This window comes from Mobula hypostoma, chromosome 12, assembly GCF_963921235.1.
Source record: "Mobula hypostoma chromosome 12, sMobHyp1.1, whole genome shotgun sequence".
Classification (NCBI taxonomy): Eukaryota; Metazoa; Chordata; class Chondrichthyes; order Myliobatiformes; family Myliobatidae; genus Mobula; species Mobula hypostoma.
Window position 1 is genome coordinate 60,478,504 of NC_086108.1, and position 243,070 is coordinate 60,721,573.

At 41.5% G+C, this 243,070-nt stretch overlaps 5 protein-coding genes across 10 annotated transcripts; 3 read left to right on the forward strand and 2 right to left on the reverse strand.

Annotated features, from left to right (window-relative positions):
* The first annotated feature begins 29,134 nt into the window (after positions 1–29,134).
* On the forward strand, positions 29,135–48,774 carry magoh (mago homolog, exon junction complex subunit). Of its 2 annotated transcripts, XM_063064232.1 has the most exons (6): positions 29,135–29,277; positions 35,785–35,843; positions 36,083–36,193; positions 40,937–41,062; positions 44,583–44,665; positions 47,919–48,774. In XM_063064232.1, the coding sequence occupies exons 1-6, from the start codon at positions 29,160–29,162 to the stop codon at positions 48,016–48,018; spliced, it is 597 nt and encodes a 198-aa protein (XP_062920302.1). In that variant the 5' UTR covers positions 29,135–29,159; the 3' UTR covers positions 48,019–48,774. The 2 variants fall into 2 exon arrangements, with proteins under 2 accessions (XP_062920302.1, XP_062920303.1); XM_063064233.1 differs by lacking the exon at positions 40,937–41,062.
* Positions 48,775–50,421: 1,647 nt separating this feature from the next.
* On the forward strand, positions 50,422–69,239 carry czib (CXXC motif containing zinc binding protein). 3 transcript variants are annotated; one of them, XM_063064234.1, is made up of 8 exons: positions 50,422–50,488; positions 50,571–50,654; positions 51,928–51,984; positions 52,959–53,040; positions 61,917–61,948; positions 62,136–62,213; positions 66,206–66,271; positions 68,996–69,239. In XM_063064234.1, exons 1-8 carry the CDS (start codon positions 50,483–50,485, stop codon positions 69,071–69,073), a joined length of 483 nt encoding a protein of 160 aa, XP_062920304.1. In that variant the 5' UTR covers positions 50,422–50,482; the 3' UTR covers positions 69,074–69,239. The 3 variants fall into 3 exon arrangements, with proteins under 3 accessions (XP_062920304.1, XP_062920306.1, XP_062920305.1); XM_063064235.1 differs by having other exon boundaries at positions 50,454–50,488; positions 50,571–50,610; XM_063064236.1 differs by lacking the exon at positions 51,928–51,984 and having other exon boundaries at positions 50,451–50,488.
* A 116-nt stretch (positions 69,240–69,355) lies between these two features.
* Positions 69,356–90,289, reverse strand: cpt2 (carnitine palmitoyltransferase 2). 2 transcript variants are annotated; one of them, XM_063064231.1, is made up of 6 exons: positions 88,739–88,876; positions 84,431–84,559; positions 83,648–83,728; positions 77,397–77,503; positions 73,066–74,370; positions 69,356–71,471 (listed from the first exon to the last, which is right to left on the reverse strand). In XM_063064231.1, the coding sequence occupies exons 2-6, from the start codon at positions 84,499–84,501 to the stop codon at positions 71,140–71,142; spliced, it is 1,896 nt and encodes a 631-aa protein (XP_062920301.1). In that variant the 5' UTR covers positions 84,502–84,559; positions 88,739–88,876; the 3' UTR covers positions 69,356–71,139. The 2 variants fall into 2 exon arrangements, with proteins under 2 accessions (XP_062920301.1, XP_062920300.1); XM_063064230.1 differs by lacking the exon at positions 84,431–84,559 and having other exon boundaries at positions 88,739–90,289.
* Positions 90,290–90,485: 196 nt separating this feature from the next.
* On the forward strand, positions 90,486–181,247 carry slc1a7a (solute carrier family 1 member 7a). Of its 2 annotated transcripts, XM_063064238.1 has the most exons (12): positions 90,486–94,556; positions 101,551–101,663; positions 102,021–102,100; positions 127,483–127,698; positions 142,446–142,488; positions 143,781–144,006; positions 150,657–150,756; positions 159,178–159,411; positions 162,726–162,920; positions 167,611–167,745; positions 167,869–167,968; positions 180,922–181,247. In XM_063064238.1, the coding sequence occupies exons 1-12, from the start codon at positions 94,427–94,429 to the stop codon at positions 181,132–181,134; spliced, it is 1,785 nt and encodes a 594-aa protein (XP_062920308.1). In that variant the 5' UTR covers positions 90,486–94,426; the 3' UTR covers positions 181,135–181,247. The 2 variants fall into 2 exon arrangements, with proteins under 2 accessions (XP_062920308.1, XP_062920307.1); XM_063064237.1 differs by lacking the exon at positions 90,486–94,556 and having other exon boundaries at positions 100,268–101,663.
* A 10,711-nt stretch (positions 181,248–191,958) lies between these two features.
* podn (podocan) lies at positions 191,959–240,651 on the reverse strand. Its single transcript, XM_063064967.1, has 9 exons — positions 240,194–240,651; positions 236,891–236,984; positions 220,833–220,897; positions 213,443–213,552; positions 208,515–208,671; positions 208,307–208,422; positions 206,739–207,396; positions 202,768–202,916; positions 191,959–194,940 (listed from the first exon to the last, which is right to left on the reverse strand). Exons 1-9 carry the CDS (start codon positions 240,443–240,445, stop codon positions 194,769–194,771), a joined length of 1,773 nt encoding a protein of 590 aa, XP_062921037.1. The 5' UTR covers positions 240,446–240,651; the 3' UTR covers positions 191,959–194,768.
* Positions 240,652–243,070: the final 2,419 nt, after the last annotated feature.

Below are 243,070 nucleotides of genomic sequence, written 5' to 3' on the forward strand. Positions count from 1 at the left end.
TTACTTATTTTTATACACACATTCTTTCTCTCACTCTCCTTTTTCTCCCTCTGTCCCTCTGAATATACCTCTTGCCTATCCTCTGGGTCCCCCCCCTTGTCTTTCTTCCCGGACCTCCTGTCCCATGATCCTCTCGTATCCCCTTTTGCCTATCACCTGTCCAGCTCTTGGCTCTATCCCTCCCCCTCCTGTCTTCTCCTATCATTTTGGATCTCCCCCTCCCCCTCCTACTTTCAAATCCCTTACTCACTCTTCCTTCAGTTAGTCCTGACGAAGGGTCTCGGCCTGAAATGTCGACTGCACCACTTCCTACAGATGCTGCCTGGCCTGCTGCGTTCACCAGCAACTTTGATGTGTGTTGCGTCTTAACCCAGCCATGTGCTGGAACATTCCGGCAATCCCCCGCATGCTCAGTGCTCTGTCCAATCATGTACTGGCACATCATTGCACGTGATATCAGCACATCTTCTTTTCCATAAAAAGAAAAACAATTAACAACATTAATCAAAACATATCTATATCAGATAACTGAAACTCTGAAGTTGGCTCTTTCTTAAAGCCTTTGCGATTCTTTCTTAACACCACTCCCTTCTCTGTTTGGACCATGTATGATCTGGTCTGTGTCCATGTGTTCCTTTTATCTTGTATCCTCACTTTGTCTCCTTGTCCTTCAACCAAACATCTCCTTAGATCAGTCAATTCATTTTCCACTTCCATTTGTAATGAAATATGAATCTTCTTTTCATAAATCTAATTCATTCATTATCTGTATAATCTCTTTCTTATGCTGAGACTTCGTAATTTCAATAATACTTCTCAATTCCTTCACTTGTGCTTTCACTTCTTCCTTATACTGTTGTTACGTACCCCGTAACTGGGTTGCCAAACCAGCAGAAATGGACCACTTAGTTGGAGTCTGGATTACTGGAACTAAGAAAGTTTTATTAAAGAAATAAGTAACACAGTACTCTAATAGTAAGGATATAAATGCAACAGGTTAGCAATGATAAAATACACATGTACACAGAACTAGGATAATAGGATCAATCAAGCTCTATCACAGTCTAGGAGTAAAATGATCAGTCCCAAGTGACGCAGAGTTCAGTTCAGCTTAGTACAGTTCGCAGTAATGGCTGTGGTGCCGTTGGAGAGAGAGAGAGAGAGAGCGAATGATGATATGCAAATCGAATTCAGACAGACCTTGATGTTCCTCCGCAGTTAGTTTTTGGGCGAGCCCTTTTCTGAGGTCACCGACTGTGACCCCTCCATTCTGGATACGATCGTCCTTCCACGGTGAACCCGGCACCCAGGCAAGGGCGGACACACACACCAGGTTCCCGCCGATCGTACCTTTTCACCCTGTGCGTCTATAGTCGGTCCCGCGACCAGACCTCCAAAACTTCTACCAACTTGTGGGGGCATACTGCACTTCCAGGGTCTCGTTATCTCGTGATCTCGTGGTGTCTGTCTTGCCTTAGCGAACTTGTTCCTTTTATCCCCCTGCTGGGGTATTGCCTGTCCATCAAACTTCAAACAGTTCAGGTTCAAAGCAACCGGTCTGTCAATACTCAGAACTGTGTCTCTTTTCGTTAATCTCTCTCCTCTCTCATTAACATTTGGAATGTTTCTCTCTTTGTCTCTCTTATCAACATCAATCTTCTGATAACTTGGTCTTTTGTCACACCCCTATCCTTCAAAGGATTTTTACCGGGTTAAAAATTATAGGCATGAATACATTATTAGATACACACAAATATACATGGTCATCAGCTATTTGGCTAATACCGAGAACTTTAAATTATCAACACCTTGACAGGCAGTCAACAATCACTTTTCCATTCCTTTTATAGGTGTTATTTTAATAATCCTCTAAGACCAGGCTCCAATTTAGCAAACTTCATAGTGGCCAAAAACACTAATGAGTTGTGATCAGTGTAACTTCTCAGTGGTTTCCGCCCCGGACAGAGGTAACAAGGGTCGGCCCACACCAACTTCGCATTCTTTTGCAGGAGCTTAGTAAGAGGGAGGGTAATATCCGCAAAGTTTTTGCAAAACTTCCGATAGTACCCCACCATCTCCAAGAACCTTCTCAGGGCTCTCTTGTCTGTCGGGGTGGGGACTTCAGAGATAGCCCGCACCTTAGCCTGCATCGGTGCCAGCTGCCCCTATCTTCCCACAAATCCCAGATAAGTGATCTTTCCATGGCTGAATTCACTTTTTGCGAGGTTCACTGTCAGGTTGGCTTCGGACAGCCGTTTAAACAGCTCCTCTACCGCCACAATGTGCTCCTCCCACGTGTCACTCCAGACCACTAAATCGTCAACATACGCTTCTGCGTTCTTTAGCCCTTTTGTCACTGAATTAATCATCCTATAGGGGTGTTGCTCACTAGGCTGACCTGGTGTGACAACAACACCATGTCCCGGCTCTTTGCATCGCCTCGGGACATCCGGACATAGGAGTGCGTGCAGTTTAATTAGCTGTCTTAGTGGGTTGCTCTGTTTGGGGGTTAAGGGAGAGACCTTTTCAGCAAAGCTGGCCAAAACAACAGACTTCTCTCATCTGGTCGGCGCCATACTTATCTTTTCGCAATGGGTTTTCCCCTTATCAGGTGGCACCCTAGCCTCATTAATTTTCGTGATAACACCGACTAGGTCTGTTCGCCTATCGTGGCAAGCTGTTAGCATATCAAAAGCCTGTAACTGTGTCAGCTCACGTCTACAATAGTCAATACCATCCTTCCTCCTGTGCGGCCAGTAAAACTCTTTCATGATTCTACCGACTGTTTTCCTCACCCCAAAATGTCCACCAAGGGGTGTCTTCTGGGCCAGGTTAAGAATCTCATCCCCATAAATTTTTGGCACCACCCCCCATTCCTCATCTGCGGGCACGGTACTTGGTCTCCATTTCCTCCTTAGTACTCTCTCCTTCACATAATAGCCCACTGGCTCCCTTTTTAATTCTGCTTCAGAGAGAGCTGTCTCTGCCAAAACCATCAGCTCCTCGTCTTGTTCCTGTGCCTGTACAAATTCCTTCCTGCCTAATGATAAATATACCTTAATTTCTATTTCACTACGCCCCTTCTTTTCATCTTCTAACCCCTCCTGGTACAAGGCTGGTAAAAACGTCTCAGCTAAATCTATATTAGCCTCGGCAGCCTTTCTGGATATGCGCCGAGTCACTGCGCAAACGGGATAAACCTGTGAGTCCATGGGCGGGGCCTCAGTCCTGGCAGGTTGACTTGTCAATCTTACTGCTGGGTACACCTCTCCGCCCGCGAGGTCATTACCAAGAAAGACCTCCACGTCTCCCATCGGTAGTTCGGGCTTCACCCCAATCATGACCGGTCCGGAGACCAAGTCGTTTTTTAGGTGTATCTGGAGCAAAGGTACTGCTTCAGTCCCTTTTCCAATGCCTTTTATCACCCTGACCTCCCCAGTCTGGGTCTCTGAACTAAAGTCTAACACACTCTTTAATATCAATGACTGACAAGCTCCAGTGTCTCTCCAGATCCGCATTGGAACTGGGTTTAACCCCTCCTTCACCGACACCAATCCGGGGGAGATAAACCTCTCGCTCCCTCCCTGAACTTTATCAGACCTCTTCTTCCCTAGCGGTTTGTTTGCCGGCTCAATACAGCCAGTTGGAACCGTCGTTTTCCCTTTCCCTGTCTCCTTCTTTGGGGCAAAGCACCTGGACGCAAAGTGTCCAACTTTCCCACAATTATAGCATACGACCCCAGGAGACTTCCTACCAAACTGCTTCCGGTCTACCTTATCCTTCTCACTAGTCCCCGGCTTACATTCTAACTTTTCTGGCGGACTCTCTCCGCCGTCCTGACTACCCTTCTGGTAGCCTTTACTCGGGGTAAACTTCGTTTTATGCGTCAACGCGTACTCATCCGCTAACTTAGCAGTTGCGGCTAAGGTGTCTACCTCTTTCTCATCAAGGTAGGGTCCCATACCTTCAGGGACACAACCTTTAAACTGCTCAATCAGCATTAGCTGTAGCAGTCTGTCATAATCCCCATTGACCCCTTTCGAGGCGCACCAATGCTCACAATACATCTGCATCTCACGGACAAACTCCAAATACGTGCGGCCCCATTGCTTCCTCGCATTCCGGAACCTCTGCCGGTATGCCTCCGGAACCAACTCATAAATCCTGTGTATGGCCTCTTTCACCACATCATACCTCTGGGCATCTTCTGCGGACAAGGCTGAGTAAGCTTGTTGGGTTTTTCCTTTAAGTACACTCTGAAGCAAAACAGCCCACTTATCCCTCGTCTGTGAGCAATCCAAATTCGCATGTTCAACTACACTTTCTTAACTCAGTAACATACTGTTCAATTGTTTCAGCGGCTCTCTGAAGACATGTGAATAATTTATATCACTCATACAATAAATTACGCTTAGGTATACAAAATACTTCAACTCTGTCCATGATTGACTTTAAATTGAAATTATGTCCATCTCCAAAGACAAAATTTTTATATACCTCTACTGCATCATTCCCGATTACATGGAGCAAAAGCGCAGCTTTGGTTTTTTCCGATTTTTCTTCATAATCGATCGCTGATAAATGCAGTTCAGACCGTTGCTTGAATATCCTCCAATTCTCAGCTACATTGCCAGTCAGCTGAAGTTTTGGTGGAGGTTGTAAACCTTCCATCTTACCGTTTACAGTTCGAACTTTGCTCTCCTCTTTTTTTTCGATTATCTTCGATTCTCGATTCTCCCGTATTATTCTTTCAGAACCACTTCTGACACCATGTTATGTTACTTCTGTTTAAACATACCATAGGTTAACAGTAAAGAATCATCTTCTGGAAGAATTAGAGAACTTTTATTTACAGTAATAAACAAACACATCTTAACCCAGCCACGTGCTGGAACATTCTGGCAATCCCACACATACTCAGTGCTCTGTCCAATCATGCACTGGCACATCATTGCAAGTGATATCACCACATCTTCCTTTCCTTGAAAAGAAAAATAATTAACAACGATAATCAAAACACATCTATATCAGGTAACTGAAACTCTGAAGTTGGCTCTTCCTTAAAGCCTTTGCGATTCTCTCTTAACACCGCTCCCTCCTCTGTTTGGATCTCCTCTGTTATGATCTGGTCTGTGTCCATGTGTTCTTTTTATCTTGTATCCTCACTTTGTCTCCTTGTCCTTCAGACAAGTGTCTCCTTAGTCAGTCAATTCCCACCCTTGTTGTTCTTGCAGACTTTAATTTCATAGAGCTTTGTGAATCAAAGGGTTAGTTGTTGCAAATGACACACCTAGCTCTAATCTGGCTCTTCTTTATCATTTTCAAGGGGTTGGTTGGGCTGGGTGGATGTATCTTTATTCAGTGACTAAAGCTTCTTCCTCCGTTGATCATTTGCTGAATGTTCCTTCTGGGAAAGGAATGGTCTGAAAATTTGCATCTTGAAATGGTGGAAGAGCTATTTAAAGAATCGCGTTATCAGCTTTACTATAGTGGAAAAATCAATTCCATTAAGAGACTTGATGAATTCCAAGAGGAATAACCAACAAGAGAAAAAAGATGCAAAAAGCATCATTAACTAAATGCTGGGCCTATGACTGATAGGAATGAATTTCAATCATTGACCTTAACTTTAAGTGCATATAAATGTATGAGGCACTTACAGGTAATGAAAGTTAAATTAGGTGTGCCGATGCATTTCTAAATTTGCTGTACAACCTGATGGCTTATCAGGTCTAGTGTGGTCAAAGCAGCCCCTAAAACATCAAAAAATCAACATGTAGAAATCAGGGATTGTTCCTAAAGAAAGAATATTATGTTTTTTTTTCCAGCTTTTAAGTCGACATCATAAATATTATTAGTGAAGACTGGGGAATATTACCTCATTGTCATCTGGCCAGGAAGGTAGAGTCATGCATAAAAACTGTAACAGGAGTAATCAGTTGATATACACTTATTTGTCAGATTGACTGAGGTTATTTAATTATATTTCCACAGGCTGTCTGGTTGCATTAAGCATCTACTGCCTCCACAGGAATCCAATGTCCTGGGAAAATCCTGAGGTAATTTCCTTTTTCATGTGTAATAATAAAATAATTAAATCTGTATCAGTACTCTTACTGCCAAAATTTTCAGCAATGTGTCTAAACAAGTCCCTAAATGCTACTTTCTCTGAGTTCATTTGATTTAATTATCACTTATCAATTGTAAATGCAGTGTAATTCAACCTTTGAGATTTTGATATCTTCATTCAAACGTCAAACATTTGTTTGAAGTTTTACATTTACAGTATATGATAGTATTAATGCCTCATGTTAGCTTGGGTGTTTAAGAAAATGTACATTAGTCCCTAGATTTTTAAAATTCCCTAAATTCTGGAAAAATTAGATTAGAAAACATTGCTATTCAAGAAAGGAGTGACAAAGAAGATAGGAACTACAGTCTACTTAGGCTAACACTTGCTCTCCATAGAAACCATAGAAACTACAGCACAGAAACAGGCCTTTTGGCCCTTCTTGGCTGTGCCGAACCATTTTCTGCCTAGTCCCACTGACCTGCACACAGACCATATCCCTCCATACACCTCCCATCCATGTATCTGTCCAATTTATTCTTAAATGTTAAAAAAGAACCCACATTTACCACCTCGTCTGGCAGCTCATTCCATACTCCCACCGCTCTCTGTGTGAAGAAGCCCCCCCTAATTTTCCCTTTAAACTTTTCCCCCCTTACCCTTAACCCATCTCCTCTGGTTTTTTTCTCCCCTTGCCTCAGCGGAAAAAGCCTGCTTGCAGTCACTCTATCTATACCCATCATAATTTTATATACCTCTATCAAATCTCCCCTCATTCTTCTACGCTCCAGGGAATAAAGTCCTAACCTTTTCAACCTTTCTCTGTAACTGAGTTTCTCAAGTCCTGGCAACATCCTTGTAAACCTTCTCTGCACTCTTTCAACCTTATTTATATCCTTCCTGTAATTTGGTGACCAAAACTGAACACAATACTCCAAATTCGGCCTCGCCAATGCCTTATACAACCTCACCATAACATTCCAGCTCTTATACTCAATACTTTGATTAATAAAGGCCAATGTACCAAAAGCTCTCTTTACGACCCTATCTACCTGTGACGCTACTTTTAGGGAATTTTGTATCTGTATTCCCAGATCCCTCTGTTCCACTGCACTCCTCAGTGCCTTACCATTAACCCTGTATGTTCTACCTTGGTTTGTCCTTCCAACATGCAATACCTCACACTTGTCTGTATTAAACTCCATCTGCCATTTTTCAGCCCATTTTTCCAGCTGGTCCAAGTCCCTCTGCAGGCTCTGAAAACCTTCCTTACTGTCTACTACACCTCCAATCTTTGTATCATCAGCAAATTTGCTGATCCAATTTACCACATTATCATCCAGATCATTGATATAGATGACAAATAACAATGGACCCAGCACTGATCCCTGTGGCACACCACTAGTCACAGGCCTCCACTCAGAGAAGCAATTCTCTACTACCACTCTTTGGCTTCTTCCATTGAGCCAATGTCTAATCCAATTTACCACCTCTCCATGTATACCTAGCGACTGAATTTTCCTAACTAACCTCCCATGTGGGACCTTGTCAAAGGCCTTACTGAAGTCCATGTAGACAATATCCACTGCCTTCCCTTCATCCACTTTCCTGGTAACCTCCTCGAAAAACTCCAATAGATTGGTCAAATGCATTCTTAAGGGAATGATAAAAAGAAGATTTAGCAAAATCAGACATGATTAAGCAGTCAAAATATTTTATGAAAGCAAAATCATGCCTACCAAAATTGTAAGAGTTCTTTGTGAATGTAACCAGGAAGGTTACATCTGGCTTTTTCTTCCACTCAATCATTTAGAAAAAAGTGTATTTAAGGCAGAAATTGATAGGTTCTTGATTGGACATGGCATCAAAGATTATGGGGAGAAGGCCAGGAACTGGGGTTGAGGAGGATATAGAAAAAAAGGACCAGCCATGATTGAGTGGCAGACTCAATGGGCCAGATGGCCTAATTCTGCTCCTGTGTCTTATGGTCTAAGGCAGATTAAAAGAAGACAATGGATGCAGCATGATTGCATTTTCAAAAGGTGTTTGATAAAGCGCTAGATAAAACATGGCTATACAAGAGTTCAAATGTTTGTGGGTTTAAAAAAAGGATTGGTAACATGAAAAAAGTAAGGATAAATGGATCATTTTCAGAAAATTATCTATAACCAGTAGAGTGGCAGAGAGTTCAGACAATAGAGACATAAGCAGTTTTATAGTGAGGGCAGGAAAATGGAGTTTGGAACAAAGATCAGATCACCATTGATCTCATTCGATAGTAAATAAGAGGTGAGGTGTTGAAATGACTTTATCTGCTCCAGTTAATTATATTCTTATATTCTTAGATTAAGGTCATAACTTACTGTAGAATTTTATCCAATTCTATACCTGAAAGTGAAAAGAAAACATTATATAATAGTGAATAAAATTTGCTGAGTAATCTCCTATGCCTGCATCTGACAGAAATTCCATGCAATATTTGGATACAAAATGGCAGACAAGGACTGATAAAATATAACTGAATCAATTTATTTTTATTGATATTTTGCAATTCCAAGGGAGAAGGATTTTTTTGTTGACTGATCACTCCTGGGGAGAGTAACAACGATGTTGAATTTCCTTCATTTGTACATTTTCCTTTAGTAGTAGTAGTAGTAGTAGTAGTCATACTTTATTAATCCCGGGGGAAATTGGTTTTCGTTACAGTTGCTCCATAAATAATAAATAGTAATAGAACCATAAATAGTTAAATAGTAATATGTAAATTATGCCAGGAAATAAGTCCAGGACCAGCCTATTGGCTCAGGGTGTCTGACCCTCCAAGGGAGGAGTTGTAAAGTTTGATGGCCACAGGCAGGAATGACTTCCTATGACCCTCAGTGCTGCATCTCAGTGGAATGAGTCTCTGGCTGAATGTACTCCTGTGCCCAACCAGTACATTATGTAGTGGATGGGAGACATTGACCAAGATGGCATGCAACTTAGACAGCATCCTCTTTTCAGACACCACCGTCAGAGAGTCCAGTTCCATCCCCGCAACATCACTGGCCTTACAAATGAGTTTGTTGATTCCGTTGGTGTCTGCTACCCTCAGCCTGCTGCCCCAGTACACAACAGCAAACATGATAGCACTGGCCACCACAGACTCGTAGAACATCCTCAGCATCGTCCGGCAGATGTTAAAGGACCTCAGTCTCCTCAGGAAATAGAGACGGCTCTGACCCTTCTTGTAGACAGCCTCAGTGGTCTATGACCAGTCCAGCTTATTGTCAATTTGTATCCCTAGGTAATTGTAATCCTCCACCATGTCCACACTGACCCGCTGGATGGAAACAGGGGTCACCGGTACCTTAGTTCTCCTCAGGTCTACCACCAGCTCCTTAGTCTTTTTCACATTAAGCTGCAGATAATTCTGCTCACACCATGTGACAAAGTTTCCTACCGTAGGCCTGTACTCAGCCTCATCTCCCCTGCTGATGCATCCAACTATGGCAGAGACATCCGAAAACTTATGAAGATGATAAGACTCTGTGCAGTAGTTGAAGTCCGAGGTATAAATGGTGAAGAGAAAGGGAGACAAGACAGTCCCCTGTGGAGCCCCAGTGCTGCTGATCACTCTGTCGGACACACAGTGTTGCAAGTACACGTACTGTGGTCTGCCAGTCAGGTAATCAAGAATCGATGATACCAGGGAAGCATCCACCTGCATCGCTGTCAGCTTCTCCCCCAGCAGAGCAGGGCGGATGGTGTTCATATGAGTTTCCTTCATTGGTAAGACTCTTGGAAGTCTGGAGGATCAGAAGGATCTTGGGGTCTGAGTCCATAGGCACTCAAAGCTGCTGTGCAGGTTGACTCTGTGGTTAAGAACGCATACAGTGCATTGGCCTTCATTAATCGTGGGATTGAGTTTAGGGGCCAAGAGGTAATGTTGCAATGACATAGGACCCTGGTCAGACCCCACTTGGAGTACTGTGCTCAGTTCTGGTCGCCTCACTATAGGAAGGATGTGGAAACCATAGAAAGGGTGCAGAGCAGACTTACAAGGATGTTGCCTGGATTGGGGAGCATGCCTTATGAGAATAGGTTGAGAGCCTTTTTTCCTTGAAGTAACGGAGGATGAGAGATGACCTGATAGAGGTGTATAAGATGATGAGAGGCATTGATCATGTGGATAGTCAGAGGCTTTTTCCCAGGGCTGAAATGGCTAGCACGAGAGGGCACAGGTTTAAGGTGCTTGGGAGTAGGTACAGAGGAGATGTCAGGGGTAAGTTTTTTATGCAGAGAGTGGTGAATGCGTGGAATGGGCTGCCGGCAACGGTGGTGGAGGTGGATACGATAGGGTCTTTTAAGAGACTTTTGGATAGGTACATGGAGCTTAGAAAAATAGAGGGCTATGGGTAACCCTAGTAATTTCTAAGGTAGGGACATGTTCGGCTCAACTTTGTGGGCCGAAGGGCCTGTATTGTGTTGTAGGTTTTCTAAATTTCTATGTTTCTAAATAAATGAACAAGTATAATGTTTTTGTGTTGTTTATTTAATTGGGTTCCCTTTATCTAGCTTTAGGACTTGTGTGAAGATCTGTTACATTTTAGGTTATATTTGTGCACAAATAGAGAAAATTCTAAAGGGTTCACAAACTTTCTAGCACCACTGTATTAACAAGGCACTTGAGTTCATTTTGTAAAAACCTTGACAGCATCCCTTCAATAACAGACACAACTCTATTAGATTTTGTGATTTGCCAGTAAGATAGAAATACACTGTATTGCATTTTCCCCTAGTGTAGCACACATTTGCCCAGGCTATTTAGGTTGGCCTGACAACCTTTAGTGATGTGAGTACTATGCATCACATTGAAGTACATTCCTTACCCTAAGAAAGAAGGTAGTTCAAAAGTTCCCTTTAATATCAGAGAGTGTATACAATATACAACCTGAAATTCTTGTTCTTTGCAGACATCCATGAAAACAGAAGGCAGGAGGATGAGTGACAGCAAAAATGTTAGAACCACAAAGCTCCCCCCAACTCACCCCTCCTATGCACAAGCAGCAGCAAAGCATCAACCCTCCCCCTCCCCACTTACTTCAGCAAAAAGCATCAACACTCTCCACCCACCAAGCAAGCAACAGCAAAGCCCCAAAGAAAGACCATGATCTGCAGTACAACAGAAACTAATCATTCACCCGTCAATTTGACATGTCACATGTGCTCTCTCTCCCTAATAAAGTGGCAGTGAGGTGTCACACAGTGAGAGATGAGACTAAGAAGACTAAAATTCACTGATTTACGATGTTAAATTCTGCAATGTCACTGCTTTCTCTGAGTTCTCTGAGAATTGGCAACAAACTCTCTCCCACCAATGTGAGAAAGAGAGAGACAGCAATTCACCAAGTATCAGACCTCCGACAGCTGACCTTTTGTTCATAGTGCTCCGTTTTCTTCCACAGTGCTTCAGTTAGTGACACTGGCATAGAGTTGGCTTTTCCCCAGGCCGCAGAGCCTCAGCACCTTGAGGACGCGCCCGTCTTCTAGACCACATCCCTGAGATATCAATAAACAGCTGGTCGGTGAACCCCAGGAGCAGGAACCATTGCCGTAAAGAACCAAAGTTTAACTGCAGCTGTAGGTCAGAGACTTTGACAGAACCCCATCCACCTAGCAAGGCAAAATAGAGACATTAAAGGTAGAAATTAAGCTGTTTCCACAGATGAGCTTGAAGAAACCGTTCTCTAGCACCATCGTAGCTAGGTAGTGGACAGTATCAAACTAAAGCAGAGAAATCAAGTTGAAACAGTGAGTATTTCAGTACTGTAACTGGTTATTTTAATCAGGACTAATACAATGCTGTGACCTGATTCAGATATTGTGGCGAGTATTTGGTCCATAATGACAGACGAGAAAGCTCGTTGAACTCAACAACTCACCTACACCCTATAATCATCAGTTCAGAGAGATTGTTGTTTACTGGTCTCTCTGTCAAAAATGCTTTTGAACATCTAACAGCAATACTGATCTGATTGTAGGTGGTATGACAGAAATAAAGGGGTCCCCATCACCAACATTGTGCCCACTAAAAAAAGGATGATGTTTAAAATGGGCAGAGATTCCAAATCACTCCTTTTGCAACTTACAACGGAATTGCTACAGGGGGTTGGTTAATTATATGATGGTGCATCATTTAAAACCACTTTGTAGCAGACCTTAACAGAAATTCTGAGACTGCTGGGACAGTGTAAATTCAGCAAGGTACCCTACGGCTGAATGCTATTACATATATTGGTTCTGTAGAATGCTATTACATATATTGGTTCTGTAGAATGCACTTTCTCCTTCATTGGATTTTCAAAGAAAATTTGAAAATGCTCCCATGAAAATTTAAAGCATTTTGTTTCCTTTGCAGGAACTGCATTGGTCAGCACTTTGCCATGAATGAAATGAAGGTGGCCATTGCTCTGATCCTGAACCGATTTGAGCTAGAAGTTGATGAATCGAAACTACCAGTCAAAGTACCACAACTGGTCCTCTGGTCCAAAAATGGAATATACCTAAAGATAAAAAGACTTGAGAGAGAAGGAAAATCATGATAATAAAGCAAACTCTCTCAAGAGTTTCCTTCTGGCAATCAATGATAATGAAGTTATTTATAATTTAGCAAACCAGAGAAAATAATATGGAAATGGGTAATAATTTATGTGTTTTTCACTTTGCAGTGGTTTGAGACTCTTATGTGGTAATGTAAAATGGGTAACATGACTGAGAAGAATGTATCTTGGTTTCTGACACCCCATTTCGCAGCTTAGACTACCATATCAAGTTAAAGACTACTTGTGTGATTTTAAGGAGTATTAATACGAGGGGTGATTGATAAGATTGTGGCCTAAGGTAGGAGGAGTCAGTTTTAGAAAATCTAGCACGTTTATTTTTCAACATAGTCCCCTCCTACATTTACACACTTAGTCCAGTGGTCGTGGAGCATACGGATCCATTTTTTGTAGAAGTCGGTGTCTTGGACCTCCAGAAAGTAGTCCACAGCAGGGGTGATTGATAAGTTCGTGGCCTAAGGTAGAAGGAGATGAGTTATACAGCTCTCATTACATGCACGTGCAGTTCAACTCTCTGAGTGATAATGCAGTAGAGCTACTGGACTTGATGCTTCAATCCCTCTGGTAAGTTGGCACTCTCGATGTTGGCAGTGGGTTTGGAGTGGTGACAAGGAGGGAGGGTAGGTACGTCATCGGGGTCATCACATGGGCAGCCTCCTTCTTTGATGTTTCATTGATAAGCTCATGACATCTCCAGAGGGCTCAACGGTGCTACCTGGCGTCCCAGATACACCCCCCTCAGTTCCATACCCTCTGTCTTCATCTTGCAGCCCAGTTGTTGTCTTTCCTTTTAATCAAAATCCAATTGCTGCTTTCTTCTGCTGCATTTGACAAGGACTTGATTGCTTGTTGGAGGGAGTGACCCCTCACCCCCAACTTCTTCAATAGACTGGTCGGAGATGTAGCAACGAGTCCCCTACATCCCACTTCTACAGGGAAAATCTTGGTCTTCCAGCCATTCTGGGCAGCTTCAGTTGCCAGTTCAGAGTACTTGGTCTTTTTCCTCTCATAAGCTTCTTCGACACCATCTTCCCATGGTACTGTCAATTCCACAACATATGCCAGCTTGGCTGTTGTGGACCACAGGACCATGTCTGGCCAGAGTGTTGTAGCCACAATGTCTGGGGGAAACACAAGCCTTTTTTCCAAGTCCACGTCTATTTTCCAATCCCGAGCAACTGCAGAATGCTTACATCTTTTGATGTTAGAAAGTTAATAACACATCGTTCTACCTTAGGCCACGAACTTATCAATCACCCGTGCTGTGGACACTTTCTGGAGGTGCAAGACGCTGACTTCTACAAAGAAGGGCTCCGTATGCTCCACGACTGCTGGACTAAGTGTGTAAATGTAGGAGGGGACTATGTTGAAAAATAAATGTGCTAGGTTTTCTAAAATTGACTCCTTCTACCTTAGGCCACAATCTTATCAATCACCCCTCGTATATTTCATAAACTTTTGATGAGCTAGTTTTTCACCATTACTGCAGTCTCTTCTCATATGTTATGCCACATGAAATACTGGGTTTCTGCCAATTATGTCATAAAACAGAATAATGCTCTAATAGTTATTTTTATGTCACACATACTGAAGAAATGGATGAGAATATATTTTCTCTTTTCTCTTTCACTAACAGAAAATTAAAACTAACAATTCTATGTTATACTATAAGATGGAAAGCAGTTACTTATGACATCTGGCGAACAGACAGACCTGTCAACTCTAATCCTGTTTCTATGCCTCCAGTTTATATTTGCATTTAATGATTACAACTTCCGATCTCACTAATGCAAATTAAACAAGTGTAGATAATCACTTGTTACAAAACACAGTCAATCAACTCACAAAGTTATAAAAATAATTATGAACATAATTACCAACATCAGAAGTGTTGTGTGTGGCTAGAGCATACAACCTGTTTTTCGGTCCCTGCACATCTCCTCAATTACAACCAAATGTATTGTAATTACCCTAATATCTGTTTGCTTACATAAACAAATGGATGCTATTTACTGTTGATCATTCACTTCCAAAAAAGACTCTGAGCTTCCCATCTTTCAAGCGTCATCCTAACAATTCTATCTGCCAGGTTAACCTTATTCCATATAATGCCAATTTACAAATATATCACTGTCACTACACAGTGGCTGGATCTACATCATGGAAAGTCTTTGTCATAAACATGGTAGGGATGCCTTCACCAGCAGAACTGCGGTGAGTGAAAAAACAATTCCCCATCATCTTCTCAAAAGCAATTAGGGATGGGTCATTAATGCTGGCATTTTCTGTGAGACCTGATTTCCAAGAATTAATATTAATATTTTTTCCAGTGTTACACTGTTGCTTGTGGAATCATAATCCTGTCCTTTCACTGCCAACATTTTGTGTTATAATTTTCCTGATCCGAACCCAGCCTAAGAACCAGCCCCTGCCTCTGCCACAACTCAGCCACTTAGTTTCTGATCCTAAAAGTGCTTTCTTGTAAACATGACGTAACCTTAATTTTACACTTCTGATATTCATTCAACTGAAACTAATGAATCAAAAGTTTGGAGATAGTTATAACTATCCAATATGATCTATTCATGTACCCCAAATAAATCCTACAAATGCCATGCTGGTAGCAACAAAGAAAATCCAATGAAGAACATGAGCATCCTTGCTGGAATCCATCTTTGGTAACAGTTTAGGATAGCACATTAGCAGTCATTAGCTTCCTTTTCAGTTTCTTTCTTCATTGATGCCCTTGAATCCCACTGCGAGGACCTGAGTTTGTTGATCTGGATGGGATTTGGCAAGTATGTGTGCAGCATTGATCTCAATATCCCTGGGCTTGCAAAAGTTGCAGATTTCTACTGTTCCCATTTCAAATTTCAAAGTCCAAAGAAAATTTATTGTTGGAGGACATACATGTCATCATATGCTACCCTGACATTCATTATCTTGGGGCATACATAGTAAATAGAAAGGGACTGAAAGGTAGGCATTGGTAATCATAGTATAACAATGGTCGATTGTGTTGGGTCCCTGATGCTGTAGGTAATATGTTGATGAGAATTGGGCAGGGATTTCTTCAAAGGAGCCTGACTGAAGTCCCTGACAATGATTTGAAAGGTGGGTACACTGTTTCTTGTTTGTTAATCACAGTACTCAATACCTTGAGTGCTTGCTTAACATCGGCCTTTGGTAGTCAGGATCACAGAGGTGAACTCTCTTGGTAAGTAGAACAGATGCTATTTAATCATTAGATGTTCCGGGTCGAGGGAACAAGAATGCAACAAGACCAATATGTCCAAGCACTACCAAGAGTGCATTATGAAACACAAATCCCACACCCCTTGTCTTCCCCAAACATTCTGTAGACCGATCCATCCAGTAGATCAAGAAACCCTTGGACTGGACCTCAATATCCATCATGTCTTGAGTGAGCCATGTCTCCATGAAATACAGAGACACAATTCTGATTGTTCTCCTCCACTGGATACTATATGAGTTATTGTTCAATAAATAAAATGAGGATAACTAACTCAGGCAACTATACCAGGAGTTTGTTAATCAAGCCCTTGTCATCTAAGGGGAGACAATAATTACCTGTTACAGATATGGGCATGAAAACCTATGCAACAGTAACACCACTCATGTCTTGGGCATTTTGAGAGGCACTGTTCATAATTAGTTAAAAGAGCTTTCAGATGAGCATACGATTGTAAGCTGTGTACTTTGTTCGGAGATATAAGGCATTCAGTGAATCAGCAGCTTGGGGAAGATTTGATGAGCAATGTAAATATAGCAGGGGTCATTGGGTCTTGGGTCATTTGCGGTTGGGAAGTAATGCTTGAATTCTGTCGACAGCGAAGTTAGGTGATCGCACACCAGCTGTGAGAAGGACGGTGCAGCCCCAGTCTCTCCCAAAATCCCAGCTAATGTTGGGAACATGTCAAATATGCCCCTGTCCACTCGCCGTCCCCACAGTTCCAGTTTGGCTTTGAAAACAGACACTTTATCTGCCAACTTGTCATTCTCCCCTGAAGTGACAAATTGAGTTCATTGAGCAGGTTGATGTCACACAGATAAGCGAGTTTTGCAATCCTCTCCTCGTCACTGAAGTGTGCTGCCAGTGGTGACTTTTTTCCTGAAAAGAAATCTCTGCAGCTGCTCTCTTAACTCAAAAACCCTGGCCAGGGCTGTCCCCCTTGATAGCCACCTGACCAGTGTGTAAGAGAAGGTGTTTGTGCTCTGCATCCATTTCCTCGCAAAGCTGCTCAAACAGACGTGAGTTAGGGCTTTTGCTTTGATGTGATTGATGACTTCAACAACATCACTCAATACGCTGTTAAGATCAGGTGACATTTTTTGGCTAGCCAGCATTTCCCTGTGTGTGACACAGTGTGTAGACTGGCATTCAGGAGCAACCCCTTTGACTTGGGTAGTGAAACCAGACAGCCGTCCAGTCATAGCTGCAGCCCAGTCTGTGCATATTCCAACACAGAATGACCAGTCCAGTTTGCCTGACATGTAGTCATTCAAAGACTTGAATAGTTCTGCCCCAGTTGTGTTAGTTGGCAGTGGCAGTACACACAACATATCCTCGTGTACATCGTCTTGAAATATATATCGCACATAAACCAGCAGTATTGCCTTGTTGTCAACATCGGTAGACTCGTTGACCTGGATAGCATACCATGGTGACTCGTTAAGCCGTTCCAACAGCTGTGTTTTGATGTCCTCCGCTATGTCATTGATTCTCCTTGAAACTGTGGTAGCTGAGAGAGAAACTTGTGCCATCTTGTTAGCTGCAGCTTCTCCCAACAGTTCAAGGCACACGTCCTTGGCAGCAGGCAGAATCAATTCTTCACCAACAGTGAAAGGCTTCTTAGCCTTAGCAATACGGCTAGCCACTAAGTACGATGCTCTCAGAGCAGCAGCATTTGTGGAGGTAACACACGTAAAAGTTGCTGGTGAACGCAGCAGGCAGTCAGGACGAAGGGTCTCGACCCAAAACGTCGACTGTACCTCTTCCTAGAGATGCTGCCTGGCCTGCTGCGTTCACCAGCAATTTTTATGTGTGTTGCTTGAAGTTCCAGCATCTGCAGATTTCCTCGTGTTTGCATTTGCGGAGGTGGTGACTCTCAGCACTTGCTTCTGTCCCGCTTGCTCACGTTTTTTTCCGCTCAAAAGACTCATCGGGTTTGTCTTTAAGTGCAGGTGCTTGGACTCAAGGAGCCGAAGCAGTTTTGAGGGCTTCATTGCCTCATTAGACAGCTTGTCTCCACATATCACACACGGGGTGCTTGCGAGTCACCGGTCACATTAAAGCCATATTTTATGTACAACTCGTCATATTTTCTGTTGAAGGAAGCTTTCTTTTATTTTTGCAGTCTTGGCCTCAGCTGTCTCTGCATTATCATCATCGATAGGCCTTTTATGTCCCCTACCACCTCTTCCAAAGAAACTCTCAATAATGTTTGTTTTTTACTCATCGAGTAGTTGTAGGTTAATGACCAACTGATGACCTCGCATGTGTTCAAGTTCAACAGCGGGCGTGACAGGGAATGAGGAAAGGTGCAGCTGACTCATATCGTCAAATCATATCGTTTCCTCGCAGCCCGGTAGCACATGCTTTGCGGCCCGGTGGTTGGGCCTATTTAATATAGGACTAATTAGTCATAGAGTCATTGAGATTACAGCATAAAAACAGGACCTTTGGCTTATCGTCCATGCCGAATATTTAAATGGCCTATTCTTATCGACCTGTACTAGGATCATTACCCTCCATACCACCATCATCCATATACCTATGGAAACTTCTCTGAAATGTTGAAATCAAGCCCACCTGCACCACCTGCACTGGCAGCTTGTTCCACACTCTCATGACCCTCTGAATAAAGAAGTTTCTCCTCATATCACCCTTAAACTTTTCACCTTTCACCCTTAACTCATGACCTGTGGTTTTCACCTTTCACCCAACTTCCGTAGAAAAAGTCTGCTTGCATTTACCCTATCTATAACCCCCATAATTTTGTATACCTCCATCAAATCTCCCCTCATTTTTGTATGTTCTAATGAATTAAGTCCTAATCTGTTCAATCTTTCCATATAACTCGCATCCTCCAGACCCTGCAACATTCTTGTAATATTTCTCTGTACTCTTTCAACCTTATCTACATCTTTCCTGTAGATTGGTGACTAAAACTGCAGACGGTACACCGAATTAGGCCCTATCAACTTCATACAACTTCAATATAACCTCCTATATCCTGTACTCAATACTTTGATTTATGAAGGCCAATGTGCCAAAAGCTTTCTAGTAAATTGCATCAGTTTGGATGCACTACAGGACATAAAACTAAAGCAGATACTGTGACACCACTTTCAGTGAATTATGTGCCTGTATTCCCAGACCTCTTTGTTCTACCGCACTCCACAGTGCCTTACTGTTCACTGCGTTAGACCTACCCTAGTTGGTCTTACCGAAATGTAAGACTTCACACTTCTCCACATTAAGTTCCATTTGCCATTTTTTCCAGCTGATACAGGTCCCACTACAAGCAATGACAGTTCTTCCTCTTCCTCGCTGTTCACTGCACTCCCAGTCTTGGTGTCATCCGCAAACTTGCTGGTTCAGTTAACCACATTATCATCCAGATTGCTGAAATAGATGACAAACAACAATGGACCCAGCACTGATCCTTGTGGTACTCTACCAGTCACAGGCCTCCAGTCCGAGAGGCAGCCATCTACTATCACTCTCTGGCTTCTCACACAAAGCCATTGTTTAATAAAATGCATTACCTCATCTTGAACGCCGAGAGACTGAATCTTCTTGACCAACCTGATTTTGCTGGGATCATTATTGTTATACCTTAATAAATCACTGATAATTTGCACTGAATCCAATATAATCTATATTCAATTTATCCACATTGTATTATATTTTATTTGAGGCAAACTTGGAATGTGAAAATTGGGTGGGGCAACAATATGTTAAATTAAGTGAAATTCTGTATAATGAGTATGGTGACCCTATAATGTCCTGATCCTGTATTATGTCTGTATTGCGATGTGTGCTGTGTGTCAATAAGAAAACAGGTGAAAATGATTCTCATAATATATTCCAAATTAGATAAATTAATCTTTATGATAGTTTAAACAGCATGTCACTTAATTAAATATGATAAGCTTAGAATTGCAATGTTTTGCTCTGTTGAGAGTGGACTTTCAGAATCATATCTTAGAACTTTGCCATTTGAAACCACACTGACCTATTTTGACCGCGTGCATCCAAAATGTCAGTGTGGATCAGACCTTTAATCTGATATGCTTCATCACAAACCTCTCATATAATACATTCTCATTGGATGTACATGTAATAAGTAAGCAAGAAATGAACAGTGAGAAAAGTTTATTAAAGATGGCAAATGTTTTAGATTCACTTTGAACATTAGCTATTTATACCTGGTGACAGAAAAAAGCTGCACAAAGAGATTCTTCAAGAATCGCATTGCAAATGCACAAAGTTCTTGCTGAAGCACAAAGTATGCTTTAGAATTTTGGGATGATACTTTTTTCTGATTATGCATTTTTTTTGAATTGCATGTGTGGTGACTCGAAAATATTTCATCCTCTATTGTGTGCGTGTGCATTTGTAAGCATGTGTGTGAGCTGTTGTATAAACAATGTGAATCAACAAGAAAGCAATGGAGCATAAGAAATGCACGCTTTTTGATCTAACAGTAGAAATTCAGACATCCCACCCTGCAAAAACTCATTTCAGGGAGGTAGCACCATCAATTTGCGGGAGACTTCCGGAACTTCCAGAAGAGGTGGAATTTCTGCAATAGAGTAGCTCCTTAGCAGCTAGCCAGCTAATTTAAATGACGTTAGCTATGCTAATGAACGAATGACACCTGTTAATCTCACCTCAACATGCCTTTTACAGTCTTAACCCACCATGGGCAATAGAAAAGTCACTGTTGCAAACAGCGCAGCGAGCAACACTGTCATTTTTGACCCCTGTTAGGCAGGGGTACACTTTAGTGTAGTCTGGGATGACGTATGTTTTATATTTTCCTTTTTTTTGGAACACTCTGCCATGGCGTGCTCGCACTCTCTCTCTCGTGGTTGCTCGCGCGCTGTCTCGCTTGCTTGCTCTCGCGCTCTTGCTTGCTTTCTCTCTCGCGTGCTCTCTCTTGCTTTATCTCGCTTGCTCACTCATTCTCAAAAAAAGTGATTTCCGTGATATTGTATATAATTTGCGGGCATCAGGGAGCCACTATTAGTATGCAGGAGACTCCTGGAACCTCTAGGAGAGGTGGGGTGTCTGGAAATTTAATAAATAATTTAATAATAAATAAGGACTCTCTCGAGATTCTTTTTATACACTCTTGGAAGATTAACAACCAAGTAGACAGTTCTACGAAATGATAAAGTTCGGGGTACTTTAGATTCCGCCTGCTCGTGAAGTGTGGAGGATCCAGAGCAGAAAAGGAAGGAAGCTGCTTTACTTACACTGGGTTGCAGATATGCGTTTGGAAAAAAGTTCAAAACTATGACAGCAAGTTTCTAATTTTGAACTTTCCCTGCTGCAACAAAATGTTTGCAGGTCAATAAAATAAAAATGATACAACTTGCATATACAAAGTGCATAAGCACCACTCAAAGCACTGGATAATTGCCCATAGGCCTCTTGGAAATCTAGCTTCCTCTGCTACAACATCACAATAAAACTGCTGCATAGAAAATAACCAATTCTTTAGCTACATTAGTCCATCCAAACTGATGCAACTTACTAGATGTTCTCCTCTCATCAATCAAACTACACCCACTGTACATGCCAATATTAGAATAAAAAGAAGTGAACAACAGGAATTCTGCAGATGCTGGAAATTCAAGCAACACACATCAAAGTTGCTGGTGAACGCAGCAGGCCAGGCAGCATCTATAGGAAGAGGCGCAGTCGACGTTTCAGGCCGAGACCCTTCGTCAGGACTAACTGAAGGAAGAGTGAGTAAGGGATTTGAAAGCTGGAGGGGGAGGGGGAGATGCAAAATGATAGGAGAAGACAGGAGGGGGAGGGATGGAGCCAAGAGCTGGACAGGTGATAGGCAGAAGGGGATACGAGAGGATCATGGGACAGGAGGTCCGGGAAGAAAGACGGGGGGGGGGTGACCCAGAGGATGGGCAAGAGGTATATTCAGAGGGACAGAGGGAGAAAAAGGAGAGTGAGAGAAAGAATGTGTGCATAAAAAAGAGTAACAGATGGGGTACGAGGGGGAGGTGGGGCCTAGCGGAAGTTAGAGAAGTCAATGTTCATGCCATCAGGTTGGAGGCTACCCATACGGAATATAAGGTGTTGTTCCTCCAACCTGAGTGTGGCTTCATCTTTACAGTAGAGGAGGCCGTGGATAGACATGTCAGAATGGGAATGGGATGTGGAATTAAAATGTGTGGCCACTGGGAGATCCTGCTTTCTCTGGCGGACAGAGCGTAGATGTTCAGCAAAGCGGTCTCCCAGTCTGCGTCGGGTCTCACCAATATATAAAAGGCCACATCGGGAGCACCGGACGCAGTATATCACCCCAGTCGACTCACAGGTGAAGTGATGCCTCACCTGGAAGGACTGTTTGGGGCCCTGAATGGTGGTAAGGGAGGAAGTGTAAGGGCATGTGTAGCACTTGTTCCGCTTACACGAATAAGTGCCAGGAGGGAGATCAGTGGGGAGGGATGGGGGGGACGAATGGACAAGGGAGTTGTGTAGGGAGCGATCCCTGCGGAATGCAGAGAGAGGGGGGGAGGGGAAGATGTGCTTAGTGGTGGGATCCCGTTGGAGGTGGCGGAAGTTACGGAGAATAATATGTTGGACCCGGAGGCTGGTGGGGTGGTAGGTGAGGACCAGGGGAACCCTATTCCTAGTGGGGTGGTGGGAGGATGGAGTGAGAGCAGATGTACGTGAGATGGGGGAGATGCGTTTAAGAGCAGAGTTGATAGTGGAGGAAGGGAAGCCCCTTTCTTTAAAAAATGAAGACATCTCCCTCGTCCTAGAATGAAAAGCCTCATCCTGAGAGCAGATGTGGCGGAGGCGGAGTAATTGCGAGAAGGTGATGGCGTTTTTGCAAGAGACAGGGTGAGAAGAGGAATAGTCCAGATAGCTGTGAGAGTCAGTAGGTTTATAGTAGACATCAGTGGATAAGCTGTCTCCAGAGACAGAGACAGAAAGATCTAGAAAGGGGAGGGAGGTGTCGGAAATGGACCAGGTAAACTTGAGGGCAGGGTGAAAGTTGGAGGCAAAGTTAATAAAGTCAACGAGTTCTGCATGCGTGCAGGAAGCAGCACCAATGCAGTCGTCGATGTAGCGAAGGAAAAGTGGGGGACAGATACCAGAATAGTCCCTATATACTTCCATCCCCCATCAGGAAGATCTCAAAGCTCTACGCTTCTTTTTGGATTCCAGACCTAATCAGTTCCCCTCTACCACCACTCTGCTCCGTCTAGCGGAATTAGTCCTTACTCTTAATAATTTCTCCTTTTGCTCCTCCCATTTCCTCCAAACTAAAGGTGTAGCTATGGGCACCCGTATGGGTCCTAGCTATGCCTGCCTTTTTGTTGGGTTTGTGGAACAATTTATGTTCCGTGCCTATTCTGGTATCTGTCCCCCACTTTTCCTTCGCTACATCGACGACTGCATTGGCGCTGCTTCCTGCACGCATGCAAAACTCGTTGACTTTATTAACTTTGCCTCCAACTTTCACCCTGCCCTCAAGTTTACCTGGTCCATTTCCGACACCTCCCTCCCCTTTCTAGATCTTTCTGTCTCTGTCTCTGGAGACAGCTTATCCACTGATGTCTACTATAAGCCTACTGACTCTCACAGCTATCTGGACTATTCCTCTTCTCACCCTGTCTCTTGCAAAAACGCCATCCCCTTCTCGCAATTCCTCCGCCTCCGCCGCATCTGCTCTCAGGATGAGGCTTTTCATTCTAGGACGAGGGAGATGTCTTCATTTTTTAAAGAAAGGGGCTTCCCTTCCTCCACTATCAACTCTGCTCTTAAACGCATCTCCCCCATCTCACGTACATCTGCACTCACTCCATCCTCCCACCACCCCACTAGGAATAGGGTTCCCCTGGTCCTCACCTACCACCCCACCAGCCTCCGGGTCCAACATATTATTCTCCGTAACTTCCGCCACCTCCAACGGGATCCCACCACTAAGCACATCTTCCCCTCCCCCCATCTCTCTGCTTTCCGCAGGGATCGCTCCCTACACAACTCTCTTGTCCATTCGTCCCCCCCATCCCTCCCCACTGATCTCCCTCCTGGCACTTATCCGTGTAAGCGGAACAAGTGCTACACATGCCCTTACACTTCCTCCCTTACCACCATTCAGGGCCCCAAACAGTCCTTCCAGGTGAGGCATCACTTCACCTGTGAGTCGACTGGGGTGATATACTGCGTCCAGTGCTCCCGATGTGGCCTTTTATATATTGGTGAGACCTTACGCAGACTGGGAGACCGCTTTGCTGAACATCTACGCTCTGTCCGCCAGAGAAAGCAGGATCTCCCAGTGGCCACACATTTTAATTCCACATCCCATTCCCATTCTGACATGTCTATCCACGGCCTCCTCTACTGTAAAGATGAAGCCACACTCAGGTTGGAGGAACAACACCTTATATTCCGTATGGGTAGCCTCCAACCTGATGGCATGAACATTGACTTCTCTAACTTCTGCTAGGCCCCACCTCCCCCTCGTACCCCATCTGTTACTCTTTTTTATGCACACATTCTTTCTCTCACTCTCCTTTTTCTCCCTCTGTCCCTCTGAATATACCTCTTGCCCATCCTCTGGGTCACCCCCCCCCCGTCTTTCTTCCCGGACCTCCTGTCCCATGATCCTCTCGTATCCCCTTCTGCCTATCACCTGTCCAGCTCTCGGCTCTATCCCTCCCCCTCCTGTCTTCTCCTATCATTTTGCATCTCCCCCTCCCCCTCCAGCTTTCAAATCCCTTACTCACTCTTCCTTCAGTTAGTCCTGACGAAGGGTCTCGGCCTGAAACGTCGACTGCGCCTCTTCCTATAGATGCTGCCTGGCCTGCTGCGTTCACCAGCAACTTTGATGTGTGTTGCATAAGAAGAAGTGAATTGACAATCCCTATAATACTGTGTGAATACGAGTTGAGTAACACTTGGAGGGGCATTGAGAACTGGAAGGGGATGGAATGTAGACTGAGTTTGAGACCTCACCATTTACCATCAGAGGTGTCTCATTGAATTATCAATGACTAAGTAGGCTTGTTCCTATAAAGCATAGCTTGTAGACTCGACTGAGAACAGGTAGAAGAAAACCATTATGAGAGATCTGGTCATTCTCAGAAATTTAACTGTTGCAGATTCATCTTCAATATTGTAAGGGGAAACTACATCATAATCCTTGTGGAGGCAAAGCTCATACTGAGAAAGCACTACATCATATCATATACGTGTACCACTACTACAGTAAACATAACTTCACAATAGACCTAACTTTTGTAATTTGAAACTGTAGATTATCAACAGTTACATGGTATATTTCACCACACCCTGTAATTCATGGCCTAGTCTATTCACATGTTATATTATCATCAGGTAAAGGTACCAACCTTTTCTTAAGGTGATGCATAGAGCCTGGTAGGTGTAGCATCAGACCTATATAAAAATAATGTGCCAACGAGGTGAAGCAGCAGCACAAACATGCCAAATATAGCAGCCTCCCATCCGCCCAACAATCTCTTTGATCCTTTACCATCAGGCAGAAGGTACCACAGTACTAGGACAAGGACTGTTAGGATGGGAAGCAGCTTCCTCCCCCAGGCTGTGAGACTATGGAACTCCCTGCCACCAGCCAGGTCTCATCACATTATGAAGCACCAGCAGCGTTATACTGTTTTACCTTTTAACTCCTGTCATAAGTTCACCTTATTATTTGTTAATTTATTTGTATTAATATTACTTAATGTGTTGTGTGTGAGGGGAACGTTGGTCCAGGGTATTGTTGTTTCGTTTAGCGGCATACATGTATATGGTTGAATGACAATAAACTTGAACTTGAGAACAACACAGTAACTGGCCCATCCAGTCCATGCCAATCTGATATTCTACCTAATTCCAGCTACCAGCAGCCACACCATATCTCTCCAAACCCCTCTCATCCACGTACCTACCCAAACTTCTCTTAAATTTTACAATTAATCTTCCATCTACCATTTCTGCCCGCAATTCATTCCACACTCAAAGAGAAGTTTCCCTTCAGATTGCCCTTCAATATTTCATCTTTCACTCTAAACTTATATGACCTTTAGTTCTAGTCTCATGCATTCACCCTATAATCAAAAGTAGCAACTAATAGAGTTTGACCATCCCACAATCATCAGACCTGATTAACACTCTGCAATCCTGTCGTATTTGATTATGTAGTGGTGGACAATTAAACAGGTAACTGACTAACATAAGGTAGTGGTGACACAATACATACTGTACTAAACTCCAGATAATGCAATGGCTAGAAGAGAAAAGAGGCTCATATCAGGGGAATGGATGTCAACTCAGGAAGATGAGAAGACAGATATGGAAAGTGTACCACCAGCCCAGTTGATTGCGAACAGCAAAGCTCGGGAACAAGCTTACAACCCAAGATCCCTCTGTACATCAGTGCCCTAAGTGGCCTGCCAATTTTCTTTATTTTCCTCTCGTACCGAACCTCCCAAAATATATATCTCACACTTGTCTGGATGAAGCTCCAGCTGCTATTTCTCCATCAAAATTTCCAACCAATCCATATCCTACTCTATCTTTTTACAATCTTCGTCACTATCCACAACACACCAATTTACTTACTTACTTATTTAGAGATACAGCGTGGTACCAGACCTTCGAGAAGTGCCACCAGCAACCCACTGATTTAACTCCAGCCTGATCACAGGCAAATTTACAATGACCAATTAACCTACTAATCAGTGTCTGTCATCGGCAAACTTACTAATTAGTCCACTTTCACTCAAATTATCAACATATATTACAAACAGTAGCTCAATTGTTCAACATCACTAACAATTTTGTATCCACATTACCAGCTCACTTTAACTTAATCTTCTGGACCAGCTTGCCACAACATCTACTGCCCTATCTTCATTAATCATCTTCATTAATCATCTTCATCATCTCCACAAAACACAGCTTGACTTGCAAGTTGAGTCGGTAGTAAGGTAGGCAAATGCAATGTTATCATTTATTTTGAGAGGACTAGAATATAAAAGCAAGAATGCCACGGTGAGGCTTTCTAAGGCATTGGTTAGAACACATTTGGAATATTGTGAGCACTTTTGGGCTCCATTTCCATGAAAGGGTGTGCTGACATTAGAGAGGGTCCAGAGGAAGTTTACTAGAGTGATCCCGGGAATGAAAGTGTTAAATGTATGAGGAGCATTTGATGGCTGTGGGCCTGTACTCACTGGAGTTTAGAAGAATGAAGAGGTAATCTCACTGAAACCTACCAAATATGAAAAGCCTGGACAGAGTAAATATGGAGAGGATGTTTTCAATAGTGGGAGACTTTAGGACCAGACAGCATAGACTTTGAATAGAAGGATGTTCATCTAAAGCAGAAATGAGGAGGGATTTCTTTAGCTAGAGGGTGGTGAATCTTCATTTGTCACAGAGGGCAAAGTCATTAGATGTATTTAAAGTTAAAGTTGATGGGTTCTTGATTAGTAAGGAAGTCAAAGGCTGTGGAAGAAGACAGGAGAATGGGGCTGAGAAGGAAAATAAATCAGCCATGATTGAATGGCGGAGCAGACTGGAAGGGCCAAAAGGCTTAATTCTGCTCCTATGTCTTATGATTTTATGGTCTTCTATGTATTAGAACTTCAATGAAGGTATGAAGTTCAAAGTAAATATATTATCAAATACATCTGTGTCACTGTACTCAACCCTGACAAGTCCTCTTAAACAATAACAGCGAGGAATTTAAAGTTGCTGACCCTCTCTACCTCTGATCCTCTGGTAAGGACTGGATCATGGACATTTGATTTCCTTCTCCTGAACTCTATAATCAGCTCCTTGGTCTTGCTAACGTTAAGTAAGAAGTTGTTGTTATGACACCACTCAGCCAGATTTTCAATTTGCCTCCTAAATACTGATTCACAGCTACCTGTGATTTGGTCTCGGACAGTGGTGTCACCAGCAAACTTGAACATGGTATTGGAGCTGTGCTCCAAAAGAAAAGACTCAAGTATTTGTAACTATCATCAGCAAATAAGGGCTAGGAGGTTGACAGCAGCCTCCTCAGGCTCCCATCACAGGAACCAGTCTTAGCTGGAGATTGAAAAATCAGCAAAACAACAGGAATTGCCATCATGGCTATTTGTCTCAGCACAGCTGGCAAACTAGCATCTGCCTGACAACACAGAATATTACCCTAGTTAACTTCTGTCTGTGTTATCAGAACTATTTCAATCTGACAAACTACAAATACAATGTACTGCAACCTTTTTAATCAAGACACAACATTGTAGGTGGAGGCTGAACACGTGACATTGTTTGCTGTTTAGCAGCTGATTCAGGTACTCTCCCGATGCTGCTGTGCTGCTTTTGTTACCCTGCACACATTATATTAACAGTATGTAATAATTATTACTGTTAAATACATATGTGTGATGAACAGGTGGTAAGACAAAGACCATTGACGTCATTGTAGTACAGGTGCTCCAGTTACCACCCACTTTCCAGGTGAAAGCTAATAGGCCACTGTAAATTGCCCCTTGTGTGCAGGTGAGTGATAGAATCCGGAAGGAGCAGGGTGGAATTGTTGGGAATGTGGGGAAAATAAAATGTGATAATGTAATTAATTTATTCATTGCATACCCATTTTAATTAGCAAAAATGGATGCACAATGGCCAGACTTGGTGAGCTGAAGGGGCTCTTTCCATGTTTATGACTGAATTCCTCCAACATTTCAGAGCTGGAGTTCTGGATTCAAATTCGTCTCCACTAACTCCAGAGACATTAGCAGAAGGAAAAAGATAATGTATATATGCTATGCTACAACAGATGCTTTTTTTTCAAGATGCTTTTTAAAAAAAATTCTGATGCTACAGTAGCGTTACAAACTTTTTGGCCCCCAAGTTCTCTGAAGAGAACAGCAGTGAATACAGGGCTCTGGCCTTCATCGTTCCTCCAATACATTAGTGGGTCATTTGCACATTGCTGTTATGAGGAAATGTTGTGTGCAAGTTGATTGCTGTAGGTATATATCAGCGATACTTTACTGAAAAAAAACACATTTCATTAGAAAGAAAAGTTCTTAAACCCAGTTCTATCTTCAGGAAACTAAACATTCCTTTACAGACAACGTACTCCCAGAGAACTCCTCACGCCCCATATATGATTGACGTATGACGTTTTCGTGCGTGTGACGCAACACAGCGTAGCTGTGACAATTGGCGGCGTCCGATGCGGCGGGGCGGCCTCAGCGAGGGCGGCATGTCGAGTGATTTCTATCTTCGTTATTATGTGGGGCACAAGGGAAAATTCGGCCACGAGTTTTTGGAGTTTGAGTTCAGGCCGGATGGTAAGTCGTGCCTAGAGGTGGCGTACGGTGGGGTGAAGTGGGAGCCGGTGTGAGTGACAGGCCTGGCCTGGCCTGGCCTGCCCCGCCGTGCAGCCGCCTGGTCAGGCAGACCGCTTCTGAGCTTCTCACACAAAATACTGGAGGAATTCAGCAGACCTGGAAAGGAGTAAACAGTCGGCGTCCCAGCGTGGGTCAGGTCACCCTCCAGAGCGGCGTTGGTCCATCTCCCTCCGCTCTCCTGAGGGTTTCCACCGAGGCAGGCGTACAGCACGAGAACAGATCCTTAGGCCCAGTTGATCCATACTAGTGTTTTACCTTCCTACTTGGATAAGCAAGTGCAGGGGTGGTAAAGTTTGCAGAGGACATGGAGATTGGTGGTGTAGTTTACAACGGGATATTGATAGGACGCAGAGCTGTGCTGAGAGGTGGCAGATGGATTTCAATGCAGGAAAGTGTCAAGTGATACACTTTAGAAGGTCGAACTTGAAGGAGTACAGGGTTAATGGCAGGATTCTTAATAGTGTGGATGAATGGAGGGTTCTTGGCTTCCACGTCCATAGACCTCTCAAAAGCTGGCATGCAAGTTGATGGTGTGATTAGTTGGAAGACTGAGTTCAAGGTAATGTTGCATCTCTTTAAAACTCTGGTTAGACAGGTGGTGGTAGAGTCAGATACATTAGGGATATTGGGATATTTAAGTAACTTGGTTCAAAGTAAATTTATTATCAAAGTACGTATATGTCACCATATACTACCCCGGGATTCATTTTCTTGCAGACGTTCACAGTAGAACAAAGCTAGCCATCCATTTCTCCTTTATCCATGTGCCTATGTGGGAGGGAAGTGTTAGAATGATCCTGGAGTAGGTTAAAAGGTCGGCACAACATTTTGGGCCAAAGGGACTGCACTGGGTAATTTTGTTCAATGTTCCCATACTTGCTTCAATTTCAATTCCACTCCTTTTTTCCACTTTATTGCTTCCACCCCCCCCCCCCCAGAACCCCAAACTCCACAGCCTGGGGAAATGAACTCCCTACATATAGAATGTTATGCCCTTTCAGACTTTTGTATGAACTTCCAGTGTAGGGGTGTCCAACCTGGAATCCACAGACTCCTTGCTTAATGGTTCTGGTCCATGGTATAAAAAAGGTTGAGGACCCCTGTTGTAGAGTGTGCAGTTCTAGACTCCTCATCTGGTAAACCAGTCTAGTGAATCTCTGTTGTATGTTTTCAATGACAAGTGCATCCTTGGATAAGGAGTTGTACACAGTAGTCCTGTCAAGGTCCTCTACAGTTACAATAGGACTTCCTTGGTTCTATTTTCAAGTCCTCTCATAATAAAGGATAACATATTTGTCCTCATTACTTCCTGGCCGTGCATTTTGGTTTTCATTGATAAGTGTACAGTCAGATCTGGGTCCCATTGAACATAAACAATGGCCAATCTCTCTTTAGTGGTCATCTTAAAGTCCAGGATGTGGGCTATTAGGTCTTGGAAGTTTCTTGCCCTTCAGACCGTTTATTTTCTTCCCTATAGACAAACTCAATATTTGTCTTTTTTAAGCCTCTAGGATATTACAATTACCTCGCCAACCTTTGAAGCTTTAACTCTGCTTTTATATTTCATCCTCAACTTGGATCTTACTTTCTCTTATCAATGTGTTGGCAATGCCTTAGTTTTCCTGCACTGCTGCAAAAGGAAGGTAGAAAATCTTGAAGTTGTTTAGAATGTGCAACTTTTCAAGATGCAACAATATTACTAGGCTGAAAACTTGAATTATTTTGCAAAGTCTTCAGGGAAGGTCAGCTAGAAAAGCTCCTGTTTCTTTTCCATCTAAACTTTTTTTTGGAGGGGGTGTTTGTTATGTAAATGGTACGGAAGCTGCAAGGCCTACAGAGGACAGTAAAAACTGGCGAGAGGATAATAAAGGTCTTCTCCTCAAACCCCCCCCCCCCATTTGTGACATTTATTGGGAGGATTGCCCAAAGTATTGTTGAGGACCCATACCACAATCTCTTTGACCTACTACTGTCAGGAAGGCGGTACAGCTGACCTCTACCACATCTGCCAGACTGGGTAACAGCTTCTTCCCTCAGGCTGTGAGACTAATGAATACCCTGCATAACCTGCCACCACTAGGACAGTGAGCTGTTTACCATACTGTTTACTAGTGCTACGCTGTACTACATGCATTTTGAATTATATTTTATTAATTTACTTTTAGTATAATATTTTGTTTCATAATGAGAGACATAGTGTGGATAGCCGGAGGCTTTTTCTCAGGGATGAAATGGCTAACACGAGGGGGCATTGTTTTAATGCAGCAGTCCCCAACCACCGGGCCGCGGACTGGTACCAGGCCGTAAAGCATGTGCTACTGGGCCGTGAGGAAACGATATGATTTGGTGATATGACTCAGCTGCACCTTTCCTCATTCCCTGTCATGCACTATTGAATTTGAACGCATGTGAGGTCATTACGCACACGTCATCCATGTCAGCGCGGGAAGGAGATCAACTCCTCGAGCTTGCAAATGACGCCCGGCTGAGAAGTATGTTTGACATAACATCTCTGCCGGCATTCTGGATCAAAGTCAAGGCTAAATATCCTGAGATAGCCACGAAAGCACTGAAAATGTAGCTTTCATTTCCAACATTTTTCTGCAAAACGGAGTTTTCTGCATTGAATGCAACGAAAACTAAATTGCGGAATAGACTGGACATAAGGACCCCCCTTCGAGAATCGCTGTCTCCCATCACCCCTCGATAGGACCGTCTTGTTGCAGGGAAACAAGCCCAGGGCTCCCACTGATTCAGCGATATTGGTGTGTTGTAATGACTTTATATGTTCATACGGAGAAAATATGTGCTGTGTGTTTAATATCCAAACGTTACTTAAAATGTTATGATGCTATTGACTTACTTATATAACCATATAATAATTACAGCACGGAAACAGGCCATCTCTGTCCTTCTAGTCCGTGCCGAACGCTACTCTCACCTAGTTCCACCGACCTACACTCAGCCCATAACCCCCCATTCCTTTCCTGTCCATATACCTATCCAATTTTTCTTTAAATGATAATATCGAACTTGCTTCTGCCACTTCTACTGGAAGTTCGTTCAACACTTACTTGAAGCTCCCCTGATAATTGACTTATCACTATATTCATGCGTGGAAAATATGTGCTGTGTTTAATATTAAATTCGTTAGAAAAACCCTTTTAGAAACGAAATTGAGTGTATTAGCCACTTATCACCTATATTCCGGTCGTGATTAACACCCCCCACCCCGCCCAAACAAAATCACCGAAAACGATTTGTAGAAGAAGGGAGAGAGGGAGAAAAAAAATTGGTAGGGGTGCGTACTGGTGCCCGCACAAGGCTTCATGGTCATTGTAGTCTTTCTTGGGGTAAACTCAACGTATTTGACTGCTACTCTTGTCCGTTGGCAACCCTACCCACCCCCCCCCCTGCCCCAGTCGGCCGGTCCGCAAGAATATTGTCAATATTAAACTGGTCCGCAGTACGAAAACGGTTGAGGGCCCCTGTTTTAAGGTGCTGAGAAATAGGTACGGGGGATGTCAGGGATAAGTTTTTCCAGACAGAGAGGTGGGTGTGTGGAATGCATCGCCGGTGATGGTCGTAGAGGCGGATACAATACGGTCTTTTAAGGGATTCTTAGATGGGTACATGGATCTTAGAAAAACAGAGGGCTCTGCAGTAGGGTAATTCTAGGCAGTTTCTCGAGTAGGCTACATTGTGGGCCGAAGGGCCTATAATGTGCTATAGATTTCTATATGTGCTGTGTGTGATGCATGTTTTGTGGGTGCACCATGGTCCAGAGGAGCATTGTTTTGTTTGGATACAGTATATGTACAGTCAGATGGCAAACTTGAACTTGAATGTGGATCAGTGGTCAGAATGTTGCTTTTTGTTCCAAGCTGAGGAAGATTTCTAAAGTATATCAGTGGTGTAAGACATTGGATACTTGTGGCTCCTCAGATCCACTGCCTTGTAGCTGTGCTTATACTTGTGTCAAAATCTGCGATCGAATTCATCTTTCCTTGCTCTCACAATTTTTCAAGATTCAAAGATTCAAAAAAACTTTATTGTCATTCTAACCGTACATTAGCTCTGCAGGGCAGAATGAGACAGCGTTTCCCAGGAGCAGTGCAATCATAACATACAAACGAAACACTAAATAATAAACATAACAATAAATAGTAAAACACAAAATTACAAAAATTATCAGTTCTGAATTCAGCTTTTACCTTCCTTTTAAAGAAATGACCATTGAAGTGAAGAAGATGGGTGGTCATTGTCTGGGTTATTTCAGTGGTGTAAAGGGGTTTTCTCTGATAACTTTTTGAAAGACTTGTTTGGAATTGAAGCTTTGGTGAATACCGACTGAAAATGGGCATAGGTCCTAAAGCCCATCACCCTTACTGGGGCATAGGCTGCTGACAGCAACTCGCCAGAGCCCTCTGTCCTGGGACAGTCTTTCATATTATCCTAGGTCTGAGCCATCTTCTTGATAAAATACTTACTCTCCCAGGGATGAGGCTTCTGTTGGTGTTTCTGTAGCGCTGTGTTTTTTACAGGATGGGGTTGCTAGCCCCATGCCAACCTTCCTCCTTTTGCAGCTGGGCATGGGACCATTCATGGCAGAGAGTGACAATCAGTAAATTTGCTGTTAAACATTTTTGTAATTTAATGCGAACTTGTGAATTGGTGGCATCCGTTAGTCTTGCGAGACCACGGATCTGCGCCTGGAAAGTCTTGCTTCAGTCTGTGTTGTGAGGCAATGCTGGAGTGTCCTCTCCAGGGCGCAGGCCTGGGCAAGGTTGTATGGAAGACTGGCAGTTGCCCATGCAGCAAGTCTCCCCTCTCCATGACACCGATGTTGTCCAAGGGAAGGGCAAGGGCTGATGCAGCTTGGCACCAGTGTCGTCGCAGGAGTTGCCAGAGCGAGGTTGAAAGCTACGTCGGACTGCCTTAGGGACTCCAGCTCCGGATTTGTCCTCAGGTTTACTCCTGAAGCCTTTCCCATGAGTGGGTATGGCTGCAAGGCAGCGGTGGTTTGAAATCAGAGTTTCCCCTCTCTTAGATGGATTACCTTCCGAGGCTGACGAGCTCCATCTACCCAAAGCATTGGTTTTAAGGCGCCAGGACCCGCCTTTGCCCCTTCTCCAGTCAGTAGAAACAGCTCTGCCGGGTTTAGAGGCTAAGCCACACGAGAAGGCCAGGAGTAGGACTTGGTTGTCAGAGGCTATTTGAGGCGCATGCCGTGAGGAGCACTTTTAGGTAGTGTGAGCTTGTCCCCACTACCACTCCTTGGCTTGACAACCTTGGAACCAAACTTGTGAATAGATATTCTGTTTTTAAAATATGCAGCAAGGAGGAGTGTTGCCCTTCAGGCATAGAGCTGAAACTGATGGGAGGGAGATTGATGCTGGGGAGAAGGATCGACATTTCAGGGCTTTATTGCAACTGCAGTTAACTGCATCAACTATTTTCATTTTTTTCAAGTGATAGCTACAGTGTTTAGGTTAATACATTTTAAATTCAATATATTACAGACACAATATTCTTTTTTCTTTATCAGGATGGGGATGAAGCCCAAATATGAAGGTCGGGCGGGGGAGGAAGTAGTACAAGTTGGTAGGTGATAGGTGAAGCCAGGTGAGGGGAAGGAGGGTGGGAGGAAGAGCGGTATAAGAAAGAAGCTGGGATGTGGCAGGTGGAACAGGTGAAGGGCCGAACAAGATGGAATCTGATAGGATATGGGAGAAATTTAAATATAAGAGAACAGACAACAAAGAAGATTCTGCAGCAGCTATAAGTACAGAGTAACACACCCAAAATGCTGGACCAGTGGACAGTGGGAGAAAGAGAAGGGGGAGGGATATGTGAGGGAGGTGATAGGCGAGGAGCAGAGAAGGGCTGAGAGGGGAGCCAGAATGTGGAGTGGCAAAACAGAGATGGGGGAAGAAATTACCGGAAGTTGGAGGCCACTGTCTGGTTGGCGGAGCAACACCTCAATGTTTGTATGGGTAGCCTTCAACTTGATGGGATGAACATTGCTTTCTATAACTTCTGGTAATTGGTATCAACTGCCAGCTTCTCATTTCATCCGTCCTCCCCACCCACCTACTTTCCCCTCAGCTGGCTTCAACTATCATCTGCCAGCTTGTACTCCTTCCGCTCCCCCACTACCTTTTCAGGAGTCTGAAACATTGACACTGTATTCATTTCCATAGGTGTTGCCTGACATGCTGAGCTCCCCCAGCGTTTTGTGTGTGTTACCCTGGATTTCCAGTATCTGCAGCATCTTGTGTGTTGTCTGTTCTTTATGTTTAAACTTACAATGTTGGTAACTTAGGAATGCACTTCAATATAGAGGATGTGCGTTAATAGTAATCAGAGAAATGTAAATGATTTAAGATGTGAATTATAGTTTTATTGACCTCTGGGGAATAATAAAATATGTATGTTTTCTGACAGGTAAACTCAGATATGCAAACAACAGCAATTACAAAAATGATGTTATGATTAGAAAAGAAGTAAGTATATTTAAAACTTGTCTTTTGAGTTGGAGAAAATCCATAATTTGTGGCAGTTAAATTCTGAACTAGTTACTTAGATAGTAAAATTGTAATTTTTTTCTGAGATTTAACTTAAATTTGATGAAAAGTAATTTTGAATGTTTTAGAATTTATTTTCTTGTGATAGGCATTTTAATACATATATTACTGTGTTCTGATAATTCTGATAGCTGTTCATATAATTCTTATTTTGATAGGCATATGTCCATAAAAGTGTAATGGAAGAGCTGAAGCGAATCATAGAAGATAGTGAAATCACAAAAGAAGATGATGCTTTGTGGCCTCCACCTGATCGAGTAGGGCGACAGGTCAGTCCCTTTTTTATGCTATCAAAAAAATCTGCTTGACAACTGTTATGAAAATATGATGCTTTTCTGTTTGCATAAGCTCAATAAACTGATCAAATCTAGTATGTAAATTGGACCTGGGATTTTTTATGTAGATTCAATATTCCTGGATTTCAGTACTTTAAAAGGGATAGAGAGTGGGGGAAGGGGAGGAGGGGTGGCATTACTGGTCAGGGATACTGTTACAGCTACAGAAAGGGTGGGTAATGTAGCAGGATCCTCTTTTGAGTCAGTATGGGTGGAAGTCAGGAAAAGGAAGGGAGCAGTTACTCTATTGGGAGTATTCTATAGGCCCCCTGGTAGCAGCAGAGATACCAGGGAGCAGATTGGGAGGCAGATTTTGGAAAGGTGCAAAAATAACAGGGTTGTTATCATGGATGACTTTAACTTCCCTAATATTGGCCAGTGCTCTCATGTTTGCTGTTGTGTGCTGGGGCAGCAGGCTGAGGGTGGCAGACACCAACAGAATCAACAAATTCATTTTTAAGGCCCGTGATGTTGTGGGGATGAAAATGGACTCTCTCACGGTGGTGTCTGAAAAGAGGATGCTGTCTAAGTTGCATGCCATCTTGGTCAATGTTTCTCATCCACTACATAATGTACTTGGTGGGCACAGGAGTACATTCAGCCAGAGACTCATTCCACCGAGATGCAGCACTGAGCGTCATAGGAAGTCATTCCTGCCTGTGGCCATCAAACTTTACAACTCCTCCCTTGGAGGGTCAGACACCCTGAGCCAATAGGCTGGTCCTGGACTTATTTCCTGGCATAATTTACATATTACTATTTAACTATTTATGGTTCTATTACTATTTATTATTTATGGAGCAACTGTAACGAAAACCAATTTCCCCCGGGATTAATAAAGTATGACTATGACTATTGATTGGCACCTGATTAGTTCCAATGGTTTAGACGGGGTAGAGTTTGTTAAGTGTGTCCGGACGGATTCCTATCACAGTATGTTGACAGGCTGACTAGGGGGAATGCCATAAAAGATCTAGTATTAGGTAATGAACCGGGTCAGGTCACAGATGTCTCAGTAGGTGAGCATCTGGGGGACAGTGACCACCGCTCCTTGGCCTTTAGCATTATTATGGAAAAGGAGAGAGGACTGGAAAATTTTTAATTGGGGTAGGGCAAATTATGAGGCTATAAGGCTCGAACTTGCCGGTGTGAATTGGGATGATGTTTTTGCAGGGAAATGTACTATGGACATGTGGTCAATGTTTAGAGATCTCTTGCAGGATGTTAGGGATAAATTTGTCCCGGTGAGGAAGATAAAGAATGGTAGGGTAAAGGAACCATGGGTGACAACTGACAAGTGAGGTGGAAAATCTAGTCAGGTGGAAGAAGGCAGCATACATGAGGTTTAGGAAGCAAGGATCAGATGGGTCTATTGAGGAATATAGGGTAGCAAGAAAGGAACTTAAGGGGCTGAGGAGAGCAAGAAGGGGGCATGAGAAGGCCTTAGCGAGTAGGGTAAAGGAAAACACCAAGGCATTCTTCAATTATGTGAAGAACAAAAGGATGACAGGAGTGAAGGTGGGATCGATTAGAGATAAAGGTGGGAAGATGTGCCTGGAGGCTGTGGAAGTGAGCGAGGTCCTCAACGAATACTTCTCTTCGGTATTCAGCAATGAGAAGGAACTTGACGGCGGTGAGGACAATATGAGTATGGTTGATGTTCTGGAGCATGTTGATATTAAGAAAGAGGAGGTGTTGGAGTTGTTAAAATACATTAGGACAGATAAGTCCCCGGGGCCTGACGGAATATTCCCCAGGCTGCTCCACAAGGTGAGGGAAGAGATTGCTGAGCCTCTGGCTAGGATCTTTATGTCCTCGTTGTCCACGGGAATGGCACCGGAGGATTGGAGGGAGGCGAATGTTGTCCCGTTGTTCAAAAAAGGTAGTAGGGATAGTTGAGGTAATTATAGACCAGTGAGCCTTACGTCTGTGGTGGGAAAGCTGTTGGAAAAGATTCTTAGAGATAGGATCTGTGGGCATTTAGAGAATCATGGTCTGATCAGGGACAGTCAGCATGGCTTTGTGAAGGACAGATCCTGTCTAACAAGCCTGATAGAGTTCTTTGAGGAGGTGACCAGGCATATAGATGAGTGTAGTGCAGTGTACGTGATCTACATGGATTTTAGTCAGGCATTTGACAAGGTTCCACACGGTAGGCTTATTCAGAAAGTCAGATAGCATGGGATCCAGGGAAGTTTGGCCAGGTGGATTCAGAATTGGCTTGCCTGCAGAAGGCAGAGGGTCGTGGTGGAGGGAGTACATTCAGATTGGAGGGTTGTGAGTAGTGGTGTCCCACAAGGATCGGTTCTAGGACCTCTACTTTTTATTATTTTTATTAACTACCTGGATATGGGGGTAGAAGGGTGGGTTGGCAAGTTTGCAGATGACACAAAGGTTGGTGGTGGTGTAGATAGTGTAGAGGATTGTTGAAGATTGCAGAGAGACATTGATAGGATGCGGAAGTAGGCTGGGAAGTGGCAGATGGAGTTCAACCCGGAGAAGTGTGAGGTGGTACACTTTGGAAGGACAAACTCCATGACAGAGTATAAAGTAAATGGCAGGATACATGGTAGTGTGGAGGAGCAGAGGGATCTGGGGGTACATGTGCACAGATCCCTGAAAGTTGCCTCACAGGTGGATAGAGTAGTTAAGAAAGCTTATGGGGTGTTAGGTTTCATCATTCGAGGGATAGAATTTAAGAGTCGTGAGGAGGAATTTTAGGTGGGGGGTTATATGGGAGAAGGGTTTGAGGGTCGGCACAACATTGTGGGCTGAAGGGCCTGTACTGTGCTGTACTATTCTATGTTCTATTCCTTCCCTAAAAACTAACCAAATATGAAAAAATAATTGATGACTGCATTGCTGTAAATGCACCGCTAGTCAATTTATCAGACACGAGCTATGTTAAATAAAAACAGCATGCCAGGCAGCATCTGCTTTGTGTTACTATTCCATATCAATGTCAGTTCATCAGAAGCTGCCTGCATACTAAATATTCTCAATATTTTCTGTGTTTAGTTCCAGAATCTGGAATTTTTTTAGCTTTTGCATGATACGCTTTAATGCAGCTTTGTCGAACAGCATTCTATTATTGATTTTTTTTTAATGAGTAAAACCATTAAACTACATCAACTTCCATAGAGCACTTTGGAATGCACTGAAATCATGAAAAGTCCTTTATGCACAGAAATCTTCTCAGAGCAATGATGATTTGTGCATTTAGCACTAAACATTGGCCCACTCTTCAATGATCCATGTACTATCAGACTCGAGGACTGCTTTTATCCTGCAATTACTTGATTTGTGAACAGAATATGCCAAAGATGAATTTGTGGTTTCCCAATTTATCTCTTTGTGGCCCTTTCACTTTGTTTGTTTACCTGCACTGCATTTTATCTGTAGTTGCTACATTCTGTATTCGGCATTGTTTTCTTTTTATTAAGTATGGTTGGCATGCGGACAAAATTTTTTCGATACGTGTGACAATAATGAATCAGTGTTTTCTCCTTCCAATTTCACTTATTTATTTTTGCTTCTACTGACACCATCTCAATGGCTTTAAAGTTGGCCTTTAGACATGCATCAGTTGCATGCAACCTCATCCGTCCTTCACTTATGCTGGTTTTCTGCTTTATGTAGATGTTGTCCTTTGACTGACAGATAGTCAACAATTTCCAAATCAGTATAAGTAAAACTGAAACAATTATGTTTTGGGCTCCACCAAAAATGCACTGTTGATATTTTATAATACAACTCCATAAATTTATACAATTAATATCTATATCTAAGAGGCAACATTTTAAATATGATATCAAGCATACTTCTAATTATCTCAATTTTGATTGTTATAGTGGGTCCCACCATAAATAATACAAAGATGTAGAGGCCCTCTGTTGTTTAGGGTCAGCCATGGATGTTGTGTCCCAGTGTCTACATGATATGCAAGCCAGGGCAGTACCATATGAAGAACAAGCTGTTGCCCATGTAGGATGCTCCCCCTTTCCACGCAGCTGATGAATCCAAAGGAACACAGAGACCAAATTCAGTTACGCATCAGCGGCATTGCAGGAGTTGCCAGTCAGTGTTGAACTAACGTAGGACTATCTTAAGGAATACAGCCCCAGATTTTTCCTCAGGATTTACTCTGAAACCTTCCTCATGAGTGGGTATAGTCACAAGGCAACGGAGGTTTGAGGTAAGAAATTTCCTTCTAGATGAACTGCTAACCTCAGTTGATGAACCCCATCTGCCTAAAGCGACTGGTTTGAAGGTGCCAGTAACCTGCTTTTGGCCCTTCTCTGGTCAGTAGTAACGGTTCCACCATGCTGAGTAGCTGAGCCACACGTGAGAGTCTGAAGCTGGACTTGGTAGTCAGAGGTTATTTGAGTCACACACCATTGGAAGCATTTCACCCTCCACTTCGAATATACCCAATTGCTTGACCCCTACAGCCAGTGGCAATGAATTCCAGAGATTCACTACCCTCTGGCTGGTAGAGGTAGTGGGAGATTATCCCCATTACCTCCCCCAGCTATGACGACCTTAAGGATCCTACATACAGTACAGGCGTACAAGGTATTTAAAAGCACATGATCAATGGTTTCCTAGAGGTACAGGTATAGCATAATTTGCAATTAAGGTATGTGTTCAACAGTCTTTGTTCATTATTAACATCAGTTATTGAGTGTCAACCAACATACATCAAAGTTGCTGGTGAACGCAGCAGGCCAGGCAGCATCTATAGGAAGAGGCGCAGTCGACGTTTCAGGCCGAGACCCTTCGTCAGGACTAACTGAAGGAAGAGTGAGTAAGGGATTTGAAAGCTGGAGGGGGAGGGGGAGATGCAAAATGATAGGAGAAGACAGGAGGGGGAGGGATAGAGCCGAGAGCTGGACAGGTGATAGGCAAAAGGGGATACGAGAGGATCATGGGACAGGAGGTCCGGGAAGAAAGACGGGGGGGGGTGACCCAGAGGATGGGCAAGAGGTATATTCAGAGGGACAGAGGGAGAAAAAGAGTGAGAGAAAGAATGTGTGCATAAAAATGAGTAACAGCTGGGGTACGAGGGGGAGGTGGGGCCTAGCGGAAGTTAGAGAAGTCAATGTTCATGCCATCAGGTTGGAGGCTACCCATACAGAATATAAGGTGTTGTTCCTCCAACCTGAGTGTGGCTTCATCTTGACAGTAGAGGAGGCCGTGGATAGACATGTCAGAATGGGAATGGGATGTGGAATTAAAATGTGTGGCCACTGGGAGATCCTGCTTTCTCTGGCGGACAGAGCGTAGGTGTTCAGCAAAGCGGTCTCCCAGTCTGCGTCGGGTCTCGCCAATATATAAAAGGCCACATCGGGAGCACCGGGCGCAGTATATCACCCCAGTCGACTCACAGGTGAAGTGATGCCTCACCTGGAAGGACTGTTTGGGGCCCTGAATGGTGGTAAGGGAGGAAGTGTAAGGGCATGTGTAGCACTTGTTCCGCTTACACGGATAAGTGCCAGGAGGGAGATCAGTGGGGAGGGATGGGGGGGACGAATGGACAAGGGAGTTGTGAAGGGAGTGATCCCTGCGGAATGCAGAGAGAGGGGGGGAGGGAAAGATGTGCTTAGTGGTGGGATCCCGTTGGAGGTGGCGGAAGTTACGGAGAATAATATGTTGGACCCGGAGGCTGGTGGGGTGGTAGGTGAGGACCAGGGGAACCCTATTCCTAGTGGGGTGGTGGGAGGATGGAGTGAGAGCAGATGTACGTGAAATGGGGGAGATGCGTTTAAGAGCAGAGTTGATAGTGGAGGAAGGGAAGCCCCTTTCTTTAAAAAATGAAGACATCTCCCTCGTCCTAGAATGAAAAGCCTCATCCTGAGAGCAGATGCGGCGGAGACGGAGGAATTGCGAGAAGGGGATGGCGTTTTTGCAAGAGACAGGGTGAGAAGAGGAATAGTCCAGATAGCTGTGAGAGTCAGTAGGCTTATAGTAGACATCAGTGGATAAGCTGTCTCCAGAGACAGAGACAGAAAGATCTAGAAAGGGGAGGGAGGTGTCGGAAATGGACCAGGTAAACTTGAGGGCAGGGTGAAAGTTGGAGGCAAAGTTAATAAAGTCAACGAGTTCTGCATGCGTGCAGGAAGCAGCGCCAATGCAGTCGTCGATGTAGCGAAGGAAAAGTGGGGGACAGATACCAGAATAGGCACGGAACATAGATTGTTCCACAAACCCAACAAAAAGGCAGGCATAGCTAGGACCCATACGGGTGCCCATAGCTACACCTTTAGTTTGGAGGAAATGGGAGGAGCAAAAGGAGAAATTATTAAGAGTAAGGACTAATACCGCTAGACGGAGCAGAGTGGTGGTAGAGGGGAACTGGTTAGGTCTGGAATCCAAAAAGAAGCGTAGAGCTTTGAGACCTTCCTGATGGGGGATGGAAGTATATAAGGACTGGACATCCATGGTGAAAATAAAGCGGCGGGGCCAGGGAACTTAAAATCATCGAAAAGTTTAAGAGCGTGAGAAGTGTCACGAACATAGGTCGGAAGGGATTGAACAAGGGGTGATAAAACAGTGTCGAGGTATGCAGAAACGAGTTCGGTGGGGCAGGAGCAAGCTGAGACAATAGGTTGGCCAGGACAGGCAGGTTTGTGGATCTTGGGTAGGAGGTAGAAACGGGAAGTGCGGGGTGTGGGAACTATAAGGTTGGTAGCAGTGGATGGGAGATCCCCTGAGCGGATAAAGTCGTTGATAGTGTGGGAGACAATGGCCTGGTGCTCCTTAGTGGGGTCACGATCGAGGGGTAAATAAGAGGAGGTATCCGCGAGTTGTCGCTGTGCCTCGGCAAGGTAGAGGTCAGTACGCCAGACTACAACAGCACCCCCCTCATCAGCGGGTTTAATAATAAGGTTAGGATTAGTGCGGAGGGAGTGGAGAGCAGAGCGTTCCAAAGGAGTGAGGTTGGAATGGGGACAAGGTGCGGTGAAGTGGAGACGGTTGATGTCCCGTCGGCAGTTGGCAATAAAGAGATCCAGAGCAGGCAGAAGACCAGAGCGGGGTGTCCATGAAGAAGAGGAGGGTTGAAGACGGGAGAAGGGGTCATCGGTGGGGGTGGAAGAGTTATTGAGTGTGATTGCTACATTTAGCCTTGGTGTTCTTCTGTTGGGAGAGAAAGTAACAATTCACCTCCATGCTATGTGTCAGACTCCTTAGTGATAAACTGTAACACCTTCACTGCATTGCAGACCATCTGTGCGCGTGTTTTTCTTTTGCCACTTTAAGGTTTAACTACAACAATGTGCTCACCACAAATGTAAATCTACTCAGAGCACCCATCCTGTTGCTTCACCTCAATTTCAGATTGCTCTTTATACCTGTTTTTGATGGTCTGCATGTGCTTTCTTGTCCTCAAATCATTGAACTAAGATTCATAGTCTGTGGAATTAGTTCCCCAAACTTCTGCATTTCTCTTCATCTCTCCAGTTTCTTGCATGCTTTGTTATGTTACCCAAGTTATTTGGAACTTTTTAAAGATGCACTATCAGTTCAAGTTATTGAAGATAACAAGAAACAATATGAACTGAGGTTAGAGATCTGAGATTCTGGTTTAAATTGAAATTTCCCTAGTAGTGCGAGGCAGTAGGTAAGTGTAAGAGTGGAGATTATATTAAATTGTCACTATAGAGCCACAATGCTTAGCCAGAGGGTAGTGAATCTCTGGAATTCATTGCCACTGGCTGTAGGGGTCAAGTAATGGGGTATATTCAAAGTGGAGAGTTAAGGGCATGTATGGTTATGGGGAAAAGGTAGGACAATGGAATTGAGAGGGAGAATAAATCAGCCTTGGTTGAGTGGCAGAGCCGACTTGGTGGGTCAAATGGCCTAATTCTCTTCCTATGTCTTGTGGTCTAATATTGAGTTAATCTGCTCATGCAGCTTATTATTTTGATTCCATTGTGTACTTTTTCTGATGGTCACAGTACAAGATAAATACTGGAATGATTGAAACCTTATATTGAAATCTAATATTTAAAAACTTTTTTTTATCAGTAAAGGAGTCTGTGAAAGGGACTCCTTGAGAATATAGTGCAAACAGATATCGATTAATTCAATAGTCAGGTAGTTTAGGTAATAATGGCACTGGGATACAGGATTAATGTTGCAACAACTGTCACTTTAATTCTGCAGTTTCAAAAAGCCATTATGTCTGCATCTTTTCTATATTGATTGATTGCATGTGACTATCGTAGTGGCCAATGAAATACATCAACCAACTTTAGCAATTAAAATGATCTTGTGAAATATGCATAAATAATTGTCCATTTTCATATTTTGTTTATAACAGGAACTGGAAATTGTAATAGGAGATGAACATATTTCATTTACAACATCTAAGATTGGCTCTTTAATTGATGTTAACCAATCCAAGTAAGTGTATCTTTGATAAGGTTGGAGAAAATCTATTAAAAATGGTATAGGCAACAATGTATTACTTTATTGAGGAAACAGAAGTTCCTAAACTTTTTGGGTTACAGCCTCCTTGACTCCCAGTGCCCCCTACACCCTTTCTGACTATTGCATAAAAAAAACTGTACAATTTTGATTTATGATGCACTGAAAGAAACTAGGAACTGTAAATTCAAAGCAGTGACAAATAATTTCAAAATATTATTCAAATCTATTTAAAGCTACAAAGAAAAGTAAAAACAAATTTCATCAACAATTTGAGTGTGTATATTATTAGTCCAACTATTCACTACTTCATTACTCTTTCACGTTTCAATGAGATGGATGAGCTAGGTGCAGCGATATCAGCATCTGACCATCAGACTGAATGTCACTCAGATGGAGTCTCAGATCCCCATGTTTAGCAATTTGCAGTCTGTTTCATTGCTTTTAAAGAAGTCGGGCAACTGCACTAAAACTGCTCTTCACTAAATAAGAACATCTTGACCTTTTTCCACAGTGTAGGATAGTGTTCAGAGTCTTTTTTACGCCACCAAGAGTCTTGATATAATTTTTTTGAACCTTGACTTCAGCTCAGTTATTTTGTAGCAAGATGAATTCTTCTTCCAACCTTCCTGTTAATTGTTCATTACAAGTGTTAAGAAATGGATTATTACCTATTCTGAAGTTTGGAAGATCCTGCAATCTCTCTGACTTGTTTTTATGGAGTTCACCCAGGTGGGCACAGTACACTTAAAGATCATCATCTTTCTTTCTCTTCCAACTCAGATCGGCTCAAATATTGGCAAGGATCACAATGGCTAATGTTGCACTTAAATATGGTTAACTTGGACAGAAATGCAGAGATGACTGATTTAACTTTGATAAGATTCACATCATTCCCTTGCAGTTGAAAGTTGATTTAATTATACTCTGCAAATAATTCTGACAAATAAACAACGTCATGCCTAATATTCTTAAGTTGATTACTTAATTAAGTATTTGAGTCTTCAAATAACTTTATCACAGTTTCAAGTGTGCATGAAGTATCTCAGCAGTTTTTGAGAGCCATCTGACTTCTGTGTGCAATAGCAAACCTTCAAACTGTTTATCATTCTCAATACAAAGCTCTCAAAATGGTTAAGAATTGAAAGCATGGGACTTGATTTTATTTACCGCTGTGATAACAGTATTTAATAATTTGTGTGGCTGATTACTTAGATTTTTTTTGCAGCAAGGTGTTCTCTGTGAATTACCTCATAAGTGGTAAATACATTGGGTACAGCTTTTTTTTTCAAGAAAGTAATAACCCCAAGCTGGCTCCTGTCATCAGTGCTTCATCTGTTGTACAAGCAAGAATGTTGGTGTGTGGAATGTCCCCTTTGACATCCCCTTGAAAATAGCAACTCTTCATCTTTAATGAAGTGAGCATATCCAAGAAGCAAAGATTCATTCCTTATTAAATTGACTCTTCCAATTGCAGAGCAAATTCTGTTGTCCTAGGTACGTTGCACAATGTGTCTTCCCATTCTCAGATATTCCATCTATTTGTCTCTTAACTGAGTTGTCACTGACCAGAATCACTTTAATTATTTGGGCTGTTGACTTATGCAAAACCGTACTCAGCACCTCCCTTACTGCTGACAGAATTAGATCTTCTCCAATTGAATGAGGCATTCCAGATTTAGCAATGAGCATTGAAATGTTGTATGAAGCATGCAAGCCATCACAGCCTCTTGCACCGGGGCCTCTGATTGTACCCCACAACCCCTGTCACCCCTGTTCCTTTTCAGAGTCTTTTAGTGACAAAATCATACCTTTAGTATGTAATTACAGCCTTCCCCTCTCTTACTGTCTCTCTCCCTCCTGTCCCTGCACTGGTCCATAATCTCATCAACTTCCCTGGTTATGTTAATACCAACCAATCCTGTTTCTGCTGCCACATGCAACTTTGGCAATGGATTTGCTGCTCTCTAGTGATGCTGCTTACGTCATCACATTGTTGCTGTGGCTCGATTTAACCCAATCTCTCCAAAGGAAATGAATCTCACCTACCCCAATGTTGATTGAAAACATTGAGCTTGTGTTCAAAGTAATTCGTTTCTTAAATTAATCCCCTCCCCTTGCTACTGATTGGCAGCCTCCTGAGAAACTTGGATTGCCCACTTTAGGAACCACTATTCTAAAACAAGTCAGTAACCAAAATGCAAACACGAGGAAGTCTGCAAATGCTGGAATTTAAAGCAACACACATAAAAGTTGCTGGTGAACGCAACAGGCCAGGCAGCATCTCTAGGAAGAGGTACAGTCGACGTTTCGGGCCAAGACCCTTCGTCAGGACTAACTGAAAGAAGAGCTAGTAAGAGATTTGGAAGTGGGAGGGAGAGGGGGAGATCTGAAATGATAGGAGAAGACAGGAGGGGGAGGGATGGAGCCAAGAGCTGGACAGTTGATTGGCAAAAGGGATATGAGAGGATCATGGGACAGGAGGCCCAGGGAGAAGGAAAAGGGGGAGGGGGGAAGCCTAGAGGATGGGCAAGGGGTGTAGTGAGAGGGACAGAGGGAGAAAAAGGAGAGAGAGGAAAAAGAATGTGTGTATATAAATAAATAACGGATGGGGTACAAGGGGGAGGTGGGGCATTAGCGGAAGTTAGAGAAGTCAGTGTTCATGCCATCAGGTTGGAGGCTACCCAGACGGAATATAAGGTGTTGTTCCTCCAACCTGAGTGTGGCTTCATCTTTACAGTAGAGGAGGCCGTGGATAGACATATCAGAATGGGAATGGGACGTGGAATTAAAATGTGTGGCCACTGGGAGATCCTGCTTTCTCTGGCGGGCAGTAACCAAAATGGTAGGGTTGCTTGTTATTGATCGCTCCTCCATCATTCTATAGAAAATTCATTATTAACACCACTTTTTAAAGAAAAAGCTCCTACATCTAAGACATGTTTAGGCTTGTCATGTAAATAGTTGATTAAGTTAAAATAAGCATTTGAAGGATGGGGGCTTTAATGAGATGCAGAGAAAGAAGTCAGTGCCTTCAATCATGCATTCCAGAATAAGTCAGTATTTTTGAGAAAGAAGAGGACGTGATCTGATGGAATAAATAACTGATAATTTAGAAGATATATTTTACCTTTGCACAGAACATTAGGTAGAAATCTGCTAGTTTGTTTTAAGTTATTCTACTGGCAATGCTTTTCTTAAATGGAACAAAATATATGTTTACTTCTAGGGATCCGGAGGGTCTTCGAGTATTCTACTACCTGGTACAGGACTTGAAATGCCTAGTTTTCAGTCTCATCGGGCTACATTTCAAGATCAAGCCCATCTAAGAATTTGATGTCCACACAAGGAAGATGGATTTGGGGATGGATTGAAGTGGGTGGTTGGGGAAATAAGGGATAGTAATAATTGGCTTGGGGTGACTCTTTGTTACAGGAACTAACTTTGTCTAATGTGGATTGTGGATTTGGTAATTTTTTTTAATGTGAATATAAATAATTCCATCTTTATAAACTATTACTTTTTATATTAAAATAAATGTCATTTACATTTGTTTGCTGCTGGAAGTTCGCTTTTAAAGAATTAAAGAAGTCACTAAACGGTATTGCTATTTCATAATGTATCTCTAAAGGTTCAATGACACCTCAGCAGGCAAGCCAACATATTTTTGTCCAGACCTTTAAATAATTTTATTAATCAAGAAAGCATTTGTTAGCAAATACTAACAAAGATAGCATTTGTTTTGTTAATCCAAAACAAAAAAGCTGTTTTGGAGTATATAACAGCTTTTATGAAACATGCCACCCGAGTCTTTATACAGTTTTGTGGTTAGAGGATAGTATGAAGCCAAGATTAGAGGTTGGGTATCATTTTAACTGCAGACAATTGTATGTTTTTTTATATTTTTAAAAAATACTCCTGATTGAAAGGATTGGGTCCACTTCCTGCAATTTCCATTACTGAAGATGCTTTGCCTTACCAGCAACACCGGATCAACATCAGGAATGTCTGTCAGCAGAAAGAATATGATTGCTCTGGCTGGATGTTTGTCAATATGATAGGAATAATTAAAATCTTGAAGAATACTTATTTTGATTAGTTTCTTTTCTATTTATCTCCACAATACCTTATACTTCTAAGAATTTTTTTCCCTCCATAGTATTTTTAGTGCCCAATGTTTACTCGAGGAATTGCTGTGCTTTGTTAAATTATTTTCATGGTTCATTTTCCCATTTGTTTTAAAAATTTTACTCTGGAAGTTTGTGCACATTTTTGGATAATGTGCAAGAGAAGGTAGCTATATTAAAAGTTTATTTGGATGTATGATTACACCAGACCATTTTCTTGAGGTCTGAAAACTACCCAGTGTTATAGCTATGAGGTGTAGTGGAAAGTCGGATTTTTTTTTAGAAGCTTCAGGTATGCCAAGGTGATTTCAGTCCTGTATTAGTTGAGGCATAACAAATGTGATGTAAACTTTGACGACACCATTGAATACTTGGGCTCAGACCTTGGTTCTTGTGTGTCACTTAGTCCATTTGAAATGAATCTCATAGAGAACGTATAGGAATAAAGGACCCAAGAAATATCACCCTATTATAAACCGAGTGCTATGTAGGTAACAATAGGGGAAGGTGTGGGTCATCTAACACTTCAAGTCTATTGCCCCGGTCATTAGGATTTTAAAAACAGGAATTGTTGAAAACAATCAGCAGATCAGGCAAAATTTGTGGAAAGGGAGTAAATTTGTTGGTCCAGAGATATGTCATATAAAGATTAAGTTGCAAGCAGAGTTGGGAGGGTTTTCATGGATGCTGCCAGATTTCAGTGTTTGGAGCATTTTCTGATTTTTTAAGTTTGGATTTCCACCAACTGAAGTATTTCTGTTCTGATTTTAACCATAATATCATTTTTTGCCTCTATCTATACAATGCTATATAATTTTCATGTGATACCACTAGCAATCATGCTTTTTAACAAGCATTTATGTGGAATATTTTAAATGCAGCAAAGAAGTTTCCCCCAGAAGCTTTACAGGATAAAGCCATGGTGCTGTCATTGAAGTGGTATATTCTTTAAAAGTGTTTATTGGGAGCAGTTAAATCGTGCTCAAATTAGGGGCCTTGGCTAGAATATTGTGTACAGGTCTGAGTTCGGTGGAGCTTCACCAAATCGACCTGCAATAGTGGGTTTGTGAAATTAAATCCGCTAGGCCTTTACTCAATTTAAGAAAGAATAATAACGATCTCATTAAAATGTACAAAATTCATATGGGTCTTTATGGGGGGAAATACAGGATTCGTGTTTTTCCGGGTTTAGATTCCTGCATTCAGCAATTACTGAACCATAGTAAGGAGATGGCTGTCGGAGAAAAAAAGAAAAAACTTCTTTATCCAGAGGGAAATTAATCTTTGGAAAGTGCTACTCTAAACAGCTGCTGAGACAGTTGCGAATCATATTCGATACCGCAATAGTTTTTTTTCAAATCAACGAATCGAGGGACAGGTAGTTGTCAGAGCTGGCATAGGTCTTATTGAATACCATCACAAGAAACATCATCTGAAGGCCCAATTACGGTTGTTTTTTTTAATATTTCTTAAAATGCAGTGAATTTTTACTTGTGGTTACTTATAAACGTGGGAATAAAGTTAATGACACAGCTACCTCATGGTCGTCCAGGGTGAATAACTGGGCAGTTGACTGCAGTGGTGGCACCGATGTGTAGGGGGCGCTGCGGCAGCACTGTCGCAATTACTTTGCGCCAACAGGCCGTAAATCGATGGCAGTCCAAAGATGGGGGTGAGTGATGTCCGCGGAGGTTTCAGTGGCATAAGGTTTATTTCTAGTCACTGGGTTAATTTTAGATTGATTATTTTTGCAGAAGTTTGGTCTCCAGTTCAAAGCGACTTTGGAAAATATCAGTAAGCTGCAGCCGGACGGAGAAGATTTCCGCTGGTTCTTGAAGGTGGAGCGACTACAAGGGAGTGTCTGAGCAAATGTTTACGGAGGGTGTGGGTATAGGGCAGGGGTCCCCAGTGACTGTGGATGCGCTGTGTGTGGGGATGAGTGTATGGCAGAGGTCCCCAGTGACTGTGGACACATTGTGTGTGAGTATAGGTCTGTAGACTTACTGTGTGTGGGGATGAGTGTATGGCAGAGGTCCCCAGTGACTGTGGACACATTGTGTGTGAGTGTAGGTCTGTGGACATACTGTGTGTGGGGATGAGTGTCGGGCAGGGGTCCCCAGTGACTGTGGACGCACTGTATGTGGGAATGAGTGTAGGGCAGGGATCCCCAGTGACTGTGAACTCACTGTGGGGGTGGGTGTAGGGCAGGGGTCCCCAGTGACTGTGGACACACTGTGTGGGTGTAGGACTGTGAACATACTGGGTGTCTTGTTGGGTGTAGGGCAGGGTCCCCAGTAACTTAATACTCTGGGCATAGAACTGAGGGCCCCCAGTGACTGGGACACTGTGTGTGTGTGTGGGGGGGGGAGGATGTAGGGGTCACCAGTGACACCAGCGCACACTCTTCTGTATCTAATATGGGTGGAGGGCTGAGTTGAGGAAAGAACTGTATTGTAAGATAGTGATCAAGCTCCACAACTGTGTGACTGTGACCATTTGTACAAAAGGTTTGGACCTAAAGGCGGCCCAGTTAGTTTAAGAGAACAGCCAATTACTGTTATGTCACATCTACAATCCCTTAAGTCCCAGACTTGAAACTGTCCTATAACTGTAGTTCAGTGATTAGATAGAGCAGTTTCTGACAACATCATAGCATCGGCACTGCTACATGTCCATACCTGGGTTTTAGTGCAATGACTACCCAACACCCCTCCATCACCACCCATGTAAGATATTCTTCTATGTTTGTATTTCTCTGCTATTGCTGTGGAGGAGCTCGGTTTTTATTAAATGACCCTATGTTTCTCTTCCTACCCCTGTTTTCTCCCCTGCTCCCCAGTTGTGTCTGCCATTCTGAATTGGGGAAGCTTAGTTACTGAATGATGCTCTTCTCCAGTGTCTCTCGGTTGTGGTTTTTCCTTATAAACTACTGGAATTGTTGAAGTGATAATGCTTCCACAATGGTGTTTGAAAAGGATACATAGTTCTTCAGGCAAAACTCCAATTAATCACAAACATGATGTTAACATTTATGAATGTACTATAATTCACTGAATTATATTGCACAATTATAAATAGTCAATAATTAATATCTGTATGCTCTTACAATAGTTGAAATGTCAGAATTGTGGTGATGTTTCTGAAAAATGGCAGTATGTCACGTTAATGGTGAGTTGTATTTTGCACATCTTTTATTCATTCCCTTTGATTATTGAAATAAAATACCTTCACTGATTTTATCGTTGCAAGGTAATAATTGGTCAAATTTCTACATGAAGTGCTAACCTGATGTTCTAACTTCAGTTAGTTTACATATTCTCAGCCATGCTCCAATCAGTGTATGAATAAAATTTACTAATCATTTTCCCAGATCCAATTGTCTTCATCTCCAGTGATGATTTTATGGGTCTCTTTATTTCCAACATTCATATTGGTACCATCACCCCTATGTATTCTTCCTCTTGCTCTCTCAGTACCCACGTGTGTCTAACTTGCACAATTCTTTCTTACCACTCTTACTTGAACAATCTCATTTGTCTTTAAGGATACAGTTGCTGTCTCTTTAACATTGAGCCCCTTTCTATAACTCTCCTACATTAAATGAAGCAATTAGTTATTCATTTCCTCTGCCAAACTTCTAATTCTAGCAGTTCCAAAATGTACACTTTGAATGTTTCCATTAACGTAACTATTTGGCATATGGCACAGACTACAATGTGTTTGACAAGGATGATGTTCTTTCATAAGCCTTTGACCTTTCCACAAAAACTTGCTAGTGTCATCACCTGCTTGAAGCTCTGTGGAACATCAATACCTGAATCAATTTCTCCTTCAAGCTAAGTCAATGTATTACAAGCAATTAATAATTAATTATTACTTCGAGTTTCATAATAACTTTTTCTTGAGCTCTGACGCTGACCTTTCCCTCTTCATCATGTTTGTGCAACCCCTCAATGATATATTCTCCAGTCGAGGTTTGATATCGCTATTAGGTTATGATATCCAAATGCATTGGTTCTCTGTTTTCCTTGTAGACACCCTGGTTATCAATCTTTTCAGTACTGTTGTATTTTTAAAAACGTATTAAAGTATCTCCTATTTTAAAAGGTTCCTGCATAAATGCAAGTTGTTGTTTTGTACAGAACAGTGCCCCACTCAAAGGTGGGAGAGGAAGTGCCAATATGATACAAAAGTGCAAGTTGTGCTCAAGAGAGAACTCTATTGGTAGGTAAAAGATGGAAGAAATAAAATTCCAAAACCAGTGCTTGAATTACACTGCCCTTTTCAATTCTTCTGAATATAAATTATATATTGATTAAAATAATATTTATTCTACTAATGACAAGAGTTTTTGATATTTTGTAAATACATATCAAAGTCCAAATATTTATTTTTGTTTGAGTGCTTTTGGTCTAAATGCCATACATATTAATTTCTTTACAAAAACATAGGAAAAAGGATTAAAATTGTTTATGCCACATATTAGCACAAAATAAGTTCTGTAGTTGCTGTGAAAATTCTTAAGTTCAATATGTTTGCTTTGCAAAACAATGTCATAGAAAAGTACAGAAACAGGCCCTTCAGCCCATCTAGTCTGTGCTGAAACACTTGAAGTCCCTAGTTCCATAGCCCTCCATTCCCCTGCCATCCACATACCTATCGAAACTTCTCTTAAATGTTGAAATCAAGCTGGCATGCACCGCTTGTGCTGGTAGCTCAACCCACTCATTCCACCGAGATGCAGCACTGAGCGTCATAGGAAGTCATTCCTGCCTGTGGCCATCAAACTTTACAACTCCACCCTTGGAGGGTCAGACACCCTGAGCCAATAGGCTGGTCCTGGACTTATTTCCATCTGGCATAATTTACATATTATTATTTAATTATTTATGGTTTTATCTTGCTGCATTTATACTCTATTCTAGGTTGGTGCAACTGTAACGAAACCCTATTTCCCTCGGGATTAATAAAGTATGTCTGTCTGTCTGTCTATCTATCAATCACACTCTCACAACCTTTTGAATGAAGAAGCTTCCCCTCATGTTCCCCTTAAACTTTCTTCCTTAACCTGTGACCTCTAGTTGTAGTCCCACCTAACCTCAGTTGAAAAAGCCTGCTTGCATTTACCCTATTTATACCTCTCATAATTTTGTATAGCTCTGTCAAATCTCCCCTCAATCTTCTATGTTCTAAGGAATAAAGTCCAAACCTATTCAATCTTTCCTTTTAACTCCGGTCCTGTGGTCCAGGCAACATCCTTGAAAACTTTCTCTGTACTTTTACAATCTTATTTACATCCTTCCTGTAGGTAGGTGACCAAAACTGCACACAATACTCCAAATTAGGCATCAGCAATGTCTTGTACAACTTCAACAGAACATCCCATCTCCTGTACTCAATACTTTGATTTGTGTGGGCCAATGTGCCAAAATTTTTTTTTATGATCTACCTACCTATGATGGCACTTTCAATGAATTATGGACTTGTATTCTCAGATCTCTTTGTCGTACGGCACACCTCAGTGACTACCATTCACAGTGTAAGACCTACTCTGGTTGGTTTTACCGAAGTGCAACACCTTGCATTAAGTTCCATCTGCCATTTCTCCAGCTGGTCCAGATCCTACTCCAAGCTCTGATAGCCTTCCTCACTGTCAACTACACCACCAGCCTTGGTGTCATCTGCAGATTTGCTGATCTACTTAACCACATTATCATCCAGATGACAAACAATGATGGACCCTGCACTGATCCCTGCAGCACACCACTAGTCACAGGCCTTCAATCAGAGAGGCAACCATGTATTACCAGTCTCTGCTTCTGTCACAAAGACAATATGTAACCCAGTCTACTACCTCATCTTGAATGCCAAGCAACGGAACCTTCTTAACTAACCTTCTATGGAGGACTTTGTCAAATGCCTTGCTAAAGTCCATGCAGACAACATCCACTGCCTTACCTTCACAAACTTTCTCGTAACTTCCTCGAAAAACTCTATAAGATTGGTTAGACACAACCTACCATGCACAAAACCATGCTGACTATCCTTGTCTATCAGTCCATGTCTATCCCAATACTGTTCCCTTAACTTTTCCACTACTAATGTCAGGCTCACCAGCCTATAAATTCCTGGTTTGCTTTTAGAGCCATTCTTAAACAGTGGAACAACATTAGCTGTCCTCCAATCCTCTGGTACCTCAACTGTTGCTTGTACTGTAATTTAAATATCTCTGCTAGGGCCCTGCAATTTATGCACTTGCCTTCCACAGGATCCAAGGGAACATCTTGTCAGGACCTGAGGATTTATCCACCCTAATTTGCCTCAATACAGCAAACACCACCTCTTCTGAAATCTGTATAGGGTCTATGACCTCACTGTTGCTTTGCCTCACTTCTGTAGATTCTGTGTTCATCTCCTGAGTAAATACAGATGCAAAAAATCCATTTAAGATGTACCCTATATCTTTTGGCTCCATGCGTTGGACCAGAAGTCCCCACAGAGACTGTGAGAGCAGCTGAGTGGATCATGGGGGTACCCTGCCATCCATCGGGGACATTTTTCAGGAGCGCTGCATACCTTGCAGGGCCCTTAGTATTATATAGCATCCTCTTTGACTTTCTACCATAAGGCAGCAGACTATGATGCATAAAAATAAGAACGGTCAGGATGAGGAAGTTTCTTCCCCCAGGCCATTAGGCTTCTGAGCTCCCTGCCGCATCGTATTTGGTCTCACTGGTTAATCTGTTCTATACCTTAGAATATTTAATATTAATGCACTTTAGTTTGTTATTTATGTGTGATTCATCTGTAGATTTTATCTTTACCTTCTTAAGTTATTGTGTGATATGTGTACTACTGTGCCTTACACCCCGGTTTGGAGAAACATTGTCTCATTTCTATATACATGTATATAGTTGAATAACAATAAACTTGACTAGATGGCATAGATTACCATTCTGATCTTCCAAAGGACCAATTTTGTCCCTTTCAAACCTTTTGCTCTTAACATATCTCCATTATCTTGTCTGCTAGGGCAACCTTGTGCCTTTTTGTAGCCCTTCTTATTCCTTAAGTGTTCTCTTGCACTACTTATACTCCATGAGTACTTCATTTGTTCCTGCCTGCCTGTACCTGCTATGCACCTTTTTTTTCCTCAAGCGAGAACTCAGTATCTCTTGAAAACTAGGGTTCCCTAAACCTGTTATTTTTTCCTTTATTTTGAAGGGCACATACAAGCTTTGTACTCTCAAAATTTTGTTCCAATTTCCCAAGTACACCTTTGCCAGAAAGCAGCCTGTCCCAAACCACACTTGGGCCATATCCTTCCAGATACCATCACAATTGGCCTTTCTCCAGTTGCGAATCTCATCCCACGGACTAGACCTATCTTTTTCCATATTTACTTTGAAACTAATGGCATTATGATCACTAGATGCAAAGTGTTCCCCAACACAAACTTTAGTTACCTGCCCTGTCTGATTCCCTTTTTGGGGGATCAAGTATCACAGACTCTCTTGTTGGGACTGGTCAGCAGTCTTTTTATTTGATTATGGCTGTAATTAGGGATTTCAGTTTTACCAGGCCTCCTTAACAGCATAGTTGAACAAATGCCACCTTGATATCACAAAGAATTTGTCTCATTTCAACTTTGGAATTCTTCTTTCATCCATGTTGGATTGCACGCTGGGGACCAGAAGAGGAGACAGAAGTGAATCAGCTTTTGAAACATCTGGCTGAGGATGGATGCAATCACTACTCCCTTATTTTTGTCACTTACCTAGCTTGTTTGTTGAAGAAGTTAGTTATTTAGTGCCATAGAGCTGTACACCACAGAGAAAGGCCTTTCAGTCCATAGCTGTCTATGTGACCAAAGTGTATATTCCAGGTAATCCCATTTCCCAGATCCTTCTAAACTCTTGTCATCCATATATCTATCCATATACTTTAAAGTATATCTAACGTACCTGTCTCAACCACTCACTCTGGCAGCTGGTTCTATACTTGTTATCTATGTCCACTGTGTATTAAAAGATAACATTGCCCATTGGGTTATTAGACCTTTCACCTCTAACCTGTAAATTATGTCTTCTGGTTTTCAATTCCCTAGCACTGGAAAAAAGACTGCTTACTCTGTCTATGCCTCTCATGAAATTGTCTATCTCTGAGATCACCCCTCAGCCTCTTTCTGTTCTAAGGAATTAAGGCCCACCTCATCTAACTTCTCCCTACAACTCAGTTCCTCAAGTCTTTGCTATACTCATGGAATTCTTTTTTACACTTTTTCCAGTCAATCACATAGTTCCTATAACAGGGTGACCAAAACCGAATGTAATAATCCACATATGGCCTCACCAATATCTTGTACAATTGCATCATAACCCAGTTGTTCAGTGCCATTCACAGATGGACATGGCAGGACCATGGACCTTTGATTTGATGATCATCTGACCATAAGACATTCTTCCACACATTTACAGTATCTTCTAAGTGATGATTTGCAAAGCCTTTACAGGCAAGAATTGTTTTATTTTAGTCAGGGTTTCTTTCTTGCCACTCTTCCATAAATGTCTGTTGTCCAATGACTTAAGAGATTGTGGAGCCATGAACTTCATCTCCAGTTGCAGCCACTGACATACGCAGCTCACTCAGAATGACTGTTGGCATTACAGTACCCTCTCTTACAAGTGCCATTTTTCTCCAGTGACTAAGTTTAGAGAAGTGGCCTGACTTAGGCAGTGTGGCTGTGGGTTTCCTCTTTTTTCCACTTTTTCCACAATGATCTGCACCGAGCTCTGAGGTATGTTCAGTGCCTTTGAAATGGTCTTGTACCCTTACCCAGATTTGTACTTTCTATTATCATTTCCCTGATTTGTCTTGAATGCTCTTTTGTCTTCATTTTGGTTTGGTCTGTCGAAAATCTATTATACTGTTGGACCTTACAGAGGGAGGTCTTATGAATTCATTGAAAATAGGTGATCCTCCAATTTTTTATATCAACAAATTGGGTGAGTTGGTAATGTAATAATTGCACCCAAGGAAAGTTGGTGTAGTAATTACAAAGGGGCTGAATACTCTTACAGCCTTACAGTTTTGGTTAAATTTCAGTAATTTATTGACAGATTTTAAAATATTTTCTTTTCATTTGACATGATGCAAAATGTTTTGTAGATTAGTTCAAAAAGTCCTACTTCAATATATTTTAAATTGAGAAAGTGGGACAGGAAGATTTGAAAGTAGTGAGGGCCGAATAATTTTTTAAGGTACTGTAGTTTTATTATGTTTTGTTGACCATCTGGTACAACTGTTTGGCTTGCTATAACTTTTCGCAAGGCATTACTGATCACATAATTTCAAGGTCACCATTACTGATTTTCTTTTAATTCCAGATTTATTTTAATTAAATAAATTTAGGTTCCCCAGCTGGTGTCTTGAGATTGGAATCCATGCCTCTGGATTACTAGTCCATTACATTAATCACTTTTTTTTCCATTTCCTTAAAATGATCTGCACTTAGCTGCAGGGGTATTTTGGAATCTTAAGATTCTTGAAAAAAAATTGTAAGTGAAAATACTTCTTGAAAAAGGACTGATTTTTATAATTATTTCCACTGGTATTAAAAGGTATGATTCATCGGATGGTAGTCTGCAAAAATTGGGATTGATATCCGGTCTCTCTTTTTGTTTGTGTTTTCAAATCAAATTTGTTACCCATTCTGTCTGGAACTCCCTGTTTCCAGTTCCATGGCATACTTTTGTTGCCTTTAGTTACTCTGGAATACAGATCAGTTACAGTTGGCATACAGGGTTTAATCAGGGCAAGTGTGAGGCATTGCGCTTTGGGAGGCCAAATATAAGGGGCAAGTATAGTTAATAGCGGGACCCCAAACTGCATTGTTGAACGAAAGGATCTTAAGGTCCAGCTTCATACCTCCCTGAAGGTAGCAATCACGTAGATAGAGTGGGAAAGAATACACATAGCATAGAGTACAAGAGTGAGGAGCTCTAGTTGCAGTTGTATACAATTTCTGTTGGGCTACACTTGGAGCATTGCATGCAACTCTAGTTTCTCCCATTGCAGAAAAGATGTAGAGACTTTAGAGTAGATAGATATTTATCAGGATGCTGCCTCAAATAGATGTCATGAGCCTTAACGAGAGGTTGGTAACACTTAAAGCTGTTTTCTCTGGAGAATCGGAGGCTGATTGGGGACCTGTTAGAAGTTTATAAAATTATGAGAGGCATAGGGTATGCAGTCAGATTTTCTCCCCCCCAGGATTGAAATGTCAAATACTAGAGGGTATAGCTTTAAGGCGGGGGGGGGGTTGGAATTTGAAGGGGATATGCTGAACAAATATTTATACGCAGGGTAGGTATCCAGAACAGCACGTCAGGATTGGTAGTAGTAGTGGATGCAGATACAATGGTGACATTTAGGCTTATAGATAAATGCATGAATATTCAGGGATTGTAAATCATGTGTAGACAGAAGGGATTAGTTTAATTTGGCATTATGCTCAGCAGACCAAAGGGCCTGTTCTTGTATTGTTATGTTTTCTTGAGCATCCTTTCATTGCTTCACTCATGACAGTTATGTTCAACTGTCTTGGCTTCTGTTGTTACCATTCCACTTCTCTTCCCTTAAAACCGTAAAATGTTCCTTAAAACCTACCAGTTTATACACACATTTGGCCATCTGCTTTATCTCCTCTTTTGGCTCAGCTTGTTTTTATTTACACGTGAAAATAGGAGCAGGAATAGGACATATGACCCCTCAAGCCTGACTTGCCATTCAAAGTAATAATGGCTAATATTTCTAAAGTTTGTTTACCTCCCTCTTAAATTTCCTACCCCAGAGGAGATAATTAAGAGATTTGCAATACTTCGGGAAGAAAGTCATGTTCATGTTCAGGACTACCCTTTTCCCTCCTCCTGACCTCCAAAGAATACAGATCTAACTTTTCTGGTCATCCTCTTGTCTCAAGAATTAGGGTAGTGAATCTCCTGTGGATTGCTTTCAATATTATTATATCTGGTGGTGAATCTCTTTATTTTCTGATGCTTAGGTTTCTTTCAGGAGTCAGTGATGACGACGAATCTTAATTCTAATGATTGTTTATTTTAGAGTACAAACATACAAATACTAAGCAAACTAAATAAAGACCATAAGACATAGGCCATTTGGTCCATCGAGTCTACTCCGCCATTCAATCATGGCTGATCCTTTCTTCCCCTCCTCAGCCCCACTCTCCGGCCTTCTGCCCACAATCTTTGATACCGTGGCCAATCAGGATCCTATCAATCTCCAAATTAAATACACTTAATGCATGCATTACTAAATGACAATAAAAAAGGACTGCGTATCTTCATAATCTAAAGAACCTGGCCTCCACAGTTGCCTGTGGTAACAAATTCCACGAATTCACCACCTTCTGGCTAAAGAAATTTCTCTGCATCTTTGTTTTAAATGGACGTCCCTCTATCCCAAGTCCGTGCCATCCTATCCACATCTGTTGTACAGGCCCTTCAACATTCGAAAGGTTTCAATGAGATTGTCCTCATTCATCTAAATTCCAGCGAGTACAGGCCCAGAGCCATCACAGAACTGAGAAACAATGCTAAGAGTTAAATGAACGGCAGAGGAAAAATGATGGTGCCTCTGAAAAATCCATCACTTTTATAGATAAGGAAAATTCCTTAGATAAACTAAACCATCAATAGTTGCACAATTATATCATGTCAGTAATATGCTTGTACTTAGCCAATGAAAAATAGGAAAGGTGATAAACGGTTAATTTCACTTTCTGCCAGTAAGTTGGGACAAACCACCACACGTTGTGGAAAAATACGAGTTTGTTAAAAATTACAAATTTTATAAAAAGTATTATTTTAAAAAAAGTGATTTCTAACACCATTCTTCAGTGAGCAAAACCATAAAAGGTAAAATACTGCTCTGCAATATTCTAATATATATTTTAACTTTTCTGAAAGCTTGGCATTTAAGTGTTTAAATGATGTCAGTTAGAGACTTTTGGGTCTTTTGTAGGTTTGGTTGCTGATTAGGCAAAAACCATTCTGTACACATCCAGTGGTATTTGATTGTGCAGTGATACCTTCCAATCCAAACTGGATTCTTTATGACTTCTGAACATAAAATACCATATTCCCTCTTCAAAAACACTTCTGATGCACTGCTTCAACATATCTACTGCTGAAATTGTCTTCTGTGTTTTTTGCACCATTCTCTGTAAACTCTAGAGCTGTTGTGTGTGAAAATTTCAAGAGATCTGCAGACCACCCCATCTGGGACCAATAATCATTCCACAGTCAAAATCACTTAGATCACATTTCTTCCCCATTCTGATGTTTGGTCTGAACAGCAACTTTGCATTGAGTTGTTGCCACAAGATTGGCTGATTAGATATTTGCATTAATGACTAGCCGTGCCTAATAAAGTGGCCATTGAGTGAATTTTATGCATAGAAGGTGCCACATAAATTTAGTTTAATGTCTCACGATTCATTAATGTGACTAGAGTTATTTGAAAGCATTATACCCCAGTAGCTGAAGTTGGCAAATTCGGTCATAAAGGTGATATCTGAAATTTTTAAATTTTCTGGGAAAGAGGTTTTTTAATGTTTTGAGATGATCATTATTTGTTTCAGACAGCTTATTACTACTTTTGCTAATTTGTAAGTAGATCAGTGTTTTGTTTGGCAAGTTACTGATTTCTATAGTTATATCCAATATTCAGAAATGATAACCAAGAAGAGTCTTGTTTAGGCCTTGTAACTAATTCTTGTCTTGTGGGGCTCATGTAGATTTTGCAATTATGAATTGGGATATTATTGTCCATTAAAATCTATTCTTGAAGCTTCTAATAATAATTTTTTGTAAAGTTAAAACAATTATCCTGATCTAAAAGCAAAAAATACATTTTTTATATTTGTTGGTTCACCATTTGCAAATCTGAGCAGAATTACCAGCATTTGTCCTGTGATATTTAGAACCTATAGTATAGCTATTAAGTGTTTTAATGTGCAGATTATCTACTGCAACAATCTAAAATTTCATTTTGTTTTAAATTGTCAATTTGTTTCTTAGATATTCTGAAGGATACCATCAACCCATATAATGTAAGTGGGCCTTTGACTATACATATGGTTTTCTGAAACTATGTTGTAGCTTATTTATGTTCAAGCAAAACATGTATCTTTTGTTCTTCGTGAAACAACTATTGAATTATGCTTCTGCTTGTATGTATTTGCATAGAGAATTATTTTATAAATACAGCGTTAATCAGGTTGTAATTTTATACAAAAGGCTGAAGACAGTGAAAAGTTTAAGACAATTGTACAATTCGAATGTCGAGGATTGGAACCAGTTGATTTTCAGCCACAGGTAAAGAAAAACCTTACTATAATATGCTAGATTCCCTAAACCAACTGACAGAGATATTCTCAGGTTCATAGTCAGTTTGTTTGACCCTTTTCCTCTGATTTCACTACACTCATTTTCTCCAAACCATTCCTGTATATAAGCTCTCCTATTCATATGCCTACACATAACTTTGAATTTGTCATTTCCCCTTGCTGTCCTGACTTCTATTTACTCATTTGCTTATCATCCATTTTCTGTGCTCTCTCTTAATCCAGTATCCAGGGAAGTAATGCTTTCTGACCATCTGCTACAATTTAAAACTACGCAATTCAAACTTCAATTTGCCACCAATGTTGTTGAGCTATAGGCTTGCAGCAGATGCAAGGAATTCAACATTTGAGAAGTAGCCACTTGATCTTGCAATCTGCCAATTCATTTGTAGATACGTATAGTTGCAAGAAAGTTTGAAAACCTGTTGCATTTTACCTGGTCTTCTGCATTACTCATAAAATGTGTTGTGATATTCAACTTAGGCACAATTATAGACAAAGACAATCTGCCTGAACTAATAACACACAAACAATTGTACTGCTTCTCATCAATACTGAGTACATCATTTAAACAATCACAGTCTAAGTTCAAAAAAGTATGTGAACTTCTGGGGTAATGCCTTCTACAAGAGCTGTTTGGAGTCAAGTGTTCCAATCAATGAGTTCAAACTGGTGGTGTGGGTTGTAGAGGTGCCCTTTATTAAGACACATAAAGTCAGGTTACTGACAGAGCCTGCACTTCTCAAGCAAGGTCTCTTTATGTGCACCATGCCTTGATCAAAATAACTTTCAGAGGACCTTAGAAGAATTATAGAGAAGCATGTAGCTGTAAAAGGCTACAAAAGCATTTCTAAAGACCTGAGTGTTCCATCAGTCCAGGGTAAGAGAAATTGTCTACAAATGGAGAAAATTCAGTACTGTTGCTACTTTCCCTAGAGTGGGTATCCTGCAAAGATCACACCAAGAACACAATGTGCTCAGATGAACAGATGCTGGTGAGTTTTTACCGCTGCACCATAGAGAGCATCTTAACGTACTGCATCTCTGTGTGGTATCTCAGTTGTACAGCAGCTGATAAGGAAAGCACTTCAGCAGGTCGTCTCTAGCGCACAGAAGATCATCGAGACACATCCCAGCCCAGGAGGACACCTACAGCTCATGCTGCCTAAGGAAAGCTACAAGCATCTGTAAGGACAATACACACTCATGGAATCATCTGTTTGAACAACTTCTATCTGGCAGATGTTATAAGATTTTCTATGCCCGCACTTCCAGACTGAAAAATAGCTTTTTCCGCAGAGCTGTAATTGCTCTGAACCAATTGATCAAGCATCATCCATAAATTTGTTATATTGCTACTTTCAATGGTTGGTTGGTTGGGTTGTTCGTCCATCGTTGACATCGATGAGGACCTCGACACCATTATGGTGGTGTCGAGACTAGCGCGTGATTTGGATTTAAGTGAGGGAGAGTTACGCAGTGTCAGCCTCACTCTCTCTTCCCAATTCCCATCTGGATCCAGTGGCAAGACAAGATTCTAGATGGCTGGAGATGGGACTAGGCGCGGTGGATGACCAGGACGTCTTCTGTGTCTTGTCCTGCTCTACACGTTCCACGACGCTTGCAGACGCCTTCTTGACCGTTGGACCTTCCATAGGTCTCGTCCGCTCAATCCGCCAGAGTCTGTCTTCACATGCTGGGATAGACAACTCCCTATCTCACCGAGGGTTTGAGACCCGTCGGCTACCCTCACCTGGTTTAGTCGGCTTGTCGAAGCCGTTGCCCGGGGTGTGGCCGCTGTCGCATGCAAACAGCTATGGGGAGCCACAGGTGAGAGCTGAGTGCCAGGTGGGGACCAAAGGTGGACTAACCGCCCTGAAAAGGACGCAACATGTTCCCCCACCGCTACTTTCAATACTGCTTTTATGACTGTTATGCATGTGAGTTGCGCTTTTGTACAGCTGGACATTGCTTGTACTGGCTGGTTACTTGATTTTATTTATTGTTTATTTATTTGTTGTTTTATAGCATTGAGTACAACAGTTGCAAACTCATTTTTGCTGTATTGTACTATGAAATGACAATAAAGGTATTTCATTTCATTTCATTTCAATGCTGAAGGAGACGAAAAAGGACCCAAGGGTAACAGCAAAAGACCTGCAGAAATCTCTAGAACTTGCTAGTCTCTGTTCATACGTCCACTATAAGAAAAACACTGAACAAGAATGGTGTTCATAGAAGGACACGATTGAGGATGAGGAGGAGGAGGAAACTACTGCTCTCCAAAAAAAAAAATTGCTGCTTGTCTCAAGTTTGCAAAAGACTTGAATGTTCCACAATGCCTCTGGGACAACGTTCTGTGAACAGTTGAGACAAAAGTTGAACTTTCTGGCAGAAATGCACATCACTATGTTTGGAGGGAAAAGGGCACTGCACACCAACACAAAACCTCATCCCAACTGTGAAGCATGCTGGAAGGAACATCATGGTTTGGGGTTGCTGTGCTGCCTTAGGGCCTGGACAGCTTGCAATTGTTGAGGGAACTATGAATTCAAAATATGTATCAAGACATTTTACAGAAGAATGTCAGTGGTGGTCTGTCACCGAAGCTTAATTGAGGTTGGATGATGCAACAAGACGACGATCTGAAAGACAAGAGTAAATCAACAACAGATCGTTCAAAACAGTAAAAAAAAATTGTGTTTTAGAATGGCCTAGTCAGAGTCCAGACCTTAACTCAATTGAGATGCTGTGCCATGATCTGAAGAGGGTTGTTCAAGTAAGGCGTTCCAGAAATATTGATGAACTGAAAGTTTTGTATGGAGGAATAGTCTTAAAATTCCTCCTTGTTATTGTGCAAGTCTGATCAGCAGCTACAGGAAAAGTTTGGTGGAGGTTATTGCTGGTAAAAGAGGTTCTACCAGTTATTAAATGAACGAGTTCACATACTTCTCCGAGCTTGGACTGTGAATGATTAAACAATGTGTTCAATAAAGACATGAAAAGTACAATTGTTTGTGTGTTATTAGTTTAGGCAGATTGTGTTTCTCTGTTATTGTGACTTAGTTGAAGATCAGACCACATTTTATGAGTAATTAATGCACAAAACCAGGTAATTGCAAAAGGTTCACAGAATTTTTCTTGCAACTGTGTATACAGTGCATAATGGTACAGGTAAGCATGACTACTAACTACATTGACCTAGTGATACCAAAATATTGTCTTAACTGCAGATTAAAAAATACTGTTTTACATTGCAGTGCCATTCTGCTAATTGTGATAGATTCAGAACTAGTTTAGCAGCCCAAAGTAGGCCAGTCATAAGTGCTGTGAGGTGTCCTAAACTTGGAACTGTACTCCACCACAACCAGTACTTGATTGCTGAAGGGAGTTTAGATGGTTGTAAAATTACCATGATTGGTGGAGAGAAAACTAGGCAATTACAGAAGGAACAATTTCTTTGGAATTCTGAAAGGGGAGGGAAAGAACTATCTGGTATTAGAATCTGGTTGAAGGTGGCAATTCATCCTACTCAACCCCCTCTGTCCACCCACTCCATCTGAAATTCATATTACCTGGTTTTCTCACTTTGACATTTCTGGTGAAGTCTTTGACACGTTGATTGTTGCTCTTTTCACAGATCCTGGATTTCTTAATGAAGGACTGGCAAAATTTATGACTTGTCATTTTTAAAAAATTAATTGTTTTGCCACTCTAGATTTAGTGCTGGGTATTGATATTTCACTAGGAATTATTTTAAGACTTAGTTGTTTGTTTTGTTCACATAGATCCCTTTTAGAGAACAATAATAAAAACCTTGGTAATCACATCCCATCACAAGATCCCACTGCTGCTTTTGTGCAAATGGAACTAAGAATAGTTGGTGCTGTGGACTGCAAAATGATATCCATGAAATAACTGAATTTTTAAACAAGTTTTTGTTGTGGTATTTTCTGGATCTAGGCTGGATTTACTGCAGAAGGAACAGAGTCTGGAACACAATTTGATGAAATTAATCTGCTAGAAAAGGTGAGCTTGCATTCAGAGGGGTCATAACTAGACTGCAGTGGGACTGTGTAGTGATCTGAATTGTTGTAACACCTAATGTCAAATTAGGTTCAGAAGTGAAAATAACATTAACATGTTATTTTTTTCCTCTTTTAAATCTCCAAATATAATTAAAATCAAAGATTAAAAATAGACACTCATTTCTGTCAGTTAGTCCAATTAATCATAAGTGTATTTGTACTATCTCAACTGTGACAATCAGCTAGTAAAGAATAATTATCCAATGAGGCCTATGCCAACCTTGTGGTGATGAGGTATGAAATGCTTTGAGGTTGGTCATGACTAGACCGAACTCCTGCCCCAGCAAGGACCTGGACCCATTGCAATTTGCCTATCATATATATTTTATATATATAAAAAAATATATATAACCTATAATAGGTCAATGGCAGATGCAATCTCAATGGCTGTCCACGCAGCTTTAGACCACTTGAACAACACAAACACTTATGTCAGGACGCTGTTCATCAACTATAGCTCAGCATTTAATACCATCATTCCCACAATCCTGATTGATAAGTTGCAGAACCTGGGCCTCTGTACCTCCCTCAGCAATTGGATCCTCGACTTCCTAACCGGAAAACCACAGTCTCTGCGGATTGGTGATAATATCTCCTCCTCACTGACGATTATCACTGGTGCACCTCAGGTGTGTGCTTAGCCCACTGCTCTACTCTCTCTAAACCCATGACTGTGTGGCTAGGCATAGCTCAAATACCATCTATAAATCTGCTGACGATACAACCATTGTTGATAGAATCTCAGGTGGTGACGAGAAGGCGTACAGGAGTGAGATATGCCAACTAGTGGAATGGTGCTGGAGCAACAACCTACCACTCAATGTGAGTAAGGCAAAAGAGCTGATTGTGGACTTCAGGAAGGGTAAGATGAAGGAACACATTACCAATCCTCAGCGGGATCAGATGTGGAGAGAGTGAGCAGTTTCAAGTTCCTGGGTGTCAAGATCTCTCAGGATCTAACCTGCTCCCAACATATTGATGCAGTTATACAGAAGGCAAGACAGTGGTGATACTTTATTAGGAGTTTGAAGAGATTTGGTATGTCAACAAATACATTCAAAAACTTTTGTAGATGTACGATGGAGAGCATTCTGATAGGCTGCATCACTGCTACTGCACAGAATGGAAAGAAGCTGCAGAGGGTTGTAAATCTAGTCAGCTCCATCTTGGGTACTAAGCTACAAAGCACCCAGGACATCTTCAAGGAGCAGTGTCTCAGGAAGGCAGTGTCCTTTATTAAGGACCTCCAGCACCCAGGGCATGCCCTTTTCTCACTGTTACATCAGGTAGGAGATACAGAAGCCTGAAGGAACACACTCAGCAATTTAGGAACAGCTTCTTCCCCTCTGCCATCCGATTCCTAAATGGACATTGAACCCTTGGACACTACCTCATTTTTTAAAAAAATATGTATTTTTTTGCACAATTTTTAATCTGTTCAATATCTGTATACTGTATAAAGTATACTGAATAAGATTTACTTACTATTTTTTCTTCTATGTATTGCATTGAACAGCTGCTGCTAAGTTAACTAATTTCACGTCAGATGCCAGTGATAATAAACCTAATTCTGAAATTCTCACACTTTTGCTCAAACTTTTGAAATAACATAGAACCAAAGTCATCAGTCATTTAAACTCAGTTAAATGTAAATTGATACTTGGAAGCAATTTATTTAAATAAGGAAAGGCAAAAACTACCAGTTATTAATAATTCTTTAACCTGACCACTACAAAAGCAAAAAAATCAAATGATGGAAAGAATAACATTTCAGAACAGTGAATTTTTATTAGAACTGTTCTGGGTGAAAACATTTCACCTGAAACAATGTTTATTTATTGACAGGTGCTGCCTGTGTATTTTCTATATTTTTCATTGCTATCTTAAAGCAAACTCGCTTCATTGCTCAACCATATGAGTTGAGGAACACCAAGCAGTATATCATTCCTATTTGAATTCTGGAAAATGAAGATGGTTCTAATACAGGTCCATGAATTTTGTGTTTCTTTGTACTGAAACAGAAAATAAATTGCACATTGCTGATGTTTAAACTCAAATCAGTGAGACTTTCAACAAACTCACCTTTGAATGAATCAGATAAGAGCTCTTAGTACACCCTTCTTAACCAATTTAGTATTAATTTTCCAGAATTCCAAGAAGGAAAAACTATTGCATCCACATAAGTTTCAATGGTAATACTGAAAACCAACTGACCTTCTGTCCTAAAAGCTATTGGGAGTTATTAATATTTTGTTAAACAGTTCCTCAGAACTAATTTTGCCAAAATACCCTGGGATATTTTGGAGTGAATGCTCTGAATACACTACAGTGTTCTTTGGTTGCATTTAGTTCACTGTTTTTCAGTAATGATATCAGTGAAGACAAGCTCCCAACTAGTATGATTTTAGTGTGCCTATCCTTGTCAAGCTGTTGCCTTGTTCTAACATGGTTTTTGGTTGTTTAGCAGTAGAAAAATTAACAAAACAAACATTCAATTCTTAATTTTAATGCAGAAACAAAACTGTTACAAGGATTTCTGGAGATGGCCACCAAGCAAAGGACTCAGAACCTTCTGCTATATGAGAGGTGTTGTCACTGGTAAAGTGGAGCCGAAGTGCAATAACTTACTCTACAAATGCTAATGTAATGTTTTCCTTTTGTTTAGGACTGGAATGATTATGATGAGAAAATCCAAGAGTCAGTGGGAATCTATGATGTTACTCACAAGTTTGTTAAGATATGAATTTCACTGCAACTGATATTTGACGCCCTTCTACTTAAATGGACAAGTCCCAGGATCAGCTAAACAGCTCCTTCCCACGTGCGATTTGTTTGTCATTGCAATGGAGTTGCATCATGTATCACGGTCAAACAATTGTTTATATTAAAATTACCAAGACTAACCGTTATTTGAGATTTTTTTTATTCTTAGCATTTTAATACCACTACAGCAAACTGAATATTTAGTTTGAAAGAACATAAATGCAAAATACTCAGTAGTGGAGATAAAAATAAATTACATTTTAAATACGTTAATTTATTATTGAAGCTGCAAAGGTACATCAACGTGAGGTTGTCATTCACAAGTTTGCTCTTTGTTTCATCTTGGTTTGCAGGGCCCTAATTGTATTTTAATTGATACTAACACAACCAACTTCAAGTGCTTAGTTTATGACTGACTTTTTGATTTAAATATAAATGAACACAATATAAAGCGCCTAGAAATTGCCTTGAGTTTGCATAATTAAAAACATCACTTCAATTTTAATTCATACAAGGCAAGTCTTTCTGAATTGTTTTTCTGAAACATTACATAGAATGTGTAATGAGGATTAATCTTTGTGTAATCATCATTAAATAAATGTTACAAAATGTTTGAAAAAGGAGGCATTTTGAATGTAGACTTATCAAACTGACAAGGAAAAACAAGCAAAATTAAGTGTAGTTGCTTAGCTTGGAGTGGACTGGTGAGAGGATCAGCTCTTAAAGATTTAGGTTGGTCAGCAAGTTACAAAATAATCTTGTCCAGTAAATATCAATTGCTTAAATTGAAATAATGCTTCTAATTAAGCAAACTCAATGTGATCTGGAGGCGCTTTTAATCTGGAAATTAACGAACAATATGGAGTCCCAATCAAATCTGGGCCATTTCCTAATGATTCTTAGTAGATGTTTTAAAACGGATATGCAGAATTCTCAGTTAAACTAATTTCCTAATTTCTATTGCATGTGATTCCATCACTATCTTCATATAGCACATAAATGTCTTGATCAAAAGATAAATTTAAAATAAATTGCAAGCAGTTTAATAAAACATTTAAGAATTACTTAATAAGCTAATTAATGCACATTGGTGTTCCTCTTTAGTTCATCAAGATTTGGATCAGGATTTAAATACAGTATAATGGAAGAAAAGTATCCACCAGTAGCTTGATGATATTTTCAGTTTCATAATAGTAAAACAATGACATCTATTGACGTATCAAGGAGCAGATTGTGGTGGTAAAGGAAGGCACATAACAAACCTAATTAAAAACGGGGTGTCCCTGAGTTACGGGCAATCAATTTATGGATACCTGTACATACTAGCAAGCTCCCATAATGTTAAAGTCCAATGGGTGTGCGAATATTCCCCCCTCCTTTTCTTTCTCCCTCCCTCCCTCCTTCCACTTTGGTAATTGATCTTTCTTATCAGTCCTATATGCTTTTGATGCTATAGTATAATACCACAGAGATGTATTTTACCTTAGAGTGATTTTATATTTGCTAACTTAAAAACAAAATCAACATATGAACACTTGTAAAAGTGGAACCTGCTTGTTACCTAGCGATGGTCTGCACATGATCAAGGTTAGCTGTGATGATGTTAGAGTGTACCTAACATTTCCATTATACTGTGTGAATGTCAAGTATGTCCAAGTCAGAGGTAGCACAGTTGAACACATATTAAAGTTCTCTAGTGATATACCTCAACTCCGGCTACAGAAGAGTATACTGGAGTTGTATTTCAGTAATTTGTAGCTCTTCGATTAAGAATGTCAAGTTTGCGTTTTGAGTCCCATAAACATATCACAGTTGATATTGGAAAGCAGTTGTATCTAACTAATCTGGTTTGCTTTCACCTGGATTAGAGGACTGAACTATCAATGTCTAACCAACATTAGCATCCAAAACCTCAACAATTAAGAATGATTTTAATTCTTTCTAATGTGCTGATTAAGGGATAACATTAAAGTATAACATTTTAGGGCCTTAAGTTCAGTAGCTGTGGGATAACATCAATTCCCTCTCTACTTCAGTTTCTGTAACTCAGCCGCTGATGGGTTGCCCTTCCAATATGTGAAAAATATCATCCAGACTTTTGCATACACACTTAATGAATTCCTTAGCATCTCGAGCAGGATAGCTGGAAATATTGTAACCCATCCAGTTATCATGAACACTATATCCAACTCCAAAACCATCAGGAACAACAGGTGCAAAGCCTCCCAACTGGACAGCCGAACTGGTTAGAGTGCTGGTGGAAAGAATGTTGTGGTTAATTTTAATATATGATGGATCTTGGAATAGTTCTGGCAAAGGCATTCCTTTAGATTTTGCCAGGTAACGCAAGGCAAATAAATGGCGGTCAAATCCCTGAGCTGTGATAAAAAAAACAAAAAAAAAATTAGTGACCTATGTCAGAAAGACCCTTTTAAAAGTCTGCTTGATAGAACATAAAATAAAAACTGCAGAAGGTAGCAATCTGAAAATACTCAGCTGGTCAGCCAGCTTCTGTGGAGAGAGAAAATTTATTAATATAAAGGTTGATTATCTTTCATGCCATCTCTTTAAGTGTTACTGAGTATTTCCAGCATTCCTTTTATTTTTATAATAAATTTAAAACATACAGTTTGTCATGATGCAAGATTGTAGCTGGGCTTTATTTAGTAAATGCAGCACAGTTTTAGTCCATGATGCAGTAGTGGGTGATGATGTAGCTTTGGAAAAAGCTCAAAGGCCACAAGAATAATTCTCGTTTTAAAATACCAGTCACACATTCCTCTTGTAGACCCAAAGAATAGAGAAGCCTGCAGGAGATGTTCAGCTGCACAGTAGACCTGATTCACCCCGTACTCTTGAAGCTATGATGCATGCCTGCAAACTACCAGTTTTATTAAATAAACATATTGGAGCAAAATAGGCTGAATTACTGTATTAATAGCTCATATGCTCTCAATGGCCACTTTATTAGGTACTTCCTAATGAGTGCATGTTCATAGTTCTGCTGCTCCTGTAGCTGTAGCTCATCTGCTTCAAGATTCGACATGTGTGTTCAGAGCTGCTCTTCTGCACACCACTGTTGTAAAGTCTAGTTAATAGAGTTACTGTCAGCTTCAACCAGTCTGGCCATTCTCCTTTGACCTCTCTCATTAACCAGGTGTTTTCACTCACAGAACAGCTGTTCAGTGGATGGTTTTTGTTTTTGATATTGTTCTCTGCAACTAGAGACTGCTGTGTGAGAAAATTCAATGGAAATTGCACGCCGGGCACTAACAATCATTACACAGTCAAAGTCACTTGGATCACATTTCTTCCCCATTTTGATGTTTGGTATGAACAACTGAACCTCTTGACCATGTCTGCATGCTTTTATGCATTGAGTTTCTGGTACATGACTGGATAATCAGATGTTCGTATTAAAGAGGTATACAGGTTTGCCTAATAAAGTAGCCACTGAGTGTCCTTTTTGAAAATTGGCTAATTTCCTAGCAGAATATCTTAAGATTAGCTGGAAGGACATCAAGAGGCACCAGGGTCATACCTATTACTTAAGAAGTATCACTTATTGAGGGGAGGCTCCAAGACTGCTGGTTAGATGAAAATTTCTGACTGGAACTAAATTAATATTCCACCATTTTTTGTACTTTGAGCACATAGTTCTAACTTAATTATAAACATTACAACGTAATTGTAGATAACCGAATAGCTGAACTAAGGAAAGCAAAGCAAGCACACTGCTTTTCTGCTTTTCAGAGTACACAGCCATGTGTACTCTGGTAAAAAAAAATATGAATAACCAGAAAAATCTAATGGGCTAAGAAATCTGACTTGCTACAGCATGATTCAAATGGACATTAGTTGCAGGAGACTAGGTTCATATGTAATGTTGATAGCCGAAGGCTGCCTGTGGCGTTAAAGGTTGTAAAAACAAAACATTTCAATATCTATCTAAGTAAGCAAATTTGAACTTACCCATTGCAGCCTCTTTGGTTAGCTGCCCATGATACTTGGAGCACTCGTCTATCATTGCCTTCAACTCCGAGTTGCTATGTTTCGAAGGCTGCCTCACAAATGCCTCAGAGCACTTCTGGGTGTATACGGTGGCAGGGCGAATAGTTTCTGTACGACCATGTTTAAATGCTGCAGTGCTGCATGACTCATAAGTGGCTACTGTTTTGCCATACTGCCTCAGAAAGCCCATTTGAAGAGAAAGTTGAGCCACTGCATCCGGACTCAGCTTCTGCTCTTTCAGGAACAGTTTCCCACCTTTTTTAAACTCGGCAGCTTCGATAGTCAACGTGCTCACAGTGGTGTCAAATTTTTCTTTAGCACTCAAAATACCCACTTTAAGAACATCATCGAGTTTAAACTCAAGCTTCTGCACATTCTTAGAGGAGTCAACTATTGCAGGCTGTGTTGTTGGGGAAACTGCAGGCCGCGTGGTTGTGTCTTTGAAAACCTCATTCTGTAAACGCAGGACAGCGACGCCGTCCCCCCACGAATGTTCAAAGTTCACACTTGCACTGCCATCTTTGGTTAATATGAAACTGAACGATTTGTCATACCAGCGGTTGAGGCCATTTCCATGAAGCATGTTATGGGAGAGCTCACGGTGGTCTTTGATGGTAATATCATCAAGGCAAACACAGAAGACAGCAGAATCTATTTTATTTAATGCCTCTTTATTCCCAGCCTCCAATAGTCTCTGTCTTAGTGAGGACCAGACATCTCGATGCTCACTCGTCAAATACCCAAGTGGAAATTCAGGAGGGGGGCTGGAATCAGACAAAATATACTGGAAATGTGCCAGGATTTCTGAAGGCTTTGTGATCCTTCCATCTTGATCAATAACATCAAATATATAGAAATGTCCATTTCTCATCACCAGCAAGTGCTTGCCACTGTTGTTTGTAAGAAGCTCATCTCGAATTGGTCTGGGAATACGAGTGGAATTGAAGAGTCTGTAGTACTGAGACATATCAAGTGGATAGGCATTAACCATATAGGCACCATACCATGAAACAGAACTGGGAACAAAGCGAATGATATTCTTGAAAAGAGCTGTGTCACTTTTAGCAGGATTGAGGTGGAAAATTTCAGGTTCTAGTAAGCCTGCACGAAAAGTCTTCATGAAACGTACTGCAGACACAGTCATGTTGGCTGCCCTAATTAGCTGGTTATTGTATGCAGGATTTGGATCAGGATTAAAGGACATAAAGGGGTTAAAATTCAGGACAACTGATTCACGGGCACTTAGGTACATGTCAAACCATGGTCCTAAAAGTAATGGAAAAAAATAATTCTAAAAGCTCTGAATATATTAAACCTTAAAACATAATATGTCCCATATGAAACTTTCCATTTGCTTATCCAGTTTTAATTTTTTTTTAAGTCTACTGATTCTAGATAGGTAAATCACCCAATCAACATTCTCTACACAATTCCTCACAAGTGATGTAAAAAGATTCCATGGGCCCGTATCGATATTGTATATTAACATACAATATCATATTGACTGTATTGGCCATATCAAGTTGAATTTGATATTATCGTTGTAAACACAAGGAATTCTGCAGATGCTAGAAATTCAAGCAACACACATCAAAGTTGCTAGTGAACACAGGAGACCAGGCAGCATCTCGAGGAAGAGGTACAGTCGACGTTTCGGGCCGAGACCCTTCGTAAGGACTAACTGAAAGAAGAGCTAGTAAGAGATTTGAAAGTGGGAGGGGGAGGGGGAGATCCAAAATGATAGGAGAAGTGTCTTCCTAGAGATGGCCTGCTGCGTTCACCAGCGACTTTGATGTGTGTTGCTTGCTATTATCCTTGTTCACTTAGGCAAGTGCTTACCATTCTGGGATCACTGAACAATTAAAGGTAAATTTGCCAGTTTTTCCCTTGCCCTAAACCAGGGATCCCAAGTCCAATTCGGACATTTCTACCAATTCAGAAAAACAAATTGCCAGAGGAACTCATCAAATCAGGCAGAACCTGTGGAGCAAAGGGACAGTTGATTAGTGGGGGGGGGGGGGTGATGAACAAACCAGCAAGACATGAAGTGTGTGTGCTCCCTGCAAAGCAGAAAGGAGTGCAGAGAGGAAGGTGTGACTGATGGTGGGATCATGTTGCAGCTGGCCTAAATTACCAAGAATGATGTACAGGATGCAGAGGCTGGTGGCGTGAAAGGTAAGATCCAAGAGAGTGCTAGCTCTGTTCTGTTTTTGAGGGAAGTAAGGCAAGAATTCCTCCTGCAGTTTGATTTTGTGCCCAGATCCCAGTATTTGCAATTTCTTATATCTTCAGAAGTCAACTAATATTACCAGAACTTGGAGACATTAAAATCAATCACAATTCCTACTAAAATTATTCACTACGCCATCGGGTAGAAAAGCTGCAATAATTCATCTAAGGCACACTGTAACAAGGAACATTATGTGAATGATTTTAAAAAATCAAACTATTAATCAAGTGGAAAGACAAATAATATATATTTTCAGATTTTCACCAATTAACAGGTTTGTTTCAAACTGGCAAAAAGGACAATTATTATAGCAGATACAAGGAAGCAGCATTTATGTCATTCTTCCAGTTACAGTTGCAGGAAAAAGTTTGTGAACCCTTTGCAATTACCTGGTTTTCTGCATTAATTACTCATAAGGTGTGGTCTGATCTTCATCTAAGTCGGAATAATAGACAAACACAATCTGCCCAAACAAATAACACACTAACAATTGTACTGCTTCTCGTCATTACTGAGCACATCATTTAAACAATCACAGTCTAGGTTCAAAAAAGTATGTGAAACTGGGGTAATGACTTCCACAAAAGTTATTTGGAGTCAGGTGCTCCAATCAATGAATTCAGATTGAAGGTGTGGGTTATAGAGGTGCCCTGCCCTTTAAAAAAGGCGCACAAAGTCAGGTTATTGACAGAGCCTGCACTTCTCAAGAAAGATCTTTTTATGTGTACCATGCCTTGATCAAAACAACTTTCAGAGGACCTTAGAAGAATTGTAGACATGCATGAAGCTGACAAAGCTACAAAAGCATTTCTAAAAACCTGAGTGTTCACCAGTCTACAGTAAGAGAAACTGTCTCCGAATAGAGGAAATTCAATACTGTTGTTACTCCTCCTTGGAGCAAGTGTCCTGCAAAGATCACACCAAGAGCACAATGTGCAATGCTGAAGGAGGTAAATTAAGAACCCAAGGGTAACAGCAAAAGATCTACAGAAATCTCTAAAGCTTATTAAAGTCTTTGTTCATGTGTCCACTATAAGAAAAACACTGAAGAATGGTGTTCACGGAAGGACACTATGAAGGAAACCACTGCTCTCCAAAAAAAAACATTGCTACATGTCTCAAGTTTGCAAAGACCACTTGGTGTTCCACAGTGCTTCTAGGACAGTGTTCTGTGGACTGATGAGACAAAAGTTGAGCTTTTTAGCAGAAATCCACACTACTATGTTTAGAGGAAAAAGGGCACTGCATAACAACACCAAAACCTCATAACTGTAAATCATGGTGGAAGGAGCATTATAATCTGGGGCTGCTTTGCTGCCTCAGGGCCTGGACAACTTGCAATTGTTGAGGTAACAATGAATTCAAAATTGTATCACCATTTCACAGGAGAATATCAGGGTAGCAATCTGTCACCTGAAGCTTAATAGAAGTTGGATGATGCAAGAAGACAATGATCCGAAACACAACGGTAAGTCAACAACAGAATTGTTTAAATAGAAGAAAATTTGTGTTTTGAAATGGCCAAGTCAGTGTCTAGATCTTAACCAACTGAGATGCTGTGGCATGACCTGATGAGAGCTGGTCATGCAAGGTATCCCAGAAATACTGATGAACTGAAACAGTTTTGTATGGAGGAATGGTCAAAAATTCCTCTAAGCCGATGTGCAGGACTGATCAACAGTTACTAGAAACGACTGGTTGAATTTATTGCTGTACAGGGGGGGGTCACACCAGTTACTGAAAGCAAAGGTTCACATACTTTTTTCGACAGATATTGCAATATTGAATAATTTTTCTCAACACATAAATGAACAAGTATAATGTTTTTGTGTTATTTATTTAATTAAGTTCTCTTTAACAACTTTTAGGACTTGCGTGAAAATCTGATCACATTTTAGGTTATATTTATGAAGAATAAGAGAAAATTCTAAAGGGTTCACAAACTTTCTAGCACCACTGTATGATACAAAAGAGATAGTCCCTTCAGAACAATGATAGCAGTCAAAGGTTTTCCCTTTCATTTGGTGATAACAGTTCAGATCAAACAGCTTGAGGATCTCACCCGAAATGTAACTGGTGTGTTTGTTTCTTTTGTCCTGAGCCACAAGTTCTTCATGTAACTGTTTCCCAACCCCCTGTTCAAAATCGTGAGCCACCTTTTCTGTTCTCCTGTAACAAAAAAAACATATAATATGGGCAGATGTGCACATAATTAGGCCGAGCAAGGAGCCACTTGGCATGGATATTAAAATATTTGATCTGTTAAATGCCACTGTTGCCAGGTCTAAAATCAGAAACAGAGGTAAACTCACAGATAGAACTCTGATACACGAGGAAATCTGCAGATGCTGGAATTTCAAGCAACACACATAAAAGTTACTGGTGAACGCAGCAGGCCAGGCAGCATCTCTAGGAAGAGGTACAGTCGACGTTTCAGGCTGAGACCCTTCATCAGGACTAACTGAAGAAAGAGCTAGTAAGAGATTTGAAAGTGGGAGGGGGAGGGGGAGATCCAAAATGATAGGAGAAGACAGGAGGGGGAAGGATGGAGCCAAGAGCTGGACAGTTGATTGGCAAAAGGGATATGAGAGGATCATGGGACAGGAGGCCTAGGGAGAAGGAAAAGAGGGAGGGGGGGAAACCCAGAGGATGAGCAAGGGGTATAGTCAGAGGGACAGAGGGAGAAAAAGGAGAGAGAGAAAAAGAATGTGTGTATATAAATAAATAACGGATGGGTACGAGGGGGAGGTGGAGCATTAGCGGAAGTTTGAGAAGTCAATGTTCATGCCATCAGGTTGGAGGCTACCCAGACAGAATATAAGGTGTTGTTCCTCCAACCTGAGTGTGGCTTCATCTTTACAGTAGAGGAGGCCGTGGATAGACATATCAGAATGGGAATCGGACGTGGAATTAAAATGCGCGGCCACTGGGAGATCCTGCTTTCTCTTGTCTTCTCCTATCATTTTGGATCTCCCCCTCCCCCTCCCACTTTCAAATCTCTTACTAGCTCTTCCTTCAGTTAGTCCTGACAAAGGGTCTCAGCCCGAAACGTCGACTGTACCTCTTCCTAGAGATGCTGCCTGGCCTGCTGCGTTCACCAGCAACTTTTATGTGTGTTGACAGAATTCCAATGTTCGCTTACCCAGACATTTCCTATGCCTCAAAATGTCTAGACAGTTCAAAGACTAGACAGTTCCCTGTTCAGTTGCAAGCATTAGCTATTTAAAGAAAGATTATGTTTCAAGACTCAATTATGATTTTATTTCTTTTCTCCATCTTTTTAGAAGCACAATAAAGCTGTAGAACATGCATCTTTTTTAATCTGATGCCTACCTCTTCTGAAGATTTTGACTCCTACATGAGTATGTCCAAGGTGCTACAAACTCTCTGGTGCTTCACCAAAATGGCTACTTTCCCTGCATGCCCACACACTGTAGACCAGGATAGTCTTCCATAAGTTACCTGCTGTCTAGCCAGATTCAATTCTCACCAAACGAAGATGGTTGTGGATACTGCAGAATATTGGTAAAGAATACAGTGGGGTATAGATCAGTTACAGATATGGGTGGAGAAATGGCAGATGGAGATTAACCCAGCCAAATGTGAAGTGCTGCACCTCGGTAAGTCGTATATGAAGAGTTGATGAGCAGAGGGATCTTGGGGTCCAAATTCATAGCTCCTTGAAAGTGGCTACACGGACTGATAGAGCGGCTATAAGGTGGTATATGGCTTCATTAGTCAAGGCATTGAGTTCAAAAGCCAGAAAGTTATGTTGCAACTTTATAAAACTCTAGTTAGGCCACATTTGGAGTATTGCATACAATTCCTGGTCGCGCCCCCCCCCCCCATTATAGGAAGAATGTCGAGGCTTTAGAAGAATGCAGAAGAAGTTTACCAAAATGCTGCCTGTATTAGAGGGCATGTGCTACAATGAAAGGATGGACAAACATGGGTTGTTTTCTCTGAAGTGGCAGAGGCTGAGTGAAGATCTGATAGAGGTTTATAAGATCGTGAGAGGCATAGAGTAGACAGACAATATCTTTTTCCCAGGGTTGAAATGTCTAATAGCAGAGGGCATGCAGAGGGAAGGCTCTACAATGAGCAGTCAAAACTACCCAACACATCACTGGCAAAAACCTGCCCATTAAGGACATATAAAGAAAGGTGAAAAAAAGGGCCTGTGACATCATGAAGGATTCAATACACTCTGTTCATGGACTGTTTGTCCAATACAGGACCACCAGACTAAAAAACAGATAATTTCCCAAGCAGTAAAACCAATCAATACCTCCACCCACTAACTCCACACTACTTTATTATTTTCCACCTGTCACCTTATGCACAACCTAGCGTCACTTTATGGATATACAATCATTGTATTTAAGCTTTCTTATCTAATTATATTTATTATGTGTTTTTTATTATTGTGTTTTTTTTTATCTTTCATGGGATTTTTGGGGTTTATTGGATCTGGGGTAACAATTATTTTGTTCTCCTTACATTTGTGAACAGGAAAAGACATTAAATAATCTTAGAATGTATCTAAGTTTAGAAGGGCTAAGTCAAGGGAGATGTGAGGGGCAAGAACTTTTCACACAGAGTGGTGGGTCCCTGGGGTGGTGGTAGAGGCAGATACACTAGGGATTTTTTAAGAGACGTTTAGATAGGCTCCTGGACGTGAGGGAAATGAAAGGAAATGTACATTCTGCAGGTAGAAGGGATTAGTTTAGTTGGCCATTTGATTATTAATTGAATTGGTTTGGCACAACGCTGTGGGCCCAGAGGCCTGTGCTATGCTGTGCTGTACTGCTCTACGTTCTATGGCTGTAGATATACAATTCTTGCAGTGCATTTGGTGAATATACAGAAATGGAAATCAGTATTACCACTCTAGTCCGGGAACACAAAAGCTTTTTGTGTTATCCATTTACCATCTTATTAAGAAAAGATGACTTAACAAAAATAGGTTGTAAAATTTTTAATTTTCAAATTACGTATATCAAATTAATTTTGAATTAAGCTACAGAAGTAAACCAATACCTAGTAACATAGAGGTGCATAAACTGCAGAAATCAATGATTTGTGCAAAAATCACTCCTCAATTGCTGACTGCATTGTATAAAATGAGACCTGCACTCAGCACACCAGGATGATTCTAGTCCATTCCCAGTTAAATTATCTCAGCTGAGGCTTTTCAACTTCATGTGAAAGGAAGGGGAAACTCTGCCAGCATTCACATGTCCTGATCATTGTTCACTGATCTCTATTGGAGGGAGAGTATACGAGTTGGTTAAGGCTAGACAGGGTTCGGGATGTGAGCAACCCAACAACCCAACCATACATTACCAAGGTTCACTGGTAGTTGAAGAGAGAAATATATAACTATGCTTCTGACATCATCCCATTTCAATAACTTCAAAAGTAAACACAGCATCGGACAAACAAAAAGCCAGTTAATATTTTAAATAGTATTGCTTAGAAGAGCAATGTTGGCCATGGAGAATACCCCCTTTGTAAAATAGTGTCAATAAAAGATTTTTTTAAAATTAAACAATTAGTTTTATTTGTCACACGTCCATCAAAACATTGAAACATACAGTAAAATGTGCTATTTTGTGTAAATGACTTACACGGTCCAAGGTTTGTGCTGGGGGACAGCCTGCAAGTGTTGCTATGCTCACAAGTCACTAACCATAACCGTATAGCTTGGGATTGTGGGAGGAAACAGGAGCTCCTGGAGGAAAGCCTTATGGTCATGGGAAGAACAGACAAACTCCTTACAGACAGCAGCGGAAAATGAACCGATTGGTGATTGCTGACGCTATAAAGTAATTGCACTTACTGCTACGCTACCGTAGCACTTGGTGTCACACTTATGCATTTAAATAAATATTACCAACAAGTAAAGCATTTGATATACTGGACTTTTGACAATCTGTATTGACTTGGTACCCCATTCAAGAGCCAGTCTGTAACTACTGGTTAATCCATATCTTTCCAAATAATTAAGTCAAAATATTAATATATGAACACTACCTTCATGAAGAAGCTTGAAAGTAATAATGAAACAAGTATATGCCTGCTCTAATTCCTTCGCTTTCGTTTCCCCAATACAAGGCACATACTTGTCTCTCAATAGTCCCAAAATGCAATCCATACATGATCTTTGTGAAGATTTAAAGCACTTGTTCAGAGCACGTTCGGGTGATGTCTCTCCTCCTCTTCACTTGGGGGAAAGGCCTCAACTCTACATCTCACCCCTCTACAACACTGACTCATAGTTCCTACTCTGCAGCATATGAAGCTTTGTTCTATACTGAATTTATGAATAACATAATTTCAACAAATAAGCTATACTTATATCATAAACAGTAGGAGGGTATTACATTTGAAAGATAAAAACAAATTAAAATCTGTATCAGGTTATTTTGATACAAAGCACAAAATAAATGATAGGCAAATTTCTGGATTGTCCATGTCTTTGTTTCCATATATTATTGAGGTCTCAATAGGAATTCACTCCCAGATGAGCTAAGCACTTTTTATGCACACGTCAAAAGGGAGAATAAAATTATACACGTGCGAGTCCCTGCAGCATCCCTGAGATCTCTCTAGGTGACCGGCGTCAGAACATCTTTCATGGGGGTGAACAAGGCATCAGGCCCTGATGATGCACCTGGTAAGGTAATGAAAACCTGTGCCAACCAACTGGCGGGAGTATTCCAGGATATCTTCAATCTTTCACGAGGTTCTCACCTGCTTCAGTGCCCCAGGAGAGCAGGCTGAGCTGCCTCAACAACTATCACCCAGCTGCACTCACATCGACTGTGGTGAAGGGCTCTGAGAGGTTGGTTTTGACCAGAATCAACATCCAAGGAAGGATCTGGACCCTCTGCAATTTGCCTATCACCACAATAGGTCTACAGTTGACGCAATCTCACTGGCTCTCCACTGAGCCTTGGATCTCCTGGCCAATAGCAATACCTGTATCTGCGGGCTGTTTATTGAATATAGCTAAGTGTTTAACACAACGATACCCTCAGTACTAATTAACAAGCTCCAAAACCTGGGGCTTTGTACCTTCCACCTGCAACTGGACCCTTGCCTTCCTCATCGGTAGACAATGGTCAATGTAGATCAGAAATACCATCTTCTCCTCACTAATAATCAACACTGGCGCACTGCAGGGTGGTACTGCTCTGTTCTCTCTACACCCATGTCTGTGTGGCTAGCCACAGCTCAAACAACATCTATAAATTAGCAAACAACACAACTATTGTTGGCAGAATTTCAGATGATTAAGGGAGGGCATGCAGGAGTGAGATAGATCAGCTGGTTGAGTATTGTTGCAACAGCAACCTTGCACTCAATGTCAGGAACTGATTGTGCACTTCAGGAAGGGGAGGTCAAAGGAACACACACCAGTTTTCACCGAGGGATCTGCAGCGGAAAGGGTGAGCTTTTTCAAGTTCCTGGGTGTCAGCAACTCTGAAGACCTATCCTGAGCCCAACGTATGGATGCAATTACAAAGAAGGCACATTATCAGCTATATCGCATCAGAAGTTTGAGGGGACTAGGAATGACACTAAAGACTCCTGCGAATTTCTACCGATGTACCATGGAGAACATTCTAACTGGCTGCATTGATGTGTGGTATGGAGCGGCCACAGCACAGGATCAGAAAAGGCTGCAGAAAGTTTCCAGCTCAAACAACTCCATCATGGGCACTAGCCTCCCCTGCATCGAGGACCTTTTCAGAAGACAATGTCTCAAAAAGTGACATCCATCATTAAGGACCCCCATCAGACAGGACATGCCCTCTTCTGATTGCTACCATCAAGGAGGAAGTACAGGAGCCTGAAGACACACACTCAATGCATAGGAACAGACTCCTCCCCCCCCACCATCAGATTTCTGAATGGACAGTGAACACTATCTCACTAATTTTTTTGCTCTCTTTTTTCATGACATACTTAATTTAATTATATATTTCTTATCGTAATTGACAGTTTTTATTATCTTGTATTGCAATGTACTGCTGCCGCAAAACAACAAATTTTACAATATATGTCAGTGATATCAAAGCAGATTCTAATTCGGGTGAGACTACCTTTAAATACTTGCATATTTTATCAGATATGGTAGCTACTAATAATTGTGCAATGAGGCTGAAGGGGCAAATTCCAAGAACATCATATACATTAAAATACTGGAAAACACTCAAATCAAAACCCTGAGTGTTTACTCCTTAGCATTACAAAGTTAACATAACATTCCTAAACTACCAGCTGATTAAAATTTCATTCACTTACCTATATTGGTCATTATCTAAAAGTGGTCTCTGTGCATTCAGGAAACGGCGGACTGTATCCTGCAGCTTTGGAATGGGTAACCTTTGGGGTAAAGATAATAAATTAGGAGGTAGCTCAGGAACACAGCCTAAAGCTGCAGGGCAATTAGTTTTCAAATTGAAATATAATGTACACCATTTTCAATTTTCATTTATACTGCTGTATAAAATATCACTTATTAATACCAAGTACCGCGTGAAGGTCCTGTAGGCTTATATTTTATACAAAGTGTTGCTTGGCATCAAAGCCATAACTTGATGCACTGGGGAGAAGATTATGATGTGAGACTTTTAGGAAGCATTTGTCACCATAACGATCTTTAGTTAAAGAAATATTATGTCAACATCTGACATTTTTGATCATTACAAAGATTTCTTCAAAATTATTTGTATCACTTGAAGTTCAATTTAAAACTCACATCCAATTTACACACACAAAATGCTGGAGGAACTCAGCAGTCCAGGCAGCATCTATGGAAAAGAGTACTGTTGATGTTTTGGGCCAAGTGTGTCCTGCCGAACGGTTTCGGCCCGAAACGTGAACTGTACCTTTATCCATAGACACTGCCTGGCCTGCTGAGTTCCTCCAGCATTTTGTGTGCTACTTGGATTTCCAGCATCTGCAGATTTTCTCTTGTTTGTGATTGGGTGACACTCAATTTGTTATTTTTCCCCAATTCAAACAGGCAATAAAAGCAAAACACCATTTTGATAACCAATGATGGTCACTGGGAATAGTTCTTACCTGAAGATTTCATAACATGACATCCACTTTAATAATTCTGAGGAAGGATCACAGCATTGGGCAGTCAACATCAATATCAAGGAACTCTTGGTCAGGAAAGAAATGAGGGTGTGCTCTGAGTATTACAGGCTGTTATAGCAAGTACAAGTAAAAAACTTCAAAGACCAGCAAGGGGTTGAGTGTGTGCCTATACAATACATGCAAATAATCAACCAATACTAAAATTTGTATGGAAACCATTCCACACTCCAGTGATGGTCTGAACAATCTATTAATACTAATCTCATTTTCAGATAAACATAAAAATCCTATGAAAATTCCAAATTCTAGTGGAATTTGTGAAGCCAGCAAATACAAGAACATCAGAATTAGGAGCAGGAGTAAACCATCTAGCCTTCATATCTGCTCCACCATTCAATGCTGATCTTCCATTTCATTGCTGGAAAATGGCACTATCTCCATTGTCTTTAATCCACTTCATGTCCACAAATCTATCAAACAAAACATCCACAGCCCTCCAGGGTAAAGAATGGCAAAGATTCATCACCTTCTGAGTGAAGAAATTTTACCTCATCATGAATTACTTAATCCTTGTTTTGAGGTTGTGCTTCAGTTCTGGATGCCTCAATCCAGGAAAACAACCCTCCTACAATAAGCTTATCTAGCTCAGTGTGGATGTTGTAAATCTCAACGAGATCACTTTATGTGGGTATGCTGCCAGTGGTGTCCTACACTGGTCGGTGTTGAGGGTGGTTCTTTCATGTTATTTTAGATAACAGAATTGAAGGCTTTATGACCAAGTTTGCAGATGATACGAAGACAGGTGGAGGGACAGGAGTGTTAAAGAATCAGGGAGTCTGCAGAAGGACTTGGACAAATTGGGAGAATGGGCAAAGAAGTGGCAGATGAAATATCGTGTACAGAAATGCATGGTCATGCACTCTGGTGGAAAGAATAAAGGTGTAGATTTTTTTTTTAATAAACAGGGAGAAAATTCAGAAATCAGAGGTGCAAAGGTACTTGGGAGCCCTTGTACAAGATTCCCTAAAGGCTATAACATTCAGGTTGAGTCAGTAGTAAGGGAGGCAAAACTCAAGGTTAGCATTAATTTCAAGAGGACTAGAATATGAAAGCAAGGATCTAATGCCGAAGCTTTGTCAGACATTGGTCAGACCAGACTTGGAGTCCTGTGCGCAGGTTATGGCTCCTTATCTCAGAAAGCATGTGTTAGCATTGGAAAGCATCCTGCTGATGTTCATAAGAACGATCTGGGGAATGAAAGGGTTAACATGAGCCTGTGCTCATTGCAGTTTAGAAGAATGTGGGGAGATCTCACTGAAACCTATTGAATACCGAAAGGCCTACACAGAGTGGACGTGGAGAAGATGGTTCTACAGTGGGGGAATCTAGGACCAGAGGGCACAGCCTCAGAGTACAAGGACATCTCTTTGGAACAGAGATGAGGAGGAATTTCTTTACCCAGAGGGTGATGCGTGGCACAACTGGCAGGTGTGTCTCCCAGATGAGTTAAATCTTTTTTTAACACTCGATTCGAAGATGCCAACACTGATGAGCCGCTGATGTGACCTGCAGCTTGGTCATCTCTGAGGCTGAAGTATGCAGGTGTTTCCAATGAGTGGACAGTCACAAGGCTTCGGGACCAGATGGCATCCCAGGGCGAGTACTCAGATTGTGTGTGGGACAACTGGCAGATGTGTTTACAGACATTTTTAATCTCTCCCTTTCCCAGTGTAGAGTGCCCTCCTGCTTCAAAACATCCACCATTGTTCCTGTACCTAAAAAGACGAAGGTGACATGTCTGAGCGACTGGCATCCTGTCGCATTCAACTCAATAGTAAGCTCACACCGTCCTTGCACATCTGGAGAACAGGACTGCCTATGTGAGAATGCTGTTCTTGGACTACAGTTCAGCATTCAACACAACTCCCTCCAGGCTGAACAAAAAGCTCAGAGACCTCAGCCTTCACCCTGCCTTGTGTAGCTGGATCCTGGACTTCCTGTCAGATCGCCAGCAGGTGGAAAGAGTGGGCTTCCTCACCTCTGCCCCTCTGACCCTCAACACAGGTGCCCCTCAGAGATGTGTACTAAGCCCCCTCCTTTACTTTGTATATCCATGACTGTGTCGCCACCCACAGCTCTAATCTGCTAATTAAATTTGCTAACGACACTATACCGATTGGCCTAATCTCAAAGAATAATGAGGCAGCCTACAGAGAAGTAGTCATCACCCTGACACAGTGGTGTCAAGAAAACAACCTCTCCCTCAATGTCACAAAAACAAAGGAGCTGGTTGTGGATTACAGGAGGAATGGAGACAGGCTAACCCCTATTGACATCAATGGATCTGGGGTTGAGAGGGTGAACAGCTTTAAGTTTCTCGGCATAAACATCACCGAGGATCTCAAGTGGTCTGTACATACCGGATGTGTGGTGAAAAAGGCACAACAGTGTTTCTTTCACCTCAGACAGTTGAAGTTTGGTATGGGCCCTCAACTCCTAATAACTTTCTATAGGGGCACAATTGAGAGCATCCTGACTGGCTGCATCACTGCCTGATATGGGAACTGTACTTCCCTCAATCACAGGACCCTGCAGAGAGTAGTGCGGACAGTCCAGCGCATCTGCAGATGTGAACTTCCCACTATTCAGGACATTTACAGAGACAGGAGTGTAAAAAGGGTCCGAATGATCACTGGGGACTCAAGTCACCCCAACCACAAACTGTTCCAGCTGCTACCATCCGGCAACGGAAGCGCAGCATAAAAGCCAGGACCAACATTCTCCAGGACAGCTTCTTCCACCAGGCCATCAGACTGATTAATTCATGCTGACACAACTGTATTTCTGTTATATTGACTGTCCTGTTGAGGCAGTGTGTTGTGTCCTTGAGCAAGGCACTTAATCACACATCGCTCTGCGACGACACCGGTGCCAAGCTGTATGGGTCCTAAAGCCCTTCCCTTGGACAACATTGGTGTTGTGGAGAGGGGAGACTTGCAGCATGGGCAACTGCTGGTCTTCCATACAACCTTGCCCAGGCCTGCGCCCTGGAGAGTGAAGACTTTCCAGGCACAGATCCATGGTCTCGCAAGACTAACGGATGCCTTAAACTGACTAACCTGTTGTACATACTATTTATTACAATTACTATAAATTGCACATTTAGACAGAGATGTAATGTAAAGATTTTTACTCCTCATGTATATTAAGGATGTAAGTAATAAAGTCAATTCAATTCAGTGATAAATCTGTGGAATTCATTGCCACAGATAGCTGTGAGGGCCAAGTTATTGGGTATATTTAAAGCAAAGGTTGATAGGTTCTTGATTAGAAAGAGTGTCAAAGACTACAGAGAGAAGGCAGGAGGATTGGGTTGAGAGGGATAATATATCAGCCATAATGGAGTGATGGAACAGACATGATGAGCCAAATGGCCTAATTCTGCTCTTATGTCTTAAGCCAAACAGGAAGATGCAATGCTTGTTGTTGCCAGTGGTATGCGTCGATTTTTCAGGGATGTTCTGAGAGTTTTTGAATCTCTTTTTTTGTCTACCATGTGATCAATTTGCCCTGTCAGTTCTCCATAAATGTAAGTAATAAAGGTGAACTGTCATTTCTCTTCCCATTTGCTTGCTGCACCTGTACGTTTGTTTAACTGCGTGCGCCTTTGTTTATACCTCGATATTTCTTAATTTTCCAGCATCGTTAAAACATTTTGAAGTGCATGACTCACAATTTTCTTATATTCTATTTCCATGTTCTCATTCACTTTGTCAAATATCCAAACTGAAATCTCTTTGCAGCCTTCTCCTTTACTTACACCTACTTCTGTAGCACCGGAAAACTTGGAAATAAAATATTTGGGCCTCTCGGTCATTGATGTGTATTGCATATAGGTGGGCCACAAACACCAATCTCTGGCCACGGGAAACCAGTATGCAAAAGACCCATTTATTCCCCGCAAACTACAAACTTATTTTAAGCGGATTCATAATTGTGATCAGTTTACAGCAGCAATACGTAGTGTGATATTTGCCTAACCTTGCAGATTATAATCAGGAGCTTAGGGATACAAGTGATACAGGCAAACTGTAACAACTCAGTGAAAATAACGCTTTCACAATTTGGGTAATATGTTTTCCAGCGACCTTCACTCCACAACCCATTCAAAGTGCAACGAACGCGCAGTTCAAGAACTCGGGTATTTTGCAAGTTGCCCTTTCACCCAGCAATCCACGAAAACAAAAAAAACACTGCACAAAGGCACGGGAGGGAACCGGCACTAACCGCGGGAGACTCTTCTGGAAGTGGTTGGTGGGAACGATGCTTTCGTGCAGATAGTCGGGATCGGGGCTGGAGCTGCTCGCCCGCTGCAGAGATCGGCCGCCGACCGGAGCCCGCACCGTGATCGCAACCCGGGCTCGGCACTGCCCGGCCGGAGACGCCACCCACCCCAGTTCGCTCAGTTTGCTGGCAGCAGGGGGAAGTCGCAAGGCAGCCATCACAGCCGTAAGTCACAAGCACTTATGCAAACAATCAAAGAATCCCAATTTAACAAGTAGCGGTTCGGTAGCAGTCGCACTCCTGGATTTCCGGGAAGTTTCGGCAAAGCCCCGGACTCCAGCCCAGGAAGTGACGAGAATGGAAGGGCGGGTATAGAGGAGGCACCACTTCTAGTGCAACGTTGCACTCTAGCTGGCGTGGGACCTAACCAGTTACCCTTTACCGCCACCCTCCTCCGTCTGACGGGGCTGGCCCTCACTCGACAATGTGCCTCCCACTTTCTCCAAACTCAATGTGAAGTTATGGGCTCCAGCTATGTCTGCCTTGGAGTTGGCTAGACGAGGTTCAATGGGTCCATGTTCCAGGCCTTCCCCGATAATGCTCCCCAGCTCTTTGCGCTACGTTGACGACTGCATTGGTGCTCTTTCCCGCACCCGTGCGGAACTTGTCAATTTCAGCAAATTTGCCCCTAACTTCCACCCTGCCCTTAAATCCACTTGGTCCATTTCTGACACCTCTCTCCCGTTTCTAGGCCTCGCTGTCCGAGGCAAACTATTTACCGATGTATTTTATAAACCTACCGATTCCCATGGCTAACATAATTATACCTCTTCCCAACCTGTCGCCTGTAAAAATACTATTCCCTTTTCTCAGTTCCTTTGTTTCTGTTGCTTCAGTTCCCAGGATGAGGCTTTCCTTTCCAAGGTATCAGAGATGTCCTCCTCCTTCAGAGAATGGGGTTTCCCTTCCTCCACAGTGGATGCTGCCCTCACCCACATCGCCTCCATTTCCCGGACTTGCCCTCACCACATCGCCTCCATTTCCTGGACCTATCCTCACCCCATCATCCTGCCACCTTGACGGGTATAGAGTTCCTCTTGTTTGTCCCTACCACCCCATGAGACTCTTCATCCAGTATATTACTCTGTGTAACTTCTGCTATCTTCAACAGGACCCTACCACCAAATACATCCTTTATCTAATGCCTCCACTCTGTGATTCCCCTGTTCATTTGTTCCCCAACCCTCCCCCCACTAATTTTCCTCCTGGCATTTATCCCTGCAAGCTGAAATTTTGCACCTGTCCATTCACCTCCTTTCAGGGCCCCAAGTAGTCCATCCAGATGAGGCAACACTTCACCTGTGAATTTTTGGGGTCGTCTATCTGGTACTCCCGATGCAGCTTCCTCTTCATTGGTGAGACCCAGCACGGGCTGAGGGACTGCTTTGTCGAGCACCTTTGCTCCATTCACAGAAAGCAGGATTTCCCCTTGGCCAATCATTTTAATACCTATCCCCATTTCCATTTCGATATGTCGGTCCATGGCCTCTTGTACTGCCACGATCAGCCCACATGAGGTTGGAGGTGCAACACCTCATATTCTTTGTGGGTTGACTTCAACTTGAAGGCATGAACATCAATTTCTCCAACTTCCAGTAAATTTTCCCCCTTCCCCTTCCCTCTTCAATTCTCCACTCTTCCCCCCTTACCTGTTCTCTTCTCCTCACCTGCCTATCACCTTCTCCTGATGTCCTTATCCTTCCCTGTCTCCCATAGTCCTCTCTCCTAACATATTGCTACTTCTTCAGCCCTTTACCTTTTCCATCTATCACCTCCCAGCTTCTTCATCCACTCTCCGCCACCCACCTGGCTTCACTAATCATCTTTTAGCTTGTACTCCTCTTTCTCTCCCCACCTTATTCTGGCTTCTTCCCCCTTCCTTTCCAGTTTTGAAAAAGAGTCCTGGCTTGAAACATCAACTGTTTATTTATTTCCATAGATGCTGCCTGACCTGCTGAGTTCCAGCAGCATTTTGTGTGTTTCGCTGGGATGGGATGATGTGACTATCAATATTAGGGTACACTAGTCCTGTACGAGGGGTACCACAAATAACCTTGTCATAGTTTCTATCTCTACTCCATCCTAATGACAGGACCATCCAGCCAAAAGATTAACTCTGTTTCTTTCTGCCCAACATGCTGAGCACGCATCATTTATTTTCCTTCTTTCTGAAAATGCAGATTGAGTTACTGCAAAACACTTTTATTCAATTCATAGAGTTTACCTCAATTACCTTTTGCTTTAATTCTCCATTCCACTGTGTCTTGTACCTTGAGTGTGTGTTCATCAGAGCCCAGTGTAGTTTTGAGGGGTATCATCTACTATCTGGTCAAGGTCCAATTCTTAGAGTACAACCCTGAATTCCGCCTTCTCAGATATCAAACTTTTGAAGACTCTCAGGAGGAGCCATTTTATATCCAAGTTCCAGCATTATTTTATTTCTTGTTTTTTTTTTCATCATCTCCTTCCATTTGGATCTCTTCCAGGCAGAGCATCTACAGTATTCATCATGCTCTCAAGATGGCACCACTTCAATCTGGACCTTTCAGTCTTCCCTCATCCCAACCCAATCTTGCCACAGATATTCCTTTTGTTCTCTCCACCCCTCAGCTTTCTCTGTAACAAAGTAGATATAATTTCTATTTAATTTCTGTTCCGATAAACATGGTTAATCTGAAATGTTAAAACTATTTTTTATTCTTCCACAAATGCTGTCTAGCCTCCCGAGTACTTACATGATTTTCTATTTTCATTTTAAATCTCTTCATGGGGTATAGCCAAGTTGACTATGAACAGATCCTGACAGTGGCATCCAAGGATCTGTTTATCCTAATAATCTGTATCAGTGTTTCCAACCTTTTTCAGCCCAATGACCCCCAAAGCACATTGATTCTTGCCAAAGCCCCCCTAATGCACACTCATACTTGCCAATGCCCCTCTCAGGCACAATATACTTCCCAGCGCCCCCCTACTGTAAAAACAAATCTACTATATGCTAACTGGAGAAAAATTATACTGCCTTAAATTTTTATTTGTCGTTAAACCTAGCTTACACAGGACCTGTACGCTGAACAGCAACTTCGATATCAATGTGATCCTTGAGGTTGAATTAGCAAGAATTGAAATATCTGGTTCAAGTTGTGACAGCAAGAACCTTAAGTCCCCACGCATAACAACGTCCAAGTGGTTTTTTGTGAGTTTGTGGTTCACTGCACTGAAGCCTCTTTCAACAAGGTAGAAGGATGGAAATGCAATGAAGAGCAGTTCAGCTCTTCTTCAAAGATCAGGAAACTTTGTATGATAGTGAAGCGAAATACCACAAAAGTCAATATTTTCAAAAAGCATTTTTTCTTCTTCATCATTCTGAATTTTGATAATTTCTTCTTGCAAGCTCTCTTCCTGTTCTTCCAACTTGCAAAGAAATGGGTTCACTACCCAGCCTGGAATTTCCAGATCGTGTGAATCCTTGTATTTGAATCGATTCTGAAAATCCTTCTTCAGTGACTGCAGGTGTAAACGATGATGAAGGCTGGTTCCTTGCTTGCGAAGATCAGGAAGGAAGAAGAGTCCTCAGGAGCAACGGCATGATCGTTGGTGACTGCAGAGGCCAGTTCTGGATCTGCTGACTCTGGAGCATTAGAGACACAGGAACAGATGGGATGCAGGCACTTAGGTAGTAGGATCCTTCCTGCATCTCTTGTTCTCTTCAGCAGTTGCTCTTCTGGATTCCTCAAAATTCTCGGCTGCTTCGTAGATCAGTGTCTCCAGTAGTCTCTGTCACAAGCCAGCCGCAGCCACTCACTGACCTCGCTATTTTCCTGAGAGAGCTGCTGTTTAAGTTGGTCTTTGTACCTCTTGAGTGGGGTACCACAATCTCTTGCCTTGAGAGAGTTCTCCGTAGAGTACCGCTTTCGGTAACCTGAAGTTGTCCATTCATGACACGTGGCCTGACCAGCAGAGCTGCTTGAGCAGCAAAGTGGCTTCAATGCTTGGTAGTTGAGCCCTCTTCAGGACCTCGTTGTTGGAGACACAATCCTGCCTGCTAATAACCATAATGGTGTGGAGGCTGCGTTGATGGAAGTGAGCGAGCAACCGGATTTGCTTGCAGTAGAAGACACAGGCTTCAGTGCTGTACAGCAGTGTTGTGACAATGGCAGCCCTGTACACATGGATTTTTATGGACAGACTCAGCTGGTGGTGCTTCCACACACATTTCTGGGGGCGCCCAAAGTCACTGCTCGCTCCGTGAGTCAATTGTCTACTACTACTGTCATTCCCTACTACTGTAGCATCGTTGGAAATGAAGCTGCCCAGGTAGGTGAACTGCCCAACCATGGTGAGAGGATGGTTATTAATGGTGATCCAAGGTGGGTTTGTAAATGCCACGAGGATCATTGTTTTCTTCAGACTGACCGTTAACCCGAGAGCCCTTGCCGCCTTAGTGAACTGAGTGACCACAGCCTGTAGCGCATCCTCTGTGTGCATAAGAGCATAGTTGGCTGCAATTAGAAGCTCGAGATGGGCTCTTGCATGGTTTTTGTTTGGGCGAGAAGGCGGCGGAGGCAGAATACAGATGAATACAGATTTGTGCTCCAAGCCAAACAGACAAATGCAAAACAGTTGGTGGACTTCCCTAGTGAACGAATGCAGCACCATGCAGGCACTGGCAACACTCGAGCCTTCTACAAACTGCTGCATGTAGTATATCATCTGACTCGACAGATTCAAGCCCCTTTACACTCATTGGATGGCTCCAGCCTGCTAACAGGCAAGGAAGTCATCATGAGGTGATGGACAGAGCACTACGAGAGCTGTTTCGGGGGTAATCATCAAGTACAAGAAGCATCGATTAAAATGATTCCCCGGCATGAGGTCAGGATTATGCTGATGGCCTGCCAACTCTGGACAAAGTCAAAGTTGCTACTTCCAAGCTGAAATGCCATAAAGCCCCAGGCATTGACGGGATCCCAGCAGAAGTGTACCAAATGGGTGGAGACATTCTCCTAAGCGAGCTCACAAACCTGTTCATACTTTATTGGAAGAAGGGCTCACGCCAAATGACCTATGCAATGCTGTAATTGTCTCCCTGTACAGGAACAAAGGCAAGAAATTGGATTGTTCAAACTACAGAGGTGTTACCCTGCTGTCCACTGCCAGGAAGATCCTTGCCAGAAATCTCCTGGACAGAATCATCCCTACCAATGCCGAAGGCAACCTCAGAGAGTCAGTGTGGATTCAAAGCGAACAGAGGCACATCTGACATGATCTTCATCCTGTGCCAGATACAGGAGAAGTGTTGTGAACAGAATGTGGGGCTGTACACGGCATTCATTGACCTAACCAAGGCCTTTGATACAGTCAGCCACGATAGTCTCCGGAAGATTCTGTCGAAGCAAAAGAGACCACCTTGGAGAGCATCTACATTCGGTTGAAGTATCTTCAACCTCCGTAGGTGTAAGCAGTACTCTTGCAAATCACCATCTGTGAAAAAGAGTGCCATTCTCCATGCAGGGAAACTATGAGAACATTCTTCTCCCAATATTCTGCTTATGTATTTCCAATTTTTCAATAAAAGTGGACGCTACACTTTTTGCCTGAATTATAATTGAAATTCTCACCCTGCAGATTTTCATGTTTAGAATGTTCATTTTGTCATACAGATTGGCTAGGTGTGCCACATCTCCACGTAAAAGTTCAATCCTGTCTCCCAAGCTCTTGTCAACTTTGAGCAAAAATTCAACCACGGTGTCAAAAACTTCAGGTTGGCAAGTTCACTGATTGGCTCTATTTTACCATTTGGTTCAGGACAGCACTGTATCATTGTGCAATCTGTTTTCTGTAGATCTGTAGAGAAAGTTAAGAGGGTGTACCTGACTTAACAACTGTTAAATTGCATGAACTCGTTCCATATCACAAGTCAAGGGGAACTGCTGGGCACCCTGGTTGCTAATTTATGCATCCCCAATAATGTCTGTTTGGTTGGTAAAGTCAGATGCGATTGCTGTGGTTCAGATGCGTTGTGACGACGAGTATTCAACACCTGCAGAGCTATGGTTCTTCCTGTGTTTCAGTGCCTCATCCTTTTTTTTGGAAGTGCCTGCTCTACTAATGGTCGGCCAGGTCTTGTGCCTCAAGTTAGGGGTGCTGCTTTTCACCCTTCCCCAAGAATCTTGAACCCCCCCCCCCCATGACTTCTATTTCCCTAATGCCCACCTGGGGGACGGTACCACCCCTGTTAGAAATCACTGATCTTTATGTTTCCTAGTTTGATGTTGAGAGAGATAGATAGAGAGAGAGAGAGAGAGAAACACATATTGACTAATGGCATCCTTGAGCCCTTTTGTGACCAGTGAACTCTGGACTGAAGTATGTGGTAAGATGCTCAGAGAGGAGAATTGTTTGTATTAAGTTTTCCTTCACTCCTTCCATCTTGCTATCCTGAAACCCCTATTCCCCCCGGTTTTCCTCACCCCAGGATTGTTTCTGCGGATTGAAGAAATGCTCTGCCCTTTGGCCAAAGATGTGCCTAAGGGAGAAGAATTGTTAACAAATTTCAACATGGATTTAGGAAAAGAAGATTATCACCTTCCCAGCTGAATTTCTTTGAGACAAAGTAAAAAGACATAGAAGTAGGCTGCCTTGTCATTCAGTTTTAGTGTGGTTGATCCTCTACCTCTATATTCTTGCATTCTCCCGTCATACCTTTGGTGTCCAAAAAAATTTTCTTTTTTCTTAAGTATATTCATTCACTTGGTCTTCAGTATCTTTAGTAGTAGAAAATTCCACAGATTCACTAGTCTCTTAAGTGAAAAAAAAAATGTTCTCACTTCAATCTTGAAGGGCAGATTGGGGAGCTTTCTTTGCAAGAGAGAGCACTGAGAGCAAGTGACAGAAGTGGACAATGAGAGGTCCTTCCTGTTTTGGAGGGTTTGAGGATTAGAGGACACAGAAATGTAGGGGAAGAGAATTTTTGGTGACATGAGTTTTTACGCAATATGTGCTTGGAATCTGGAGTGCTTTGCCTGTATTTGTGATGAAGATAAGTTCCACTGTGGCCTTCAGAGGGAAATAGATCAATATAGCATGAGGAACAATTTTCAGGGCAATGGAAAAGAGGCCAAGGTGGACCTAGTGAGTTACTCCAATAGAGAGCTTGAGTGGACCTGATGGAGTGAATGCCCTTCTGAGCTCTAGTTATTCTATAATTATCTTGCCCTGTATCCTGTGACTGTAACCCCTTGTTGTAGGCTCCTCAAAATGGGGAAGCATCCTCCTGCATCCAGTGTGTCTAGCCCTCTGGCGAGGGATATTTCTAAATCCGGGGTGATGTATTACATAATATTACGCCTCATGATTTTCACTAACCCTAGGCATTGCACTAAGAACTAGTAGGCAAACTTTGAATTAGATAAGTAATTATATTCCTGTTAATGGCATCATATTTACATAGATTGTTTATTATTAAATCTTAGAGAATCAATACTGGGAGGATTGATTTCAGCGTCTCTATCAATAATCTGAAAATCACTAGTGCTTCAAGAGAGCAAATGACATATTTTAAGTCACATGGGGACGGAAAATAATTCAGCATCTCAAATTCATAAAATTTTGTGGACATGCATTATTAAACTCCATCTGAGAATTAGTTACATCCCACTTTGTCTCTAATTTAAATTATAGGGTTGTAGACATTTCATTAATGAAGGAAGCATTTTGTCCTGATTTGCTCTAATTCTAGATCATTGTTGGAGCTATTTTATTCGCTTTTCTGAATGTGAGCATTATCCTCCAACATTTGACCTTTTGAAGCAATTCCTTTTCAAATGATACATATTTTTCTTTTAATAGTGGAACGTGAGCACTCCTAATTGGGCCACCGCTTAATAACCATCCCAAATAGCCCTTAAGAAAGTGGTGGTGAGCCACCCTCTTTAACAGTGGCTGTTCATGTGCATTGTTATTCCTGAAGGCCAAGGTAACATGCCTGAACGACTGGCGTCCTGTCGCACTCACCTCAATAACCTCAATAATAAGCAAATACTTTGTGAGGCTGGTTAAGCATTACATCTGCAGCTTGCTACCACCCAAACTGGACCCCCTACAGTTCGGCTACCAACACAACCAATCGACAGATGACGCAATAGCCACTGTTCTACATACCGTACTTACACATCTGGAGAAGAAGGATGCTTATGTGAGAATGCTATTCTTGGACTACAGCTCAGCATTCAACACCATAGTTCCATCCAGGCTCAACAGGAAGCTCAGAGATCTCGGGCTTGACCCTGCCTTGTGCAGCTGGATCGTCGACTTCCTGTCAGATCGCCAGCAGGTTGTAAGAATGGGTTCCTTCACCTCCAACCCTCTGACTCTCAATACAGGAGCCCCTCAGGGCTGTGTACTGAGTCCCCTCCTTTACTCCCTGTATACCCATGACTGTATCACCAACCACAGCTCCAATCTGCTAATCAAATTTGCTGATGACACTACATCGATTGGCCTTATCTCAAACAATAACGAGGTGGCCTACAGGGAAGAAGTCATCTCTCTGACACAGTGGTGTCAAGAAAACAACCTCTCCCTCAATGTCGCAAAAACAAAGGAGCTAGTTGTGGATTACAGGAGGAATGGAAATGGGCTAACCCCTATTGACATCAATGGATCTGGGGTTGAGAGGGTAAACAGCTTCAAGTTCCTCAGCATCCACATCACTGAAGACCTCACATGGCCTGTACACACCAGCTGTGTGGTGAAAAAGGCACAATAGCGCCTGTTTCACTTCAGACGGTTGAAAAAGTTTGGTATGGACCCCTAACTCCCTAAGAACTTTCTATAGGGGTACAATTGAGAGCATTCTGACTGGCTGCATCACTGCCTGGTATGGGAACTCTAGCTCCCTTAATCGCAGGACTCTGCAGAGAGTGGTGTGGACAGCCCAGCACATCTGTAGTTGTGAACTTCCCATGATTCAGGACATTTACAAGGTGTGTAAAAAGGGCCCGTAGGATCATTGGGGATCCAAGCCATCCCAATCACAATCTACTCCAGCTGCTACCATCTGGGAAACAGTACCACAGCATAAAAGCCAGGACCAACAGGGTCTGGGACAGCTTCTTTCACCAGCCATGAGACTGATGAACTCACGCTGACTTAAGTGTACTCTATATTACATTGACTGTTCTATTTATTATAAATTATTATAAATTACTATGATTGCACATTGCACATTTAGATAGAGACATAACATAAAGATTTTTACTCCTCATGTATGTGAAGGATGTAAGAAATAAAGTCAATTCAATTCAAATGCTATTTGGGGGGGATGTTTTATCTTGTATGACTGGTGGTTATGAAGATATAGTGATAAATTTCCAAATCCAACATATGTTAGTATTGGAATAGTGGAATATGTGACTGCTGCCTTTGAGCTTTATGTTTTAAAGACCATGAGTTTAGGAGTTGCAATGAGAGAAGATGGGGCAGTGTATTTTCCATAGATACTTAATGCAACCACGATGCATGAAATGGAGGAGCTGATAGTTCAGGATAGTGGATGAGACATTCTCTAGCATATCCTAATAACCATCTACATAGAAAATGTTGTAAAGTCCAAAAGCAAAATACTTTGAATTCTGGACATCTGAAATAAAAGCAGAATTGATGTAAGTGCATTAATCTGGAATGTTAACTTCCTTTCTCCACAAAGGTTGCCTGACCTACTATTTTAAGTATTTTCTGCCTTTTTCAAAAAAATTTAGGCTTTAAGTACAGATTCTATATTTAATCTCATTGAATGACCAGACAAATCAATCCTAGTTTTAAAAGGTCTTCTGAAATTTTCTCTCAGATATTCACTAGGCCTTTTCTGTCTAAAACTGTGATCTAATTTCCCATTCAGCAATGCTCAACATTATCTCTTCATAACACCCACAAAATCTGTTTGATTTCTTACCCACCAGTGCAGTCTTTAGCTTTCTGTCTGTCTGCTTCTTTCCCTTTGTCATCCTCTACTGCCCAAAAGAGGTTATCTGTTGTGCACTTCATAATCAGACTGCCAGTTGATCAACTGAGTCATTTAAAAACTTGAGCCTATTTGTTTTCTTGTTCAAAACTAAAATTAATATAGTTTCTTTTTAGCAATATTTAGTTTTAGGCTGGAGCAGAGGGGGAGTTAGGATGTATTTTGGGCTCTTTTGGCGAGAGTTGGTGGGGAGTTAGCTGGGGTGGTGGGGTTAATGCTTATGTCTCGTCGGAGTGTAGGGAATGCGTCTTAGGGTTTTGTACTAAGGGTTTTGTAGGTGTGTTAGCTATGGTTGGTGCTGGGGGGAGGATTTGTAGGGAATGTATTTCATGTTAAATAATTTTATATATGCTTCGAGGCACGCAACACGATGTTGGTCACGAAAGCTACCCTCCTCCTTGTTGATCAGCCACTGATTGTCACAGCAGCAGACGTGAGAAGGAATCTGCAGAGGCCACTAGGTCAGGCAGCATCCCGCGCCGAGTACTTGGGGAGTGTATACACCAGCTCACTAACGTCTTCATGGACATCTTCAACAAATCAGTCATCATGGCTGCTGTCCCCATATGCTTCAAATTAGCCATGATCAGTCCTGTACCAAAGAGCCTTACACCTTCAGAACTAAACGGCTACTGCCCGGTATGTTGGATTCTGGTGTTTAAATTCAAGGTTCTTTTACAAGTCAGGAACAAGGCATAAAACTTGATTTAAGGGAAGTTCCATTCCAATCTATAGATAATAATAATCCAGTTAGAAAGTACATAGTCAATACTGCAGTAAAAAGTTAATAAGAAAAGCACAATTCAGCTAGTGCAGATCTTCCAGAGCTTTCTAGAATAATACTTTATATAACCACTAGAGGTATAATAAACTGTTAGGCATATAAAGACTACTTAAAACACAAGCAGATAATTAATTGTTAAACTGCAAAGAAAATGACAATTAAACAATCAGATCCAGCAAGTGAAACTGATGGCAATCATCATAAAGTGCTTTGAACACTGGTAGTGGCAGATATCAAAAACTGCATTCTTGCCCTATTGGCTACCCATATGCTTATTGACAGACTACGATGGATGCCATAGCATCTGTCATGCACCTAGCCCTGACACACCTGGAAAACAATGACACTTGTCAGAATGCTGTTTCTGGATTTCAGTTTGGCATTCAACACTATTGTCCCACAGACCTTGGTGAACAAACCCCTACCCCGGTCTAAATACACCTCTGAGTATCTGGATGTTGGACTTCCTAACCAACAGATCTCAGAGAGTCAGGATGCACAACTGCTCCTACCTCCCTCCTCATCCTCAACATAGGTGACCCCCCCCCCCGCACGGCTGTATGCTGAGCTCATTGTTATACACTCTACTCATGATTACATGGACAAACACTCGAGTAATCACATTGTCAAGTTCGCCAATGACACGTGAGTTGTGGGATTCATCACAAACAACAATGAAATGGCCTACAGAGTGGAAGAGGAAGAGCTTGAAGCCTGGTGCCAGGCAAATAATCTCTTCCTCATTGTTAGCAAGACAAAGGAGATGGTTACCAACTTCAGGAAAACTCACACCACTCATACCCCTCTTTACATCACCAGGATGGCAGTGGAAATTGCGAGCAACTTCAAACTCCTGGGACTGCATATCTCACACAACCTCTCATGGTCCCAGAAAACATTCTGCATAATCAGGAAAGCTCACCAGTGGCTCTACTTTCTGAGGAGGCTGAAGAGAGCTGGGCTATGTGCATCTATACTCGCATCATTCTACAGATGTGCAGTAGAGAGCATCCTAACCAGCTGCATCACTGCACTGCGGCAAACAGGAAGGCTCTACGAGGCATTGCTGACACCATCATAGCCTACCCACCATCAAGGACATACTGTATAAAGAGATAGGTGCCAAAAAAGAGCCAGTAAATTCATGAAGGATCCCACCCACCCTGCGGATGGACTGTTTCACTCCCATCAGGGAGGAGGCTACATAGCATCCATGCCAGGACCACCAGACACAAACACAGTTACTTTTCCCCAAACAGCAAGGCTGATCACCACTCTCACCCATAAACTCATACCTCCACACCCCCAACCACCACGACTTTATCATTTCCTGTCATTCACCTTATGTACAGACACTCCTGTGCCTAGTGTCACTTTATGGACATACAATCAATCTATGTATATAAACTATCTTACGTATTTATATTAATTGTGTGTTTTTATTAATACTGTATTCTTTACTGTGCTTTTTGTGCTGTATCAGATCTTGAGTAATAATTATTTTGTTATCCTTTACACTAGAAATAACATTAATATTCTTGAATTGTGAAGGGGAAGCTATTTACAGAATAAAAAGGTGTATTTTGGTACTAGTTAACATTTTTGTCAAAACCGTATCAAATGTCCAATGCCAGGAGCTAAGATACTTGCCTCAGAGCTGGCAGAGCCCAGCCTTAGGTTGGTCAATAATCGCCTTAATGAATTCTCTGGTAATAAGATCAGAGACATCACATTAGGATAATCATGGCATCTGTGCATGCTTTTTATTTGATGAAGTTTAGCTCAGAGGTCAGGGGCATTGACTTCTCTGTGTGCAAAGCCCAGATATGGGATGCTTGCTTTGAATTCCCGTCTGTGGGTAGTCAGGGCACTGCCATTGTATGGAGTAGTGGGTCTCTCCAAAGTCAGGAGACCAGAGCACAATGACAGTGGCAATCGCTTCAGTCTCAGTTCAGATCAAGGATGTCTTTAAAAGGAATGGTTTGCTAATTCTCTCTGTGTTGTCCGTTATCATCGGTTGCTCATTGGGATTTTTCCTGAGGACCAGGCATCTCTCCGAACAGGTAGGCGAGCTAAAAACACCTGATTTTAATTAACTTACAGCAAACAATATTGAATCTATTTGATCATCTACTTAATTGATCATTCCAAACAGAATGGGGGCATTTAAAAACAACAATAATTTTCCAATTAACATCAGTAACCTTGTCCCACTCATTCTTCAGGCAACAAAAATCAAGGGCTACTATCAGATTTTCAAATACCTATTTAATTACTTTTCTAAATTGAGCCAAAGTTATTTCATATTTTATTCAAATTAGTTATATGTAAGAGCTTGCTTCATTCTTATTACACACAATATTAGTACTTTCACTCAGGCCTTATCCTGGTAGATTATCTATTTGTGACTTCTCTTTTAGGAAATTAAGTATTTCCAGTTCCCTGGTGAGCTGTTGATGAGGATGCTGAAAATGTTAATTCTTCCACTGGTGGTATCAAGGTCAGTGTAAAACTTGTCCCAGCAGCCATTCATTTGCTGTGTATTCTTTTCTATTCCACAAATAAATATTAGAAAATTTCCATTTCTATGTCAGGAATGTTTTTAATCACCTTTCATGACGTGTCAATTTAGCTGAGAGGACTGGCACTGGTCCCAAGCTGCTGCTCTGCCTTTTGACAAAATCATTTTAAGAGTGAGGAGTCAGAATAATGCCATGCCACTGGAATAACGTGTGACTCAAATGTCGTGCCCTCTCAGTATGATGTTGATGATGGGCATCATAGATTTCGTGTAAGTGAGTACACTGAGTGATTAGATAATGGGATGTTTTACCTAGTCAAATTCTGCTTGGCATTGTGTTGGCACAATTCTGGTCCCTCAACACCACCTCGTTGGTCAAGAAAGCACAGCAGCATCTCCACTTCCTGGGGTGAGTGAGGCTCCCCACCCCCACCCATTTTAACCAACTTTTACAGGAGTACATCGAGAGTGTCCTGACCAGCTGCATCACCTTCTGGTATAGGAATTGCAAGGCATCTGACTGCAAGTCCCTACAAAAGATTGCAAGGGCTGCTGAGAGGATCATTAGGGTCTCTATGTTATCAGGGGCTCTATGTACACAAGGCCCTTAGCGTGGTCAGTGATCCTTCCCATCCGTCCAACAATTCCTTCGAACCCCCTCCCCACCCATCAGCCATCAGCAGTAGGTACAATAGCATTAGGACAAGAACTACTAAGATGGGAAGCAGCTTCTTCCCCCAGGCCAAAAGACTACTATTGAACTCCCTGCTACCACTTATGAAGTATGCTCATCAAGTATGAAGTGCCAGTAGCATTATACTGTTTACTTTTTAACTTGTATCCTATAAACACCTTATTAATTGTTAGTTTATTTGTGGTGATATTACGTTCTGTGTTGTGTGCGTAAGTTATATGTACTGTATTTTGCATATTGGTCTGGAGGAACTCTGTTTCATTCGGTGGTATACATGAGTACAGCCGAATAACAAAAAAAACTGAACTTGAACTTGAAGATATGAGGAAGCTTCACAATAACTAGCAGAAGGTGACTAATTCATTCTAATTCAGGTTTCCTACCTCTGGTCTGACAAGAATGTTTCTGTTGCACAGCTGCATATTTTTAAATGGAAAGTAATTCAGTGCAGGAGAATTATTCAAGAAATTTGGAGACACACAACAAAAGCTTTACAACTTTGTACTGAGGAGACAGAATCCAGGAAGTGTCTAACCAGTACAATGTTTAAAGCTTTTATTCTATGTGTCTGAATTTCTTGAATAATGTTTATCAGTCACTCATTAGCTATGGTGGAATTTTCATTGCTGATTGTCAACTAGGAGTTGACATAACATCATTTTTTGGACTTCACTAAACAGAATATAACATCTGTTAGAATTTGATTTAAACCAACAGATCTGGATTTTCGTTGGGAAGCAGGTAGATACAAACAAATAGCTACAACCTCTGTGGTGCAACTACAGTGTTCATGACGTGACACTGAATTACTTTTGCAAAATAGTCATTTCAGTGTTTTGTATGTGGAGCAATCAATATGAACACAGCAAGCTCACTCACCAAACAAATAAAGTAATTAAGCAGGTAATGAATCCTAGTGATATTGGTTATCATGCGAGTTCTTGTTATTTTCTTGGTGTTGTGCAATGGGTCTTTTATTGCAGCAAATAAATGAGATGGCTGCTCTTCTTTAATATTGCACTGAACAAAGAGAAGATGGAAATCCCACATCCTAAATGCCTGCATTTCTCACTAAAGAACCGCAGTTCACAAAGCCAGCCTTTAAAACCAGCAGGAATTCTTGAGCCAAGCTGATCCTGTGTTCTGTAAGCACTGGAAAATTTCTATCTGATTCATAAAGGGATGTTCCTGATTCTCTAACGGCAGCTGTGGCAGCAATATAGGAGGCACAGAAGCAATAGGAAGGGTTCCAGCCCGACCAGCTGCATTGTGACTATCTTCCCTTTGCTGTGTGGTCAGTCATGGCTCCTTTTCAGAACCAGGTTTGGACGTATGTCATGAAATTCGTTGTTTTGCAGCAACAGATTTAAACATTATTAGAAGTTACAAAATTAGATAAATAGTGGAAAGGAGGAATGATGATGCAGTGTCCGTGGACCATTCCGAAATCTGATGGCAGAGGGATAGAAGCTGATCTTAAAACAGTGAGTGTGGCATTTGAGGCTCCTGTATCTCCTTCCCAATTGTAGTAATGATAAGAAGGCAGGTCCCGAATGGTGATGGTCCTTATTGATGGATGCCGCCTTCTTGAGACTTTTAGAAATCTCTCATCCTAAATGCCAATAAAGATGATCTGCAGCAGAAAGATGATTGATTATACTGTATCTCCTGCCACTAATATAATTTCATGTTCCATCATAAATATCTTGCAGACTGTCATTGACTAGAAGGATATCTCCAAGAAAATTTTAACACTATTAGTAGAATAGCATGCCACAGACTTGTTAACTATCTACCGCACCTTAAGTCTTGCCTTCTGGTGTTTGACAATTCCCTCCTGCAAGAAAGACTTTAACTATCTACCCTACCTATGCCTTTTGGAAGTTTATATACTTTTTAAATTATTTTATTTGGAGATAGAGCATAGAATAGCCCCTCACGGCCCTTCAAGCCACACCACACAGAAACCCTGGACAACCCCAATTCAACCCTAACCTAATCAGAAGACAATTTACAATGACCAGATAATCTACCCGGTATGTGTTTGAACTGTGGGAGGAAACTGAAGCATCCGAAGAAAATCCATACATTTCACGGGGAGGACATACAGAGACTCCTTACAGAGAATGCCAGGATTGAACTCTGGGTTCTGATGCCTCGAGCTGTAATAGTGTCACGTTAACCGCTACATTACTATGGTGCCCTTCTATCAGGTCACCCCTCAGCCAACAATGCTCAAAAGAAAACAATCCAATCTCCCTTCATAGCTAATATTCTCTAATCTAAGCAACCTATTGTGAACCTCTTCGTTATCACCTATCTACTTGTTTTTCCACTTTTAGTGAGTGAGGTATTTGCATCCCAAGATTCCTTAATACATCGGTCCTCCTCACATTCCTGCCATTTACTGTATACTTTCCTCTTCCATTTGGCCTCCAAAAGTGCAATACCTCACACTCGTCCACACTTCTTTGCTAATTAGTATGTTGTATTTCAACAAAAATCATCCCAATTACACTTTAGTCCAAATATTACAGAGGTCTCAGTACTGATCTTTGTGGAATATCACTTGTCAGAGTCTTCCAGTCAAAATAACACCCCTTGACCACCACTCCCTGTCTTCTATGACCATGATGAAGCTGAATCCAATCTCCTAGGTCTCCACATGTTTGCCAAAGGGACTAACTTAGACTGACCCCTTGGTTGGTACTTATGAGTTGGGCTCTATGATTCTAGGTCACTATGGATCTTGTGTATCATAATCTTCTGGACTGGCCTACCATAAATGACCTTGTCGAAAGCTTTACTGAAGCTCAATGGAATTACGGTTGTTGCAGATTATCTGTATCCATCAATACACCAGTCTACCTTGTGTTAATGCTCGTGGGTGCACTGAATCTTGACCTCAACTCTTTGTCCGGTGTCTGGACGAGCAGTGCACTGATTAAAACAGCTGCTTTGTTATTGGATATGACGTAGATCGTTCACAACTTCAGCAGACAAAGCACAGAGGAATTTCTTAAAATTAGAATAGAAAGATTCAGAATTGTGACAAAGATATGAAGGAACAGGATAAATTGTACCCTCTTTTCACTTAACTGGAAAATATGCAGTGTTGAACAAAGTGTATGTGGTGGTCCAAAACTCATATCATCTTGTCCTCTTGAGTGACATGGTTGAGTTGATCATCTTCTTACTTTGCAATGCTGCATTCAGTTGCTGCAATTGAAGTTGATAAACTGCTCTTTGATCTTTTATTGTGGTTGAATCCATCTTGTGCACTGTTTACTTTAACTTCGGTAAACTGTCTGAATGTTCTCCTTCCTTGAACTCTGACATCCTGTGTAGATAAGTGAGGCCTGCATCTCTGCCTGATGCGTGATGATTTGCTGTGTGCCAATGAACATAGATGGTTTTCTGACACAAATTAGAAAAGACTCCAAGCACATGGCAAAAATATTAATTTTTTTAAAGGACAATGCATAACTTAAGAGTTCTGAGTTGCATGGTAAACATAAGATAGATAAGAATGCAGTCTTAAGCAGAATGAGAATCTTTAAGATGGATTGAGCTGACGCTCCAGATAACATTTAGAGTACTGGGCAGATGCTTTGCGAATACCTGGCAATAGCACTTCCTAGATTTAGGGAATGTTCGCTTGCACTGGAACATGTCAAATCAATTCCTTTTTATTTGAAAAAAGAAGAGTTATAAGTAGTAACAGAAAAATGATAAGGTAGTAACATTAGACTTAATGGGAAGCATGGATAATCTTTGTAACTTGTTGGATATTTCCTCTGCCTCAGTTCATCATGGCTGATAACTTCATGCATGAATCTATTATCTGCAGATTTGAATATTCTTCTGAACATCTATAACACCATAAGACCATAAGATATGGAAGTAGAGGTAGGCCATTTGGCCCATCGAGTCTGCTCCACCATTCAATCATAGGCTGATCCAATTCTTCCAGTCATCCCCACTCCCCTGCTTTCTCCCCATACTCTTTGATGTCCTGGCTAATAAAGAACCTATCTATCTCCTCCTTAAATACACCCAATCACTTGGCCTCCACAGGTGCTCATGGCAACAAATTCCACAGATTCACCACCCTCTGACTAAAGGAGTTTCTCTGCATCTCTGTTCCAGATGGATGTCCTTCAATCCTGAAGTTGTGCCCTCTTTTCCTAGAATCCCCTACCATGGGAAATAACTTTGCCATATCTAATCTGTACAGGCCTTTTACCATTCGGAATGTTTCAATAAGATCCCCCCCTCATTCTCCCGAACTCATAGAAACATAGAAAATAGGTGCAGGAGTAGGCCATCAGCCCTTCGAGCCTGCATCGCCATTCAGTACCATCATGGCTGATCATCCAACTCAGAACCCTGTACCAGCCTTCCCTCCATACCCCCCGATCCCTTTAGCCACAAGGGCCATATCTAACTCCCTCTTAAATATAGCCAATGAACTGGCCTCAACTGTTTCCTGTGGCAGAGAATTCCACAGATTCACCACTCTCTGTGTGAAGAAGTTTTTCCTAATCTCGGTCCTAAAAGGCTTCCCCTTTATCCTCCAACTGTGTCCCCTCGTTCTGGACTTCCCCAACATCGGGACCAATCTTCCTGCATCTAGCCTGTCCAATCCCTTTAGGATTTTATACATTTCAATAAGATCCCCCCTCAATCTTCTAAATTCCAATGAGTATAAGCCTAGTCGATCCAGTCTTTCATCATATGAAAGTCCTGCCATCCCAGGAATCAATCTGGTGAACCTTCTTTGTACTCCTTCTATGGCAAGAATGTCTTTCCTCAGATTAGGGGACCAAAATTGCACACAATACTCTAGGTGTGGTCTCACCAAGGCCTTGTACAACTGCAGTAGTACCTCCCTGCTCCTGTACTCGAATCCTCTTGCTATGAATGCTAGCATACCATTCGCCTTTTTCACCGCCTGCTGTACCTGCATGCCTACTTTCAATGACTGATGTATAATGACACCCAGGTCTTGTTGCACCTCCCCTTTTCCTAATCGGCCACCATTCAAATAATAATCTGTTTTCCTGTTTTTGCCACCAAAGTGGATAACCTCACATTTATCCACATTAAATTGCATCTGCCATGAATTTGCCCACTCACCTAACCTATCCAAGTCACCCTGCATCCTCTTAGCATCCGCCTCACAGCTAACACTGCCGCCCAGCTTCGTGTCATCCACAAACTTGGAGATGCTGCATTTAATTCCCTCATCTAAGTCATTAATTTATCCAGGGAATACAGCCAGATGTTCCTCATACAGTAACCCTTTCATTCCTGGAATCATTCTTGTGAATCTTTTCTGAACCCTTCTGAAAATCCAAGTACACCACATCTACTACATTTCCTTTGTCTACCCTGTTTGTAATTTCCTCAAAAAATTGCAGTAGGTTAGTCAGGCAGGATTTTCCTTTCGGGAAACCATGCTGGCCTTGGCCTATCTTATCATGTGCCTCCAGGTCTCCGTAAACTTATCTCTAACAATCGATTCCAACAACTTCCCAACCACTGATGTCAGGCTAACAGGCCTATAGTTTCCTTTCTGCTGCCTCCCACCTTTTTTAAATAGCTGCAATTTTCCAGTCATCTGGTACAATGCCAGAATCTATCTATTCTTGAAAGATCCTTGTTAATGCCTCTGCAATCTCTCCAGCTACTTCCTTCAGAACCTGAGGGTGCATTCCATCAGGTCCAGGCGATTTATCCACCTTCAGACCATTAAGTTTCCTGAGCCCTTGCACATACTTTATTCACTTCCCTGACAGTCTTGAATGTCCGGTATACTGCTGATTTCTTCCACTGTGAAGACTGATGCAAAATACCCATTCAGTTCCTCTGCTATCTCTGCGTCTCTCATTACAATATCTCCAGTGTAATTTCTATTGGTCCTATATCTACCCTCAACTCTCTTTTACCCTTTATATACTTGAAAAAGCTTTTAATACCTTTGATATTAGTCACCGGCTTCTGTTCATAACTCATCTTTTCCTTCCTAATGACCTTCTTAGTTTCCTTCTGCAAGTTTTTAAAAGCTTCCCAATCCTCTATCTTCCCACTAGCTTTGGCTTCCTTGAATGTCCTCTCTTTTGCTTTTACTTTGGCCATGACTTCACTTGTCAGCCACAGTAATGTCCTTCTTCCATTCGAAAATGTCTTCTTATTCGAAATATATGTCTTACCCTTCCCTCATTTTTCGCAGAAACTCCAACCCTTGCCGTTCTGCTGTCCTTCCTGCTTGTGTCCCTTCCATTCAACTTTGGCCAGTTCCCCTCTCATGCCATTGTAACTTCTTTTATTCCACTGAAATACTGACACATTGGGATTTAATTTCTCCTTCTCAAATTTAAAAGTGAACTTGATCATATTGTGATCACTGATCCCTAAGGGTTCCTTAATCTTAAACTCTCTTATCACCTCTGGATCATTGCACAACAGCCAATCCAGCATAGCTGATCCCCTAGTGGGCTCAACAGCAAAAGGCCATCCCTTAGACATTCTACAAATTCTCTCTCTTGAGGTCCAGTACTGGCCTGGTTTTTCCAATCCACTTTCATGTTAAAATCCCCAACGATTATCATGACATTGACTTTCTGACATGCCTTTTCTATCTCCTGCTGTAATTCGTAATTCACAGCCCGGATGCTGTTTGGAGGCCTGTATACAACTGCCATTATGGTCCTTTTACTCTTGCAATTTCTTAACTCAACCCATAGAGACTCTACACCTTTCGATCCTATGGCATCCATTTCTAAGGATTTGATATTAGTTCTTATACACAGGGCCACACCACCCCTTCTGCTGATTAACCTATCTTTCCGATACGCCGTATATCCTTGGACGTTCAGCTCCCAATAGCAGCCATCCTTTAGCCAAGTTTCAGAGATGGCCACAACGTCATTTTTGCAAATCTGTAGATGAATTTCAAGATCGTCCATTTTATTTCTTATGCTGCGTGCATTCAAATATAACACTTTCAGTCCAGTATTTCTTGCTTTCTGTTTTAAATGCACCACACCTCTATTGTCCTATAAATCATCCCACTGGCTGTGATTATGTCTCATTTCCTGCCTGTCCTTTGTATCGTCTCTGTTGCACGCTATCTTTGATTTATTTCTGTTTCCCCCTTCCTCAGTTCTATCACTTCAGCTCCCATCCCCCTGCCAAATAAGTTTAAAACCTCCCTGTCTGCTAGGATATTGGATCCCTTTGGATTCAGATGTAACCTGTCCTTTTTTGTACAGGTCGTACCTCCCCCAGAAGAGGCCCCAGTGATCCAGGAACCCGAAATCCTGCCCCCTACACCAGTCTCTCTGCCACGCATTAATATGCCTGATCTTGCTATTTTTGCACTCGTTAATACGTGGCGCTCTAAACATCTGACCGACCTCCAATTTTATAACCATCCATAAAATAACGTCAATGCTTAAACCTGCACTATCCTCTTCTTTTTCTTGCTCCAGATCTCATGAGCAACACCTCCATTTTAAAATCATGACTTTGTTTTCCAACACCTCTCCCTCACAATCTTGTCCTGTTTTTCCTGCTAACTTCTGTAGCCTTACAATCCCACCAGCAATCAATGCTTCTCATACTTGGGTCTCTTGAGCATCCCAAATTTTAAATTGCTATTGTTCCATGGTTTCCAATTCCCTCCCTAAACTTTCCTGCATCTCTCACTCTCTAACCTTCATTCTATCTTCAAGATGTATCTACAAGCACAATTTTCAAAAAAATTGGCTATGTTTTTGCCTCTCCCAAGAGATGACATGGCTCCTTGTCAATCTTGTAGTGCATAAGGCTACAAGACTTTTTATGATCATCTTTCTGTGTTCTACTGTGCTATAATGAAGCAAATTTGTCAGCATAGAGACTAAGCATCTGTCCCACTGAGCAACCCACAGAAAGGTTTCTGAGAAGTAACCTATGTGCCGTTTCCACGGTGTTCACAAAATTACAATGATGTTTGTTGAACTGGTTTATACTTAATACCAGATACCAAATGCTATAATTATCTAGAACTTTTTCAGTAACCCAATTCTGCTACTCGGATTCAGCCTCTTATAACTGGAAATCTGCTTTCCACTTAACATGAGTCAAGAGCTGTTAAGTCTGAATATTATTTGCTGAAAATCTTGCTGTACCATTGCAGGCAGTTAAGTGGCAACAGCAAACCTTGTAATTTCATAATCCTCCATGTCCATATATAAAGATACAGGGAATGGTTAACTGCTATGTAAAGTAACACCAGCCATGTGACTAAACATCTATTTCACATATGTGATATCATTTTTCTGGTTTGTAAGTATTAAATCAACAAAAGAAGACCATAAATTGGAGACAGAGACTAAATTATTTAACAATCTAACAGAAGAATCAAAATTGAAATATCTAGAAGAAATTTCAGGAAAATCCAGGATGAAGTTTTTTTGTGCACTCTGAAATTTGCATTTTATTATGCTTTGGACAGATATGAAGAATATTATGTGATGCCTCCACAACAGTTTTTGCCTTTTCTGTATTTCTCCGGTAATATATGGTAACGAAAGAAAAAACATTTCCCAAAGATCCATCACAAACAGGAGAAAATGTGCAGATGCCGGAAATCCGAGCAGTACACACAAAATGCTGGAGGAACTCGGTAGGCCAGTCCTGCCGAAGGGCTTTGGCCTGAAATGTCAACTGTACTGTTCCTCATAGATGCTGCCTGGCCTGATGTGTTCCTCCAGCATTTTGTGTGTGGTACCTAAGGATCCATGGCTCTTCATAGGTCATAGGTCCCAGACCTCAGTATTTCTTTCCAGCATTATAGGTGCTTACTTGTTGTACCAATCACACAGGCACACTTTATTAATGAGACATTAGCCCTTTGGCTGATCAACAGTGTGTGCATTGCTCACAGATTGTGGAAGTATTTAGAAGAAGCATGCTTTTGTGTTCTCATCACTGATGCCACGGCTGTAGCGATTAACCAATATGTGTTTTTAAGAATGAGAAACCTTGGTGTTTGGCTGTAAGAGGAAACCCTTCTCCAAGGTATGCTTTTACAAGGAATCTTCAACAAATTGTAGTATGTTGATATCTGGGAGGTGAGCCAATTGAAGAAAAGTGTGGGTATTATTGTTGTAAGCATAGAATGTGTTTCGGTGGTTGGCTGAGTTTGGGATCCAAACCTCAGCAACTCCTTTTGCCCACGTCTTCTACCTGCCAGAAATGAGTGTGTAGGTGCCCATTCCTCTTGGCTCTCAACATGAAGGCAAGGATGAGGAGCAGGACCACAGAGCAGAACAATCTGCCATATGATGAAAATGTGGTTGGTGTGGGACAAGAGTCTTCAGAAGAAGAGACAATTCAATACATTTGTTCAAGGAAGAGTGCTTCAATGAGTGAAAGGCAAGCTTAGACTTCAGAAAGAGGTGAGATCCGAGATTGCTGTGTGTTTCTGCTTCAGAATGTCTGAGGATTTCACTTCCATTGCCTGTCAACAATGGTTTTGGCTCTCAGTTTTTCAATGATTTGATGGTGCAACAAACTATGTCCAATTTAACATATTTTAGTAATCTATCACTAATAGCAGATCATCTTTGCTGAGACCGGAACCTTAGGACATCCAATGACTTAAGGTGTTGTGAACTTTAGGAGAGATTGCTGATGTTGTGAATCCTGAAAATAATGGAACCATAGAATCATAGAAAATGTATAGCATAAAGGTCATTTAGTCAATTGAAAATAAGCCACCTGACCTGATCCCACTTCCGCTACTATCTTTAGCCCTTCAGCTAGCTGCCCTCTAAGCTATATATCTAACTACATTTGCGATATGGTGGTGGGCTATGTCTTTATAAGCCTTCTAGGCAGTGACATCCATGCTCCTACCACCTTCAAAATGAAAAGCCTTTTCCTCGTATCTCCTATAATCTATCAGGCAATAGCATTCAATCTGTGCCCCTGATATTTGGCACCCAGGCCTTATGAAATATTTATTTATACTATCTACATTTCTCAAAGGCTTTTCATTCCTCAGTCTCCCCTATTCTGAAGAAAACAATTACCACATATTGAATCATCCTTTATAATTAGACATTTTGAGTCCTGCAACATCCTTATAAATCTCTTCCTCTCCTGTGAAATGTCATATTTCCTGTAATATCATCACCTAAACTATCAGCGTACTCAAGCTGTGCATTAGAAACTTGATAAACAGTTTCACTTTAATCTTCCTTCTCTTATACACTCAGTGGCTACTTTATTTGATACACCTGTACACCTGCTCCTTAACGCAAATATCTAATCAGCTAATTGTGGCAGCAGTTTAATGCTATAAAAGCACGTACAGTGCCTATAAAAAGTATTCATTCTGCTTGGAAGCTCTCATGTTTTATTGTTTTACAGCATTGAATCACAGTGGATTTAATTGGCTTTTTTGACACCGATCAACAGAAAAAAGACTCTTCTGTGTCAAAGTGAAAACATCTTTTCTATAAAGTAATCTAAATTAATTACAAATATGAAACACAAAATAATTGACTGCATTAGTATTCACCCCCTTCAAGTCAGTATTTAGTAGATGCACCTTTAGCAGCAATTACAGTGTTGAGTGTGTGTGGATAGGTCTCTATCAGCTTTGCACATCTGGACACAGAAAATTTCCCCCATTATTCTTTACAAAACTGCTCAAGCTCTGTCAGATTACATGGGGATCGTGAGTGAACAGCTCTTTTCAAGTCCAGCCACAAATTCTCAATTGGATTGAGGTGTGGACTCTGACTTGGTCACTCCAGACATTAACTTTGTTGTTTTAAGCCATTCCTGGATAGCTTTGGCTTTATGCTTGGGGTCATTGTCTTGTTGGAAAACAAATCTTCTCCCAAGTCACAGTTCTCTTGCAGACTACATCAGAATTTCCCTGTATTTTACTGCATTCATTTTAACCTCTACCTTCACAGGCCTTCCAGGACATGCTGCTGTGAAGCATCTCCACTGCATGATGCAGCCACCACCAGGCTACACAGTAGGGATGGTGTATTTTTGATGATGTGCAGCGTTTCCCTTATGCAGAAAATAGTGCTCAGTCTGACTTCCAAACAGCTCAATTTTGGTTTCATCAGACCATAGAACCTCCTTCCAGCTGACTTTAGAGTCTCCCACATGCATTCTCACAAACTCTAGCTGAGATTTCACGTGTTCTTTTTCAACAGTGGCTTTCTCTTTGCCACTCTCTCAGAAAGCTGCGTATAGTGAAGCACCTGGGCAACAGTTGTTGTAAACGCAGCCTCTTCTGTCTCAGCCACTGAAGTTTGTAACTCCTCCAGAGTTGTTGTAGGTCTCTTGGTGGCCTCACTCACTAGTCCTCTTCTTGCACGGTTACTCCGTTTTTAAGGACAGCTTGCTCTAGGCAGATTTACAGTTGTGCCATATTCTTTCCATTTCTTGAAAATTGACTTAACTGTACTCCAAGAGATATTCAGTGACTTGGAAATTTTCTTGTATCCATCTACTGTCTTGGGCTTTTCAATAACCTATTTGTGGAGTAGTTTGGAATATTCTTTTGTCTTCATGGTGTAATTTTTGCCAGGCTACTGACTCACCAGGAGTTGGACCTTCCAGATATAGGTGTATTTTTACTACAACCAATTGAAACACCGTGACTGCACACAGGTCTCAAAAAAAAAACAGATCTCCATATAACTCATTATTTGACTTCTAAAGCCAATTGGCTACACCAGTGATGATTTGGTGTGTCATATTAAACGGGGTGAATACTTATGCATCACCCTCTGCTTCCTGCCATTGAGCCAATTCTGAATCCACCCCGCTAGCTCCTCCTGAATCCTATCCTTCCAGATCGGCCTGTCATGGAGGACCTCATCAAGGCCTTACTAAAGTCTATGTAAGCATCCACTGTCCTAATTTCATCCATCCCCTTAGTTAACCCTTCAAAAAAATCCAAAAGATTTGTCAGACCATCTCTGCCCCTGCACAAAACCTTGCTGACTATTCCTGATCATGTCTTGACTGTCGAAGTCATGGTAAATCTCATCCCTCAGAATTCCCTCCAGTAACCTCCTGACAAATGAAATCAGGCTCATAGCCTGTTGTTCCCTGGCTTGTCTTTAGATTTTTTTTTAGATTAGATTAGATTATGAGAACACTCAGTCCTCGTTTATTGTCATTTAGAAATGCATGCATTAAAAAATGATACAATGTTCTTCCAGTATGATATCACAGAAACACAAAACAGACCAAGACTAAAACTGACAAAAACCACATAATTATAACATATAGTTACAACAGTGCAAAGCAATACCGTAATTTGATAAGAGCAGACCATGGGCACGGTAAAAAAAAAAGTCACAAAGTCCCGATAGCCCCAACATCTCACACAGACAGTAGAAGGGAGAAACTCTCCCTGCCATGAGCTTCCAGTGCCGCAAACTTGCTGATGCAGTATCCTGAAAGCACCCGACGGACAAGAGTACAGTAGCAGTCAAATACGTTGTGTTTACGCGGAAACGACTACAATGACCATGAAGCTTTGCGCGGGCACAAATGCGCATGCGTGACATGCGTATGCGTGTACGTGCCGTTTTTTGCTACAAATCGTTTTTGGCGATTCTGTTTGGGAGGGGGCTGTTGTTAATCACGACCGGAATATAGGTGATAAGTGGCTAATACACTCAATTTCGTTTCTAAAAGGGTTTATCTAACGAATTTAATATTAAACACACAGCGCATATTTTCCTCGCATGAATATAGCGATAAAGACAGGGAGGCTTGAAATACGTGTTGAACGAACTCCCGGTAGAAGTGGCAGAAGCAGGTTCGATTTTATCATTTAAAGTTAAATTAGATAGGTATATAGACAGGAAAGGAATGGGGGGGTTATGGGGTGAGTGCAGGTCGGTGGGACTAGGTGAGAGTAACGTTCGGCACGGACTAGAAGGGGAGAGGTGGCCTTTTTCCGTGCTGTAATTGTTATATGGTTATATAAGTAAGTCAATAGCATCATAACATTTTAAGTAACGTTTAGATATTAAACACACAGCGCATATTTTCCTCGTATGAACATATAAAATCATTGCAACGCACCAATATCGCTGAATCAGTGGGAGCCCTGGGCGTGTTTCCCTGCAACAAGACGGTCCCATCGAGGGGTGATGGGAGACAGCGATACTCGAAGGGGGTTCCTTGTGTCCAGTCTATTCCGCAATTTAGTTTTTGTTACATTCATCGCAGAGATAAGTTGGAAATGGAAGCAACGTTTTCAGTGCTTCCATGGCTATCTCAGGATATTTAACCTTGACTTTGATCCAGAATGCCGGCAGAGATGTTATGTCAAACATACTTCTCAGCCGGCCGTCATTTGCAAGCTTGAGGAGTTGATCTCCTTCCCGCGCTGACATGGACGACGCGTGCGTTCAAGCTCAACCATGGATATGAACTTGAGAAAAGGGGAATGCTGGCAAGTTATCAGAGTGGTTTTAGAAAGGGAAGGAATTCCATGGACTCTGATTATGTTAGAGACTGAAATAAGGAAGGCCCAGGCAAATAGAGAGTCAGTAGTGGCAGTGTTCTTTGACATTGAAAAAGCCTATGATAGGATGTGGAAGGAAGGATTATTAGTTAACTGCACAAGATGGGGGTTGGTGGGAGAGTTTTTAATTGGATTAAAGATTTTTTGTTTGGTAGAAAAATTCAAGTTCGGATTGGATCAGAATTATCAAAACAGTACATAGTGGAAAATGGCACACCTCAAGGTAGTGTGATTAGCCCGTTACTTTTCATCATTATGATCAATGATGTCTTCACAAAGGTACCAGTGGATATAGGTAGGTCACTGTTTGCAGATGATGGGGCCTTGTGGAAAAGAGGCAGGAACATGGACCATATAATCAGGAAACTACAAGAAGCAATTGATGAAGTGGTGGAGTGGGGTTATGATTGGGGATGTAGATTTTCAGTAGATAAAACTCAAACTGCATTTTTTTTACCAGGAAAAGGGTTGAAGTAGGGAAGAAGTTAAGTATGTATGGGGTTGAATTAGAAAGGGTTGCATCATTTAAATTTCTGGGAGTTATATTTGATTCACGATTAACATGGGCAGACTATATCAGGAAAGTTGAGGAGAAATGTAAAAAAGTAATAAATGTGATGAGATGTTTGACTGGTAGGGAATGGGGAGCAAGTTGTCCAGCTTTGAAGAGAATGTATGTGGCTTTAGTGAGATCTGTATTGGATTATGGAAATATAGTATATGGATCAGCAGCTAGATCTCTTATAAGGAAACAATGTGATTCAGGCTCAGGCCTTGAGAGTGTGCAGTGGGGCTTTTAAAAACGTCACCAGTGTCAGCCCTACAGGTAGAAATGGGAATAATGCCTTTGGAACTAAGAAGGATGCAACTGATGGCAAACTACTGGGCTAACTTGCAGGGGCACAATGATTCTCACCCTACTGAAGGAGTGTTGCAGGAATGCTGGGAAAATGGGAGGTTTCAGAGGGATACCTTTAGTCGGGTAGGGAATGATATCGTGAAAGAATGTGGAGTATTTGATCTGAGGATAAGTCCTTCAGTAGTTTATCCGGTTGTAGCTCCATGGAAGCTTGTATGGCCTGACATAGACTGGCATTTGTTAGAGGTAAAAAGGAAAGAAAGATATAAAACAGATTTGGTAAATGCATTTAACTGTCATGTGATGGAAAAGTATAGTGATTATACTCACATTTATACGGATGGTGCGAAGGAACCTGAAACAGGAGTGACAGGGTTTGGGGTGGTAATACCAGCAAAAGAAATTGGAATCAGCAGAAGAACATCTAATAAGTTAGGGGTGTTTACAGTGGAGATGCTGGCAGTGTTGGTTGCGTTGCAATGGGTGCAGAAAGCCAGACAAGCCAAAGCATTGATATGTTCAGATTCATCCTCAGTTCTAGCAAGTTTAAGGTCTTTTCACACAAGCAGTTGGCAAGATGTACTTTATGAAGTCCTTCAGTTAGTTACAAGAATTGCAAATCAGGGAGGTCAGGTAAAATTTCTATGGGTTCCAGCACATGTAGGGGTGAAGGAGAATGAGAGGGTGGATGAGTTGGCAAAGAGGGCGTTAAAGAAAGAAAATGTGGAAATGCACATTAGTATCAGTAAAGCAGAGGTTAAGTGTGTAATCCGGGAAAAAGTCAACCGAATGTGGCAAGAAAGATGGGACAGGGAGGGGAAAGGGAGGCATTTATATCAAATACAAAAGAGTGTTGCAGTTACTAGGGTAGGTAATGGAAACAGAAGAGAGGAAATTGTATGGACTAGGTTAAGGCTGGGGCATTGTGCATTAAACAAAACATTGAAAATGATAGGGAAACACCAGACAGGATTGTGTGAGGAATGTCAGGAAGAGGAGTCAGTAGAATATGTAGTTTTGTGTTGCAGGAAGTATGGGATACAGAGAGAGATGATGAGAAATAAATTAAGGGAGTTGGGGATGCAGGAATTCACATTAAAAGGGTTGCTGGGCATGGGTGAGAGAGCAGAAGTCCGGGTATTTTTAGCGTTTTTAAGGGGTACAGGGGTTTTTTATAGAATATGACGAATAAACAGGAATAGGATACTAGGATGGTCAAAGATGGGAGGGTGAAATGTAGGTTTGTGTGTATATATATATGTGTGTGTGATTGGATGAAGGGATTTAGAATGTATGTCTAGTGCACATTCTGGAGCAGAAGGTGGCGGTAATGCACCATTAAGCTGGATGCCAACTGCCGTAAAACAAGATACAGACAGACAGACTCAACAATGGGTGTGACAGGGAATGAGGAAAGGTGCAGCTGACTCATATCGTTTCCTCGCGGCCCGGTAGCACTTGCCTTGCGGCCCGATCGCGCTTGCCTTGCGGCCCGGTCGTTGGGGACCGCTGTTTAAGAGGACCTAGTCTTTCTGTGGTCACCTTTTTACTGTTAATCCGAGGAACCTCTTGGTACTATCTTTAATCCTGACTGCAAATCCACCTCATACCCTCATGCTCTCCTGATTACCCTCTTAAGCCTGGTTTTTAACTTTTTTTATATTCTACAAGGGATTAATTTGTATCCAGCTATCTAAACAGGATGTATGCTTTTTTTTTTAACATCAGAGCATAGCCAAGGGTTCCCTGAACTTGATATGTCTATCATTCTAACAGGAACATGCTGACCCTGGACTCTTAATATGAACTTTTCAAAAGCCTGCCACTTGCCAACTGTCCCTTTGCCTTTAAATACAGTCATCTAATTGATCCCAGATGGGTTCTGTTTAATGTCCTCAAAGTTCAGGACTTTAACCTGTGGACATTTTTAATGCCCTGAAGGAGTTGGTGATTATTGGTGGTATCTACAGGAAGTTTTACTTCAAGAAGGCACATCTGTCATCAAAGATCTCCACCATCTGGGACCTGCCATCTCTTTGCAGCTACCATTTGGTAGGAGGTACAGAAACCTGAAGCCTCAGACCACCAGATTCAAAAACAGATACTTCCCTTCAACCATTTGGTTCTTGAACTAACCGGCAAAACCCTAATCAGGATGTTGAGGCTTTAGGGAGGGTGTAGAAGAGGTTTACCATTGAGAGGCAAACCAGGTAAGTTCAACGGAAATGTGTAGGTCAAGTTTTTTGCACAGGGAGAGCTGGTCTGCTTGGAATTTGAGGCATTCAGGAGGCTCTTAGCCACATACATGTGCAGGAAATGAAAGGATATGGGAATGTGTTTGCAGAAAGAATTAGTTTAAATTAGCATTTGATTACTGATGTAATAGTTTAGCACAACTTTGTAGGCTGAAAGGCCTGTTCCTGAGCTATACCATTCTACGTTCTATGTTCAGTACAGTTTGGCAACAGGGTGAACACTCTGGCCTCTTCTCACTAAAAGAGTCTTTCAATTTTATTTCTGTTTCAATTGTGATTTTGTTTGTAAAAATTGTGTATAATATGGTTAATTTGTGTTTTTCTTGTGAATGTTGTTTACATGATGATGTGTTCCTTTGATGCTGGGGCAGTACGTTTGTCATTGCATTTGTACATATGACAATAAACTCAACTTTCACCCACCTTCATTCGTTTGTTACTCAGATTGAAATATTTTCATGATTCTAGAATAACATTTAAGTAATTCGGTAGAAGTACTTAAACAGTGTAAGGGTAATAAACATTTGGTTTAAGTGCTGAACAAAGGCGATTGAAATAAAAATATTAATTATGGATTTAGGAAAGAATTGAAAGAAGATTGTCACCTATGAAAAAGGGGTAGAATTGATGGAGTGTATCATCTTTGAAACCCTTCATCAGTTGAGTAGATTGAGTTCAAAAGCCGTGAGGTAAAGCTGCAGCTCTATAAAACCCTGGTTACACGACACCTTGTATATTGTGTTCGCTTCTGGTAGCATCATTATAGGAAGGATGTGGAAGCTTTAGAGAGTGTGCAGAGGTTCTTTATCGGGATGTTACCTGGACTTGAGAGCATGTTTTATAAGGATAGGTTGAGTGGGCTCATGCTTTTCTCTTTGTAGTGAAAGAGGATGACAGGTGACTTGATAGAGGTCTATAAGATGATAAGAAGCATAGATTATGTGGTTTTCCTACTCTCACAAGTCCACCCAGGGTCTCCATTCACCACTTCCATCCACCCCACCCTGGTTAATGACTTGTTATCTTCACCTGGTTCAATTTATCAATTACCCATATACCTACCTCCCTGGGTTTCTTCTCTCTTGGTTCACCTTTCCGATCGACTCTCCCTTGTGGTTCCATCTGCCCATCATTCCTCCTTTATCTAGTTTTACCTACCACCTACCAGCCTCTCATTTCTATATACTGGCTACCTTCCCTCAAAATTCCTTCAGTTCTCATCCCAAAACATAGGTCCTCCCTTTGCCTCCACAGGTGCAGCTTGACCTGCTGAGTTCTTCCAGCAGTTTATTTTTTGCTCCAGATTAGAGCATCTGCAGTCTCTCGTGTCCATTGTCAGTACATGTTTTATATAGTGTTATATAGTACATGCTTGATATAGTGTTATAAGTGGCACTTCTTTATGGATGACAAGTCTGTGAATAGGTTTTTGAGAGATTCCAGAAAAGATAATATAGAAAGAAAAGCCATTGTTAAGGATGTATTAGTTGTGAATTGATGACTTAGAAACAAGTCAAATGAAGGCAATAACACTGTGCTGGCACGAGACGTGTGATATTGGAGAAGGATATTGTGGTAACTGTAAGAAGTTGAAGAGGCTTTGAGGAGAGAAGATAAACATAGTGTCAGGAGACAGAGGTAAGTGAATAGGGAAACTTGTGGAAACAATTTCAACATGGAGTTGTGTGGAAAATGGAAACAAGTGGTGGTGTGGTAGCATAGTGGTTAGCACAATGCTTTGCAGTACAGGGACCCTGATCCAATTCCCGCCGCTGCTTGTAAGGAGTTTGTATGTTCTCCCTGTGACCACATGGGTTTCCTCAGGGTGCTCTGGTTTCCTTCCACAGTTCAAAGACATACTGGTTGTTAGGTTGATTAGTCATGGTAAATTGTCCGTGATTAGGCTGGGATTAAATCAGGAGATTGCTGGGCGGCGTAACTCAAGGGACCAGAAGGGGACATATCTGCTTGATATCTTAATAAATAGAAAAAATTTAAAAAAGATTTTGGTAGGCGACAATATGACCCTGAACTTTGGAATGAAAAGGGGGGATTAGATATTGGCAGTATTTTGCAAGGACAGAAAGGTTGAGGATTTTTGAGGAGGAGGAGGGATGTGAATTGCTTTGGTAGGGAGATGGCCAGTGCCTTGGCAGAAAGAACCAGATGACAATGAGGAGGGAGGAGAAGATGGCAGCGTGATGCAGCTCGCGCGGCTGTTCCAAATGACATCGTATGTTTTAACTGGGGGGCGTGCACAACCCGGATTTGATGGAGACAGCTGTGAGAAGCACGGAGGAACACCTGGAGAAACTATTGAAATGACCGTTTCACTGCCGCTGCTACTGTGCGATCGAGAATCTCTGGAGGGGAAGGCCCCAGATCCTCTGCTTTGCCTATTGACTGTTGCTGGGGCTGGGGTCGAAGCGCTTGGCAGAGGTGGTGCTCGGTGTCAGAGAGCTGGTCGGAGGCTCGGAGTTTTCGGACGGACTCGGAGTCGGACTGTGGTTGGATGCTTCCAGGATGCTGCATCGGAAAGTTTGCGGCGCTGGAGGTTCACCGCCTGCGCGAGATGGTGGTACTTCCGAGAGACTTTGAGATTTTTACTGTGCCCATGGTCTGTTCTTATCAAATTACGGTATTGTTTTGCATTGTTGTAACTATATAATTATGTGGTTTTTGTCAGTTTTTAAGTCGGTTTGTGATGTGTTTCCGTGATATCATTCTGGAAAAACATTGTATCATTTCTTAATGCATGCATTGCTAAATGACAATAAAAGAGGACTGCATGTCCTCATAATCTAATCTAAAAAATCTCAGTCAATCAGCTCTCCATAGAGAACAAGGAAAATGTAGGAAGACCCATACACCCAAATCCTGGTGTAGCAGTTCCAAAGGGGTACATGGTTTTATGGCTAAGCATTGAGGAATAAAAAGGAGGAGCTGATATTCTTTGAAAGAATTATATGGAAGGAAAACCAGAACACTTAAAAGCGAGGAATTGCTCATTAGACTCGTCTTTTGCCTGCATTGTAAATTGATATATTGGAGGAAATACTGCATTACCTTTTGCTCATAATGTGGGTTTAGCAAAAGCATTTTCCTTGTAAGGCTTTAATTCTGAATCAATTTTGAAGCATGTCACTATAAGCATTGTAGAGAAATGTGAATTCTGTATGACTGATATTAATACTTAATCGCTGCTAGGGAGGATTATATATTTTGTAATTACTAAAATCTCTCATCTATTCATAACCATCTGTATCAGAGAACTGTTGGAGATGGCTTTAATGTTACAAACAGGATAATGGATCCTGTGCCGCAAATATGCTGCACTGTGGACAAAAGGCAATGGCTGAGATATTCTAGTGAATTCTTCTGTTGACCATCCCAAAGAACTAAGTCATACATGTAACAATATCAAGAAAAAGAAATGATACATATCCTAGCATTTCCAGTCCTTTTTGTTTCCGTAACACAAACATATTTTGATAAGTTTTGGCATCTACGTGAGAGTTTGCTTTTTCAAATTGTATGTGATTGAGACAGAAGAATAAATATGAACTATACGGTATTTATATCTACAGCAATCCACAAAGGTCCAAGGTATACAGGTCTTTTTGAAGCATTCCTTATTTCATCCCCGCTCATGTTCTTTCCTCCACCTCTTTTCCCCGTACATTGATGTCTGTGTCAAATGGCGTCAGTAGTGTTAAGGTTTTGGAATAAAAATCAAGTTAATGTCAGCACTTTCAAAGCTGCAAAATCAAAATCCTCATATATAAAAAGGTTTAAGTATTTTGCTTTTCTCAGTTGGTCTGCAACCAGCATTTGTTCGAGCATATGTTTTACTGTTGAAAAATCTGCATTTAAAAATATGAATTATAGAAACACACACAGTAAACAGTCAACGTTTCAGGCCGAGACCCTTCAGCAGGATTGGTGAAGAGACCCAGATCAGAATCACGTTTATCACTATTCACATATGTTATGAAATTTGGGTTTTTTTGTGTGGCAGCAGTACAGTGCAATACATAAAATTACTACGTACCGTGCAAAAGTCTTAGACACTCTAGCTATATATGTATATGTGACTAAGCCTTTTGCACAGTACTGTATATTTTTTTCTTCTTTTTGTATTTGCACGTGTTGTCTTTTGCACAATGTTTGTTCATCTTTATTTGTAGTTTTTCATTGATTCTATTTTGTTTCTTTGTGAATGCCTGCAAGATATGAATCTCAGGGTTATATATGGTGACATATATGTACTTTGACAATAAATTTACATTACTTTGACTAATATTAGATGTGGGTGGGTTGAACATTTGCAGCAGAGCATTGTTATTTTCTATTTAATATTGGAACCTGGTAAAGCTGATACCTGGAAAATAATACGTCAGTAGACAAGATGGAGTGGATACCTACCTAATGGTAGTTTTTGTGTAATATGTCAGTCAGACTCTTCTTTATCCATCTTCACCCTACCCATCCTCCATCAAATGAGGAAGATTTTTTTTATATAATATTCCTTCATGAGGTGTGGTTGCTGCTAGCAAAGGTAGAGTGTAATTGCCATCCCTGTATTTCCTGGGAAATAATGCTGAGCTGCCTTCTTGAACCACTGCAGTTTGAAGTAAAGGTACTCTCACAGTGATGTCAGGTGGAAAGTTCCTGAATTTTGATGCAGCAGTGATGTAAAGTTTGTGATATAGTTCCAAATCTGATTTCAATGTCATTTGAAGAAGAAATTTTCCAATATGCCTGTAGCCCTTGTGCATTTTTTAGGGCAGACACAGTGAATCTGAGAAGATTTTTGAAAAATTCCTTGCAAGTTGCATTTATAAATTCAGATGCCAAAATGCATCAGTGGGACTGAATTTTTGGGTTGGTGAATATGGTGACAATCACACGGGCTGCTAGGAGGTATTGAGCTTCCTGAGTGTAACGGAACTGCACTTGTCCAGGCAACTGAGAATACCCCGCCAAACTTCAGACTTGTGGCTTGTAGAATCTGGAAAGATTTAGATTATGAGGACACTCAGTCCTCGTTTGTTGTCATTTATAAATGCATGCATTAAAAAAATGATACAATGTTCCTCCAGTGATATCACAAAAAAAACAGGACAAACCAAAGACTAACACTGACAAAACCACATAATTATAACATATAGTTACAGCAGTGCAAAACAATACCATAATTTGATGAAGAACAGAACATGGGCACGGTAAAAAAAATTCTCAAGTCCCGATCGACTCCGATAGTCCCTGATAGCAGGCGGAAAAAAGGGAGAAAATCCCCTGCCATAAGACTCCAGGCACCGACAACTTCCCGTGCATTGGAAGCACCCGACAACAGCCGACACTGAGTCCGTCCGAAAACTTCGAGCTTCCGACCAGCCCTTTTGATACAGCCTCCCGAGCGCCATCCTCTGCCAAGCGCCTTCGACCTCGTCCCGGCCGCCGAAACAAGCAAAGTCGAGGATTTGGAGGCCTTCTCCTCCGGAGATTCCGGCCCACACAGTAGCAGTAGCAGCGGCAGCAAAGCGGGCATTTCAGAAGTTTCTCCAGATGTTCGTCTGTGCTTTCACGTCTGTCTCCATCAAATCAGAATTGTGCACGGTACCTACTTAACAAATACAGATATAATTTCTGGAGCGGCCGTGCGCGCTGCGTCGCGCTGCCATCTTCTCCTCTCTTAATTTAATGAATTGTTTTCTGCTGAGTACCCATCCATGTGGCAATATTATTGTGGCTAGCCTTGTTATGAACCTGATACACTTCAACAAAAGGGGATATAGGAATAACACCTTAGTTCAAACTTGAGCTCAATGGATTTAAAAACAGTTTTTAGGCAGGTTAAGATATTATCAGATTCACATGAAACAGAGAGCAAGGATAATGCAAAGAACAAAATGTCAGGATCTGGCTAGTGGCATTCCACAGGAATCTTTCTGCAGCCTCAATGATTTGTAATATTGAACAGCAGCTAGGTTGAGCTACAGAATGCTCCATGTCAAATTTTGGGATGACCTGGGGATAGCTGGCACCATAGCAGGGGAGATAAAAGCACAAAATTACAAGTTAATAATTAAACAACAAGCAAATGGATTTCAACATGACAAAATACAAGATCACCCACATTTGATCTAAAGGGAATAGAACAGAGTACTTTCTAAATAATGACAAGCAAGAGTCTTCTCTGTGTTCCTTTTCTCAGTTCTAGGCAGTGCACCTTAGGAAAGTTAAATTGGCATTAGCAGGTACATGCTGTATGCTCATTGGAATGATACTAAATTTTGTAGAGAGAAATTCAATCACTCAAGGACGTAGCACCTAAAATCTGGAATGTTTGAAACAATAGTATTTTAAAGCCCCCAAGTTATTAATGGAACCTGAATGGGAAAATTTTTGTCCAGTATTTGAGGAGTCATTGTCCAGGGTTCATAATCTAACACTTGGAATCTGCAGTTCAGGAATGAAATAGGAAAGCTGTTACCTGAAAATTGTTGTAGGGAAAATACTAGAATTTATCATTAACAAATTGGTAACAACATACATAGAAAATAATAATGGTGTTGATGAAAAAGACATGTTTGACAAATCTGTTTTTTTGATATTGTAACCAGTGAAAGCAATGGATGGGGTTTATTTGAACTTTCAGAAGATCTTCAATAAAATAGCACACAAGAGATTATGAAACAATTAGATGTGTGAGATTAAGGATAATGTGCTGACATGGATTCAAAACTGAAAGCAGCGAGAAAGATCAAATGGATAATTTTTGGGCTGGATGGCTATGCCTGGTAAGATGCAACAGGGAACCAAGGCTGCAACTGTTCCTGGTCTATATTAGTAATCAAGATACATTTGCTGACGACGTGTGGTTGTGTGGGTTTTGAGAAGAATATAAGTTAAGTGAATGGACATAGATATGGCAGATGGAATTTAATATGGAAGAACTGGAGATAGGACACTTTGGTAGAAAACAGAAAATCAGAGTATTTTATAAATGGAGAGAGATTAAAGAGTGTTCATTTTCACTGAGCCATGTGCATCTTTGTGTACAAATCACTGAAAGTTAATATGTAGGTACACCAAGCAATTAAGGAATCAAGTGGTATATTGGTCTAACGTGCAAGAGGATCTGACTACAAGAGTTAAGAGGTTTTGGAAAATCAAAAATAAATGCAGATGCTGGAAATTAGAAATTTGGAAAACAAAAACAGATGTTGATGAAAACACTCAGCTGATCATGAAGCAACTGTGGAAAGAAAAATAGAGTTTATACTTTAGGTCAAAAAGCCATTCAACACAATGTTAGACCCTTTATCAAAGGAAGTCTTACTGGAATTATACAGAGGCCTGGGACAAACAGAACATTGTAGGCAGACCCTCACGTGGTCTCCCTGCCTCAGGATGGATATATTTTTGATAGAGGGCGTGAAATAATGCTTCATCCAATTGATTTCTAGGATGGGATTTTTTTGGTTCATGAGATTAAGCACACTAGGCCTATGATGTCTTGCATTTTGAGGAACAGGAGATGAATTCATTGAAGCATACAAGTTTCTTAGAGGAGTTGACAAGGTAGATTCAGGGGTAACTTTTTCCCTCCTAGGTCTGTCTAAAACCAGAAATCTAAGTGGTTGGTCATGTAGAATTCAAGTGAGAAGAAATTTCTTCACCTAGAGGACAGTAAATCTTTGGAATTCTCTACCCAAGAGACGAGTGGATGCTCAGTGGCCGAGTATATTTAAGAGACCAGTTGATAGATATTTGGATATTAAAGGAATTGAGACGACAGAAAAGTGGAGCTAAGGAAATTATCCATAATCCATAATCTAATTAAATAGTGGAGCAAACATGAGGGACCAGTCAACCTTTTCCTGCTACTCTCTTGTGTTCTTACATGAGCCATAAGATGAACAAGTGGAGTGAGTAATTTATGGAGATATATGCTCAGGAGACTCTTGCTTTGTTTTTCAGCTTGATGTCTGGACTGGCTGCTTTAGATGCAAAAGCTTCAAGTCGATTGGGTCTCATCACAATTGCCTACTATCTTTGGACCACCTTTGTGGCTGTTGTTATTGGAATAATGATGGTGTCCATCATCCATCCTGGCGGTGCGGCCCAGAAGGAGAACACTGATGACAGTGGAAAGCCAATCATGAGCTCTGCTGATGCCTTGTTGGATCTGATACGGTACGTGGAGCATTGTCTCAGATTTCAGTGTTTTCTTAAAACATATGGCCCATTGCTCCAATGCTGGCTCTCAGAACAATTCCATCAATTACATTCCCTACTTGTTTCCCTGTTCTCTCCTAAACGCCCCTCAACTTCACCCTGATTCTTTGTCACCCACCACTACCGCAGACAATTTACAGTGGCCAGTTAATCTACAAACCATGAATGTGGGAGAAGATTGGTGCATCTGTTCCTAGTGAAATATGAAACCACCATATAGACAATCTCTGAGACCAGGAAAAAAAACCATGGAGTTCTGAGACACCTGTATAACGCTTTAGTTCTTCTTTTCATTGAAGAAATTGTACATTTGCCAAGTTATTTACACGTGCATTTTACTCTATGTTGTGAAGGTTTTCAACACAATGCCACAAAGCTGACCTTTATCATAATAAATATATTAGTCTTTTATAGGTTTCTGTGTATCTACAATAGTTCAATGGTAATTTCTCCTGCAGATGCAGTGCCAGAATTAAATAATATGGTTCTTTTTAATTTAAATGATGTAATGTGCCATTCAAGATGGCGTTAGCGATATATGGTGACGTTTTTCAAGCAGCTCACAAAACTACTAGATATGTTTCTCCTGGACTATGATCACTGCAATCCACAGCCCTGTAGTTTCCCTTTAAGAAGTGTGCTTTTGAACTGTCTAAGTGAGCTAACAATTTTACAATCTCCTGGAAGGATTCAGTGAACTTGACTCTCAAGAATGCAGGTACGGTCATTAACAAAGCAGCCATCACCATGGTGACTGAGTGGGGCACATCAGACTTCAGGCCAGATGAAGGCATCAAGGCCTGAGAGCAGAAAATGAACAGATGTTTAGCTCCACTAGTCTGCGCCAATTAAAGAGCCGAGCTAGATTAAAGCATCAAGGTTTGAGAGCAGAAATGGCCCAAGAGCGGAAAACAAATCAATATCCAGCCTCCATTAAAGCATCAAGCCAGATTAAAGTGTCGGGGAACAAGAAAGGTAAAAAAAAAAGCAGTGTTCTTCACCATGCCAGCCAAGATCCCTCAACCTTAGCCCGTCCCATCTGCCTGCATTGACCTGAATCCCTCTCTTCTTGCAGGAGGTACGGGAGCCTTGGGTCCCACGCTGCCAGGTTCATGAGCAGGTGTTGCCCTGCAGTCAACAGGCTCCTGGACAGGCTTCACTCGCCTCAGCGCTGAACTGACTCTGCCGCTATGCGCTCACTTTTGCGAATCTGCAGTTCATGTTCTATGTGTTATTTTGTTACATTTTTTATTGTTCTTTTTTTCACACAGATGTTTGTCGGTCTTTGCTGTGCGTAGTTATTCGCTGATTCTATTGTGTTTCTTTGTGAATGCCTGCAAGAAGATGAATCTGAAGGTTGTATATGATAGACGTACTTTGATAATCAATGTACATTTGTAACTTTGAATTTTTAATGAATTAATTTATCTTGTGCCTTCCCTGTCAAATCTAAATTTGTCCACTGAGTGGTGCAATTGCGCTCCCCTGGAGGAATTAGATTAGATTAGATTAGATTAGATTAGATTTAATTTTATTGTCATTATGCCATGTACAGATACAAAGCCAGTGAAATGCAATTAGCATCTAACCAGAAGGGCAAAAGAATAGTATTATTTACAAATTAACTGTGAATAAAAAGTAAGTGCTACAGCATACAAATATAAAAGTACTGAGATAGTACAATATGGGTGCAATACTGTTTAGCGCTGTGATGTGAGGTTCAGCAGGGTCACAGCGTCAGGGAAGAAACTCTTCCTGAGCCTGCTGGTGCAGGAGCAGAGGCTCCTGTAGCACCTACCGGATGGAGGAGAGTAAAAAGTCCATGGTTAGGGTGAGATGCATCCTTGATAATACTTTTCACCCTGCCCAGGCAGCGTTTATGGTGGATGTTCTCAATGGTGGGCAATTGGGTGCCGATAATCCTCTGGGCAGTTTTCACCAGCCGCTGGAGTGCTTTGCGGTCCGATACGGGACAACTGCCATACCACACTGAGATGCAGTTGGTGAGTATGCTCTCAATGGTACAGCGGTAAAAGTCCGTCAGTATCCTGGGACAGAGGTGAATTTTCTTGATGCCCTGCAGGAAATAAAGGCGCTGTTGTGCCTTTTTGATCAGGATGGAGGAGTTCAGGGACCAGGTGAGATCATCGGAAATGTGGAGACCAAGGAATTTGAAGCTTGATACATGCTCCGCTACAGCTCCGTTGATGTAGATGGGGACATGAGTGTGGCTGCTAGCATGCCTGAAGTCCACAATGATCTCCCTAGTCTTCTGGGTGCTAAGGGCCAAGTTGTTGTCGGCACATCACGTGACCAGATGCTGGACCTCATCCCTGTAGGCCGTTTCGTCATCCCCTCTGATCAGGTCAACCACCGTGGTGTTGTCTGCGAACTTGATTATGGAGATAGAACCATGTACAGGAACACAGTCATAGGTGAAAAGGGAGTACAGAAGAGGGCTCAACACACAACCTTGAGGCACGCCGGTGTTCAGGGTGAGAGTGGAGGAGGAGAGGTTGTCTAACTTAACTGATTGGGGTCTGTTAGTCAGAAAGTCCAAGGTCCAATGTGTTGGTGAAGATAAAATTATCAAGTCTACTGAGGGTAACTGCTCCATATGTGCTGGCATTGAGACATATAAAACAGCAAGATCTGAATCACAAGAGATTCTATGGATGCTGGAAATCCAGAGCAACACACAAAAAATGTTAGAGGAACCCAGAAGGTCAGGCAGTAACTATGGAAATGAATGAACAGTCACGTTTCAGGCCAAGATCCTTCATCAGGACAAGGAAGATCTTAATTCCTGGCCTAAATTATTCCAATTATTCTCACCTGGATTATCATATGATGCAATATAGTAGACTAAAGCAATGAATCTTTAATAAAGGATTAATATAAAGAATCTTTAATATAATTGTTGGACAGAAAATTGAAAATTCAGATACCTTACTATTCTCTCGACATGTGTTATTCTTTAAGATTTTGTGGGTAGTGTGAAAGTGTGGTGAATAATCATATCTTTCAAGTATTTCTCAACCTTATTGTAAGACAGTTAACGTAATTTTATTCAAACTTAGATATAAATTTAACTTAGTTAAATTAGCAAACCATCACTTGAAGCATTTTGTAAAAAACTGTATATAAGCTGAAAGCGCAAACACGAGGAAATCTGCAGATGCTGGAATTTCAAGCAACACACATAAAAGTTGCTGCTGAACGCAGCAGGCCAAGCAGCATCTCTAGGAAGAGGTACAGACGACGTTTCGGGTCGAGACCCTTCGTCAGGACTAACTGAAAGAAGAGCTAGTAAGAGATTTGAAAGTGGGAGGGGGAGTGAGAGATCCGAAATGATAGGAGAAGACAGGAGGGGGAGGGATGGAGCCAAGAGCTGGACAGTTGATTGGCAAAAGGGATATGAGAGGATCATGGGACAGAAGGCCTTCAAAAGTCCTGACGAAGGGTCTCGGCCCGAAACATCGACTGTACCTCTTCCTAGACATGCATTCTTTATCTCTCTCTCCTTTTTCTCCCTCTGTCCCCCTCACTATACCCCTTGCCCATCCTCTGGTTTTCCCCCCTCCCCCTTTCTTTCTCCCTAGGCCTCCTGTCCCATGATCCTCTCATATCCCTTTTGCCAATCAACTGTCCAGCTCTTGACTCCATCCCTCCCCCTCCTGTCTTCTATCATTTCGGATCTCTCCCTCCCCCTCCCACTTTCGAATCTCTTACTAGCTCTTCTTTCAGTTAGTCCTGACGAGGGGTCTCGGCCTGAAACATCAACTGTACCTCTTCCTAGAGATGCTGCCTGGCCTGCTGCATTCACCAGCAACTTTTATGTGTGGTGCTATAAGCTGAAAGATTAGTTTCTAGTTCTCTCAGTTAGGCCTATCTATTTTAACCTTTGAAATGTTTTTTTTAAGTTTCCAGCTCGAACATTGTACTTCAAAAAGTTAGTTAAATTTGTTCAGGCAAATGGCAACAAACAGATAAAATTATACTCTAGCTATGCTTAAGCCAAAAGTAAATTTGAACCTAATCATGTTCTTCACTCTTAATTTTTTAAAATGTCTTACTATGCATAAGTTATGAACTTTTAAAACATATTAATATAACTTACTACTGCTTTGAACTTGTTTTAAATTATATTTTTCTTATTTAATTTTCGATGGGGAAAGCAACTTAAAATCATTGTCAACAATTGGTCTATAAACTACTTTTTGGAGATGATTGGCAGATTTAGGTCATTTTGGGTCAATCTTGATATTTCTCCCAAATAGGTTACCAACTCACAATGTCAGCTATTTGAATGAAATAACAGCAATTCATTTACTAATGTGGTCAGACTTCAATGCTGGACTGAATGATGAATGGAACACATACAAAATGCTGGAGGAACTCAACAGGCCAGGCAGCTTCTATGGAAAAAAAGTAAACAGTCGATATTTCAGGCTTTATCAGGACTGATTTTGTTGCTTTGGATTCCAGAGTCTGCAGATTTTCTCATGTTTCTGAATGATGAATGTTTAATTTCTCAGCTGGCTATAAAGGCTTCATGCAAGATGAGTTGTAGGAGTTTTAACTGAGTTCTTAATAATTTTGCATTAAACACTGCCCATCATGAAAAACAAAATTTCAAGACACCTTAAGAATGGTTTGATGCTAGAAGGAACTTTGCATGCTATATTTGCCCTTTTGGTTTACTATTTGTAATATTATGATTTTTTTGTGATTGTGGATTGTATCTTTTTAAAATGATTTAGTAACTATTTACTTTAGTAATGATGTGTTTATCAGCCAAATACATTATCTCCATAGCCAGCCCATTGTAGTTTCCTGACATTCTTTTTTTCCGATGTAGAGGAACAGAAGTATCACGTCTATAGATCCCTCAAAGTTAATTCAACTTCACTTGCCCCGTTTTTGAAATGTTCCCACAGTCAATAGATTCACTTTCAAGAACTCTTCATCTCGTGTTCTCAATATTTATTGCTTATTTATTTATTATTATTATTTCTTTCTTTTTGTATTTGCACAGTTTGTTGTCTTTCACATACTGGTTGAATTTCCAAGCCGGTGCAGTCTGTCATTGATTCTGTTATGGTTATTATTATAAAGATTTATTAAGTATGCCTGCAAGAAAATGAATCTCAGGATTGTATATGGTGACATATATGTACTTTGATAATAAGTTTTTTTTGAACTTTGAAAGTTCCTGCACAGAATTCTTGACCACATGGAGGAACAGAGGTATCTGGGAATCCACGTCTATAGATCCCTCAATGTTGCCACTCGTTGATAGGGTTGTTAAGAAGGGGTATCATTTGTTGGTCTTCATTAGTCTGGGGATTGTGTTCAAGAGCCACAAGGTGATATTGCAGTTTTACAAAACCCTGATTAGACCATGCTTAGAATATTGTGTTCAGTTCTGGTCACCTCTTTTTAGGAAGGATGTGGAAGTTTTAGGAGAAGTGCAAAGAAGATTTACTAGGGTGCTGCATAGAATAAAGAGTATGTTTATGAGGAAAAGTTGAGCAAGCTAGGGCTTTTCTCTTTGAAGCGAAGGAGGATGAGAGGTAACTTTATAGAGGTGTGCAGGATGATAAGAGGTATTGACAGTGTGTGCAGCCAGCATATTTTTCTCAAGGTGGCAATAGCTAATGTGAGAGGACATAATTTTAAGGTGATTGGAGGAAGGAATGGGGAAATATCAGAAGTAGGTTTTTTTTTTACACAGAGCGGGCTAGGTTCATGGAATTCACTATTGGGGTGGTGGTAGAGGCAGGTACTGTAGTGACGTTTAAGAAAGGCACATGGATGAAAGAAAAATGGAGGGCTATGTGGGAGAAATGGACTAGATTGATTTTTGAGTAGATTAAAAGGATGGCACAGTATTATAGGCTGAAGCACTTATACTGTGATGCACTACTCTATGTCCCATGTTACTAAAGTTACCCAGTTATGCTAAATTGAAAATACACTCATTGCTGAAGCATGTTAAAAATATTTTTAAAACTTCAGTGACTGAATTCATTGGAACTTATCTACTATTTTGCTGCCCATATTTCAAGATCCACATTTATTTGACACTTGTACATCAAAACATATCACAACTAATATTTAGTTTTTATGGACTGCATTGCAATCGCATTGTTATTTTTACAAGTTAACTAAAATCTGAATAATGTAGTCATGAGAGGTGACATCTCAACCTTCTAGTTCTTCTAAATTCTCACTTGCACACCTGAATGAAATTCAAAAAACCCATGGGCGTTTGATGGGTGTTATGCCTCTAAATTAAGATGCATATCTTGTCTATTTGAATATTTCTTGGCTAGAAATTTGCTTGCATCATGCAAGCTGGTGAGGCTGAGGAGGGAAAAATAGGATCAGCCATGATTGAATGACAGAGCAGACTTGATGGGACAAAAGGCCTAACTCTGCCTCTTCATAATTGCCTTCACTGCCAGTCTTGACCACACTTTTTCTGCATATCTCCTTTGAACTAAACCTCTCTCATTTAAATGCATGCCCTCCGGTAGAACATAGAAAAGTGTGACACAGGAACAGGCCATTTGCCAATAATGTTGTGCTGAACCAGCTAAAAAGCAAATCAAAAACACCCACACATCAATCTCCCTACTTACACCATGTCTGTATTCCTCCATCTTTCTTACATTCATGTGCTTATCCAAACATCTCTTAAAAGCCTCTAATATATTTACCTCTACTACCATACCAGGCAGTGCATTCCAAACATCCATTATTCTCTGAGTAAAAAACCTAGCCTTCACACCCCCGTTGAAAACTACCCTCTCTAACCTTCAATGCATGCCTTGGAAAACAAAAAACTCTCTGTCCACTCTATCTATGTCTCCCATAACCTTGTAAACCTCTATCAGATCTCTCCTCAGCTTCTGGCGCTCTGGAGAAAACAACTCAAGTTTATCTAGCCTCTTGTGATAGCACATGTCCTCTAAACCAGGAAGCATCCTAGTAAAATTCTACTGCACCCTCTCATCCTTCAAAACCCTTTTTTATAGTTGGCTGATGAGAACTGTACACAATACTCTAGATGCAGCCTAACCAGAGTTTTATAAAATTGACTTTTGAACTCAATGCCTTGATTAATGAAAGCAAGCATTCCATAAGCTTCTTAACCACTTTATCAACTTGTGTAGCCACTTTGAAGGAGATATGAACTTGGATCCCAAGATCTCTGTGCAAATGTGATGTATATAAATGACCTGGATGAAAATGTAGATCTTTGCAATCTCTTCCATTTCTGTTCCTTCGTGAATTCCCAATATTAATTGTTTCACCAACTGTAGTCAGGCTTTCAGCAGTTCCAAGCTCCATAATTCATACTGGCTGCATTAGCATCTGGTATGGGGGTGGGAGATAGTGGGAGAGCAACTATACAGGATTGAAGTAAGCGGCCGAAAATTGTAAACTAAGTCATCTCCATCATGGGCACTAGCTTCCATAGACTCAAAAAGGCCGCGTCCACCGTTAAGAGCCCCCATCACCCAGGACATGCCTTCTTTTCATTGCTACTATCAGGAAGAAGGTACAGAAACCTGAAGGCACACATTCAATGATTCAGGAACAGCTTCTTCCCCTCTGCCATTTGATTTCTGAATGGACAGTGAACCCATGAACACTACCTTACTACTTGTTTATTTCTATTTTTTTGCACCACTAATTTGATTTAACTACACACACACACACGCACGCATATACTTAGGTAATTCACATTTTTTCTCTATTATGTATTGTATTTTACTGCTGCCGCAAAGTTAACAAAATTCACGAAATATGCAGGTGATATTAAACCTGATTCTGATTCTCATCCTGATACCTCTCTCTTCTTCCATTATGATACTGTTAAAAAGTCTTCCTCTTTGAACAAGATTTCGTCAAATGAGCTACAATGTGACTGTGTCAAATTTTATTTGGTAGTCATGATTAGAGGTGGTATCCCTGGTCTGCTTTCGAAACCATTTTGAATCTTTGCTGTTCTGAATTATATGCCTTTATATTTCATGAAATTGGAGAATGATGAATTATGTGTTACAATGCATATTTATCAGAGATCAACCTCCACACTGGACCAGTTAATAAATTGTCCAGTATGGCATTGAGTCATGGGAGGATTTGTGTTTATTTCATGGCCTGGGTTAGTTAGTGGCAACACCAAATTTCCTCAGCCCAGGAAAGGAAGAGGAAAATAGTCCAGGATCTATTTATTATTAGTATTCAGCTGAGCTTAGAGACCTGTTAATTCACCATTTCATAAACAAACAGATCACTGGAATGAAGTTCTGGAGAAGGTTTAGAGTATCTAGAAGACAGCTGTGTAAATTATAACTTCTAGTATCTCAGAACTGCAGGAATTTTATTGCTGGACATATCAATAAATGGATAATGAATTAATGTTACTCGTTAGTGTAACAACAGTCCTTTTAAAACAATTCTTATGTGTTAGTTAAAAGCAAAATCCAAGGTTAATAATCAGCACAGCCAGAACTGTAATCATTTCAATCTCTAACATATTAAGCTTTAGTATTAGATATAAATTTAAGGCTCAATGGTCAATTCCTAAATAATTAAATATTAGCAATTCTACTATTATTAAATATATCATTATGTTCATCAAGAGTGGACAAATGACGTACCCTGTCTTGTCTCAACAAATCAGAATGGTCCACTGTTTCATGTGTTATGTACCCCGTAACTGGGTTGCCAAACCAGCAGAAATGGATCACTCAGTTGGAGTCTGGATTACTGGAACTAAGAAAGTTTTATTTAAGAAACAAGCAACACAGTACTCTAATCAAAAGGATAATAAATGCAACAGTTCAGCAATGATAAACACACATGTACACAGAATTAGGATAACAGGATCAATCAAGCTCTATCGTCGTCTAGGGGTAACTGACCAGTTTCAAAGTGACGCAAAGTTCAGTTCAATTGAGTTCAGTTCAGTTCACAGTAATCACTGCCGTGGCGATGGACAGTGGGGGGAAGGAGAAAGAGAGTAAAAACAAATGAATATTCAAACGGCTTCCACACAGACCTTTGATATTCTTCGCAGTCAGCTTTCGGGCGAGCCCTTTGTGATGTCTTCTGAGGTCACCGACTGTGACCCCTCCGTTTCCAGATATGATCGTTTCTCTGCGGTGAACCCAGCACCCAGGCAAGGGCGGACACACACCAGGTTCCCGCTGATCGTACCTTTCCACCCTGTGCATCTATGGCTTGGTCCCACAACCAGCCCTCCAAAACTCCCACTGACTTGTGGGAGGCGCACCGCTTCCAGGGTCTCGTTACCTCGTGGTGTCGTGTGTGTCTTGCCTTAGTGAACCTGTCCCTTTTTATCCCCCTGCTGGGGTATCACCTGTCCATCACTTCAAACAGTTCAGGGTTCAAAGGGGAGCCGATCTTGACAGCTCTCCTTCCGTCCCTTCATTAACATCTCCAAATGCTGCTCCATTGTTTTCCTTATCTCTCTTTCTCCTGAAGACAGGTGGCAGACCAACTGCTGATCCCACTGGTGCCAGCACAGGAAAGTTAACATCTTAATCTATGTGTACTCTCGTCACACCCCTCACCTTTAAGGATTTTTACCGGGGTAAAAATTACAAACATGAATACATTATTTGATACACACAAATATACATCTTCATCAGCTATTTGGCTAATACAGCGAATTTGAAGTTGTCAATACCTGACAGACAGTCAGCCATCACATTTTCTGTTCCTTTTATATGTGTTATTAATAATCCCTTAAACCAGGCTCCAACTTAGCAAACTTCATAGTGGGGCCGAAAACACTGATGAATTGCGATCAATGTAACCTCGCATTGGGTTTCGTCCCGGACCACAATAACAAGGGTCGTCCCATTCTGACTTAGTTTTCTCTCGCAAGGGCTTAGTAGGAGGGGGAGGGGTAGTAACCACAGAGTTATTGCAAAACTTCCACAGTACCCCACCATCTCCAAGAGCCTTCTGAGGGCCCTCTTGTCTGTCGGGGTTGGGATGTCAGAGGTAGCCCGCACTGTAGCTTGCATCGCTGCCAGCTGCCCCTGTGTTACCACAATTCCCAGATAAGTGACCTTCGTGTGGCCGAACTCATTTTTTTCAAGGTTCACTATCAAGCTGGCTTCAGACAGCCGTATTACGTCGCCAATACACACTTCTGTGTTCGTTAGCCTTTTCGTCACTGAATTACTCATTCTATAGGGGTGTTGTTCACTAGGCTGGCCTAGCGTGACAAACACCACCCAACGTCCCAGTTCTTTGCATTGCCTCGGGACAATCAAACACACGTGTGCGAGCCGTTTAATTACTTCTCCTAAAGAGTCGCTTTGTTCGGGGATTAAGGGAGAGACATCAGCAGAGCTGGCCAAAACAATAGCCTTCTCCCATCTGGTCGATACCATACTCATCTTTTCAAAATGGTTCTTTTTTCTTATCAGGGGTCCCTAGCTTCATTGATTTCCACGCTAACACCGACTAGGTTCATTAGCATATCAAAAGCCTGTGACCGTCTCAGTTCGCGTCTGCTATAATCAATAACATCCTTCCTCCTGTGCAGCCGGTAAACCTCTTTCATGATTCCACCAACTGTTTCCTCCAGCACCTCAAAATGTCCACCGAGGGGTACCTTGTGGGCCAGGTTAAAAATCTCATTCCCATAACTCTTTTGCACCACCCCCCATTCCTCATCTGTGGGTACGGTACTTGGTCTCCCTTTTTTCCTTAGCACTTCCTCCTCCACACAATAGCCTACTGGCTCCCTTCTTAATTCTGCGTCAGAGAGAGCTGTCTCCGCCAAAACCATCAGCCCCTTGTCTCACTCCTGCGCCTGCACAAATTCCTTCCTGGCTAATGCTAAGTCTGTCTCAGCTCCCTCACTACACTCCTTCTTTTCACTTTCTACCTCCTCCTGGTACGTCTCAGCTAAATTTACTTCCACAGTCCCGGGATGAACCTGTGAGTCCATGGGCGGGGCCTCAATGCTGGCAGGTTGACCTGTCAATCTCACGGCTGGGAACACGATTCCCCCGGCGAGGTCATTACCGAGCAAGACTTCCACGCCTTTCATCGGTAATTCGGGCCTCACCCCGATCGTGACTAGTCCAGAGACCAAGTTGCCTTGTAGGTGTATCTGGTGCAAAGGGACTGCCTCTGTCCCTTCCCCAATACCTTGTCATAATCCCCCTCTACCCCCTTCGAGGTACACCAACGCTCACAATATGTCTGCATCTCACGGGAAAACTCTAAATACGTGCGGTCCCACTGCTTCCTCGCATTCCGGAACCTCTGCCGGTATGCCTCCGGGACCAACTCATAAATCCTGAGGATGGCCTCTTTCACCACCTCATACTTCTGGGCATCTTCCGTGGACAAAGCGGAGTAAGCTTGTTGGGCCTTCCCTTTCAGTACACTCTGAAGCAAAACAGCCCACTTATCCCTCGGCCAGTCCTGACTTGTAGCAACTTTTTCGAAATGGAGAAAGTACCGATCCACATCGGTATCGTCAAATGGGGGAACCAGCCTAACCTCCTGGGTCGCCCTGAACCCTCCACCTTGGTTCGGCACGAGCCCCTGCTCTGCCCTTATCTTTAACTTCTCCAGCTCGAATTCCCTTTCCCTCTGTTTCTCCAACTACTGCAACCTTCTCTCTCTCTCTTTCTCTGCTCTCTCCAACTCTCTCTCTCTTTTTCTCTTCTCTTTCCAACTGTCTCTCTCTCTCTCTTGCCTTTCTACCTCTCTCTCCTCTTCTCGCTCCAACTGTCTCTCTCTCTCTCTCTCCTGCCTTTCTAACTGTTTCTCTTTCTCCTGCCTTTCTAACTCTCTCTCTCTCCTGCCTTTCTAACTGTTTCTCTTTCTCCTGCCTTTCTAACTGCTTCTCTTCGTGTTCTAACTGCCGTACCCGGAACTCGTGCTTGAGCCTCAGTTTTTCAAGCAGCACCTGTACCGCGTCTCCAGCAGGTTTTTCAATAGACACCACCTCCAGCTCCCCTTGGGGAAACACACCTTTAGATACATAGTGCTCTACGATAGCTCTGTGTATCTCCTCTCTCCTCATTGTCGACTTCCCCTTAACAAGATTCAACCGTTTGGCCACAGCTGCCAATTCCGCTTTCCTGGCATCCTCTAATGCCTCCAAGGTCGGCGCCTTTAGAAATTCCTCAATCTCCATTACTGCTGTTTGTCTTTTCTTTCTTTCGGGAATTTTAACCCAATCAATTTACTCCGTCCCAAATTTAGCGTTCAAAATCGCGGACGAGAACCCCACTTATGTTACGTACCCCGTAACTGGGTTGCCAAACCAGCAGAAATGGATCACTCAGTTGGAGTCTGGATTACTGGAACTAAGAAAGTTTTATTTAAGAAACAAGCAACACAGTACTCTAATCAAAACGATAATAAATGCAACAGTTCAGCAATGATAAACACGCATGTACACAGAATTAGGATAACAGGATCAATCAAGCTCTATCGTCGTCTAGTGGTAACTGACCAGTTTCAAAGTGACGCAAAGTTCAGTTCAATTGAGTTCAGTTCAGTTCACAGTAATCACTGCCGTGGTGATGGACAGTGGAGGGAAGGAGAAAGAGAGCAAAAACGAATGAATATTCAAACGGCTTCCACACAGACCTTTGATATTCTTCGCAGTTAGCTTTCGGGCGAGCCCTTTGTGATGTCTTCTGAGGTCACCGACTGTGACCCCTCCGTTTCCAGATACGATCGTTTCTCTGCGGTGAACCCAGCACCCAGGCGAGGGCGGACACACACCAGGTTCCCGCCGATCGTACCTTTCCACCCTGTGCGTCTATGGCTTGGTCCCACAACCAGCCCTCCAAAACTCCCACCGACTTGTGGGAGGCGCACCGCTTCCAGGGTTTTGTTACCTCGTGGTGTCGTGTGTGTCTTGCCTTAGCGAACCTGTCCCTTTTTATCCCCCTGCTGGGGTATCGCCTGTCCATCACTTCAAACAGTTCAGGGTTCAAAGGGGAGCCGACCTTGACAGCTCTCCTCCGTCCCTTCATTAACATCTCCAAATGCTGCTCCATTGTTTCCTTATCTCTCTTTCTCCTGAAGACAGGTGGCAGACCAACTGCTGATCCCACTGGTGCCAGCACAGGACAGTTAACATCTTAATCTATGTGTACTCTCGTCACACATGGAACTCAATTTGCTGAGATTTCCAAGAAATTATGCTGGAGAACTGACTGACCTGGGTGTGAGCCCATTGATTTCCATGAGTGGGAGAGGGCTATGAAGAAAGGGAAGATAAATTGCGTTAAAAATCCAGTTCGGCCTGATGTTTTTAATTATTTATATTCACAACAATTTTAGATTTATAAAACTTTACGGTTAAGAGATTTTTTGCTTAATTTTCAATTTGAGTGGGATATGTCAGGCATTTTTAAATACTCATTGCTTTATTCACTGACAAAATTGGAGCCAGGTGTTGCCCACTGTTAAAGCCACTGGGAGTTTTTGGGCTGATGGACTTACCTAGTGTACAATTGCAGGGGCCCAACCTGTTTTGCACCACGGTCCGTTTAATATTGACAATATTCTTGCGGACCAGCCGACCAGGGGTGGGGGGGTGATGTTCAAGTAGGGTTAAACTCACCTCAACATGTCTTTTACAGTTAGGGTTGCCAACTTTCTCACTCCCAAATGAGGGGCAAAAGTAGCAGTCAAATCCCGGGACACCTTACCCCAAGAAAGACTACCATGACCTTGAAGCCTTGCGGGGCATCTGTGTGCGCATGTGATGTGAGCATGTGCAGACGTGCCGATTTTTTCCCCACAAATTGGTTTTGCCTTCATCTTCCCGACTATACTGTACATACATTATTTCTACTTTATATAGGCTGTATATTTATCATATCATTCCTGCTTTTACTATATGTTAGTGTTATTTATTTTCGGTTTTATGTGTTATTTGGTATGATTGGTTAGGTTATTTTTTGGGTCTGGGAACGCTCAAAAATTTTTCCCATATAAATTAATGGTAAATGCTTCTTCGCTTCACGCCATTTCGGCACGAAAGGTTTCGTAGGAATGCTCTACCTTAGCGGGGGAAATACGGGACAAGGACGGTCCCATATGGGAGAAACCAATTTAGCCCAATATACGGGATGTCCCAGCAAACACAGGCCAGTTGGCAACCCTATGTTCAAGTTCAACAGTGCGTGACAGGGAATGAGGGAAGGTGCAGCTGACTCATATCGTTTCCTCACGGCCCGGTAGCACATGCTCCGTGGCCTGGTACCGGTCTGTGGCTTGGTGGTTGGGGACTGCTGTACTATTGGAACCTCTGTCATTGACCAGACTAAATTGAAGGAACCCAAGATGCTTCAGGCCTGCAGATTAGATTTTCTGCATGTGATGAAAGTAAATTCATGTGTTGCATGACCAGGATCAGTAATTCCAGGGGCTGGCCCAACCAAATTCTCATCAAATTTCAAACTGTGCATATTTGTACTAACATTCTTCATTTGACAACTTTATCTCAGTTTAACGAATTGGTAAAAGCTTTGAATCTTCTATCCCCTGATTTCACTTGTTATGGTAACTGTTCATTGGGATTTACTTCAACTATAATTGGAACATACTTTATGTTGCAACCACCTACTAACGCTAAGTATCTTTATTTTGGTTTTTTTTGCTCTTAAAAGGAACATGTTCCCATCTAATCTCATACAAGCTACATTTCAACAGGTGAGTCATTCTGCTATGCAGTTTTCGTTTGTGAAATATTAGAAAAGACTAGAATGATAATAATTCAAAATGTCAAAGAACAACTCTATAACTGAATGGAATATGAAAGGAAATGATAGTAGATGCTAAAGCATAGATTTGTTAATGGAAGGAAAGTTGAGATGAAGCACTTCAAAAGGTTTCCAGATGAGGCTGCTGTTAGAATGCAGGAAATATGGCAGTCAGTTTGTGCATTGCACTCCTCCAGAAGCTGACCTAATCAGGTTATCTGGCTTTAGGGATTTTCTTTGATGAATAACTCTCGGTCTTTGGTCTTCTGTAAAATAGTGCCATAAGATCACTTACTTCCAAGTGAAAGAGTAAATGGGGGAGGACAACGCGAAGCAACACCGTCATTTAAAAGATACCATTTTGTAAGAGGGCAGCACAGGAAAGAGAAACCAGGGGGTTTGATTTTATGAAATACATTGAATACAAAAATAAAGAAGTAATATCAGCCTTTGCAAATTACAGGCTGAGTCTCAGTTGGTATATTATGTACAATCTGGGCATCATAACTGGGATTTGCAACAACATTTGGATGAAATTAGAGATGCATTGTATCAGATAATGCCCAGGAGTGAGAGAATTATCTTCAAAACAGTGGAGGTTATCAAATGATTTCAAAATTATGGGGTGTTTTGATTGAATGGACATAGAGAAACTATGCCCTCTAAGCAATGCATTGGTAGTTAGATTATAAACCCATCTGTTCCCTCCGAAATTACCAAATGAACTAGAAGGGAAATAAGAAATGTGTTTCACATAGAGAATTGTTAAGATTGGAAATGCATTGCCTGGTAGTAGGTAGGACCAGGCAGGGTGGACCTCTTTATTTAATTACTTAATATCGGCAAAACAGAGTAAGAGAAAGTGAAAAAAACTAAGTGCAATTCTAATCAAGAATAATAAAAAAAAGTCAAGTTAAATGTCAACCAACAGTAATGATCACCCCTAAACTGTCATTGTCTATTAAAGAGTTTACAATGGTTCAGGAGATTCTAATACAGTCATAAAAGATTCCCCTATATTCGAGGTTCTAGATCTCAGCTGCTTTGCGATGTTGTACCCAAAGTGAATTCGCATGTTAAGGACAAAATGGAAAAAAAAAGTAAATTTGGCTCATTTGAATAAAGTTTCATTTTAAATTGTTGTTCATACTGGAGTCGTTGGACATAAATAAGTGGTTTTACATGTGGATTTGATTTTAGAGAATTACTCTTGGAGAGAACTGAAATCTTCTTATTTCACAGTATCGAACCAAGATCATCCCAATAGTCATCTCAGTCAAAGTGCCAGGATATGAGGCTGCCAAGAGAATGCCTTTAATCTATGGAATTCAGAGTGATAATGATTCTGAGATAATTCACAACATTTCCTTGGATATCACCCCAGCTCCAGAGATAATCTACCAAACAGGGCCCGGATCAAGTGAGGGGATGAATGTTCTTGGCATTGTTATATTTTCAGCAACAATGGGTAAGCTTGCTGAATACTGTTTTTTCTATTAAATGTGTCAAACAAAACTATTTAGAGTCATAGACAACTACAGCACAGAAACAAGCCCTTTGGCCCATCTAGTCCATGCTGAAACCATTTAAACTGCCTACGCCCAACGAGCTGCACCTGGAGGGTTAAATTTTTATCTTTAAATTTTGATACTATTTCATCATTGAAATAAAACACCCACAATGTAAAGTCTCTTCTTATCTGTATAAGAAAAATAACAACATATGACTCACAGATACTCTACTGCTCATTGAAGACCTTCACCAATTGCCTACACCCTTTATTGTCAAGGAGAAGTAGGTGAGGAAGCTGTTCAAGAAACAAAATACCAAGACAGCTGCTGGCCCTGACTTTGCCTCCCCTGTTATTCTTAAACACTGCACTATCCAGCTGTTTACAGAATTCACAGACATTTTCAATCAATCTCTCAAACTACGCACCGTTCCAGAAGATTTCAAGAAATCAGTTCTTATTCCATTCCCCAAAACATCTCTAGACTCAATGACTACAGGCCAGTTGCTCTCACATTAATCATAATGAAGAATTTTGAAAGGCTGGTCATGTCATTCCTCAAATCCATAACTCAAAGATGTCTAGATCCACAGCAGTTCATCTACAGAGCCAATAGTCCTGTAGATGATACAGTTAGCATTGGTCTTGGCTTCATACTATAGCATCTTGACTCCCCGATACATAGGTCAGAATTCTCTTTCAGTCCACCCTTCAGTACCATCATCCCTGAGCTTCCGCAAGAGAAATTCTCCAAGCTTAAGATACCGGTACCATTTGCAGGTGGATCACAAACCTCCTTTCTGATAGGAGGCAGTATGCAAGCTCACCTCCACATTCCGCTTACTCAGCATTTGTGCACCATAGGGGTGTGTTCTATCCCCTCTCCTATTTGCTCTCTGTACCAATGACTGTGTTTTCAGTGATCCATCAGTTAAACAGATAAAGTCTGCAGCTGACATCACTGCCATTGGACTAATTGCTGGAGGTGACAAATCCAAGTACCATCGAAAGATAAGCAAGCTTGTGTCTAGGTGCAATCACAACAACTTGGAACTGAAAGGTCTCAATACCGTAAAGATGCATATCACCTTCAGGAGAAGTATGTCTCCCCTTCAAAAGCCCACTCATCACCAACAAGTCTACAGTTCACACCATTGTAACATTCAGGTTCCTGGACATCATGTGGGAGAACCATACCTCCTTCATTAACAGAAAAGCTCAGGAGAGGGTGCACTTCTTGCAGCAGGTGGTACATTTCCATCTTCCCAAGAACATTCTGGTGCAATTCTGCACTGCCATCATTGAGAGCATCCTCACATCAGCCAGTGGCCGCAGTTTACCCTCACTGCAGGACTTGGATGTGCCCAGGACAAAGAAGTAGACAGGAAAAGTCATTGCAGACACTACGCACCCAGCAAGCCGCCATTCCAAAGCCCCCTTCTGGAAAGTGCTTTAGGGCTACTAAAGGAAAAACTTTATGCCGTCCTTTTCCTTCAGCCATTTAACCTGATCAACCATTCCAGTAGCCGTCACTGCACTGCACTGTAGACATTTTCAACTACTTCTCATAATGTTGTTCACGTTGTAAGTACATGCTGGTATTTATGTATTTTTGCATAGTTTATTCTGTATCTTTTCTTTTACCTCCAACTTCATTTTTTATTCATTACAAATGTTGAATGTTGTTTTCTGTTGCATGTCTTATGCTGATCAACACACCACAGCATATTCTTAATACTTGTTTACACCATACACTGGGGTGCTCTCTTCTGTTACCTGATGAGTTAACCGTAACCTTTGACCAGGCGCAAACATTGTCAGGTGGTGCCCAGCCTCCATAAAGTGTTTCAACCCTTAACCACTGCACTCCCCAGTTGGTGGGTCAGCAGTGGTGGCCAAGTCACTGTCCATCTGCTCCTGACTTCCAGCTCAACTCCTCTCGCCTGCTCCACTTCCAGCAGGAGGCTCTTTCTGCTTCGTCCCCCATCCTGGGAGCTACTTGGCTCTTGCTCTTTTCATCAAGACCCAGCGTAGACAGCAAATCTCCATGCTGGCCTTGCCGGGATCCCTCTACAGCCAATCACTATGGGGAATAGCCACGTCTGACATCCTTTGTCCTTGCACTCCGGGACTAAGGACTGGTACTTCAGGGACCTCCTCTCCTGAGCCTCCTCACATCATTCCTCCTGTGGTACTGTGAGCTCCACCAGGATGATTTTCTTCTCTTCGGTGGACCACAGTATGATGTCTGGTCAAAGTGTGGTTTGTACCACCTCTGGGAACCGCAGCTTCCTCCCCACATTGACCCTCATCTCCCATGATTTGGCAGTTTACAGCAGATTGGATTTAGGCCTCTTTGATACGACTGGCGAGGCCTTCTCCTTGATGAAAATGACTGCCCTGTTTGTCTCTGCCAGTTGGTCTCTTTTTACTCCTTTCCTACTTCAGTGTGTCAGCAAGGGACAGCAGGACCTTGTCGTGGCGCCACCTATACCGTCCTTGTGTTAAATCTGTTTTGCATCCCGACAGTATGTGTGCCAGTGAACCACAAAGCTTGCAGATTGGGTCTTCTCTCAGCCCCATGTGTGCAGCTGTGATGGTATAAGGAGAGTGTCATACCTGGACCATAGGAAGAAAGAAATGTGGAAGGGCTCCAGCCTCCAAAGTTCTGCCCAAGTAATCTTGTTCTTGGGAAGATCCCATTTCATCCAGGCGCCCTGTGACCCCAATTCCACTGGCTTCAATACTCACCTTTCATCCTTGCAGTTCTGTACCTCTGCCTGGATCATGTCACGCCTATCTCTTACACTTGCACTCCCCCATCATTGGAAATGTGCAGAGCCGAGGCCTTGCCGTTGCCGGTGATGTCTCTCAACTGCAGGGAGCTCACTGCCTGATCTATCGCCGAGTTAGCAGCCCGCTTTCAAGTTGTGACTCCTGCTTGGTTTATTAGCTTGTCATCGGAGCCCCTCGGTGTTAACACAACTGTACACTTTGCCAACTTGAACTCCTCCACTATCGATGACAACAGGACCTGTAGTTGGTGTGATCTTATGTACAGCCCCACTGAAGAAAAACATGGGGGGGATCCCCAGTCACCTCCGCAGGTGCTTGTTGACTTTCCTCTTGATGCCTTCTACAGTGGTCGTGGGGAACGCGTGCACTATGAAACGCCAGAGCAGCCTTAGTAGAAGACCATGTTGGTTACAGCCATGTCTTAAATTTACCAGGGAGTCCGGTTTTGTTCATCTTCTGTGGTTACTGTGTTGTCATCCATGAACCCCCATATTGCAGGTTGTCGGATGCCGGGCTCCAACACAGGACCTCGGGTTACGTTTGCCGATGCTGATAAGAGGAGGTTCATACCCATGACAAACAGGATGGGAGAGATGGTACAGCCGGTTGGAATCCCTTTTTGGAGGTCTTGTCACCTGGTTGTAAAGTGGACTGAAGTGAAGTGTAGCTTGAATCTTCATAGATAGCTGGTGATCATGTCTCGTGTTACTGGCGGGATATGGTAGTGGTCCAGGCCAACCTGGATGAGGACATGTGGAATTGATCCATTGCCATTGGATTGGTCTAACCAGGTGACTGTTAGGTTGCTTTTTTTCTGACTGGCTTCGCGGATCAATTAGCTGGTTATTGAGGTGTGTTCAAGGCACCCAGAAAAATCTGGTATGCCACCATTCTGGGTGGATGTGTTGATGTAGTGGTTCTCCATTAAGTAAGAGGTCAGACTTCTCGCAAGCACTGAGAAGAATATCTTGCACTCCCTGCTAAGGAAGGAGATTATGCTAAACTGCATGATGGTGGAGGAATCTTCTTCCTTGGGAACGAAGCAACCTTCAGCCATTTTCCAGCTTGGTGGGATAGAGCCTTTGGTCCAAATCTTCCTCATTATCTTCCACAACCTCTGGAGGAGTTTGGGCATTTCTTATATACCTTGTAGAGTATACCACTTGATCCTGGGGCGGCAGATGACTTTGCTCTCTTGATGATATCCTGGACCTTCTGCCAGGTGGGCTCTGCCACATTCAGCTCAGGTGCTGGGATTCTTGATTGAGGGACCTTTGGATTGAATTTGTCCCCGATTCCTACAGGGATTGCTGAATGACTCCTGCAGAAATTCTTCCCCTCCAGCTTTGAACTGATTAGGGTGCCAGATTTTCGCTGTCTGAGAAGAGCCCTGGTGAACCTGAATGGGTTTTTAACAAACTGTGCTCTTCTCTCTTTCTCCCTTCTTCACTTTGGCAGCTGCTCCACCCTCCTGAGCTTCCGCAGCTGTTCCTGCAGTTTGCTGGTTATATCTTTGACACCTACTTTTTCATCAGGTGGACTGTTTTTGAATTGTTTGTTCAGGCTCTTTATCTCACTGCTCAGGTGGCGAATCTCCCTTTCCCTCCTGTTTAGCTACTGTGATGATTTAAGATCCCCTTTCTTTTCCTTTGGGCTGAGTTGTTCTTTAGCAAAGTTGAACACAACAGCTGTGAGGGAGTTGATTTTCCTGTAGACAGGTCCTGCCAATGTAGCTTCCAAGATGCAATCCAGGTCGTTATCGAACTGCTTCCAAGATACATTGTCTGAGGATCTAGGCCATCTGATCCTCTCTTTCCTTGATGAATAGATTAGGGTGTCAGGGAGGCACTCACTTGGTCTCTCCTTTGGCAATGGGGCAGCTCAGGTGTGGAGAGGTCTTCAGCTGTCTGTGCTGTTTCCTGGCTGGAGTTCTCCATGGTCTCACCAGATGTTGAGTCCATGTGTTACCTTTGTTCCACAGCTGGATCTGCTTTGCTGTATCCTGAGACTTTTGAGTTTTTGCAGATTTTGCCGCGACACCGCTTTGCAATGAATGCTTCCCCAGTCAGTGTTGTTTGCTTGAGCCTTCTCATTATCCAGTCCTGGCCATTGCTGTTATGTCCTTCCTACTGAGTCTCTCATCCTCCCCTCAAATATATATCTGGCGAATAAAGTTGATCCTTGATCCATGATCTTATAAGCCTACTTCTTACGTGCCAGAATTTTTTCACAGATTAAAGCAAAGTAAACTATCAGCACTGAATGTGTTTAGAATATTAGTGTTAAGATTTTTGGAGGAACTGAATTAATTAACATATGTTAATCTCCATATATTTTGTGCAATTTTTATCTTTGCATTGCTTTTACTACTAATGGTCAACTTTAGGTCACCAATATTTCAAACAGAGCAAGACTACAAATTAATGTTTGTTTACATGCCTTATTCAGACCAATAGGTAACAAATCAAAGAATTCAGTTTCTGCTTTGGTACAAAAGTTGAAAGTAATTTTAGTTTTTATCAATCACAAATGTTCTCACCTCAGGTAAGTAATGTTTCCTGTGATAATTTCCTGTAAGATCTGTGTTAGACAGTGAAACTGGACATGAATAGTGTTTTTGATGAAAAGTTATAGATTTGAATCACTCCACTCATTATAAAGTATTTCCAGCATTTTCTTGTGATTTGCAATATGTTTTAAGTTCCAACCTCTTTCTATTCATTTAATTTAAAATTATAAATGGTATTTAATTTATTTACTTTCTGGAGAAGTAGGTTCAGAACATGAAATCTAATTATATTTTTATTATTGAATTTTTAAACATTCCATTGTGAAGTACAATGTTGGTTTACTTCACAATGGAGTGTTTGAAAAATGCTAAATTATCCTTTGTAGCTTGAAAGCTTCAGTGTTCATCAAAAGACAGAAAAATATTGATATTTATCCAAAAATAAAAGTCACTAATATGTGTCCATAACACCCTGGAAGTCAAAACCTGTTCAAGGGCAGTGTGGAGGATGTACAGCAGATAATAATTTATTCTCTCAATGCAAATATATTTTTTTAAAGTTTAACAGGATTTCTGGAATTCTGTATTTATTCCCGAATGATTTGAACTCAATTAGAGATTAATATTCCATTATTAAACTTATTATGATTAACTTTTACTTTAGCAAAAGAAGATCTGACTTAAAAACGGAAAGAATTTCATATCAAAGTTGCTGGTGAATGCAGCAGGCCAGGCAGCATCTCTAGGAAGAGGATCTGCAGAATTCCTATTGTTTAAGAGTTTCATATTATATTTTGTTTAAACTAAAAAGTTAAAAACAAGAGACATTGCAAAAATGTTTACCTTTCATGGTGAAAATTCAAACTGTACCTTGTTCAAGTTGAGCTGCAATTCCATTTTTTTCCAGCTGATAAATGATTGGATGGAAAATAAACTTCTTTTTCATATTAAAGTTAAGATGAAAGCTAGTATCTTTACCACAGCAAACACATTTTTATTCAGCTTTTCTTAGCCAAGCTTGAATATTGGTCATTAGGTAGTCATAGTCATCTTGACATACTGTAGATTGCTACAATGTTGATCTGAATATAATCTACTCCAGACGAAGAGAGAGGACTTCCTCAGCTTCTTGATAATCTTGGAGATTCACAAATTATTGCTGCTTTGGTTATTTGCATATCTTTTCTTTTATAGCGACTTGTCATGCAAATTACTTAAATTTGTAATGGATCCATAAACTGTTTGTATTATAACCCAGTTTGCTCCAGTCATTGTTACATGTGCTATTTATTCTCTATGCAAGGTATAATGCTTGGAAGGATGGGGAAGAATGGAATGCCATTGGTTAGCTTCTGTCAGTGCTTGAATGAATCTGTGATGAAGATTGTAGCTATTGCTACATGGTGAGTTTCCGCCAGAGGCATAATTTAGCCTAGAACATATTCTTCCACCCCTCCCCTAAGGTCATTGATTTACAGGTCAGATAGCTTGGCTGCCAAGTATAAGTTTACATGAAATTACCGAGCTAATTTACATCTTTACAAACTTAATGGTTCATATGCTTGGAAGATGTGATCAGTAAATGCTAATCTTTATTTTGGTGAGAAACATTAAAGGTAACATGCATCTTCCAACTATTTTATTGATATTAGTACACTAAAATTCAGTGTATCATGAATGTGTATTGATGTCTCTGTCATTCCGTACTTAACAGGATTACCAGGATATTCAGGAAAATATCATAATTTTGTTATGATCATTAACAGATAATAATATTGATTGCAGAACACTTCGGTTTCATAAACAGAATCAAAAGAAAGAGGAGCCCATTTCAGATTATGTAGGTGAAAGGAATAAATTGTCTGAGCATTGTCAGTGCAGTGATGGGCTGAATGATGTATTGAGAGATCATTTAGTTTGAGGAATCTTACAAGAAAGCATTCAAATATGACTCATAACTGAAGTACAATTCACATTTAGAAGAGCAGTTGAAATTGCTGTACCAATGGAAACAGAAGCCAGAGATACAATTGAGTTGCAGTCAGGAATGAAAGTGAGTGTGAACAAAATTGCAACATCTAAGCAAAAACCTGCCTGGTTGAAAAAATTGTGTTACTAATGTGGCAGGGACTTATATATACCAGACCAATGCAGGTTTAAAAACAAAACTTGCAGAAAATGCAATAAAGTAAGACACATCCAAAGAGCATGTCGGGCAGACAAAAATAAATGGACTGCACAAAGAGAAAACGATAAAAATTTAAGTTGCAGTTTCAAAAAGAGCACCAATTTGCACGCTGTTGATGAAAAATCAGATAATGATGAGAGTGTTGCAGGACTGAGAAGCCTTGGGATTTACAATGTGAGAACGGACAATAGATACGCAATATGGCTTGCACCAGACGTGAATGGCAAATTAATTAATATGGAATTCAGTCATTCCACAAAATAATTTTGAGTGGCATTTCAAAGATATTGAACTGAAGCCTGAAAATATCCAACAAAGAACTTTTAATGGAGAAAAGATAACTCCTGTGGAAAATTGAATTCATGACAGTGAAATACAACAACCAGCAAGCCACATTGGGCTTGTATGTGTCAAAAACAGGAGGGCCAGCATTGTGGGGCCATGATCGGCTGAGACAACTGCAACTTGACTGGAGATCCATCCACCATTTGCATGCCACATCCCCTGCAACAGAGTCAACTGAAAGTGAACTAGGAAAGGTACTGGATGATATCACAGCAGTGTTTAGGGATGGCATTGGAAAACTCAAAGATATCAAGGGTAAACTAGTGTTAAAGAAAAATGACACACCTGAGTTTTACAGAGCCCGTCTGGTTCCTTCTACCATCCGTGATAATGTAGCCAGTGAGCTAGATCGCGTGGGGGCTGAAGGAATTCTTTCCAAGGTTGAATGGAGCCCGTGGGCAATACAAAGAAGGATGGGTCTGTCAGGATAGGTGGTGATTTTAAGGTCACCATCAACCCAGTACAGAAAGTAGATCAATGCCCAGGATAGAGGATATCTTTGTAAACCTTTCAGGAGAAATATACTCAAACAAAGTGAACTTAGCTGAGGCCTACCTATAGATGGAGATGGAAGGAGGGTCCAAAGTGTTTCTCACCATAAACACTCGCAATGGGCTTTATCGCTATAATAGGCTTATTTTTGGAGTAACAGCTGCACTCTGGCAGACAGCAATGGACCAGGTGCTGCAAGGAGCCCAGGCACTCAGTGTTACTTCAATGACAACTCAATTTTCAACCAGTACTTATATGGGAGATTACTGTCATTGCTGATCATCAACCACTGGTGTCCATTTTCAATGCACAGAAGGGTGTTCCACGAACAGCAGCAGCACAAAAGCAGGGATGGGATCTGTTTCTGTGGGGACACAATTATAAAAATCAAATTCAGGAGGACAACTAATCATGGAAATTCTGATGGATTGTCCCTTCTGCCCTTGGAAAGGGAAATAACTGAAATATTTACAAAAGTGGGCATTTCTCTTGAGATATTCTCCCTAAGGCAAATCAAAAGTCTCTCTATTACGGCAGGGATAATCCAAAGGGAAACCAGAAAAGACCCCACACCGTCTCAGTCCACATGACAAACCAAAATGGCTGGAATGTGCAACAGAAATTCCAGTTCCCCCATTTTTTTTTACCAGCAATGGCATGAGCTTGCCCTTGATAGTGGTTGCTTTACGTGAGGACTGAGAGTCATTGTTATACGATCCAAATTGAGGGTTAAAGTGTTGGAAGAGCTACATGCTAGTCATCTAGTTGTAGTCAAAATGAAAACATTACCTCAAGGCTTTGTCTAGTGGCCTGGGATAGATCTACAGATCAAGCAGCTCACCATGCACTGTTTGGAATGGCAACACGTCCAGAAGATGCCAAGAGCAGCGACTCTCCTTCCCAGGGAATGGCCCTGACAGAGGATTCATGTGGATTTTGCAGGAGCATTCATGGGCACAAATTTATCGGTGGTAGTGGATGCAGCTACAAAGTGGCCATAAGAGTTTTCAATAGCCTCCACTACAGCCTTGCACACTCTTGATGTGTTGAGCAGCCTCTCCTCAAGGACATTGTTAGTCATTAACAATGGACTACAATTTGCCACGCAACAGTTTCATGAAAATGAACGGAATAAGACACATTACATCCCGTATCTCCCAGTTGCAAAAATCTTGGTGGTAAAAGTTTATCCAGAGTCTAAAGGATGCACTTTGATCAATGTCAGCAGAACACACTATACTGGCACTGAATCAGAGGTTCACAGGTTCCCCCTTACATATCACAATGCAATACACTCCACAACCAACTACTCACCAGTTATCCTGTTCGTGGATCATCTCTTGTGCTCACACTTGGATCTCTTCAAACCCAATCTCAGAAGGAGATTGCAGGACAAACAGCTGAGATAAATTAAGGACTCCTTATACAAGGAGGTTCGATGTTTCACTCCCGGACAAGCAGTCTTGGTGAGGGACTATGCAGGTGATCAAAAGTGGGTACTTGGAAAGATTAACATCAGAACTAGACCACTCTCCTACACAGTGGAGAATGTGTCTGATGTCTTCCTGAGATAACGCATCGATCTGTTGAGCAAAGCAGAGTCAGTTGCTAGAGAAGAAAAATGTCCAGAGCTGTCAGAACCATTTCCTGCAGTCCCAGATTCAACTCCCACAACCACCACAGAGGAGGCTCCAGAACCTGAGATTGTTTCACAGCCACAAGTCTCACCTGCCAGGCAGATTGACTCCACTTGTCAGGAAAGATGTTATCCCACAAGAGTAAGAAATCCTCCATAGCAATTAAATCTTCAGGCCAGAATGGGACAATTTAAAATTTACTATGCCGTGGATGCCTATGTAGTAGTTGTATTATATAGTATGCCATATATATAAGATAACGAGAGAGCAATAAGTTACATATTGCATTTGTGTTCTATAGTGAATTGGAGTTTATAGCTAAGCAGGGAGGAGTGTCCTCTATTTAATATTTTAGTAATATTTGAGTAATATTATAAATATATTGTTTGATGTCACATTCATTATATTTTACATAATTCATTATAGGCTATATGTAAGAAGTACGTGAATGCCATACGTCAATATGTCACTATGTCATACGTGAGCACCTCACTAAAGTAAAAACTAAGCCCATGCATCCTAGTCCCATGTTTTTCTTTCAATGAGTTTTCAAAGTTACAAAACATTACAGATTCCTTTGTTACTTTGAAATGCATTGTGCCAATCTACTGTAAAACTAATGATTATTTATATGCATAATGTAATGTGTTTCATTGCATCTGAAAAAATAATTTTGACCAACTTGTGTATTGACCAATGTGTATATGTGAATGAACTATTCTATTCAATAATCTAAAGAAACAGAATGTAGGTTTTCACCAATAAAACAAGGTGAGGCATTTTATGTTTAATGAAACCCATAGCATATTTCATTGAACTCCAAAACCTAAACACAAAAGTGCACTAAGAATCCTTATGTAACAACATCGTCATGTCAGACCAGCCTCTTAAAGTGAAACCCCAACTCAACTGGCGGTGGTTGTGAATTATGTACATTTCTCCCAATTATGTTACCCTACACAGGCCCCCCCCACGACCCCCGCCCCCAGAATTCACTAAAACCAGCATTGTGAGCCTGTCTGGAGCTCGGACGAGCGGCCCAGCTCAGAGCCTGTGTTCCATGGGTGGAGGAACAGCAGGAGCCTCTGGCTCGTCCACGGGTGTGATGACACGCTCGTGGCCATGTCGTGGCAGCAGGGCCACGGCAGCGGAATACTCCAAACCTTGGTGGGCCAGTTTGAGGCAGTCTACTGAAATACATTCAGGTTTACCCTTCTTATCTATGATAAAAGTCTTTTCTCCCTGTTCAAGAACATGGAAGAGGCCATCGTAAGGAGGCCTAAGAGGATGTTGGTGTGCATCATGGTGGATGAAAATAAACGAGGTGGGATGTAGGTTACAGGAACCCTAGGGTGCTGTACGCCATGATGGGAGGAAGGAATAGGTGAAAGGAATTGAAATTACTGAGGAGCGTGGAACGCTCCTGAGAGGTCAACCAGATGGTTATGGCATCAGGAATGAGATCACCTGGCACTTGTGACGTCTGCCAGTATAGCAACAGACGACTGCAGGTCCTCTTTTGGAGCTGTTCTGAGCCCCAGCAGGACCCATGGGAGATGATCACGCCAACACTCATCGGCCAGGGAAGCCCTCAGAGCAGCCTTTAAGAAGCGGTGAAACCCCTCACGTAGGCCATTGGACTGCGGGTGATTCGCCGCGGTGTGATGTAACCTAATGCCAAAGTACTGAACAATCGCAGCCCAGAGGTTTGAAATGAATTGGGGACCGCGATCAGAGGAAATAACAGATGGGGTGCCAATCCAAGCAGCCCAGGTGCTGATGAATGACCAAGCCACGTCTGTGTCTGTCGTCGATGCAAAGACGGACAACCTCTGCCCACCTGGTGGTACAGCCCACCATGGTAAAAAGGTGTGTGAAACCACGGGAGGGGTTAAGAGGACCAATGAGGTCCACATTGACAGGGACCTCAAAAGGTGCTAAATCTGCCCGAACTTGATGGTTAATTTTTGCCTGCTGGCACTCTACACAAGCTGCAGTCCAATCACACACATCCTTTATGAGGCTGTGCCAAACAAGCTTTGGTGCAACCAGTTCCTGCGAAGCCTTCTGGACCTGATGTAAGAGGCCATGTATGGAGCCAAAACCTGTCTGTTTCCAACTTGCAGGCGCTATGGGGTGAGGGCAACCAGTTGAGACATCGCACAGCAGAGAAACCCCAGCTCTCCTGAACTTAATGTCAGCCAACTGCAGGCCCATGGCTGCTGTTCAGTAAGCCTGGACCTCTGCATCAGTAACTTGGTTGGCTGCCATGCCAGCATAATCAACCCCTATGTGTACAACCTCAACAGCTGGCTGTGAGAGGCAATCGTCCACGGCATTATCTTTACCCTTGATATGTTGTATATCCATTGAGAACTCAAATATGTACACCCAGTGACACTGCTGCTGTGCAGACCAAGGGTGTGATATTTTGGCCATCACCTGCACAAGGGGTTTGTGATCAAAGAACGCTGTGAAATGGTGTCCCTCGAGAAGAAAATGAAAATGGTAGACAGCTAGATAGAGACAGGAAGCTCACGGTCAAACGTGCTGTACTTCCTTTCAGGGGGACGGAGCTGCCGGCTGAAGAAGGTGAGTGGCTGCCACACGCCTCTGACCAACTGTTCGTGCACAGAACCCACAGCATAGGCTGAAGTGTCAGTCGTAATGGCTATGGGTGCGTTGGGGAATGAGTGCACCAGTAGTGTTGCGTTAGAAAGAGCTCATTTGGTATAATCGAATGCCCTGGTCATGTCCGCTGACCAGTCAAGCACTTGATTAGAGGTATTGCCTTCAAGCGCACTATACAGGGGGAGCATAAATTCAGCAGCTTGTGGAATGAAGCGGTGATAGAGATTCACCATACCTAAACGCTCCTGTAGTTTCTTAGTAGTGCAGGGTGGTGGGAAACCCATAATAGCGGCTACTTTTGATGGGAAGGGTCTCTGCGGAGATGCGATGGCTGAGAAAGTCAATGGTTGACAACCAAAACTGACATTGAGCAGGGTTAATAATCAACCCCTGTTGGCTGAAGTTGCTCAAAAAGTGTGCGGAGATGAGATTCGTGTTCTAATTTGGATGCACTGCTGGCAAGTATGCTATCCAGGTAAACAAAAAGATATTTTCAGTCTTTTAATGCAGAGTTCACCAGCCGTTGGAAATTCTTTGTTGCATTTTTCAGTCCAAACGAATGTGCAGAAAATCAAAAAGACCAGACAGGGTTATCACAGCTGTCTTGGGAATGTCCACTGAGCACACAGGCACCTGATGGTGGCTCCTAACTAGATCGACTTTGGAAAAAAATAAATTTTCTAGCTAAACATGTCGAAACATGTGTGGGACCGGGTAGATTGGGGGTGGTGGCCTCATTAAGGCATCGGTAATCACCACATGGGCGTTCAACCACCATTGGGCTTAGGGACCATACAGAGAGGTAAAGCCCAGTGGCTAGTTGACCAGCGTACATTTCTGAGTCTTTCCACGTTGCCACCTTTTCTGGGTCCAGCCTACGGGCACAGGCATGGACTGGCAGACCATTTCTGGGAATGTGGAGCTTGACCCCATGTTTTTGTGACTGTAGTGGAGAATGGGGGCTTGGTGAGAATGGGGAATTGGTCCGGAAGTCAAGTAAACTCACATGCAGTAATGCGTGTGCTTGACAGAGTCATAGTGGGGAATGACCCAACTATGAGGGAGCAGGGTAATGACCCAACTTTCTTGACATTCACACGCTGGCAGTTCTTAAGGTTGACTAACAGTCATTGGGCACACAGAAAATCTGCACTGAGCAGAGGTCTAGCCACTTTAGCCAGAACAAAGGCCAATATGTAACGTCACCCATGGAAGCACAGTGTCACCTGTCCTGTTCCGTAAGTCTGGATCCTGCTGCCTCTGGTGGCCTCCAGTGAGGTTTCATTGCTCTCTGTTTTCTCATCAATAGGTGACACTGGCAGCACACTCACTTGAGCACCCTTGTCACACAAGAAGCATTGCCTCTAAAGGGTCTCTGTAATGAACAGTAGATGGCCCTGGCAGCCACGGTGTTCACAGACCTCTGATGTCCCGATGCACTGGCACTATTGAAGCTGCAAGGCGGTTGGCACTTCCTAGCGCTCCTAACAAAGCGAGCACAGTAAAAACAGAGGCCTGGCGTCATCTGTTTCGCAGGCACGGGAATCCTTATTTTGGGGCCTTGCTAACTGGTCTTATTGAGGCAGGGAAAGGAGGAGGAATGATGCACTGCAGCCTAGATGAGTGTAGACTATCAGCCATTTTAGCAAGCTCCCAGTTGTCCTTCACAGGTGTATTAGCGAGGGCTAGGCGAATTTTATCAAGCACTTGCTGCATGGAGTTCTTTAAAAATAAAACAAGGATGGTTATTTCTCAGGAGAGATGGCATGTGGTCCATTAGCTCTGAAGGTCTAGGATCACTGAGACTGGGTAAGGAGAGCAAATATTTGGCATGCTTAAACTCTGACAGTCCAGAAGTCTGGTGGTGTCTTCAGCAGTGATTCCTCACAGAGCAAAATGGGCCTCAGCTTGTACAAACCAAGCGACAGCATTTTGTTCCCAAAACTCCAGCAGTTTCAAAGTGACTGCATTGGCCAACGTGTTGAGTAACTCTGGAATTGTCCTAGAGCATCGGGGTCACCAATGTAGGTTTTTGCAAATAAAACGAAGTGAGGTGTTTTATGTTTAATGAAACCCGTAGCACATTTTATTGAACTCCAAGCACTAAATCTCGTTACGTAATAATGTCATCATGTCCGACCAACTTCTTAAAGTAAAACCCCAACCCAATGTGAACCCAATATTTCTCCCAATTATGTTACCCAACAAGAACAGCAATCTTAGTAAAATTCTAAACTTTTGAATTATTTAAATTATATTTTTCAAAAATATGTTCATAGGTTATTTAACATAGATTTGCTTAAATCTCTGAAGACGTGAAAGTAATTAAGACAATATCCAATATTTGCCCCCCAATCAATTACTGACACAATGATTAACAATATTTTTCTTATCTCTGAAAGCCATTTTAATCCTTACAGTCATTCCCATGGTTTTACATAAAGACTGTCTAAATCATGAGCTAGTCTTTTAATTTTGCTTTTGCATCCATGTTTGTTTTGCTTCATTAATTACACTTTTCTATCTTTTAGCTATTTCCCATTAGGCATAGTATTCCTGATTGCCGGCAAAATATTGGAGATGGATGATCCTACAGCCATTGGAAAGAAATTGGGTTTCTATGCAATCACAGTTGTATGTGGTCTTGTGGTTCACGGGCTACTTGTTTTACCCATGGTGTACCTCCTTATCACTAAGAAAAATCCAATTGTTTATATTAGAGGAATTCTTCAAGCTTTGCTCATAGCTTTGGCTACTTCTTCAAGGTATGTTGCATGTTATCTGATTGCTCTCAATAATCTATTAACCAACCAGCTCTATAATCAAAGTCGCATTTAATATCACCGGCATATGTCATGAAATTTGTTAACTCAGCAGCAGCAGTACAGTGCAAAACATGACAAATATAGAAGAAAAAGAATTACAGTAAGTATATTTATGTATATTAAATAGTTAAATTAAAAAGAGTGGTGCAAAAACAGAAATAATAAAAAAGTGAGGTAGTGTTCACAGGTTCAATATCCACTTAGAAATTGTATGGCAGAGGAGAAGATGCTGTTTCTAAAGCGCTGAATGAGTGCCTTCAGGTTTCTGTATCTCCTTCCTGATGGTAACAATGAGAAGAGGGCATGTCCTGGGCGATGGGGGTCCTGAATAATGGATGATGCCTTTCTGAGGTACTGCTCCTTGAAGATATTTTGGATACTATGGAGGATATCATCCATGGTGGAGCTGACTAATTTTACAACTTTCTGTAGCTTCTTTCGATCCTGCGCAGTAGACCCGCCCCCCACCCCCATACCAGACAGTGAGATGGTGATGCAGCCAGTCAAAATGCTCTCCACACTACATCTGTAGAAGTTTTCGAATGTTTTAAGTGACAAACCAAATCTCCTCAAAATCCTTATGAAATATAGCCACTGGCTTGCCTTCTTTATAGCTGAATTGATAGGTTGGGACCAGGTTAAATCCTCAGAGTTACTGACAACCAGGAACTTGAAACTGCTCATTCTCTCCACTTCTGACCCCTCGATGAGGGTTGGTTTGTGTTCCCTCGTCTTACCCTTTCAGAAGTCTACAATCAGTTCTTTAGTCTTACTAATGTTGAGTGCAAGTTTGTTGCTGTACCACCACTCAATTAGCTGGTATATCTCACTCCTGTACACTCTCTCATCTCCATCTGAGATTTTGCCAACAATCAGCAAATTTATAGATGGATTTGAGCTATGCTTAGCCACACAGTCATGGGTATAGAGAGAGTAGAGCAGTGGACTAAGCACACATCCCTGAGGTGTTCCAGTGTTGATCATCAGTGAGGAGATGTTATTACCAATCTGCACAGGTTGTGGTCATCCAGTTAGGAAGATGAGGATCCAATTGCAGAGGTAGGTTCAGAGGCCCAGGTTCTGTAACTTATCAATCAGGACTGTAGGAACGATGGTGTTGAATGCTGAGCTATAGTCAATGAACAGCATTCCGACATAGGTGTTTGTATTGTTCTGGTGGTCTATGGCTGCATGAAGAGCCTTTGAGATGGTGTCTGCTGTATACCTACTGTAGTGATAGGCAAATTACAGTGCCTCTTGGTCCTTGCTGAGGCAGGAGTTGATTCTTGCCATAACCAACCTCTCAAAGCATTTCATCACTGTAGATGTGAGTGCAACTGGACGATAGTTGTTAAGGCAGCTCACACTGATCTTCTTGTGCACTGGTATTATTGTTGCCCTTTTGAAGTGGAGAGGGGGTAAATCTTCTGACCATAGCAGCTGGACAACGTTGGCCTCCACCTGTCAGAGAAATTCCCTTTGTCCTCTCCTCTCTCACCTTCCCTTCCCCGCAACTTTCTTTTTCAGTTTTCCAAGGAAAGAAGAAGATGTGAAACGTTAACTATGTTTCCCTTTCCACAGATGCTACCTAACCTGCTAAGTAAACTTACCTAGTATTTTCTGATTTTATTTTATGCTGCATGATCTTTTCAAATACAATAGATTGTAGTTAGATGGTCTATCAGTTAATTGGGACTGGCATTTATTTAGGATAACTCTTAAAGATGAAAAACAAATCAAAAAAATAGTTGGGAATTCCCTTGTTTATTTGGGACAATATGACACTTAATTGGAGCAGGAGACTGTTGCCGAGCATTTTCCAACAAGCATCTGTTGCTGTTTGACACTACACCATGCTTAGAGCAAACAGTTTTTAAATAGTAAACATGGGAAAATCTGCAAATGCTTGAAGTCCAAAGCAATGCACACAAAATGCTGAAGAAACTCAGCAGGTCAGGCAGCATCTATGAAAAAGAGTAAACCATTGATGTTTCAGTCCGAGACCCTTTATCAGGATTCCAGTTTGCATGCAAGTAGCTGTGTGCATGTGATAGTGGCCACACCCTAGAACGCCACTTCAACAGTTGTGCTAAACCAGGTGAGGGTAGCCGGTTGGTCTCATACCCCAGTATGATAGGGATCTCCCTGTCCTAGCATATTAACTCAGGCCCAGCAGACTGGATGGATGAGATCTACAGTGAGATCCAACAGCCAGGAAGTTGTTTCTGCAACACTACGTGGAGAGCAAAGTGCATGACGAGGCACAGAATTAGACCTGGTCACTCACCCTAAACAGGGAAGACCCCTGTTGCGATGTCCACTTGTCCCAATGGACCCGGAATTCCAAGATCAAGAGAGTGGCTTTTCCACTTTAAAAAAATTGTCCAACGAAGGTTACCTGTCATCATCAGATAGGACAGACAACCACCAGTAGTATTGGTAGCATTCTAATTTGCTCAGTATTTAACTTAAATACATACATCGCTACTCAGTTAAATGGTAGTTTGTCTTATTTATATCTCTTTAACTATTTCCACGAAACTGGATAACTGGGGCAGTTGCTTAATTGGGCCAAAATGTACTAGTCCTGATGTGTCCCAATTAACCAGAATCCACTGTACTTAGATTCAAAAGAATCAACCTACTTGTTTAGAATTAACCCCATTTCACTGGAATGTTCTACAACAGAATAAGAAAAGTGTACTTGAAATTCAATATCCAGCACACATACTGAATAGTGTCTCTTTATGATTACTAGACACAGAGCAGGTAGAATTAAATGATGATCATAAGGAATGCACAAGGCAAATAAACTCTCATAAAATATAGAACTGACTTGAATTGTACTATAATCCTTTCATTCTTTGGGGGGAAAAAGACAATATTATCCAATTTATCAATCCTTCTGTTTTTAACATCTGTGTGATACTTAGCAGCTTAAGTCAATGACGTATTTGTTAAAACTCTGCTTACGACTCATGCCAAAAACAACTTAAAGTGCTTTTGTGGGAAAATTAAAGGAAAGCTCTTTTCCCAGGTGCAGTAAATTAGGCAAGAGACTGACTTGCCTGCTTAATTACCAAATATACCATTTCAAAAGCTGTTCAAGTTATTATTGTAGAAGAATATTGAGGATGAATGGGTGCATATTGGAAAATTTAAGCAGTTACCTTTGAATTTTTATATGATTGCAAAGGGCAAATCAGACTTGCATAAATCATTTCATCTTTGGAGTCTTGCTTATCTATTTCCAGCTCTGCCACTTTGCCTATTACCTTCAAGTGCCTGTTAGAAAACAACCATATTGATAGAAGAATTGCAAGATTTGTTTTACCTGTGGGAGCTACAATCAACATGGATGGCACTGCCTTGTATGAAGCTGTGGCAGCAATATTTATTGCACAAGTTAACAACTATGAGCTGGACTTCGGGCAAATTATTACTGTGAGGTATGTGAAATTTTAATTTATTCATGTAAATTGGAATTGAATGTCTCATCACTAAGTTTGCCTCCCACTTCTCTAAATGTTATTGGCTTACTGGGGTGCAATTTCTTATCCAGTTCACAGAATCTCTTGTTTTCCCCATTAATGTTGAGTGTGGTTTAGCTATTACACTGCAGAGGGTTACAGATAATCTGAAAAAAAGTACCCTCACCTCACGTCTACAGAATGTACCTTTTATTGACAGTAGGTTTGAAATGAAATTGTAAAATATAATAAGATCCAGAACTAATGCTGAAAACTCCAGGGCCATTCATATTCACTGATTATGGCCTATCCCAGTTGAGCTTATCCTATTGGTGAAGTGTACATAGAAATCAATGGAGATCAGTCTGGCTGTCATATCTGTAAAGTTGAGAATACCATTCTAATTGGGCTGTTTCACAAAATAACTCCTCAGATATTGGTCAGGATAAAAGAGCAGAGCCAAATGGAGTGGGATTACAGGGATGTTGTCCTGATCCAAAACTTTGGCATTTGTTTTTATCGATCCTTCAGTTATTTCTGTTTTGCTCAGTTCTTTAATTGCAGAGTAGCTTCCTGGATAATTTCCTATTAACAGCACCCATATTGAATAGGAATTGGGTTGCAGGCAGACCATTCATACTAGAAGAGGCAGAATAATGCTGAAGAAAATACTTGATTTCAAACAATTTTTACCATTAGCCAACTTGTGTATTGGAACTGATTGAGTTCTATGCTGAGGCTAGCAAGGAAGTGGATGATAATTTCAGGTTATAAAACAAATTTATAGTTCTTTTTGTGAAATTCCTCATAACCTGCTGGGATGTACTGTATGACCATAAGACCATAAGAAATTGGAGCAAAATTAGGCTATTTGGCCCATTGAGTCTGCTCTGCAACTCAATCATTGCTGATCCTTTTTTCCCCTCCTCAGCCCCACTCCCTGGTCTTCTCCTAATAACCTTTGATGCTATGGCCAATCAAGAACTTGTCAATCTCCACATTAAGTACACCCAACAACCTGGCCTCCACAGCTGCCTGTGGTAACAAATTCCACAAATTCACCACCCTCTGGCTAAAGAAATTTCTCCACATCTCTGTTTTAAATGGACGACCTCAATCCTGAGATTGTGCCCTCTTATCCTAGACTCCCCCACCAGGAGACACATCCTTTGCACATCTACTGAGTCTAGGCCTTACAACATTCAAAAGGTTTCAATAAGATCCCCCTGATCCTTTTAAATTCCAGTGAGCACAGGCCCAGAGCCATCAAGTGTTCCTCGTATGATAACCTTTTCATTCCCGGAATCATCCTTGTGAACCTCCTCTGAACTCTCTCCAATGCCAGCACATCTTTTCCTAGATGAGGGACCCAAAACCTTTCACAATACTCAAGGTGAGGCCTCACAAGTGCCTGTATAAAGCCTCACCATCACATCACCGCTCTTGTATTCTAGGCCTCTTGAAATGAATGCTAACATTGCATTTGCCTTCCTCACCACCGACTCAACCTGCAAGTTAACATTTAGAGTGTTCTGCACAAGGACTTCCAAGTTTCTTTGCATCTCAGATTTTTGGATTTTTCCCCATTTACAAAATAGTCTGCACATTTATTTCTTCTGCTAAAGTGCATGACCATGCATTTTCCAACATTGTATTTCATTTGCCACTTTCTTGCCCTTTCTCCTAATCTGTCTAAGTCCTTCTGAATCCTTCCTGTTTCCTCAACACTACCTGCCCCTCTACCAATCTTCATATCATCTGCCATTTTGGCAACAAAGCCATTTATTCCAGCATCTAAATCATTGATATACAGCATAAAAAGAAGCAGTCCCAACACCGACTCCTGTGGAACACCACTAGTCACTGGTTGCCAACCTGAAAAGGGTCTTTTTATTCCCACTTGCTGTCTCCTACCAATCATCAAATGCTCTAACCATGCCAGTAGCTTTCCTGTAATACCATAGGCTCTTAACTTGTAAGCAGCCTCGTGTGTGGCACCTTGTCAAAGGCCTTCTGAAAATTCAAATATACAACATACAATGTGATCCCCTTTTTCTTTCCTACTTGTAGTCTCCTCAAAGCATTCCAACAGGTTCAACAGACAAGATTTTCCCTGAAGGAAACATGCTGACTTTGTTCTATCTGTCCTGTGTCACCAAGTACTCCATAACATCGTCCTTAACAATTGATTCCAACATCTTCCCAAACACTGAGGTCGGGCTAACTGGTTCATAACTTCCTTCCTGCTGCCATCCTGCTTTCTTAAAGAGTGGAGTGACATTTGCAATTTTCCAGTCTTCCGGAACCATGCCAGAGTCCAATGATTCATGAGAGATCATTACTAATGTCTCCACAATCTCTACCACTACCTCTTTCAGGCCCCTAGGGGGCAGTTCATCTGGTCTAGGTGGCTTACGTATCCTTGGGTCTTTCAGTGTTCTGAGCACATTCTCCCTTGTTATAGTATCTGCACTCTCTTCTCTTCCCTCACACCCCTCAACACTTGGCACACTGCTAGTGTCTTCTACAGTGAGACAGATGCAAAATAGTCATTTAGTTCATCTGCCATCTCCTTGTCCCCTGTTATTCTTTCTCCAGCTTCGTTTTCTGGCAGTCCTATATCCACTCTCATCTCTCTTTTATTTTTTGTACACGAATAAAAGCTTTTTCTATCAACCTTGATATTGTTTGCTACTTGCTTTCATATTTCATCTTTTCCCTACTAATGATTTTTTTAGTTGCTTTCTGTAGGTTTTTAAAAGCTTCTTCTATCTTCTCTATCTTCCTGCTAATTTTTACCTTGTGTATGCCCTCTCCTTTGCTTTTATATTGGCTTTGATTTCCCTTGTCAGCCGTGGTTGTATTATTTTGCCACTTGTGTACCTGTATTTCTTTGTTTTTGGAATACATCTATCCTACACCTTCCTCATTTTTCCCAGAAACTCAGGCCATTGCTGCTCTGCTACCATCCCTGCCAGCATCTCCTTCCAATTTACCATGCCATGATAGTGTAGTAGTTAGCATGATGGTACCACAAATGGAGTTTGGGGTTCGATTCTGACACCGTCTGTAAGAGTTTGTACATCTTGCACATTACTGCATGTGTTTCCTCTAGGTGCTCCAGTTTCCTTCCACAGTCCAAAGATGTTAGTCGGTTAATTGGTTATTATAAGTTGTCTTGTGATGAGGAGGGAGGGGAGGGAGGAGGGAATGTCGACTCAGACCATGAGAGGCTTGTGTCGGGCATTTTCATGCCTTACAAGGTGCAGATTGGAAGTCTGTGTGGGGCGCCACTCCTTGCACAGAGCAATGTGTGGTTAAGTGCCTTGCTCAAGGACATAAACACTCTGCCACAGCTGAGGTTCGAACTAGCGACCTTCAGATCACTAGACGAACACCTTAACCACTTGGCCACGTGATGAAGTTAGCATTAAATATGTGAGTTGCCGGCCGATGCAGCTTGTTGGGCCAGAGGGGCTGGTTCCATGCTGTATCTCTAACAAAACTAATAAAATAAAATGTTTGCAGTCCTAGATGAGACATGCGTGATCGTTATTGATACTGGGAATTTTAAAACGCTCACCTGGCTTAAAGTGGCAAGGGGAGCAAAGATGTGGGAGAAAGATAGACTTGTTCATTTTGTGGTCCTGATTCAGCCAAGCCACAACTTAAATCTGTGCAAGTGTGGTAGCCTTTGCAAAGCTGGCTGGATCCTTTTTTAAGTATGCAGATTATGTACTCTATCTGTGCCAATTGCTGAAAAATGATCAGATGTGGAACAAAAGATGTTTTCAGCTCAATTTCACAGTGATGCACAGCTGAGATAAACTAGTCCACGTTGGTGACTGTGGTCTGTACAACTCAGCTTCACACCTAGCAGTCAGAGAGGCAAAATAGTAATTTGTATCATGATGAGCATCCTGTACCCGGCATCTTTAGTTGTCAATCCATGCACACACGCTGTAAACTGTCTATATTGCAGAACAGGCAGTACTTTGTGTAGCAGATACTGGAATGGAGGAGTTGGCATTTGATGGTGTTAGCATCTGGTTATCAAATATACTCATCATGGTTTCCTGCTGTCACAAAGTACTGAATTTGATTTTTTTTCTATGTTTACAGAAGGCCAGACACAATTGTCATTTCAATCTTTTCTTTCACTAGAACTAGCACAATGGTTTTTGTTTATGGTGGCCTTGTATAAAATTGGCCAGTATCTGCAGTTAAACTTTTGTACTTAAGACAAAAGTAGGATATGGACATGTTGCTGAAGTCCATTTTGAAGTAAAATCCAGTTATAAGGTTTATGTTGTGTCAATACAGCAACGAAGTAAATAATGAATATTACAGCAGTGGCACCCAGGCTAATAAACTTTCACAGAAACGATGTCTGGGAGGTTTGTCCAGATCTTAATGGGGATTAAACAAGCAGCTGCCATTGCTGCCTTCAACCTTGAAGTGCTGAAGTCTTCTGACCAGACCAGAGGTGAATGCTGAAGTGTAGTATTGTCCTTGACGTCTCTCTTTTTGATGTAAATAGAACAATGCAAGAAATGTAGGTGCAGGGTAAATTCCTTAGTTTTGGGTGCAGAAAGGAGAAAAAGCAGATCAAAGTACATATAAAGGAGGAATCCATGCTGAACTCTAAATACCTCTGTGTCTTGTCTAGCATAACAGCAACAGCAGCCAGTATAGGTGCCGCAGGCATTCCGCAAGCTGGCCTGGTGACCATGGTGATCGTTTTGACATCAGTTGGACTTCCCACAGATGACATCACTCTGATCATTGCAGTGGATTGGGCATTGTAAGATTTTATATTTATATATTTTAATAGAAATTCATATTACTTATTCCTTGAAAAAACAATTGGCTGTCTTAACCATTATTTCCACAGACTGGTAATATTAAATGACTGTTTCTTTTAAAGGGATAGATTTCGAACTATGATTAATGTTCTCGGAGATGCTCTGGCAGCTGGAATTATGGCTCATATCTGCCGAAAGAATTTTACTCAGGAAAATGATGAAGTAGGAAAATAATTTTTTTGTATTCTTCTCAAATTTATTTTAATCCAGTGGATCTGTCTAATGATTTTGAACGTTGAGTAATAATTGATCTTGGAAAGAAGTATGTAATCCCCATGGAAACACAAAACAAAGTAAAGAATCATTACTATGTGGGAGACCAATCAGCCCGTCAAGTCTGTGTTGACCCTTTATAGAACAATCCTACCGGTTCTATTCCTTATTATTTCCTTGCAGCCCTGCAAAGCAATGTACTTTCTTTTCAAATCCACATTTTGAAACTCCTGATTGACTGTTTCCACCATCCCTACCATTCATGTAGGCTTCAAGGTCCAGATTATAAGCACTGTCTATGTACAATAAAAAGTTAATTTCCCTCAGACCTTTTGATCCTCAGTTCACATCTGAATCCCTGTTCCTTTTGGTCCTGAACAGCCAAACTGAACAATATTTTTTATCATCTAAACTCAGCAAGATCTTGTTTATCTTTGTCAAATCTACTCCAAGTCAAATTTCAAAGTACATTTACTATCAATGTATACATTATACAACTTTGAGATTTTTCTCCTTTCAGGAGACAAAGAAACAAAACAAAGAAACCCAAAGGAACCCATAAAAAAGAAGACTGTTAAACAGCCAATGTACAGGGGGGAAAAAAAACAAATTGTGCAAACAATAAAAGTAAGCAAATGGCATTCAGAATGAAGGTGAAACCACAGAGACAAAGCCAGGCATCCCTGCAGCCGGAGCAGGGCACACCCTCAGTTCAGTGCAGAGCCGAGTAAACATCACAGAGCAACAAGCTGAACCAGCCCGACCTCGCGTCTGTTCCTGCACCCTGCCTGTTCAACCTGGCTCAGTGTTTACATCGTCCGAACATCATGTTGTTCCTTGCTCCAGGATCCGGGCCCTGTCAATTTGACACACTGTGGGCCTGGAACCCACTGCCATGTTTCAGCCTGTGCCTGACCTTTCCAAATTGGCCTGGGGCTCAGACTGATCAAATCTTGGGTCTTTCCTCACTCTCGGATTTGGTCGACGGGCTTCGCCCCAACTCTGCCTCACCTCCACTCAGCCTCTCCATTGTGTGCAGTGATCGTTTACCAGAAAAAGTGTTATTAATAAAGCATTTAGTGGTATTCTTTGTTTTGGTTGCCGCAGATAGGTAGTTGCTGGACGACACCACTGTCATCTTCTGTGCTTGAAGGAGAACACTCAGCATTAAGTGTATATATCAGATTCCCTACATGAACGCCGACCCATTCACCCCAAAGCATTTTGATTATATCTGTCTTGCTACCTCGGTCATGGCAATCAGGATCATGCTTATGCTTCTGAATGGTCTAAAATTACACATCAAAAATACTCTTTTTGATAAATTACTACTACTGCTAATGTCCAAAATCTCATTGTAAGGACATGCTTTCAGATGAGGAAATGCTTGTTTGAAGTAGGATTGTAATAACTACATTTCCTGAGTTGTATTTTTGTGGATTTTGCTCAGTGTTGGGAGTGTTATTTAATTTCTTCATTTCAACTGTCTCTTGCTACCTCAAGTTTAGTGCTGTTGTTCCTATAGAAACTCCAGATGAAGAGTCATGCTGTGTGAAAACAGCCCCTTCAGCCCACTGAGTTTACTCAAATTATCAAACACACATTTGTAGTAATCCTGCGCAAATGCCATTTTATTTTGCCTGCACACCCAGCACTCTATCAGATTCTGCATTTGCTACAGGCCAAGGGGAATTTACAGTGGCCTGGTAACCCATCAACCAATGAATTGTTGGGATGTTGGGATGTGGGAGAAAACTAGAGCTCCTGGGTAAACCCCTGTGATCATGGGGGGAATGTATAAACCTCACACAGACAGCAGCCAATTGTAGGAATGAAACCTTGTTTCTGGAGTTCTGTTAGTTAATTTGTGGAGGGAGGTAAGTCTGGCCCCACTTTTTCTTATATTAATGGCTTTGCAATTCCAGCAACTGGTGAAAGGATGATGCTTGTCATTGACCTCAACTAAAAAAAAATTGTCTTTCTTTTCAAATCTTTTTATTATTATATTATTCAAAAAAAAATAACATGAGTACATCGAAGTAACAACACTTACAATGTCTCAAGGAAAAAAAAGTTATCTTAAAGATTGAAAAATTTTGTGATAATAAAAAAAACCCTACTAAGCAGAAAAAGTGGGGAAAAAAAACCATTAGGTGTACAGCCCCGGAGCCATGCATCATACAAAAAGCTTCAAAAAATAAACATCAAACTGCCAGCAAGAAAGAAAAATATACCAAAAAAATTACATAAAAGTTGCTGGTGAACGCAGCAGGCCAGGCAGCATTTCTAGGAAAAGGTATGGTCAACGTTTCTATGTGAGTTGCTTGAAATTCCAGCATCTGCAGATTTCCTCGTGTTTGCGCCAAAAAATTTACAGTTAGATCGTGGAGAAAATCTATCAATTAGCTCAAATGATAATAACGAGCAAATGAGCCCCATCTTTTCTCAAAATCAAATAAAGCTTCAAAGGTTCAGCTTCTAATTTTCTCCAAACTAAGACATAGCATCACTTGAGAGAGCCATTGTGACAAAATAGGAGCTGATGTATCCTTCCACTTCAACAAAATGTCCCTCCTAGCTATCAATATAACAAATGCAATAACATGTTGGTCAGACACAGAAATACCATGGATATTTTGAGGAATTGTTCCGAAAAGCACAGTTAATTTGTTAGGTTGTAGATTAATTTTAAGTGCTTTAGAAATTGTCGAGAAAACTGACATCCAGAACTGTTCCAATATAGAACAAGACCAAAACATATGTGTCAGTGTAGCACCTATCTCAGTTTTACATCTATCACAATAACTATCAACATTAGGAAATATTTTAGAGAGCCTCTCCTTCGTCAAATGATAACGATTACAATTTTGTTCCCTTAGTAGACTCTATGAAGTATTTATTTAGTAGATGGAGTCCACTTACATTTTCACTTGTTCATGTTCATGTAGTTAAAATGATGATTTTACCAAAATTTTATATTTATTTCAGAATATCCCTTTTTTTGACTAAGAAGTTTTTTGATTGGATTGATTCTATTATTTTATCTTTTATTTGGAGTAATAAAAGACTAAGGATTAGTAAATGTCACTTACCAAAGTTGAAAAAGGATGGAAGTCTTACTTTGCCTAATTTAAGAATGTATTATTGGGCTGTTAATGTTCGATACATGTCCATTTTGGTTATATTAGGTTGATAAAAATGATCGGCCAATATGGGTAGACCTGGAACTGAAAGCTGTGAAACAGTTTTATTTAACCTTGTTATTGGGAGTTGCTTTACCTATACAATTAGCTAAAGTTGCTTATTTAAACCTATACCCTCTGATTAAGCATTCTTTACAAATTTGGCTCCAGTTCCGCAACTTTTTTAATCTTAAAAAATTTAAACTTTGTAGTTTAATTTATCAAAATTATTTTTTAATCTTTCTTTGAGTGAATTTTTTTACTTTGGAAAAACAAAGGTAGTAATTCTTTTTTGGACGCAAACAACAGGAATTCTGCAGATGCTGGAAATTCTAGCAACAAACATAAAAGTTGCTGGTGAACGCAGCAGGCCAGGCAGCATCTCTAGGAAGAGGTGCAGTCGACGTTTCAGGCCGAGACCCTTCGTCAGGACTAACTGACGGAAGAGTGAGTAAGGGATTTGAAAGTTGGAGGGGGAGGGGGAGATCCAAAATGATAGGAGAAGACAGGAGGGGGAGGGATGGAGCCAAGAGCTGGACAGGTGATAGGCAAAAGGGATACGAGAGGATCATGGGACAGGAGGTCCGGGAAGAAAGACAAGGGAGGGGGGACCCAGAGGATGGGCAAGGGGTATAGTCAGAGGGACAGAGGGAGAAAAAGGAGAGTGAGAGAAAGAATGTGTGTATAAAAATAAGTAACAGATGGGGTACGAGGGGGAGGTGGGGCATTAGCGGAAGTTGGAGAAGTCGATGTTCATGCCATCAGGTTGGAGGCTACCCAGACGGAATATAAGGTGTTGTTCCTCCAACCTGAGTGTGGCTTCATCTTTAAAGTAGAGGAGGCCGTGGATAGACATGTCAGAATGGGAATGGGATGTGGAATTAAAATGTGTGGCCACTGGGAGATCCTGCTTTCTCTGGCGGACAGAGCGTAGGTGTTCAGCAAAGCGGTCTCCCAGTCTGCGTCGGGTCTCGCCAATATATAAAAGGCCACATCGGGAGCACCGGACGCAGTATATCACCCCAGCCGACTCACAGGTGAAGTGATGCCTCACCTGGAAGGACTGTTTGGGGCCCTGAATGGTGGTAAGGGAGGAAGTGTAAGGGCATGTGTAGCACTTGTTCCGCTTACACGGATAAGTGCCAGGAGGGAGATCAGTGGGGAGGGATGGTGGGGACGAATGGACAAGGGAGTTGCGTAGGGAGCGATCCCTGCAGAATGCAGAGAGAGAGGGGGAGGGAAAGATGTGCTTAGTGGTGGGATCCAGTTGGAGGTGGCGGAAGTTACGGAGAATAATATGTTGGATCCGGAGGCTGGTGGGGTGGTAGGTGAGGACTAGGGGAACCCTATTCCTAGTGGGGAGGCGGGAGGATGGAGTGAGAGCAGATGTATGTGAAATGGGGGAGATGCGTTTAAGAGCAGAGTTGATAGTGGAGGAAGGGAAGCCCCTTTCTTTAAAAAAGGAAGACATCTCCCTCATCCTAGAATGAAAAGCCTCATCCTGAGAGCAGATGCGGCGGAGACGGAGGAATTGCGAGAAGGGGATGGCGTTTTTGCAAGAGACAGGGTGAGAAGAGGAATAGTCCAGATAGCTGTGAGAGTCAGTAGGCTTATAGTAGACATCAGTGGATAAGCTGTCTCCAGAGACAGAGACAGAAAGATCCAGAAAGGGGAGGGAGGTGTCGGAAATGGACCAGGTAAACTTGAGGGCAGGGTGAAAGTTGGAGGCAAAGTTAATAAAGTCAACGAGCTTTGCATGCGTGCAGGAAGCAGTGCCAATGCAGTCATCGATGTAGTGAAGGAAAAGTGGGGGACAGATACCAGAATAGGCACGGAACATAGATTGTTCCACAAAGCCAACAAAATGGCAGGCATAGCTAGGACCCATGCGGGTGCCCATAGCTACACCTTTAGTTTGGAGGAAATGGGAGGAGCCAATGGAGAAATTATTAAGAGTAAGGACTAATTCCGCTAGACGGAGCAGAGTGGTGGTAGAGGGGAACTGATTAGGTCTGGAATCCAAAAAGAAGCGTAGAGCTTTGAGACCTTCCTGATGGGGGATGGAAGTATATAGGGACTGGACATCCATGGTGAAGATAAAGCGGTGGGGGCCAGGGAACTTAAAATCATCGAAAAGTTTAAGAGCGTGAGAAGTGTCACGAACATAGGTAGGAAGGGATTGAACAAGGGGGGATAAAACAGTGTCGAGGTATGCAGAAACGAGTTCGGTGGGGCAGGAGCAAGCTGAGACAATAGGTCGGCCAGGACAGGCAGGTTTGTGGATCTTGGGTAGGAGGTAGAAACGGGAAGTATGAGGTGTGGGAACTATAAGGTTGGTAGCAGTGGATGGGAGATTCACTTTTTTGTTGGATTTATTTAACGAAGATAGCTTGATGTCTTTTGAACAATAAGTTGATAAATATTCTCTTTCATACTCACACTTCTTACAATACCTTCAAGTTAGACATTTCTTACAAAAATATTTAAGTAATTTTCCTTACATATTGGAGGCTGACCTGTTAGATACTATTATGAGTATGAACCCTTCGACGAAGGGTTCTATTGGAAGAATTTATAATTTATTATTACAATGGGATAAGTGTCCCTTATTTAAGATTAAACAGGATTTGGAAAAGGAACTCAATTTGACTTTGATGATGGAGGATTGGACACGGATTCTGAAACTGGTTAACTCTTCTTCAATCTGTGCTAGTCATTCACTGATTCAATTTAAAAATATATTGTCAATATATCCCCCTCAACCATATCCTTTGGCAGCTCATTCCATATACTGACCTTGCTCTGGGTGAAAAAATACCTTCAGTTTCCTTTTAATATTCTCCCCTCTCACCTAAACCAATGGCCTCGTTCTTGATTCCCCAACCCTGGGAAAAGTACTACTCATGCATAACTTTATACATCTCTATAGGATCACCCCTCATACTCCTACATTCAATGTATAAAAGAGTCCCAACCTGCTCAGACTTTCTCCATAACTCAGCCATTCAAATCCCAGCAGCATCCTCATAAATCTCCTCTGAACCTTTTCTAGCTTAATGGTGTCTTTACTACAGTAAGCTGACCAAAACTGAGCACTATATTCCAAATGTGACCTCACTAACATCTTGTACGATGACAATATAACCTCCCAGCTTCTATACATAATGCCCTTACAGATGCAGGCCACCATGCGAAAGTTACCTTCATCAGCCTATCTACCTGTGATGCCACTTTGAGGGAACAATTTACCTGTACTCCAAGGACCCTCTGTTCTATGACACTCCTGAGGGACCTTCTGTCACTGTGAATGCCGTACACTCATTTGTCTTAAGACAATAAGACATAGAGGCAGAAGTAGGCCATTCAGCCCATTGAGTCTCCTCCGCCATTCAATCATGGGCTGATCCAATTCTTCCAGTCATCCCCACTCCCCATGCCCTTTGATGCCCTGGCTAATCAAGAACATATCTATCTCTGCCTTAAATGCAACCAATCACTTGGCCTCCACAGCCGCTAGTGGCAACAAATTCCACAGATTTACCACCCTCTGACTAAAGTAATTTCTCTGCATCTCTGTTCTAAATGGACTTCCTTTAATCCTGAAGTTGTGCCCTCTTGTCCTAGACTCCGCTACCATGGGAAGTAACTTTGCCATATCTAATTTGTTCAGGCCTTTTAACATTCAGAATGTTTCTATGAGATCCCCCCTCATTCTCCTGAACTCCAGGGAATACAGCCCAAAAGCTGCCAGACGTTCCTCATACGGTAACCCTTTCATTCCTGGAATCATTCTTGTGAATCTTCTCTGATCCCTTTCCAATGTTAGTATATCCTTTCTAAAATAAGGAGCTCAAAACTGCACATAATACTCCAAGTGTGGTCTCAAAAGTGCCTTGTAGAGCCTCAACATTACATCCCTGCTCTTATATTCTATACCTCTAGAAATGAATGCCAACATTGCATTTGTCTTCTTCATCACTGACTCAACCTGAAGGTTAACCTTTAGGATATCCTGCACAAGAACTCCTAAGTCCCTTTGCATCTCTGCATTTTGAATTCTCTCCCCATCTAAATAATAGTCTGCCCATTTATTTCTTCCACCAAAGCGCATGACCATACACTTTCCAACATTATATTTCACTTGCCACTTCTTTGCCTATTCCCCTAAACTATCTAAGTTTCTCTGCAGGCTCTCTGTTTCCTCAACACTACCCGCTCCTCCATCTATTTTTGTATCGTCGGCAAATTTAGCCACAAATCCATTAATCCCATAGTCCAAAGCATTGACGTGTATCGTAAAAAGCAGTGGTCCCAACACAGACCCCTCTGGAATGCCACTGGTAACCAGCAGCCAGCCAGAACAGTCTCTGGTTTCTGCCAATCAGCCAATGCTCCATCCATGCTAGTAACTTCTCTGTAATTCCATGGGCTCTTATCTTGCTAAGCAGTCTCATGAGCGGCACCTTATCAAAGGCCTTCTGAAAATCCAAGTACACCATATCTATTGTATCTCCTTTGTCTACCCTGCATGTAATTTCCTCAAAAAATTGCAGTAGGTTAGTCAGGCAGGATTTTCCTTTCAGGAAACCATGCTGGCTTTGACCTATCTTGTCATGTGCCTCCAGGTACTCTGTAATTTCATCCCTAACAATTGATTCCAACAACTTCCCCACCACTAATGTCAGGCTAATAGGTCTATAGTTTCCTTTTTGCTGCCTCCCACCCTTTTTAAATAGCGGAGTAACATTTGCAATTTTCCAGTAATCCGGTACAATGCCAGACTCTATTGATTCTTGAAAGATCATTGTGAATGCCTCTGCAATCTCTCCAGCTAATTCCTTCAGAACCCAAGGGTGTATTCCATCAGGTCCAGGAGACTTATCCACCCTCAGACCATTAAGCTTCCTGAGCACCTTTTCAGTCGTAACTTACACTGCACATACTTCACTTCCCTGACACTCTTGAATGTCCAGAATGCTGCAGATGTCTTCCACTGTGAAGACTGATATAAATACGCATTCAGTTCCTCTGCCATCTCTGCGTCTCTCATTACAATATCTCCAGCGTCATTTTCTATTGGTCCTATATCTACCCCCAACTCCCTTTTACCCTTTACTTACTTAAAAAAGCTTTTAGTGTCTTCTTTGATATTAGTCGCCAGCTTCTTTTCATAATTCATCTTTTCCTTCCTAATGACCTTCTTAGTTTCCTTCTGCAAGTTTTTAAAAGCTTCCCAATCCTCTATTTCCCCACTAGCTGTGGCTTCCTTGTATGCCCTCTCTTTTGCTTTTACTTTGGCTCTGACTTCACTTGTCAGTCACGGTAGTGTCCTTCTTCCATTCAAAAATTTCTTCTTATTTGGAATATATCTGTCTTGCACTTCCCTCATTTTTCACAGAAATTCCAGCCATTACTGCTCTGCTGTCCTTCCTGCTAGTGTCTCTTTCCAGTCAATCTTGGCCAGTTCTCCCTTCCATGCCATTGTAATTTCCTTTATCCCACTGAAATACTGACACATTGGAATTTAGTTTCTCCTTCTCAAATTTCAAAGTGAACTTGATCATACTGTGATTACTGTTCCCAAAGGGTTCCTTAATCTTAAGCTCTTTTATGAACTCTGGATCATTGCACAACAGCCAATCCAGCACAGCCAGTCCCGAGAGGGCTCAATAACAAGTTGTTCTAAAAAGCTATTCTTTAGACATTCTACAAATTCGCTCTCTTGAGGTCCAATACTGGCCTGGTTTTTCCAATCCACTTTCATGTTAAAATCCCTGACGATCATCATGACATTGTCTTCACAAAATGCAACACCTTGCTCTTACCCAAATTAATTCTGTTTGCCTGCTGTACAAAACTTAGTCGTGCCACATTTGGAATAATATGTGCAGTTCTGGACACCACATTACAGGAAGGATGTAGAGGATTTGGAGAGGGTGCAAAAGAGGTTCACAGGGGTGCAGTCTAGATTAGAGAGTATTAGCTATAGAGAGAGGTTGACAAAACTTGGAATGTTTTCTTTTGGCATCAAAGGCTGAAAAGTGGCCTGATCATTATTCACTCTAACTATTCCTCTTAATATCTTGTTCTCCTCTATCATGTCTCCTTTCATCCTCCTTCTCTCCAAAGAGTAAAGCCCTAGCTCCCCTAATCTCTGATCATAATCCATACTCTCTAAACCAGGCAGCATCCTGGTAAATCTCCTCTGTACCCTTTCCAATGCTTCCACATCCTTCCTATAGTGAGTCGACCAGAATTGGACATAGTACTCCAAGTGTGGCCTAACCAGAGTTTTATAGAGCTGCATCATTACATCACAACTCTTAAACTCTATCCCTCGACTTATGAAAGCTAATACCCCATAAGCATTATAGTATAATAATGATTAGATAAAAGTATTAAAATAAATAGAAGGAGTAGAAAAATATTCAACTTGAAACATCTGGAGTGAGGAAAGAAAAGTTCGGAAGTGTTAATAAACTAGAGCAAGGTATGGAAGAATTTAATGAGAGATTCCTCTCCTTTACTAAAGCAGAAGACATTAATCTGACAGTAATTCCACAACAATGATGTTTTGGCATGAGTAAACCAGACATGACGCGTCTGGTTTCATATGTTAATATCTTGTACACCTCTATCATGTCTCCTCTCATCCTCCTTCTCTCCAAAGAGGTGTACAAGATATTAAGATATTAAACCAGACGCAGCACGTCTGGTTTACTCATGCCAAAACATCATTGTTGTTGAATTACTGTCAGATTAATGTCTTCTGCTTTAGTAAAGGAGAGGAATCTGTCATTAAATGTTAAACCAGACGTGCTGCGCTGAATCTTCAAATTTATTCTCAGACTGAATTAATTAGGCCTGGCAGGAGGTAACCCAAGGGAGTTGGAGCTGGAAACCAGTCCGTAAGGATTGGGAGCTCACTGACATATTAAATCACGTGAAATCAGCACTCAGAGATTGCGCTTCCACAGGTCTCTAGAACGAAGAATTCCAGACACTCGACCATTTTGAGAAAGGAAAAGCTTCCTCCTTTGGATGGTTTCTTATTTCTGAATCTATGTCTCCAAGTTCCCAATATCGTAAAGAAAATATAATCGCAACATTTGGCCAATCAATCACCTTCAGAGTTTTCAGTTTCAATAATACTACTACTTTTTTATTTTCTCTACCTTGCCTTGTTGGAATAGGTGGATTTACATGAGGAAGCACTTTTTGAGTTTCTCTGTATCTTTGCTGGAGACCCATGATGTTATGCAGAAGGGCTTCCCCTAATCTGCTAAGAAAGTGATGACATCCCATCATGAGGATACTGTGAGCTGTTCTTATTGTCTGCTCCATTAGGCAAAACTTCACTGAGCACTGTGATGAGAATGAAACTGAGATGAGTGAGGGAATACTGCGAAGAACAATCCTGATGGGCAGCATGGAGATATTCTTGCAGAGTGTAGGCTTTTGTAAAGCATGCAGTGTGTTAGATTTAACACTACATGCTTGTGGGAATGTGCTAAACTGGAATTGTGCACGATACTTCAGCTCTGATGGATCGGGCTGTGTGTCAGGGAACTCTCCATTTGCCAATCATATGCAATAAAATTTACCTGTGGTACAGTAATGTCCAAATATAGCTGCAAAACACCATGGAATGCATTGATTATTAAAGGAGCTGAACAAATGAAATCAGAAAATGTTTAGAAGTCTCAATAGATCAGGTAGCATCTGTGATGAAAAATGATAATTTTACAAGTTGGAGACCCTTCAGCAGAACATGGATCTTAAACACTAGATCTGGTTCTCTTTCAACAGGTCACGTCTGGCCTGCTGAGCATTTTAGACCATAAGATTTAGGAGCAGAATTAGGTCATTTGACCCATAGAGTTAGCTCCACTATTTCATCATGGCTGATCCAATTTTCCTCTCAGCACCAATGTCCTGCCTTCTCCCCGTATCCCTTCGTGCCCTGATCGATCAAGAATCTATCACCCTCTGCTTTAAATATATATAAAGACTTGCCCCCCCACCCCCCACAACTGCCTGTGGCAAAGAATTCCACAGATTCACCACTCTCTGGCTAAAGAAATTCCGCCTCATCTCTTTTCTAAAAAGACACCCCTCTATTCTGAGGCTGTGTCCTCTTAGACTCTCCCACCATAGGAAACATCCTCTCCACATCCACTCTATCAAGGCCTTTAGGTAGGTTTCAATGAGGTCACCCCTCATTCTTCTGCATTCTAGTGAATACAGGCCCAGAGCCATCAAACGCTCTTCATATTGCAAGTCATACAATCCTGGAAATATTTTTTGAACCACCTTTGAACCCTCTCCAGTTTCAGCACATCCATTCTAAGATAAGAGGCCCAAACCTGCTCACAATACTCCAACTGAGGCCTCACTAGTGCTTTATAAAGTTTCAACATTACATCCTTGCTTTTATGTATTAGTCCTCTTGAAATGAATGCTAAAAAGGTATTTGCCCTCCGCACCACAGACTCAACCTGCAAAATAAACTTTAGGCAATCATGTACAAGGACTCGCAAGTCCCTTTGCACCTCAGTTTTTTGTATGTTCTCTACATTTAGAAAATAGTCAACTCTTTCATTTCTTCTACCAAAGTGCATGACCATACACTTCCTGACACTGTATCCCATCTGCCATTTCTTTGCCCGTTCTTCAAATCTAAGTCCTTCTGTAGTCTCACTACTTCATCAAAGCTACCTGCCCCTCTATCTACCTTCATATTGTCTGCAAACCTTGCAACAAAACCATCAATTCCATCATCCAAATCATTAACAAATAACATAAAGAGAATCAGTACCAGCATAGATCTTTGTGGAACACCACTAGTCACTGGCAGCCAGCTAGAAAAGGCTCCCTTTATTCCTACTCTTTGCCTCCTGCCAATCAGCCGCTGCTTTATTCATGATTCAATCTTTCCTGTAATAGCATGGGCTAGTAGCTTGTCAAGCAGCCTTATGTGTGGCACCTTGTCAAAGGCCTTCTGAAAATCCAACTACACAACATCAACTGAATCTCCTTTGTCTATCCTGCTTGCTATTTCTTCAAAGAATTCCAATAGATTTGTCAGGCAAGAATTTCCCTTGAGGAAACTATGCTGACTATGGCCTATTTTATCATGTGCCTTCATGTGCCTTCATATACCCTGAGTCGCTTAATAATCAACCCCAAATCTTCTCAACCATTCAGGTCAGACTAACTGGCCTGTAGTTTCCTTTCTTCTGCCTCACTCGCTTCTTGAAGAGTGGAGTGACATTTTCAGGATTTTCTGTTTTCACTTCTCATTTTGAACAGCTGGTGTTTTGGTTTTAATTTTCAAATAAATGCAATCATTGTATTTTTAATTAGAGGAACTGACTGAGAGCTCTGAATGTCTCCTGCATTTTGAAATGTCATCAGTTACTTCTTCCCTCATTAAGAATTTCTTTAAGTTGACACCTGAGATATTAGGAATAAATTTTCCCCTTCACTGCTGTATTGCTGTCTGTTCATCGTCTCTCTGTTCATTAGTAGGTAAACCAGTGGTGCTGTAATGAATGGTAATTCACATTACCAGACTACTACTCAACAATGTTGGTGAAAAGTATACCCCTGTGATTTTGAATCTTGACATGTCATTTGCATTTGACAACACATTTTAACAATTAGGCAGCTTATCAAGTTATCTACTCTGCTCACTATATGTTTTTGTTTCCTAATTAGGTTCCACTGATTTGTGAAACAAAGCCGGGAAATATTAATCAAATCATGAATTATCAGAGAAATGGATGTACAAGTGATGCTAATAAGACAGACAGACATCTCTGTGCAGGTGCCACAGATGGATCTCATCATGATGTACAAATGGAGCTAGGTCTCAGCACCAAGAAGGATTATTGCACTATTGAAATAGATGAATTGGAGACAAGAGTATAGTCAGAGGAATGCACCTCAATGGAATACTTCATGTCATGCTGGTAACATGTGTGACTACCTCACAACTGGAAATGTTGTATATACAGGAGAAATGACAAGTGGAACTTATGGTAGTGCAGGAGGTGCACACTGATTCAAACTGCTTTGAATTACTACTCATTTTTTTGTGAACAACACGTTATTTCTGTGTAGTCAATACAAAGTGTTGGTTGTTCATCTAGGTTATTTCATAAAAGGTGCAAAGGAATAACTTAAGAATGTCTGTTCTTACATTTATTTTACTTGCAGCAATAAAACAAAGATAATTAAATCTATTTGTCATTGTCAATTTGTTTTTGTTCCCCATTTTCCCAAAGGTTTGTCGACACTAAATTCAGTCAGTGGGATGAGAAAGCAGGCAAGATCCTTCTGCATGATGTTCTAGTATACAATTCATCAAAGGATCACTGATTATTATCTAGGAACTGCAGTCTTTTTGAAGCTATTCCTGATATCGGAATCTGTCTATGTCGTTTTTGCTAATAACCAGGTCAAACTTTGCTGAAATTTACTTTGGATCTATGTGGACTTTCTTCTTCCTTGGCTGAATGAAAGGTCAATAGTTCAATTTCTAATCCTCCCCCAATCGGTATGCCCAAAGACTGGATGATTGATAGCCCTATGGTAGCTATCACTTTAAAGATTTTTAACAAAACTCCACTGTCTTAAGTTCTTTATTATGTTGGAAGAGTCACTCTCTTCCTGAATTTTAATCTGTATTCCTGCGAGATGCATATTATGGTTTTATTCACTTGGGAGCTGAATTTAATGTATTTACATCATTCTAATATGTTTTCACTCCAAATCCTTTCTAAGCACTTCCAGCTAAAAATCCTGATGCATGCCAGCTTCAAGCACTCAGCCAAACCTGTTAATTTCATGTGTTCTGAGGAGTCAAGTGAAGAGCTCAGAACCAAAATCAGATTTAATATTACTGGCAAATGTCATGAAATTTGTTGTCTTTGCAGCAGCAGTACAATGCAATACATAAAAATAAGGAAAAAAGTGAATTACAGTAAGTGTATATATATATACATACTTACTGTAATATATATAATTAAATTCATAAAGAGAGTGTGTATATAAATATATTTAATATATATGTATATAAAATTAAACAAGTAGTGCAAAAATAGGAATAAAAAAGTAGTGAGGTGTTCATGGGTTCAATGTCCATTCAGGAATTGGATGACAGAGGGGAAGAAGTTGTCCTTGAATTATTGAGTGTGCGCCTTCAAGTTTCTGTACCTCCTTCCTGATGGTAGCAAAGAGAACAAGCTAGGACATATGGATGATGAGGGTCCTTATTGGTGGGTGCTTCATTTTGAGGTATTGTTCCTTGAAGATGTCCTAGATACTACAGAGGTCAGTGTCCATTATGGGACTAACTACAAGTTTACTACTCACTGAAACTTATTTTGATCCTATGCAATAGCCCTCCCATACCAAGCATGCAGCTATTACTACTCTTAAGAAGAGCAGAAGAGAAAATAAGTTAAACATCAGGTTTTAAAAGTTTGTTTACTATAGAATGAAAGTAAAATTAAGAGGTTAATAGTTGTTTGTTCTTCTTAGAAGAAAGCAAAACATTGAGCACTTTTATCAAGTTGTTGAGAACAAAATGTATGTTTGCTATGGCTGTATGGATATATAAGGAATCTTCCTATTTAAAAATAAAGATTTAAAATGTAATTCTTGGGAAATTACTTTCATTTTTTAATTATGAATCAGTCATTTCTTCAGCAAAAAGCTTTGAAAATTCCAGTGGGTATGGAGTTGTACTTCATTCTGAATTCAGTTGTCTTATCTGTGCTGCTATTGTTGAAAAAAGTTCCTCAGCTCTTTTCAAATAAATTCCTCCTCATTTCCCCTACAAACCACAAGTTTGCCCTACAATTTTGACGTACTAAGATGATTTTCCAGAAATGTGAGAAACTTAGGATATTTGTCTCAATTAATTAGCCAGAATACTTTCAAAGGAGTTGAGATTTGAAATTAATGGCCAAGTAAACACTTTGTGGAACACACACATGCTGGAGGAACTCAGCAAGCCAGGCAGCATCTATGGAAAGGAGTAAACAGTTGACGTTTCGGACTGAGGCCCTTCATCAAGATTCTGAAGAAGGGTATTGGCTCAACACGTCAACCATTTGCTCTTTTCCATAGCTGCTCCCTGGCCTGCTGAGTTCCTCCAGCATTTTGTGTGTGTTGCTCAGATTTTCAGCATCTGCAGATTTTCTCTTGTTTGAATCACTTTGTGGATGTGGTTTTTTTTACCGTATCATTTTGCATGCATTTTTATATAATACATTAGTTGAAATGTTATTGATTGAGAGTATTTTTTTAATTTAAGGCCTGAAACAAGTAGTATATTATTTATAGTGTGAAGTTAGGGTGGATATATATACAATTTAGATGTGGCAAATTTTATAAAGTCAGGCAAATTGATTTCATTTGAGAAGGGCTGTTGCATCCAAATGGAGGCAATAATCTTACATTCAACTTCCCATCAGCTTTCATTTCTTAAGTCTTTCTGTAGAAAATACATAATGTCAAGATGCTGACTGACCCCTTTGCAATGTCTGATTGATAGAAAATATGTAATCGTTGATGGGTAACCATTGATGTACAGTCACATTATTTCTTCTGATGATCTGACTGGTTGACAATAAATTAAGCTTTCATGAAATATGTGCACTTCGTTTAAGTGCTGCAAGTGATGTTTGCTAACCCAATATATTACTGATTTGCAGATGAAAAGATGTGGCTTCTCCGTGGTAAATGTTGCTATTATTTTTCTAAAGGATTCCACTGGTCAATTTGTTCCATTTGGAACTAGGTGCATTAATTGGGAGAAGATAAAAGATTTAACAACCATTCCAACGTTGAGGATGGCAAACCTAACAGCAAAATTTTCATAAAACAACAATTGTTATATCCTTGAAGTGACCATGAGGTCATAAAATATAGGAATAGAATTAGGCCATTTGGCTCATCGAGTCTGCTCTGTCATTTCATCATAAGATAGAAGAAAACAAACAAAATAAATCATAATAAAAAATAAGTAAATCAATCACAGTATACATATATTGAATAGATTAAAAATTGTGCAAAAACCACAACTACTATATATTAAAAAGGTGAGGTAGTGTCCAAGGGTTCAATATCCATTTAGGAATTGGATGGCAGAGGGGAAGAAGCTGTTCTTGAATCACTGAGTGTGTGCCTTCAGACTTCTGTACCACCTACCTAATGGTAACAGTGAGAAAAGGGCATGCTCTGGGTGCTGGAAGTCCTTAATAATGGACGCTGCCTTTCTGAGACACTACTCCTTGAAGACGTCCTGGATACTTTGTAGGCTAGTACCCAAAATGGAACTGACTAGATTTACAACCCTCTGCAGCTTCTTTCGGTACCCCCCTCCCGCCCCATACCAGACAGTGAGACCAGGTTAGATCCTCAGAGATCTTGACATCCAAGAACTTGGAACTGCTCACTCTCTCCGCTTCTGATCCCTCTGTGAGGATTGGTATGTGTTTCTTTGTCTTACCCTTCAGGAAGTTTACAATCAGCTCCTTTGTCTTACTGCCATTGAGTGCCAGGTTGTTCCTGCGACACAACACCACTAGCTGGCATATCTCATTCCTGTACGCCCTCTCGTCACTACCTGAGATTCTACCAACAAAGGTCGTATTGTCAGCAAATTTATAGATGGCATTTGAGCTATGCCTAGCCACACAGTCATGAGTATAGAGAGAGTAGAGCAGTGGGCTAAGCACACACCCCTGAGGTGCACCAGTGTTGATTGTCAGCGAAGAGGAGATGTTATCACCAATCCACGTAGATTGTGGTCTTCTGGTTAGGAAGTCGAGGATCCAATTGTAGAGGGAGGTACAGAGCCCCAGGTTCTCCAACTTCTCAATCAGCATTGTGGGAATAATGGTACAGTATTAAATGCTGAGCTATAATCAATGAACAGCATCCTGACATAGGTATTTGTGTTGTCCAGGTGGTCTAAAGCCATATGAACAGCCATTGAGATTGCGCCTGCCATTGACCTATTGTGGCGATAGGAAAATTGCAATGGGTCCAGGTCCTTGCTGAGACAGGAGTTCAGTCTAGTCATGACCAACCTCTCAAAGCATTTCATCACGGAAGATGTGAGTGCTACCCGGCGATAGTGATTAAGGCAAATCGCATTATTCTTCATAGGCACTGGTATAATTGTTGCCTTTTTGAAGCAAGTGAGAACTTCCGCCTGTAGCAGTGAGAGATTGAAAATATCCTTGAATACTCCCACCAGTTGGTTGGCACTGGTTTTCAGAGCCTTACTAGGTACTCCATCGGGATCTTCCGCCTTGCGGGGTTTCACTCTCTTTAAAGACAGCCTAACATCGGCCTCTGAGACATAGATCACAGGGTCATCAGGTGCAGCAGGGATCTTCACAACTGTAGTTATATTCTCCCTTTCAAAGCGTGCATAGAAGGCATTGAGTTCATCTGGTAGTGAAGCGTCGCTGGCATTCATGCTATTGGGTTTCGATTTATGGGAAGTAATGTCTTGCAAACCTTGCCAGAGTTGTTGTGCATCTGATGACGCCTCCAACCTCATTCGAAATTGTCTCTTCACCCTCTGCAAGCCATACCTGGTTTTCTGGTACAGGCCTGGGTCAACGGACTTGAATACCACGGATCTAGCCTTCAGCAGATGACGTACCTCCTGGTTCATCTACGGCTTAGGTGCAAGGGTATAATTTTAAAGGAGTTGTTAGAAGTAAGTTTTATATACAGAGAGTGGTGGATGTCTGGAATGTGCTGACACTCCAGGGACTTTTAAGAGATGTTTTGATAGAATGTGAATGTGAGGAGAGTGGAGGGATGTGGACATTGTGGAAGGCATAAAGGATTAGATTAGTGATTTTTGTAGGCCGAAGGCCCTGTTCCTGTGCTGTACTGTTCTATATTTATTCCCTAGAGGGTAGGAAAATGAAGGAAGATTTGATATATGATTATGAGGGATATAGATAGGGTAAATGTAAGCAGGCTTTTTCCCACTGAGGTTGAGTTAGACTAGAACTAGAGGTCAAGGGTTAAGGGTGAAAGGTGAAATGTTTAAGGGGAGCATGAGGAGGAACATTTTCACTCGGAGGGTGGTAAGTGCAAAACAAGCTGCCAGTAGAAGTGATGGATGCAAGTTTGATTTCAATATTTGAGATATTTGGGTAGGTACATGAATGGGAGGGGTATGGAGTTCTACAACCTTGGTGCAGGTCAATAGGACTGGGCAGATTATAGTCATCATGGACTAGGTGGGCCATAGAGACTGGTTCTGTGCTGTAGTGTTCTATGACTCTATGTGTAGAGTTCAAAGTATTAAAGGATTTTTTTCAGAATTATTTAGATTGGCAATGACATTTTTGATATCTAGCTTCAATCCTCTTTTTTTTAAACCTTTGGCTAAGTTATATTGATTTTAATTAGAACTGATTGACCGTGTTCTGGATTCTATTTTTTCTGCTCCTCCAGGCAAGCACCAAGTTAGAACAAAACAAATTGAAAACTTTGATTGTCCAACTGGATTAGACCATAAGACCATAAGACATAGAAGCAGAATTAGGCCTCTTGGCCCATTAAGTCTGCTTTACCATTCAATCATGGCTGATCCTTTTCTCCTTTCCTCAGCCTCACTCACCAGCCTTCTCCCCATAACCTTTGATGCCATGCCCAACCAACGACCTATTAATCTCCACCTTAAAGACACCCAATGACCTGGCCCCACAGCTGCCTGTAGTAACAAATGCACCACCGCCTGGCTAAAGAAATTTCTCTGCTCTCCTGTACTTTCGTGTCCTAGACTCCCCACCATGGGAAACATCCTTTCCACATCTCTTCTGTCTAGGCCTTTCAACATTCAAAATGTTTCAGTGAGACCACCCCCCCCCCCCGCCTTTCTAAATTTCATCAGGAACAGGCCTGGAGCCATCAAATGTTCCTCATATGATAACCCTCCATTCCCAGAATCTTCCTTGTTAACCTCCTCTGGTCCCTCTCCAATTCCAGCACATCTTTTCTTCAATGAAGAACCTGAAAACTGTCCAAAATACCCAAGTGAGGCCTCACCAAAGCCTTGTAAAACCTCAGCATCACATCCCTGCACTTATATTCTAGACCTCTCAAAATGAATACTAACACTGCATTTGCCTTCCTCACCACTGACTCAACCTGCAGTTAACCGTTAGGGTGAAAGCAACTGCTCAAGTCCCTTTGTACCTCAGAATTTGGATTTTCTCCCCATTTAGAAAATAGTTCACATTTTTATTTCTACTACGGAAGTGCATGACCATGCATTTTCCAACATTGTATTTTATTTGCTACTTTCTTGCCCATTCTCCTAATGTGTCTAAGTCCTTCTGCAGCCTTCCTGTTTCCTCAACACTACCTGTCCCTCCAACAATCTTTGTATCATCTGTGAACTTGACAACAAAGCCATCTATTCCATCATCTAAATCATTGATATACAGCATAAAAAGTAGTCCCAACACCAACCCCTGCGGAACACCACTAGTCACTGGCAGCCAATCAGAAAAGGATCATTTTATTCCCACTTGCTGCCTCTTACCAATCAGCCAATGCTCTAACCATGTTTGTAACTTTCCTGTAATGTCATGAACTCTTAACTTGGTATGGAGCCTCATGTGTGTCACCCTGTCATAAGCCTTCTGAATGCCCAAATATACAACATCCACTGCATCCTCTTTATCTATTCTACTTGTAATGCCCTCAAAGAATTCCAACAGGTTCAGTCAGGCAAGATTTTCCCTTAAGGAAACTATGCTGACTTTGTCTTATCTTGTCCTGTGTCACCAGTTAGCCTGAACTCCATAAACTCATCCTTAACAATTGACTCTAACATCTTCCCAGCCACTGAGGTCAGGCTAACTGGTGTATTATTTCCTTTATGCGGCCTCCCTCCTTTCTTAAAGAGTGGAGTGACATTTGCAATTTTCCAATCCTCCGGACCCATACCAGATTCCAATGATCCCTGGAAGATCATTACTAATGCCCCCACAATCTCTTCTACTACCTCTTTCACAACCCTAGGGTGCAGTTCATCTGGTCCAGGTGACATGTAACCTTTAGGTCTTTCAGATTTTTGAGCACCTTCTCCCTTGTAATAGTAATTGCACTCACTTCCCTTCCCTCACCTGTTCAACACCTGGAACACTGCCAGCATCTTCCACAGTGAAGACTGATGCAAAATATTAATTTAGTTCATCTGCCATCTCCTTGGCCCCCGTTATTATTTCTCTGGCTTCATTTTCTACGGTCCTATATCCAGTTTCATCTCTTTTTTTATACACTATATACTTGTAAAAGCATTTTATATCCACCTTGATATTGTTTGCTAGCTTGCTTTCATATTTCTTCTTTTCCCTCCAAATAATTCTTTTAGTTGCTTTCTGGAGGTTTTTAAAAGCTTCCCAATCCTTCACCTTCCCGCTAATTTTTGCTTTGTTGTATGCCCTCTCTTTTGCTTTTCCATTAGCTTTTACTTCCCTCGTCAGCCACAGTTGTACTATTTTGCCATTTGAGTGTTTCTTTGTTTTTGGAATACATCTATCCTACACCTTTCTCATTTTTCCTAGAAATTCAAGCCATTGCTACCCTGCTGTCATCCCTGCCAGCATCTCCTTCCAATTTACTTTGGCCAAATCCTCTCATATCACTGTAATTTCCTTTACTGCTATGTCAGACTTTACTTTCTCCCTGTCAAATTTCAAGATCAGCTCAATCCTATTGTCATCACTGTTTCCTAAGAGGTTTTTTTTTACCTTAATCTCCTTAATTGCCTCCAGTTCATTACATAACACCCCCTCCAGTATAGTGATTCCCTAGTAGGCTCAACGACAAACTGCTCTAACAAATCCATCTTGTAGACATTCAACAAACTCACTCTCTTGAGATCTATTACCAACCTGATTTTCCCAATTGACCTGCATGTTAACATCTCCGGAGACTATCATAATATTGTCTTTTTGACACGCCCTTTCTATTTCCTGTTGTAATCTGTAGTCCCCATTGCAGCTGTTGTTGGGAAGCCTGTATTTAACTGCCACAGGGTCCTTTTACCCTTGTCATTTCTTAACTCAACCCACATGGATTCAACATCTTCCAATCCTATGTCACCTCTTTGTAATGATTTGATGCCATTCTTTATTGCCAAACGTGTGTAAGGTCCTACAATTGAAGCCATTAGTTATGATTTGAAAAATGACAGTTTTATGCTTTCTTTTAACCTTTGTCAGAGACTAAGATTCTTAAGTGTTGCTTGTTCAAAATTAGACATTGATGCAAGGACAAGAGCAATGTCCTCAACTGTAAAAACTTGAATCAAGATTCTCACACTCCCTTTGTGTCTAAGATACAGAAAGCAAATAACATTGGAGAATGGATTGAATTAGTTTTCTTTTAGTAATTTGTGTAATGTCAGCATCACTAGCGAGACCAAGATTTATTACTGATTTAGAATTGCCTTTGAGAAGTTGACAGCAAGCCACTTTCTTCAACTGTTGCTTTCCTGTTAGGTGGGAATTTCAGGATCTGAACTAGCAATGATAAATTAGATTAGATTAGATTCAACTTTATTGTCATTGTGCCGAGTACAGATACAAAGCCAATGAAATGCATTTAGCATCTGACAAGAAATGCAAAGAATATTGTTATTTACAAAATAACTGCGAATAAAAAAAGTGCTACAGCACACAAATATAAAAGTACTGAGACTGTACAATACGGATGCAATACTGCTTAGTGCAGCGATGACAGGTTCGGCAGTGTCACAGCCTCAGGGAAGAAGCTCTTCCTGTTCCTGCCGGTGCGGGAGCGGAGGCTCCTGTAGCGCCTACTGGATGGGAGGAGAGTAAAAAGTCCATGGTTAGGGTGAGATGCATCGCTGATAATGCTTTTTGCCCGGCCCAGGCAGCGTTTACGATAGATGTTCTCAATGGTGGGCAATTGGGTGCCGATAATCCGCTGGGCAGTTTTCACCACAACTGGAGTGCTTTGCGGTCCAGTACAGGGCAATTGTCATACCACACTGAGATGCAGTTGGTGAGTATGCTCTCAATAGTACAGCGGTAAAACTCCGTCAGTATCCTGGGACGGAGGTGAGCTTTCTTCATGCTCCCTCGGAAATAAAGGCGCTGTTGTGCCTTTTTGGTAATGTGACTAGGAGGAAAGCCTGCCGGTGGCAGTATGTAAATATGCCCGCTGTCCTTGAGCTTCTAGCAGATAGAATTCACGTGTTTGTGAGGCGCTGTTGTTTAGCTTTATCGTGTAGCTTGTAGATGGTTGATAGCACCTGCCATGGTGTAGAGACAAGAGGGTTGTGACCCTTGCAGCAGACTCCATCCAGTTGGATTAATCCTAGGCAAAGGTATTTTATGTATTGGTTTGAATTTTCCCTTCCTCATATTTAAATTGAGGACACCTTTGAAACACTTTTTTTTCCCTGGTGTGCCATGGTTGAGCATGAAGAATAAGCTCACTTTGTGAATCTGGAAACTAGTAACATTTTAAATGGACAAAGTGAATGTAAAATTATCATTCAATCAATGCTGATTATATTTGCTTGGCAGGCTATGGTGATGCATATTCATCCATTTATGACTGCATGTATAATAGCCTGTGAAGTACTGATATTTCTTCAGCATCTTGAGGTGTTTTTCATCTCAGCAATGTGGAATGTGGCAGAAATTGAGAATACCTGATTTAAAAATAAGCTTGCTCTTATTAAATGTCAGAGTCATCAAAATTCACTCTTCAAAAATGTAACTTGTGCATTTTATGCAATATTTTGTTTCTTGGATATCAGGCTCTTTGTCAGAATTGGTTTCCAAGGTATGGGAAATACATATTTTTGTCACTTATTTATTCGGAGTTGGACTTGACAAGCAAGATAAGCTTAATTTTGTCCTTTCCAGATTTCCCCATATTCTAAAATAGCTTGATAGACCTTTTTTTAGCCTGAGGATCAGGCTAAATTTGGCTACATGAAAACTAGAGGAACAACACTTTAAATTCTGTCCTGGGTGACAAGAACAATTTATTCACCAACTTCCAGTGAACAGCTTCCCTCTGTCTCTTGTCACACTGCTCATGATGCACCTACCACCATCTCACTCCCCTTTTCTTATCCTACACCCTCTCCACCTGCCCGTCACCCACACATACTTCCAACTCATTCCCTTCTCACATTACTCCCTCCACCCTCCCTACCTTCCTCCCTTTATTCCATCCTCTACCCTCCTCTCCTATTAGATTCCATCATCTTCAGACCATTGATACATCTACCAATCACCTCCCAGCTTCTGACACTATTCCAACTTTCTCCTCCCCTTTCAGCCTATCATCTCTCCTCACCTTGATCCACCCATCAACCCTGTTAGCTCTTGCTCCACTTTTTCTCTACACATTTTTATACTGTCCCCCACACCCCACCATCTTTCATTCCAGATTAAGGGTCTTGACCTGAAACATCAATCCTCCACTGATGTTGCCTGACTTACTGAGTTCCATTTGTGTGTTGCTCGAGATTCCAGCAAATGGAATCTCTTCGGTCTCCCATGTACCCAAGAAACTTCACAGCCACAAGTTCTTTTGATGCGCGGAGACTATGGTGAGTATATTATCTTTTAATAATGATTTACACACATAATAACATTTCTAACATGTCACCAAGACTGTAAAATACTCAACCAGTCCTATTGAAAATCAATGCCCAGGCTAAATGCACCAAGTTAAAACCTAATTAGAAACAATAAATTTTATTGCCAAAATTAAATTCTTGTGATACTCTCATGTGATAGTTATTATCTATATCAAGAGTTCCCAACCTGAGGTCCACAGACCCCTTGTGTACTGGTATTGGTCCATGGCATAAATAGGTTGGAAACCCCTGATCTATATCAACAGCCAGAGTTAATTGAGAATGTCTCATCATCACAGGCACAGTGGACTGGATGGAATCCTTTAAGCTGCATTGTTCATGACGGTAGAACAATCCTTTGAAGGGATAGGCATATTCAATAAAAGAAGTTTACCTTTGAAATGTTGAATTAGGATATATAACTTTCGATAATAGATTTGTTATTTGGAGACTTATTCTAATTAACATGGATATAAACACAATCAGCTGGTTTATTTATAAAAGTACAGTAACAGCAATTCTGCCATTATCATCCAACAAATGCCATTGTCTTCCCCTGCAAACAAACCATATTTTATACCATATTTTTATATACAAAAGGTGTCTCAGTATTTTATACTGATGAAGGAAACAATAATGTGGACATGAACATGACAAAATGGTGAGACTTGAAAATGATGGTGAGATTGAAGAGGAGAGGAAGGTAGGCAAGGCAGCTTGATTCAAACATTCACCAGTCTCTGTGGTGAAATAAAGTTGTAAATATTGAGGAGAGAGCAGGTATTTCAGATGTGTGGTTATGCACTGGATTAAAACAGATGGCAGGAAGAACTTGATGATAGGAAATTCTTAAGAATGTTTAGGACACAGCCATTTTGTAAGCTTGGAGGCAGCAGATGATAGGGGATTGAGACCTAATCTTGGTAAAAACATGGACTGTATTTGATCTTATGAATCTTGTGGAGAACAGTTGGGAGATCCAGCTACAGTGGGAGAGGGAGTGGTGGGGGGGCGGGGGAGGCAAATGTAAGAAATAATTTAGACATGTTTCAGGATTTTGCCAACAGAACACTACAGATGGAAACAGAGATTAGAAATGTTAGAAAGATTACAGAGAATCAGTGGTGAAGGAGGGACAGGTGCTGCAAGTTTGAAATAAAAACAAAATGTTGAAGATACACAGAGGTCAGGCAGCATCTGTGGAGAGGAAACTATGTTGAGCTTTTAGTTGTTAGTTACTTCAATTTTCCATTCCATTGTACCTGAACCCAGATGTCTCTATATTATTTCAGTATGCTCAAGGATCAACATGCCATCTTCCAACAAGGCAGCTGCAGCCTGTAGGTATCGAACTGAATTTCACCATTTGCAATTGCCAGCTCTTTCAGTTTGCATCAGAGCTGATCAGTTCTGATGAAAGGGTCATCAAACTGCATCAGTAATAGGATTACAAATCTCTACAAAGGTTGTCTGCTGGGTATATATTTTTTTTCTTACAGTTTCCCAGCAACTGCAGTATTTTGTACATTTCAGCTCCAGCCTCTTTGTTTTGTCTCTTGCCTTTGCTTCATCCACCTCCTCTACATCCTTCTTCACTTGGATCAGCCTTTCACCCAATCTCTTAGCTAGCATCATCACTACTTTTGTGTCATTCTGTTTCTCTTGGTCCCAAATGCATGTATTAGATTAGATTATTAGATTATGAGGACATGCAGTCCTCTTTTATTGTCATTTAGTAATGCATGCATTAAGAAATGATACAATTTCCCCTTGTTCTCTGCATTCCTCTCCCTTCATTGCAGTCCAAATCATGATTTCTAAATTTCCTCATTTCTGTTAGATGGAAAATGTTAAATTTCTGTTGAATTCTGAAACATTAACTCTGTTTCTCTCTCCACGGGTGCTTACATGCTTGTTGACTCTTGCCAGAATTTTCTCTTTTTATATCAGGACTAAACGGAATGCCAAATTTCCACAACCCTTGATTCATTTTGAGATATTGATAAAGAGAGTGATGGAATGGAAGCCGGACATGGGGACTCAAGAGTCTCAGCTAGGGGAAGCTTTGGCCCAAATGATATCTCACAGGCAATTTCAAAACCAAAAGCAATGACCGTTGGCTCAGAAATAAGAAGAGGCAGAAACAGATTATGGAAACAAACTCTGTTCTTAAATTTTAGTAATGCTATAGTCATGAATGAAAGGCAGAACCAGAAGTGATCAGAGGAACAGAGGAGGAGGTGGCATTGCATGCAGATAATACTAATACTGAGAGAAGTTCATGAGGTGTCATCCCTGTGGCAGACAGTATGTCAGAATCTTTGGAGAAGATTAAATATTGTTGATAATGTTAGAAAGGCCAAGGAGGTGGTGGACATAAGGAGATATATTTGCTTGAATCTTTAAATATCATAGTTATGGCAGCAAATAAACTGGATTTGGGATCATTGGATAAGGAGCAGAGACACTATGGATGTAAAACAACACTCTGGTAATGAAAAACAACCAGAGGACTAAAAATCTGTGAATTAAGAAGACTTTTTTTAAGGGTGATAAAAGGGTACACAGATTTGGATGGCAGAAGTACATAACATTTGTGCATGAAAACCCAATGCTAAACACAACTATTCTTCAGGGTGATAACAACAGCAAGAGTGAAGCTGGGGAGGTGAAATTGAGTACTTGATCTGGAATGACATGATACCAAAGGTATAGTTGAAAGAAATGAGTGAGTAGTAAAAGAGGTGGAAAACAACAGGGAGCTAAGGCATCACTGGGTACGTAGACTGGAGTGAGCTTAAAGTCATAGGAAGAGAGGATTACACATACACAACCTTTGTATATGGAAAACACAAGGCTAAATGTCTTGATTATTGTTCATGGGTGATTACTTGTCATTCTGAATAGCTTGGTCAGAATCATTCTCTGAATTGTCTTCTGAGGTGCCGTTTTCCTTTGTGGATGTGGAAATGGACTCTGTGTAGGGGCCCATATCCAGTACTTGTAAGAACTTCAGCTTTTCAAATACTTTCACTCTAGTTGTTGTTAGACTGTTGTCCCTGTGAAAGGAAAAATTTGGGTTCAAATTATGAATATGAGAAAGAACTTGTACAAAATTTTTTACGGCTCTAAAATCTGTCCAAATCAAAATTTTAAAATACAAAATTGTTGCTTGGATTTAGAGCAACTAGTTTGAACACTAATGAGATAAACAAAATGAACAATTTAATTTTATAAGTGACTTGGATGAGAAAGTGTAAGGGTAGCCAGTAAGTTTGCAGTTAACACAAAGGTTGGTGGTGTTGTGGATAGTGTAGAAGGTTGTTGTAGTTTACAACTGGACACTGAGCTGGGCTGAGACATGATTTTGAAACATATCAACTCCTGCCTGGAAAGTGACTTGGATCCACTCCAATTTGCTTACTGTCACAACAGGTCAACAGCAGATGCTATTTCATTGATTCTTTACGCAACCCTGGAACATCTGGACAAGAAAGATGCATATATCAAGATGCTCTTCATTGACTACAGCTCAGCACTCAGTACTATCATCCTCTCAAAACTAATCAATAAGCTTCAAGACCTAGACCTCGATACCTCTTTGTGCAATTTGATCCTCAATTTCCTCACTTGCAGACCCCAGTCAATTTGGATTTGCAACATCTCCTCCATGATCTCCATCAGCACAGGAACACCACAAGGCTGTATACTTAGCCCCTACTCTACTTGTTTTATACTTATGACCGTGAGGCTAAGCGCAGCTCCAATGTCATGTTTAAGTTTGCTGATTAAGTTCACTGTCATTGGCCAAATCAAATGTGGTGACGGATCAGCATATAGAGGGAGATTGAAAATCTGGCTGAGTGGTGCCACAACCACCTCTCAGTCAATGTCAGCAAGACCAAGGAGGTGACTACTGACTTCAGGAGGAGGAAACCAGAGGTCCCTGAGCCAGTCCTCATTGGGCGATCAAAGATGGAGAGGATCAGCAACTTTAAATTCCCCAGTGTTATTATTTCAGAGGGTCGGTCCTGAGTCCAGCATGGAAGTGCCATTATGAACAAAGCACTGCAGCACTTCTACTTCCTTAAAAGTTTGTGAAGATGTCATGTGAAGTTCTAACAAACTTCTATTAAAGTGTGGTGGAGAGTATGTTGACCAGCTACATCACATCCTAGAACAAAAACACCAATGCCCTTGTACGAAAAAGTCAATGAAAAAGTCAATAAAAAAGTATTGGATACAGCCCAGTCTGTCATGGGTAAAGCTCTCCTCACCATTGAGCAAATCTACATAAGAGTGTTGTCGCAGGAAAGCAACATCCATCATCAAAGATCCCTACTATCCAGATTGTGCTCTCTTCTCACTGCTCTCATCAGCAAGAAGGTACAGGAGCCTCAGGACACACACCACCGGGTTCAAGAATAGTTATTACCCCTCAACCATCAGGCTCTTGAACCAGAAGGGGTAACTTCACTCAACTTTACTCGTCCCATTGATGAACTGTTCCCACAACTTAAGAGCACTTTCAAGTACTCTTCATCTCATGTTCTCAATATTGCTTATTTATTTTTTTCTCTTTCTTTCTGTGTTTGTTCAATTTATTGTCTTTTTTTTTGCATATTGGTTGCTTGTCCATCCTGTTTGGTGCAGTCTTGCATTGGTTCTATTGTGTTTCTTGGATTTACTGTGATTGCCCGCAAGAAAATGAATGTCAGGGTTGTATATGGTGACATAGATCTACTTTGATAATAAATTTACTTTGAAATTTGAACATTGAAGTGATTCACTTTGGAAGGTTGCATTTGAAAGTAGCATACAGGGTTACTGGCAGGATTCTTAGCAGTATGGAGGAACAGAGGGATCGCAGGGCCCATATCTGTTGATCCCTCAAAGTTGCTGTGCAAGTTGATAGGTGATGAAGAAGGTGTTTGCTTCATTAATCGGGAGTCTGAGTTCAAGAGTTGTGAGGTAGGGTTGCAGCTTTATAAAACCCTGCTTAGACCACACTTGGACCTGTGTGGATGAATGTTTGCCTTCAAAACCATTTCCAAACCAAAGTTCCAGGAGATTCATAGTCCAGACCTTTGTCATTCAAGAATGGTGATCCAAACTATAAAAGAAGTCCAGGTATGACATATGGAAGATTACTTTAAGGGTAAAAAAGCAGTTCCTTTTGAGATTAGAGATGGAATCGGATGCACGTCAGCTCTGGCAGGCTTTGCAGGTCAGTACTTCCAACAAAGCAAAACCTAACATCATGAATGGCTCTGATGCTTTACTCCCAGATGAGCTCAGTGTCTCTTATGCATGTTTTGAAAAGGAGAATAAACTACACCTGTGTGAATCCTTGCAGCATCTGCAGATCCTGTGATTTCTGTCTTGGAGGTCGACGTCATAACATCTTTCAAGAGAGTGAACTCTCACAAGGCATCAGGCCCTGATGGTGTACCTGGTAAAGCTCTGAAAACTTGTGCCAATCAACTGGTGGGAGTGATCAAGGACACCTTCAATCTCTCACAGCTGCTTCAAAAGGCTGAAAGACCAGTGCCTGAGAAGAGCAGGATGAGCTGTCTCAATGATTTCCACCAAGTAGCACTCACATCTGCTGGGATGAAGTGCTTTGAGTGGTTGGTCATGGCTAGAATCAACTCCTACCTAAGCTACAATTTGCCTACAACCACAACAGGTTTCACTAGCTCTCCAATTGGCCTTGAGTCATCTGGACAATAGTAATACCTTTGTCAGGCTGCTGTTTATTGACTACAGTTCAGCCTTCAATTAGTCATCACCCCAGTTCTAATCAACAAGCTCCAAAACCTGGACCTCTGTGCTTCCATCTGCAACTGGGTCCTTGATTTCCTCACCGGGAGACTACAATCTGTGCGAATCAGAAATAACATCTCCTCCTCACTGACAAGCCACACTGGCGCACCTCAAGGATGCGTGTTTAGCCCACTGCTCTACTCTCTTTACGCACACGATTGTCAGGCTAGACACAACTCAAACATCATCTATTAATTTGCCACCAACACAACTATCGTTGGCAGAATTTGAGATGATGAGGAGTACAGGAGTGAGAAAAGTCAGCTGATTGAGTGGTGTCGCAGCGACAATCTTGCATTCAACATCAGTAAGATGAAGGGAGTTGATTGTGGACCAGGAAGGGGAAGTTAGGGGAACACACCAGTGCTTATCAAGGAATATGAAGTAGAAAGGGTGAGCAGTTTCAAGTTCCTGGGTGTCAATATCTTTCAACCAAACTACAATATCTGCCTATCTGGATTCCATTTTGTCACCCTTAGTTCAGTTCCTCTCCACCTACATCCGGGATACATCCCATGCCCTCCACCTCTTCAATAACTTCCAGTTCCCCGGTCCCGACCGCTTCATTTTCACTATGGATATCCAATCCCTATACACCTCCATTCCCCATCAAGAAGGCCTCAAAGTCCTCCGCTACTTTCTGGATAATAGACCTCACCAGTTCCCCACCATTACTACCCTCCTCCGTTTGGCGGAACTTGTTCTCACACTCAATAACTTCTCTTTTAGCTCTTCCCACTTTCTTCAGACTAAGGGTGTAGCTATGGGAACTCGCATGGGCCCTAGCTATGCCTGCCTCTTTGTTGGTTATGTGGAACAGTCTGTGCTCCAAACCTATTCTGGTACTGCTCCCCAACTTTTCCTTTGATACATTGACGACTACATTGGTGCTGCTTCCTGCACCCATGCTGAGCTCGTCAATTTCATCGACTTTACTTCTATCTTCCACCCAGCCCTCAAATTCACTTGGTCTGTCTCGCACACTTCTCTCCCCTTTCTCGATCTCCAACTCTGGAGACAGACTGCCCACTGATATCTTCTACAAGCCCACTGACGCTCATAACTACCTCGACCATACCTCTTCCCACCCCGCCACATGCAAAAATGCCATTCCCTATTCCCAGCTCCTCTGTCTCCGCTGCATCTGCTCCCAGGATGAGGTTTTCTGTTCCAGGACCTCACAAATGTCCTCTTTCTTCAAGGATCGTGGTTTCCCTTCTGCTGTCATCAATGATGCCCTCACCCGCATCTCCTCCATTTCCCACACTTCGGCCCTCACCCCATCCTCCCGCCACCACAACAGGGACAGAGTTCCCCTTGTCCTCACCTACCACCCCACCAGCCTCCGGATCCAGCACATTATCCTCCGCAACTTTCGCCACCTTCAACAGGACCCCACCACTAAGCACATCTTTCCCTCTCCACCCCTCTCCGCTTTCCGCAGGGATCGGTCCCTCCGCGACTCCCTGATCCACACGTCCCTCCCCACGGATCTCCCACCCGGCACTTATCCCTGTAAGCGCAAGTGCTACACCTGTCCCTACATCTCCTCTCTTGCCACCATTCAGGGCCCCAAACAGTCCTTCCAGGTGAGTCAACACTTCACTTGTGAGTCTGTTGGGGTCATCTATTGCATCCGGTGCTCCCGGTGCGGCCTCCTCTACATCGGTGAAACCGACGCAGATTGGGGGACCGCTTCGTCAAGCACCTCCACTCCGTCCGCCACAACAGACAGGATCTCCCAGTAGCCACCCACTTCAACTCTGCTTGCCACTCCCATTCAGATATGTCCATACAAGGCCTCCTCTACTGCCATGGTGAGGCTAAACTCAGGTTGGAGGACCAACACCTCATATACCGTCTAGGTAGTCTCCAGCCCCTTGGTATGAACATAGAATTCTCCAACTTTCAGTAATTCCCTCCCCCTTCCTTCCTCTATCCCTACGCCCCTTCCCCCAGCTGCCTATCACCTCCCTCATTGTTCTGCCTCCTTCTACTACCCATTGTGTTTTCCCCTATTCCTTCTTCACCTTTCCTGCCTATCACCTCCCTGCTTCCCCTCCCCCACGCCTTTATCTTTCCCCTTACCGGTTTTTCACCTGGCACCTACCAGCCTTCTTCTTCCCACCCTCCCCCCACCTCCTTTATAGGGCCTCTGCAGTCCTGACGAAGGGTTCTGGCCCGAAACGTCAACTCATCGTTTCCACGGATGCTGCCTGACCTGCTGAGTTCCTCCAGTGTGTTGTGAGTGTTGCAGTATCTTTCAAGATCTATTTTGGGCCCAATATATTTATACAATTGCTAAGAAGGCACAACAGCAGCTATATTTCATTAGGTGTTTGAGGAGAGATGATATGTCACCAAAGAAACTCGCAAATTTCTACAGATGTACTGTGCAGAGCATTCTAAATGATGAATCACTGTGTAGTATGAGGGGCCACTGCACAGGATCAGACATAGCTTTAGAAAGTTGTAAACTCAGCCAGGTTATCATGGGTACTAGACTCCCCAGCATCCAAGACAGCTTCAAAAGACGTCATCCATCATTAAGGATGCCCATCACCCAGGACAGGTCTTCTCATTGTGACTAAAAAAGGAGAGATAGGAGCCTGACGATACACACTCAACTTTTCAGGAACAGCTTCTTCCCCTCCATCAGATTTCTGAATAGAAAATGAACCCATGAACACTACCTCAGTATTTTTCCCTCTCTTTTTGCACTATTAATTTCATTTGTTTCTTTTTTATATAACTTATTATTATTTATAGTTTGTATTATTATGTATTGCAATGTACTGCTGCCACAAAACAACAAATATATGGAAGTGATATTAAAACTGATTCTAATGGATATCGTATTCAGTTTTGGTCACTTCATTATTGGAAAGATGCAGAAAGCTTCAGAGAGGGTGCAGAGGAGATTTACCAAGATGCTGGCTGGATTGGAGGGCATGTCTTACGAGGATAAGTCCAGTGAGCTAGGGCTTTTCTCTTTTGAGTGAAGGAGGATGTGAGGTAACTTGACAGAGGTGTACAAGATGATAAGAGATACAGATCGAGTAGATTGCCAAAGATCCTTTCAATGGGTGGAAATGGCTAATACCAGGGGACATAATTTTAAGGTGATGGGAGGAAAGTATGGGCGGGTTGGGGGGATGTCAGCGTTAAGTCTTTTTACACAGAGAGTGGTGAGTGCATGAAACACCCTGTCAGGGGTGGTGGTTAAGGCACTTAAGAAACTTCTGGATAGATACATGGATGATAGACAAATTGAAAGGCATGTAGTAAGGAAGACTTAGATTGCTTTTCACATAGGTTAAAAGGTCGGCACAATGCTGTGGAGCAAAGGAACAGTACTATGCTGTAGTGTTCCACGTTCTAATTTAAAAACAAGAAACTTACTGTATTTATCCCTTTCTCCCCTCCACCACCCCAACCTGGAGTAATAGAATCATCAACAAATGACTAGAACCATGAATATTAACTGAGCAAATACCCCAAGCAGATCCTCTTCTGCCATTTCTTTGAGAGGCTAATGGGGAAGCACAATACTGTAATAACTAGTGGAGCTGGGAAACACAAACTTGAATCTCAGAGTTTCCACAGGAGTCCCAAAACTTAGCAGTGATTACTAATGCCAAGTCTCAGCAAAGGTCTAGATTCATGTGTTGCCACCCGAATATCTGTTAATGATAGTGATTGATTAATAAATGATGGCAAGTCAACTTGCCTGGCAACCATTTGAGCTCAATAAGAATACTTGTATCCACATGAAAAAGTATAACTCTGTTTCATATTTCATTGAATACACGGCACCTTTGATAGTGCAGCATTCTCTAAGTATTACATGCCCAATTCACATCTTGTTTTGCAGTGCACTAACTCTTTCTGAAGGTGATTATGTGTGTATTTTAAGGGAGGGCAAGCTGCACATAAAAACCCACTGCAGGCACCTGTGGCTGTAAAGAGAGAGGTCTGCTCGGGTCCATAACTTCATTAACTGAAGCCAATAGTCTTACCATTGATACTATGACAAATTCCCAAATATGCACTGAATACCACAGCTGCATTTCTGACACAAGATGATCATTTATCCAAGATGACAAACTGGAAGATTTTGGAAGTGTCTACAAGTTATCTATTATACGTGTGTAATATCATGGTAAACCCAGGAGCTGTCTGTGCTAAAAATGTACATATACTGTATATATTTTCAGAAAAAGTAAATACACTGAGAACAGTTATATGATTTCCTGAGTTTTCCCTTATGAGAAATGAAACCAATTGTAGTCTCACCTATCATTGCCTATCAATAATTCCAGTTCCCATAAGAAATGGGAGTAGGAGTAGGCTGCTCTGCCATTCAAAAAGACCTTGGCTGATCTCTCTAATTGAGAATATGAGTTAATGTTAAACTTTGTGTTTTAGGTTCATACACGCTGTACCCTGGATTCAAATTGCCTAACTAAACCGCTCCAGACTCAAAGGTGAAAATGAATTGAATATGCTTTTGATAAAGTATTGGAAAACATATTTGTGTAAAGAGCCACTATTCCCCAAAGTTAAGGTAAAATAATCAGCAGTTCAATTTCCCTCCTTGGAAATCAATTAACTTGTTGGTTGTAAAGTCACTAATTAAGAGGATTTTCATGGCTCATCTCGAACCACAACTCTGCTGCACCACAAATCCTTCTATCTTCCTACTTATCTCCTATGTATTTTTATATATAACTCAGGACCTCTGCTATAGCATGGATATATTTATCTTTGAACAAAGATATGACAAGAAATTTCATAGTTATGTGAAAGAGCTACTTGCCTCAACATGATGGAACTTTCAATCTTTCTCACTCTTTCTTCCTCAGTGCAACTTACATTTAGAATATATTAAAGCATATAATAGTGCATATAGCTTTAAAATGGTTTAAACATTGTTCTAAGAGGTGTAAGTAATTAATCTTTAATTTGCTTTTTTCTCTTATTAAACTTTGAAAACCAAAATGACTTTTTCCTCTGACAATCAGCAATTTCAAATCTTACTGCTATTTAAATCAACTTACCTAAGAAAAATCCCTTTGATGTTAGGCGTGGATTCAAAAGCATTCTCTGGAATGACAGAAATTTGATTGTTCTGAAGGTAAATGTACTGAAGAGACTCAGGTAGATCAGTAGGAATATGGGAAAGCTGATTGCCTGATAAATCCAAAAGCTGAAGATAGAATACAACAAATGTAAATGGACATTGAAATATGTTCAGCATCCTAGTTATTAGCACAATGCAAATTATTTTAATTGTCCTCAGGTGCTTTGTTAGTCTTTTGCTTTTAGCTAACTGAATTGAAAGGTCTATTGTGTAGCAGGTGGTCCAAAATTTGCAATTAAATCTCCTTTAAGAATATAAATCCTCTGAAAATTTCCTTCATCCCATTCTTCAATCTCTTCTCTGCCCTGAAATTCTTTTGACTGACGTTTGAATCAGTAAAGCTGCCAGTTTTATCATTTCTTCATAAGCCTATTATCACTTGACATAACAAATCCTCTCATTAATTTTAAATTATTACCAAAAAGCAAAACATTACAGATGCTGGAATTCTGAAGAACTGAAAATATTAGAAATACTCAACAGATCAGGAAGCATCCATGTAGAGAGAAACATATTACCATTTCAAATCAATGACTTGGCAGCAATCTTCAGTTCTGATCAAAGATCTGACTTGGTCCAACCAAGCAGAGTTCAATGCCAAGAAGGCCCACCAGCGCCTTTACTTCCTGAGAAAACTAAAGAAATTTGGCCTGTCTCCTAAAACCCTCACTAATTTTTATAGATGCACCGCAGAAAGCATTCTTCTAGGGTGCATCACAACCTGGTATAGAAGTTGTCCTGTCCAAGACCGAAAGAAGATCATGAACACGGCATAGCACATCACACAAACCAATCTTCCATCCTTGGAACACACATCAAAGTTGCTGGTGAACGCAGCAGGCCAAGCAGCATCTATAGGAAGAGGCACAGTCGACGTTTCAGGCCGAGACCCTTCGTCAGGACTAACTGAAGGAAGAGTGAGTAAGGGATTTGAAAGCTGGAGGGGGAGGGGGAGATGCAAAATGATAGGAGAAGACAGGAGGGGGAGGGATAGAGCCGAGAGCTGGACAGGTGATAGGCAAAAGGGGATACGAGAGGATCATGGGACAGGAGGTCCGGGAAGAAAGACGGGGGGGGGGGTGACCCAGAGGATGGGCAAGAGGTATATTCAGAGGGACAGAGGGAGAAAAAGGAGAGTGAGAGAAAGAATGTGTGCATAAAAATGAGTAACAGATGGGGTACGAGGGGGAGGTGGGGCCTAGCGGAAGTTAGAGAAGTCGATGTTCATGCCATCAGGTTGGAGGCTACCCAGACGGAATATAAGGTGTTGTTCCTCCAACCCGAGTGTGGCTTCATCTTTACAGTAGAGGAGGCCGTGGATAGACATGTCAGAATGGGAATGGGATGTGGAATTAAAATGTGTGGCCACTGGGAGATCCTGCTTTCTCTGGCGGACAGAGCGTAGATGTTCAGCAAAGCGGTCTCCCAGTCTGCGTCGGGTCTCACCAATATATAAAAGGCTTAACAACACCTTATATTCCGTCTGGGTAGCCTCCAACCTGATGGCATGAACATTGACTTCTCTAACTTCCGCTAGGCCCCACCTCCTCCTCGTACCCCATCTGTTACTCATTTTTATGCACACATTCTTTCTCTCACTCTCCTTTTTCTCCCTCTGTCCCTCTGAATATACCTCGTGCCCATCCTCTGGGTCACCCCCCCCCCGTCTTTCTTCCCGGACCTCCTGTCCCATGATCCTCTTGTATCCCCTTTTGCCTATCACCTGTCCAGCTCTCGGCTCTATCCCTCCCCCTCCTGTCTTCTCCTATCATTTTGCATCTCCCCCTCCCCCTCCAGCTTTCAAATCCCTTACTCACTCTTCCTTCAGTTAGTCCTGACGAAGGGTCTCGGCCTGAAACGTCGACTGCGCCTCTTCCTATAGATGCTGCTTGGCCTGCTGCGTTCACCAGCAACTTTGATGTGTGTTGCTTGAATTTCCAGCATCTGCAGAATTCCTGTTGTTTCCATCCTTGGACTCACTTTACACCGCACGCTGTCGGAGCAGTGCTGCCAGGATAATCAAGGACACGACCCACCCAGCCAACACATTTTTCGTCTCTCTTCCCTCTGGGAGAAGGCTCAGGAGCTTGAAGAATCGTATGGCCAGATTTGGGAACAGCTTCTTTCTAACTGCAATAAGACTGCTGAACGGATCCTGACCCGGATCTGGGCCGTACCCTCCAAATATCCGGAGCTGCCTCTCGGTTTTTTTGCACTACCTTACTTTCCATTTTTCTATTTTCTATTTATGATTTATAATTTAAATTTTTAATATTTACTATCGGTTTGTAATCCAGGGAGCGGGAAGCGCAGAATCAAATATCGCTGTGATGATTGTATGTTCTAGTATCAATTGTTTGGCGACAATAAAGTATAAAGTAAAAGTAAGATCATCAACCTAAGATACTGTTTCTCTCTTCACAGATTCTGCCTGACCTCTTTTTATATTCTTGTATACTTTCACAATGTTGAAGGATGTCATTCAGACTGTGGATCATAGAGAAATCCCATTAATTTCATTGCCACACTCATTTCTCTGTAACCTATTGTCTCTCACTCACCTATTAAATACCCACCACTCTGCTTGTTTTAGGGCATGGGAAGAGATCAGAGTGGTCACAGGGGGAGTATGCTAACTCCACACGGACACGGCAGAAGGCCAGGATCTAACCCAAGTCTCTTGAGCAACGAGACATCACAGTTAACTAATGCACCAGTACGCCACCGTGCTCGATATTTCTTGCATTTTCTACAGATAATTCTAATTTTTCAAACCATCATCATGCACTGATAGAAATCACAGGCTTGCATCATTTAAGCTAGCAAGTCCATTAAACTAAGAACTTTTGAAATTCCCACTGTACATGTTTGAAAGCCTGAATGAATCCTATTATTCCACATCCAAATGCCCCCTTTTCTCAGCAACATAAAATTTTTGATTTCTAACTTTTTTTTTAGTTTGGTGAAAGATCATCAAACTGAAATATTAACTATTGTGTCTCCACAGTTGCTCTCCATCTGAATATTTCCAGCATTTCTATTTTTATTTCTCCTTAATCATATTGCAACAGAAAATTCTGATTTACAACTGCAAAACTACTTCCTTACCCATTCATAATACATACCTGATATATGTAATAATAATGACAGATTACACTAATACTCAAAAAGTTGACTAGTTATGATTAATTAGTTTTCATTTTGTTTTTGAGTTACCAAAAACAAATGTGTTACCTAGATATCTTGATCTCCAACCTATCTCACAGGTGTTCCCTTTGCCCTCTCCACCGTACGACCTTTACGCAGTTTAAACTTAAGTTTTAATTACTCTCCCCCCACATCTTTACAAGTTCTGGTAAAGGTCATTGACCCGTAACATTAACACTGCTTTTTCTCCACAGATGCTGCCTAACCAGCTGAGTACCTCAATCACATTCTGTTACCTTTTCAGGATTCCTGTATCTGCAATTTATTTGTTTTTCAAGTAAACTGATATCATCAGCATTGTTTGGGCACCGAACCTAACGATCCAAAAACTAAAGGAGGAGAAAAGCATTTCCACTTCCGATCGGAATTTCATTTCCAGTCCTACCCCCTCACAGGCAATTAGTTCCACTTGCCTCTGAAAAAGCCTCTGGCTAACTTCAAAACTTTAGAACTGTTCCTTCTCGTCCTTGTATGATCTGCTAATGAAAATATTTTCTGTAAACATTATCTAAATGCTTCATAACTTTGTTCACTTCTCTAGTGAGGACAAGTACAGCTTCTCCAACCTAACCGGGTAGCTAAAATCCCACTTTGCGGGAACTAGTCTATGAAACCTCTTCCACACCCTTGCAAAGATTGACTACCCTTCTCTCAGTTTAGATGATAATGATAATTCTTTACCTGGAGTGCAGGCAGTTGTTTCCATGCTCCTGAATAGACCGAGTTCAGTTTAAGTTTGTTATTACTCAGGAAGAGCTCCTTAAGTTTTGTCATTCTGGAGAGTGAGCCATCAGGAATTGAGCTGATTTCATTTTCCTTTAGCTTCAATATGTGCAAATTCTTCGGCAGACCACTGGGCACTACATTCAGGTTATTTCCAGAAAAATCCAACGATTCAAGCAGCCTCATTTTCCGGAATGCTTCAGGGTGGATTTTTGGACTTGTTAGTTTGTTGTAACTCAGATTAAGTTCTGTCAAAAAATATGTGTAAGCAAAATCATTTCTGGAAATTTCTGAGATCTGATTGTGGAGAAGCATTAACGTCTTCACCCGCCGCGGTAAGCCACTTGGGATCCTTTCAAGCAAATTATTGTAGAGGTGAAAGGTATGGAGCTTTTTAAGTCCCTTGAACGCAAGTGGGTGAATTGCTTTTGCCCTTATCTTGTTATTATGAAGCAAGAGGTATTCAAGATTTTTTATCTGTGTCAGCCAGTTAGCAGGTACTGACTTAATGGCATTTTTCTCCAAGTGCAGGAGGATAATATTTCGAGGTAACCCTCTTGGTATTTGAGTCAGATTGTTGCTCGACAAATCCAGGTATTCCAAGCTTGACAGTTTCCTTAAAGCAACAAGAACTTAAGTAATGCACAATCATACACATGCTACAAATATTTGTATATTAGTGGGAAGGGGACTGTCCTAGGATGGTTTCAGGTAAAACTTAGCTGCAATGCAGTATGTCATTTTATTCTGCATACTTTCCACCTTGTATGTAAGATTCTTAGAAAGCACACAGAATTACTTTGGATGAGGAACAATAAGGGAGATCATTTTGGATGACTGATGATCTATGAATACTTCATTTTGAGGATCAGATAGCCAGTGGCTATTATACTGGACTATTAAAGGTCTGCACTCACATCAAAATTTATTCACTTAATGTTACATTAGTGTCTAGTATATCACTCAGTTTGACAATCGCCATCTTTCTTTTCAAATCCCTCCACAGCCTCATTGCACTCAATCTCGGCAGCTTTTGAAATTCTACAAACCTCTAAAATTAATGGAAAAATAATAATGAAGTTTGAGTCATATTTTTTGGGAGTGCACTTTCTGAAAATAACAATCCCTTCCTGCATGCAAGCCTGCACGGAACATATTGTATTTTTTGCCTTTCATTTGCTGTTCACAACCCAGTTCATAAGGTTAGTCAGCCTACAATATAAAACAACATTTTCATGTGGGAGTCACGCTAAGTCAGTAAACATGTAATAAAATGGAAAGGACCGCATCAATATATTGTACATTTTCAATTAAAGAATCAGTTGGGAAACAATAGCAATTTGATTTAAAAGAGCAGATATGTAGATTTGCAGGAACAAAGCAGGAATTTGCTAAGAAATATACCAAATAGAATCAAGAATTTCAAAAAATCTTTTTTAGATTTTTTCCAAAGTCCATCCTTGACATTTTATGGAGTAGAATGAACAGAAGTTATAACCAGTGTCGGCTTAACATGCAAAACTTACCAAAATGTTTCATTGTCCATTCCTTCATTGGTTATAAAATTATTGTGAAGGTATAGTTCACGGAGATTCAAAAGATGATCAAAAGCTCCCTTTGGAATCTTTTCCAGTTTGTTGTTCTGTAAATATTTAAATATAAAAAGAATGTAACTAGGTAAAGTTATATTAAATGAAATAACAGCGAGTTATTTTCAAAATGACTTTTACATACTTTTAAATGTAATCTGAACAGCCCTTTTGGCAAGTTCTTGGGAACATACTTCAGGAAATTACTGGACATGATTAATACTCCAACACCATCAGATCCATTGAACATATGATCAGGTAATCCTGCATCTGTCAGTTTATTGTTATGGAGATAGATAGACCTATTGGAATTGAGAATTAAAAAAAATAACTTTGTAAAATGTCATCAATATAACAACATGATAACAATTCAGAGAAAAGCTTATTATTTAGAATCTCTCAAATATATTTAAAGAGTAAATCCAGTCTGAACCAAACTAATTTAAACACACATCATATGTTTCTCTTTCATACAATGTATGTACGTAAGGATTCGGAGTAAGAGTAAAGCTGCTCTGCCACTTGCTGAGATTATGTCTGGGCTTCTACTTCAATAGCATTTCCTGCACTCTCTCTGTACCTTTTGATTTCCTCAACATCGAGAAATCTATCAGTCTCTGTTTTGATTGAACTCAATAACTGAGCCTCCATAGACACCCAGTGTGGAGAATTCTAAACACACATTACCTGCTTGTGAAGAACTTTCTCTTGATCTCAGTCTGACACGACCTACTATTTATTCTGAAATTATTACCCTGGGTCTAGGGAAGGGAAACCATCCTTCCTGCATTCAGCCTTGTGAAGAATTTCATAAGTGTAAGGGGTTTCTTCTTTTATGTTACTGCGAAGGCTAACAAAATGGCTTCTTTGTTACGTTATAATTAAAATGGCTTTTCTGTAATAATAAGTGCTGAGAAAGTTCTCGCTCTAGCAGCTTGTTTGGGTTATAAAGAAAATTGTATTCATTTGCTAACCAATTGGGATAGATGTTATTCTTTCTTCTGTGTCTGTAAGCTATTGTTCACGGGCTTTGAGGGAGAGGATGCGATAGGGACAGAGAGAGGAGACATGATGCTGTGACCCTGGGCAGCAGGACCTACCCTGAGCGGGAGTCCGAGGCCCAGGGTCTTCGGCGAGGACAGGAGACGAAGACAGACTTGTGTGGAGCGTCTGGTCGACCAGCGTGGTTGGTCCCAGGTGATCGGAGGGGATCAAATGGTGGAAAGAAGACTCCATTAATTGAGCTCCAACTGTTGTGCACGAAGTGGTTGAACTTTGATAAGATTGGCGCCTTTTATTTTCCTTTTATATTTTATCTCTATTATAGTTCCAGCAAGATATATAAAGTGTAATCATTTAATTGCATATGGTGTATTGTCTGTTATTTGGCGGGGTGGGGTACATCACACAACATTCACACAAACTTGATTACCCAGTTTGGCGGGGCCAAAGGCTGCTCCCCCTAGACGAAAGCGAGTTGAGCGAGCCTGAGGCTTACCAGGGGGCTACATTAGTTTTAATGAAACTTCCTCCCAATCTTTTTAAAGTCCAGAAAATACAAGTTTATACTACTCAATCTCTGCTCACAGAGCAACCCACCATACCTGAAGCCAGTCAGGTGCATCCATCTGTGACAAACATATTGTTTTTTTTTAAGATACGAAGACCAAAACTGTATATAACACTCCAGGTGTAGTCTCAGCAAGGTGCTCCATAATTGCATGAAGCCATCTCAACTTCTGCATAGTCTAAAATCACAAGATTTGTGCATAGACCACAGGATTTAGTTTCATAAATCAGATACAATGCACTTTTTGTATTGTTGAAAATTTAGTGGTTGACTTCAGAGGCAGTTACGAAGATGTGTCGTTAACAAATTTCACGACATATGCTGGTGATAATAAACTCTGATTCTGATTCTGATTCTGAAATACATTGCATTTACACAGGGTGATTTCTGGATATCCCCAAATTATTTACAACTAATCAACAGCTTTTGAATTGCTGTTTTCCAACAGCCAAGAGTATTCTAATATTGATTCAGTTTTAATATTAACAAAGTGACTAATATTAGGTTAAGTTTTCATCGTTTTATTTTTGCAGCTTGTTTCGTCCTCTCCTGAGTATATCCATTCATCTCTGAACTTTGGTTCAGTTGGTAGAGCTCTCGTGTCAGTAGGTTGTTGGTCTAAAGTCCTCTTCAGAGACAAGAACACAGTGGTTTAGACAGGTATTGCGGTACTCTGGGAGTGCTATATTTTTGAATCTGCTGTCTAGGGATGAAACAAGAAGCCATTTGTAGATCTCATGATTACAGCATCATCCCTAGTGTCCTCACCAATATCTTCCTCCCATCTAACAATAGTAACATATAAATTATCTCATCATTTTCACACAACTATCTGTGAGAGCTTACCATTCATAAGTTGGCTCCTACATGATTACAAAATGACATTTAAACAGCTGAAAACTACTTTGGTATACCTGCAGTTGTGAAAGATGTATATAAATGCAAGCCTTTCTTTCTCCCTAGGTCTCAGTCATCTTCCCACTGATATTTATGCTGTACAAACTTGGACACGGATCTAGGCCAGAATAACTGATGACAAGGCTGGAGAATGATGTTGAACTGTGTCCTCCAAAAGAGGATGTATTGCAGAATGATGATTTAGAACAGGATCAGGAGGAACTTATGTGGCAGCAATAGTTGAGTTTTATCTGAACTGAGATTAAATGCACATCTCATCTCAGCAAGCCATCCTAGCTGAGGTAGTCTTCAAGTTCAAGTTCAGTTTATCATCATTCAACCATACACAGGAAAACCACAAAACGAAACAACATTCTTCTGGATCAAGGTGGACATCACAATACATACAAATCACACACATAACACAAAGTAATATTACTACAAATTAGTTAGCAAATACAGCACAACACTATAACACTCCTTGATGCTTCATACGTTATGAGACCTGAATGGTGACAGGCAGTTCAGTAGTCTCACAGCTCAGGGAAAGAAGCTGCTTTCCATCCTACAGTTCCTGTCCTAATGCTACCCGTACCTACGGCCTGATGGCGGGGGGAGAGGGTGAAAGAGATTGTTGGACAGATAGGAGGGATTATTGACAATGCTAAGGGCTCTGTGTACGCTGTGATCCTCATAAATATCTCTAATGGGTGGAAGAGAGACTCCTCCATAATCTTCTCAGCAGTCCTTATAATCCTTTGTAGTGACTTGCAGTCAGATGCCTTGCAATTCCCGTACCAGACAGTGATGCAGCCGGTCAGGACACTCTTGATGGGGCTCCTGTTAATACACTCCATACTTCAATACAACCAGTAGGCTTCACATCATTTCCACATTATCATTGGTTCAATTTAATATCAGAGTATACAACCTGAAATTCTTAGTCTTCACAGATAGCCACGAAACAGAAAAAAAATGAATGAATGACAGAAAGTGTTATCAAAGCTGGATTTTCCTTCTTTTATTTCCTGTACTGGTCATGACTTAAGCTGCGCCAAGCAGCTGCTGGAAGACCAAAGAGAACTGATCCTAACCTTTGGGAAAGATCTCAACTCCATTGAGTACTTCCTCACAAAACAATACAGATTAGATTAAAAACCTTTGACCACTAATTAGTGCTGCTTGTTGAAACATGTACAGCTTAAGCACTGGGAACTTTCTATTTGCAACCTAGAACAAATTGATAGTAACTATTAGTAGATATTATCATATAACATTTCTATGATAATTAATATAGGCCTAATACTCTGTATTTTAACCAAGTAGAAATTATTGCTAAATACTGAGAGAAACATAACACATTAAGAAATGCAAGCAAGAGAAAATCTGCAGATGCTGGAAATCCGAACAACACACACAAAATGCTGGAGAAACTCAGCAGCCCAGGCAGAATCTATGGAAAAAAACACGGTTGACGTTTTGGGGTGAAACCCTTCAACAGGACTGGAGAAAAAAGCTGAGGGGTGGATTTGAAAGGTGGGGGAGGGGAGAGAGAAACGCTAGGCGATAGGTGAAACTTGGAGGGGGAGAGATGAAGCAGAGAGCTAGGAAGTTGATTGGTGAAAGAGACAGAGGCCATGGAAGAAAGAAAAAAGGGGTGGGGAAGAGGAGCACCAGAGGGTGGTGATGGGCGGGCAAGGAGATAACATGAGAGAGGGAAAAGGGGATGGGAAATGGTGAAGGTGGGGGAGGAGGCATTACTGGAAGTTTGAGAAATTGATGTTCGTGCCATCAGGTTGGAAGCTACCTAGCGGCACCTTATGTCCATTTGGGTAGCCTCCAACCTGATGGCATGAAATTGATTTCTCAAACTTCCAGTAATGCCTCCCCCAACCTTCAACATTCCCCATCCCCTTTTCCCTCTCTCATATTATCTCCTTGCCTGCTCATTCCCTCCCACTGTGCTCCTCTCTACCCCCCACCACCTTTTTTCTTTCTTCCATGACCTTCTGTCTCTTTCACCAACCAACTTCCTAGCTCTCTGCTTCATCCCTCCTCCTCCAAGCTTCACCTATCACCTGGCATTTCTCTCTCCCCTCCCCACACCTTTCAAATCTACTCCTCAGCTTTTTTTTCTCCAGTCCTGCCAAAGGGTTTCGGCTCGAAACATCAACTGTGGTTTTCTCCATAGATGCTGCCTGGCCTGCTGAGTTCCTCTAACATTTTGTGTGTGTTGTTCACTTAAAGAAATGCAATAGGTATTTCTAGGGTAGAACCAGCTTAAAGACAACATTTATTGCAATTATACCAAAATGTATTCCTTGACTGGGATTTATATGGTAAACTGCACCAACAAATTATGTCAGAGAAGAGTGGACTGTATCACACAATACAATTGACTTTAAAGTATGGCCCGTTAAGCAAAGTTCAATGGATCCCAACACAAGCTAGAGCTTCAGGTGGGGTGGAAAGGGGGTTGGTGGGAAGAAGGAAATGGATCCTGGTTATGATGATAATGATATCTCTTCTGAAAGATCAATTTTGCTATCTTCTCATTCCTTTCATGATATACTGCAAGTATGCATTAAGTTCACGGCAAATCATACCTTAGACTTGGTTTTTGCCCAAAAGTGAGGGGATATATCTTTGTCAGGTAATTGGCTGCAAGATCTGCACTCATCAAGGTTTTCGGCAGGTATTTTGGAGCAACTGTTAACTGAAAAATATACGACAGTCAATAGATTGCTGGTCTCTATGGTTAAATTAATAAATCAAACTTAACTCTAAAAGATGTACAATTATTTTTCATGATAACTGGCCTGCTTCATGGGCCAATCAGCTACCATGTGAATAAATGGCTGCATATCATTGTGAAAGCAGAGTTTGAATTATTACTTGTTCCATTTGCAAGTCAAAGAAAGGCTATCCACAAAAGAAAAATGCTGAAAGTACCCAGAAGATCAATGCAGAGAGCTACCGAGTTACCATTTCAGGCTGATGACAAATGTCATGGACTTGAAATGTTGACTACATAGATGCTGCCTGACTGCTGAGCATTTCCAAAGTCTTCAGTTATTATTTCGGGTTTCCTGCATCTGCAGTATTTCAGTATGAAAAATGTCCATTTAATCATAATGATTAACAGACATGCTAAAATAACCATATTATTATTAAAATCAATTTCTTTCCTGAGGCACAAGTCCTTGCTGGGGTCAGGGATCACTTGGATATCTCAGCAGATTGTGAACCTTTCAAGGATTTTTTAAATATTACCCCCCCCCCCGTAGGGAAATAATAGATCAGATTAGCTCAGCAGCCATTTACCGACTCCACCCTCAATGAAAAATAAAAATTGGGTACAGCATAAAACAGGCAACCGATCAGATCCACCGAGTTTCCCACCAAGTGAGGCAAGTTAAAATTGCTCCTTTAATTTGCAATGTTAACATACCCTTGACACCAAATATCTTAGAGGAAAGGGAAAGGAATTTAGTGGTGCTGACAGACTGTGGTAAAAGCAATCCACCATGTCTGTCTCCAGATATATGCTCTCCCATCTTTGACCTCAAGCCACAATTTTCAACATTTGTTTTTACCAAGATCATTTATTCAATAGGTAACAGTTATAAAATAAATCACAACAGCCACTTATGAATGTTGTCTGATCCAGCGGCAGTCAAATTTCATCATTCTTTACTATTTCCCCACAGACTTGTGGTCATCTTAGCTTCCCAATACTGACATGCACCATCAATTCCCACTCATTTGCACTCATCTGTACAGTACTCTGTAACCACTTTTTTTTTCTTTTACAGTGAATTCTTTTAGCTTGGAGCACTTCAAGATGTCCAAACACCATGTTTTCCATGTCAAACATTGTCGATCGTTGGCTGCAATTTCATCCAATGTTTCACAAGCATATCTTGGATGTGTTTTATTCTCCAGAAAAATACCAGCAATATAAATGAAGCAATCACGTGCTCTGCCAGTCTGTCTTCACCTTGTGTGTAACTGATTGTACATAAGCTTTACTGTACATCCTGAAAGGAGCAAATTTAGACTTATTGTCGGCTGAATCTATGTTAATCCACAATATTTCAGTAGACATATTCTCAGACAGACGTGAATATGGAATAATATCTTTGCTAATGAAGGAAAGCAGAACTCTCTGGAAAAAGTTATAAATGATTCATGTTCCAATGATGTTACCTTGGAACACTCCTGTACTCCTTGGTTGTCCGCCATGTGTTCTGTTGTTGACATGAAACCGAAGTTCTTTCAGCATATTGAAGTTATTTTTTAATTTCCAGAGGATTACACTAAATGTTTTTTCTCTCCCTTTACTGTTTCTGTCTTCTGCCAATTCATCTCCCTTGGGTGACAAGGAGTCATGGAATTATACAGCATAAAAACAATCCTTTTGGCCCATTGAGTCCTTGCTAACCATCTGCATCAATTTATGCTGATCCTACTTTTATTGTAGGATTAGTACTTTATTTTCCCCACTTACTCAACACCTCCCACCATTTTCTAACATTTTCCAATACACCAAGAGCAACCTACAGTGGCAAATGAACCTACCAACTCTGCCAATGCTGTATTATAGACAGTAGGTCAAATTTATACAAAGGTGCAACCTTCTGTCCATTGCTAATGGGATTCAAAATATCCATATGACAACAATGCTGCGGTAAGAGATTCACAGTGCTAAGCGTGAGGAGGACAAACCCATATCTACCATTCTGTGGCAATGTGCCAGTACGCAGCAGTAAAATCTTGCTAACCTAGGTCTTAGGTGCAAATGCCTTTTATGTAAATGAAGTGGGATTGACAACATCAGGCAATTAAATACATGTATTTAGTTCAATTAACTAAATATTTTCAGGTACCTGACAACTCCTTGTGGCCTTAATTGAGACTCTTGAGAATAATGATGATGATAATAATAACAATAATAAATAATAATAATAATGTACTTTATTGATCTGGTGGGGAATTATTTCACTATAGCAGCACCATATAAAAACACACTTAGCAATAATAATAAACATAATAAATATAATATTAACTAATAATTGTACAGAATAATAATATACACAATAATAATGTACCAATGTGCAATAATGTACGAAATAATAAAACAGAGATTATTGTTCTATGATGTGTGTTCTCCTGTCGCACAGAGATGAACTGTTGTACATGCTTATTGCATTTGTTAGGAATGATTGTCCGTAATGATCCTTGTGACAGCAGAGCTGAACGTGTCTGTTTGAAAGGTTGCTCCGCTGACTCTTCAGTAGGCCATGGAGAGGATATGCCTGATTGTCCATAATGGATAACAGTTTGTTTAGTGACCTCCTCTCCACCACTAACTCAAAAGAAGCCACCAAAACAAAACCTCTGAGTTAATGGGACTAAAGTAATTCAATTGAGGTTAAGTGAATAGAAGAAAAGAAATTGCTGTCCAGATGTCACTTTGTCATGTTCCTCAGATATTTATGCATCATAAAATTGTCCATGCCCTTCTGGACATGTGTAGCAGTGACTCATATATACTCATCCCAATTTTATATTAGACTATTGTTTACCAGTAAGTTGTTTAGAAACTTGGTTAGTATTATAAGAAAATTAAACGTCACCGCTGCACCAAATATAGTTAAAGTATTGCTATACATGTTGATTGGCCTGTAATACCTCCCCTTTTTTCTAGACCATAACATGAACTTAAGAAAAAGGAGCAAAAGCAAGCCATTCAGCACTTTTGAGTTGCCTTGCCATTCATCAAAAACATGAATGATCATCTACTGTAATTCGGCACTATTTTCCAGCACTGTCAAGATTTTTGCTTGGCCAAGAGGTTCAAACCAAGTTGTTATTCAAACCAAACATCAGAATGGCGGAAAAACATGATCTAAGTGACTTTGCCCATAGAATGGTACCAGACTGGGTTGTCTGAGTATGTCAGAAACGACTGACCTCCTGGGATTTTCACAGACAGGTTTCTAGAGTTTACAGGGAATGGTACAAAAACAAAAAAAAAAAACAACCAGTGAAAGGCAGTTTTATGGGCAAAAATGCCTTGTTAATGAGAGAGGTCAGAGGAGAATGGCCAGATTCAAGCTGACAGCAAGGTGACAGTAACTCAAATAACCACGCGTTACAACAGTGGTGCTGTTCGAGCGATCTTTGGCTTTAGGACACATACATTTAACGATTGACTTTGGCAACCAGTCTTCACATTTGAATATATATTGTGGATTTAATTTGGAGTGCAGGTCTCAACAATGGGTTCCTAAAAGCAGCCATTCTACACCAGACAATGCTGATTAAAATTCATTTGGATGTCTGTGGTGTGACGTAAATCAGGAGGTGTGAAGATTGTATGTAGTTTCAAAGAAAGCATTGTCCAGATGTTGTAAATATGGAGTTGTCCTTTGATGTTTGGCACATAAAATATGGAGCCCCATGCTTGGCCAGCAGACCTTTCCACCGAAAGTGTCTCCACATGATGCCTGCTGTACCTTGTTTTGTTGAATAGAGAAGCTGCTTTATATCTACCAACGCAAACACGAGGAAATCTGCAGATTGGATCTTCCCTCTTGACCTTGCTGCCATGGGTGACTCTAGGTGGAAATTCAAGCAACACACACAAAAAATGCTGGTGAACACAGCAGGCCAGGCAGCATCTATAGGAAGCAGTACAGTCAACATTTCAGGCTGAGACCCTTTGGCAGGACTGACTGAAAGAAGAGAAGATAGGAGATTTGAAAGTGGGAGAGGGAGGGAGAGATCCAAAATGATAGGAGAAGACAGGCGGAGGAGGGATGGAGCTAAGAGCTGGAAAGTTGATTGTCAAAAGGGATATGAGGCTGGAGAAGGGAGAGGATCATGGGACGGGAGGCCTAGGGAGGAAGAAAGGGGGAGGGGAGCACCAAAGGATGGGCAAGGAGTTATTGTGAGAGGGACAGAGGGAGAAAAAAGAGAGGAAAAAAAGGGAAAATAAATAAATAAACAAATAAATAAATAAGGTATGGGGTACAAAGGAGAGGTGGGGCATTAACGGAAGTTAGAGAAGTCAATGTTCATGCTATCAAGTTGGAGGCTACCCAGACAAAAAATAAGGTGTTTTTCTCCAACCTGAGTGTGGCTTCATTTTGACAGTAGAGAAGGCCGTGGATAGACATATCAGAATAGGAATGGGACGTGGAATTAAAATGTGTGGCCACTGGGAGATCCTGCTTTGTCTGGCAGACAGAGCGTAGGGGTTCAGCGAAACAGTCTCCCAGCCTGTGTCAGGTCTCGCCAATATATAGAAGGCCGCATCGGGAGCACGGGACGCAGTATATCATCCCAGCCGACTCACAGGTGAAGTGTCGCCTCACCTGGAAGGACTGTCTGGGGCCCTGAATGGTAGTGAGGGAGGAAGTGGAAGGGCATGTGCAGCACTTGTTCCGCTTACAAGGATAAGTGGGGTGGCAGGTTCCACCACTCTGCTCCACTAATTCCACTTAGTCCTTACTCTTAATAATTTCTCCTTTGGCTCCCCCCACTTCCTCCAAACTAAAGGTGTAGCCATGGTCACCCGTATGGGTCCCAGCTATGCCTGCCTTTTTGTTGGCTTTGTGGAACAATCCATGTTCTAAGCCTATACTGGTATCTGTCCCCCACTTTTCTTTCGCTACATCGACAACTGCATTGGCGCTGCTTCCCGCACGCATGCGAACTCGTTGACTTCATTAACTTTGCCTCCAAATTTCACCCTGCCCTCAAGTTTACCTAGTCTATTTCCAACACCTCCCTCCCCTTTCTTGATCTTTCTGTCTCTATCTCTGGAGATAGCTTATCTACAGATGTCTACTATAAGCCTAAGGAGTTTCACAGTTATCTGGACTATTCCTCTTCCCACCCTGTCTCTTGCAAAAATGCCATCCCCTTCTCGCAATTCCTCCGTCTCCGCCACATCTGCTCTCAGGATGAGGCTTTTCATTCCACGACAAAGGAGATGTCCTCCTTTTTGAGAGAAAGGGGCTTCCCTTCCTCCACCATCAACTCTGCTCTCAAACTCATCTCCCCCATTTTACACACATCTGCTCTCACTCCACCCTCCCGCCACTCCACTAGGAATAGGGTTCCCCTTGTCCTCACCTACCACCCTACCAGCCTCCGGGTCCAACATATAATTCTCCGTAACTTCCGCCATCTCCAACAGGATCCCAGCACTAAGCACATTTTTCCCTCCCCCCACCTCTGCTTTCCGCAGGGATCGCTCCCTACGCGACTCCCTTGTCCATTTGTTCCCCCCCATCCTTTCCCACCGAACTCCCTCTCGGCACTTATCCTTGTAAGCGGAACAAGTGCTACACATGCCCTTACACTTCCTCCCTCACCACCATTCAGGGCCCCAGGCAGTCCTTCCAGGTGAGGCAACACTTCACCTGTGAGTCGACTGGGGTGATATACTGTGTCCGGTGCTCCCGATGCAGCCTTCTATATATTGGCGAGACCCGACGCAGACTGGGAGACCGTTTTGCTGAACTGCCAGAGAAAGCAGGATCTCCCAGTGGCCACACATTTTAATTCCATGTCCCATTCCCATTCTGGTATGTCTATCCACGGCCTCCTCTACTGTCAGGATGAAGCCACACTCAGGTTGGAGGAACAACACCTTATATTCCGTCTGGGTAGCCTGCAACCTGATGGCATGAAAATTGACTTCTCTAACTTCCGTTAATGCCCCTCCTCCCCTTCTTACCCCATCCCTTATTTATTTATTTATTTATTTATTTATTTTTGTTTTCCCTTTTTTATCTCTTTTTTCTCCCTCTGTCCCTATCACTATAACTCCTTGCCAATCCTCTGGGCTTTGCCCCCCCCCCCCCACTTTCTTTCTCCCTAGGCCTCCCGTCCCATGATCTTCTCCCTTCTCTAGCCTTGTATTCTTTTTGCTAATCAACTTTCCAGCTCTTAGCTCCATCCCTCCCCTCCTGTCTTCTCCTATCATTACAGATCTCCTCCTCCCCCTCCCACTTTCAAATCTCTTACTAGCTCTTCTTTCAGTTAGTCCTGACGAAGGGTCTCAGCCCGAAACGTCAACTGTACCTCTTCCTAGAGATGCTGCCTGGCCTGCTGCGTTCACCAGCAACTTTTGTGTTTGTATCTACCAGTAATTTTCTCCAGTGACTTCATTCACACAACAACAGAGTACGGAATACACATGTCGAAACTCGAAGTGGATGGGCTACAGCAGCAGAAGACCACGAACATACACTCAGTGGCCACTTTCATTAGAATCAGGAAGTATCTAATAAAGTGGCTACTGAGCGTATTTTTCTCCTGTTGGGCATCAGGTTTTCACTTTCCCATTATAACACCATGTGTGAACATGCTGACATCAGATCAAACTACTCTCTGAGCACCCTGACAGCGGAAATCAAATATAGCGCTCACTTTTCTGCTGCTGTTTTACTTTCCAGGTAGAATCCTCCAGCCTCTGCTCAATGATCCCATAACAACACAACCAAGAGCAGTTGTACACATGTATACCCAGGTCTACAAACTACGGTTCCTTTGTTTTAAGAGCACCGGGGATTTAATGGAGGAGAATTTCAAATAACAGAGCAAATTATAACAATTAGCTATATTTGAAATTTTAAAATGTAATTCTAAAGTTGTATGATTGATTAGCATCAATTTTGATTAACATTTTCAACATTTATATTGATTGAGAGGCAATTAGTGTTCTAATCCTGGCTGTGTTCTGAAGCAGTCATCTGAGAGTGAGACGACTATTTCAGTCATACAGTGACAACACTACGATCTTTGAGCCTCCAAATTCATTTCTTTCTGCACTATTACATCACAATTTTTTTATCCATTGGCAAAGGTTGCACCTGATGAAGGTTGAATGTTATAATATGCTTTTGTTCAGCTTGTAATCTACTGTTAAGTAGTATCCAGGTAATCTTGTAGGTATATCAAATAATGAAATTATTTTACCTTATTGTTTGCCAGGTACAAATACAGCAAATTCTTAAGAGAACGGAATGAATCATCAGGAAGACCTTTGAAAACCAAAGAAGGATAACTCAATCATTTACATTTGACACTGGAATAGATTAATTCATCAGAAATGAAACTCCATTTTTAGCATTAGAGTACCATTTTGCCGTGTTATTTTAAGCCTGGTTTAATTGTAACTTTGTTTTGATGAGATTCGGTTTTTCTTCTAACCAAATGCAGAACCAGAATTTAAAATGTAGGATTTCTTTTCTTTTTACATGTGTCAGAGAATTGTTGGTAGATACCCTCACAGCTGTCAACATTTCCCTGTGTAACCAAGAGAAACCATAGGAACTGTGTGTAAACACAGAAGATCCAAAAGAGTTATCGGCAAGTTGTGATAGTTTTTCCAACTGCATTACAACTTGGGAGCACAGAATTATGGAAATTCCTCATCATTATTTTGGGCAATTTGCTGAATAAGCTGTCCAATATTTGTTCTCTATTGATTTTAATGTAGCAGAAGAGCTGTGAGGGAATAAATTGTTAATATTTTAGATTTGATTTATTTGTTTGAGGTTATCCATAGTTTTGTCTATAAAAATACTTTAGTTTTTAGTGATAAATAAATATTTTAATCTTTTCACCAGTTTAAAATTTTTCTGAAGTTCAGTTTTGACCAGAGGACGTGAGCAGCTATCTGTTAAAGCACTTTTGCTTTCTCTGTGTGGTGATGTGCTGGGGGACTTGTTCTGCCAACCCCACAATATGTTGCTATTTCTGTTGTGGAATGACCAGTCCTTGGTGTGGTTGTGGAAGGTGGCTTCTTTCAATTGGTTCCTGCCTGGGAATGTGCAAGTATATAAAACTGACTGCAACAAACATTTTAGACTAAGGTAGTCTACATTGAGAACAAAATGAATGACATAGAACAAGCATGGGACTCAGGATGTTGAGTCCTGATTTCAACACTGAACTTGCAAAAGTGAATGAATTGAATTGAATCACCTATTTCAACTTCCAAGAGGACCACAACATTGTTGTGATTTGGAGGCTTGCATGCTTCAATGACCCAGAGAGCCATGTTGGCTGGCTTTATGCTTTGGCTCTTAGTAGGGTCACCCATGCCAAACAGGTGAAAGGGTAGAAGACAGACTCGGAGTCATCTACTATTCCTCCAGGTACAGGGATTCACTCAGGGCTAATAACCCCTGACTGGTAAAACAAATTGTTATCGAAACAGTAATGAAGAATCCTTCTACATCTGAGTGCAGTGGTATTCCTGAGTCTCCACCCGGGAAATGCATGGCTGATAGTACTGAAAACCGAGAGGAAGCTCTGAACACTGCCAGAGATGGAGAAGTCTTGTTGCTTCCCTAAACAATAGCAATTTAATGGGCAGTAACACACTTATTTCAAACTGTAACTATATTGTTTTTCATTAGGATGATAAAAAGACCCTACCATTCTGCTACTACCCTTCCCTCTCCCAGCATTGTTTCTTAACGTAATCATAATTAAGTTGTTTACTGTATATTAACATTATGGCCTTGTTTGATACAACCTTCATCTGACCTGTACCAGTATTTTCTCATAATAAAGCACATGACCATTTGCTTTTATGTGCTTGAAACTTATTACCTCAGCACTCTTAAGGGAAGTTTAAATTAATGTTCTTAAGTGAAAACAAGACTACTTGAAAAGTTGTACTGTTGAGCAAAAAGTAAAAAGAAGGGAAAAAGAAGGGAAACCAAATGGGAAATTGATAAGGACATGCTCCAGGATATTTATGAGTCAACAGCTGCACAGAAGAATAAAACAACTAGAGCAAAATATCCAATTTGCTCTTATACTAGTATTAATGTGGACATTCAGGGAACATTTAAAGAGAAGACTGTGAAAAATATGAATAGCTGTTAAAAATTCCAGCTTTTCAGTGTATCAGTTTCACCAAACATTTCCATAGTGAACCACAGTCCTCTGTCTAGAGAAAGTATTCCAACTGTTATTTTAACCCCAGGATGGTGTGAATCAAGTCTATTAATAATAGTTTATTGTATTGTTTCCCATCCTTCCTGGAGATGAACTGATCAGTAACCTTGAGAGAAGAAATTTAATTACAAATCAACTGGTTCTGTTTACATTCAATATCTGAATAGCTTGAATGTAGTTTACAATGAAATTCATTCTATTTCACTTCACACCTCAACTATACAGTAACAAATTCATCACCTATTCTCAAAGTCACAGCATTCACTTGACTGGTTAGCATCAACTTTGCCCAACATGCACTAAACACAGTTTTGTCTTGACACTTCTGCTTAATTGGACAGAAAACTCAAATCTGATGTCATATCTAAGTTTACCTCTGGTGACCCAAGCTTAACCTCTGATAATAATCCTAAAGTTTGTGTTGAGGACTGGATCTGTTTGATCCTGTTGTGTATTTAACATTTCAATTATATTTGAGTAATCCTTGTATGTACGTTAGTCCTGACGAAGGGTCTCGGTCTGAAACGTCGACTGCACTGCTTCCTAGAGATGCTGCCTGGCCTGCTGCGTTCACCAGCAACTTTGATGTGCAAAAAAAAAACTATCATCTCAAAGCCGATGAGACACAAGAAACAGAATGTATATTGAGACCTAAACCAATTGAAAAAAGCTCATAAACAACAGGAATTCTGCAGATGCTGGAAATTCAAGCAACACACATAAAAGTTGCTGGTGAACGCAGCAGGCCAGGCAGCATCTCTAGGAAGAGGTGCAGTCGATGTTTCAGGCCGAGACCCTTCGTCAGGACTAACTGAAGGAAGAGTGAGTAAGGGATTTGAAAGTTGGAGGGGGAGGGGGAGATCCAAAATGATAGGGGAAGACAGGATGGGGAGGGATGGAACCGAGAGCTGGACAGGTGATAGGCAAAAGGGGATACGAGAGGATCATGGGACAGGAGGTCCGGGAAGAAAGACAAGGGGGGGGGTGACCCAGAGGATGGGCAAGAGGTATATTCAGAGGGACAGAGGGAGAAAAAGGAGAGTGAGAGAAAGAATGTGTGCATAAAAATGAGTAACAGATGGGGTACGAGGGGGAGGTGGGGCATTAGCGAAAGTTAGAGAAGTCGATGTTCATGCCATCAGGTTGGAGGCTACCCAGACGGAATATAAGGTGTTGGTCCTCCAACCTGAGTGTGACTTCATCTTTACAGTAGAGGAGGCGGTGGATAGACATGTCAGAATGGGAATGGGATGTGGAATTAAAATGTGTGGCCACTGGGAGATCCTGCTTTCTCTGGCGGACAGAGCGTAGATGTTCAGGGAGACCGCTTTGCTGAACGTCTACAAGGTAAACAAGGTGGAGGAGTGAAAACCTGATTGGATGAGGACTAACCACTCAGGAGGGATGGACAACAGGGCGATAAATACCAGCAGCTTAGATGTACCCAGGCATCATCCCTGAAGAAGATGGCAGAGTTTGTCAACAAAACGTCAGTTATACTCGATACATGTACCTGGCTGGAAGCCCGAAAATTGTCTGTTCAACCTAAATCAATTACTCTACAAAAACAATGAGGCACAATTGTCCTTTACTTTACTTAGTCAATGCAATAGAATCAGCAACTTACTGTGAAGCTAGTGCTAAATATGTAGTTGATTGGCAGCATTCATCAGTAAGAACACAGAATTATAACCTATTAGTACATTAAAGGCAGCCCACATTGCTCCAAGGACATCTTAAGGAAGGTGCACTGCGATTGGGAGTTATCTGTGAGGTGAATTAAACTTGAGAATGAAAGAGGAGCTTTAAGAAAATTATTGTCTTTACGTGATTTGACGTATGTGAGAGTTTAGGCGCAGCAAAGCACACAGTTCAAAAGCAGTTCGGGATGGACAGTAAATGCAGGCCTTTCCAGTGGTACGAACAATTATTAAATGAATTAAAAATATAAAATCCTGTAAAATGGGTACATGTGAAGCAGTTGGAATAAATAGCCACATAGAAAAGATGGCCACTTTTCCATCACCAGGGATAAAAGCTGTTGATTTAAAGGAAGAATTAAAAACAGAAAATGCTACCTGTGCAGCACCAGGTAGTTTCTTGTATAACCTTTGCAGATCCCAATGAGTTCATCTCTTATTCTTCTCAATTCTAAAGTCTCAAGGTATAACCTACATAATTCTTTCTCATACCACAGATCTATCATCACTCTGATGAATTTTCACTGCACTCTCTCTGTAGTAACTATATTAATTTTTTGAGGTAAGGATATTAAAACCGCAAATGATAATACAGGAATGTCCTTACCAAGACTTGACATACTGTACATGCGGTAACGCATTCTTGCTCTTTCACTTAAACCCTCTTCCGCATTGCCTGTTGCACATGTATATTAGCTTTTAAGAACAATATAGTCTTGTTTTGATACCAACATTGCCAAACCTCAGTTTAAAAAACACACAGCTATTCTATTTTTTTCCATATGGAGTCATTGAGTAATACAGTATAGAAAGAGGATCTTCGTTCAAACTGGTCCATGCATCCTCCCTGCTAATCCCAGTTGCCTACTTTGTGCCCATATCCATCCCACCAAGCCCTTCCCCTCCGTGTACCTATCCAAGTGCCTTTTAAATGTTGCGATTGCAGCAGCCTTGACCACCCCCTCAGGCAGCTCATCCCAGATATTCATTACCTTCTGTGTTAAGAATTTACCTCTCAGGTCTCTTAAATCTCAAATTGCATCTATGCCCTTTAGTTCTCGATTCCCACACCCCAGAGAAAAGACTACGAAACTCAACTTAATCCATACCCAACATGATTTTATAAACTTCCATGAGGTCACCTCTCATTCTCCTACATTCCAAGGAATAAAGATCCAGTGTGGCCAATCTTTCCTTATAACTCAGGTCCTCTTGTCCAGGCAGCATCCTCATACATCTCTTCTGCACCCTCTCCAACTTGACAATGTCCTTCCTATAACAGGATGACCAGAACTTACACAATACTCCAAGTGCAGCCTCACCAACCTGCAACATAATGTGCTTAATATCATACTCAACTTGCAAGTTAACATCCTGCACAAGGACTCCCAAGTCACTTTGCACTTCTGATTTCTGAATTTTCTCCATTTATAAAATTGTCTACACCTTTATTCCGTCCACCAAAGTACATGACCACACACTTCCCTACATTGTATTCCATCTGCCACCTCTTTGTCCATTCTCCAAATCGGTGCAAGTCCTTCTGCAAACACCCTGCTTTCTCAACATAACATGTCCACTAACCTAGCTCTGCCAAAGAGCCATCAATTCAATTAATCAGATCATTGACATATAACATGAAAAAGAATGGTCCCGACACCAACCCCTGCAGAACACCAATAGCTACCGGCAGCCAACCAGAATAGGCCCACTTTATTCCCACTCTTTGCCTCCAGCCAGTCAGCCAATCTTCTATCCATGCTAGTATCTTTCTTGTAATACCATGTGCTCATTAAGCAGTCTCATGTGCAGCACTGTGTCAAAGGCCTTCTGAAAATCCAAGTAAACAACATCCACTGAGTCTCCTTTGTCTATCCTGCTTGTTATTTCCTCAAAGAATTCTAGATGATTTGTTGGGCAAGATTTCCCTTTAAGGAAACCATGCTGACTTTGACCTATTTTATCATGTGCCTCCAAGTATCTCAAAACCTCATCCTTATTAATGGACTCCAACATCTTTCCAACCACTGAAGTCAGGCTAACTGGCCTATAATTTCCTATCTTTTTCCTCCCTCCCTTCTTAAAGACTAAAGTGACATTTGATGTTTTAAGCTTTCTGCTGGTGATAAACCTCTAAAATGCAATGGCATTTTATAAGTGGTTATTGCCAGCTCTATTTAGCAGAAGGGGGAATTTTAAATGGATGTAATTATCGAGGGTGATGGCAATAGCTAAGAGTTGGGGTAAAGAAGACCAACAAGCTATAAAGAGTAAAGGAACAGAAGAAAAAAATAAGAATCAATAACTGTGTTAATGTGGTGCTTAGTTTGGGCTCTATAGACATTTATAAATATAATTATGAGTAAGTAAGATCAAGTATCAAGAAAGAGATCTTGTAACTTTACGACGTCTTGGAACATTCTTGCAGAACTCAAGAGTATGAAAATAATTGTGGTACAAGCCAAGAAAAATCTCTCATCTGCTAAGAATGACCACCACAATAGTGTGACAGGAACTGTGTAAGCAAAGTGTAAACATTGCTGGATAACTACCTCTCATTAAATTACACCTTGTTTACTTGAAGATTTAGTTTAAAAATTGAAGAAAATGGTTATCATAAAAGTGACCATGAAGTAACTGTATTGCAAAAGTTCAAATGTTACATTAATGCATTTTAAAGCCTGGAATCAAAGTTCCTTACACTATGTGAGACTCCAATTCCCACACTGAATGAATTCTGAATCTGAAGTAATCCTACAAGTTGCTTGGTTGCATAACGGTAACCATGGATGCAAAATATGTGCCAGCCTTTCCTGCATTGTCCAACTGCTGAATGAAAACCAGACATGAATATGTGTTCCTAAAGATCTTTTGGACAAGGTCCAGAAAGATCTCAAGCTGATGGTTCACACTGTAAGAAGAAACAAACTAGATATAGTGGACATAATAGTAAATCTGAAAGACTGCATAGCTGTCACACACTCCTTAGTAACTGTACACGAGTTAGCGAAGGGATACCTATATGAACAGACTGCCTCTTTTGCATTTGAATATGAGGCCAGAGAACTTGAAAGATGAAAAACATTCTCGATAAAAAAAAACTACAAAAGGATATTTAAAGAAAATATAACACTTAAAATGAAAGTTAAATGAAAAATACAACATAAATAAAAGATTTTAAGGAACACTGCATCCATGATTTTAAAAAAATTGTTGAGACATTTTTCACATGGAAATGAAAGTGAACCAGAGTGAAGACCATCAGAATAATGCAATTCACTCCAAGAATCCTCTGTTTAAACGTGTAAGGTAACACACACAATTTTTAAATATACCAAGGTCCCACATAGGAGGTTGGTCAAGAAGGTTCAGTTGCTCGGCATTCAAGATGAGACAGAAAATTGGATTAGATATTGGCTTTGTGGGAGAAGTCAGAGAGTGGTAGTAGATGGTTGCTTCTCTGACTGGAAGCCCAGATGTAATAGTGGCCGGAGGACCTAGGGTAACAGAGGAACTGAAGGAGATTCACATTAGGCAGAAGATGGTGTTGGATAGACTGATGGGACTGAAAGCTGATAAATCCCCAGGGCCTGATGGTCTGCACCCCAGGGTACTTAAGGAGGTGGCTCTAGAAATCGCAAACGCATTGGTAATTATTTTCCAATGCTCTGTGGATTCAGGATCAGTTCCTGAGGACTGGAGGGTAGCTAATGTTATCTCACTTTTTAGGAAAGAAGGAAGAGAGAAAACAGGCAGTTATGGACCAGTAAGCCTGACATCAGTGGTGGGGAAGATGCTGGAGTCAATTATAAAGGATGAAAAAGCTGCACATTTGCATAGCAGTAACAGGATCGGTCTGAGTCAGCATGGATTTACGAAGGGGAAATCATGCTTGACTAATCTTCTGGAATTTTTTAAGGATGTAACTATGAAAATGGACAAGGCAGAGCCAGTGGATGTAGTGTACCTGGACTTTCAGAAAGCCTTTGATAAGGTCCCACATAGGAGATTAGTGGGCAAAATTAGAGCACATGGTATTGGGGATAGGGTACTGACATTGATCGTAAATTGGTTGGCAGACATGAAACAAAGATGTACGGGATGTCTCGGATTGGGTCCTGAATATTCTAAAGGGGGAGGATGAGCAGCCAGTTGTCTTGGTACATGTTGGTACCAATGACATAGATAGGACAAAGGAGGAGGTCCTGAAGAGCGATTTCCAGGAGTTAGGAAGGAAGCTGAGAAGCAGGACCTCCAGGGTAGTAATCTCGGGATTGCTATCTGTGCCACATGCTAGCGAGGGCAAGAGTAGTCGGATCAGGCAGATGAATGCTTGGCTGAGAGACTGGTGTAGGGGGCAGGGCTTCAGATTCTTGGATAATTGGGATCTCTTCTGGGGGAAGTATGACCTGTTCAAAAAGGACAGGTTACACCTGAACCCGAAGGGGACCAATATCCTGGCGGGAAAGTTTAATAGAGCTGTTAGGGAGGGTTTAAACTAATTTGGCAGGGGGATGGGAACCGGAATGATAGAGCAGAGGAAGGGGAAAACAGAAATAAATCTAAGATAGTGAGCAGTAACGATGTCAGGAAAGACAGGCAGGTGATGGAGCAAATGTGTAGCCATTGGGATGAGTTGCAGTGCAATAAAGTTGCAGTGAAATCAAAGCAAAAAGTATCAAATACCGGTCTTAAGGTGTTATACTTAAATGTACGCAGCATAAGAAATAAGGTGGATGATCTTGTTGTACAGCTACAGATTGGTAGGTATGATATTGTGGCCATCACTAAGACCTGGCTAAAGGATGCATGTCTCTGGGAGCTGAACGTCCAAGGATACATGGTGTATCGGAAGGATAGGAAGGTAGGTAGAGGGGGAGGCGTGGCTTTATTGGTAAGAAATGATATTAAATCATTAGAAAGAGGTGATATAGGATCGGAAGGTGCAGAATCTTTATGGGTTGAGCTAAGGAATAGCAGGGGTAAAAGGACCCTGATGGCAGTTATTTATAGGCCTCCAAACAGCTGCAGGGATGTGGACTACAAATTACAACTGGAAATAGAAAAGGCTTGTCAGAAGGGCAGTGTTATGATAATTGTGGGGGATTTTAACATGCGAGTAGATTGGAAAAATCAGGTCGGCACTGGATCTCAAGAGAGAGAATTTGTAGAATGTCTGCGAGATGGCTTTTTAGAACAGCTTGTTGTTGAGCCCACTAGGGGATCGGCTGTACTGGATTGGGTATTGTGTAATGAACCGGAGGTGATTGGAGAGATTGAGGTGAAGGAACCCTTAGGAGGCAGTGATCATAACATGATTGAGTTCACTGTGAAATTAGAAAAAGAGAAGCCGAAATCTGATGTGTCGGTGTTTCAGTGGAGTAAAGGAAACTACAGTGGCATGAGAGAGGAACTGGCCAAAGTTGACTGGAAGGAGACACTGGCGGGAAAGATGGCAGAGCAGCAGTGGCTGGAGTTTATGCGAGAAATGAGGAATGTGCAAGACAGGTATATTCCAAAAAAGAAGAAATTTTTGAGTGGAAAAAGGATGCAACCGTGGTTGACGAGAGAAGTCAAAGCCAAAGTTAAAGCTAAGGAGAGGGCATACAAGGAAGCAAAAATTAGTGGGAAGACAGAGGATTGGGAAGTTTTTAAAACCTCACAGAAGGAAACCAAGAAGGTCATTAAGAGAGAAAAGATTAACTATGAAAGGAAACTAGCAAATAATATCAAAGAGGATACTAAAAGTTTTTTCAAGTATATAAAGAGTAAAAGACAGGTGAGAGTAGATATAGGACCGATAGAAAAATGATACTGGAGAAATTGTAATGGGAGATGAGGAGATGGCAGAGGAAGTGAACAAGTATTTTGCATCAGTCTTCACTGAGGAAGACAGCAGGATACCGGACACTCAAGGGTGGCAGGGAAGAGAAGTGTGTGCAGTCACAATTACGACAGAGAAAGTACTCAGGAAGCTGAATAGGCTAAAGGTCGATAAATCTCCTGGACCAGATGGAATGCACCCTCGTGTTCTGAAGGAAGTAGCTGTGGAGATTGCGGAGGCATTAGCGATGATCTTTCAAAAGTCGATAGATTCTGGCATGGTTCCGGAAGACTGGAAGATTGCAAATGTCACTTCGCTCTTTAAGAAGGGGGCAAGGAAGCAAAAAGGAAATTATAGACCTGTTAGCTTGACGTCGGTGTTTGGGAAGTTGTTGGAGTCGATTGTCAAGGATGAGGTTACAGAGTACCTGGAGGCATATGACAAGATAGGCAGAACTCAGCATGGATTCCTTAAAGGAAAATCCTGCCTGACAAACCTATTACAATTTTTTGAGGAAATTACTAGTAGGCTAGACAAGGGAGATGCAGTGGATGTTGTATATTTGGATTTTCAGAAGGCCTTTGACAAGGTGCCACACATGAGGCTGCTTAACAAGATAAGAGCCCATGGAATTACGGGAAAGTTACATACGTGGATAGAGCTTTGGCTGATTGGCAGGAAACAGCGAGTGGGAATAAAGGGATCCTATTCTGGTTGGCTGCCGGTTACCAGTGGTGTTCCGCAGGGATCAGTGTTGGGGCCGCTTCTTTTTACATTGTACATCAACGATTTGGATTATGGAATAGATGGCTTTGTGGCTAAGTTTGCTGACAATACGAAGGTAGGTGGAGGGGCCGGTAGTGCTGAGGAAACGGAGAGTCTGCAGAGAGACTTGGATAGATTGGAAGAATGGGCAGAGAAGTGGCAAATGAAGTACAATGTTGGAAAGTGTATGGTTATGCACTTTGGCAGAAAAAATAAACGGGCAGAATATTATTTAAATAGGGAAAGAATTCAAAGTTCTGAGATGCAACGGGTCTTGGGAGTCCTCATACAGGATTCCCTTAAAGTTAACCTCCAGGTTGAGTCGGTAGTGAAGAAGGCGAATGCAATGTTGGCATTCATTTCTAGAGGAATAGAGTATAGGAGCAGGGATGTGATGTTGAGGCTCTATAAGGCGCTGGTGAGACCTCACTTGGAGTACTGTGGGCAGTTTTGGTCTCCTTATTTAAGAAAGGATGTGCTGACGTTGGAGAGGGTACGGAGAAGATTCACTAGAATGATTCCGGGAATGAGAGGGTTAACATATGAGGAACGTTTGTCCGCTCTTGGACTGTATTCCTTGGAGTTTAGAAGAATGAGGGGAGACCTCATAGAAACATTTCGAATGTTAAAAGGCATGGACAGAGTGGATGTGGCAAAGTTGTTTCCCATGATGGGGGAGTCTAGCACGACAGGGCATGACTTCAGGATTGAAGGGCGCCCTTTCAGAACAGAAATGCGAAAAAAAAATTTCAGTCAGAGGGTGGTGAATCTATGGAATTTGTTGCCACGGGCAGCAGTGGAGGCCAAGTCATTGGGTGTATTTAAGGCAGAGATTGATAGGTATCTGAGTAGCCAGGGCATCAAAGGTTATGGTGAGAAGGCAGGGCAGTGGGACTAAATAGGATAAAATGGATCAGCTCATGATAAAATGGCGGAGCAGACTCGATGGGCTGAATGGCCTACTTCTGCTCCTTTGTCTTATGGTCTTATGGTCTAAAGAGTAGGGATTAATGGGTCCCTTTCAGAATGACAGGCAGTGACTAGTGGGGTACCGCAAGGCTCGGTGCTGGGACCGCAGCTATTTACAATATACATTAATGATTTAGATGACGGGATTAAAAGTAATATTAGCAAATTTGCAGATGACACAAAGCTGAGTGGCAGTGTGAAATGTGCGGAGGATGTTGAGATAACGCAGGATGACTTGGACAGGTTGGGTGAGTGGGCAGATGCATGGCAGATGCAGTTTAATGTGGATAAATGTGAGGTTACCCACTTTGGTGGCAAGAACAGGAAGGCATATTACTATTTGAATGGTGTCAAGTTAGGAAAAGGGGAAGTACAATGAGATCTAGGTGCCCTTGTTCATCAGTCAGTGAAAGTAAGCATGCAGGTACAGCAGGCAGTGAAGAAAGCTAATGGCATGTTGGCCTTCATAACAAGGGGAGTTGAGTATAGGAGCAAAGAGGTCCTTCTGCAGTTGTACAGGGCCCTGGTGCGACCACACCTGGCGTATTGTGTACAGTTTTGGTCTCTAAATTTGAGTAAGGACATTCTTGCTATTGAGGGAGTGCAGCAGAGGTTCACGAGGTTAATTCCCGCAATGGCAGAACTGTCATATGTTGAAAGATTGGAGCAACTGGGCTTGTATGCACTGGAATTTAGAAGGATGAGAGGGGATCTGATTGAAACATATAAGATTATTAAGGGATTGGACACGCTAGAGGCAGGAAACATGTTCCCGATGTTGGAGGAGTCCAGAACTGGAGGCCACAGTTTAAGAATAAGGGGTAGGCCATTTAGAATGGAGTTGAGGAAAAACTTTTTTACCCAGAGAGTTGCAGATCTGTGGAATGCTCTGCCTCAGAAGGCAGTGGAGGCCTATTCTCTGGATGCTTTCAAGAAAGTGTTAGATAGAGCTCTTAATGATAGCGGAGTCAAGGGATATGGGGAGAAGGCAGGAACAGGGTACTGATTGTGGATGATCAGCCATGATCACAGTGAATGGCGGTGCTGGTTCGAAGTGCCGAATGGTCTACTCCTGCACCTATTGTCTACTGTCTATCTAGTGGAATGCCGCAGGAATCGGTGCTGGGTCTGTTGTTTGTCACCTGTATCAATGATCTGGATGATAATGTAGTTAACTGGATCAGAAAATTTGCAGATGACACCAAGGTGAGGGTGTAGTGTACAGCAAAGGCTATCAGAGCTTGGAGCGATATGGACCAGCTGGAAAAATGGTCTGAAAAATAGCAAAAGGAATTTAGTGCAGACAGTGCAAGGTGTTGCACTTCGGTAGGACCAACTAGGGTAGGTCTTACATTGTGGATGGTAGGGCTCTGAAGAGTGCTGTAGAATAGAGGGATCTGGGAATTTAGTCTCATAATTCATTGAAAGTGGCATCACACATAGGTAGGGTCACAAAGGAAGCTTTTGGCACATTGGGCTTCATAAATCAAAGTATTGAGTACAGGATGTTACGTTGAAGTTGTATAAGATATTGGTGAAGCCTTATTTGGGGTATTGCATGCAGCTTTGATCACCTACCTACAGGGAAGATGTAAATAAGCCTGAAATAGAGTACAGAGAAAATTTACAAGGATGTTGCCAGGACTGGAGGGCCTGAGTTACAAGGAAAAATTGAGTAAGTTAGGACTTCATTCCTTGGAATGTAGAAGATTGAAAGGAGATTTGATAGAGTTATACAAAACTATTAGGTGTATAGATAAGTTAAATACAAGGAAGCTTTTTCCACTGTGGTTGGGTGGGACTACAACTAGAGGTCATGAAAGGTGAAAAGTTTGAAGGAAACGTGAGGGGAAACTTCTTCATTCAGAGGGTCGTGAGAGTGTAGAATGAGTTGCCAGCACAAGTGGTGCATCTGAGCTTGATTTCAAAGATTAAGAGAAGTTTGGATAGGTACATGGATGGTAGGGTATGGAGAGCAATGGACCTGGTGGTGCAGGTCGATGGGAGTACCCAGTTTAAGTGGGTCGGCAAAAGTGAATGGGTAGTTGGATGAGTGGGAAGCTTTTAAAATCCAACAAAAGGCAACTAAAAAGGCCATAAGAAGGGAAAAGATGAAATATGAGGACAGGCTAGCCAATAATACCAAAGTAGAATACCAGAAGTTTTTCAGTTATATAAAGAGTAAAAGGAAAGTGAGAGTTGACATTGGACCACTGGAAAATGTTGCTGCTGAGGTCGTAATGGAGGACAAAGGAATGGCAGAAAACTTAATGAGTGCTTTGCATCATTCTTCACTGTGGAAGTTCTCCGCTAGTGTCAGGAATGAGGAGTGAGTGCCATTGCCACTACAGAGGAAGAAGTGCTACGCAAACTCAAAGGTCATAACTTGGGCCAGATGGAGTACATCCCAGAGTCCTGAGAGAGGTTGCTGAAGACAGAGTGTATGCATTGGTCATGATCTTTCAAGAATCACTTGATTCTGACATGTCCTGACGAAGGGTCTCGGCCTGAAACGTCGACTGCGCCTCTTCCTAGAGATGCTGCCTGGCCTGCTGCGTTCACCAGCAACTTTGATGTGTGTTGATTCTGACATGGTCCTGGAGGACTGGAAGATTGCAAATGTGACCTCACTCTTTAAGAAGGGAGGAAGGCAAAAGAGAGGAAATGATAGGCTAGTTAGCCTAACCTCAGTGGTTGGGAAAATGTTGGAGTCTATTATTAAGGATGAGGTTTCAAGGTAGATGGAGACTAATGATAAAATAAGTGAAAGTCAGCGTGGTTTCTGTGAAGGGAAATCTTGCCTAACCAATTTGTTAGAGTTCTTCGAGGAAGCAGTGGGGACAAAGGAGAGGCGGTGGATATCATTTACTTGGATTTTCAGAAGGTGTTTGATAAGGTGCCATACATGAGGCTGCTTAACAAGATAAAAACCTTTGGCGTTCCAGGAAAAATACTGGCATGGTTAGCGGAATGGCTGACAGGCAGAAGGCAGTGAGTGGGAATAAACAGGGCCTTTCTGGTTGGTTGCCGGTGACTAGAGGTGTTCCTCAGGTATTGGAATTGCAACTTTTCACATTATTTGTCAATGATTTAGATAGTGAAATTGATGGCTATGTGGCAAAGTTTGTGGATGATACGAAGATAGGTGAAGGGGTAGATAGTGTTGAGGAAGCAATGTGACTGCAGCAGGACTTAGACAAATTGGATGAATAAGCAAAATGGTGGCAGATGGAATAGAGTTGGGAAATGTATGATAATGCATTTGGTAAAAGGAACAATAGTGTGGATTTAAAAACGCAAACACGAGGAAATCTGCAGATGCTGGAATTTCAAACAACACACATAAAAGTTGCTGGTGAACGCAGCAGGCCAGGCAGCATCTATAGGAAGAGGTACAGTCGACGTTTCAGGACGAGACCCTTCGTCAGGACTAACTGAAAGAAGAGTTAGTAAGAGATTTGAAAGTGGGAGGGGGAGGGGGAGATCCAAAATGATAGGAGAAGGCAGGAGGGGGAGGGATGGAGCCGAGAGCTGGACAGTTGATTGGCAAAAGGGATATGAGAGGATCATGGGACAGGAGGCCTAGGGAGAAAGAAAAAGGGGAAGGGGGGAAAAAACTAGAGGATGGGCAAGGGATATAGTGAAGAGGACAGAGGGAGAAAAAGGAGAGGGAGAAAAAGGAGAGAGAGAAAAAGAATGTGTGTATATAAATAAATAATGGATGGGGTACGAGTGGGAGGTGGGGCATTAGCGGAAGTTTGAGAAGTCAACGTTCATGCCATCAGGTTGGATTTGAGTTAATAGTGTGGATTATTATCTAAATGAGGGAAGGTTCAAACATCAGGGGTGCAGAGGGACATAGGAGTCCTCACGCAAGACTCCCAGAACATTAATTTACAGGTTGTATCTGTGGTAAAGAAGACAAATGCAATGTTTGCATTTATTTCAAGGAGAATAGAATATAAAAGCAAGGAGATAGTGCTGCGGCTTTATAAGACACTAGTCAGGCCACACTTGGAGTAACGTCAACAGTTTTGGGCCCTATATCTCAGAAAAGATGTGTGTCATTGGAGAGAGTCCAGAGGAGGTTCATGAGGATGATTCTGGGAATTAAGGAGTTAACATATAAGGAGCATTTGGCAGCTTTGGGTCTGTACTCACTGGAATTTAGAAGAATGTGATGAGTGGGGATCTCATTGACACCTACTGAATGTTGAAAGGACTAAATAGGATGGATGTGGAGAGGATGTTTCCTGTGGTGGGGGTATCCAGAACTAGAAGGCACAGCCTCAGAATTCAGGGGCAAACTTTTAGAACAGAGGTAAGGAGGAATTCTTTTAGCCAGAGAGTAGTAAATCTGTGGAATGCTCTGCCACAGACTATGGTGGAGGCCAAGTCCATAGGTATATTGTTGATTTGTTTCCTGATCAGTCAAGGCATCAAAGGATATGTCGAGAAGACAGGTGTATGGGGTTGAGTTGGATCTAGGATCAGACTTGATGGGCTGAATCTCTTAATTCTGCTCCTATGTCTAATGGTCTTATGGCATGGATTAGATGTGCCAAAGGGCCTTTTTCTGTGCTGTACTTTTCTATGATTTTATGACCAAAGTTCTCTTGAAAGCCAAGCAGATTGCAACCCGACTAACAATCCTTGAAGTTCAGATTTAAAGCTAAGATATACACCATTATGTAAATGGGTTTTAGTTAACTTTGAGGGCTGATTCGCAAATAAATCCATGCTCATACTGGGCCTGAGCCCTCCCTTTAGTTTTAGGAGTTAGCAGAAAGAAAAGCTTCCATTACCTTTAGATGTAAGCCGATTATTCTGTAAATTAAAAGTCTCCAGACTCTGCAGCCTTGATAACTCCTCCAGTGGGATCACTTCCAAAGCATTGTTCTGTATAAAACGAAATGACATGAATTTTGAGTTCTGCCAAAAGCTCAATAAGCTCCCTTTAGCTCAAAGGGGTGGCCAGAAGTGAATTGGAAGTGGGATGTCTCATCATAGTAGTGTGCTACAGTGGGAAACTGATCTATGATTAAAGTAAAACAAAGCGATGCAATGATAATGCTTGCATAACAATGTGTGCATTTAACTTCAGTGTTTATTACATTTGTGGAGCGCTTTCAAAATGTAATTTTGGCAAGGTATACACTCACTGGTACCTTCAATCCACCCTATCCCACGAGAATATCTTGCATTTCAAAACCTCTGTAGGTTTCAAATCAACAGACGACTTTTGGCTGATACAGCATGTAGTGGACTTCTGCACGTGTGGGAATGTTCTGATAAATGAAATGACTGAAGTACAGTAGCTCCTGCTACTTTCATATTCTGTCAACAATTAACTCCTATATTTTACTCTCAGGCCACTCGAAATATCCCAAACTTTTTCAAAGTAGTTTTTCTCATCTTGTAAGAGATTTTGATTGAGGTCACAATATGATTTGTGTTTAATATTTCTACTTCATGGAGCATCCCATGAGTCATGCCTGTTTTAATGACAATTTCAATCACTGTTTTGAACTCAGTTTGTAGAACTGTGCTTTAAAAAAAAGCTTAGAAGTTCTCTTTATATACAAGAACATCTATAACTAGTTAACTGGAACTGTAATGTTATTTTCATTTTAAATTATTTGGTCAACAAATGTAAGGCTTTGATAAGTTCAAAGGGGCATCATGGCAGTTTATCAGTCAGTGTAATGCTTTACAGCGCCTGTGACCCGGGTTCAAATGTTGTCGCTGTCTCTGAGGAGTTCATATGTTCCCCCTGGTGACCACATGGGTTTCCTCCAGGTGTTCTGGTTTCCTCCCATAGTCCAAAGACACATTAGCTAGTAGGTTAATTTGGTCATTGTAAAATTGTTCTGTGATTAGGCTAGAGATAAATGGGGGGATTGTTGGATGCTGTGGCTCATTGGGCCAGAAGATCCTGTTCCACACTGTATCTCTAAATAAAGTAACAAAAACCTCTTACTCAAAGGAGTTGCTTATTGACTTTAGGATGAGGAAACCAGGACCATGAACCAGTCCTCATCAGAGGTAGAGGTAGAGAGGATCAAATTCCTCAGTGACATCATTTCAGAGGACCAGTTCTGGGCCCAGCACACAAGTGCAATTATGAGGAAAGCACAGCAGTGTCTCTATTTCCTCAGGAGTTTGCGAAGATTCAGCATGACATCTAAAACTTCAACAAACTTCCGTAGATGTGTGGTGCAGCGTATATTGACTGGCTGCATCACAGACTGGTATGGAAACACCATTGTTCTTGAACTGAAAATCTCACAAAAAATAGTGGATATGGCCCAGTCCATCGCAGGTAAAGCACTCCCCACCACTGAGCACATCTACATAGAGTGCTGTCACAGGAAAGCAGCATCCAACATCAGGGACCCCTACAACCCAGGTTATGCTCTCTTCTCACTGCTGTCATCAGGAAAAAGGTCCAGGACTCTCAGGACTCACACCACCAGGTCAGGGACAATTATTACCCCTCAATCATCAGGCTCTCGAACCAAAGAGGATAACTTCACTTGCCCTATCATTGAAGTGTTCCCACAACCTATGGATTCATTTTCAAGGACTCTTCATCTCATGGTCTCGGTATTTATTGCTAATTTATTTATTATTATTATTATTATTTCAAAGTTTGAGGTTAATAACTCATCTCCTTCTACCTTAGGTCACAAACTTACCAATCACCCCTGATGAGTTATTAACTCCAAACTTTCTACATAATCACTCAAAGAGTTGAACTGCATGTGCATGTAACGAGAGCCATATAACTCATCTCCTTCTACCTTAGGCCATGAACTTATCAATCAGCCCTGCTCTGGGCACTTTCTGGAGGCCTGAGATCCGTATGCTCCACGACCGCTGGACTACGTGTGTAAATGTAGGAGGGGACTATGTTGAAAAATAAATATAGAGAAAGGTCTCTATAATGAGTTTAAGTATGCAGGGACTAGGTGGGAAGATAAGGCTTTCCTTTCAAGGACGTCAGAGGAGTCCTCCTCCTTCAAAGAATGCAGTTTCTTTTCTGCCAGCATTGATGCTGCCCTCACCTGCACCTCTATTTCCAGGACATCTGCACTCAGCCACTGCCTTAACATCAATAGTGTTTCTCTTGTCCTCACCTACCATGAGCTGCATCCAAAACATCATTCTCCACAACTCCTGCCATCTTCACAGGATCCTATCACCAAATACATCTTTACCTCCCCCCATTCTCCACTTTTCCCAGGGATCACTCCTTCTGTAATTCGTCCCTCCCCACTAATCTCCCTTATGGCACATATCCCTGCAAGTGACAGAAATGCCCATTCCAATATGTCAGTCCATGGCCTACTCTTTTACCACGATGAGGCCCCTTTCAGGGTGAAGGAGCAACACCTCATAATCCATCCAGATAGCCTCCAAGTTGATAGCATGAACATCCGTTTCTGCTTCCAGTAATTTTTCCCATCCCCCTTCCCTCTTATTCTACTCCTCACTCTAGTCTCTTACCTCTTCTCTGCACCTGCCTATAACATCTCCCTGATGCCCCTCCTTTCCTTTCTCCTATGGTCTGCACTTCTCTCCGATCAGATCCCTTCTTCCTCAGCCCTTTACCTTTCCCATCCACCTGGCTTCGCCTTCCAGCTTGTCTTCCTTCCCCTCTCTCCACCTTTTCATTCTGGCATTTTCCCCCTTCCTTTCCAGTCCTGAAGAAGGGCCTTGGCTCAAAACTTTGACTGTTTGTTCATTTCTATAGATGCTGCTTGACCTGCTGAGTTCCTCCAGCATGTTGTGTAAGTTGCTCAGGAGAAAAATCATTTTATGCTTGACTAGACAAACTGTACTGTCCTTTAGTCTGTTAATGCTAATCGCTAAAATAGCTGCCCATGCCAAATACCAAAGAAGGTTCAGCTTGCATCAGCCTGAAATAATAATAGGATATCAGGTGGAAATATAACTCTGGAGAGGGCACAGAACGATCGCCATGTACAGCTATTCATCAGAAGCTACTATTCACCACTCATCAAGGGGCAGACATTCTTCAAAGTTCTTTTTTGCAGAGGAACAGCACAAAGCAAGACAATCCTCATATTTATACTATTGGTTACCTGCAAAGACAGATGTAATATCGTTTGCGATAAGTTCTTGGGAAATTCCTTTAGGTCCACCCCAGCACAGTTCACAGTTCCATCCAGGTTACAACTGCAGTCAGTAGGGCAGTAGTCTACTTGCACTTCGAGCTCAGTTGTCACTCCTGTTTGATTCTTTACTAATTCACGGATGTAATTTTCTTCACTTATTGCACTGCAGCTGAAACTCAGAAGCCATAGCAACACAGGGTGCCAACTGCTCCAATACATTTTTACCTCCTGAAACAATACAACTCTTTTTAAGATTTAGCACATACAAGATGGGGTAGAATGTCACAGCCTATTTAATACAAAATTTTAATTCCATCATTTTAACTATAATTGGTGGAGAAAATTAATTATTAAATATGCTAAAACTTGAAGTTAGCCTGGTACAACTGATAATAATATATACTTTGCAAATTCCTCACAATTATAATCCAAAAAACTCAATTTTTCACTGTGACATGCACATTGAGAAATAAAAGGCATTAAATATTAATATTTGGTATTATTTCACTTGGAATAGTTAAATGACTGCACTAAATATTTAGATATATATTGTTATTAACGTACATGTTTTCTTTACCTTCAACTAATAATTATTATGCTGGTGAACAATACAGTCAGCCTATCGTAATCATCTCTTAACTAAGAACAGGGTGTAAAAATTTACAATGAGAATGTGACTTTCCTTTCTCCAAAGTGCCCTGGGCTTGGACAAGATTTTATTCTAGGAAGATCTTTTCCAGATGTGAATCAACAATGGAGAGAAACTATGCATCAACTTCCAAACATAACTCAGAAACATGCAAAATAAATATTTAGGACCATTCTGGAGTTATCATATGGGAGCACACAACTCTGCAAAACTTTTCTTGGGTAAGTCACTGGCAAGCCTAGCCAAAGCACACTACTGAACAGACTTCTATGTGTAATCATTCATTTTCTGTTGGCTAAAAGCCCTAATAAGAGAGGACCATGTCTAACTCGGTAATAACAATCCTCTCAGAGCAAAAGCAGGAAAATGCCACGTATTAAAATTAACAGAAACTACTAAACAACATTTCAATAATATTTTAGAAGTGTTTTACCTTGACTGGTGCTGCTAATTAAAACCAGGAATTTCAGTACCATTTACTGAACGCTAAACAATCACTAACAAAGCCAGCAGAATTGCATTCAATTAAAGTGGTCGCTGTTTCATTTAGATCGACTTGGATAATTAAAGTTTTAGTGTTTATACTGCTTCTCAACATAAATTGCTTTATTATAGTTGGAATTTATTGATGTCCCTCTTCGGAAAGAGGGTTCTGATGACCTCCATCTTGATCTCTTCTTAGAAGTTACAGCCATCTAAGTACCTCATAAATACGTAAAATAAAATCTCTATCTCTACACAAGCAGATGCAGTTATGGTTTACTGTATTAATTTATACTTCCAAGTTACAGTTATTCTCCTTCTTATATTTCAGAATATTTCATTTTTAACTTATTACTTTAGCAAGCACATTGCTAATACAGTACATGATTGCTTACTGTATTGCCATATCTTCAATAGTCATAAGCAGCATATTTATAATTTACTTTCAATTTCTAAAAAACACATTTGCTGGAGGTGACTGCATGATCTACCTAGCAAGCTAAAAAATTACAATACTAGTCAATTACTTAAAAAAACCAAAGAATCATATATATATATATAAAAAAGATTTGAACTTTTTCTTTCCTCTTGCCATACCAGATACACACCTGAGTCTGTTTACAATAAACGCTCACAGATCGAATTCAACTGCACAGAGGCAAACAATCCTCCTAAGTCTGACCTGATGTTATTGCTTTTCCTTTTCCTCCTACTGGGAGCTGCTCTTGCTTGTAGTTTCATTAATGAGGCGCAGTCCAATTTTTTTAAATGTCTGTTTAGGTTGAACTGTCAATCACATAAGATTCTTGCATCCTTCACTGATAAGATTACTACCTCGGCAAAATTCTCTGAAGGACTAAGCCTTCACAACAGGGTCTGAATTAAACACTTGTGGTATGACTATGATTTGTAGGAATGCGTTGCTGTGCTCTTTTGGGACTCTGTAACACATGAGATGCATGGTTGAGACCACACAAAGTAATCTACCATATTTCCTCAATTAGAATCAAATACTTCTTTGAAATGCTGAGATATTCTGCCAGACTCTAAGAAAGTATTTTATTTGTAGAAGTCATTTTGTAATTAATACAGTAATAAAGTTTTTATAGGGATTACATTGAGCAACAATGCACTTTACTTTTGTCAATGAAATTAGTTTTTATCTAAAGATTACAGTAATTTTCACACTTTTTAAAAAAATATTGTGCTCCTCAAACTGAGGGACAGGACACTTTTCAGTTTGGGTACATATCATTAGCTATAAGCTTTCCCTGTTTATGGAGACCACAGGTATCTGCTGAATCCAACTCTATTTACCAGGCAACCTCTGTGTGAGCATTCCTTGAATTATTGCTGATTATTGAACAGTTTCAGCATTTGTGTTTTCAGTGCTTGTGTTTTCAGTGCATATGCAATAACATTGGGAATTGCAGAATTTTGACAGAGAGGCAATGGTGACATGCTTCCATGCTGAATTGATGAGGGACCAAGAGGGAAAGGGTGATGATATTGCTGTGTTCAGCTCCTTACTCGCAAGGTTTACTTGTCTCTGCACTGAAGTGAGGCTGTGGCCTGCAACTAATGGGCTCCTGGACCCCCTGTGACCAGCTTCATGCCTGTGAACTCACTTTTGTGAACTTTAGTTCTGGATGTTATTTGCTTACTTTTTATTGTTCACATGATTTTTCTTTCTTTTGCACATTGGGTGTTTG

Excerpts from the sequence above, each read along its gene's own strand:
- cpt2 (XM_063064230.1), bottom strand. The coding sequence starts at position 88,953 with ATGGCTGCCTTGCGACTTCCCCCTGCTGCCAGCAAACTGAGCGAACTG. Across the intron at positions 83,729-88,738 it reads TTCCAGAAGAGTCTCCCGCG|GTTACCCATTCCAAAGCTGC; the intron begins GTTAGTGCCGGT and ends TTTACCCCAAAG. Across the intron at positions 74,371-77,396 it reads ACACACCAGTTACATTTCGG|GACCATGGTTTGACATGTAC; the intron begins GTGAGATCCTCA and ends CATTACTTTTAG.
- czib (XM_063064234.1), top strand. Across the intron at positions 50,655-51,927 it reads ATTTCCGCTGGTTCTTGAAG|TTGAAATGTCAGAATTGTGG; the intron begins GTGGAGCGACTA and ends CTCTTACAATAG. Across the intron at positions 66,272-68,995 it reads AAATTAATCTGCTAGAAAAG|GACTGGAATGATTATGATGA; the intron begins GTGAGCTTGCAT and ends CCTTTTGTTTAG.
- magoh (XM_063064232.1), top strand. The coding sequence starts at position 29,160 with ATGCGGCGGGGCGGCCTCAGCGAGGGCGGCATGTCGAGTGATTTCTAT. Across the intron at positions 35,844-36,082 it reads ATGTTATGATTAGAAAAGAA|GCATATGTCCATAAAAGTGT; the intron begins GTAAGTATATTT and ends TTATTTTGATAG. Across the intron at positions 36,194-40,936 it reads CTGATCGAGTAGGGCGACAG|TTATTGAGTGTCAACCAACA; the intron begins GTCAGTCCCTTT and ends TATTAACATCAG.
- podn (XM_063064967.1), bottom strand. The coding sequence starts at position 240,445 with ATGTATTGGAGCAGTTGGCACCCTGTGTTGCTATGGCTTCTGAGTTTC. Across the intron at positions 220,898-236,890 it reads TAATCGGCTTACATCTAAAG|GTCTTCCTGATGATTCATTC; the intron begins GTAATGGAAGCT and ends TGGTTTTCAAAG. Across the intron at positions 213,553-220,832 it reads TGTACCTGGCAAACAATAAG|TTAACAGTTGCTCCAAAATA; the intron begins GTAAAATAATTT and ends TATATTTTTCAG.
- slc1a7a (XM_063064238.1), top strand. The coding sequence starts at position 94,427 with ATGTTTAGAATGTTCATTTTGTCATACAGATTGGCTAGGTGTGCCACA. Across the intron at positions 94,557-101,550 it reads CACGGTGTCAAAAACTTCAG|TTCAGATCAAGGATGTCTTT; the intron begins GTTGGCAAGTTC and ends CTTCAGTCTCAG. Across the intron at positions 101,664-102,020 it reads CCAGGCATCTCTCCGAACAG|GAAATTAAGTATTTCCAGTT; the intron begins GTAGGCGAGCTA and ends CTTCTCTTTTAG.